Raw genomic sequence first — 247,543 nt, 5'->3', positions numbered from 1 at the left:
CTTCCACTGAAAATGCAGCAGCCTTTCCCAAGCCAAAATGCCAAATGCTTTTCAGGAACAAGGATTTATTTGCTCTATCACAGCAGGTACAGAAAAAGTGTGACACGAACGCAGGTGATGCGCCTGGCCCCACTGGTCCCAGCTCCTCTGCACCAGGCAAGGTATTTCTGTTCAATGCAAAAGGCAAACTGGGAGGTCAGCCTGTGAGTGCTCCTGTCTCTCCTCCATCATAAGGCTGCTAAAAAGGCACACTTTCTAGTGAAAAAGATTTTTTTTTCTAGAGGGAGCCATTTAACATACATGACAAAATAAAGTTGTTATGAGAAAAATTACAGAGGAGAATTTATTTCCCTGGGATCAGAAGTTTGGAAATTCCAGATACCTGCAAGGCTACTACCATTTTGCACAACAGCACAAGAAGCATTGGATTTTATACATGCCTGTGCTATTTTTGTAGGGATAGTTAATTTTTAAAATATTTTTTAAATATTTTTAAAATATTTTAAAATATTTTTAAAATACTTTGCTTTTTTTTTCCCCCTGATGCTTTTCTTTAATCCAAAACAAAGTAACTTTGCTTAAAAAGCTACAGTCAACCAAAGCTCTGTCTCTATAAGAAGATCTTTTTTAATTTGGTCATAAGGTACTTCTGTAATAAATTACATCACTGCATTTCCTTCCTTAATTTTATCTTTATGTTAAATCCAGCTGTGATTTTCAGTTTATTCTGGACACAGAGCAAGACTTGAGGACTCAACTGATTAAGAAAATAATTTTGAAGGGCAATTCATGTTTCTGAAGGGATGTGTTGTGCTCACTTATAGGATCCAACTCTGTTCTGAGTTACCCAGATCTATAACTTCCATTTCCACCACAGCTGCCTTCTGCAATGGAGCAGGAGAGTGATGTTAATGCTGCTCACCATCCTTGAGACAGGTGACATGTGTCTGTCCTGTGGGGAAACTTTGGACAATACTCCTGGAGCAGGTTGCTTGGATCAGATCTCTTGTTTTGGGGAACCCAGGGTATTTGTCTGGGCACCACAAAGTGGAGCAGCTTTGCAGGCAGAGGCCAGGAGCTCCCAAGCTGTTACCAGACCAGTGGCATTTTGATTTGAACAGGCCAGAGACACTCCAAAGGCTGTAATACTTAAGCAATGGCCAGTGGTTTCAGTTTGTTGTTGCTCAAGAAACTTCCTTGCTCAGTAAGAGCAGCAGTGATGTGTCCAGCACTGCAGCTGGAGGCTTGGTCTGTGGGGGCTGCTTGCTGCACAGACAGAAAAGAACGCAGACATTGCTTCTTACACCCTCCAGCATGACAAGGCTGTAATTAAATCCCTTTTTCCAACACTCCGTGTCTAAGCCCGAGGGGATGAGCTGGCACGTGGAGCCTGCAGGGAGTTGGAATCAGCGCAGAACAAAAGCGGAGTCGTTCCCCCACCATTTTGTCTGTTTGTTGAATGTTTCTCTAGCACTGCTGGGAACTTCCCAGGCTTAAAATGGAGCCTTTTTTTTTTTTTTTTTTTTTTTTTTCTTCATCTCTTCAGGGGTAAATCTACTGAGCCATTGATTAGGTTATTTTGGGATCATGGCACGGCACAATTGCCTGCTGTGATGCTGGCAGTCATTTCTCAGAAGCCTGTTAGGCACATTTTATAGAGCTCCTGAAAACACAGAGCTACCCGAGAACATTTTACGCAGCACGTTTCTGATGTGCTTTTGTGTGCAAGTTGTTTGTGTCTCGGCAGCAGCCAACGAGCCATTTGGATGTGTTGGTTGCTATAGTAATTACTTTTCTTGGGAACTAAAATAATAGCTTACAGCTCCTGCAGCTCACTGCCGTGTAGGCTGCCTCGAACCAGAGACTCTTCCATTTTGTTTTGGAGGGCGCTGGGGACTCTCACGTGTGCTGAGACACAGACTTTCCCCCCTATGCTTGTGCAGCTAGTTTTGAATTTAACCTTTGCAGAGGATGTGCTTGCTACAGGTCTGAAGGCTCAAAAAGAAAAGTAGCTTGTGAAACAATAGGACAGTGTTGCAGCTGCGGTTTCTGATGGGGCGAAGATTCGGATTTGCTTTTCATTTACTGTTACCGAAAGCTGGTAGGAGAGGGGTTGAGGCTCATTTAGTCTCAGCATGACTGGCTTTTTAAGCACCCTACAAAACACAGGGTGGGGGGCTCAGAGGAGTTTCAAAAACGCCTAAGCAAGCAAAGGAGGAATGTGATAAGGAGGGCAGATGCCTCGTTCAATGTTTTTCTCAGTGGTGAGGTAACTGCTGTAGGGACTTGCATCTCTGGAGAGGGCAAGGGAGTCTCACAGTGGACAAAACAGCCTTTCAGAGCAACCCAGCAGCTGGCAGAGGCCACCTCCCCCCTTCCATCTGCAGTCACAGAACATTTCTGAGTGACATTTCAAACTGCAGCCCTGGATGGCCGTTTGAAAGGACAGTGTGCAGACACATCTCCCAGCAGTAGGACAAGCTCTACGCTCAGAGGTCTGGGAAGGTCTTTCAGTTGCTTTAGGCTCCTGGGCTGACAAACCAGGGATTTCTGTGCAGCTTGCAGCCAGATGGGCTGGCACAGCACTTCTGGATCTGCCAAGGAAGCAGAAGAGAGGCAAGGGGCACAAGGAGGGATAGGCCAAATTACCCTCCTGCATCATGAATCAGCTACAGGTTGATTCCAGCTCAGACTCTTGACTCACAGGGTTGACCTATATAAGGGTCCTAGCACCAGCAACAAGTGCCAGTTTGGTTTTGCAGTCAGATGCAAGCAAAAGGTGGAGAGGATATAGAAAAGGGGGTCAGGGGAGGGAGCAGGAGGAGCTAGGATGCAAAGCAGAGAGAAAAGAAATAGGGAAAGCATTTTACCTCCCAGTGCTGTCCTAGAAACTTTGCTCTCAGATGTGCACATGGCTGCATTGGCAACTGGCAGGGAGATGCCAAGGGGAGATTAGAGCATCATCTGCTAAAGGCTGTAAAGGCAAAACAGTTCCTGTTTGAGTAACAGCTACACAGAGATACAGGGAGGGGGGTGTCTGGGGAAACCACAGGGCAAAGCTGGGCCTTCATGTGTGAGGGGGATGTGCTTGGCTTGCAGGCAGCAGGTGATAAGAACTTAGTTCCCCCATGCAGATGTGCACATCTGCCCTCACCCCCTCCCCAATTCAGGAACAGCACAGCCCCGGGTTTTGGGCCTGCACAGCTCTGCAGCTGAAGCAGTGCTGGACCAACAGAGCTGGAGCAGCAGGGAGCTACACAAGCATCCTCACCCCCCAGGCAATGCTGCATAAAGGACCCTTTGCCGTGCCCACCTGTTTCTTCTGTCTGAGGCTTGAATTTCACAACACTGCTGCAACTACAGCTGGGTTTCCTATGGCGTTTTGTAAACCTCTCAGGCTGTTTTCTGCTTTTCTATCAGAAATTTTAGCTTCATCTTTAGTCCTGGTGGATTGTGGTGTACCAAGAACTTAAAATTGTCCCTGAAACACAGCATTAGAAACAATACTTAAGATGCAAAATCTGAAATGCAGAAGGGGGGAAAAAAGTATTTATCTGGCAAGATGCTTTAGGAAACAAAAAAGTAACTCAAAAGTGTGATTTTTAGATTTTATGTGAAATCACAAAAGAGTGATTTCACATCACTCCAGTGTATTACTTGATTCTGTAGATTACTTTCTGGCTTTGAAACATATCACCTGTATTCACAGTGGCCAACACCTGCACTTTTAGCAAAGTAACAAAATTCATTTCTTTACCCACAACTGGGCAGGTGCGGGAGAATCTTGGCTTTCCTTAAACAGGAAATCTGCAGCTGTTGTGGGGACTTTAAATCGTAATTGAAAACACAATCCAGATATGAGATACAGACTCAAGTTACCACAAAGCAAACAAAATAACTCAGACTGATTTAACCACAAAAATATGGCACCTGATTTTTAAGTCATGGCTTAGAGGAGGATCAGGACATGGCTAATTCATGACTTTTTTGATTTCTACTGGTCTACAGAATGATTAATGAGAGTATTTCTGCACCACTACATTTTTCTTTAATTTGGGAGTCAATTTTGTTATTAATTATTTGATATTTGGCATTTGCTGTGAGCTGCTAGTGACTTAGAACATGTACTTTAGGAAGCCTTGTGATATTATGAGCAAAAGCTGCAGCAAGTTAAAGTTAAAAATTCAGGGAGTTTTTGCAGGGCTGCAAAAACTTTGCTCGACTGGAGAAACTGTTTGTGCTAGACAAGTATTCTTGCTGGCATAATAATGATTTCTTTTCAGCAGAATTTTATTTTATTTTATTTTATTTTATTTTATTTTATTTTATTTTATTTTATTTTATTTTATTCCTCCTTGTGAAACAATGATTGGTGAACTCACTCCCTTTGTTACAGTCAAAATCCTTGTGCTCACTGTCAGGCTCAGGGACTCCAGGCAGGTGGCAAAAGTGATGCCATAGGGAAATCCCAAGGGATTTACATCAAGGCTATTGCAGCTATAGCTGGGTGGAAGGGTACAAAATGTTTTGTTTGGCTTTAGCCAGCAAAACCTTCTTTGGAACAGGCAAAAATAGGCAGAGACAACATTTTAGTACTAATCAATAGAAGCAGTCCTCGTGCACCACATTAAGCACAAGGACCTGTGTAAGCAGAACTGCTTTGGTCTTACAAAGTGTTCATGCTGTGTAATGTGCATTAAAACCACTCTGGGAACCCAAGCAAAGACAAGTTTGTGCTCTGGGGTGCTGCATCCCCAGCCAGCACACAAGTGGGGTACTCTGTACTGCACCTCACCCTGCAGACATCCTGGAGTACCAGTCAGATAAAATCCATCAGCAGTCTGTTCCTACCACAGCAAGCAAAGTACTTCCAGTGCTGCTGCTCCATCTTGAATGGAAAGAGACAAAGGAGATCAAGATTAGAAATAGGAAAAACTCACAGGAAAGCACCTGGCTCCCAGAAATTCTCTTGCTTTGACACTGAACTTCGTGCTTCAGTTAAATTTTCATCATCAAAGAACAAAATGCAAACCACCAGACAGCAATTAAATTACTCTTTTAGTCAACCATATTCTTTCTGGTAGCTCTCCTTCACAGGTGCTTACCCAATGGTGATTCTGAGAAGCAAGCCCTGCTTCACTAATTAAACACTGATAAGTTTTAGGAGCTGTTGCCTAATGCAATACAGAATTGTTACCCCTTCCTCCTCTGAGGATGCAACACTCACCAACAAAAAAATGCTTCCAAAATCTCTGCACAGGGCCCAGCCAACGTGTGCAGCACATCCACAGGTCACTGGTGGCATCCATCTCTGCCAAACGTGCCGAGAGTTCAGCAACCTGCCAGCACAAGGAAGACATTGCAGAACTGCAGAAATTTAATTCTACAACTCCAAGGAAGCAAAGCCATCCTCGCATGGGGATGGGGAAGTGTTGTTGCAGGGTTCTGGGCAGCAAATGGTGCCTAGTGTCTATGCAGAGGAAAGCGGTATGAACCAGAGAGAGGAAGTACTGACTAGACTGGTTACAGCGTCCGTCCCAGCAGGAATGCCGGTAACCAAAGAAACCACAAAGGTGAAAAAACCACCACCCCCCACCGAGGGGCCCATACCTGGGGAAAAGCTGTGACACTGCCACTTGTATCTTTGCTCAGGCTGCACCAGCGCAAACAAGTGTCGCGGCTCTTGTCTGCTGCATTTACAACTGAAAAATCCCGCAGGGTGACCCCTCGGGTTGCTTTTTTATCCTTTTAACAGAGGGTAACCACACCCCCGGTATATAACAAAGCAAAAGAACAAAGCATGCCAAGTCAAAAATATACATGATGGGAAATGCCAAGATGAAAGTTGCAAAAGCAGATTTGGTCCCCTCATGCCTCATTTGCTGTGATAAGGATTTTTATTTTACAGCCACTGATTCATTTTCTCGTGGGGCCTCAGCCCCCCTGGGTGTACTGAGGCTGTGCCCAGGTAGCAAAGAGGGGCTCAGGCTTTGCTTTCCTCCCTCTCAGCTCCTCTGCTCTTCCTCCCGCTGGTAAAGCTGCCTCGTTTCCTTCGGAGTGTTTTCCATGGCCTCAGGCAGAGCGCAGCGCTGCCACGCGAGGTGAGCAGCTGCCTGCTGCGCTGCGGGGGCACAGGAGCGATGTGCACACGGCTTTTGGCCAGACAGGTTCCAGCCAGGCGCTTTTTTAGGGACCGTTTAGAATGCTTACTACCTGATTCCACAGATAATGCAATTTTATTTGGCACTCAGTTCTGGTTTTGGGAATTTATGGATCGTGTACTTGGACTGACTGCAGTTGGGTTTCCCCTGGCATGGGAGCATGTAAAAATCATCTTTTCCAGTAGCAATCAAAGGAATTTTCTTCCAGAAGTACTCACCACACCAAGTTTACTTAGAGAATTAAACTCAGAGTTATCTGAAGTCTGATGCAGAGTACCAAGTGGCAAGGAGCAGTAAGTACTGTCCAGCCTAGAGGAGAGCACGGACAAATTGAAACCAAAATAATAAAAACTGAGAAAAAAAAATCTAGTTCGGTTTGTCCAGGTATGCTTGTGTTTTCACCACCCCTTTGCACCGAGGTGGTGTCACCTTCCAACAAGAGGGTGATCAGTGCACTACTTTCTCAAACCGCGGAGACTGAATTCCAAAGAAGGAACAAAACCCCGGCAAGTGTAATGCTTGAGCATTGTAAGACACATTCCCTGCCACGGTGAACTAATAATGAAATTTAAATTACAGTAAAGGATGTAAGAAAGGGAACAAAAGGAAGAGGAGACAAGAATGTCCTAGTAACAACACGTTCTTCCAAACTATGAACATAATCATGTGATTTAAATTTTTACCAGATTTGGGGAACTTTTTCATGTCATTGTTCTCCTCTTTCTGCAATTATGTGGTTGTACTTGACTGCAAATGTGGTGGTAAGCAAATAAAACTAATTGTTATTCTTATTGGAGGGTAGTGGACTGAAACCATGATTTCTGTTTATCAGCTCCAGGTGATAAAAATTGTATGAAAAGATCTATTTCAGGCAGTTCTGGCACCTTTCTTGTCTCTCTCTTTTTATACAAATGAAGCAGGTCTGACAAGCAAATGACAGTGAAATCCTTCTGCTGAGTCAGATGCTCAGTTTCAAACTTACATAATTGGGGTGTATTTCCATATTCCTTCCCTCCTTTGCTGTGCACAGACAGAGGGAATGTCTGCTCCAAGGCTGCTCACAGCAGCTCAGGGTGGAAGCATCAATGTTGCAACTTAAATATTTAAAGTACCTTATTAACGTCTCCATAGCTGGATAATTAAATATGGTACTAAGTCAGCAGGGTCTGCTGCCCAGTGACACTGGAGCCCATATGCTGCACAGGAGCAGGGTGAAACGTTCTGTTTCAGGGAACACTGAGTAAATCAGGATTTGGTCAAACAGTGTGCCATTTCCTCATTTTCAGACAAGCGGTTCTAAGAACATGCAGGGAAGAGAATTTAATTATTAAAGAAAATCTGATTATTGCAGTGTTCCAATACCATTTTCTGACTCTGGTACATTCTGTGATTTCTCAGGCTGGGTTTTTTTGCAGTGTTTTGGTGGAACTGTCTGCTAAAATCCCAGAGCCCTATCACACAAAACCAATTTACTAGAAATGTCATCTGGCACGTAAGTGTTTTTGTCCACAGCAGAAATTTCAGTGGTGTGTTTGGCAAGAAGTGCCAAGAAAAGAAAGCTTCGTGTTCACAGATGGCATGTTCATCCTCGACTCTTTCAACCACAAAGATGTGTGCTCTCAGAGTTGCAAGGGTCTTACTGTCAAAAATAGGTACATGTATAAGAAATACGGAAAGGAAAACACAAACTAAAAAACAAAGACCAAAGAGAAAACAAGAAGGTGAGAAACACCGCACGCTGAGTTAAATTGGAGGTATGGGCTCGAAGAGGAGATGATGAGATGAGCTATCTGAGAGATCTTGCCAGGCAGAATGGGAAACTGAACCTCCTCCCACTTCTTGGAGGAGTGCCTTTATCACTGTTTTTCAGGATAACTGAAAACGAGTCAACAACACACCATTTGCTTTCTTTTCTGGCTTAGAAACCTTACAAGCACCATTTCAGACTGAACAACAGACTGATACAAGTGGGGGGGGTTGAGTTTTTCCCCCCACACACAGCAAAGGAAGAAGAAAATAATATTTATATTGGCTGTCTTCTGAATTATTTCCCTCCCTCTTATTTGGCTGCTCAACTGAAAAAGCAATCCTATACCCCTTCTCCATTGATCTACTTCCAGCAGGGTTCCACTCCACACCCCTCTGGGTTTGGCAGCCACATAAATGAATTCAGCTGGAAAGTCCTGTAAGCCACTCGCAGCCTTCTCCTGGACTGAGTGGCAAGACACAGACTGGTTAGGTGGTTTTTGAAAGATGGGTAGAGAACTGGCCAGCAGGCTGCTCTCAGAGGGTCATAATCAATGTTTTTAACTCAAGCTGACAGCCTGTCGCAAGTGGGGTCTCCCTGAGACTGCCACTGGGCTCCACGGTCCAGCTGCATAAGGATTTGGGTGATGGATTTGAAAGCACCTTCACCCAGCTTTGATACCACTAAACGGGGTGGTGAGGAAAGACTGAAGGAGTTACACCCTATCTCCCTGGAGGACAGAGGGCTTGGAGGCAGGGGGCTAATCTCAATATGCCAGAGCGCTACAAAGAAGGGTGGAGGCTCTCCTCACAAAGGACCACATGGAGAAGACAAGGCACAACATAGATTTTCTTATGGTGAGAACAACCAACGACTGAAACACGGGGATGTGATGGCAGAGTCTCTGTCAGGGGAGGTTTCCAAGCTGCCACTGGACAGGGTGCTCGATTATCTCATCCGGGCTCCCTCCCACAGAAGTTGGAACAATGATCTTTCCAGCTCCCTTCCAGCCTGGGCTGCTCCATGGTTCTACGATTCTGTGCAGACAGGCACGGGCTCCCCTAGCCCTCTGCACCAACATCGCCTGAAGAAGGAACGAGCCCAGGCCGCCATTTGCCAGCAGACAGACCTGCGTGCAGTACAGGGCCAGCTGTCCTGTCCACACAGGTGTCTGCTCCCCCGGCTCGCAGGGACCACGCCGAGGGCAGCTTATTACCCGCTGGACACCGGACCCCATCCGCCCCCGTGAACCAGCACCAACTTCTTGCTTGGGGCCGAGGGCCAGGTGTGGGTAGTGAGGAGCGCTCTCAGGGCTCACCGAGGCCTCTGGGACCTCGGTAACTCACGGCTGCCGTGGCCCCCGCAGCCGACACACACCGGCCGCGCCGGGGTCCGCGTCCCCCGCTGCCGCATCAGCCGGCGGCTCTAGCAAGGAGACAATGGCAGCCGTGACGGCCGGAGCGGTGATCGCCAAGGAAAAGGCCGGGGGCGCAGGGCGGGCGCTGGAGGACCCTCAGCGCGTCTCCCGCCGCCTTCCCTACACCGAGCCCTGAGGCACGGCGGCGGGGGGCGGGGCCGAGGCGGCCCCACAGCGCGGTGACGGGCGCGCCCGCTGTCCAATAGAACCGCGCCTTTTTGTGATGGACACGCGCACTGACCCATGGTAGCGGCGCGCCCGTTCCCTCCTCGGCGCGGAGCCAATCGCGGCGCGGGCGGCGGGCGGCGGGGCGGGGCCGTGTGCCGGCGCGGGGCGGGCCGTGTGCGGGGGCCGGGACGCAGAGCATCGCTCGGGCTCGGTGCCGCCGCCGGCTCCGTCCCCGCTCCCGCGTCGTCTCCCTCGCCGGCTGCCCCTTCCCTCCCGTGGACATGTCGTCGCCGTCGTCCGGAGAGCGGTACGAGGAGGAAGAGGAGGAGGAGGAGGAAGACGGCGCCTACGAGAGCCAGGCCAAGCGGCTGAAGCCCAGCGCCGCCGCCGAGGAAGGCGAGATCGAGTACAGCGGCGCGGAGGAGAGCGAGGGCCGGCGGGACAAGCCCCCGGCGTCCCGCGGCGGCGGCGGCTTCTCGGGCGGGGTGAGGGCCGCGGGGCCGGCGGGCGGGGGGCGGCTCCCCTCAGGCTGCCGGCGGGGGGAGGGGGCCCGGCCCGCCCCGCCCCTCCCCGGCCGAGGCCGCGGTCGCCCCCGGCGCCGCTCCCCGGGCAGCGGGGCCGCGCTCCGGGCGGGGCGGGCTGCTTCCCGCGGCCGCCGGGCCTGCCCGGGGTCGGGGCCCTCCGTCCGCTTCCCAGGCATGGAGGCGCTTCCGGCGGGGTGGGAATGGCGGGGGCTCCGCGCCGGCTCCGCGCTCCCGGGCGTGCGCTCCTTCCTCGCCGCCCGCGGGCACGGGCTGAGCCTCAGCCCGAGGGACGGATGGGTGTGAGGGATGTGGGCTGGGAAGCTCCGGGATTGCCGCTGTTCGGCCGGCAGCTGCTGCCGTTCGGGGTATCGCCATTGCAAGTTTTGTGCCGGCCCTGTTGCTGAGCGTAACTATAGAAACAGCGAGCGGGGGGTGGCGGCGCAGGCTGGAACCGCGGCCGAGAGTTCCTTTCATCCTCCGCTATACCTTTGTGTCTGGCACCGTACGGCGATCGGGTGATCGGAAACCATTGCCTCCCTTCAAAGTTCATTTCTAATTCTACTCTCTCCCTCCCTCACACTGCTATGAGCACGATGGTTAGCTTTTTTTTTATTGTTATTTTTTATTTTTTTTTCCTGTGTATCTTTTCCTCGTGAATTTCCATCCAAGTATCGAGGTAGTCCTTGACTCATAAATTTGAGCTAACGAGACTTTTCTGTCTACCGTTTGATTCCTTATCTAACTGTTTGTCCATCTGATTACAGCCATTTTTCTCCTTGACGGCTCTTTCTGTTTCTTACTTGAATAAGCCAAATCAAGAAAACATCGATTTAATGTCAAAGCTGGAAATTTGTAATACCTGCTTTGTGATTTGTTAAAATGAACTTGCTTATCACTGGGACGAGTTAATGAGGGAGCATTTGCTGTCACCATTTCTCCATCAGTTAAATCTATTGATAGAGAAGTGGCCTGCTAAATTTATTGTCGTGGTTTAACCCTCTCCTGCAACCAAGCACTGCACAGCGGACTCCTGCCTGGGCTGATGGGGGAGGGAATCAAAAGGGTACAAGTGAGGGAAATCCTGCTCTCCCTTCTTCCCCCACTTTATATGTTGAGCAGGATTTCATAGGGTCTGGGATGTCCCTTAGGTCACTTGGGGTCACTGTCTCGGCTGTGCTCACATGTGGAGCTGCAGGAGAAGCAGAAAAAGCCTCGATTCTTGCTCAGCAGGAAGGAAAACCTCTACTATCACCACTGCTTCGAGGCACGTATCCAAAATATAGCCCATACTGCTGTGGAGAAAATTAAATTTACAGCAGCCCAAACCAGCACATTATTACAGAAGTTTTTTGATAAACTGTAACAAAATTAACTTCCAGAGAGAACTGTTTTAACTCTCAAGCTTCTTGTGACAGAGCATCGTCTCTGTTGCAGTCAAGACTTAGTAATGTGCTCTGTCTTAAAGGCCAGTGCTGAAAGAAATCCTTGTTCTTGCTGAAGTTATCTGGAAAGTCTGTCATGTAGGAGAGCTGAACACTGTGCAGCGAGTGTTAGAAGTAGAAGGAGCTTTTGCCTTTCCTCTTTCCTGCAGTACTTGTAGGAAATCAACTAGTTTTTTCTCTTTTTCCTTCTGTCTGAGCTTTGGCTCAGGGCGTCTTCATGATGTCTCAGTTTATCCAAGTTTACCCTTCATGATAATGAGAGCATGGGGTTTGTAACTTCACCTTTTGGATCTCAAGTGTGGCATGTGCTGAGGCTTGTGAGTAAAGAAACTGAAACAAAGGTGTAGCAAGTCGAGAACATGAGGAGTTTTTGGCAGCTGGTTGTGTCAGTGGCAGTGTCACTGACAATTTATTGGCAAAACTGTATTCACAGATTCACTGTTGGAGAGGCAGAAGTTGTCCTGGTTCCGGAGATCAAACTGGTTTCTTAAGCATAAATTGTAACATCAAGTGGAGATATAAAAAGTGAATGACTGAGTGCTTTTGTTAGTAATTTTGTGTGAAGCTTTTGATAGCAAAATGCCAACTTCTTTCAAGTAGAGCTAGTTAATGTGAATTTTCATGGGTTTTTTCTCTAGCAAGTACAAAAATGTGCAGGAAACTTACTTGTTCTGTGATGTATATTACTTGTTCCTCTGCAGGGAAATGTTCTCAGCTTATAAAAGGTGTATGTGGTTCAGACATACAAGATGAAGGTAGGCTGAGAGGAGGGAAGAAGTGTAAGTGTCCTGGATTGCTCAGAAGAGAGCAGAAAAATAAGAAGGAGGAACTACAGTGAATGGGGAATTAAGAGGAGAAATGGGAAATGATGATGAAATGATGATGAGGTGTGGCTGGTCAGGGTAAAGAGTGACAGGCGTCTGGCAGCCCTTATGATTTGTTCAGTTTTTGGTTTGCTTTGTTTTTTTAATTTATTTTTCCCTCACATATGCCCTGGCATACCAGTGAACTGTACATTTATATGGATTACATGCCCTTGTATAGAAGCTTTTTTGTGCTAGGAACTCCTCTAGCAGGTTGGTGGGGTTACCCTCCTGGGCTCTATTTATTATTGTGGCAGTTTCCTCTTCTGGGATTGTTGCCTTTGGCTGAAGAAGCCCTTCATGCCTCTTTCTTTTCTGTTTGGTTGGTGTCTTTCATTGTTGCAGGATTGGTTTTGGTTTGATTTTTTGAAAAGGGTGCCTAGAAATCTCTGTGCGAGATCCAGAGAGAATCCAACACTTACTTTGCCCTTTATTTTCCTCTGTTTCCCACTTGTGTGGACACTTCTCCTAATCCAGAGGTCTGCCCTCTCCTTCATGGCTCACCTCCAGGCTGAGGAGCCAGGAGCTGACCAGGATGCTGCCAGGGCAGGAGCAGGATGTGTTCCTGTAGAAAAGAGTGTGATTTGGAAGAATGACCTTTACAGAAGCAGCGTTGAGTGGTGGTGAAGCCCTGTCTGAGGAATCAGAATTGCAGTGTAGTGGAGGGTCAGGAACTGGGATAATGTGGGCTCAGCTGTGTTTAAGGGAATTTTGAGGGCCTTTCAGCTCCATCCCCTTTCCCTCCCACAAATGTCAGTTTTATGGATTAATGTCATATTTATACAACCTGTAGCACTCACTTCCCTCACTGTCTCTGCCATCCCTATTCTGAGCATTCTTGTGAAGTCAGGAAGATCTGTTTACCCCTGTTCTTACCGTTGGGGAAGTGAGATGTGGTGTCTAAATACACAAACAGAGCTGTCAGCTGCTGCAAGGTAAAACAGGGATGTGATCCTGCAGCTCCTCAGCCACTCTGTTGAAACTTCCTGCATCCTAAATGGAAAGCAGCTCTCCTTGCAACTCAGGATAAAGGACACATTTTTGTGCAAGCAGTTGGTGAGAAAATTCTAATCTGGAGTTGATGAGCAAGACAAGCATCGTCCTACAGCCCATGATGACTTTCTTCCTTTTTGAAATGGCAAAGTGTAATTTAGTTGGCAAGAAACCATTGATACCTTTCAAATGTTGTCTAGAGATATGTAGGTCACCAAAAAATGGATGTTAAAACGCCACAGCCATTCTTTGAAGCTGCTTCTGTTGCAGTCTTAGGTGTGTGAAGTCATCTACTTGGATATGTCATTGCTTCCCTTTGTGCCTCAGCTTTGTTTCAGGGTAAGCATTTTTATGCTCCTGGTTTCTTTCTTGAGGGAAACCTTTTCTGTCCTTGTTATTTGAGCAAGAGGTCTGTTCCATTGTCTATTTAAATTACCTGCATTTTCTGTCCTGCATAATGATTCTGCAAAAAAAATCATTATTGAGCTTTCAAGCCCCCTATAGATAAATATATATATAATATAAAATATAATATATAAAAATATATAATATATAATACATAATATAATATAAATATATATATATAAATGGTACAGCAGTAACATTGGCTACTCTGTTCTCCTGGCTTTGGTCCTTGGTGGAGTGCAAGTGTGGTGTTGGAGTTTTGCATGGGGCTTTTGTGCTCTCATGGGAGCTGAGTTACTGAAAGGCTCCTTTGTAGGCACAGAAATCCTGGTGGTTGTTAGTGAGTGTGTGAGCAGATGTTTAGATGTAACCTTTGTCCATGTGCCAAGTGCAGCACATGGAGTTTTCAGGATACATAGCTGTGAGATCTTGGTCAAACTCCTCCCTTGTTCATCTCTGGGGAGGAATTCCAGCAGCAGTTGGATGAGCTGTGGATGTCCTGACCTTAGCTGAACACTTTACACTCTGCAGACATGTTTGATTTTTCATGTGGTCTGCTGGTTTTATTTCTCCTTCTAGAGGAAATCCAGGGTCATTCTAGATTTGCTTGATACTGCAGCTTTGTGGCTGAAAACTTATTTGAAAATAACATGTGTGCTTGCCCTTTGTGAAGACTTTTTTGCAACCAAACATATACCTGTGGCACATGCCCCATCTTTCACCACCCCATGTTCTCTGTGAATGTTGAGCATTCCTGGCTCAGGACTGATTTGTGCTTGGTTCTTGTGCTGCTCTTCGCTGCTGCTGCCTAGAAACTCTTTGGAGTGAAGCAGAGACCCTCTGGTTTGGCCACCTCAGAGGTTTTATGTGTATAAAAGTGGCGCTGAAATTCTCTGTAGTAAGTCCTTAAGTTCATGGCAGTGACTGAGATGTCACTCATTTATGTTTGGGGTTTTTTGAGGGGGTGGGTGGGTTGTTTTTCTGTTGTTTGTTTTGGGGGAGTTTTTTGGCGTTTTTTATTCCTTTCTTCTCAAGCTTCTGTGCAGGTTACTATAATGGCAGTTCTTGGTTCTTTCTAAATCTCCTGCTAAGCCTTGCTAAAAGAATAAAGAATGCCTTCTGTGTGATGTTTTGGGAGAACGAAATTGGGATTGGAGAGCCAAACGTTGCTTTAACGACAACAGAAGGCAAAATTTCTACTTGGTGATATTCTGCAGAAGTGCAGACACCTATACATGTCTATGTAACTCATGGATAATGAATTTGAAGATGCAAGTGTAAAAGCCTGTATTTTGAGAGAATTTGCACTATTAGAAAGATTTGTATCTACTAAAACCTGCTAGGAGATAAAAATATAAAGGGATGTGCATAACAAAGAAACATGAAACTAAACTAAAAGTTTGAGCTGGGAAGGGGAGGGAGAGTGAAATACTCTTCTGAGTACCCATTCTCTGAAAAGCTTGATGTGATTTATGGAGATATCGGCAAGTACCAGGTTGCTAATAACTATTCCTTGTGGTGAGTCTGCTTCAATAAGCAAATCATTGGTTGTATTCACCATATGATTAGCCAGAAATAATACTAGATGTGATTTCTTGAGTGTATTAAAGAAACCTAAAAGGAAATGCATCCCCCTGGTACTAACTGGGATCTTAATATAGTAGCAAGTATGCAGGAAAATGAAAAATTGACATAATTGGTTTTGGTTGTTCAGTAGACTGTAAATAAAGTTGCCTTTTATCTCCACATCTTAGAGTAATAGTGTTTGCCGGAAAAAGTGGTATTGTTTTCTCATCAAGACTTCCTCAGGTGCTTTTCTCAGCTTTGAAAAGTGTGTATGTGGGTTAAGAACATATCAGCTGAAAATAAAATATCTCTCTGTAGTTGTGTTCCTTCTGCTATTACCTAAGCATTTGCAGTTCGAAGCATGAACCTTTGGTGACTGCTTTGATCACTGCTCCTGCCATACAGCCGAGCTGATTGATTCAGGATACAAGGTAACTCAAGCAAATATCACCGCTGGTGTTTTCCCAGCATCGCCAGGGTTCTTAGGCAAGGAAGTGTGCTTCTACTTAAAATGCTTTCATACTGCAAACAAATAAAATGTAAGGTAAGCTTAAAATATTACACAGCAGATTGTTCTGACGTCTGAGGAGAGCCTGAAGTGCTGGCTTTTGATTCAAACAGAATGGTCAGATCCTTGATTTAAAGAAAACAACTCTGTAATTGTTTAGTGAGAACTGTACCTGGAACGCAGGGGTTAAGCACACAGGACTCAGTTTGTAGTTATCTGGAATCTGTTTTTTCCTGGCATCTGTAGTTCAAATGGACAGAGAGGAAAGGAATGTCTAACAGTAGCAGCAATCATTGTGGTTACTTAATTATTTGAGCTCAATGCTCCTTTGTGCTACAAATGAGAATCTCTCTCAAGTTCCAGAAGACATTGTGCTGCTGTTTAAGGAAAAGCGGAAAAACAAGAAGACTTGATCTTTTAGATGGAACACATTGATGCAGTCACTAAATTTGAATACATCAACTTCACACTGCTGTTACAAATATGGAATTTGAGGGCTGCGTATTTGCAGTGTATTTTAGTGTGCCCTTTATTATATCTAATCTTTTTTTTTTATAATCTCTCATTATTGGCTTACATTCGGGGTTTTTTTGTTTGGTTGGTTGGGTTTTTTTTTTTTTTTTACCCTCAGTATCCTGGAATATTTAAGGTAAATTTCAGCCTTACTTCAAGGTTTTCATGGAAAGATGAGCTGATTGCAACCCAAATTCTTCAGCTGCACGGAATTGAGCCTGTCTGAAAGTAGCTCTGAAAAATATTTATGGTGGGAATTCTGTGTGCTAATGTTGGATGTCTGGATCCATTAATAGTAGTCAGCCTTGGGGTGAAAAGAGCTCCATATGTACAGAAATTGTGAGTTTTTAAAAACGTGTGTTCAGAATTAGAAGGGAGGTTGGGTTTACTTCAACCATAATCTAGAGCTGGCATTTTCTTGTATTGTGAAGCATTGGAAAAATACTCAATTTGCATTCAGTTTACAGATGGCCTTCATTTGTTCTTGCTTTTTTATTCTCCCAGCCTTTCTCAAAAACATACTGGCATCAGCAAGCAGAGTGTCAGAAATATTTTAGCTGTTGGACATGTCCTAATTTTTTTTTATGCTCCTAATGAATAGGGTGTGTGTAAGACCTCTTGCAATTCAGTCAGTGTTAAATGGCTGGGTTTTTTTTAATACAAGAAAAATCCTGTGTGTGCAAACAGATTAATTAAATCTGAAAAGCTTTTTATTTTAAGTATACTTCAGCAACTGAACTTGGCGATCCCTTTGGAAAGAAAAGTTAAATTATTTAACACTTGCTTACATTGTGCATTTAGATGGCTGCTTCTGGACCCAGTGTAGTGTCTACCAAGTGTTTAATTTTAGTTAATGACAGGAGTGCTCCTTGCTCTGTGTTGGATTTTAAAATGTCATTTTGTTGCTAGGATGCCGGGGGAAGTCATCACAAAGTCTCTGTTTCTCCTGTCGTGCACGTCCGAGGGCTGTGTGAATCTGTGGTGGAAGCAGATCTCGTGGAAGCCCTGGAGAAGTTTGGAACCATATGGTATGTCTTTGTTGGGAATTGTCTGGAAACAAAGCTGTGAAACATGGCCATGCTGGGAGCTGGCTGAGCAGGAGCCCTCAGTGTGCTCTTCCCTCCCCAGCTATGTGATGATGATGCCCTTCAAGCGCCAGGCCCTGGTGGAGTTTGAGACCGTGGAGAGTGCAAAGAAGTGTGTGACCTTTGCAGCAGATGAGCCCGTGTACATTGCTGGGCAGCAGGCCTTCTTCAACTACTCCACCAGCAAGAGGATCACCCGCCCAGGGAACACTGATGACCCCTCCGGTGGGAATAAAGTTCTCCTCCTGTCCATTCAGAACCCTCTCTACCCAATTACAGTGGTAAGCTTTTGTTTATTGTCTTCTTTTCTTTCTTTTTTTTTGTATCTTCTCGTAGCTATGTTCTTAAATAAAGGTGATTCAGTCTTGCACAGATGTTTTGCAATACATTTGAAGATGTCGGAAGTGAGGATTTTGAAATGTTTAAGTTGCTGCATGCTTCTGGAGTATTTCCAAATGTGTTGCCACAACATCAAGACTCTTATTGAGCCTTTAGGCTCTGACTGGTGTATGTTTAAAGAGCAAGTAATTTTTTCCAGTAAGAAAGGGTTATTTTATTGCAGTCCTTCTTAAGTATTTCCTTTGTGGAGAGGTGAAACCTTTATTTTCTGATCATCAACCCCAGTTTGATGGAATCTTCCTCACTTTTACTTGGGCCTACATGTTTTCCTTTTTAGTATTTCAAGTCATACCATTTATACATTTGCATCCTAATTTATTGCCATTTATTAATGGCATGTGTACGTGTTTTTTTAAGATACAGGGGTTTTTTGGTTTTTAAGAATTTATGTTTCATCATGCATTAAATGCTTATATTTTTATAGGAGGTTTTATAGTAGATGTTAAATTGCACAGAAATATTTCAGGAAAAAAATGAAAATTATGTACTATGATACAAGTATGAATCACTTGTTCTTAGGGATGTAGGATGGTATGGATCAATCTAAGTGTTTGGGGTGTGTGGAACCAAGTGACTTAATACAAGCATTAATTTTTCTTTAATGTGCTGTATATTATGAGAGCAAATTTGCTACAACTTGGTATTCCTGAAATTCCATCAAATAGTTAGTTCCACACCATGCTTTGTGCTTCCCTGTCTTGTATCAATAGCTTTTTGTCTGTTGCTTCATCAGTGAGTGATGAATTTTCTTTCTCCTGTCAATTTTCTTTAGAGAAAGTCATGCCATATTATGAGTTGCTTTTTAGTGTTTAAAAACAAACCTGCTCTGAGCTGTGTGAACAAATCCAGTGACTGAATTAAAGCATTCTTTGCACATGACTGTAATACAAATTTTGGGAGCTGCTTCATTCATGCATTTTCTATTTGCCATGTGTGAGCCGCTGAGTTGAAGGTGGATGCTGAAGGAAGTGGGAGCAGAAGGCTGGATCTGGGCTAGGAGAGTTCCCTGGGAATTCTGAGGATGAAGCCTCTGGCACAGCAGCTCCCTTGGAAAAACAAAGAAACCCCACCAAACCTCTTCCTTCCCACTGCCCCCAGCTGTTGCTTTAGCGTATACAAATGAGTGCTAGAAGCAGGCAGATCTCCAGAATTACTGGCAAGCAGCAGAGCTCACTGAAGGCAGCACAGTCACAGCAACTGGGGACAGCAGCGGTGCCCATAACAGCTAAAAATGTGAGGAGGAAAAGACAAATTTTGCAGTCATTCAGTGGGTTAAAACCTAGTTAATTTAAGAATGCCTTAGGCAAAGTCTGCATTATTTAAAAAAAAAACCCTCAATAAAAGAAAATAAAAATCAACCAAACATTCCTCCCCTTAAAAAAAAAAAAAAAAAAAAAAAAAAAAAAAAAAAAAAAAAAGCCTAATACTACTTCTTCCTCTTCAATATCCTTCTTACATTTGAACTACAGGGAGAAAAAAATAGATGAAAAATTGCAACCAGTTTTAGGTGGCAAGTCTGAATAACTGGAGTAAACGGTTGTAAAGCTTTACTTTAGGCTAAAGACACTGATAGGGTTTTAAATGTCCCTGCAAGAAAATGTTCTGTAGACCTAAAGGAATTGGAATTTCACATCTGACTAAAATTTTTTTCTTCTTCTTCCTTAGGATGTTTTGTACACTGTGTGCAACCCTGTTGGGAAAGTTCAGCGCATTGTTATATTCAAGAGAAATGGAATACAAGCCATGGTTGAATATCCTTTTTGTGTGTGCTTTTTTTTTTTTTTTTCTTTTTTGCTGTAGGTTCTTGACTCCAAATGGGTTTAACTTGCCAATATCAGAAAAATACCATGTGATTCTGAGACCAAATTATTTCTTACTTTCTGTGTAAGAAAGTAAGAAACTTCTAATTTTGGTATGTCTGTAAGACAAAGTAGTACTCAGACGTTTCATCTTTGTAGGCAAATGGCATTGTCAGCATGGCAGATAACCATGTTTATAGTCCCTCAGGCCTAGTAATTGCAGACACGAATTATATCATAGATTTGACAGCCCCTTATACACAAAAGTTTCATGGCTTCTGCTTGTGTTGAAACTCAAGAAATGGGTAAGGGATTGCAGGGGTGCAGGGTGCAGTTTGCCTTCTTCAGACTCTTCTAAAATAGTCCCACTATGTACAGCTTGTCTTACTATTCTGACTTTATAAAGCAAAGGCCAACTTAGGCGTCCTTGGCCTTGATTCTTGGGCATCAGGTGTTGAAGAAATTTCCTGCTCCATTATCCCACTGTTTCCTCTGTTTGCAGCCTTCAGTTGTTCTTGGGCTGAATGTTCAGAATTGTTGTGTGTTGGCTGTGGTTTATGAAGTCCAAAGTCTGATATGGTTAGGTCTTAATTTATGAAACTCTGACAGCCCTCTTAAAGCTTTATTAACATCAATTTTTTAACTGTTATCTGGACAAGATTTGCCAAATTATTTGGCATTATTTTGTGATTTCAGATGCTACTGATGTGATGGCTGCATTGATGATTTTCCAGGCAAAGGGAACTACCTAACTTCTATTAAATCAAACTAATTGCTGTTTACCTATGTAGAAAACTTCAACTGTGTGTCCTAACAGACAATAATTTGACTTACTGTGTGTATTGTCATAAATGGAATTGCCAGGAGCAGGTGACTTGCACAGTTGGGGGTTATTCTTCATCTTGTGAGAGATTAGGGAAGTTGTGGTGAGGGTCCTGCACACACCTCAGAAACTACCATCCTTATGTCCTTTGAATTAAATTCTGTAACATGCCTTTTATTGAAAATGAAACCAGCCAGCAGTTGAAAGAAAACTCACAAATGTGAGTGAAGTAATGCAGCAGCAAGGAAAGTGAGCTTCAGGACAAGCCTCATCTGAAAAGTTCAAACATTTACTCAAATTAAAATGCTACTTGAAGTACCCCTTACTTCTGCAATTCTGGCCAGTGTCAGTTTCTTACAGGTCTGGGAAACTTAACTTTCCTGATTTGAAAGCTCCACAGTGAACCTGCTTTGGAAAAAGGTGCAGGAATGTGGTAAAACCAAGGCACATCCTGTTGGTTTGGACTTTTTCTAAAATGTCACCATGATACCAAGACATGGTGCAAAAGGTCTGTTCTGCCAAGTTCAGCCTTTGTGACACCATACATCATTGAGTGTGGGTGAGATCATGGGTTGTGATGTGCCAAGGCTCAGGCACATTTTTTGCTAATCACAGAACTAACCTTGGAGTATGGGGAGCATATGAAATAACTGAGGTGTTGGAGCCTGGTACATGCATCTGCCTGTTGTATTTTTTGGAGGCAAGATGAGTATTTGTTCACTTGAAGTCTCTCTTTTAGTTATATGGGGGCTTTTGGCTAATGAGTAAAAAGGGTGTACACTTAGTTCTTTTTGCTGTAAAGTCAAGTCTGTGTGCAATTCTTGTAGTGTATACAATAGTGAAATACCTGCAGGCTACAAAAGTAAAGCCCCATAAGGTAAAAGGGACATGAATGAGACACCTGGGGAAAAAGCTCCTTAACATGATGTGTATGTTTGAATCAGTGTTTTGTGCCCAGAAGGCGAAGGCTGCACTCAATGGAGCAGATATCTATGCAGGATGCTGCACATTAAAAATTGAATATGCAAGGGTAATGCTTGGACCTTCTCTTCTAATTTTACTCAAAAAAAAAAAAATTACCTAGGATCAAGGCTTAACCTCTCTCACTTTTACTTTGTTTGAACAGCCAACTCGACTTAATGTCATTAGGAATGACAACGATAGTTGGGACTACACTAAGCCATATCTGGGCCGCCGAGGTAGGTTCTGATCCATTCTCCCTGTAGCTGTTTGAGTGTGCTAATGCCGTGCCAGCCCTTCCCACGTGTCAGGCCGTGTGGCAGCCGTGCCCCAGCAGGCCAGCGCTGCTGGAGGCTGTGCCCGGCAGGGAATTTACCCCGAGCCCTAGTGCCCCCTACTGCCGTGTGCTTGAGCACTTAGTGCTGCAAGGAGCCCACACCTCCAAGCACCTGCGCAGTTCTCAAGGACTTGCATTTCTCCAAGCAGCTCTCTCTCTTTGGAGGAGAGGAAACCTGGCACAGACTATTCCTTATAAGCTACAAACTTGCACACTGCTTCTCCTTCGAAAGGACTCTTTTCCCCTATGTTGGACAAGGCATTAAGAAGGATAGAGGACTTCAGCAGGCTGACTCTACACTTCATCATGCACCACATCGGCATCAGCAAAAACAAAACCCCAAACAAACAAAAAAAACCCTCTGAAAAACCTCAGACTTGCAGTTCACCTTGTCTGCATACTGCATGCATCACCACCACAAGTTTTTAAAGGAGGACATTTTCAGTACTTCAGATTTGTGTGGGATGAATAACATGATAGACTGTACCCATTCTGTTCAAGTTTGTATGTATGCTGGTCTTACTTCCCTTAAAATTATCACTGAAAAGTCAAAATTAAGACTCCAAAATTAAGAACCTCTTGTTGATATCATTGATGTTGTAATCTTTTTATTACTGTATGTGAGAGTTGCATTCAGATTTAACGGTGTAAATATTGTTTAGTAGCAGGGAAATTCAATCCTTTTATGCAGATAGCTGGAACTGAGCAATGCAATACCAATAAGGCCCCTCAGCTATACTTAAGTAATAAAATAGGGAGATTCACAATTGGTACAGGCATACTGTCTCTTAAGTACTCAGCTGTAAAAATTCTCAGAGCTGAACTCATGTCAGTGGAAACTATGATTATATATGTACAGTCCAACTGCTGTCTAGCCTAACTCCTGTAAAGTGTTTATTTAAAGATAACCAAAAATCTGTAACTATTAAGTGCAGTGTTCAGTAACCTATGTACAATAACGTGTTCAATGTAAAGTTAGAAAAGTGAAGACAATGTGACCAAAATAGAGTATCTGCTTATCAAAGGCTACATGAGAACCAGGGCTTTGGCTCTCTCAAGGGATTTGCACTTTCAGAGTAATTCTGCAGAGACACTGGGCTTGTGAAACTGCTGTACAACTAAAAACTTAGGGCTTGGCTTTGCAAAATGAAGTTCTTGTAAAAAGTTAACAAGGGAGCTACAGTATTGGTTGCAGCTTGTAGATTATGATTATTTGCATTGGGATTAAAATTTTTTTCTCAAATTCTTGAATCAAAGAAAAGGGATTCTGAAGAAACTCAAGGACAAGGAAAAAATCGAAAGGTTTGAATTTGAAAAATGGAAAGGGTTTATTTCACCCTTGTATCTTTCGATCATTCCAGTGTTTGGAGGCTGACTTGTAACACTGTGCATCTAATTGCATTATATAATTGGCCTGCAGATAGGTATGACTGTATGAACTAAAACTTCCCCAGACTTGAGTAAACAGTGGAAAATGAAAAACTTGGGATAGGTGTGGCTTGCTCTTTTCAAGAACTCTACTCTTTTGTTTTGCTTGTGATACTGTTTCTATTCTCTATACATAAGCACCCAAGAGCACACAAGAGGAAAAAATTCGACTTGTACGTTATATATATATGTATGTGTGTATATATATATATATATATATATATATATATATATATAATGTATATTCATACTGTATGTAGCCTGGTTTTTCATTTACTATGGTCCACGTCAATTTCTGTGGACAATGGGAATATAAATTGTGAAATGAACGGTGAAATGCACTTGAGAAAACAGGCATCTAGAGCAGTTTTGCCCATAAAGTAATCCAGGAGTTGGGGTTTTCTTTGAAAGAGTTTATGCATTTGTCGTTCAGCTCACTCTTGCAACAGCATTATTTGGGTTTTGAACGTAGTGTGACCTCACCTTTAGGGCTCTCACTGCAGCAAAGATCTTATCCCAAAGGAATTTCATTCCAAGGACAGAATATGCCAATAAATCCTTTCAGAATTTCACACCTGCCCTTATAATGTTAGAAAGGAAATGCATTTTACTAATGATTTTTTTTTAAGAACTGTTTTTGGTTCTTTATGGTAATAAATTGCCCATAGTCTTTCTCCACTAAAGTAAACTTCCTAATGAGTGCCTGCTATGAACTCATACTACATTAGATGAGTGGAATAAACCCACCTGACTTAGTATTCTGCTTGCCTTTAGCCAGAAGTTTCAAACTGTAGTTTGGAGCATTTCTTTTGGGGTTATACCAGTTTGCTCAGTGACTCAAGGACCTGATGTAAAAACTAAAAATCAAGGAACCCAAGCTTAAACAAGATTGTAAGAAAACTTTCCTTTCAGAATTATTTTTAACACAGGTCAATTCTCGTGTTTCAGTGCTTGTTTACACAAGTATTTGTACTGGCACAATCCAGGGGCTTTGTTCAAGGAAGGAACAAGCATGGGGCAAGGAGAGACTTGCACCACCACAAAGGAGGAAATATTTTTCAAAGTTTTCTCACAGAATTCTTTATTTGAAGAATGTGATTCTCGACTGTATTTTACTGTGGACAGTTTCAAAGTGTTTAGTTCCACGGATTGGAATTACAGAACTGATTTTTCTGAAAGATGATTACTGCATACAGTTTAAGTGCTCAAAATACTTGACCTGACTGCTCATTTGCTTTCTAGAGCCAAGAACTGGAGCCTGAAAAGGGAATGGAAAAGGAAACTTGTCAACAGTAATCTTTCTATCTATTTGAAAGTATTCAGGGCTGCTCTCTCTTCAGATTTTACTGCCAAAGTAAATTCCTAACTTGGAAATTGGTCTCAAAATCCTGAGCAGAAAGAGCCACATGTGTTTTCATCTACCACTGTTGTGTAATCAAATAGTTCCTGTTTTTTGGGGAAAATACTTCCAGCTGCATTGGGCTGGAGTTACTATTTTCAGCAGTCATACTTAAATATCCTGAGAATCGTTGTAAACTGATAAATGCCTTGCCCCATCTTTTCAACTGTAAGAAGAGAACGTTGCTTACCACAAAGAAATCTGGAAGTTTAGAGGTTTTTTTGTCATGCAGTGTGGATCTAATTGGAAAATACAGCTTTTACTGTGAGGCACTGCTTCCTTCCATTAATGTAGATCCCTTGCTTAACTTTATATCCTAGAGAACTGGGTTTTCTTAAAGGATTGACTGTTGTTTCAGTGCATTACTCAGTGCTGCTTTCCCTCAGTTGAACTGTTGTGTGCTGCTGATAATGCCACAATGTACAATCCTTTCAGCACGCCCAGAAATCAGTAGGTGTTCTGTAAATATATTATGTACACATATGTAATGCTCTCTGTTTACTGATTATGAAACCATGTAATACAGGTTGTTGTTGGCTTATGCTGAAACTTCTTGAAAGAAGCCCACTTTGAAAATGTGTTGCTGTTGAAGCTAATATTATGATTCAGGTACTGTCTTTCAAAAGTACTGCATTTCAAATTTGTTTTAAGAGACACATGGGTAAATCCTGCTGTATGGTGTTTTCTATACTAATGTGTGGTGTCTGTTTAGGAGAACTATTGGGTATCTCCATAAACTTTAAATGTCTGCATCTCCTCATTGGCCACTGCCCCCAATCAACTTAAGTGCAATTTGTTATACCAATACCAATGGCAGTCTTTTAATTTCAGTGTCCCAGGGCTCCAGCTTGTGTTTTTAGACACAGAGTGAATGAGAAATTGTTTATAAAATTAACAAGGACTCAAATTACTTTTTCACTTCTTAACTAGAAGCTTTGTGTCTTAACTGGAGAAGTCAAGTGCCTGGTTGTGCATACTAAACTGCTTTTTTTCCCTTCCCACATCAGACAGAGGGAAGGGCCGGCAGAGACAAGCTATTCTGGGAGAGCACCCCTCATCCTTCAGACACGATGGCTATGGTAAGTAACGTGGGATGACAGCTGCTTGTGATTTCTTTCATGCTCTGTGGAATTGTAAATATTTAATCAATGCTTCGGCATGAGCAGTTCACCTGCAGTGCTGTCAGTCTGCCTTCTGAAACACTGCTGGTTCAGTGAAGTCCATGTGCACTCGTTGCCTCACCTCTTCCTGTCACCCAAAGCTTCCAGCTCTACAGGTTCATTCCTTGGAAGAGTTTCCTTTCTTGCCATCACCCTGGCAATGGTAGGAAATGATATCTGCATTGGGAAAGCAGTTTCCTTGTAGCAAATGGCAATATAGCATGATCAGTGGTTTGGTACAACAGAGAGCTCAGAAGTTTTTGCATGCAGAGCTATGAATTGTTGGCATTTGCACTTCTAATGTAGCTGATTCAGAAAAGGCACAGCTGTGTGACTGTAGAGGAACGATGTGTTGGGATCAGTGCTCTGTTTGTTACCAGTACTCTCTGTAAGGCAAGGCCTGCTGTCACTTTCATGTGCTAAAGTCCCCACTCACATGGGACTTTTCTAGTTATTTCCTCTTTCTATAAAGCTGCCAGGTGCAATGTGATTGGTCTTGCCTCTTTCTTTGCAAAGGTATCTATGATACTTTACAGTGTAGTTTGACATCCTATCTACTCCTTCCAAAGGTTCTTCTAATCTCCAGAATTTCCAAGTCCCACCTTGATTCAGTGGTGTTCTTTTTTCATTCTTCTGATACATCCTTCTACCATAAGTAATGTGTCTATCTCCTCCTATACCAGTGTTTCCCTGTCATTACTGCTTTTTGCTGGGAAAAAAAAACAAACAAAAGGGTCCTTTTATACTTAGCTTATGTGAATTTCACATTATTTTTGTCTCAGAAAAACAGGGATCCTCCTCTTGGTCTGTAATACTGACATTTTCTATGAACAGAGGTATTGCTTACTAGTAGTGTCTCATCAGTAAAAGAAAAAAAAAGAGAAATTGCCTATTTCAGTGAAACTTGTCACTTCATCTACAGTGGAAAATAGGACCAGTTCATTTTGCATTAGGGTGGGGGTTTAAGTGTTCCTGTTTCTTCCAAATGAGCATTTTGTAGAAAGGCAGGCTTCTGACAATCTCACGTCTCTGGGAGCTGTGTCATCTCCTGACCTCTGTCTCCTTTTGGTTTGTTTTCCCCACTTTGTAATATTCACTCTTGGTGTCACGTAGCTCTGTAACTAAATGGGAACACTTCTGAATGTTGATTTTAATTATTTCTTCTGATGCATTTATGTTCAAATATTTTTCATGCTGCAGGGAAGATGATTTTTGTAATTACCAGAATATATCTTTTTGCAGCAATTGCTTTGACCTTCTACCCCTCCTTTAAATATGCATGATGTGTGTGGGCTTTGATGCATGACAAAGCAGTGAAAATGGTTCCCAACAACATAAACTGTGGTCTCTCATCTCCTTAGGCTCCCATGGTCCCTTGTTGCCCTTGCCCAGCCGGTACCGAATGGGATCTCGGGACACTCCAGAGCTTGTTGCTTACCCACTGCCCCAGGCCTCCTCCTCTTACATGCACGGTGGAAACCCTTCTGGGTCAGTTGTCATGGTTAGTGGCTTGCATCAGCTCAAGATGAACTGTTCAAGGGTATTCAACCTCTTCTGCTTGTATGGAAACATTGAGAAGGTAAGGCATCATTAGAAACTTGGAAACTACTATAATTCTTCAAAACGCTTTAGGAAAAGCCTCTCTGAGATTGTCTAAAAATATATCCTAATATTTTATTAAACTGTTGGTTGAGCTGTTTGTTGCAGCGTAATTTTTTTTCACCTTATCTGTCTTAGGTGAAATTTATGAAGACTATTCCGGGCACAGCACTGGTTGAAATGGGTGATGAATACGCTGTAGAAAGAGCAGTCACACATCTCAATAATGTCAAGTTATTTGGAAAGAGACTCAATGTCTGGTAAATATGTTTTATCAGATTGATAGTCCACCAGTGGGCAGATGGAATGAGGTTTCAAAGGGACAATATCACATGACTCTGTTATCATTGTTGGAGTTATGATTTCCAATTTGTGACTGTTTATTTTGGCTCTCAGCTGAAGGAGGGTGAGTTAAGGTTAGATATTAGGAAGAAATTCTTTCCTGTGAGGGTGCTGAGGCACTGGCACAGGGTGCCTAGAGAAGCTGAGGATGCCCCATCCCTGGAAGTGTTGAGCAACCTGCCCTAGTAGAAGCTGGTCCTGCCCATGGCAGGGGTGTTGGAAGGTCTCTTTAAGGTCCCTTTCAACCCCAACCACTCTAAGATTTATTATAATTTTATTTATTTACAGTCATAAAGCACATTATATTGTCATTACATGGATTGGCCACTAATAAACTGTATTCCCAAATGTGTCTTACCCATTCTTTCTGCATTGTTTTAAGGATGGTGTCAAATCCAATCCATCCTGTTCTTACTGTATTTATTTCAAATTCTTACAAAGAAACACCAGCTCTTTTCTAGTTAGATAATAATCTGTAAAATAATAATCTGCAAAGTATGATAGCCTTAATTATTTAAGAAACTTTATCCTTAAATTGCAGTGTTTCCAAGCAGCACTCAGTAGTTCCAAGCCAGATATTTGAACTGGAGGATGGCACGAGTAGTTACAAGGATTTTGCCATGAGTAAGAACAATCGTTTCACCAGTGCTGGCCAGGCATCCAAGAACATCATCCAGCCACCCTCGTGTGTGCTGCATTATTACAATGTTCCCCTGTGTGTGACTGAAGAAACATTTGTCAAGGTAAGCACTTGGAGGGACTGACATTCATCTCTGGGCTCTGCCCTTGCTTTTCATGGTGCTGCTGGGAGGGTTATAGCAGAGCCACTGGAAGAGACCTGTTCCTTAAAATGCATTTTTATGGGTATGTTCAATCCTGGAGTTACTGTCTCAATTTTATTTATTTATATTTTTTAAATGTGACAAACAAAATCTTGAAAATAAATTTGAGGAGTTTAATGTGGAGGGGCAGTTGGAGAAAAGACAAAGCCAAATACATGAAGGTTAGGACTACAACTCACAGAGGATTTACTGGCTCCCTGTAATGACAGCTAGGATGTTTTGGAATGGAGACAAGCATGCACCCGGGACTCTTGGCACAGCTGTGTCCTAAATGAACTCTGGATGCTTCAAACATGCAATACTGGGCCTCTTTAAGTGGAGGCAGTGGTAAGCTTGCTGACAGTTCAGTGAGTTCTTTTTCAGTTAAATAAAATATATTTTTTCAACTCTGTCTGAAAGTGAACTCTGGTTCCCAAGTGGTGTCCTGATATGTACAACTTCAGAGCTGCTGTACTGGAGCAGGAATGTCAAAAAGTAGAACTTGTAATTATTTAAATAGGTTTTTGGAGATTGCAGTGACATCACAAATACAGAAGCCTTGATTTACATACTACAGAATGTTATTCTAAAGAATTACCAATCTAATCATATTTTTTAAATGATTTGCCGTAAATTCTTGCTAACTCTCCTAAAAAGTCAGAATCTTCCTTTTTGTGTGTCTCTTCCAGGAACTTGGAATTTTTGCTAATTTGTTTATATGCACTTTTGTTGGAGTTTTACCTCTTATTTTATTTTTGTGACAGTTGTGTGAGGATCATGAAGTTCTCAGCTTTATTAAATACAAAGTGTTTGACCCAAAACGTAAGTAAAATCTGACCTGTTTGGGAAGTTACTTGGATGCAGTTTTGATGTGAGTATGCACTGTCAGGAAACATTACTGATCCCCTCCTTCCCATTTTTATTTCTCATTTGACAGCTTCTGCCAAAACACTGTCTGGTCTGTTGGAATGGGAATGTAAGACAGATGCAGTGGAAGCTCTCACTGTACTTAATCACTACCAGATAAGAGTCCCAAGTAAGTAATTTTTTGTGATCTTACTGCTGGAATTTCTTTTCTGTGAGAAGGAGTTGAGGGTTCTGGTGGCCATGACAATGATCAGAGAGCTGGAGCAACTCTCTAGGAAAGGCTGAGAGAGAGAGCTGGGGTTGTTCAGCTTGGAGAAGGCTCCAGGAGGACCTTAAGGTGGTAGCCTTTCAGGACTTTAAAAATAGGCCTATAAAAAAGAGGGAGAGTGACTTTTGACATGGGCAAATAGTGATAGGACAAAGGGTAAGGGTTTTAAACAAAGAGAGATTTAGGTTTTAGATGCTGGAAGATGTTCATGACTGTGAGGATGGTGAGGCCCTGGCACAGGGTGCCCAGAGAAGCTGTGGATGCCCCTGGATCCCTGGCAGTGCTCCAGGCCAGGCTGGATGGGCCTCTGAGCAGCTTGGGATAGTGTGTGCCATCCCTGCCCATGGCAGGAGGTTGGAACTGGATGGTCCAATCCCTTCCAACCAAACACTTCTATGACTCTTCCACAATAAATATAAAGAAATCTGCAGTGTCTTGAACAGAGGAGTCTTCAAGTCACTCAGCACAGAGCTCCCAATTCACTGCTACTGTAGCACCTTCCCTTTGAAACCAGAAATTGTGAAACCAAGCTGAATTTAGCTCCAAAGTAGCAAGGATAGAGTGGGGTGAGTTCACCTGCTAAACAAGTACACAATAGGCCAGATCTGCACTGAACAATTAAGACAGTTTACTGGATTAAGTGGAAATTTTCCAGGTGTTCCCAGACATAATTTTGAATCCAGGCCAGTGTCTAATATTATTTTAAACTACCTCCTCCTGACTGTTAGGAGTTTGTCTGTCTGTGAAGTGTTAACAGTTTAAATCTTTTCTATTCCTCCACACCTTTGTTCCACCTTCATAATGATGGATCTTCGGGGCAGGATACTTTTGCAGATACTGTGGATAATACACTGTTGACAATTTCAGCTTTAGCTCAGTTTGGAGAACTGGTAGCAGCAGAAAAGCTTTCTGTTTCAGTGTGCAAAAGGCAGAGGCCAGTGGAGGTGTGAGTGTGCCCTTGGCAGGTTATGGCAGGTGGGGCAGCAGGAGAGCTGTGCCCACGTGTGTTCTGTGTTGTCTCCCCACAGATGGCTCCAACCCTTACACCCTGAAGCTTTGCTTCTCCACTTCATCCCATTTATAGAGAAGGGGACAGCATGTTCAGAGCTACCTTCACCTGGATCTGCAAGTTAAAAACTACACTTCATTCACAGAGCTCTAAAGTCATTGTTCTAATGTTGCCTTGTTTCAACTTAATTCTAATATCTTTTATCTTGTTTTATAATAAATGGATGTTCCTTCATAAATACAAAACAGATTTTTTTTTTTTATTTTTTGCTCTGAGAAGTACATGTTGTAAGCTTACTACAAAGTTTGTATTTTGTTAGTGTAGTGTCTTCAAATGTCTAAAGAAGCACCAGTAGGATAAACAAGATTGTTTCTTTTCAAAAAAATAAATATATTTGCATTTTCAAAATGTTAAAGATTAGCAAGTATTTTTCCATTTGTAGTCTTAATTGGCAGATAGAACTATTACAGCAGAATTTAAAATGTAGAACTTGTTTTTCAGTATGTTAAGTAGTGAAGTATGTTGCAATATTAAAAAGAAGCTTGTATTTATAAAATGCTTTGATCGGGTTCATGTTTCACATACTGAACTTTTAGTAATATAGACTTGATTTATAGTTTAAACAGAGCTAACGTAGAAATTTATTAAGTATATACGTGTATGGTGTGAATTCATACTTATTTAAAGTGGGTTTGGTTTTTGTTTTGTTTTTTTTTTTTTAAACCTATTTTCCATTTGCATTAGCATGATGCCATCTACAGCTAGTCCCACCACAGGGGCCTTTTAAAAATTAAAATTGCAAGCCTGTATCAATGTGTTCATCCTCATTTTCCATGATTTAAACTTAAATCTTTGGTGTTTAACATATCCTTTTGATTCTTTTTTAAAGCAGTGGTTATGACATACTAAATGGTAAAAGTTGTGGGCAGGGTGACGACATGGATGACAATAGAAGCCAAGGTGGTAAAAATAGTTAAAATAAAAAGAAAGCCCCCACTATATCCTTTCATACCTGGACAGTTAATTCAATGTTTTCTTCCTCTGATTTATCTTAAACATCTATTATGACCATGAAAGAATTCACTGGGTGGATAATCTTGGCTTGTCTGTAGCTTAAACTGAGGTAATCTCAGTGGGATTCAGGTAAAGTAACTGATTATATGATGTGAAATTATTGAGGTGAGAAATCTTTCACTTTGGAGAAGACCAATTTTTCTGTCCCAGTACTTTGAAAACTGCCTTCTGAAACTGGAGTTGTCTTGTTTGGGCTGAGCCCCAGAAATGGGAATCCAAGCACTGGAGGCTGGGAGCTGCTGTCCTAGGCTCTCTATGAGTTCCCCTTTCTGAATTTGCAGTGGATTGCTGAGGGCTTCTTCCAGTTCCGTTCTTAGTCATCACAGAGAAGTTACTTTATCAGCTAGTTTATGCTTTATCCTACAATTTCTTGGTTCTGTCTATGGATTTTATCTCTATCCATCCTTTATGCAAGATGATTTGTGCAGAGTGCTTGTCCTTGAGAGGTTATGTTGTAGGATGTTTACAGGCTGTGGGCATTGCACATCTTTCAATACAGACTGGATTTCCTCCATTCTTAATTTCAAGGCAAATACTCCTTTTCATACAAGGGAAAATGTGCCAGGTCTCCTTCAGGTTTTCCCATCAACAATGATTCATTTTTGCTCTGTCTACCTCCATTTTGTTCATGTTTCATGTAATGAGTGTTTTAGGTATTCACATCAGGCTTTTGATCTGTCTGAACTGGGAAGTGAAAACCAGCTGCTCTTTGGCAGCTTTTCCAGCACAGGGTTTAGAATAACCCCAGCCTCCTGTCTGAGGTGGCAAAGAGACTTGCATTTTAGGGGCACTGCGGAGACTCTTCCAGCCTCAGTGCTCTTTCCCCAGAAATTGCTTCCAGACAGCTCCAGCACAGAAGTCCACATGTCATATCTTGTTGCTCAGTGTTTTAACTGTAAAAGATCTCTCCCAATCTCTCATTTCTCTTTTCTCAACTTCACTGTTCAGTGGAAGCCTGTTTCTTCTCTCATAATTTCCATTTCTGGTTGTATTGATGTAGTTCCAGAAGTTGTTTTGTAGTTGAGCATTAAAAATAGTCTGTTTTCAAATTGCGGTGTGGGATGAGTGACCTTAAAACATTCAGGTTTCATCTAAAAAGAAAAAGAAATGCACTTTAATGTTTTGGTGTCCTCAGTGGATCACATCATTCAGTGCCTAAGATGTTCAGGTGAAAGGCATCTTTCCTGTGTCTTCCCAGATCAAATGGAGCGTGGTTCTGGGTACATCACAGAGGACTTGAGAGCAGCTGCAAGGCGCATATACAAAATGAGTAGCCTGTGCCATGTGAGGCAGAAAAGAGAGGAGACTGAAGAACTGTGCAAGCTTCTTTCTCCACAAAATAATCATCTTATTCATGTGTTCATTAGAACAGGAAAGATTCCTTGTTGGTGTTTTGCTGTTAAAAGAAAATAATGGTTTTTCTCTTGGGCCTACAAGAGTGGATGCTTGTCCTCAGGAAGGAATGAGGTTGGTCTTCCTCCACACACGAGGTCTGTGTTCACCTTTGATCTGCTCTTTAGGACAGAGCCCAATCAGTGGGGCATGTGGGAATTAGTTTCTCCAGAGGGAGTGAGTGAAGTTTGTCTCTCATTTGGCAGAGCTATTACCATACTTGTTAGATTAAAATTAAACCTTCAAGGTCTCTTAATGCAGGGGTTTTTTTCCTGTCTCTTTAGCATAAGTCATACAAGCAAAACATTGAACATGCACATTCCCTGCTTGTAACCAGCTGTCATTCACAATGTAATATTTTCATGTCTGTCCCACTGTTGGTTTTGTTTGTTGGTGATGTTTTGTTCGTTTTTCCAATTGATCACCTTTCACTGGGGGTAAAGATGTATTGAGGTGGAGATCTGTTCCTCTTCTCATAATACTCTATTTCTTGTTTGTATTTATTTTTCCATATATGCAAGAAGTGTGAAGAGTTGTTTTTGACTTTCTATACCACCAGAGCAAGACAGAGTGTATTGCTAGGGTGATGAAAGAGAAGATTTAAAAGAAACCATGGAGGACGTGTTTGGGTGTCCTGCTTTGTGAAAGGGATGATACAACTGGATGTGGTGTCACTAAGTCTGTCTTTTAGAAAGGGATAATGTTTGGGGCAAGCTGGCTTGTTACTGGCTGAAACTCTTTTGTTGTAATTAAATGCAACTTGCTCCTTTTCCTGCTGTGTGTTTTCTTGTGAACAGCTCTTGAACTTGTTTGGATGTGCTGGTGGCTTAGCAGGAGACATTCAGTCTCTTCTGTTAAATAATGCATCAAGGTCTGGGAACATGAACACTTTTTGCCCAATTGTTTTTTCATCTCAAGGATCTGTTTAAACATATTTGGGATTCTTTTGTGTGTTCCTTTTTTTGAAAATACCTTGCATTCCCACATCTGTAGCTGCCAGTGGGTTTTTTAGCCATTCCAGGGTTTCATGTCTACTTTCTGTGTATTTTTATGTCTAACCAGTCAGAGAGAAGTGTGCTACATAACTGATTTGTTGTGAAATTCAAGTATCTTCTCAGTTGCACCATTAATGTTGACACTTGCGGAGAGGAGTGATCAGATGTGCTCACTCCTGTGGTAATGTGATGTTTCTAGGGTGCCATTTGGGTTCCTTAGAACCAGAGTCGGTTAAAAATAACCTGAACCAAGTAAGTGTCCAGGGTTTTTGGGATGATGAGGCCCCCAAATTCTACAACTAAAGCATCTGGTTTGATAAAGAGTCAATCTGTTCCTAGACAGCTGCATTATCAAGTTAAAAGAGCAAAATATTTGTGTTCTGTTTAGTCTCCTAATGCATGATAGCCTTGCCCTCATTAAAAATAGAGGATTTCTTCCTCCAAGGACTGTAATTCTCACAGGGTGTGGAGGAACCTAATGCAGCCAGATGACTTCTGCTGTGCTTTGACCATGGCTCTCTGAAGGAAGAACTTCAGTCCCTTTTCTTCTCTTCAGAAGGCTTTATCTGTCTTGTGCCAAGCCTTCCTGTCCTGCCCTTTCCCAGCCATACATGAATTCAGGTGGGTTCCCTGCTCTTCCTCCTGACTGTTGCAGCTGCTGAAGCGTGGTCTTAATTTCTGGCATGATTTATTTAACTTTTCCTTCTCTGGTGTTCATGGAGCAGCTGCAGCCTGAGTGGGTCTTCATGAAGGGAGTGAGTCCTGCAGGAATGTGCCAGGAAGCCAGCAGCTATGGCAAGATAATTAACCCTCTTTTTCAAAGCATCTGGGATCCAGAAAAACAAATTAATCCTGGCAGGGGCAGCACAGCACTATTTAGAATTAAAGGCTGGAGTGGGATTGCAGGATGGGGGATGGCTGAGGTTGGCAGTTTGAGCACAATGCAGGATGTAATTACTCAATTTCATATAAGCCATTATCTGTTTATTTTCTCTTGCCATCTTTCCTTTCCATTTGTGGTTTCATCTTTCTTCAAGCTACTAAAAAAATTAAATTGTTTGTGCTCCATTCAAAATTCAAGTGGGTAGTAGTCAAATAAGCCTCCAGAAGTTATTAGAGTGCTTCTTCCTGAAAATCCTACATTTTCTAAAATATAGGATTACAAAGCACAGTTTGTATTTAGGTGAAGCTTTCTCTATCAGCAAAGTAGAAACTTCTGGCCATTTTAAACCGAAAGGCATGGATGCAGGGATTTGTGTGTAATATAGATTATGCTTCTATTTTCTGTTAACCACAGCACTGTAACTGCTAAATCAGATTAAATCAGTGAGCCTTAGATAAGCATCCTGTCAAAAGGCTCCAGAAGTGTCTAAGAAATAGCCTGGTCAGACAGTGACCTGGTAATCTTTATTTAAAGTTGCTTCATGGCTTCTGATTGAACCACAGTTCCCTGAAACTTCAGTAGCTGAAGGTGGGAATCCCACTTACAGAACTTTTAGTTCTCCTATCTTCTTGAGGTGCACTTTAAAACCAAAACAAATTCCTGAGTTCTGAGGATAGAGCTCAAACTGGAGTATTGTAGTTACCCTCAAATATGTTCCCCTTACCCAAGATTTCTGTGGTGTTTTTCTGTGTCTTTTTATTGCTGTATGGGCAAAGACCTGTCTGTGCCTTCATGAGGATCTTTTATATGCCCCTAACTTCTCCTTTTTGTGTCCTTCTAACGTGGAGCAATGAGAGCTAAACAGAGGATTCCAGATTAGGACTGAGCTATTGATTTATTTCAAAGTAACATGTTCTCTAGTCTTGCTTTTTTAAGCTATAACTTTCATATAATAATAATATCAACAGTATCAACCCTACCTGAAGTAGTCTGTAGGACAGATTTCTCTCAGGAAGAGAAATAAAGTGGTAACACTTCATCAGATATTCAAGCTGAGTGCAACCCTGCTCCTCTTGCCTTCTTCACCATAGGCAAAGAACAAACATGAATGATGTGGGTGCTGCTTCAATCTGTCCCTGCCATTACCTCCAGTGCTCCCACCTTTGATGACCCTGGCATTGACAGAAAAATTTACAAAAAGAAGAAACTGAGGTTTTCCTTTTTATCTCCTGAAGCTTCCAAGTGAAGCTTGTTCTTTTGTCTTCTGCACAATTTGAAAATTCCCAAGAAGTAGGGCAGGGATATTCAAGGATGCAAGGACAACACAAGTCAATCTTACTCTTTGAAACTGGCAGGAAGGGAAGAGTTGGAGCTCCTGGCCTGAGACTGTCAGCACAGCCTCCATTTTATTTTCTTGCTGAAACCAGACTGAGCTTTCCAGACAGGACAGACAGGAGCTCTGCTTTGTGGAGCTTTCTGGAGAACATCTGGCCGAAGACAAGGCTCTTTTCACGGGAAAGGGCAGTGTGAAATGTGTGTGGGGACACTCCCTGCCCCAAGGGGACACTTGTTTCTCTCCCATGGCCCGCTGCCATCCCAGCAGCCTTGGCAGGAGCCCTTCCTGCATGGAGCTGCTCATATCTGACCAATGTTTGAGAGGGACTTGTCTTTAAACTGCTTAAGCAGCAGTCACTTTCCATGTGAAGCTGCTCTTAAGCCATTTTGGAAGCACTTAAGCTGCTTCTATCTTTTAGTCCTCTTGAGATGCTGATAGTCCCCATTTCCCCAGTACCTGTGCCTTGCATTAGCCTGGTTCCTACCAAAGACTATGGATCAGTATGCCAAAGAGTCACTCATTGAGTGCCTGCTTTGAGCTGTATGTGTGGTTTGAACTTAGGCCTGCCAGCTGTGAGGTTGGCTCCTGAGCCAAGGAGGGGTGAGTCTGCCTGACTATTTAGGGCCAAAAAGCCCTAAAACCAAATTGCCCAGGGCTGCAGATTTCACTGGGAGCTCAGACACTTGTCCACACTTGCCCTGCAGCTTGCTGAGGAGTCTGTTTACCTTTAGCCAGACACCTGCCAATAACCCTGAATCAGCCTTGTACTCAGGGCTGTGCAACAGCTGGCCAAGCTGATAACAGCTGCATTTTGCTTTGTGTCCTTTCCAGGCCCAGAACAAGTTCCCCTGCTGAGATCTGGGAGAAGAGTGGGTGGAGAGGCTGAGCTGTGTTCACCTGGGAGATATCTGAGCCAAGGAGCAGGGGGAACATGAGCACACCTTTGGCTCTTGGTTGTGGCAGCAGCCCAGAGCAGCCACCAAAGTCTGTGCTGCTGGCCTGTAAAGCAGAGCAGCTTTCAGAGCCAGGCTGGTTGAGTTTACACACAGGTGTCTGGTAGATTGATTGTGACAAATGGATTTTATTCATGCAGTTCAGATGGCTTTGGGCTTGGTACAAGGTAGCTGTGTGGCACGTGGCTTGCATATGATGAATACATGAGGCCCAAGATCTCTGAGTTCCCTCTTTTCTTGCCAATTCCTCCTGGTTTCCTGATGAAATGGAGCGGCTTGCCCCTGCAGCATGCCCATGCAGTTGCTTGACCTTGGAGTGTGCATTGGTCATCACAGGTACACAGCCTAGCGTCTGTCCTTGTCCTCCCACAGGTCCAGACTTCGCTGGGGAATGTCACTGCACCGGTTGTGCATTGTGTGGAGGTGACGCTGAATAACCCACCTGGGCGTGGGTTTTGTCTGCAGGGCTTTGTAAGGCCGGGGGTGCCAGTTTCTGCCAGGAATCTGGTGAGAGTGAGGAGATTAGCACAGTGAAGTATAAGGCAGCTATTGCCACAAAGACATTTATTAACTACTTTTCTGCAGACCTTTCACAGCACACTTCTGCCTCTCCTCCCTCTCCTGGTTCCTTTCAGGGCCTATAGCTCTGCCTAGAAATAAATGATACAGTATTTTTAAAAAGAATGAAAAAATGGCCTTAGATGATGTGTAGTCCCAAGTTCCCTTATGTCGGGCACTGCCCAGGTGATAAAATCCTGGGTTTCCGATTTATCTGACATATAGAAGGCTGCCATGGAGGAAAGGGCAGGGTCCTTCAACCCCTGCAGCTCTGCTGTTGTCAGATTTCTTCAGCATTTTACCTGATTTGCATCTCTGGACCAGACACCTGATCATCTGAAATGAGGATCGGGCATCCACTGAACTTTCTTTTCTGTCAGCTGAAGGAGGAAAACTGACTATTGCAAAGTAGCAGGCATAGATGTTGCTGTAATTATTATTATTATTATTACTATTATTATTGTTATTATTATTTCTTCCATGTCCACAGCTTTCTCCCTCCCTCTCTCCCTGTGATGTGCTGAGTGATCAGGGAGGAAGCTCCCCTGTGGGCCTGGCTAACAGCAATGGTGGGCCCCTATCCCCCAGGCCTGTGTCCTCCAGGAAGAAAATCAGGCACAACTGTAGTTTGGGAACTTGTAAACAAGAGCGTCAGGACACAGAGGCCACTGCTTTTGTGTTTCTGTTCATATACAGGCTTTGGGTCTGTCTAGGGCTGGGGAACAGGGTCAGTGGGTCCTGCAGTTTCCTCCCCTGGATGCAGGCTGGGGTTTGGGGCCGGGCCTGCCCTGCTGACAGGGGAGAGCAGGTGGCAGCAGGAAATCCAGGTCCTTTGGCTCCGGGCTCAGCACCGGGGACTGCGTGTGTTGGCATCTGCTGAGCTGGGGACGGGGCAACCTTAGACAAAACTCTCCGAAGTAGACCTGACACGGCACTGGGTTCATGCTCCAGGGCTGTCTGAGGTCATGGGATGCTGTCCTGCACTGGATCACCCTCAAGGAGCTGCCAAGACGTGCAGAAGGGCTGCCACATGCTTCAGTTTGAACTCACATTCACCAGAGTGACCACCTCAGAATTGACTGAGCTATCTGTGAGTAAGGCGAGAGACTGTGTAGGGCACAGCCAAGGACAGCAAGCACACATTATGGCTGAACACTGCTGTTCTTTGGAGAGGGCAATGCGTAAGATTGCTTCTGCAGAAACCCATCCTTGACTTTGGAATCTCCTCTGGGTGACCAAGAGGCATCCAAGCTGGAAAGCACAGAGGGCTCCTGTTTTGAGCAAAGCCGCAGAAGCCCCCTCTGAGGCCACCCAAACCGGCTTGCGGCATTCTCTTTCTTCCCGTGCCACTGGAGGCACAAATGATGGTCCACAATTTTCTCGGCTCCTAGAGAGCACAGAAAGCGTGCTGGGCTCCTGTTTCCGGCAAAGGCACCAAGCACACCTCTGAGGCCAGCCAAACCGACTTGCGAAATTCTCCCGCTTCCCGTGCCGCTGGAGGCACGAACGATGGTCCGTGGCTTTCTCTGCTCTTGGAGAACACAGAAAGTACGCCTCATGTTTAGGGCAAGGGCAGCGAACCCACCTCGGAGGCCACCAGAACCGGCTTGGGGCATTCTCCCGCTTTCTCTGCGTCTGGAGAGCACAGAAAGCACTCCGGGCTCCTGTTTCAAGGTAAGCCAAAGAAGCCCATGCCGAGGCCACCCAAACCAGCTTGCGGATTCTCCTGCTTCCCGTGCCGCTGGAGGCAAGAATGATGATCTGCGGCTTTCTCAGCACCTGGAGAGCACAGAAAGCACACAGGGCTCCTGTTTCGAGAAAGCCGCAGAAGCCCCCTCTGAGGCCAGCCAAACCAGCTTGCGGCATTCTCCCGCTTCTCGTGCCTCTGGTCGTACAAACGATTATCCACAGCTTAGTCTGCTCCTGGAGAGGAGACAGAAAGCACTCCAGGCTCCTGTTTTGAAAAAAGCCACAGAAGCCCCCTCTGATGCCACCCAAACTGGCCTGCAGCATTCTCCCTCTTCCCGTGCCGCTGGAGGTACGTACGATGGTCTGCGAATTTCTCTGCTCTCAGAGAGCACAGAAAGTACGCCCAGCGCATGTTTTGAGCAAAGGCAGCGAACCCACCCTGGAGGCCACCCAAACCGGCATGGAGCATTCTCCTGCTTTCTCTGTGCCTGGAGAGCACACAAAGCACGCTGGGCTCCTGTTTCTGGCAAAAGCCACAGAAGCCCCCACTGAGGACACCCAAACTGGCTTGCAGCATTCTCCCGCTTCCTGTGCTCTTAGAGGCACGAGCGATTGTACCCAGGCTTCTCTGCTTATGGGGATCACAGAAAACACACAGAGCTCCTGTTTCAAGCAAAGCCAGAGTCACCCTCCCAAGTCACCAGGTCTGCCAGAAGGCTTCTCTCTGATCCAGCACTAGTGGACGCTCAAGCGATGGTCCACAGCTTTCTCTTCTTTTGGAGAGCACAGAAAGCACGCCGGGCTCCTATTTCGAGCAAAGCCACAGAAGCCCCCTCTGAGGCCACCCAAACCGGCTTGTGGCATTCTCCCAATTCGCGTGCCGCTGGAGGCACCATGTGCAGCGGCTTTCTTTTCACCTGGAGAGCACAGAAAGCACACAGGGCTCCTGTTTCGAGCAAAGGCACAGATGCACCCGTGGAGCTCACCCCAAACCGACTTGCGGCATTCTCCAGCTTTCTGTGCCACTATTGGCACAAACCCTTTTCCGCGGCTTTCTCTACGCCTGGAGATCACAGAAAGCACACAGGGCTCCTTTTTATATCAAAGCCACAGAAGCTACCGCTGAAGCCACCCAAACCAGCGTGCAGCATTCTCCTGCTCCTTGTGGCATGGGAGGCACGAACGATGGTCCACTGGTTTATCAGCACCTGGAGAGCACACAAAGCACGCAGGGTTCCTGTTTCAGGCAAAGCCACTGAAGCATCTGCCGAGGACACCCAAACCAGCTTGCGGCATTCTCCCGCTTCTTGTGGCGCTGGAGGCACGAACAATGGTCCGCACCTTTCTCTTCTGCAGAGCACAGAAAGCACGCAGGGCTCCTATTTATAGCAAAGCCACAGAAGCACACGCCGAGCTCACCCCAACCCGCTTGCGGCATTCTCCGGCTTTCTGAGCCGCTATCGGCACGAATGCTTTTCTGCAGCTTTCTCTGCGTATGGAGATCACAGTAAGCACCCCGGGCTCCTGTTTAGAGCAAAGCCACAAAAGCCCCTCTGAGGCCAGCCAAACGGGCTTGCGGCATTGTCCCACTTCCCATGCCGCTAGAGGCAAGAACGATGGTCTGCGGCTTTCTCTGCGCCTGGAGAGCACAGAAAGCACGCCGGGCTCCTGTTTCGAGCAAAGGCAGAGAAGTCCCCTCAGAGGCCACTCAAATCAGCTTGTGGCATTTGCCTGCTTCCTGTGCTGCTGGAGGCACGAACAATGGTCCACAGACTTCTCTGTGCCTGGAGAGCACTGGAAGTATAAAATCACGTATGAGCTTTAAACAAGCCTCAGGTCTGAGGGGCAATGTCTGCCCAAAAAGCCAAAGTCTCCATCCAGAGTAAATGAACACCACAGACAAATCAGTGAATGTTTGATGCAGGGGACACTCTCAGCTTGGACCTGCAATTAACTCAGTAAGGGAGAAATGTGAACCTGAAAGTCTCACAGTAGAGCGCAAAATGTAATAAACACTGTCTCTAGAAGGTGCCTGTAATAAATTATTAGTTAATTTATTAATAATGAAATTTAATGAAAAATTGCCAAATAAAGTCCAAGAAAGCCACAAGCAAAGATCAGCACCAAGCCCGGGATTATTACTGGGTGAACCTCAGATCTAGCCTCTACTGCACTGAATCTCCCTAGTTCACAGAGTCAATCTTTGCAGGGTCGGCTTTTATACAGTTTTTCGACTGGAATGTAGGTTGCCTCATCCTTTTGTCCATCTTGTCTTCGTTGCATATTCATATTTCTTTTCCTCCTAGCTGCCGGTCTGGGCAGGGATGGACACTTGATTGCATTTATGGGAACCAGGCATTGGGATGCACACCCAGGCCAATGTAGATAAGATGTTCATCAGGTGTTGATCACTGGGTCATTGGCAATCCCATCTTCGGAGGAGACTCATCTCCTTGTGGAGCCACCCTTCTTTCTGTTGCAAATGGGCTGCTTCCCCTCTTCCCAGCAGAGGCAGCGTGGTTCCTGAACATCTTTATTTCTTACATGTGAATGATTTTATACCACATTTTACAATAAAACACGAATTAATTCCACAGTGCCCATGTCATTACTTAAAGGTGTGGCTCAGTTAAGGAGCAATACCAATAAAGCACACAGATGAAAAGCTTGTTTGTTTGGGCTTTTTTTTCCTTTACAAAAAATCAGCTATCTAAAACATGGTTTACTAATTCAGGTGAGTTCAGCCCGCCACTTTCTGTTAAAAAATGATCAACTAAGTCTCTGCTCTAAGACTCTACGATACAATAAGCAGTTCAATGTATTAATGAGGTGGGGGACACAGTATCATTTCCTCCCTGAACCTCAACAACAGGAGAAGCTTCTCTCTACCCCAGGAGCTCCAAGGAATTTGGGCAGGTGAAATGACATCGGAAAATTGCTGTAAATTCAAAGGCAAAAAGAGAAGATCTACCATTAAAAGGCAGGAAAAAGGGAGCGGTTTTAGAAAACATCTCTCTGCTCTAATTAATAATGATTTCCAATTCCCCAGTGAGAAGAACAGAACCCTGGAGCAATTAAGACCACACAGTCCACAGCAGTGAGTGCTCAGCACACATCCAGAGAGGCAGTTCCAGCATCTAAAATAACAAAAAACAAACAAACAAAAAGGTTTATTTTGTTTTAAAGTTACTTGAAGTTCTTCAAACTAAAACAACCTTTCCTCCTGATTTTGGCTCACTGACACACACACTAGAATCCAAGGGTCACAGAGGTCCTGCTTGCACAACTCTTGATCAAAACCCTTGCCTCTCTTGCCCAGTACTGAGGGAAATCTGACAGAGGATTAATAAAGAACCTTTGCTGAGAGCAGTCATCACCCCAGGTCTTTCATGGTCGGCAATATTTTGTAGTGAATGGACCAAAATTCAACGTCTTCATCTAAATCTCTGACAAGTTTCATCAGAAAGATACTGGGCAGTCACTCAGAGCACAGAAGTAAGACTGCACACGGAAGGACTGAGCTTTGCCATGAATTGCACGAGTTCGTTTTTTCCCCCTCATCACGCTGGGACAGTAGGACCCAATCTTTGCAATGTAAGCAGACCTAAGGCACTGATTCCAGCAGCAGCTGCAGTTCTGAGCTTCCTGTTCCCTGGACTGTTCATCTAAGCACTCATAGCAATCTCACCTCAGCCCAGAGACTCTCTGTCCTTAGAGGGAAGGAAACAACAACCTGGTGAGACACAGCTCTAGCACCACACTTCCTTCTCCCCTCTTCCCTTTTCCAGCAGACAAGGCTGCTGGAAATGGCATTCCTTACAGAGTTCATCACAGCAGAAGGAGAAGAGGAATCTGTGACTTACCCACCACCATGCTCAGGACCAGGTTAGGTTTGGCTGCTCCAGCACCCCAAGGTCTTGGCAAGGACAGGACAAGTTCAGGGGTCCTTCCTGTCCTGAAAGAGAGGAGAAAAGATAAGTCAGGCCCACTGGGCAATCAAAGACTCCCACATTTCATCTTTCAGCTCAGATTGCTCACCATGGAGTTTAAGCCATAAAAAAGGGGAGGTGGCATGAAATCTAATACCAGCACTCAATCTCCCAGCACAAATTTCCCACCACTCAAAGGATGTTGAGTTTTCTTCTAGTGTTGTTTCCCCAATTTTTGCAGAACCATTCTCATCCCAGACCGCACCTGTCAGTTCTTCAATCCTTTGGTGCTGGACCTGGACAAAAGAAAGAGACACACCTAGATCACCAGAAAGCAAGGAGAGAAAGCCCTCCAAAACCGGACAAAGAAAAATGACAGGAAGACAGAGCCCTTCTTTGCATGTCTGCATTTCTTTTCTAAAAACTTCTCTGCAGCTGGATGATCTTTGCACTCGGCTTCCTTTAAAGGAATGGATTTGCTGCTAAACACATCTCAAGCCCAGATGTGACCAGGAGAAGTTCGGATAGAGATGAGGAGTCAGACAGGGAATAGCCAGGGAGATGCAGGGCCTGGGAACATCAAGGATGGAGAAGAGAAGGAACAGGGATTGTTCTCCTTGTTTAGATCCATCAGTGCTGGGAGCTCAGAAAGCACAAAGTACCAGAGGGATCCTGGGCAGAAGCAGGATAACTCCAGGATAAAGGGCAAGCTGCTCCCATTCCAGTGCTGTGCCACAGAAGGAGAGGAATTTTTTTCCTTTCCCCTTTCCAGAGGGATGTGGGTGCCACCTCCCTGCAGAGGCAGGAAAACTGCTTTGTGATTCAGTACATAATCTGCCTGGTGAGCAGCCAGGAGCCAGCAGCCACTTCTCTTGGATTTCCTGCTCACTGGCATTTGAACATTGCTTTGCCTCACAGGCACTTTTCTGCCAAGGGCATTCCCATCTCTTTTGGATCCTGAACAAAGGTTTGGAAGGCTGACTTTCATGAGATAACTACTTCCTATACTGATCAGTCTTAACTTGGATTTTCCCTTGGCACTCAAATCAGGGGGTGAATCCAATGTGGCTTCCAAGGGCCATATGATTCCAGCTAGCCGATCCTCAATTCCCTCAGGATTGGTTTGTTGAACCTTTTCAGGGTTAATTCAGCAAACTTAAGGGTTTGGCGATGTCAGGATCAAAACAACCAGAAACCTGTGAAAAAGAAACTGAACTAAAGTCGGCTAAAAGTGGTCCCTGCTGATGACTCATTACAACAACTCCTTCAAAAGGAGGTAGGATTGATGCAATTCTCTGCCCACCGAGGACACAGCAACCAGCAGGGACCTTTCTCCCACTGTCCAGCCTAGGCTTCCTACCTCCACACACAGGGAACTGCAGCCACTCAGGGAACATTGACTTAGTCCTGAGCTGGCAACAGGAGAGGCACAAGGACTATTCTGAACTTGTTCCAACCTCAACGCTGTCCAGACCCGGGAAAACGCACTTCCCACTGCTCCTGGAATTTTCTTCCCTGTCCCTTACAGCTTTGGAAGGTTTCTGTGGGAGCTAGGATTATCGGCGTGATTCAGAATCTGCACACGCCTAAAGCATTCCCTCAGGGGCGTGGAGCTTCCCTCGTGCCTTTCATTTCTTTAACCCAAATAGTCTCCCCAATGGTGAGCAGCCTAGAAAGAAAAAAAGGGAAAAGAAGGAAGACCAAGTCACTCTGCCACTCTAACAAATCCACTTGGTGCTGTCTCAACTCGACAGTAACTATTTAAGTACTGTATCAAAAATCATAAGGACGGGAGGCTTGGAATTCTCAAAAACTGATGGAAACGGCTCAGCTTGGCTACGTCAAGCACCCTCCCACCCAGGGAACCTTGCACTCCCAGCCTGAAACAGCGCATTTGCTACAAATCTGACAGAAGCTGCACTTGCTACCAGCACTGGAGCTGCTTTCACAGACAACACGAGATCGCTGCGAGTTGCTCTTTCGGCAGCAGCTCATGGGGCCTTGAACAGCATCCCCCGCTCCCAGCTGGCTCAGCCCGGACTCCATGCAGCACTCATCCAGAGCTGCGGGGGTCTGAAATTCTATCCAGGGAACGCTGCCCGGCAAACCGTGTCCCCCGCACCTCTCAGCTCCTGGCAGAGAGCAGCTGCCTCCTCCTGTTGGGTGCTGCCGGCTGCGGGCAGGGGCATGGCTCAGGCAGCTCCGCCGAGTGTTCTTCCTTGATGGTTTTGTGTTTTCCTCCATTTTCCCGGGCCAGACGGGAGCGGCGGGAAGAGGGGAGGAGCGGCGTGAGGAGGCGGGAGGACGGGACGGCACGTCACGGTGTGGGGTCCTCCGGTAGCAGGGAAGGAACACGGCGCCGAGCGAGCGGTATGGAGCCATGCCCGCCGCTGCCTGTCAGCGCCCGCCCACCTCCCGCTAGGCCCCGATGCCGCTGAACCCACAGCCCGTATCCGCACAGCTGGAAACGCCGCGGGAAATCGCGCCGGGACGGCGTCTGCAACGGGTTCGCGTGCAGGCAGCCGGCTGGACGGAACGACATCCTTCCTTCCCTGCCCTTTTTCGTCCCTACCCAAGGCGCATGTGCGCAGTGCCGCCATTCTTGGAAGGTCAAACAAGTGGCGCGTCGGGCCAGCAACTTGAGTGTGACATCATGTTACTTCCGCCCTTCCCCGCCGCCATCTTGGATACTGGCAGAAGTCACTTCCGGTAGAGACGACATCTTTGTTGTCGCACGCCTGCGGGCCCCCGTGCCACTCACAGAGGCGTCTGTCGAGTCGACTTCCTGACCCCGGCCCCGACGCCGACCCCACGCTCTCGGCGCGACTTTCCGCCGCCCTTCCCAGCGCGAGGACATGGGCAGCGGAGTCAGCGGCGCTGGAGTCAGGCGACAGCCATGAGAGCGGCGGCACGCAGCGGCACTGACGCCTCTGCCCAGGGCCTGCTGCGGCCGCCATCTTGAGTGTGGCCGGAGGCCGACCCCCTCCGCTGTCATCCTTCTCAGTCACCGCCCCGCACGGCGGCCGCTCCTCGCAGCGCGGTGGCGCCCCGCTCAAGCCCAGCCGTGTCCTTTTGCGCTCCTAACTCTCCTTCGCTCTTGTATTTACAGACACCAGCTCGCTTGCCGCTCGCTCCTACCCGTCACCTCCACGCACCAGGCGAGGAGCTGTCCCGTCACCCAGCGGCGAGGGGCAGTGCGCTGGCTCGGGAGGCAGCTGCAGTACCGCTCGCTTTCCACAAGGCGGCAGTGCCGCCGCCGAGCTCAGCTGCGACGCGCTTTGGGTACAGGCAGGGAACGGAGGCAGAAGATGCCAGAGAGCCCTTTCTTTTTCCTTCTCTCCCAGCATCTGTTCTTATGGTTTCAGGGCACTTGATTGGTTCATTCCTAGCTAAAAATGTTATGCCATGATTTTCAAAGCTACTATCCATCTCTAGTCAGGGTTTCCTACTTTCTTGTATACAATAGAGTAGATAGAGAAGGCTTATTCCAAAATTATTTTAGAGATAAAGTACTATTCTTTGCCAATACTTAAAAAAATTAACAACTTGACAGGATTTAGTAGTCCACACCCACCCCTCTCTGTGAATTTTCTGGCAGCTTTGGGTCCCTCTGTGGGAGGGCACCCCGCTTGACCCCTCCTCATTCCCCACTCACCTGCTCCTCCACTGCAGCATGGCTCTCTCCTAGGTGTTATAAATAAATAAATGTTTCCAGGGGTTAACAACTGTAATTGTTAATGTTCCTGAAGTTTATGTGTTGACGGCTGTAATTGTTAATGTTTCTGAGTTTATTTGTTTAAAGTGGCACTTGTGAGTGGGTGATGTTTCTGAAAGACAAGTGTTTAAAAAAAAAAAGGTGTGAAGTAGCTCTAATGGACTGAGAGCTCAGTAGACATCATGTTAAGTAGTGTCAACACTCCAGCCCCGGATTGGTGGATGTGATGGACCAATCATTCGACAGCCCCGTCAAATGATTGGTCCAGGACAGTCCTCGTTAAGGGCCAATCAATCGCCAGAGAAGGAACCAATCAGAACAAGGATCCTGAGTGCACCAATCGAGTGAGAACAAAAGAGTATATAAGGACCCGAAGGACATTCCAGAGGGTTCTCTGGCAGAACTTTGAGTCCTCAGGAGCACTCAGTGTTTTCACACTGTTGGTTTTTTTCTGGCTGGTCACATCGTGCCTGGGCTTATCTCGGGCTCCCATTCTCGGTGGTTTTGCCAATAAATGAGGCCTTTTTTTTATTCCACCCGAGTCCCTGCCTCATTTATTACACTAGGAACATTAGGATGCCTCAAATTACATCAGAGCCACTGAGTGTCCAACCCCTCCTGCTCAGACTTTTTTCCTCGTCCCCAAAGGCAGCACAGAAGGAGTTAAACTGCCCTGGACAGCAGTGTGGTGCTTTATTCAAGCCCTTTCCACGTGTACATCCCTCTAAAAAGGGACTACGCAGCAACAAGGGGAGCAGCCCCCAGAGTGTCCGAAGTTCCTCCCCAGCCCCGCTGTCACAGACTAAAGGCAAGAATAAGGGAGTGGCAGCAGAGAGGACACAGGAAGAAAAGGAAGAATGGGGTGCAGGATGAAATGGAAAAAAAATCCCAAACCTGGGATGTGCAGCATGACAGAGACGGATTAAAAAAGAACAGTGACAGCGAATGGCACTCAACGATCCAGTGAGAAACAACGGCACACGGGAGCACCACAGAGCCACCAAGAATAAGAGAGGAACACGAGTGTTAAAAATGGGCAGGAGACAATGTTTCCTCCTTTAATTGCCTTGATTAGCCAGCTCTCAAGGGGTAACTTGAGCAGACGCCCTACTAGCACTGTAGTTCTCGCTTCCACCGGTGAGGAGGTGGTGCCGCGTTGGTGCTGCAGAAGGCCGCTGGACAGCCGGGAGCTCACCCACACGGGAGCCCTCAGCAACTCACTCTGTTTACTTTAGTCTAGGAGGTGTCCTGCTTCTGGAGTATCCTGAAGTTACTGCGAGTAAGTAGCGAGTGTGCAATGCATGATGGGAGTATTTTGATTGGAGCTCTGTATTTTCATATCAGGCGGTGCTGGAGGTTGACTGACAGATGGGTGGTGACGAAGGCGGGGAAATAGGTGGAGTTCAGCTTGTGACAGAGGGAAGTACAGCAGCAAGACAGAGATGGGAGGCAGCTGCAGTGGCCTATTTAACGATGGAGCGATGGAGAAAGGTAAGGAGGTTCTTAGGGAGGAGGGATAGGGAGGTTCTGGTGATACAAGGTGGGTATAAAGAATTTTAACAATCATAACCTTCTAATTAAATACCATAACTTTATAACAAGTAACTTAACAGTTCTTATAACTTAAGAGTTGCATGCTTTCTGTTCATCACAATGAGTGAGGCACGGAGAAAGATGGAGAAAAAGAGAGCATGCCAAACACACAGTGAAGTCAGAGGCATACAAAGAGAGAAACAAGGACAGAGGGAGGCAATGACCATGGCACACGCCGGTGGGGGGAAGGCAGGCAAGGTGCAGCACAAGGATGGAGAAGGAGAGGGATGGGCAGCAGACCAGAGGCTTACCAAGAGAAGGGTACGATGAGGGCAAAGGACTGGGCAGCAGATGCAGACAGATACAGGCAAAAGGTCCGTGAGAGGGACAAAAATATAGTTGTGGTGCAGAACAAAGAAAAAAAAAGAGGCAAAAAGAAGGAAAGGTGAAGATGTGGGCAGGGAGGGAGGGAGACAGAAAGCAGAACAGAACAGAGCAAAGGATTGAACAGCGTTTATTAAATAAATCTTGAGTATTTATTTCTTAAAAGAAAACAAGAACAAGAGAGATTGAAGTAGTGAAAGGGAATGGGAGGGGGAGCAGACAGGACAAATGAAATACAAAGGCACACTGGACAGAGAGAAGTAAAAGGGATTATAGTAGGATATAAGGCTGAAAGAAGATCAGGATCAAACCCCAGAACTTAATAGTGAGTGTGGCTGATGCACGTGTCAAAAAATCACCAGCTCATACAGAACAGCTTACTGTCATGGCTTGGCCTAGGACTCTAATTAACATCTGTCTCCTGGCAGGGCCATAAAGCACCTGATAAAACATGAAGTGAAAGCTGAATGGATGATGTGCTCTCCAGCTTTGCTGTTGCTCAGCCCTAATCTCAGCCTATGCCACCAGTGAACACCCTCATCTCCCTTCTCAGGGAAATTTCACCTTTATCAGTTCTCTTCCCTGTGGATTTGATATTTTCTGAGCTTGAGAAGAGCTAGTTCTTCTCAAGGGAAACTTTTCAACAGTTTTTCCCAAAACAACCTTGTGTAAACAATATTCCTTTCCTATAACAACAGGTGGTGTTTGCTATTTCTGTTACTTAGCCAATGGGAGAGGTGTCAGTCCTGTGGACCAATAATGTGTCTTCTTAGCACAGCATATTATAAAAGAGCCGAATAAATTGTAAATGAAGCCTTCTGATTTCTACTGCCTTCTGACTGGAGTCAAGCATCTTTATTTTGTGTCCTATCGTGAGACTTCCCCTCAGTGTGCTCAGAATGAACGTGATGAGACTGAGAAGTGCAGTCTCACTGTGCACAGCACAATGAATAAAATGGTCTGATTTTCAGAAGACAATTGAGAACACACAGCAAAACTGCCTCGAGAGTACAGAAGTTTCCCTGTTTCTTCTGGAACAGGGAAGGAAGAGAAACCAAACAGACTTTCAATGCAAGACTCTAAAACCAGCAAGAGATTTATTGTGTATTAAATGTTAAAAATCACATGCATAATTATAGAATATTTCATAGTTAAAAAAATATTTCAAAAACCAACCCTGACAGTTTACCTGCAACTGCTATAAAATATCTATTTTTTTATTTTATATATATATATATATATATATAAACATGATGATTTTCTGTAATCAAAAAAATTAGGTAAGGATGCAACCATCCAGGTAATGCTGAGTGAACTGATGCCCTGCATCGGACAGTCTTGTCAAACTCCTGCTGGCAGAACTGAGCTCATCCCGGCCAGTTCACAGACCTACTCATCTCGCACATGGATTCAAATACAAATGATAGCTGTGGAAACAAGGAGTGGAAGAAAATCGTATTTTGCACACTACAACCAAGACCTGTGAAGGACCACAATAGAATATGCTGCAAAAGAGCCCGTGGTACAAGAAATGCAGTCTCATGGGCTGTCTTCTCAGGCATGCTGGTGGAAAATTCTGCCATAACTGGCCATGTGCACAGTGCGCCTAGGTCTTGTAAGTAGTATCAGAAATGCCAGCACGGGTTTTACCAGGCACTTCAGGTTTAAGACATGTTTTAGCTCCTAAGGAAGGCAGCCAACAAAGATGTTTGTAACAGTTACCACGGAACAGACATAAAAATGCTAAGTTGCTGGTTTTACGCAGCCGAGTCGTTGCTGTTCTGAAGGATGGCCCCATATGGGTCACTGCTAATGCGCTTGTAGACAAAGTGAAAGACCTGGGGCTGTGGACGGCTGTGCAACTCTGCCTTGATTTTCTGAGGGTAGGTATCCTCTGTCAGTTGTTGCCAGGTGTCATCAACAAAAAGAAACAGCCTGTATTCTTCTGGATTTGCCACTTTAAACTTCTCAGCACAAAGCTGACATACGTCTTCTGTAGTGATATATGGCCTTACTAGCAAAGTCTTTCCCGTACAGCCACTAGTAACTTCCTGGAATGCAACACGAAGGTAGTTCTGTGGAACAAGAAAGCAGACATCAGGAACTCAAAAAATCCTCATCCTCTGAAAACTGAATAGTCAACAACAAGAAGCAAGCCTCTCTCCCTGCTCCAACTCTGAAACACACCCTGGTGATTCCTGGACATTATGGCCATCTTGTGAGCTGCAACCTGGTCTACGCCTAGCCTAACACGGCTTCACAGGACAGCATTTAATTTTTTTTACAGGGATTCAGAAAGAAAATTTACTCTGCACCATTCTAGTAAATGAACATGATCTTGAGGCAAAAGCTGTATCTTTTCTCCTGTAGAAACTGAGGCTCGCCCACAACTCTGCTAACACAGAGACATTCTAAATAGGCCCCATAGGAAAATGCAGTTTCCTGTTTGCTTTTGTCTTGGGGTGATTTTATGATAATACTGTATTCCTCTATTGTCTATTATGCCCAGAAATGGGTCCTGGAGCTTTAAGCTGGGTCCAGGGGAGGAGTGAGAGGCAGGGGAACTCTGGCATTATGTTCAGGCACTCACTCGCCCCTGTGCTCGGCTTTGTGGTGCAGAGGGAGTTACATTTCCACTTCTGGCTACCTTAGTTTTTGTTAGCTGAGGCAAGAAGTTTTCCCGGGACTGCAACAGCAGTCCTCCGATGACTTCTGTGGTGTCCTCTAGAACTGCTTGGCTCAGCTTTGCTCTGAGAACCAGACCACTGGTGGGAGCCAGATGCCAGATCCCAGCTCTGGACCTCGGGGGAAGCCAGGCCAGCTAAAGAGAGAACTCTAGATACACCAGCTTTCTCCCCAGCAGGGAGCTTCAATACCTAACAGTTATTAATTTTTTCCCATGCCCTGCAGGTACTTTGTTTGTTAAATAAACAGTTTTTTCACTTTCATCTGAGAAATCATTTTCGTATTGGTGGCAAGGGAGTGCTGAAACCCATTTTCTTTAGAGGAAACATTAATTCCAGAGAATTTTCTCCTAAATTTTTTCTCCTAAATGTCTCTAAACCAGAGACAATTTTAAAAGAAAAATAGCTGGAATTAAAGACTAAAATGCAGTAAGATTGAAGGAGGTGAACAAAATTACAGCGAGAAAGAGTTGTTTATTGACTAAGCTGGCACCCATGGTTCATATGCTGAATAAATTAAGCATGTGAAATCCCAGTGTTAGAAGTTTACACTTCACAGAAACAAGCTCTTAAAAGCTAGGACTGAGAAGAACATTCCAATGACTCAAGTTCCAAAAAGCACTCTTGTCTAATCAAGTATTTCTTGATACCATACTGAAACACTGAAGCTTTGCAAGAAATTTTAAAAATCGGGACTGAACCTGACTGAAGCCATTTTTTTTACCTGGTTTGAAGAACTTGTAGAAAAAACCCAGCCCTATATATGGCAGAACACACTAGATTTAATTTTTAATGCAGCTACCACACACAAGACCTGCTTTAAAACACAGGAGCTTTTAGATGGACAGGATTGCTCAAAGGAAAGACTGAAGTTTTTTTCCAGATGCCTGTAAATCACAGACTAAGTATCAAAATTATTTTCATAGTATCAGAAAGCTGTATCTCATCATCATCATCAAAGTACTGGGGTTTTTGCTTTTCCATCCATTTGGGGAAGGTGGAAAGACAGCCTTGAGGACTTAAGAGCCAGCAAGGGTGTGAGAATGTAACACAGAAATGCCATGACCACACCCTGCTTCCCTGGGAGAAAGATGACTGGAGCTTGCAGCTCCATGGTGTCTTCCATGCTGGTTGTAGGGAAAGTGCTCCATTTCTGAATGGATGGGCTTTGGGCACTAGAATTGCTCATGCTTGTTTCTCCTCCTCCTAACTGCAGACAGCTGAAGTCCAAGGAGTAAATCCTCTCTTCTCACTTCCAACACCCTCCCTCTTTCAGTGCACAAGCTGCTGCACCTTAATAGTCAGTCTAAAGCAGGTGAAAGAGATGCAGGCCTGCATTCGAAAGATGAAGTGATAACCACTGCTTTGGTATTCTCCAGTTGAAGCTACTGCCTTACTCTGGAAGAGCAGTACAAAAAAAACCTCCAAACACAAACAAACGTGAGGACATCCATATTACAGATCTCTGCTGCTTGCTTAAACTTCAGAACTGTGAGGGAACGTTTCTCCCACCTCTCCTCTCTGCTACCTTCTTTATGTCACCACTGGCTACTGGGCAGCTGGGCTGATTTATAGCCCTGGAAATCTGAATTTGATCTTTTGAACAATAAAGCGCGTAAAAAACCTGAATCTAAGATATAATGTAGTTTGTCCTTGCTTTCCATGACTTAAAAGGGAAGATAAGAAAGTTCTATTATTTAGTGTTTTCTTCAGACCATCATAGTTAAACTGATAAAAAGTGTGAAGACTTCAAAACCGAGGCAAATTTGCCAGCTGTAATCTCAGCACTGTTTCACTCCACTTGTAGCCCCAACAGAATTTGCTATGAATCATACCTCTCAAATGGGAATTTACAACACGAACATCTCATTTACTATTTCAACCCTAAGCTCTACCTGAAAATCATCAACTGAAGGTATTGTCCTGTTCGTTGTCCTCCTCTTGTGCCACTGCCGGAGAGTATCTCTGGCCTCTGAACTGAGCAGCTGGGCAGCTTGTTCTTCCTGGAAGTTCTTGATCAGTGAAAGTGCTCCATAAGCGCTTGTCAAGTAATAGCCTCCTGTGAAGGACAGCAAGGGAAGAATTTCTCAGACTGGTCACAAGTCAGTCACAAGTCACAGGTACAGGCAATTTTCCTTGAGACACATAAATAGACATGGAAACATGGAAAGGCACCCAGCAACACACATAGATATGAAAGTTGCCAGAATGTTTACACACGAAAGGAAAACCCTCCCTGGCCTCTGAGAGTGGTGTTTTCAGAGACATGAAGGGGTTGCCTGTGCTCCATATTACACAGTGGTGCCCATGGCTGGGTCCACTCCTGCTGAGGAAAGCCATGTCCTTAAATTATTCCTGTCACTCCTTTACTCTTGAGTGTTTACTCTTCCCCTCTTGGAACACCAGTTTTATTCTCAACAATTTTCTAACAGTGTTTTTGGTTTCTTCCCAAGCCTCAGAGGTGGATGAAATAATCATGGCTGTTGAAACAAAGTAAAAAACAATCTAACGCTGTTCATCAACTTAAAAGCAATCACCCTCAGGCAACAACTGAGTGTGAGACTTGTACTCTGGAATTATCCTGAAGAGTTGCCTTTGTTTTTAAAACAACTACTGATCTATCACTTTCACAGCATTCCCCAGAATGTCCAACTAATTCAGGTGATGGTGTGTACAGTTCTGCACACTCCTGCTTTATTGCACGAGTAGAGAACAAATTAAAGCCATAACAGAGTTGCCAATGTACAAAAGAATCTGCAGATCACAAAATAGAGGAGTATCAACAGGAGGTAACAGTCCTCAGCAACCAGGAGAAACAAAAGACATGCTGCCTGTCTTTTTTGAGTCAACTATTTGGGTGGGAGTGTTCAGCTAAGAGGCAGCACAGTCTATTCAGAGGCATTCAGAGATGCATTCTATGCCCACAGTAATATTTTCTGTATTACTGACAGCATCCTCTCTCAGCCTTTAGCTTTGCAAAAAGATGAACACATAAAATTCATGCAAGACCCATTAGACAAATTGGACAATACATTATAGTTGAAATGCACAACCCCAAAACACTACACAACTTTTTCTGCACAGCAGAGCTGAGCTAGTGCCAATGACAGGCCCAGCCAATAGACAGACTTTCTTTGATGCATTAAAAACAACAAGACTTAATAGTCCAGTAAACCTTTCTGCTTTCCAAGCATGTTAATGATCTCTACCTTCACATCTCATGTATTTTTCATTAAGATTAATTAAGTTAAGATTCCTAACAATGCACTCAAGGATGCTCTGTACACCAAGCAAGGAACAGAACTGGAAGAATTGTGGCATGAATTCTCTCAGGCATACTGGCATGCAAGAGGATATGGCAATTTCAGAAAGCCAGGATATAGCAGGAAGAGGAAACACACACATCTACATAAACACACAGCGAAGTGTGACTGCAAGAACCCTCAAACCTCCTCATAAACCTCTCAGATTCTGGAGCCTACCAAGGCCTTGCAAAAAACTTCTTCGTTAAAAATACTACTATGGAAACAGCAAGGAGGCAGATTTCCTTGCCTCTAGCAGACTTTAGCCCTCATTCAAGAAATGCCTCAGGAAATATATTGCTTGGGCTCATAAAAATATTGGGAAGAAGCAAAGATCACTAAAAGGGGGAAATATTCTCAAAAGCATTTCCGCAAAAGCGTACAAAGTCCCCCAGAAATTTTCACAGAGCACCTTACCCAAGTCTCGTTATGTGCCTCACAATTCATTGAGTGCTGCTGCCCCATAAATCCTCTCAGGAAATTTTCAGGCATAAAAGGTTAAGGCCCTTCAGCACCTGCACAGTGCGTGTGTTTGCCCGCTGAGTCAAAATGGGTTGAAAACAACTATTTGCTCACAAAGCAATACACTGTAGCAGATTTTCAGGCCGCTGGGGCTTGTGCTCTGCAAGCTACCAAGCAGTGGAAATGATGATGACATTCTCTTGTTACACTATCAACATCGCTGTCATTTAGGTCACCCTTTCATAGGATTCCTATGCAAACAAGAACAGCAACAGCGCTACAAGGAAGAACATCCCCTCACTACTCCTTCAGGTAGTTTAGCAAAAATAAATACATTACCTTCTCCATGAAGCAAGGATGGATCCAGCAACTCCATCATGTATTCAATTTCAGTATCCAGCTCCAGCATATCACACTGGGCCAGCACATATGTCAACACAGGCAAGAAGTCATCAGCTCCATACAGCCTCCCTGGGTTGAAGGGCACACAAACAGTGAGAGACAAACCACATTTTTTTACCTGTTCCCATGTTTGAAAGGAAAGCACTCTTTTGTTCCTTCTCTACCTAGCATGTCTGTATTATTCCAGAACCCCCTAAAGTCACCAATGTGCAGCAAAGAGAACATCACCTGACACTCACTGCACAGGAGATCAGCTCAATCCTGTCCTTCAAACAAGCACAAATCTTATGACGCACACCTTGAGGCATGCAAGGGAGATTTATGGACTGGGCTCATCCTGGCATCAGCTCAACTGGTGAACTGGTGAAAAGGCTGCCATGCCAGTCTGGCTCGACCTTCATCTCCACTGCTACCATTGCCTAAGAGGTGATGAATAGACATTTTCTTTATACATCTGGGAATTGCATCCACTTTCTGGAAGCATTCAGACACAAATACTAGTCTCTGAGTATGAATCCCACACCAGAGAAACCTGAATATAAAAGCCTATTAGATTTGACAAGAAAACTCAAGTAATTTCCTTGACAGATAACTGTCAAAAACACTAGTGAGCAAGGCCTCCTGTACCTGAAGGGAGCCTACAAGAAAGATGGAGAGACTCCATAAGGGCCTGGAGTGACAGTGATCCACAAAGACTCTGCTGTACCTAGGCCCATCTGTATGCCTGGCACTAGTCCTGCATTTTGCATTTCTGTTCAGAAATCCCCATGAGGCCAAATTTCTGGGTCTGGCAAAATGGTATTCACTGCAGAACAGATGCAATGGTCACTCAGAATCACCCAGTGCAGGAGCCAGCTTACAACTCTGGTAAAATGCCAGCTGAGGCACATGCCCCAGCTACCATACTTACCTGGCTGGGAGTATAGATACTCAAACAGCTGCTGGCTCAATGCCACATTTAGCAAACATTACATGACAGCCCATTGAGCACTTGCCACACCTGAGCCCAAGTCTCCCAGTGCAGCACTTCACCAGCAGCAGCTTTTCAGTATTTTCCTTCTGCATGTTGAAAATACCTCATTCAATGCAATCAGGTCACAATATAGAGAGAGGAGTTTAGAGAACTTCAGGCCAAGAGCCCTATATCTGCTTTTAAAATGCAGAATTAAAATAAGCTGGGCAGGAGCTCAGTCCTAAATCTTGTAAAAGTACCTGAGGGGCTTTAACAGCCACAAGCTTTCACCGTTCATCTCAAATCTCCAAAGAAAGTAGGTGTCTTGATCTGCACCAGACCCAGCTGCACATGCAGTGCTTCCTTAGAAAGAAAACTGCAAGTACCTGCAGCAGCCTATACTCACTCAGGGGAAAAAAAATCTCCCACTACCACAGTTTTGGTACACCTTAGCTCATGACCTGTCATAGCAGTGTGCAAGAGAGAATGTCAGAGTGCCATCTATAAATTCATGCCATCCAGACCAGTACTTTGGACCACTGCCTGCTAAGCAGGTATTGATTGACTGGTCTGTAGTGCCATTTCAGTATTTAGGTTTCAAAGGCACTTTTGGATTCTTGCTACAGTGCAGAAATAGATGCCATTTCTGTTCCAAAAGCATGACAGAAAGTGTCCAAATGAGAACATTCAGTGGCACAGCAAGCCAAAAATACTAGATTAGAGGCTGCTTTTCTCCACTCCTTAAGACAAAACCACTGTAGTTGTCATATTGCATACTATATTGCTATTGAATCACAACAGGTAAATATATGGTGTTACATCTATTACAATTTGCAGAAAAATACTCATTTGGAATCAGTGTTAAATTCAAGGCTCACAAGACAGACTTTCTGCCAGGCAACTTCAAAACCTACAGTTAAGGAAAGCTGCTCTTTTTCAACTGCTTCACATCTGTAGGATGCTCTGCCAGGAATGAGGTAAAAAAATGCCCTGTTTGGCAAAGCTATCAGTGGTGAACAAGTGGTGTCATGCTGCTTTTGGTGTTGAATCCTGCTAAACCCAGTCTGACTCATCAACCCCAAAGTTAAACATCCTGACAGTGATGTGGCAAATAAAGTAAAGTATCCTTATCTAAAACACAGAGGCTGACACAGCTGGCATGGAGACATCTGGCTGACAGTCAATCACTTTGTACTCTAAAAGTCCAGTCCCACTTCCAAATGGCAGGATTTTGTAATATAAAAATATCCTTCCTGGAGAGTGTGTGGAGACTCCTCCCTTGGGTGGGAACGCCCCTCATGGCCACTCCTGGAGGCTGAGCAAAAGAGATTTTGCCCCCTGGTCATCGATCTCAGTAAGAAACATCAATCTCTACTCAGTAATTGCTTTGGGTCTTTTTGTTAGCTTTAATATAATTTTCTTATTATAATTGTTTTGATATAATTAATTGTATATATAAAAATTATATTATATATTATATTTGATATAATTTATATTATTTTATTTATATTATTTTATTTATTTTTATTTATTTTATATTATTTATATTATTTTATATTAAATTATATATATAATTTATATAATATTATATAATTTATATAATATTATATTTGATATATTATATTTGATATAATGCATATATTATATACTATACTATACTAGACTGTACTAGTAGTTTTTACTTTACACTGTGTAGCAAATAATTCAGATTAAGATCTTTTTTGTTTAATCATTTATCATAATAAATAGTTCATTTTTATGTAACTATAAAAGGTTTGCCATCCTTAATCCTGTAGGACCAAGTTGTATAAAGGTTCAGTCACACCTCTGTAACTCCTTAGATTTTAAACCATTGACAAAGTCTAGGCTAAGATTGAGTCCAGCTGCACCCAGGCTCCTCTCTGAGAAGAAGTTCAGAAAGCACAAGGGTCCTTCCTGCACCATGGGAGAGCTTCGCTAATTAACATTGAAGCTCCCACTCCACCCATGACAACAACTCTGCTTCAGACTGAGCTTTTAAGATGTGTGGCCAGATATTCAGAGACAGCAGGTCAGAAGCAGAGAGGACGAATTCCTCTCAAAAGGGCAAGGAGAGGCTACAAGAGCTTCAGCAGGAGACCTGTCTGCAGAATGAGATGGGCTGATTGCTCTAAAAGACAAATCAGGTATGAAATATCAGTGACCCTGAACTACCAGCAGCACCATACCTGAGTTATTCTCCATAACAGTGTAAATCAATTTGCAAACTCTCAGCAGCAGCATGACTTTCTTTTCAGGTGAATACATCTTCTGCATAGTCATGAACTTGACTTTAATCTTTTCAACATCCACAAAGTCTGGTGTTGGAACAAACACGCCCAGTTCCTGAGGATTCCTCTGCCGCACCAGCTGCAGATTTTCCTTCAGTTGTTTCCAGGAACCATCCGCGGTATGAAACTCTTTCAACATCGCTTCAATGTGACCCTTCAACGGCTTCAGAATGCACTTATGCATGGCCTTCTCCAGCACAATGTCTGCAACAGGAAAACACAAATCCAGCTGACTTCCCCTCCCCTCTAAGACAGAGCCACCATTAACACAGCCATTCCCTTAAGAGACTCTGTAGAGTGAAACCTACTTTTTAAGGCCCATTTATTACACAAGCCGAGTTTCCAGATGTTTGCTAACAAGAAAACAAGAGGGAGAGCAGAATCTGTTTTCCATTGTTATTTCTGGCAATGTGGTAAATAAAAAAAATCACATTCATACAGACGGACTACAGACAGTTAAAAAAAAAAATCTGTGGGTCTAATAAAGCTTTTCTTTTGTGGGTCAGAAGTCTGCAAGTTTTATTTAAGTTTAGCCTTCAACTCCCAAACATAACATAAAACCCAGACAAAGCCCGTCCTTTTTGCATAGTTTCCATTGGAAACTATAACTCAACAAAGATTTCCTAAAACTTGGCTCGACTTTGTCAGGATCTTTATGAAGCTGAACAGATTACAGGCTTTAAAGTATAAATGAAAACCAAGCTGTGTTCGTCCAGCTTCAGATTTCATCACACAAGCTTTTATACAGCTTTGTCATCAAGTTCAAAGTTCTTTGGCAATAGAGTGCACATGGCACAGTAACTGCTAACTTCAGGGCTTATTTTTAATTCTTGTTCTACTCCAGTTTTTCTTTAACTCTCATTCTCCATTTTCAAAGTATGGACTGTGTCAACAGAGAAAGCTGTTTGCTCAACATTTTCTCTGCAAACCTGTACTGATTTTCTTTCTCAGCATCCTTATGGCAACATAGCTTACATTAGTTATGAGGTTCTATCAATTATTGATACTGTGGTGGGGAACACAAATGTTTCTGTGCCGTCCTCACAGGAGAGTGGGGAGGACCAGAGCCTAGAGCAGGCAGATGGACCAGAGGAGCAAAAAGACTGAGGGCAGACAGAGGAGAGGCTGTCACTGCCAGGTCACACGTTTACACAAATTAGCAGTGGACATTCTTGTTAGAAACAGTGAATCACTGAAGTTTAATTAAACCTCATGCCTGTCCCAGGTTCTTTGCCTGTACTTCTGTGGTTTTTTTAGACTTCAGCCTCTTTATTTTCTCCCTACTCTCCCTCCCTTTTTCAAAAAACTTACATACTGTTTCTAAGGCTTGGGATTTACAAACACACACACACACACATACACACACACTCTCCAAACAAGCATTATTCTGTTTTCTCATTTATCTTATAATTGCATCCAGCTCTTTTTCCTTTTGGGTGTCCATCCCTCTTTCCCACATAAACATCCTTCATACACATAGTCCTCCTCCTATGGTGCCTTGACTTCATATGTAGCATTTTTTCTGTGTTTGTCAGTAAAGGCACCAGAAGAGGCATGATCAGTCTGAGACATGTTCTTGGTGGCCTCTCACACAGTGGCCAGGGCTGGATCCAGCTTCCCAACAGACCGCAGCCATCAATTAACAACATCAGCAAGTGGCAACACTTCAAACGACTTATCTGCTGTACTTGGTAGAGCAAAAAAAATCAGCACTAAACCAGCCAGGTAAATAGAATCATTATCCTTCTGCACAGAGACTGCCTCTCCCTGCCATCAAAGCAGTCCTCAGGGCTCATGGGGCAGAAACAACTGCAGAAACTATTTTCCATCAAGAAAAATGTGTGAGTCTCACCCACGTGTACTTTGGTTAGCTAAATTTCTACAGTGTACAAATCATTCCTTGCTGACTTCACAGATGACTATTTTTTTGACAATTCAGCTTACTTTATTTCTACCACCTGTTTTTTTTTTAAATAGGAAAACACCAACTGTTTTGTTTTTAAGAGGAACACCTCTGCAGTGTGCATTCCAACCACCTGGTCTTGTTTATTAAAGCAGTTGGTGCTGCTAAACATCATGCAAAGTGAGAGCTCTATCCTCATAAAAACTGAACTCCCACAGGTTTCCACTGGAAGTTATGCACACAAATACTGAGCACGAGCTGTCCTTTTTCTCAATAAAGAGGAGTCATCACCACATTTGTTCACAGGAGCCTCGGGAAACTCAGTATGTTTCTGTATGTTTCTGCATGTGACTGATCCTCTATAGGAATAGGAGGCAGAAGCAGTGCCTTCCCAGATCCCACAGGAACTGGATGCTGCTGGAAGAGAAAACTCCTCCCCAGAATCTCAGTCCTTGGCTGGGGACAGGCTCTTTGTCTGTAGGTTAGAAGTTGAAGGCTCAGGGCTTCTGCCCTCAACCCTTTGAAAGGTAGTGCCACTTCCACAGATGAACCATGCAGATTTTTACAGGTGTTCAAGATGGCAAAGAGATTTTTTTCAAATTTACAAATTTGTTATTTGTCACAGTCTCCAAAAGCAGTGCCTGGAAATTGCTTTGAAATTTACTCAATCACGTTCCACAGTTTCCATGGAAACTTGAAATAATTTTAAAGCAGCACAGAGGAAGGAATCACACAACTCATGGCTGTGCTCAAAGTTCAAAGGCACAACAAAGAAAAAAACACTACAAACAAAAATCCACCAAACTATACACAAAAAAAACCCCCAAAACAACACACAATGTTTTCTTCTCCTTTAGGAATTCTTGGGACACACATAAAAAACTGAGTTCTGCCCTAAAATGAGAGTGGCAAAATCAAACAAGCTGGTGAGGCTAACAGCAACATGATTGATAAGGGCTGGACTGTTTTGTTAATGGTCAACAGTAATGGGTATTAGGATACCCATATGTATCCTAATAAATACAAAGCTTACAAAAAAATTTATATTATTATTAAAGCCTGGTGGGACAGCACTTCTTGTGATCTGAGTCCTAGAACAATATTCAGTGTCACGGCAGCTATGAGCATGTTTGGGGTTAGACCATCCAGCCACTGACCCTTTCTTCAGCACTGCTGCTTCTGGCTGCTTTCAGATAAAGGTGTCTTTGGGTAAGACCCCACAAACCATTTTCAGCCATCAGGAGTTTTCACTGTTTGACTTCCACAAAAAAGTATATGATGGTTTTCCAGGCAAATCAGCATCTAAGCTGTGAATTGAGGACTGATTCTTTACCTTAACATCTCTGTATATTTTTAAGATCCAAATCAGCAACAAAAATTCTGTTTACTTTAGATGCGTGTTTTCAAATATCCTCCCAGGATGCTTATCACTCCAAAACCAAAACAGACACTGTTCAGATAATTTTTAAAAAAAACTGAATATAATTTGAGCTGAACACTGTGTATTGTTCCTGAAATGCTTATAATTAGCCTGTAGCCTCAAAATGGGAACTGGAAGTGCTTTGATAAATAAATTGTAAAAGCCAGCCAGCTAGTTTCATTGTAACTTGTGGAAACACATCTGTATCCTGTGCTGACATGCTATTTTTGTTTTGCTGCCAGCCACACAAGTCTGCATCTAGACAGGACAAAATATTAGTCACTGCCAGTGTCCTTACACAGCCTCCTTGCAACCCGCACTTCCTCAAATTGCAGGCACGCTCTCACCTTTTCCAGGCTCTCTGTTTTCCTGCTGCCTACCAACTATTGTTGCTCCACTGAGATGACTGTCAGCTTCCAGTCCCTGGATTTACACTCAAGCCCTGTTTACCATGGCCAAACCATTTATGAGGGAAATCAGGGGTCAGTAGGAGACTGAGTGAGCCTGAGAATCACAACAAAAAGGCAGAGTTCTGAGCAGGTCACACTGCCTGGGAGTTGAAAGCAGAAAGTTCCTTTGGAATACCACAGCGTGATGGCCAAGCATCTATTTGTTGGTGGGTGCAGACATGGCAATCTCCTCCACAGAAGCAAGACTTGAAAGTAAGATCTCACACAACCCACATTCCTTGATAATCAGCACAACCCTGAAAACACAGGTGAGACTGAGCTGGTTGATGTACAGGCAGAGGTGGCAGAGAGCTAGCAACTAGGGATGAAAAGTAAGCCTCCCATCATGTGACCTACATAAAAGCACACCAAAGAATCACACAGCTATCTGTGCTAGGTGTGTTCTGCTTTAAGCAGCTGTGGGTTACTTAAAATTCATGCTATAGCTGTGTGGTAAGTACTTATCTTCTCTTGAAGTAGCAGGAAAGAAAAGAAGCAGGGAAAAAGTCTCAAAGGAAATCCAAGGAATTGTCAAAAAAAAACCCCCCTGGTCCCCTGCCTCTGTTCAGTGCTTTTACCACTGCTTCCTACTTGCCCTGTCCTGCCACTCCTGTGGTGAAAGGAGGTGCACTGAGGGACACATTTGTTTGACTAAACTCAACATAAAAAGGTGCAACAATGAAGGACAGGACACCAGAACAAATGTACAAGCACAAAAAGAGTAACACAGTAGAAAAACCAGCTGGCATGAGTTTTTCAAGCAGATATAGTGACATACCATTCTAGTTCCTTTAGGAGAATAACTGGATTAGTAAAGAAGAGGGGATCTGGGATGAGCTGCCACTCAACCTCTTTTAAGACCCACAGGCCTAATGCTGTGCACCTTCCATATAAACAAACAAGGTAAATACTTTCTTGCCATAATAGCCATAAGCAGGGTGCACAAACAGGTGCACAGAATGCTGCACTGAGGATCCAAGTATTCATGGTTGAGTGTCAAACAAGACAGACATTGGAAGAGAGGAACCATGGGGGTCAGTCCTGGGCTTCAGTTCATTAGTATGTCCAGCTCTGTCTGCCTACAACTCCTCTGTACAGACCCAAGGCCCTGCAACAAGGCATGGACTGCCAGTAATGGGCCAACGCATTCTCTCCAAGCTTCTTTAACAATCAGCATTTAAATATCCCTAACATATTAGAAATCCCAAAACAAGTAATAGATGGTATTGTTTAGGCATCTTCCACATGATCAGTTAGTACCTTACTGACAAATGTTTTAAACCAGTCGTTTCTTGGCTCGGGGCCAGATTTGGCCACTGAGACTGAAGTTTTTCAGATGTCAGATCCCACTTGGCAAAGTGACAATGTTCAACTTGACTCTGTTCTGTTCAAAGCCAAGAAAAGATTAAAAGGCAAACAAAAACTCCCAAACATTTGCTTATTAGGCAGCTCTGGACTAACAGGGTCTCCTCAGACCAGTCTTTATTCTGTGGATACAAATTGAAGTTGTCCTTTAATACAAATGAGGATGACTTACAAAAAAATAAATTGCATTAACAATAAAGAGCCATGTGCCTCACTCTTGATTCTGTCCAAACACAAGGAATCCCATTGCTTTAGGGAGGGTTAACTGCCTACAGTCCTAAGGTTAGGGGAGGCATCTGTCAGGACTAATTAGAAACCCTGAAGCATATTTTCCCAATGATTTTGCAGAAGTTATACAATTTGATGGGACCCTATCTGGGAAGCTTAAGAGAACTGCCGCAGAAGCCTTTTGCTTGGAAGAGTCCATGATGCAGACCTAGCAGAAAAGCTACATGATCAAAAAAAATCATTACAGAGACATGGGAAGAAGTTCCAAACACTGAGGGTTTCACTAAACCTGAGGGTGCTGTTCCAGCACCTACAGAAGTTCAGGACACAAGAGAGGGTTAAAATGAAGCCTGAATGACTCAAAAAGGAGGAGTACTATCCCAGAGACAAACACATCCAGCACCAGGCTGCCATGGAGGAAAAAACTGTACTACAGCAGTGTGAACTGACAAGAGAGGATAAACAACTACTCGCAAAGTTAAAATTTGGGCTGCAATTCCATATTGAAATAGTCAAGGAAAACTGTGGACAACAGGCAGGGCTCTACTTCATAAAAAGCTCTCCATAGGGATGACTAAATTTTGCTGTCACATAGTTATCTGCTTAGATCAGCAATATCTGATGCTCTTGATCCACTGCAGTTGTTCGCTGGGTCAAGCCAAAGACAGTAGATGATTTAAAAGCAAGTTCTTTCTTTGCTTAAACCAGCCCACTTTATAAATAAATCGTCTTCAATCACACAATCAAGATCAGACTTTCTGTTGCTGAAGACAACCAGGGTAGTTTTAGCTGTTGCATTTCACAGCTTATGCTGCTCCAAAGTCTGAAACATTTAATAGCAGACAACATTTTTTCCAGTCTTGGGAGACCCACAGTCCAATTAAACCACACCCCTGTGAAATGAAAACTACATAACAAACTAGGCTTTCACAAAATTACAACCAAACCCGATTTGTATTCCTCTGTCAAATATCCAGCACTCTACAGAAATACAGGCAAAAATGCACCTGCATCCTCTGCTTAATTTGGTGCTTTTTCTTCCATGTAACGCCCACCTAACAGTCTTTATTACTATAGTGAGAATATTAAATGTCTCTGAGTCTCAATATTGGGGACACTCTTCACATTTTTGTATTTGCTTTAGCAGTCCTTGAGACTTTTGCTTGACTTTGTGTAAATGAAGTTGAGGTTACATGAGAATACTTCCTCTTCATCAAGGACAGACAGAATGTCAACATAAAATTACCCTCTAATCCCAGGAAAGGAAGTATCTGCCAATTTTGCACTGAGCCAACTGTTGGGACACTGGGGCATGGAGAAAAACAAGCAAATTAGGACTGACATGAGCTCACAAGGAAAGTATTCTGCCTGAGGCATGTTTACTTCTTAAATGTGGCTTACAGGCTCTTTTAAAAATACTGCTCAGACTCTGCAAGAAAGGCAGTGAGATTTATGAGCAACAATGATTTCACTTTTTTGGATATGTAAATCTCTCTCTCCTGTTAAAACATATATTCTAACATATAGCTCATCCATAACCACTCACAAACACATCTAATACAGAAGTATAGAAAACTAGAGTTCATCACCTCCTTCTCTCTCTTACACATGTTTGTTTTCTAAAACTCTTACATATCTTTTAATTTGGTTTCAAGTGCAGGGATAGTACAGCTTTGCCAGAAGTGACTAAGAATGTCTGGTGGGATCAGATTTATTTCAAAATTAGGTTGTCATAAAATGTCTCTCTGCTCTTAAATGTCACTGATTTTGGATAAATTCTAGTTCTACAGCTACAATCCATACAGTTAGATTCGGCAGTTTTACACCAAACATTGAGAACAGTGTCAGCCCAATTCAGAGAAAAATACGTGTGCCAGCAAATAAAGGAGTCTCTATTGTTAACAGTACAGCAGGTAAAAAAGTAGTAAGCACAGGTAAAAAGTCCACATTGCACCTATTTGAAGGACAACCTGTTATGAACAACCTCATAATGTAATCATTCCAAGCCAACAGGGTGATTTGAGGTGGGGAGGGGAGGGGGGAGGTTGTTTTAAGACTCAAATACTCAGTGGCACAAGCTCTACTAGCCAAGTTAGCCCCACCTTTCTGAACTGGACAAAGACTATCGCTATAAACATAGATTACACATTTTCAACCTTCCCTCCAAAACACAGGACACACTGTTTCTTACCTATTTGGTCTTCAGGAATCAGTGATTCAATTGGGGGATCAAGTTCAGAGCTTTGGGACAAATAGTTCTTGACTTGGGTCATGAACTGACGAACTGTTTGCAGCATATCAGTGCTTGAAACATGGCACTCCTTGTTTTCTTGGAGAAAGCTGACATAGTCCTGTACTAAGCATCCAAAATACGTGCGTTTGTCCCGGGACATCTCTGCAATTTTCTTAATCATCCTCTTTTCAGGGGTCATGAAGGAACTGAAAACTCCGCTGACTTTCCGTAACTGAGATTTCACAATCTTGGGGAGAACAAATGAACTGCTTCTTTTCTTCTTGGGCTTCAAAGGGGGTGCCATGCTCTCCTGGTCGCTTTCCCCCTCAAAGTCCTCCAGGCTGCTGTTGGTGTCCCCCTCATAGCTGAAGAGCGGCATGCTCCGATCAAAGTCCAGCGAGTCAGAAGAGGAGGTGGAAATGCTCATGTCGCTCAGCCTCTGCTGGTCTCTATTCCACGGGATGTGTGACTCAGAGATGGCAGCCGGCGTCTTTTTGGGAGCTCCTGGAGCCGGCTCGGGCAGGGTTTCACCTGGAACAGCAGTGGCCTCGGGCATGCGCACGGAGCCAGGCCGGACCACGGCCACACTCCTGGAGGCACCGTCTGCCTCGGAGCACCCAGCCTGCTTTTTCAGCCGAGGAGGCGGGATCGGGGTGGGCTTGTTCTGCAGCAAATCCAAGCCTCTCTCCTTCTTATGGTTGACTGTTTCTGGCATGCTTGCCTGCTTTATAGTCCTGGAAATCTGTGGGCTCGTGAGGGTGCTATTAATAGCAGGAGGTGGTGGCCGGGGCGGGGGGGAGCGAGGCCTCGTTGTGCCATTCACATCTGGAGTTCTCGGGCTCTGCCTTTTCAGACTTCCATTGACATCCTGGCTGTGCACTTTTAAGAACAGGGGATTAATGAAACACAGTGCTCCGTTGGTCTGGCTGCACTCCACCTCTGAAGGCGTTCTGGTTCGTATAGAATGCACTCCATTTATAAGGCAGAGCTGGCATGAGTCTTTGCAAGCTCTGTCCAAAGGCACAGGCCTACAGGGAGGTGAAGGATCCGGGAGTTTGCTGTTAGCCAGGGAGCTCCAAAAGTCTGAAAATCATCATTGCATTAACATAAGAATGCAAAACAGCATGCAGATGGCTTTCAGAACATTCAGCTTAACAACACCAGTTTAAAGTATCAAGAAATTTAGGCAAGATTTTATTAATTCAAAGGGGGAAAAAATCCAAGTGAACCTCTTAAAGCACTGCCAGACATAACTGCCTGCTACATTCCTGGGGCTGCTCTTACTCATTTATAAATACCATGACTGATGCATAGCTTCCAATCAGCCCACTAAGCTTAAAATTAAACTGAGAATGAAAGAAAGGAATGAAGACTGTAACAGAATAGCTTTTACTGGCTTGAGACTGAAGTAAACACAAATTGTTTTTAAGTATCTCACTCAAGAGAAATAAAGCAAGATTGTCAGCTGGTATTCATAAGCTCACTTCATTAAAGACAATAGTTAAGCTGACTTACACCAGCTGATAAAGGCCACTTATGGAAACTCTACAAGTATCTTGGTTCAGTTTCTTTTCATAGTGAATGCATGAAACTATACAGGAAAAGGCAGCTCACATTTTACTGTGGTAGATGCACACATCACCTTTAGCTATGCAGACCAAGCATTCAAATGTCTAATAAAGGCACCAGCCTGCTACCCCACCTTTGCCATGGGGACAGCTTGGCTTAGAATAGACATGCAGCAACACATAGAAATCCAGTGTGCAATCCCACACCAACAGCACGGAAAAACTATCCTACATCAGCAAGCTGCAGCTGCAGCCTCTGCACCTATCCCAACAAAGTGTCAGCATATTTGTGCAACCAAGTCACTGCTAAAGAGCGTCGGTTCCTGAAGGTATGAAGATTGAAACCAGACGTGCCCTTGAGGGCAGCAATCACTGAGGGCTGAAACAAGGGCAGAATACCAAAGGAGAGAGATTTAGCCAAAATTTGCCTTGACACAGCCCTTTTCCCGTAGTATGTCAAGATGGCTCACTGGAGGAAACTGAACAATGATACCTGGGCCTAAATGCACGAATGCCAAGCATCCACAAGAGGTCCATGCCCAATAGACGTGTCCTGTCTGTGGGACAGAAGACAGGAAACAGCCTGTGGTGACAGGGCACGGCCAGAGAATGTCTATAGGCACAGGCATGTTTCTCTACATAGTCATGCCATGTTGCTGGTGTTTCTAACTTCATGACTTCACATCCTGCCTGCAGATTTCTCAGTGCCTGTGCCTGGCACGTGGCTGCTTGCAAACACATGTGATGCAAGCACTGCTGCACGGGAAACACAAGGGAGACTGAGAGAGAACCATATGTTCAGCACATGAAACCTTACAGATTGGCAGCAGCCTTGAAATCTTGACCAAAAGTTCCTCCTGATGTGGTTTGCTGGGCTGCATGCTGTCGACTTGAGTTGTGCAGCTCTCCCTCTGAGCCTACTGCACAAGAGAGCTCTGACAGGGGATACAGCCCTGTGTTCACACACCACAGGATTTTGTGCCTACATGTTCCTCAAAGAAAACCTGTACTTAACAGGAAGAGCTGTTGGGAGTTCTTGGGCCTCTCTTGAGTCCATAGCACTGAAAGGCTGACTTTCTGGTGTGTTCTTCTGCACGTGGACACCTAAACCTCCATCAAAATCCCAACTTTGTTGCCTGCTTTTAGCTCATGGAAACTGTGATCTTAATCTGGTGTATATCAGGTAATTCATCCCAAATACAGCAAACACACAGACACCAATCCATTGATCTCCTCCTCAGCTTTCAAATGTAGCAGCTAAAGAAAAAATATACACAATACAGAGACTGTTCAAGAACAAGACTAATTCTGCAGCAAGACTAACACTGCACCACAGTGTTCTGGGGTACTGGTGACAAAGTGTGGTTAGCCTGGAGAGCTTGATCCACATTACCATTATCGACCCCTCTGGAGGGACTGACTTCTCAGGCTTCCATGTGTCACTAGGAGACTGTGTTCACTATACTGTATCCCAGTCAGACCTTCCACTTTCTTTTTGCCATCTAAACATTGACCTCAATAGTACCATGTCTGCCTCTATTCCCATGATAATCCATAGTTTTATCTGATTACCTAAACTTGCCACCAAGCAGTGAAGAAGTAACTTCTCTTCTCTCTAAAACAAACCCTTTCATTGCATTGCTACTGCAGCAAACCAAAATGCAAAGCACTGCAATACACCCCCAGGGATGGCTTTACTTCAAAGTCCCACCAGACTGTTCAAGAGATCCTCATGCTAACACTGATTTAGAGAGGATCCTTTTTTTTTTTTTTTTCAAAATCAAAGATCCTTTCAAAAATCAAAATTTTAAGGAGATTAAAAAATCTACTGCAACAAAGACTGCTGACAGTCAACCTTCCCTTCCTGAAAAAGGAAATGAGGCCACTCAGCACTTTGCTCAATGTGGAGCTACTCAATGATTCATCTGGGTGGTGCCCAACTTTCAAATCCCACCAGGCTTTGCATCCATCTTCTCTGAGCTCAAGGTATGTTTCACAATGAGCCTGTGTTTGGCTGAAGCAGCCAAGCCATGCAAAGACATGTCCTTGCATTGTCTTTTGGTATTTTAAAAATTTCATCTAACCCCTGCCCATGGATACTTTCTACACATCCTATATACACACTCCTAATTTTCTAAATATGCCACTTCATTGAGGCACTGATCTCAAAATTCGCCATTTTAAATTTGCAAGTCAGTCTGAACAGAAGTTTTAACAGGGGACCTTGGTTCCAACACTCTCCTCACAATGAATTAAAAAGCCAGTGCCTGCTGTGGGCAATGCAGACAACGCTAGGTCTTGGAGCAGAAGCCACATCAAACTCTGTGTGGGGACTGTGAGATGTGCTTTGCCCAGGGGCTGCCCAGTGAGGGGAGAGAAGAAGGAAGAAAGAAACAGCACTAACAAAAATATCACAGAAGGCGCAGAAGGAAGGAAGAGCACCACTCCTTGGACAGAAGAAGGTCTGGACTTCCCGAATAAGAGAAACTGCTTTTCTAAACGAAATTTGTATAATCACTAACCAATACAAACTATTTACTCATACAGCCTATTTTTTCAATGTTACAGGAGTGCTACAGGGAAGGACATCTATGTAGAGAACTACTTACTCAGTCCAAGCTGAGCAATCTCTTCAAGTTCAGCTTCTGTCTTTGCTGAAGCAATTGCATGAGGCAACTTCAGTGTGAATGGAAGGACATCCCTGTTTCCAAAGAGAAAAACCATTATGGTTTTCAGTAATATCCATAGTTTTAAAAGCTTTTTTTTTAAACACTGGCAGTGGCTGATGTCTGATTATTTTCTTCTTGGGCTGTGGCAGGTAGCAAGATCCTTAAACATACAGTGCAGATAAATATAACATTACCAGCCCCAAAATCAGGGCTCCTTTACACTGCAGAGTGGTGTGAGGGGCAAATGATGGTCAACTGCCCCGGATGTTCCCTAGGATTGTTTCCATAGAGCCATCAAGTATTTTCTGCCTTTCCAATAGAAGCTTTTACACCTGATCTTCTACAAGCAAATCGGTGAGATGCAAACTTGTTACCTGCCCTTAATACTTTAAAAAATCTTCTTACCTTCTGAATACACTGTTGACTGCTATTCCAGTTTTCAGAATAAAAATTTTATTCTAACTAAATGTTGCTAAACTGCCACATCTGTAGTAGAAGTACCCACAGAATTAAGACTAAATTAGAATCCTACACCACTGGTGCCAGTGTGAATTTTCATTTTAAGCTTGTGAACAAGACAACATCTGCTATAGCACAGACAGGTAGTGGGTCTTCTGTTACATAAATATTCGCCATGTTGTGTGTTAGCTTCTTGAAAAAACTGATCTCAGAATTCCACTCATGCTCAAGCCAAGCCTATGCACAAGACTGATACACTAGCTAAAAAGCATTTGAAAGGCACTTTACATGGTACTATAGAAAATCCAGAGTCCAGATCATCATCATGGTCTCAATTCAAAGATAGGTAAACCCTCATAAAAACTTGGTTGGGTACATCCTGCAAGAAATTCCCTCTGGTTCTAGAAAATTCTCCTGGATTTCCCGTGATGTACCAAGTGGTACTGTCTTTTTTTCACAATAGCTACACATCTGCCTCCTTTAGTCTATACAAAGCAACTTTGAACCTTTGGTGAAAGAAAATGGATACACTAATGCCACAAAATCTCTGTTTGCTGCAAGATCCTGTAGGAACTTAGAGAGAATTTACCAGAGCATGGCAAGCGGGCATGACTGAAAAAGTGACAAGATAAGGAATATCCCCTCATTAGACTACTTTAAAATGCATTTTCAACTCATTTCTCATCTGAGTGCTGACCAATTACCCATGTTGTATCAATGCTGCTTTTATTACATGCATGTACAGCTCGGCTAAACAGAGGCTGTAGCAGAGGTGTCTAAGATGCTTCTCCACCACAAATAAAACCAGCAAGCACAGCAGCCAAGAGCATCCCACACCAGAAATCATCACATGGTCAGCATGAACTGGCAGCCTTGAGGCAGTAAAAGGACCGAGACCATTACAGCTGCTTTTCCCTGCTTCCTTCAGAAAATGTGCACCTGTGCAGTTTGGTTGTGTCCTGTCTGTGCATACATACAAGACTCAAGCATTAGTCTGGAAATTTTTACCAATAAACTGAAGTCAAATTGAAAACAAAGGACAAAAACACCAGCTACTTTTTTTCTGCCTTCTACCTGGAAAACAAGTTTGGCAACCATATACTGCAAAGCTGCCAAGGCTGTTTTTGTTGTTCACCATTTAAACTGAGATCTTCCAGCTGTCATATTTACATATCTGACATTTTTCCATTATGGTCTAAAAATTCTTCTCACCAGCAATTCCAAGAAATGGACTTTGAAGTTGGTTTGTGATTGTTTTTAAATGAGCTACGGAGCACATAAGAAAGCATCAAAAGATATCAGCTAAAGTCAAGTTCAGCTTGGCACCACCTCACAGTCGGGTAGGTAAAATCACAGCAGCCTCCCAGTTATCAGTATGAAGAAAGACAGAGAGATTTGCTTTCAGGACTCACCTCTGATTTCTACCATTACCTTCTAAGGCTACCCAGGAATATTTGCACATTGGCAACATAAATATTATGCTGAACCAAGTCCTCATAAATTCTTTTTCTCAAGACAGTCTAGCAGATATGACTTGGAACATAGCACCATCTTACCTGCTAATACAGTAGAAAGCAATGAGTCTGAACAAATCAGCAAAACTTATTCCAGACCCCTCCAAGGAAAATGCTGTGAAGAAAGTTACAAGAAAGAATCACACATTAATCCACTATTTCTTAAAACAGTTTAATAAAACACATCTTAGATTTTAGCATGAAGATAGTAAGTTTTCTCCATCAACCTACTATTTGGTTAAGAGAAAACAACTCTATAGAGGAATACAAATCCCTGCTGAAGGCATTCTCAAGAATATACTGATAATCTTGGTGGCTAGTTTGCTTTTGTATTCCAAGCATATGGTGTAATTCCTGTAAAACAGATTAAGTACGATGAGGCCTGCACAATGTTTCGCTAAAAGACAACAAATCAGTAACTGAGGCTTTGTTTGCCCAATGTACTAATAATCCTAACTTTAAATCTCTTATTTCCTCCTCTTGAATTTTATTCTACTAATTTGTTTCTGCCCTAGGTGTGTAGAACCTAAAGGTATAAATTTTCATTCACTCCAAGAAAACCTTTTAACCTGAAAACCCTTAAAAAACTCTGGCAGGTGTTGCATGCCATTGCCTTGCACAAGGAGAGAGGAAGACACAAGCAGCGCCTTTCATTTTTCCCCACTTAATACCATTGTTTCTTATTGATACAAATACTGGTTCTCAGTAATAATGAAGATTATCTCAGGCTCTCTCTGATGTCAGTAGCAAATCTCACCCAATGACTACACAGATCAAGCAGAAGAAGCTCCTCGAATGAAATGATCCAGATCTTTTGCCTCTGGTCTAAAACCTCAGCTGTGATAAATGGCTAAAACCATCAATAAACACTTCCTCCCCGTGGAAGAATTTTGTTCATAAAAGACAGTATATAATTATTTTCCAGATAATATAACAAGCTGATAAACACAGCCTTAGACCACACCTGGATCAACTGTTACTGACAGCTATCTCTTCTCTTTGCCTTGCCTTGCTTGTAACTGGAACTAAAACGAGACACATAGAATTAACTTTTTGTTCCTGGGTGCGGGGGAGGGAGAGATAAAATAGCAAAAACTCAATTAAAATAATGTCAGGTCACAAACAGAAATAGAAGTTAAGTATAGACTCTCTGTTTTAGGGATGTTTAACTGAAGCAGTAGCTAATTTTCTCCAGTTTTCTCTTTCTTGTTAAAAATGAATAATTGCTTCAACTTGCAGTTTCAGCATCACATACACTCACCAGCTGCAGCTTCCTTTTTTCATTCCTAAATCTCAAACTTATTTTTCACACCCTCCCTTTTAAAGATATGAGGGCATTATTGGTTCAAGACAATCTGTAGCGCTAACATTTGCCCCTTTCTACTAAAAAAAGAAAGAACAAATATAGTTTGAATTAAAAAGAGAAATCATTGATCTTGCAACAGAAACAGATCTAAAGGGTTAAAATTCATTTACCTATTACAAACAACAACAACAACAAACCAAAATCAAAATAAAAAAACCCAACAAAACCCACCACCAACAAAATCAAATCCAACAACCCATCCCACACCTAAATTGCAGACAGAGACCTCATGACAAAGTTGCATCCAAGAACAGTCCCCTGAGTACAAGGAAATGCAAGGACATTTCATTGTGTCCTGGGTTGTAGTTTAGGATGTATTCTACCACCATCTTCAGTTAATGGCCCGTCAATGCCTCGTGCAGGACTCATAGATCACTCCCTCCGGGAGTTATCTCTCTCTTTAATGGGCCATCAAGGACCTCCTTTATGACTCATCATCCCATTGTGAGATGCTCCGCCCACGGGGAGGAGCCAAGCATTCTCACCTGGATATAAGCTGGGATTTGGGACAGTAGAAGCAGCCCTCACCCACTGGATTTCCAGAGGACTGGAGTTACCAGACCTTTCTATGAGAACACTGCTTCAGGAAGACCACCTCACCTGGACTGCTTCCATCACCCTGATCAGGGTGTATTCTTACTCTGTCAGTAGGGTTTTTTTGAATTATTGCTTTTATTTTATTTTATTTTTTTCCTTTTCTTCTCATTAAATTTTATTTCTGACTTGGAGCCTCTCACTCGGTTTGCTTTCAAACCATAACGCATTGAAAGCAGACAGGATTACAGACTGTTTCTACAAAAGACATGTAAGTTTCGAAGAGGATAACTACCCATAAAAATAAATTAATCCTGGATTCAGCAAGGTATACAATGGAAACATTCCAGCAGCAGCAGCCTTAAGTGTTTCTATATATCTGCCGAACTCGTGGCAGAATATGCCTTACCCACTCCCAGAGCCCACTTCAGAGAGCAGCACAGGCAGCCCATGACATTATTTGGACAACTTTGGTATCTTCTGCTGTGGGTTTCAGCAGTGCGAATGCTCCTGCAACCTACAGGGAAAAAGTACCTAAGGAATAGCTGAAAAGTACGTAACTCACAACTTACTGTATGTGCTTTCTTTTATGGCAAATTCTTTCAGGCAGGACCCACAGTCATTCGACAGGCGCAGAGAGATGACTTTTTTCTGCAGCCTTGCGGATTTCCTAACCAGAAATATCTGTTGTGGAGAAGGCAGAAGGACAGGGTTTTAGCTTCATCAGAGATGCCAGAATAAATACAGATAATATACAAAAGAGACCAGAACAAACTCATGATGTCTAAAACACACAGTAATTTTACTTGGTCATTTACATGCACTAAAACATATTGTATTTTTACTTGGTCATTACTGTATTGGGTCCACACTTGGGTGTAAAATGGCAGCACAACATTTGGGAAAAGCACGTCCTCAACAAAATTGAGATTCTTCTTACCCCAGGAGGCTGTGTCTGCAAAATTTCCATAGCTTCAGCATCATTCAGACCAAGCTGAAGCCATACAGGGTGAGTATGGAGGAGCTTGTCCAATATGCTTAGTTTGTTGGATAGGCTGTCATATCCAGAGTCCCGGGGGCAGCTTTTTACATCATTTTTCTCAGGAGGGACATTATCCATGTCCTTTATTAGACTGTAGAAAATGTAGAAAAAAATTAGATATGCTAACCTCTTATGAGCAATCACTCAGGTCAGCGAACAGAATTATCACAAAGCTCATGGCACTGCTGAACTCTGGGCTAGCAATTCTCCTACTGAGTATTCTTATATTTAGCATATACAAAAATTCTCTTTAAAGGTTCTCAATTCAAAGCCAGCTTGAAGATAAACCTTAGCATTCTTCTGTGAGGTTGCAGAAATTCAGCCATCACTTCAGGTACAATTGTATGCGCAGATGTGATTGACTGAACATTTCACTTGCCTTCTTTAGTGTGCTAATATACAGAAAACTTTTTTTCAAGGATATTTATGCAATTCAAACACTTTAATTCCCAGACCGACTGCAAAAGCTGTAACCCACAGCAATCTTGCTCTCTCCTGCATGCCAGAAAAATCTGTTCAAATACTCTGACAATGGAGCAACCCACTACTTATTAGTGATCAGACATAAAAACTTCGTCTGTTTGGAGGGAATATTTTCACAACACAAGTCCACAAACCAGCATCACTTCACCTTATGCCCAGACTACTGTCTCTGCTCCAGCAGCTCTGTTGCCTTCACATGTGCATATTCATCTTTGCTTCCCTCTGCTAAGAGGTCAGAGTGGGAGGAGGCGAGAAAGAGATGAGAAACCCAAGAAAGAAACAAGAAAAAAATGTTAAACCCCCAAATAACCCTCCCTAAGGCATGGCTTCCTTAAAAATATGTTATAAGTGGTAGTCACTTCTTATCGTACTCCTCTTAAGTTCTGTAAACATTTATATTTTTTTTCCATTTTGTCATGGAAGGTCCTTACCTCACATTTTAATACTAAGCTTCCCAGGGTCAGAAACAATGAAGGAAATGTATAGTTATGCCCAAACTCCCTTGGCTGTGGATTGACTGCTATGTGAGAAATAAAGGCTAAGCTATGCATGAACATGGCAAAGTAATGTAAGGTTAAAATATTTTGGGGGCAGGGCATATAAACTTACTGCTACATTCAGTAATGAAGTACAATTCTTAGAAGCTATAGATGCTTGTTATTAAAAATCCAAATAAACAGAATACTTTGAGAACTCCTTTTGTTATGCAAAGCTTCACCATCATCCATATAATACAGAACACCCAGTACAAGTGCACATGTGTTCTGGCTCAAATTCCTAATTTTTGAGCTAGATAATGTGATTCTCCCCATGCCAGAAATCACTATGGAGCAGTTACTCTGGTAAAAGCTTCCTTATGACAAAATTTAGGAACAGACAAAAAGCACCCTGCAAGCTCAACCGACTGACTCCCTGATATGTCGGGCAGAGGATGTGTTCCCCTTACAGACCTCTTCTATGAGAGGAGAGGTCCTGGGCAGCAGAGGGCAACACAGCTCCATCTCCCCACTGCACACTGTGCATTTCTTCTGAATTCTGTGCTTTGGACAGGCCCTAAGCATCACTAACAGCATGTACCATCCTCATTATGCCAGCTACTGTACCCTCAGCAAGTGGGTAGAGAGTTCACAAGCACAGGAGCACTGAATACTTAAAAAACAAACAAAAAGCCTCTCTCTCTGGCCCCTGCAAAAAAACCCACACCAAAGAAAACAAGTCAAACCAAATTAAAATCCACCAAGTAAACAATAGAAAGAAACAAATGACCAAACTGCTTTCTTCTAGCTTTGTTCAGCAACTTGCAGCACCTCTTGAGAGGGCAAGAAAGGAAAGTCAATGGGGAAGAGAACTTTCCCTGTATGATCAGATAAGAACACGCAAAATTATTTGACTTTTCATTGCCTGGATCAATTACCACTACCAGCATTTGTCTCTTTCTTTTTTTCTCTTTCTCTTTGCTTATATATGATGTGATGCTTTTCAGATTTCCAAGGCATCTCAAATGCAGATGTTTTTCCCCCTGCCCACAAGCATCAGTAACTTTTACTAACTGCCAGAATGCCTTCAAGGGGCACAAAATAGACAGAAATACACTGGGTGCAGGAGGGAAGTACTTTTTTACATTGGTCATGACCAAGTCAGAAACTGCTTCAGTAGGAATACTGGTTTCCCTTTTCAACCCAGCAGAGCTTAGTGTTGCATGGGATGAATCTCCAAAAAGTCAGATCATGAACCACAAAAGCTTTTCCTGAGCTATATCCCCAGTAAATATTGCTCAGAAATTTCGACTCTCCCTCAGCGCCAGTTAGCTGGATTACGAACTAAAGGGAGCTGTGGCAAAGTGCAAGTTATACACCAATGCTGGCCGCAAGCTTAGACAGATAGAAATCATTTCCACTTCCCTTGGTCAGGAGGTGAAAACCAAATATGCTTGCAGGGGGAGCATGTCCAAGAGGGAAGAGTTTTTTGGCTACTAAAGACAGCTACCTCACATTCAAAAGAAGGTGTCCAACTGGTTTGAGCTAGAATGGCTGGCATTGTCTTCTGCCATAAAACCACCTAAAGCTGGCAAGAGTATGCACAATGGGTCAAAATAGGGTCACAATGTTTCTTTTTGGTATGATTTGCTTTGTGTTGCCCCACAACCCCTAGACCACCATAAATCAGTAGACTAATTTAAACGGGGGCTGTCAGGTTTGTGGAACCCCCAGATACTTATGTGCGCAATTCCTCCCACATGCTGAGATCCCAGGAGGAAGATCCCTGACCTACATGCATAGGCACCTCCTTGCTGCAGCTGCTTCTGCTCCCTCAAGAAATAAGCCAAAGATTAAGAGTATCTGATCATGACCAGAATTTCTGCCACTCCTAAACACTAATGGTTCAAACAACACCAATGCAACTCAGCTAAATCAGCACTAGAATGCTATTGTAATCTGTGGTCAGGTAAACAGGAACAGGAAACACTTTTAAAAAAATATTTCCCATTCCCAAATAATAAAGAAGGAGGCAGAGAGAGAGATCTAACCTGGTGAACTCTGGAAAAAGCACACCTTGGAAAATCACACCTGGCAAACTATCATCCAACCTATGTGAAGCCACTTCTCCAAGGCTTGGGAGCAAATGCATAAAAAGGACTCCACTGGTATGTTTTGACAGCCTATTTGCAGTGGTCTAGCACTACTGAGCATCATATTCCAGTTTGCTTTTTATTCTTAAAATAATTTTAATTAATGATATGGCCATTAGACATACAGTCAAACCCTGACACATGCGAGTTCTCAAAACTTCTTATGTGTTAAGAGTTAGACTAAAATTATTTGCAACTGGGATGTGTGTGTAACTACTTTGGAAACAATTGCATGGAAAGAGCAAACCATTTGAATTCATGAGCAACACATTCATTAACTCAAGTGTACCGAACAAGAATAAGAAGTTGCTGTAACCTAAATGCTAGCAAAATACACTGCGTATTATGCAACAGCTAAATTCCTCTAGTGGTTTTACTTTTGGGTTGGAGGATGTTTGGTTGGTCGATTTGTGTTATTTGTTTGGGATTTTTTTTTTTTTTGGGGGGGGAAAAAAAAAAAAATCCTGATAAAAGACAATCTGACCAGGTCACATTAAACTCAAAATTGAAACACAAATCAGCTGTAAAGGATGGTCTGCCTTGATTCAGGGCTGCTACATGGTTCCTCTTCAGTAGGAAAGGTAGGTTTCAACACTACTCACAATGAACTAAAGAAAACACATGATTCATGCAAGTTTCCTTACATTTGAGAAAACCTATAACATGTGGAAAGTACAGACAAGTAATTGCCAAGATTAACAGTGATGTGCTGCATCCTGATTAGACTTAGCTCACAGTAAAAAAGATATGGAACAGGCCAAAGCTTATAACCAGAATGATCCTTGGTCATGATGTGAACCTTGCTCCAGTCCCACCAAAGTTAACCACTTCACATTTAACTCAGTTTGACTATCCACTGCAAAATGCCTGGATTTCTGTAAACCTAACAGCTCTTAATCACCCCAGCCCAGTCTACACAGTCAAACTAGCATCAGCTGGGAGTGGCAGAGAGCCACTGGTTACTTCCTCCTGCATCCATTAAAGCTAAAAGAACAGGACAAGGAAGCTGGAAAGGTTTCTGGATACTTGCCCACCTGTCAGCAATGACAGAAGTGGTTCTCTATGCAGGATAGAAGATAGCTCTACTGAAGTGAGTAACTGCTGTGGAAGAGACAGCGGTGTGAGGGCTGTGCAGTGCAGGACACAAGGCAGGGAGCAAAGCTCTAGCCCTGTTCCTTCCACAAGAACAGAGAAGAGAGGGAATAAGCTTCTGCAGCTGCCACCACCAGCAAAGCATCCCTGAACTTACATTTGGCCTGATTCTACAGGCACCAAGTGCCCCAGGAAGCCTGGAGCTTTACAGTCTTCCCTCCAGAGGGACAGCAGGAAGCATCAGACCCTCATGAACATTCACACAGATGTGAAGGCAACCTGGGGCCTCCTAAAGAATCATCCAGGTGCCACCAGTCCCGTCCCACATGCTTCTGGGCTGCCATTGCATGCAGAAGCTCCCTCATTACTCTTTCAAAAGTCACCAGAAGGGCAGGACAGAAATCTGTCCCACTAATTTCCTTTTTTGATAACTCCTCTCATCTGCATTATTGAGAGAAATGTCTGCACTGGGAAAAAGGCCAGGCATCAAAAAAGTGGGATACTGAAACATTTCCCCTCAAAACATGTTTTTGCAAGCTTTTTTTTTTTTTTTTAATCCAGTTTTTACATACTTATAAGCCAAAGTGGTAAGTCCTTGAATCATTCTTGATATGACTTGGGCCATATATATTAAAAGAAGAGATGAGCCCAAAATGAAGGAGTATATAAGGTGAGGAGTATAAATCTGAAAGTCACCACACAACCACAAAAAAACCTATACCACAATACTAAGGTTGCAGACATGCCATTTCATGTCCTCATTTTTTTGAATTCAGCTGAGAGCCCTGCAACTGCTGCCTTTCCAGGAACTGCTGTGGGTGACTGTGGATACCTGCTAAGGTGGAAAAAGAGTGAGGAAAATGAACATTCCATTGAGCTCAAGTCTCCCTAGATGCAAATCCAAAGGTCATATCAAGACACCAACTTCTGATCAGCAGAACATACAATAAGAAGAGCAAACTACATTAACTGCTGAGTTTTAAATTAACTACAAAGACATAAAGTCATGACAGTAAACACAGCCTTGTGAGGTGTCTAGTTTAAACAAGAACTCTGGAAAACCCTTGCTGGAATTACTATAATCTTGCTCTGTAGCTCTGTGTGTGTATATATACATATAAAAAAGGTGTCAGTGCACAACTAAATTACATAATTTATACCAACTTTGATACAACTTCTTCCTTACATAGAAGCACGCAGTTCAGAATTTTCTAGTCACAGTGGGTTTGACTTTAGCTCATTTATTCAGACTTCATGTTTCACATTATCATCTTGAAGTAACAGAAAAGATGGCTAATATTACTTTTCATGGAAATTGCATTATTCACTTTTTTATGTTAGGTTTACATATGTATCTTAAAACAAAATATATTTGCAGTCAAAATTAACAAATTAAGAGCAGTCAAGATTAACAAATTAAGATTAAAAATCCATTAAAATCAATAAAGAGAAAACTCATGATCTGTAAAATGAGGAGGTTTAGTTGACTGTTTCCAGCTAAGTGCTTCCACCAAGATTTTAGAATCAGTTGACCTTAGCACTTCATGCATATTATGTATTCAGAGATACAAGAAGCCTTTTCTTAACTGAAAAGTAGCTGATGATCTCTAAAGTTAATTAGCCGAATTCACAAAATTAAGAGAGTATCCTTTCTGCCCCTGTAAAAGAACTGTGCTCTCCAAAGTTTTAAAACTTGAATAATGTTCAACCAGGGCCATAGCCAAGGACTTTAATTAGTTCAACTGTCTTACATTCTTTACCATCTGGGCAACAAAGCTGCTGCTTAATGTTTTTGAAAATAATCTACATATGCTTTGTAGTAAGTTCTAGCAGATTTCAACAGAATGCATAGGAAGAAAAAGAGGTAAAAATCTTGGATGTAATTCTAAAAACAATTTTCCATTTCATTAATTCACTGCTAGAAGAACAAAGCTCACCAGCTCCAGGGCTGGCCAAGACCATGAAGTCAGATAAAACACAACACCTACATTGGTTGCTTTCCTCTTGCAACAAATATTTCAGGTAAGTACAAAAATGTGTTCTCTTGTTAACACAGTGACTAAAATATTGATTATCCTCCAGATGCCAATTTAGCAGATGTTACTGTTCAAGAAAAGCCAGAATGCTGAGTTCCCATTCTGCCCACTTAAAGGTACAATTTTTTTTTTTTTTATGTGCAACTTACTCATATATAAACTTAAACACATAACCCACATATGCATCTGCTAACAGCAGTCAGTATTTTACTTCCTAACCTGAGAGCATAAATAAATCACATTATTCTATCTTGAATGTTCAAAAAGCCACTAGAAGCAAGGGACATTTTGTCTTTACAGCATGAAAGCAAAGCTGTGCCACAGACAATGGTAATAATGTTAGCAGTTTCTTGCTTCAGACATTCATCAGTATCCAAGGTTTTTAACAAGGAAGTAGAAGTGAGCATCAGTTGCAATTAGAAGGTATTAAGACAAATACACCAAACAACTTAATTTCCTGCACAAAGACAAATGCTTTGGATCAAGAGCAAGATCATCTACACCTCCTATGCTGCCAGGGAGAAAAGTGCTAGGATATAAGCCACCCAAGAAGAAAGCACAGTGAAAACATTCCTGTCATGGTAGACTCCAGAACCATGAAAATAAACATTTCAATCACCTTTGCCAATCAGCAGATTCATCTTCCACTGTGAGATCTGTCTGTACCATCTCCTGTTTCAGTTCTCCGATTTCTGAGGCAATTGTGTCAATGAGCTGGAAAGGGACAAAAATAGTATGACATCAAGCGAGTGGAAGAGGCGTGGAAAAGATGCTGGGGCAAGTTTAGTCACCAGAAATTACAAACTTTTTCCTTTTTTGTAAAATTGTATCCTATTTGGACTTCCCCTTGCAAAGGAACAAGTAAGGGTTGGGGCCATGCATAAAGGTTCTCAGAGGAAGAGTAATTCTTCTTTTGCGTCAGTACAAAACCTTCCAGTTTAGCTAGCCTTTTAATTTAAATGCATTAAATTTGTAGTCTCTGTTTATTACACATCATCTTACAAGAACTAGATTATTTAACTGGTCATAGCATTTACCTTCTCAAAAAAAAAAATTAGAAGAATTCCATGTGCAAGACTTTTATTTCAGAAGGGACACTAAGCCAGTATTATGATACAGAGGAGGATGAAAAGCAATGAAGCAAGAAGGGAGTGGGTGGCTACTTTTCACAATAGGTTTTGAACACAACAATTCAATTAAAAAATAATTGCCTTGCAACCCTTCAGCTCAAGTAGAAGACCAACCTAATTCTGGGTATGAGGGCAAAAACTCATTTTAAGGTGGGCAAGATTAGCACTAAGGTTGCATCCCAAGAAATGAAGAATTTGGTAGCCAGACTTCAGGGAAACATTTTGTTGAGCAGAAACCAATCATGAAATTTGCAAAGCCTGCTCTCTTGAACACTTCTTTGCAGCTAATGCATCAAGTTTGTTTGTCATGCCACACCATGACAGCCTATAAACTCTAACAGGGGTGCCTCTCTCCTGCCAGGAGGGAACCTAATGGAAGTGATGCAGTGATCTCTACTACCACCCCTGCAAACAAAAATCCTGGCATATGAAGCAAAAACAGTTTTGGGGTCCAAGTCAGAGCAGCCTTCACAGCTGCCCTTGAAGGTATGCACCCAAATCCCACTCAGGGAGGCAACTCAGTACAGCAGCATTTTCAAAGAATTACAGGCATCATTTTCCTAAATTGTTACATTGGAAGTTTTCCTCCACCTCTGCAATTCACACACTCCTTTGCTGAGTTGCATTATTCCAATCAATTCAAAAGAAGTTTTAGTCTCTGCTTACAACTGGCAATTCCAATAAATAAACCTTATGTAAGAATGAATTACTATTACTCACACCCTAAGGGTTTTTTTCTGTCCAAATCAGAGCTCCTAGTGATGGAAATCATACAAAGTTTAACATTTTTAAATATAACTTTAGTTAGGGGTTTTGTTTGCCTTTGCCCAGGGAAAAAGGAATTCCTTTGCCCAAGGGGAAGGAATTGAAGTTTCTTTTTGAAGGATTGTTCCACCACTCCAGGCCTGATGAGCTTAACATCTCAGCAGACTGGCAGCAGCACAGAAGATACACAAAAGATAACTACCATTAACGAATGTCAATGCCAAACATCACCCCTGGCATGATCTGAGACTCCTGATCTGGGAAGAGATAGGCAAGAGAATGAAGAATGAGAAACTAATTACCATTAAAGGTGGATTAGTTGAGACCAGTGAACATTGAACCAAGTTACTTTCTCTGGATTCTGACTGTGAAACATCTAGTAAAGACTTGTGTGATGTAATGATTTTCTCTGCACAACAGGACAATGTGTGGATGAACACATTTCTGTTGCACATCCTGGCAAGAACAACATCCTGGCCAGAATAAAGTAATGCCTTAATTCTCTAGCACTAAAGGTTGTTGTTGGAGAGTTTTTGTTTTTCCCTTAGTTTTGGTGACACCAGCTATATGTACCACTGACATTGCAAAGACGTTCCACCTGCTGATTCCCAAACACCTGAGTCCCTGCAGCCAGATGTGAGCAATGCCTCCCTGACCATTTGAAGGGGCAGCCGAGGAATCCAGGACAGCCTCAGGGAGAAGCTGGAGTGGGGTGAATTTATGCATTGCCAGCAAAGCACCCCTGCAAAGCTGCTTCAGCTGGTGACTGCATGCAAGTTGAGCTGCTACTCCCCATGAATCAGCTCTGCACAAGGAGCTCCTCTTCATAGGCATCATCATCTCAATTTTTTGCATTGTAAGACCAACTGTGGCCATAAAGAGCCATCACAGTGGTACCTGTTCCCTGACACATCTACAGAGACTAAGTGTCTCACAGGCCAACAGTCTGCAAAGGAGCTTTTCAGCACTTCTCCCTGCAAAGCATACAGTGTATAAGCTCTCCACAGAAGCATCCATGTGTTTTCAGCCACCTCCTCTATGCCTGCCCTGATGTGTTGCTACCTGGCTGGCAGGTAAGTTAACTCTGTTAGTGGGCTTTGACCAGAGCTGCGACAAAACCCACCTCCCTCCCAGAAAACAAAATCTCAGGGAGCTACAGCAAAAACCCTCATCCAAACTGTACTAACAGAGAAGTAATCTTAATGCTTTTGAATTTGTATGCCTGCCTCAAAGAGAGCGCTGAAGAAATTATCATTCCTGAGTGGAATTCTTCCATGTTTAGCAACTTTGCTTCTTTTTCTAAAGAGGACTTAAACAAAATAGCACATTTCAAGCAATCTTATGCTCACATTCTAAAGGCTAAATTTCTTGCGTATATTACGTAGCCTCCATGACAAATCAGCCTTAGTCTCTGAAAAGTCAATACACTCTAGACAAGGAAACCAGGTCAGTGTGGCATCAAACCACAAACTGACTTGAGAAGCTCCCCAGGATGGAAGACATACTGCAACCCAACTGAGACTAAGCACGTACCACCATGTACTCCATCTGAACTAAAACATTGACCTCTAGGAAGAAATCCCTCATTTTTTTCTAGAATAAACCACCGACATTTTCTGCAATTTCCAACTAATTTTCCTTAAATTCTCTTTAATGAAAAAAAAGTTGCTCTTCTCTTATTTTAAGAAAATAAAGCCTTATGGAATTGCATCGTTTCTGTATCCTTGCAATTATCTGACACATACTGTTACAACAGCATTTTTCCATCAAATAACATAAGGTATACTCATGATTATATGACAGCATTTCCCAGTATTTAGGATCAATGAAACTTCTGGTGATTATACAGCGCACATGATGCACACGCGACTAGCATCATACAAGATGAGCTGTTAATAACATGTTTCTACAAAATGCCAGAAGGATCCTGGATATGTATTATTATTAGCTCCAGCCCTGAGGAAACAAGCAGCAGCAGCAGGCTCTGCCTTTTTAGTGCATGCCTAAGAATATCAGAATTCTTCAAAGAGACTTCTCTATTTGCAATAAGTGTGGTACCTCTTTGGCAAGAAATAATGGGAAAACTCACCCCTTTGTTTCAACAGATTTGAAAGCAACACGGTAAGAGGCAACTTCCAAAGGAAAATGCAACTGAAGTGGATGTATACATTTGTCAGAGGCCACAGTTAGTGTAAAACAGCATACATGAGCCCAAAGACTTAAAAAGTAATCAGAAAAAAATCTTTCAGGGACTGTTTAGGTCTGTGAAATAGATATTACCCTGCTATGCTATAGAAAAAGGAGCTTTACCTGAAAAATGCATTTGGAAGTATGACATCTTCTTGGGTGGTTAATCAGTATTTCTTAAAAAACAAAATTAAAAATAGATCTCATGTAACATGATAAAATAGTTATTTTTGTGTGCAATGCACTTCCTTTGGAATTCATTTCTATTTATAATAAACACAAATTTAAATTCCTTTGGATTTTTTCTATATTTATATATAAAGCACTGTTCTGTAAATTCAAAAGACAGTACAGTATAACCACAGTAAACCCAAATAATAATTATGACTCAGGCAACATGAATTCACATAGCAGCCCAGTACAGTATTGCCTAACCAAATCTATCCTAAACATTAGATTGCCAAATACCCATGTACTAACTGTTTACATTCCTAACATCTATGAACAAAATAATGAATTGCAAACATCTTAAACCACAGCATTTCCTTTCATAATAGACCAAACTATGCTTATTGTCAAGAGCTTCTGAGCTCAACAAGACCAAGCTCAGCTTTTGGGAACTGGTAAAGGTGAGAGATAAACTCCTACATACAGGCCACAATCATAATTCATGGCACCTCAGCATCCCAGCCTTCTCTCACCACAACACATCTATTTTGCCTTGAATTGTTCAAGCTGTTGTACAAGCACCAAAAATCAGAGGCAGTATGTTCACCAGAAGCAAGTCTGGTTGGGGGCCTCCCCAGGGGCTCCATTCACATTTGTGAAGCTGCTCTATTGACACATCACTGCCATGCATCATGGAAAGCGCACACCCAGGACCAAATACAGACATTGCCTCTCCCAGCCCAGTGTAACTACAGCTCTTATTACCCACTTGACTTAAAGAGTTTCCTGTTCCCAAGAAGAAGACAGGTGGCTTTGATTCGATGTATGCTCCCAGACATTTTTAGAAAAAGCTGTGTGACAAATGAATTTAAGTTTTTTGTGTTGAAAAGTAAATAAGCTTGTACAGAGAATTAACAAAACTGTTATTATTCTGAGAATCCACTTGGCTGAAACAGTCAGCCAAGATGACCACTGCAGAATGTTTCCAAGCTCTGAGATTTACAAGAGTTTGAGAGGAAAAGGTAAGATGGTGCTTCTAATCCAGCAAGGGGACACGGGCTGAAGACAGTGAGATCAGTATCAGACTGGGCAAATGAGCCACAGTACTTACCACTCCCCCTTCCAGCCAGCATCTAATTTTTCATTCTTTCTGGAGACCTGCATCCTCTTTGGCATCACATCTTTTCCTTCCTGTTTTGATAAGCAGAATGTAGCAACCCTCACAGAGGACCCTGTGTGAGGAGGTGGCCAAGTGCCAGAGACAAGCCTTACTGGGAACACTGCCTCTGGACTTGTGCAAGCCTCTGAATACAATCCAATATTTTGATACACAACTGCAGATTCTGGTTATTTTGCACAGTGAGCTATGAATTCTCAGGGCCACTGACATTGTTCAGTGTCTCGTTCATCAAAAACAAAGTTTTACCCAATACTTGGTTTAGGAACAGAAAAGCTTTACTGGTGTTAAAACCTCTGATGCCAGTTCGGTTAACACTGGAACATTTTGATGAGAAGGAGGATAATTCAGTAAAAAGGACATTTGTCAGAGACATATTGGCAACATATAGAGACATAGTGGCCTCTTGCCTTACCACATATTCTCTCTGTAACCACCGGCAAGCTATTCAATCCCAGAATTAACCAAGACCAACCTCATTTTTCCCTCATTCTTACTACTTGCTGGCTCTGACCATTCACCAGTTACAAGGTGTAGAGTCCACAAAATTTAGCCTCTAAAACTTCTGCTCTGTTTAAAATCAGGACAATACTGTTTTCCTTGTGTATTAACAGTCAAAACAATGGCTGCGAAAAAAACCTAAGAGATGACTGGAAGCTGTAGCAATGAGAACTACTTAAGAAGCAAAAAAAAAAAGATAAAGTTGGACTTTCCCACTGGTATTCGTCAGCAATTTTTCTGGCAAATGTTGCTGAGAATGCTAAGATACTCCCTTAAGAATATTTAAGGGCCCTGAGAATCTGCATACCAGCATGGTCAGGTTTCTTAGGCAACTGCAGATTAACAACATGAGAGCCATTTGCAAGTACAGGGCACAGTCTACACATGTGGGAGAGCATTCTGAAGGACAGATCAGCAGGGATAAAAGGCCGTACCTTGATTACCAGGTCTCCTAAACACAGACAGACAAGGCAAATTAAAATAATGGAAACTCAAAAAAGTCTGATATGCCAAGTATTTTTGCTTGCTCACCAGCTCAGTTGTAGCAAACAAATGTAATTGCTGTCACAATTCTATTCACATGGAGGAGAGAGCGAAAAAAAGGTAATTTTGCTGTAAACACACAAGCTACCAGGTGCACTGCACACAGGCTGGGCACACTGACTTCTTGCAGCTTCCAATCCCACACTCTGTGCTCAGAACCATGGTCCAACAGTGCAACTTCCCATGGATGGTGAGAGGTCTGGAAAAGTAGCTTGGAGGCATCTTTTTCCCTGCCAGCATGTCCTTAAGAAAATCTAGGAACTTAGTTTTCTAATTGACAATGTTTCTTGAAACTGCCTGGGCAGATTGCAGACTGCATTTCTAATAATTTAGAGTAACTGTAACCCCATAATAATGAACAAAACTGCTGTTCCATCATCTATTTTCTATGTAAGAATTACACAGGAAGATCCCAAAGACTGCAGAAAATGACTGGCTGCTTGATTGTCAGATGGGACATCTGACACCAGGAGTCCTTTAGCATACATGCAAGAGACAACCTAGAGATGTTTCTTGGAACTGAGACAGTTCCTTGCTGCGATTTGAAAAACAGGGCTATTCTCCCTATTCGGCCATGGAGAACTATCAACAAGGCTGATGTTTGTGCTCCTGAGTTATGAGAGGTAGCTGAAGTGTGTTGCAGAACTGAGAGGTGATTCCTGTCACTGGATGACCCTGGTAATAGCTGGGCAAGACAAAAGGAAAATTCATTGCCTAAAGATTGCCCAAAGGGAAACTTCTGCCCCAGAGGAAGAAAAGGAATGGAAACATCAAACCTCCAAGATGGCAGCATTAGCATCTTTCACTGAAGAAGCTACAGCAAATGATGAATATTCTGTGGGATGTGATCAGGGTAAGTTAATACAGTGCTCAGAAGCATCTGTAAATTTTGATGGCTTCCTAAAGCAAAACTCTGCCCAGCAAGGCAGCCACTGTGACCCTGGCACATACTTAACAGGATTCAGTTATCTTTTGAAAACTGCACTGGTAACTCCTACTGCAGCCTGGCTTTTGGGGATGCCAATTGATCTCAAAATAGTCAAGGAAGTGAAACCAATTTTCAATCCAGTAATAGTATTTTCAATCCAGGAATTGTACCACAATTTTAAATGACACAAATCCAATTTATGAAGGCTCCAATAATTTTATGCCTGTGCTTAATAAAGCTTATGTTCTCAGCATTAGCAGCAAAGAAAGCCATGGCCTATTTTGCACCAAATATTCTATTCCATGCACAGAAATAACATACATGAGAAATAACTGGAGGTAATCTAGCCACAAATCTGCCTGTAAAAAGAAATGCTCAAGAAGTACTTCCCATTTTACAGAAAAGGTTTACTATGTATCAGACAGTACTGCACATTCTGCTTCGTTCATTTCACATAAATCCACATACTTTATGTTCTGTATAAATATCCCATTTACCTTAAAGAAACTTCCTCTTTTCTCCATACAATGTGTTTTCATCGTCAAAGACGACATCTTCCCTGAGAAGAATCCACTGTATGCCTTGATCTCCTAAAAGCAGACACATATTTGTAATGGTTAGTCCAGTCTGTAGGAAATTCCTCTATTCTAAGCCACAGAAACAGTCACAAGTCTTCTGCCAAATGCTTTCTGCCAACATCGTACCATTTATTTTCTACCAGAGTCCTTACATATCCCTTCAATCCATTATTTTTCCATAAACTGCTTGAAAAAGAGTGCTGCTCAGAGTTCCATATCTCTCCCTTCCTTTCAGAGCTGATCCTGTAGCTGTGACTAGACTTTAATGTGCTCATTAAAAAGGAATGCTAAAACATAATGATTGCTTTCTTTGTTTACTTGACCTCAGTCTGCAGTACAAACAGAACAAAATGTTAGATGTCATTACAATCCACTGTCAAATATTACAGTATTAACAGGACTTATCAAGAGGGGAAGAAACAGTTTAAAATCACCCACAAGGGAGAAAACACTCTACCGCTAAAGTAAAAACCAACCAACAACAACAAGCCCAAATACCCCCCAAAAATGCTGCTTCAGGTTTTTAAAATGCAACTGAGTCATATTCAAGTCAGGAACAGAAGATGAAGTTAGGAGGAAGATCTATTTTCTGCTATCAGGTAAACAGTTCAACACCCAGGACAATATACTGATGCATCCATCACGTGAGGAGTATCAAGAGGGTGATCTCCATCTGAAAGTAGAGTAGCAGACTTCCGCTAAAGTCACAACCAATTCACACCAATAATTTGTGAATCAGCTTCTGAACTAAGCAGGAGTCAGTTCCATGGCTAAAAAGTTCTTCCATGATTTTTACAGGTGAGCTATAATTTTATTTAAATAGCCTAACCCTCCTCCTTACCCACGTTTTCCAAATACATTAGCAGTAAGTTACGCTGGAAGTTTAAGCTACCAAAAGGGCAAACAATGCAAGTGCAAAACATTATAGAGTAGAGATAGAGACACAGCTTTTGATTTTATATAAGCAGAAATTAAAATAAAAATGGCTGTCAGCAGCAGTGAAAACCAAGTTTAGTGGTGTGGCCACAGAGGGAGATGGAGCAAAACAAAGCAGCCGGGACAGAGAATGCTGACAGGTAAAACCCCAAATTTGACACATACCCCACACCAAACACATGCATGCTTCTGCTTCCCTCTAATGCCTTATGACAAAGAATAGACACAGGTAAGGAAGACCAAGGCAGATGTTGGAGCTTAAATGAAAAAAAGGATTAAATGAAAAACCTCAGCCAAGTAAAAGTACATGAGAAAACTGAGAGGTACAAGCAGGGGAAAAGAAACATTTTAGTTTTAACATATAAAAGGACACTTTAAATAGTTCACCTTGTTTCCAGAGATCCTACCACAAGAGCACTAGGAGAGGTTACATTTTTCCACTTGGATTCTGGTTTAAAAGCAGCCATGCCAGGACGCCCAGGAACCTGCCTGTTTTCCAGGCAAGGTTTGCAGACTTTGAAGGCTGAAAGAAGAATCCTGAATTCTGCATTGTTGTGAAAGCCAAACACTATGGGATGAGCAAGTAAAGACAAAAAACATTGCTGGGAAATAAACCCTAAAAAAAAAAAAATAAAATCCAATTTTCTTCCTAAATCAGTTTATTTAAAGGATAAGCTTTATTTAAAGGATAAGCTCCTGGTGAAGTTCTGAAGAACTGTGAACTGTGTTTCTTTACCTAGAGGTGTGCCTAAATAACACGACAGCATTAATCCCATAAGAGATGATGTTCAATGAAGTGGGTGCTTTTGCAGGTGCTATTAAATGAGTTAAGCTCTATCTCCTCATTTGCCACATACACAAGGGTACAGAGCAGTTGCTCTCCTCTGGGGAGCATAAGAAAATATATATTTTTCAAAGAGTCTTCTATAGACCAATTCTGGAAAGAAAAGTCGCACCTTAAGAGTGTTAAGGTAGAGGGAGACCCAAGAAACCCAAAAAAGTATTAGAATAAAACCTCAGTTTTCCAACTTGATCCTATTCCCTTCATGACAACATCAAATTAAATGACACAGGAAAAAACCCAGAGGTTTTAAAGGAATTACATTAGAGAGTTATGAGCAAGATCCTGCAGTTGTCTGTACACCTCTAGTCCCAGTCATCAATCACTGTCCTGGGTTGTAGTATTGGATGTATTCTAACACCATCTTCATGAACTGATCATGAATCCAATTGTTGGAGCAGTGCTCTTCCCAGCACCCCTCCCTCTGGGGTACCTTCTGTTAATGGCCCATCAAATGCCTTTAACTCCCTCCGGGAGTTATCTCTCTTTAATGGGCCATCAAGGAGCTCCTGTGTGACTCATCAGCCCATTGTGAGATGCTCCGCCCACGGGGAGGAGCCAAGCATTCTCACCTGGATATAAGCTGGGATTTGGAATAGTACAGGCAGCCCTCACCCACTGAATTCCCAGAGGACCAGAGCTACCAGACCTTTTCTACGAGATCACTGCTTCAGGAAGACCACCTCACCTGGACTGCTTCCATCACTCTGCTCATGTTATATTCTGACTCTGTCAGTGGTCTTTTTGTATTATTGCATTTATTTTATTTTACCTTTTTTCCCTTTTCTTCTCATTAAATTGTATTTCTGACTTGGAGCCTCTCGTTTTACTATCAAACCACTACAATCACTCTATTTGCAAACAACAACCCCCTCACAGGAAACCTCATGGTTTTTATTTTATTTATTTATTTATTTATTTATTTAATTCAATTTAATCACAAGGATGCCTGCATGCAATCCCATTACCAAAATAACAACATGCTGGGATTTTTACATTATCCCCTCAAACCTACACAGGAAGAAAAACACACAAATACACAGGTTTTGCCCTTCAAAGACTGGTATGACTCCAGTCAGAAGAAACTCAAACACAACCACTGCTTATTTCACTTGTAAGAGGTTCTGGAGTGCTTAACTTCTTCATAACTTCTATTACTGTCACTATTTATGCAACATTACTGCTATCTGTAGGACCTTAACTCTGAGCCTCAGCTGGGCTCTCCTCAGCTCCTCCACACAGCCAGTGAATCAGTCCCTTCCACTGTTAGTGGTTACAGTGTAACTTCAAATTAATTTAGGGTAGCTTAAATAGCATTTTATGTTTGACCAAGTTTTAGTATTTCTGACTAAAATCAGCACAATGGGAAACACTGCTGGGCTTTTTTGTGTTTGCTGGGAAGGGCTCTTTTGGTGCAGATATGTGTTTTACACCATCCAACACACAAGACACTAGGGCTCGCTGGTAAAATGGAAGGCCAGTCTGGGTGCAACACCCCAATAAACACGGGGGCAGGCTCCTACCTCGGAGCTGAGGCACCTCCACATCCTGCAGAAACAACTGCAGAACAACAAACCTACTGTCAGAAGGTTTCATTTCTCTACACAGCTGTGCACACCTGATGCTTACAGGCTAGAGAACCACTGCTCTAAAGCTGTCCTTGTTGAGTTTGGACCATATGAGCCTGCCAGAAACAAAAAAATCTCCCTCCTAAGATTGGGAAGCTAGGTGGAGAAAGTCAGCGAAGCATGTAATCTCCTGTACCTACTGGAGAGAAGCCTTTTCTGCTCCTCCTGTATTCCAGACACTAAGGCAGAGAGCCCAGATAGATCCACCCAGACACTGCCAAAGTGCTGCCTGCTCAGAAACCCACCTGGAAATGTCACCAGGCTGGAGCAGCCAACTCACAGTGTGATTCACGTGGCCCTTTGTCTGGGCCATCTGGAGGGAAGCCTTCTCTGTGTCCCAGAGCTTCCTTTCAGCTCTCTGTGGGCAGCAGGTGCCAGATGGTTCCTACCCCACAGCACTGCCTTACTGCAGCTCCCCACATCCAGGATGGAGGTCTTGTGTGTGACCGACAAGACAGGACAGGCAGAAGGCATGATCTGTCTTCTTGGCAAATTTCTCTCAAGTCCAATGCTACTGCATGGATCCTCATGTCCATACAAGCCGCATGTTTCAAAAAAACCAGGTGTCTTTCATCTTTTTCCCATTCCCTTCTTCTGTTGGTTTTCATTCACATGGGAATGCCAGAGCACCCTCTGCATAGTTGTATGCAACCTGACTTCTGATTCCTCATCAAAACAGCTCCTACTTTACTCCCTCTACTGCAATTTTACTTGGATTTTTTCGTATGTTCTTACACTTAACTATACTAGAGCAAATGACCACCTCACCAGACTTTTCAGGATCATTCCCTTTAATCCTCTCATTCCAATCCCACTTTAACAAAGAAAAACATCCCATTTTCCTTTGCTGAAAGTCATTGCAAAGATGAGACTGTGTGTCTGTATGCCTCCCCTGAGTTCAGCCACAGCAATCTGAGGAACGTATGTAGTCCCTGCCCACAATCCCTCTTATCCAACCTCTGCTCGGTTTCCTAAAGAATCAAGGCTATTCAACTGCACCAGCTTCCTGTTCTTTCGTTCCTAACTAGGATTTTTGATCTTTTGGCCAATCTAACAAGACCTGACTGAGGAAAGACTCTAACACAGACAAAAAGACAGCAGGAAGAGACTCTATGTATGCCACCACTGAAAGAAGAGATCTGCAGCCTTCCTTTTGCTGGCTGACCCACAGAACTAACACCTTTTTTTCCTGTATTTTAAATGTAAGTTACCCCACTGAAGAAACTCAGTCTGCCATCTTTCATCTTCCACCTGTAAAGGCTGTGCAGTCACTGAGCAGACTCTCATAGAAACTACCTCAGGCAAACTAAGAATGAGTTTTACTCTTTTGCAGCCAAGAAAACACAAGAGAAAATATCAGTCCGGACCTTAAGTATGAGCTGGCAAATGTCAGCTGATGTCAGAGGCTAATGCTGATTGCCACCTGTCAGTGCGTACCCTTGGCCAGCAGTGGTGTACAGCTGGAATACAATCCCTACTCTGCCTCATAACAGAAAAGCATGGAAGCTAGGTAGAAGCCATTAGAGATATACTTGCAAAACCTGTGGTAAATTAGCACCATATTACAACCAATTTTTACATCCATTTATAAATATATACTGTTAAAAGAACTAAAATTAATTTGTTGAATCCGTTTTCTGGTGGGTTAAAGTGGAAACCGGAAACATGAAGGATAAATACATTTTACTTAATTTTAAAAAGTAAAAAACCCCCACCCTGGTCAAATGCAACTCTACACTTGACAATATGCCAAAAGATACACACAGTACTTCAGATTTTCAGCAAATGTAATCATCCTCATGCAGTTCATTTTCCCGTTCTCCTAGCACATTTGCCAGTCCCTGGGAGCTGTCTTCATATCTAACCTACAAAGCTCTGGTTTGTTCAGTTACTCTGACCTTATCTGAATCTTGGCAAAATTAAACTTTTCCTTTTGAAAGTATTTCCTCTGAGAAGCTGACTGCAAACCTCCTTCCAGGAACATAGATACAACTGAGCACAGTATCACTTTGAAAATCTATCAAATAAGACCTTCAGTCTGCAAACTATCACTGGTGCCAGGATCTGGCAGACCTCTAAACTCAAATGTTGCATTGTGTTAACACAGCCGTATCCACAAGCAAAATGTGAGGGGATTATGTAAAAAGAAAATCTAATTTCCATCATTCTTCTGGCTGCAGAAAGGGTTTACAGTCTTGATAGTTCAAGTAATGCAAAGGCACATTACTTGTAGAAAACAAGATACAAAGCAAAAATGGCAAAGTCACTCTTTATACACTGGTGGATTTTTGTATTTTGCCATTTTATTTAAAGAGTTTAAAAATCCTTGGAAGTAACAAAAATTCCCTTACCCTCCTTTTTCTCCAAGCACTCTTTATACTTTAAATCTTTGCTACCTGAACATAACGTGTTTGTGTGAGCTGTTCCCCTGAAGAAAGCCACCAGTACAATGTCAGTGAGCACTTCTCAGTCAGTATTTTGTCCCTCGATGAAAAAAAGATCTTACAAAGATAGATATTCCCTACACATGTAGGCAGAGGGGCCATAAGTGACTGCAATTCGTTTCAGGAAACAATACTGTCCTCATAAACTGCAAATGAAACATAAATATGCAAATCTCTGAACTTTTCAAAGGCAGTTAGGGAGGTCACAGATAAACTGTATCAATGCTGCTTATCTCTCTTAACATAACAATGTTGTTAAATCACAGCCACCTCTCTCAGGACAACTCCACCCCACCATGCCTTAAGCCATGACATACTAGCCAGTTTTTAAGCAACTGTCACCTGGACAGATCGATTTTCAGGGGCTGTGATCCAGTCTATGTGCCAGTCATGGCATAATTATCAGAGTCAGTCTAAAGTGGGAACATCACTGCCAGACTTATCCACTGACTTTTCTACATCTGGTTTCAGCCAGTCATCACTCCTGCCTCAACCATTTTTTTGCCTGCAGGCTTATTTTTTCCCCTTGATTCCAGATTCTATTCGCTGGCAGCCTTTTGAGACTAAAGGATAAAGAGGAGTTATTACCTCGAACTTGTTTTAGCACAGCACTCTCAGGAGAGGTTTAAGTCCCATCAAATTTTGGGCAGATCCACCGTGTCTCAGCTGTCTACCCACTTCTTTTATTTACAAAGCCATAAATTCAGAAATGAAAGCATCTGAAAATCCCATCTGAAAAGGGCACACGAACGGGCCTGGCTCTGCTCCCACAAACATGAGCAGACATGGCATCACTCTTTCCAGCAGGAGCATACAGTTATGCAAATACTGAATGCCTCAGAAAAGCCAATCCTTAAGCTTTGCAGATCATGGCACACTACCAGTAGAGTTCTGTTTGCTGTCTCTCTGTACCCCTTCCCAAGTTTCTTCTTCCTCTCTTCCACTAAACAACCTCTTTCTGCTTGCTCCCATGGCATACTTTCTACATTACTGAAAAGGAATAAAACCCAAACTCATTTCCTCTGGCACAGCATTTAGTTATGGAGGATACTACCAAATCTCTTATAAGAGAATGATTGTTTGTTCATGTCTTGTTTTGCCTCTGGAAATGTCAGAAAAATATATTTAGGAAGAGATTGACTTAGATTTGGATAATCTTTCAGAACATTTCTATTCTTCCTGAATTCCCTGGCCTAGATACCTCACAAAAACTAGCGTTTCTTGAGTTGTTTCTGTAATTTCCACTTACTGTTCCTGCCAAAACCACTGAATAATAAAAATAAAAACATTCACAAGTGTTTCCAAATGTCTTTAAAAAGTTTAATATAAAGCTGCACTTCCTGGAAGAAGCAAGAAAAAGTAATTGCTTGAATTACAATATTAGCTTCATGGTCTAGAGAAACTCCAGAATTCTTAGTGACACTTTAATGCAAAGGGACATGGGGTTCAGTATCTTCATCTAGATGGGCATGCACAAGACAACCACCTGCTTGGCTTGACCATGGCTTATTTTAATAACCTGGGAAAAGCATGTCTCCCCACCAAGAAAGCCAGAGCAGTATGAGGGTTTCAGTGCTCAATTCTTAGCTCTTACCTCCTGGTCCAACAGAGGCATCAAAGCAAAGCTCTGTCCACTTCACTGCCAGAGGTGACAATCCTCCATGCAGCAAAGAGGAAGAAGAGACATGACTAATGATGGTTCAGAGAGCCTGAACACTTCTATCTACTCACAGATTTTCATGATCATAGAACTGCAGAATGGCTTAGGCTGGAGATCTAAAAGGGTGTCATTCCAGCCCCCTGGACACTTTCCACTATTCCTGGTAGCACCAAGCTCTGTCCAACCTGGCCTTGGACATTTCCATGGATGGCCCGCCCAGTCAAACCTAAACGGTGGGTAAGCACCCTGAGTGAAGTCCATAATGGAACAAGAATTTAAGACAAAGCAGGAAGTGCTTGGTAGCTTCATTCTTCTGAAAAAGGCATTTGGGACTAGACTTTATCTCTGTGTTTAAATGATTGGACCCCCAACTGCCCTCCTTATGATTGTTCCAGATATCAAAGCAGACAGAATCAAACACATGTTTCTACAATCTCACTAATGGTAGCTGAGTAAGGTGTTCCTTCCATAATTACTGAAAAGATTTTGAAGGCAGTAAAGCAGTAAAGAAGGATAAGGGGGGTTTTGACCCCTTAGTTTTAAGATGCCCCCAAGATAATTCCACAAATAAGACACATCAGTCTTATATAGTCTGTGACTATCAGTGGAAGTGGCAACACAAGAATAGAACTCGAACCGTTTTTAAAAGGTTCTCGTCCAGATCTAACAAACAGATCTGGGATCTAACAGCAAGTGGAAACCTCATGCAAGAGTCTGAAAATGCAAATACTGTGATTCTTATAGCAGGGCAACTATTGTTAGAGGACCACTGGGCCCAAAAAGCAAGCTGTATTTTAACCCACCAATTGATGACAAAAATTGGGAAGATCCCTTTGCCAATGAGACGTAAGCTTTAAAAGGGCATGACTGGATTTGTGGCCAATATGCTTACTGCAGGTTACCCGCAATCTGGTCTGGGATATGTTACGTAGAGTGTATTAGACCATTGTTCTTTCTGCTACCACAAGTTCAGAGAAACCAGTTTAAGAATCAAAAAGATGCCTACTGATACAGAAATGGCAACAAAAAGACAAAAACTGATGTCAATGCAAATAATTACAAAACCAGAAAAGATCCAGGAACTGAAAATTAAGTCAATGATAACTAAAAGTTGTGTTGTGGTTTGAAAACAAACCGAGTGAGAGGCCCAAGTCAGAAATACAATTTAATGTGAAGAAAAGGGAAAAAATAAAATAAATGCAATAATACAAAAAAGACCACTGACAGAGTCAGAATACACCCTGAGCAGGGTGAAGGAAGCAGTCCAGGTGAGGTGGTCTTTCTGAAGCCCTGATCCCGTAGAAAGGTCTGGTAGCTCCGGTCCTCTGGAAATCCAGTGGGTGAGGGCTGCTTCTACTGTCTCAAATCCCAGTTTATATCCAGGTGAGAATGCTTGGCTCCTCCCCGTGGGCGGGGTATCTCACAATGGGATGATGAGTCATAAAGGAGGTCCTTGATGGCCCATTAAAGAGAGAGATAACTCCCGGAGGGAGTGATCTATGAGTCATGCACAAGGCATTGACGGGCCAGTAACTGAAGATGGTGATAGAATACATTCTAAACTACAAACCTGGACAGTTTGTAAAGACAATTATTAACAAATAGAAGATTGAGAGGAATTACAGACTTGTCTTTACAAAGAAGCAGTGAGTCTGCTGGTAGACAAAACTAGCACTGAGAGATAAAAGAAACAATGGGAAGGATTCCACTGATTGATGAATGGAAAGTAAGATATTTGCCTTTACAAACAAACTGTAGGTTTGCTGATAAATGAAACTGGGTATTGAAAGAAACAATGGGGAAAATCATGACTTCCATAAGAATTAAAAATTAAAAGGAGGGGTTATACATTGAAGGGGAATTTTAGGTATTAGGCACTCCAGGAAGTCTGTAACTCTCAAGTACCTCAGCCAGTGGGGAAAGAGAGAGGGAAAGGCAGCCAGGGAATTAGGAGAAATAGGAGGCTGCATCCTCCAAAATTTGAGAGCCCCCAGGGAAAACACCCCATGGCCTCTCCTTTTATTTGAATCAAGTAAAAGGACTCCTGTCTCCTCAGACATAAACCTCTGGTGTTTGTAGATTAATTTTCCTAACAGGGGACCCCACAGGAACGCCTCACTGGCAGCAGGACATGTGCAGAGGAAAAAAAGGTGTGACTAGAGGAGGCAGAAAAGGTCCCAAGCTCCTGATCAGCCTGGAGGGAGGGCTGGACCAGCTGAACTCTGCAAGTCCCTTCTAACTTCTGGTTTTCGCAAAGACAGGAAGGGGAAGGAATGGGGAAGTGTGTGTTTGGGAGGTTGGGTATTAAGTTTGGTGGGATTTTGCAATATCAAGACATCAGACAAAAAGCATGAATCTTTCTTACTCAGTTTCACACAGGGGTGGGAGCCCTCCACCACTCCAAAATCCACTTTTACGTTTCATCACACAGGAATTGCTAAATTTCCATAACTCAAAAGGAAGCACTATATGAAAAGTGTAATATCAGCTCTAATAATTAATAAATCAGACTTTTAACTTTGTATTTATTAGCAAATGACACACACCTGAGCACACACACAAACATAAACAGGGTGAAAAACATCTAAACTTGGAGCAAACAAATTAATGTACTGTTGGAGCTACAGGAGGAATAAAAATCTGGATATATATTTTTTACAGGGTCAACTTGACAAAACAAACCACAACTATTATTTATCTACCACCAGAAAATGTTTAAAAATACCCATGGGCAGCTCAGCTAGTAAGTGATATGGCAATATGTGTACAAGTTTAAACAAATGGGGGAAAATCGCAGTGATTGAACCTGATTTTTTGCCTCCTAAAGCATGTACACTAAGTGTTGTGGATCAAGCTAGTGTGAAGCCACTGAAATTCTTGGACCTTGAAAGGATCCATTTTCAGGCTGCCCATTTAAGAATGCAGAGCATCTCACATCCTGAACTGCACCAGAGCAGCACAAAGTACCTGAGGGCACTCCAGCTGCAGGGGTGGATTTGTTTTCTGTTCAATAAAAAATTTATTTGCATGTCATTACTTATATTTACACTAGTGCTTTATGACCATGAGGTTAATGTAGTCCAACAGGCTGTATGAGGAAGATTACATGGGAGTTTTTGTGGTCAGACTGTTTATTTTAAACACCTGGACATCAGATATGATGGACAGTTTGCTTCTTTATTCACTCAGCACTCACTATTAATTTTTGAAGAATGGTGTTGATTGCTTTAAGAAACACTTTTTGTAGTACACTTCCAGTGTAGTTCCCCACCCTCGAGGGTGCACAAACAGGATACAATGAGTCTGAGTACCAATTAGAAGATGTATTTCTCAATTAACAAAAGAAAATATTTTCACTAGAAAAAATTAAAAAGCTATCTTGACCTATTTGTTTTAGTTTAAGCACAGAAGAGACTCCAATTTTGCATTAACTAAACCATGGTCACTTCTCTCCACATAAGGATGATCCATGTAATGGTACTTCTGCCTATACCAGAGTTTTCACTGCCCTAATCTAGCTCAGATCTACTGGCAATGAACAGATAAGCTGCTCACTGTAGAAAGCTTGCATCATTTGCTTGTCTTGGCTATGGAGACAGGCTTGGGAATCAGGTTAGCCCCACTAGGGATTTGACACCTTCTGCACCAGCAGAGCACTGCTAACCTGTATTAAACAGAGGGAAAGCCACCACCAGGCTCAGAATGTTCCAGAACCACACTTGGACTATACAGACTGGAAAAAGCAGACTGAGCCACAAATGTGTGCCAGCTCACTCCTGCACTCCTGTGCCAACACAGTAAGCAGGATACACCCAAAGCACACGTTCTCACTGTCCTTCCTGTCAGCTGTGCCATATACACATCATAGGAGAGAGAATGTCTATACAAACTGCCTACAATTCTTTTGTGTTACTAGAATGTTAAAACCAAAACAAAACCACAAATCAAATCCTACAGCAAAAACCTCTATTTGCACAGTCTATTTCCTGCCTGTTAGAGGATCTGGTTGGGGGCAGAGGGGAGGCATGAATAGGGCAATGTAACAGGTCTTCAGAACCAAGTCTGCAGATAGCAAAATGCATGGTATTGCCCCTATCTGACCTATCTGGAAAATCAGGAGTTCATTTTAAATTATCAAAATAATTTCAGATATTTGAACATTCCTCATAATGATCAGGTCCATAAGACTGGTTATAGAGAGTGACTGTTCTATAAAAGCCATGCACAACTTTGACCAACTATGCTCTGAAATATTAAGTTGGTTTTTTTTCATACAACTACTGAACTACTGCTTATCTGTGGGACGGGGAGGTGAAGGGATGCACCTTGCAGTTGTTTTCTTTCAGAGGGACAAGGGAGTTCCAAATATTCAAATATTTAGAATCTATTCTAAATAAATCTATTTTAATCTAGTCTTAAATGTTTCTCTTCCATCCTATTTCTTTATGGAAAAAATATTAAATAGTGAAAACAAGGTTATGACACACAGCAATGAAACCCAGGAAATTCAAAACTGACGGCTATTAAAATATCTGTCTCAAGTTAATTTCACTCCTCTTCCTGTTTTCTATATATGCACCATGGGACTGGCAATGTCAGCCTCAACCAAACTTTCTGGCTCAGGTCCCAATCCGTGTAACTTTGAAGTCACATAAGCACATCACCCTTCCTGTCCTCGTGGTGCTCTTATTGATCCTCTTTCCAAGGACAATTGTTCCCTCTGACTTCTCCCTGCAACTCTTCCCTCTGATAACCCCATCACCTTCTGTCACAGCTGACTTGTAAATTCATCAGCAGTGCAAAGGTTACTGCTGCTTTCCCAACCCTCTTCCCTTTTCCCATCACTAGCACCATTCTCTTACTCTGCGAATCCTGAGCAGCCCCAGACTCCCCTACCACAGCCCCCTACACCCAGCTTGCCTTCACTCTTTCAGCTGAACACTTGGGGATGAAGCCTCATGACTCTGCCAGCTTCCTTTCCTGAACCTCTAAGGTTTCCATCCAGCCCAATCTGCCTGCTTTTCAGTTTCCACTGTTTTCTACTTCCTACTAAAGCTCTTCTCCTTTCCTCCCCCTTTTTCCCAAGCCACTTGCATAAGGATCTCAGACAGCCAGGATTTCATATTCACAGAATCATAGAACAGTCAAGGTTGTAAGGGGTCCTAAAGGTCATCTAGTTCCAACCCCGCTGCCACGGGCAGGGACACCTTCCAGTATCAGGCAGACACCATGCACATTCCACAGCACCTGCACTTTATGCAGGTTTGAGCAGCCTTTTTATCCCTTCCCCTTCTTCCATCACTCCCGTATTTAAGAAGGTAGACCAAGATCATCACACCCTAACAACTCCCCATCTGCTTCTTTTCTCGGGTCCCTCAAAAGGCTAGGACACATACAATAAATAGATAAAGAGGGAGGAATTGATGCCACAGCACCAGCTGGCTCTAGAAGTAAGGAGAACAGCTTAAAGCCTCCTCTAGGCTGTCTTCTTCCAGACTAGAAGGAATGAAGGTCTTCCCTAGGTTTTGGGATGAGCACTTTTCCCTCCTCTAACTTTTTTTTTTATCCCCCAGTTGAATAGGAGATACCATCAAAACTGAAGTTTCCTTCCTCAGCAATATCAGCAGTCACATCAAGACCCATTTGATTAGGACTAAAAAGTTTCTCCTTACTTGCTGGATTAACGAGTTAATAGAAACCCTAGCAGGGGAACTCCTTAAAAAGAAGTGTGGGTGTTCAGTTCTCTGTTAGTTTGCTTGTGTAAACAATTTGTTTTCTCTCTCCTGGGACACTTTTGAAATAGGCTTTTCAGAAGGCAATAAACCTCATTTGAAATGGTGAAACTGGGTCTAAGTACTGCCAAAAGCAGAGCACTCCAAACACATTGGTGACTCCACATATTTACTGTCCTGGAGGGTTGCACATAGGTCAGAGAGAGTCTGTCGGTGTCACTTTTTTTCTTTCGGATCTGAACCAAATGCAGTCAAACCCAGAAAGTAAGGCAGTGGTCAGGTGACAGGCTGTTTCCTAGGTTTAATTATTGCTGACACACTGGTACCAAAAGATTTCCATGACTGCTGGCAACAAACATTGGCAATCATTGTGTATGAGGAGCTCGGACTAAGCGTAGTGAGATACACTTTACTTAATCCTTTAAAAATGAAAAAAAAAAAATTGTTAAACAGCTAGTTTATTCCATCAGTCTCATTCTGCAGATAATAAAGAGGAAGCTGTCAATAGGTGAAAATACTTCTTAGGTTACACAGCAGAGTTTCAAGACTTGTCATGGAATTAGTTTATTGCTTCTACATCTGGTGCCAGTTATTTTTATACAGCTTCTTTGTATAAATTCAACAACATGGAAAAAAACCCTTCCAGGTCTATCAATTGCTCTTAAACACCAACGAGTCCATCTCTATCTTCTGTATCTCAGCTATGACATATTCCTCACACAAACACAAACCCATGTCCCTGGAGAGTCACAAATCTCTCGAGCAACTTGACCTGCCACGACCGAGCTAGGGGAACTCAATCCAGCCCTAAAATTAATCTTCTTCTTCCCAGTAAGTCTGCTTTTGTTCCAAAACCATAGCACCAAAGGGGAAATCAAGGAGTAAACAAACATCTTCCACAGTTTGTGAACCATGTCCTCAAGTGGCCAGGACTGCAGTCCTGCATAGTTTCCTACTTGCAAAGCTCTATTCCTGCCTACTGGAGAAGGTGAACATAAATCATGCCCAGCAAGGAGCTGGCATCAGCTTCTCCCTCTGCTCTGTCCATCCTGCCAATGATGCCTCAGCCTAAGTTTCCTAGCACTGCTTCTGTGTACAGCGAACACTGGCTACTGGCACTGTAGAATTCTGCAGCAGGAGCTACTTGTTTCAAACCCGCATGTTCAGTGAACTTCTGGCATTTTCTGCTTGTTAATCTCTTGATCAGAAATGGATTCCAAGCCCAGTAGGACCTTCAAACAGCTGTCATGCCTCTTAGCACTTTGTCACACAAAAGCACCTCTCTCCAACCTCCTAAAATACACAGCAAATCCGTACAGAAACATTGCACAAACACATTTCACACCTACACATTAATTACACTATCATACTCAGGCCAGGAAAAGTAACAGTTCAATTTGCCGTTCTATGACCACCAAGGCTGCAATGTAAGAAATTCCCCCTAAGAAATTTTAATTTTGCCAAACACCCCAGACATGTACAAGGCAGCCTTGGAAGATCTGACCTTTATGTGATGACCATCCTGTGGGGAGTTTGGGGTTAGCCTACACTTTGCCACCACAGGCTCAAGGACTCAATGGCAAGGACTCTGTGCAGGTGCTTTGCTGAAATGAATCTGTAAGAGGAAGATTTAAGCCTTGCTGTGGTGAATGACTGAAAGGCAGGGAAAAGGCCACAGCCTAGGAATGAGTTTAAATAGTCAAGCAGATAACCATGTTGCCTTCAGGTATAAGCTGGCCAGCTTGAGACAAAAGCCTTTCAACTGACACCAATTTTCTGTGCAAGCCAACAGACAGAGGATAAATACAAGAAAAGAATTCCATAAAATGCTGAAAGAGTCACCCTGCAGGCATCATACACAAACAACTTTGCCAAAACTTTACAAGAGATACTCTTCTTCAGAGTTTACACATTCAGATTAAAAAGATGTGTAATATAGATGTGTCCTGGGTTGCAGTGTAGGATGTGCACAAAGTATGTATTCTATCACCATCTTCATGAGCTGTTGAAACCAGGTGAGGCAGTGTTTTCACAGGCCCCTTCCCTCTGGACTATTTTCTGTTAATGGCCCCATCAATGCCTTGCTGCATGACTCATAGGCAACCCCTTCTGGGAGCTAGCCCTGATGAATGGGCCATCAGGGACCATGCTCATAGAAAGAGACCATCTCATTGTGAGATGCTCCACCCAGGGGGAGGAGCCAAGCATTCCTATCTGGATATAATCTGGGATTTGGGACAGTATAGGTGGCCCTTACCCACTGGTTTCCCAGAGGTCAAAAGCTACCAGATCTTTCTACAGGATCACTGTTGGAGTCCAGGACATTCCCTTGGATGGCTGGGACCCAGGAAAGGAGTTTGAGCCCTGGACAGGGGGGTGTGGAGCTGGTCCAGGGGGCTTGGAGACCTTGGCACAGAGCCCAGAAGAACACCGGGTTTGATTTTAATCCATGGGAAAAGCTTCCAACACTGGGAAAGGAATTACAAACCACTGGGATGTGAAAACAGTAGTTTAGTACAGTAGACGATACAGAATTCAGTAGTTTTAGAGTTTACAGAATAGAAGTAAATGGGGACAAGATGGTGGAATTTGGGTGGTACCTCATGTACTTCTCCTTATTCCTCGTCCTCCATCTTTTGGGGTGGTGATGGCACAAAGGAGTTAGAGTGGATGGAATCAAAGTAGAAATGACACTTTTAGTGTGGGCACTGGGCATTGGCACAAAATAGTAAATAACCAATATGTAGTTATCTGTATAAATGTTAGGGGACATCCCCTCGAGAGGCAGTCTCCTCATGTCCCAGCCAATGTCAGCACCTCGGCTGGGAGAGGAGAATATTCTGAGATATCAAATAATAAACAACATGAGAAACCTGAAAACAGTCCTTGAGGACTCTGCTTTTTTATACCGAGGCGACTCGGGGCTTTTTAGAGGGCCAAGGACTTTAAACCACCTAAAGCTCGGGTGAGGAAAACCCCCCCAAGAGATCACTGCTTCAAGGAGACCACCTCATCTGGACTGCTTCCACCACCCTGCTCAGGTTGTATTCTGACTCTGTCAGTGGTCTTTTGTATTATTTATTTCATTGTACTTCTTCCTTTTTTATTATTTTTTATTTTTCCTTCTTATTATATTTTATTTCTGACTTGGGAGTCTCTCACTGGTTTTACTTTCAAACCACTACAAGATGTCAGAGATCATGTACAGAACCGGTGACTGACAAGGCCTGATGTTTTATCTTTGTCTGGACCTCTCCCTAGTTTCCAGAGTTAAACATGATCTGTTGGCCTGAATTAGTGCTACTTCAAGAAAATGCATCAAACAGGAAAGGCATGAGCAGAGAAAAACTAATGGATCATTCATAGCTAAAACTAGATATATAGAGTATAAACGCTTGGCTGGGTGGAAAGCTTACAGGCAAATAAGCTGAACCTACAATCTACTGTTCCTAAATTTCTTGTCCTTCTAATGCACTGGATTTTAATAAAATGTTCCAAAGGAAGGTTTCCACTAGCAATATAAAGGTTGTCTTGCCATTCTGTTGGGCCCAAGGGCATACCCTGACTTGACATAGGGCAAATGCCGGTAACCAGCTTTACAATCCGATCCCATACAGCAAAGGAAAAATCCCCACAGACCAAACTGTGTAGGGAACACAACATCCACCTGCACATGGGAACTGGAAGGCTCAAACACAAAAATCCCAAGAGTCTTCCCATCATGACTGCTGCATTGCCTCCTAGCAGCAGTTTTAACTAAACTGATAAACACAGGCCTTTGTGAAGGAAAAGGTGGTATGAAACAAAGTCTTGATATTCAAGACTACTTTCTTCAATTCACTGTTTCCAAGTTAGAGTCTCAATCCAGCAATCCTCAGTTAAATATACTACCCAGCTAACTCCAAGGCCCAAGACTTCCTTAGTTTTACATTCTGTACTCCCATGATGCAGTCAAAAGTCTGCCAGGAACATTACTGAGATTATGTGAACTAACATCCTTCTAATCACAATTAGAATACTGATAGTAACTACTGAAAAACAGCTCTGTATGTTCTCAGAACACATAAAAAAATTAAAAGCGACAAACAGACCATCAGTGGAACTGTCACACAGTATTATGCACTCCTTGCCCAGAAGTAAACCTTAACTGAATTTAGGCATAGCTCTCAGAGTGCCATACTAAAAAAGACAAAAAAGCAGCTGCCTCCTCCCGCTCATTGTGGAGTAGTTAAATATCGGCGATTGATGGAGAGACGGGAAGACTGATTCATGATCAGAATTCGATTTTACTGAGGTTTTCCAAGTCTTATATACCATTTCAGTAAGGTTAATAATTTCTACTACAAAAATTAGGTTAAAAGATCACACAAGCAACTTATGCATTTTACAACATATCTATCATAGGGGGTAGATTGACTCTTTTCCCTTAAGCAGGTTTAATCCCATCTTCTCATAAGCTCAAAGTTCTGTTTGTCTTTGCCATGGCATCCTAGTCACTAGTTATGCTAATTAAGTCTGTCTTACTCTCAGTCTTGTGTATTCCCACAGTGAAAGCCATGGTTCTCTGCAAACATGGCAAACAGAAAGCCACCAGCAGCCCAGGAAGGCGCCTGATATGTTTGCCAAGAGAGTATACCACTCCACCAAGGATCAAATCAGTGTGCACATGGGAGTACACCATTCCAGCAAGGATCAAGTCACACAGAAACCAGCTAAAACATTTATCTGGCTTCCAGTGCTGCTGTAAACGACAATGGAAACACACCATAGCTATCACAGTGTATCACCATAAGTAATAGCTAACATATTTCCAGGCAATCATGAAATGCCAAGGGATGAAAAAACATTTTTCATACAAACATAAAAAAATGAACCTGCACTATAAGAAACCAAATATTTACTTTGGCAGATCATATCTTCTAGCAAAAACATTTGCAATAATGTTAAACATTTAAAGAGACATACTGCAAAACAGATGCTGAAAATATCTTTGTAGGGCTTCCTGCCAAAGTGGAAGAGCTGTGCATCTATCAGTGTAACAAACATGTACCAAGAATTTTTATGGAACCACTAAACAGAAACTTTGAGCTATCCAAAGGAAAGATGGCTGCTCACTTGATAGTGAACTACTTTTTTCTTCTGCTAAAAATTCCAAGCACTACAGTTTGCAAAGGATGTACTACATAAATGAAGAACACAAGTTAGAACTGAACCTTTCTACCTAACTCCTCAAAGATAATTTCCTAAAGTTCCCGTTACTTAAAAGCAGTTTACAAAGACTGCAGCAGTAATTCCCAGCTCTAACACACATGCAGAGAAACACTTCAGGATGAGTTTTACTGCACCTCACATACTATTTAAGTCAATTGAGTTCAAGTTACCAGCACATATTCTACTTCCACCTCCCAAAACTGAATTCTCCTAAACTTCCAAAACAATCACAATTTGAACAGTTGTATCTAGATAGATCTAGGAAAACCAAAGTAAAAAGTTACGGATATGCTGTGGCACAGGTGCATATATAACTTAAATAACCTAGGGCACCTGAAAGGTTCCCAGTCATGCATCCAGGCAGTTGTGGCCCGTAGCAAACATACCACAAGAACCCTGCTTCCTTCTCCCAAGTTATTCAGTGTGTCCAAAGTCTGATTTTTATTCTTGCATTAATTATCAAGAACTTGGTGAGTAAATTATTCCTTTTTAAATGCCCAGCTGTAGCTAAAATAGCTTATTACAACATTTACTGAGGGCTGATATTTCATAGTTGCCAATATCTAACTGCTTTCCTAAGAGATTACAGTCTCAGCAAGTTATTCAGCATAAAGCAAGCCAAGATCCCAGCTGGCACAAGGATGCATATTTATTTTTGTGAAGGTTATGGTTTGTGACTGCATTTAAAAAAAAAAAATCAGTTAAAAAAAATCAACTTCTTTGCAAAAGATGGTGAGCAGTTTCCCACACAAGCAGATTTAAAAGTGGCAGCAGGCATCCCCAGCCCTCAGTACAGGCCTTTTTTGATTCCTGAGTTAAAATTATCACAAGGCTCACTTACAGAACCAGCACAAAGGTGGAGTATATTGGCAGCACCTTGCAACACTGGCTCAGGCACACAGGTTGGGCTGGAACACAACAGCTGTGAATTCCATCCATTGCTCCACACAGGAGAGACCCCCTGTGCCACAGCATCTGGCTTTTGCACTGAGGACCTGATCGGGCACCTGCAGGGCAGCAAGATAAAAGAGGGCACTTTTAAACAGCATTTCTCCAGGCACTGGCTCCCTGTGCTGCTCTGAATCACTCACTCAGATCCACCTTCTGCCATCTCCACGTGCTCCACAGCTCCAAGTCTCACCTGAACATGGGAGCTGAGCCACCATTGCCCTAGCTTTCCACATGTTCACTCTCAAACGCATTTAAAGACACATCTTGGCATGTGCTCAAAAATCATCACCCGTTAGGAGAAAATATTAAGCAAAGGATTTAGAGGAAGTCAAGGCTACAGATCCACAGTCAATAAGAAGGGAATGTCACAATACACATCAGCATGAAATCACAGCACATCAGCAATACACATCATGCAGGAAAGCAAAACCAGTAAGGTTTTGGGTTATTTTCATGTTGCAAGTATGTATGTTTCAACGAGATTAGTACTGAGAGGCCCTAGAGTTAATTCCTGGAAAGCACAGATTTGTATTCAGCAAATATAAAGTAGAAGCCAAAAGCATAATTTTTGATACCAAAAAAAAAAGTGCAAAAGAACCATTTAAAAATATCTGGCTATTGTGTTTTTTTTCTTTTCCCATGCAAGCCACTTGTGAGACCTTGTTTAGAGCACTGTATTTAGTTCTGGGCATCTGGCCAGATGACATTCACATTCTGGAGCTGGTAGAGTGAGGAAAAAGAATAGTTTGGGTTTTTTGTTTTTTTTTTTTTTGAGAAAAGTCCCTCAGAACCTCAGAGAAGAGTTGTGTCTGTCTCTAAGCATGTGTATATGGTTAGGGAGGTGACTTCTTATCTCTCACCAGAGTTCATTTGTAGTGCTCTGCTGGTTGAAAAGGAGCAACAGCAATTTGCAGCAAAAGATTTGTCCTTTAGTTTCTGAATTATCATACAAAACAATCCAGTGCTTTCAGATTTTTCAGGACGCAGAAAGACACCACCTGCTTTTGTGCAAAGCAGGGCTTTTACTCTTCAAAGACAAGTTATAGACAAGACATTTTCCAAGAACATTCATTTACAAACCCTTGAAAACCCTGTTCCAAGATCAGGTGGAAAAATGCACTTCCCTTTTCTCATCCTACCCTTTCATTGTATAGTGCTCACAGACAGACCAGAATCCTCCCCAGTGCAGCATCATTACCTGTTTTCTCATGCAACACCCAACACAAATGGGTGCACTATTCCAAACAGTATATGATGATTACATACCACAAAATACTGTTATTCTTGCCAGAGGACTGGTAGGACTCCAGGAACTTCCTTTTGCTACTTTCACTCTACCACGGTGAGAACTGCATACTCCTCTCCCATATTCATGCTGATGAAATCCTTACCAGCTCCACAGGAAACAGTACAACATTAATGCACAACAATTTTCAACTGAGCTAATTGTTTAGATCAAAATTTCAGAAAAACCAGAACAAACCTAATAACAGAACATGACTGCAGCCCCACAATTTCTTTTCCTTTATGTGTAGTTTCACTCTGCTGATCTCAAGACAGAAATATGGCTTCAGCCATCCCATAAAATTTTCAATTTTACTTAAAAAAGTAAACAATGGGGGTTCTGTATGCAGGCTCATAAAATCTACATAAGGCAACCAAAAGTTACATGGATTAAAGCCAAGCTCTGAGTCTTGATTCAGGATTAACAACAGCATAAATTCAGAAGCAACTCTCTGAAGTCAAGAAAGCATAAAACATACTATCAACAGAGGAGAACTAGGCCCACCCTCCTTTGACTAAAGAATGATTCTCAAAGAGAATGGACTTCACAAGCATGAGAGAACCTGGGAATGCTATGTTACATTATTATGCTTTTTGCTTTCCCTCAAAACTTTAGCCAGCAACCCTCAGCTGAAACAGGCAGCTATGAGCACTTCCATGCAGAGACTCTTGCCCTGCCTGCAAGAGGCACAGAGCAGCAGTGTGCACTTTACCCACACTTTTCCCAACAGCACAATGCCCGAATGAGAAAAGGACCTGTGCTTTCATACTGCACAAACCTCTGCCTCTGTCTTGCCAGTCACATTATCAGCTGAGACAGAGGATGATTTTTGGAGCAGAATGTCCAGCACGGAGGCAGCCATGGACTGCTGTGGTGTACCTGGCAGGTCCTTCACCACCTTTTATTTCTGCAGCAGCCTTGTAGAACAAGGAGGCAGAGAAATGACTGTCTGTGTTTGCCTTGGTCTACCTACAAAAGTCCTTGTAGCCAAATTAACACAGGCTGGGTTATAACACAGCATGTCTCCCCTGCCAGGTAAGGGTCATACAGGGCCTGGACCAAAAGCAGGATCAGACCACATACACACTTCAGATTCCACAGCCAAGAATTCAAAGCAGCAGCAGCAGCTGCCCTTCCACAAACCATGTCATGGCTCACAGCAGCTGAGACAAAGAAAATTCCATGTCCCTGCCAGCTCTTTCTCCTTGTTCTGCTCCAGCTGCAAATGCTCAGGACTCCTGAATATGTATGGTAAGGTGCACCAGAGCACCTCAGCACTGGGTAACTGCAGGTAGTAGAGTATTACGTACCAGTAATGTCCACAGTAGTCCTAGTCTGGATCACAAGCACCATAAATACAGCCAGGAAGCATCCATGACCTCACTTGTAGCTGCCAGTAATGTGCTCCATGAGAAGACATGGGATAACTGTATTGCATTAAGTGTCTTGATGTAGCATTTAATGTATCAGGAGAAACTTATTTTCAGTGTTCTGAAGTAAGACGTATTGGAAAATTATAGCCTCATATCCATAAAATTCATACCAAAACATCTCTGTGTTTTGCTACACAGTGATTCAACGTAACACAGGGTACAAAATATTCAGTTACACTTCCAATCCCTCTCCTGACAGACATTACTAGTTGAGTAAGTGACACAAATGAAAAAAAAGGTAACTGGCATGCTTGACCCCGCCTAGCAATGTCACCACAGCACTTCTTCACTGAGGAATTTCAGAGGGTTTTTTTTGAGACACATCTTGAGAAATCTCCAACAGCATATTAGAGGTACGTAAAGCCTCTTACTTTCTTACTCTTAAACCTCTTGCCCGAGATCTGTATGATATGCCAAGTATTTATTACAGCCACAGGCAAGAGCTACACAACCACAGAGCCTGCAATACATTTGACCACAGAACCAGTTCTCTGTGGTTGCTCCATTGATGTTTGAAGTCACCACATCTGCAAAGCAAGAGCAGGATTTTGCTGCTGATCCCCTTTCTCCTCCTGATACAGAGTCTCAAAGTGATCCTACAGTAACAATAAACTGTGGCTGTGGTTTAGTGAGATGTTAAGGAAAGACCTGAGTCCATATCTATTTGATACAGTACTCCATCAATCCCTGCTGCTGATGGGATATGAACTACCTCAGCGCTATGATGTGACAGCCACATTATTCTCCTACATAACAGCAGCTCTTTAGCTGCTATAGTAACAACAATATTCTCTCTTTTTCAAGGCCCTTCTGAAAAACAATCAGTCACCCTACTCTTCATTCAGTCTCTCAGTAACCACTGCTTGAACTTGCTTTAAAAACAACTCAAAAATGCCCTGATAATTAAGTAGAAGAGATAGTCTTCTACACCAAGAGCAACAGGAGCCACCCCTCCTGGTCCTGCCAGCCACAAACCAGAACACCTGCTCAGCTGCCCACTCACCAAATGCTACAAGAAGGGTGGTTAGAGGAGACACTATAGCAGGTTTCACACAGACACCACAAGCGCTTTCCTAGAGGTAGAGTAAGAGACACTGAGCTTGCTGGGAGTGCAACAGGGTGACAGAATGAGCTACCATACTCACTCACAAGAGCCCCCCAAGACACAGTATCCAGCTGTGCCAGGGTTCAGTGCTCTAAACAAGCTGAAATTTGCTCAGGGGCTGCCAAGAAACCCCCTGGCCAGCACAGCCTCATCCCACTTCCTCCTGCTGATCTAATTAAACAGTCAAATCCTAAGGAATCAAGTGGTATTTTTGGAGCTAAACAGAGCTGAAACTAATGAACCTTAATATAGATCTGGCCTGAGGAAAGTCAAGGGCTTGGTTGCATGGCCATACTGGCATACTTTTACCACAATACAACACAGAATTACTCATGAAACCACTGCAGACACAGCTGAATTGAACAGAGAGCTACTGTGGAACAGCGGAATCACAGCTGTTGAAACCTTGCCTTTCTGAGCAGTGCCCCATCAGCCTTCCAGCCCCCAGCTAGCAAACACACACCTCAGCAGGTACCATCAACTCCACTCACCCCACCAGCTCCTCACTGTTACCCCAGGCTGTCCTCTGAGGGAGAAAGGCCTCCAGCCAGCACTGTCCTGTTCACCTCCGGGGCTTCTGCTGTCACACAAATACCTGGTGGAAATTCTGTTCTGCTCACTCCTCATCAACTCAGCACGGCTGAGGCAAAGGCACATAAACATGCTCCTTATTTAACAGGGCTTAAGAGTTACACTTTGGGAAATAAGCAAATAAAATAAATGAGAGGTGGTTAGTCTGGAAAGATAAGAAGACGAGCTCACAGAGGAAAATACACTGTCTACTTCTCTACATCTACCAAATCACACCTGCGCGGTCTGAAAGAAACTTTTGACACAACATTTACAAGGAAGCACTTCAGAAGAGGACGCAGCCAGACATACACCGCATTCCCAGGAGCCCCCGTTTGAGCCAGCAAAAGGAGCCGATGCCGGGACCGAGGACTCCTCGCGGGACAGAGGCTGCCGACGGCCCGGGCAGTGCCAGGGCCGGGGCCGCGCTACGGGACCGCACCGCGCTCCCTTCACGGGAGTCCGGGACACCCGAGGGGACAGGCAGCTGGCGGGGACGGACACCAGCAAGGCCCCCAGCCCGGAGCCCGCGGGGACCGGCCCAACCCGGCCGCCCTTCGCTGGGAAAGGGGCAGAGTCCGGTGAGAACAAGGCGAGGACAACGCTGCCCCGCGGCACCGACGGCTGCCGGGGCACGGCCGGGCCCGGCCCTCCCGCTCCCTTCGCGCTTTCGCGGAGTGGTTTCCATCGGACCCCGCGAACCGCACGGACGGCCGCGACACCGCCGGGCCCGGCGCCTCTCACCTCGCCTCGCCTCCAGCGCGTCGGCGGCAGTCAGAGGCACCCGAGCGGCCGGGCGGAGGCGCGGGGCAAGGCCGGCTCTGCGCCGCCGCTCCGCCGTCCCCGGGCCCGGCCCCCGCGCATGCGCCGCCGCTGCGCCGCGCCCCGCCCCCGTGACCGCCCCGGGGCCGCCCCGTGCACGCGGCTGGGCGGGGCCGCCCTCAGCGCGCCGGCGCCTGCTCGCGGCGCAGTGCCCTCACGGCAGGCTCCGTCACCGGGGGCCGTGCCACGGCACAGCTCTCCGACTTGGGCCGAGGAAACTGGTTAAGATCATTCCCAGCCTCCATGCTGTTAGGCTGTGTGTTTTCCACAGCTCATTCCAGAATGTATTTCAGTGCAAGTTATCGCAATAACCAAACAATGAGAGCAGCGTTTCCCTTCCATTCTGGCAGCTGCCAGGAGTGCCCATTATGGATGCCGGTGTGGTAAATGTAATGGAAAAATTCGTGTATATGATTTGTTAAAAAAATATGGATATTGATCTAATACCAATATCCAACTATGACGGACAAAGACTCTCTAACAGTTTGAAGTTAGAAAGTGGATGTTTATTACGACACGGGATAGCTCTCAAATACACACCGCAATTTACAGATGATCACGGGGTCTTTTTATGTACAAAAGTGTTGAATACCCAAAACACAAATGCATATTCATGACTCTGGTCCATCCCATTCCCCGCTTCGTATGGTAATTAGCCAAAAAGCAATTAAGCATGCGTAGTTCGTTCTTTGAAATGGGTCAGTGGTCCTTCTTATGAGGTGGGGTCTCAAAATGATGAAGTAAGATGGGTCTTCCTCGCTTTGCCTTTTTAACCTTTTAGTGTTGGTGACACCTGGATCCTGTTTTCTCAAGACTATCTGATTTATGATCACATTGTGTTCTTGGAGTCTATTGATTAAGTTGACAGGTCTCCTGATTTATCGGTTCCTTAAATCTGGCTTATGTTAAAAAAAAAAAAGGAAGTTTACCTCAACAATGTCTAGTTAGTAAAAGGGGAGTCTACATCAGCAATGTCTAGTTTAACTAAAGTCCTTTATTCTTCAAAATGTAAAGGGAAGTCTACATCAACAATATCTAGTTTAACTAAAGTCCTTAATTCTTTAAAATTAATATCTCATATATAATATTGTATCAAAAACTTTGGCCTATTAAAAGCTACTCAAGGGCGTCTCCGAGATTCCAAGACCTGTGGTGCCAGCTGTGAAACCACAAAACTTGCAACAGAAATGACATGGCCGGACTGGAGATGGTCCATTCATCAAGGATGGGCCTCCACTTCACGGCTGCTCGATCAATACCCCAAAGGAGAAATCCGGGAACACTATCAAATCATCTTTTCATACTTACCGGGAACCCCTTTCAAAACCTCACCTGGAAATAAAGAGATACATGAATATTTGGACTTTCAATGGACTTAGCCTCAGGATAAATAAACTGTATAAAAACCGTATGCTGAGACCCAGTATGTGTGGTCGAGGTTTGGATGGTACCTTTGTTACTGTCACTCTGCCCACCTAGCATTCAATCAGTGTTGTCCTATTTTATTGTGGCCTTTCAATTTGATGTTGGAAAAATTGCTAAATAAATTCTTTTTATTTTAAATTGGCTTCTAATAATTTATATGACAACAGTGAGGAGCAGTAGTGTCAAGCCTGGTTACAAACACATTCACAGACATACCACAGTAGTAGTCTGCTTAAAGGGGGTATAAACAATTCCAAAATCGAGACCATTAAAATGAAAGGTGGATGCTTACTAGCTTTGAGGAAGCAGGACAAAGGAATGTTATCTCACGTCCAAGAGCGTGATTTTTATATTAATCCACTGCTTCTGTGAAAGTTCCCATTTATCTTCAGGCCCAGGAGCCCTGGTTGGCCCCACTGAGCACCTTGTTTCTGCAGCTTCCATGCAATCTATAGCTGCCTTTTGAGAGAGGTGTGAACTGCAAAGTCCAGCTTTGCAGTGCCTGGTTTGGTAGAGCCATCAGAGCCCTTGGCTACCCTTTTAGAGAGAGAGGGGAAGACAGTGCTGCTCCCCTCTCCCCGACAAACATTTGAGAGCAGTGGGGTGAGCTGCCAGCCACAGAGGAAAACAAAGGAAAAGGCAGTAAACAAGAGGCAGGTTAGGACATAGCCAGCCCTGCCAAACTGGAGCAGAACTGAGCTCTAAGGACTGGAAAAAATGCATTGGAAAGGCCCTTGCCTTTGAAGAATCTGAGATATGATGTCAAGTTTCATGGCTTGTGTTTCTTATTTATCCCTGAGACCACTTCCCTCAATCCAGCTGTAAGATGGGCTTGGCATGCTTTCCTATACAGAGTAAGCTTGCACAACAGCAGGTCATTGGTTTTTTTTCCCAAGCCCTGAATGGCTGGCTGTATTTCTCATCATACAGGTGTGGGTCAGAGACCTATGTGTAGGCAGAAGGATTAAAAGTGGGATGCCCCTGAGCACCTGACTAGTCTGGACAAGACCAGCATACAGCCTTCCCCTGGCTGCTGCTCCACTGTGTTATAAACCATGGGAGAGGTGAGGGAAGCTTTCCCACGGAATTTGGGGTTGACTGGGCCAGGGCAGTATGTACTTTAGCTATCATGTCCCGAGTACAAAAGAAAAGCGTGTTACCGGGATGGCTCTCCAGTGTCCTGAGAAGATACCATTGGGATAGAACACAGACTTGCTTATCTATTGTCACACCATGGCAGCTGCAGCAAGGAGCAGAAACTGTTAATTCCTTTGGCTAGCTTCTCTCATGGCAGCCAAGATTCCTGCGTCAAGACACTTTCCTCTTGCTCTGGCTCCTGCCCTAGACGCCTGTCACACTGCTGTGAGCTCTGCGCGAGTAAGAGAAACTGCAGCACAGGAGAAGACAGAGGAGTCACTTGGATCTCTCTCCTGTGAGCTGAACACGTTGCTGCTGCACCACAGGAACAACTGTGCCATCTCCCAGCCATGGAGGTGCATCCACCCCAGCCTCCACAACCAGATCATGTCCAGCAATGACTTCAGAGTGACCTTTTCTCACCTGAAAACATGATGTGTGTTTCATTTTATAGCATGTGATGGCGATTGCTTCAGTGCATTCCAAATCTTACCCTTGGCAGCATTATGAGTATTACACTTTTGACTTCAAGCTGGAATTCTTGTTCTGATTTGCACTCAGCTGTTCCTTGTAACAAGGGAGGAGGGAGATGGGAATCAAACTGCATGAAGGAGACTCAGCAAAAACTGTTTAAGAGCAAAACAGACCAAGATGTTTTTGTTTACTTTTCCTGATTACTTTTTCATACAGTGTGAACATATCAGAGAGAACATAATTACACACATACAAAGAAAATAAGCCACCAAAAAAACCCCACTAACCAACAAGTGAACAAAACCACACAGAACTGAGCCAACTAGTTTTTTGGTAAGACTAGTTTTTTGTAGCTAGGCTAGTATTGGGATCCTGAGTAATTCTGTGCCCTGTTCTGTTGCCCCGCAATGTACAGTGAGGCAGAATCTCTCCTTGTTCCACCCTTTCTCTCAGCCTTGTCCCATGAAGGTAGATCTGGCCAACAGCTTTCCAACACTCACTCCCTCACCTCAATACAGATCTCCATGGTGGGGTTCTGATGAGAGAGCGGAAAACAGCTAAACTTCCTGACCAGATGGGAAATGAAAAAGGAAGGAAAAGCTGCGTAACTGTATTTCCAGCTCAGCAGGACTTACTTTTTACCTTCCCCCTCTTTTAATTTCAAGATTTTTTTACAACAGTACTTAAACAAAATGTGTACTTATACAAGGATGTGCAAACACTTGGACATCTCAGCTCCCAAAGGTGTGCATCAGAATCCCAGGTTTCTCAGAAAGCCCCTGCAGAGTCAGAGCAACACAGAAACACCACACACGTCCTGCCCTCTATGAGCACTGTGTAAGGAAGATGTGAGGGCCATGGCATCTGATCCATCTCCTCACCAGCAGCTTCACTAGCTCAAGGAGCAAGAAGGGAAGTGCACTAATGAGCCTCTAGCTGCCAATGAAAGCTCATTCTAGCTGTGTATCTTCCAAAAGCTATTCCTCTCTCTACAGTCCGAGCCAAAGTAACACGGCAGCAGTGATGAGATCTCCGTCAAGGGAGATGATGACTGCCAGACACTAGCTGTGAATGATCCTCAGGGACTTGGGAATGATCAGAGCCATATTCTCATCCCACTGCTGAACATGTATCTTTTTTTTTAGGTGACACTGTGTGGGAAGGAGAGAAGCAGTGGTTAGGACATGTTTGGGTAAGGATTTCCTCAGTGCACCTGAGTTCAGCATCCCTGATGCTGTCTCTGACCCACCACTGAAGCACAGCAACTTGAGTTGATCAAAGTTTGGACTTGGAAGTACCAGCTACTGAGTAAACCAGCCTCTGCCTTCACTATGGTGGATGGAGTCCTGGTAAAAACCAGCATGATCTCATCACCTTCAAAAAAACCAGGCTGATATTTCCAGTCTTTCTCTCACAGCTGTCTTAACTTGCAGGAAAGTAATGATTGTGATTAATCCTTTTCTCTTTACACTGAAGAGGCAAAACCAGTTTGTAGCCTGGCTTTAAAATTGTTCTCTAAATAAAGTAATCTGTGCTCCAGATCTCCAGTTACAGTGAGGGGTGACATAGCCCATACCAATTTATGGGACAACAGATCATTAGGGAGAACTGTGATGAACCAATTATTTGTCACTTCAGCATCATGTTTTGACAGTGCACTGTATAACTAGACCCTACAAAAATGTAATTAGTAATGTACTTTATGCTTCTTAACTAATATTGTTAACATCTAACCCTTCCCCAGACTCTGAGTGTCCACAGAAAATGCTGTTCTAAGGTGGCAGCAGGCATTTGCATTATTACCCCTTGGCAGCCAAACAGACCACTATGAACTTGGAGGAGAATCAGGCCCCCTTAATGCTCAGATAGCAATAACAATGGCATTATTCCAGGAGAGGGGAAAGAATTCCTGCAGCTACATTAAAAGCTCTTGTGTTTATTAGTGAAAATACTGTAATTTCCCAGAATGCTTTCAAATTGTAGTCCAGTATTTTGCCTTAGGTTTGGAGCTGTTTGTAAAAACAACAGAATCATACAAGACCAGTAACCTGAAGATGACCAGCTACAAATGTAATTCTCACAGAGGTGGGCAGAAGCTGGCTGGTCTAGAACCTGTCGTGCAGACTTGGGAGTTTGAAAAATGTCCTGAGACTGGTTTGAGAGCTAAAGCACTTTCTCTTCTGTAATTGGGAGTAAATTTGTGTATACAGAACAAAACCCATTGCAGAGACACACTGTATTTGTTCAAAGTGCCACTAAATAATGCTACCATCCCCTAGAAAGGCCAAGCATTATGAATTCAAATGACAAGAAGCAAGAGGAAGAGATGGTACCTAAAATGTACTACCCCTGAGTCCAGGTTCATAAGTCATTACTGCCACAGGCCTCCGCTAAACCCAGCAGATTATTACCTTGTATTTGGCACTTCATCTTCAGCCTGGAGAGAGCTGCATCAGCCAGGAGTGAGGACAGGCTGTGATCAGGCCAGGTTCTTGGGCTGTGTTCAGCTAACAGAGACCAGCACTCTAGAAGCAGCTTCGTTCAAACAGTAGAGCCTCAGCAACACAGTAAGTAACTTTGAGTGGGGATGACAAAATCTGGCCTGTTAGGTTTAGTATTTTTATCTACTGCCCAAGTGTACTGCAGCTCTAATCACAGCAATGGCAGATTCCTCGAGTAGCTGAAGATTAGAGAGACCATCAATAATCCCTGCTGAGCTGCATGGATGAAAGTTACCAAGAGGATTTAAGGAGGAAATAAGGTATAACCAGAAATTCATTATGTTCCAGTTGGGACAAAACAATCCATTGATATCTGACACTGAGCGTAGTCCAGAAAACTGGAAGCAGATATTGAAAATGAGCAAATTTCAACAGGCCTAATGCAGATGTGATGAACTAGTTATAAATATTCAATCCAGGAAGCTCTGTCACTAAGGATGGATAGCATTCCTGTTGATAACTGTAAGGCTCTATGCTCTATGTAAGGCATTGTTCTGCAACATCAGAAAATACACTTCTAAAATCCAAGCTCTCTCTGCAGTTAGCACTAAAGAATTTCAGGCAGGACCAGTCTTGACTTAAGTTCACACACAAAGCAGAGTTCTCTTTTTAAAATGTTACTTGCTTGAGACATTTGCAGTGCAGCCAATACATTAATTATGCCACGTTTTCCTTTACCCAGTTATTTTTTAAAGGCTGTCTTGTAAAATCTTCTTGTGTGCACAGTTTGAAGTGGTTTCACTGCACCTGCTCTCTCCAAGCTGTGGCATTCAATTCTTTTGTTTGTCCTATGCTACTCTTCTGTAGCGATTTGCTTAGCATGTAAAGAGAGTACTGTTTGTTCCCCATAGTGAGAAGCTGAAGATCAGCCTCCTCCTCTTGGAATGCTGCAGCCTGCTCAAGGCAGCTGGACAGGAAGTGGGCAGATGCTCAGCTGTGCCCAGAGAGCTGATCACTGCTGCAGCAGAGAGGAAAACCATGCAAAGCCAACATAACTGCAGCTCACGAAGTCCTGTGTCTCCACACTGCTCTCCCAAGGCACGGCCACACATTGCCTCTGCTTCAGCTTTCCAGCAAGCACAGTGTGCTGGGAGCACCTGTGTGAATCCACCTCCCACCGAGCCAGGGATTGGAGCTGCACTTCCAGGAGCTGTGCTGCAGCCCAGCAGCGACCCGCAGGCTGCCCAGTTTTAGGCAGCACAACGATTTGATTTTGGCACTAACAGCCCTAACACTTAAGCCCTTATTTTCCAGGGTGTGGTTAATCTCTCATCTCTGCAAGTATTATTTCAAAGCAAATAACTTCTGGGGTGGCAAAGAGACAAGTCAGGCCTTTGTAAAACAAGGTAGAAGTGACCTCCAGAAGGAGGAAAAAACCAGGATATGTGCTGTAGTTTTGCATATTTAAGGTAGTAATGTGGAGAGGAGGGTTAGTTTTCTTTTAACCAGTTTGTACTTTTGTTCTGATGCTTTTTTTTTTTTTTTTTCCCTCCCTGCACTTAGAATTCACATCTTTGCTTAGTCAGGATTTATGATGGTTGAAGAATAACTGTGAAAGCAACACAGGAACAGCTTCTAAAAAAGCAAAAGTGAATGCATGAATATGAATACATATCCATCCATATCTACTCCATTGAGAGCAATGATAGCTTGCCTTCACACTGATTCTCCTAATTTTAATGAAAGTGGTTAGAAATTCAATTACTCGTCCAATCTCTGAAATCCAATTTCTAACATTCCAGGCTGTAAGCTACAAAAAATTTTTCTTAAGTGGAGCAATCATAAGGAAGAATCAAAAGAGATGCATATTTGGCATATCACTATGGCAGGGGGTAGGAAGTGAGAGTATCTTCAGAGACCAACAGCCAACTGGAACTGCATCAAATAGTGATACAAAGCAAGATTATCTTTGAACCAGAAAACCAGTTTGGGTTTCAAGCACACAGAGATGAAAAGCAAACAATCACACCAATGGAAACTATTTTCAAGACAACCACTGGGCTGATCAAATACATTTTCTGCATTAACATCAAAAGCTGCACCTCATCTCGGCACTCATGGACAGAGGGGTAGAATCAGCATGTGTGCCTTTTCTGCACTGCAGGCCTCCTCTGTCCCTGGAATGAGCTGTGGATATGTAAATAACCGGCCTAAGACACAATACTGCTTCTTGGAGACACGGCATGTACTTCAGAAGAAACAGATCCTTTTGTCAGCGGCTGTTAGAGACACACGTAAAGGTAGTTAAGGTCAGGCAGGCAGATCCAGCTATACGCCTTTTCATTCCAGGATCTCAAGCCCTCCCTTCAGGGAAAGTACAATGGGAGGGACGGCCCGCTGAAGTCTCCCATGGGATGAGATAGGAGGAAGAAGCATCCTGTCACCAGAGGAGGCTGAGCTGGGGGGAAAACTGAAGCTCCCTAGCTGGTGCGGAGTAGAAAAGCAGCACAAGTATTTCACTCTCTCAAAGCACAGGCTTCTGCCCAGCCCTGCCCTGCAGCGCTCCGAGGGAAGCTGCCCGCCCCCTCGTTATTATTCCAAGCATTACTGAAAACAAAACTCCAGGAACTGGTTCAGAGGGAGGCCTGGTTCTCATCACCACAGCTGTCAATGGCTGAGCAGGCACAGGCACGGGTTCCTCCAGCCGGGAGAGTGACGATCAACACCCACTTCCCTGTACTAGAAGAGATTAACGCCAGTGAAGTAATTTCAGATCTGTACTGTTGTAAAAGAGCAGAATTTGACTTTATATAATAACAAATAAAGTTCCCAGTGTTTCTTTCTGCACAGATTCCTACATGTACTGGGTGACTTCTAAAGGAACTGCTGGGGTGCACACACCTTTACAGCAAACACATATTCCATGGCACAAGTAATACAAAATATAAAAACTCTCTTTCCTTCTTCCTTCACTCTCTAATCTAGTGCTCACATCAAACAAGGGGTATAAAGTACTCTCAAAATTAAGCTAAAAATTAATAAATCATTTGGGCTGGAACCCAAAGGGGTGCTCTAGTCCAATGTCCAAGCACACCCTGAAATGTTAAGTTAGTACAAAGAGAGGATATTTTTATTGATAAACATTATATTGTCTTAGTGTAGATGTCTGACACATAATTAAATCAATTGACAAAACATTTAAAGTAATTATTTCTAATAAAACGTTTTGCTATTCCATAGACAATAGTGCTGTGAATTTTGTTTATAGTATAACACATTTAAAACACAGAAATACAAGTTTCTAATTTCATAGGTTACCAGCAAACAGAGAAAGATGCATGCTTTCATTTCTGTCAGATTTTTAACTTACACAGGCAAATGGAACAGCTATGCATGCTCTACAGTAAGTTGTAAAACATACAGAAAGGCTGACCTTATAACATTTGCACAAGTATGACAAAACCATTGCAACTCATTTCAAAAGGTAACAAATGTTTTGTCTGTGGCTCCACCATTTTAACACTTTTAAGCTGACTTAACAGAAAGCTATTTTGAGAAGAATTATATTACTAGAAACCACTGCTTGTTTTGCTTTCTGTCTGGTTGTAAATGAACATACATTATATGTACATCTGCACTCAGTTCCACCTACATTTTCTTCCTTATGATTAGAAGCATCACACAATTGCCCAGAGATAAGGGACCCATACAGTGTCATTTAATCCCCCATCAGACAAAAACTGCTCCTATCAGTCACTTTTATTTGCTGTGCTTCCTGCAGCTTGGATGCTGTGATTGTATCACAAAGCAGAGACCTCACTATGCCCACGATTCAGACTGACATGATCTCAGCTCTCTGTTTTAGAACAAGCCACAGCAGAGATTGCATTCAGCAGCCTGACACTTCAGCAACAGTACAAACCCAAATTTTCCATTATAACTCCGTGAAATTATCAAATCTTGAGCAGCTGACTGCTGGGCCCTGAAATGATTTATACACCCCCTCACCCCCAGATGGAGTGCTGGCCCTGGGGTTCCCCACATGCCTTGGCTGATGCCAGGCTGGCTGACCGTGGATGCTGAGCTTGGCTGCCTTTGGCTTGGCACCACGTATGCACATTCGTTTGGGTTTAGCTTGGAAAAAACAATGGAAGGGGCTAAAACTCGCACAGCACACGTGAGGATTAACAGGTCTGTCTGCTCACCATTTTGTTCTGTGGAATCCTAATTTACCTAAGCCTCAACTCCCATTGCCAGGCCTGTGCTGGAGCATTCAGCAGAAGTGCTCCTTCTGCTACTTGTCACACACCTGCGTTTGGGCCCAGGAGAAACACCACTCCTGCCCTCACACATCCCACTGACTGAAGCTCTGATGAACACACCAGCAAGAGGAAACACTAAAACCATCGCCAGACTTTGCCAGGAGGTCTGTGCCATATTGCACAGGATTTCGACAGCAAAAAAATCAAACAAAAAAACCCAAAACCAACCCCAAATCCCCCAAACCATTACAAACATCTTCCTAGTAGGGTTTCAGTCTTGAAAGCAAAGATTTGTTGCAAGGATGAAGGTAACATTCCATTAGTAACCTCACACAAATACTGCCTGCATAGTAGGGATTCTCGGCTTTACAAGGGGGGACAGTGATGTCAATCACACTGCTCCTCAAGGGAACACTAACTAAAATTTATCCCTAAATCTTCAATGCACTGCAAAGTTCACTGCACACTAGTGAACTCTCAGGTACACAGACTGCCACACCTGTGCAGTGTGGGTAATAGCTGGAGACGTTGGATTAAGCATCTCTCTCCCTTCTCCCTCAGAAAGGGACAAAGTACTTCTCACCTCTCCTGACCAAAGACAAGGGTTGTAAAGATCAAGTAGCACTCAGGAAAATCTTCATGTAAATGTGACCCCTGTGAATCTTGCCAGTATGTGAATTACAGACAACTTTTTATGATGCCATACTATTTTCACTTGCACTTACTCTCCAGTGGTGCTGCATGATTAGAGATTCCCACTTTGTGTCCTTTGCTTCTGGCATCCATTTAAAAAACCCCATTGCTTCAGAACAAAGTTACTACACAAACATCTTGCTTTGGCTTCTTTCAAATACATGTTGTGGTTCAATCTCTGTGCTTGCTCACTTTACCTATAAGGAATTTCACAAGGCAGTTCCATGATAGAGAAATGCATTGTTACACTCCGAAGTCCTGACTCAGAAGCATGAGAGAAAAACGTGGTTTCTGAGAACTAAGGACGATGTAATGGTTTTGTTTGAAACCAGGCAGGAATACTAAATCATATAATGGTTTCATGTTCTCCAAAATTCTGTTTGCCAAATTTAGTGTAGTGGTTTGAGCATCTACCAGAACTCTGCTGTGAGATAGGAGGATCACGAGAAATTGCAAAGCAGGATCAAACTTAAAGGGAACAAAGACAGATTTATTAACACACACTAAAAGAAGAAAATGAGACTCAAAATCAAACTTTCAAAACTCTCCTCCCTCCCCCAACTTCTTTCCCCTCCCACAGACAATGTATAAAGACAAAACTCTGAACTCTAGGTAATGTACCATTTATGAAATAGTCCCCCATCAGTCCTTTTAGAGAGAGAAGTCTCTTCTAATTTGTTGTGGTAACTTTCCACAAGAAAAACAGTCTGCTTGTGGCTTTTAGCTTTTACAACAGCAGCTGTCCGGGGGAAAATCTGCAGTTTTGGACCTCCCATATCCCATAGCCTTGCCCGTGACTATATGTGGGCATGGACTCATGCATACTAGGGTGTCTTTTTAAAAGTGAACAATTCAAACCCAAAGGATTTCTTCATGTCATGGGACAGAGATCTCTTTTCACTTCTTCAGTGGTGCAGAGGACTTCTTATCTCTCTCTGTTCAAACATCTCATGGATCACAAGATCACAGCTATTAATTCAGTATTCACTCAGTCAATCACAAATACCTTTGCTCAAATCCACAAATCTGAACAATCATTTCCCCCAATTCATATTGTCCACGATTTAAAGCAATATTCTAGCATATCAATATTCCAGTCTGTTACCACAACTCACTGGAGATTTTCAGCTTTGGACCAAGGCAACATCCACCTAAGGGGTCACTCTTCTTCACTGACTTTGATTATCTTCATATTGCCCCCTTACAGGTCTCCAAATCTGACCTTTTCTCTCACTTAGAGAAGGGTTAGGGCTTTGGAAGTTTCATCCGTGCAAGAAAAAAGTTACAATCTTGCCCAGGGCCTGCGGTGGTCACATAATCACTGCTGGACAGCAACCTCTCAGGAGCTCACTCTATGCGAAACTTGAACATGATACAAACCTTCATTAAAGACGGAGGCTGTACTTTGTGCAATCAGCCTTTATCTTCCTTTTTTTTTTTTTTTTTTTTTTTTCCTTTCCTGATCTAAAATTCCCCCATGTCTTTAAAAGCAGGCAAAATAAAGTCCCCTCCAATACATAGTCTATGAAAGGACTCTACTGTTGTTCCTGTTGTATTTTCCCCCTACGGTATCCCCACTGACAGTGATGATGTGACAGATATTCTTCTGACTGGAGATCTGCTCACCTCTTTGAAACCAAACCAGTGTGGTGGAAATAGGGGAGCAATGTGCTTGTGAGTGGTGGGACTGTTTTTACTGCTGGATTTCAAGGTGAGAGGTCCTTGCCTGCTGTAAATGGGAACGACCTTGTCATAAAGCTGGGACAATAAATGTTGCTTCCCCTGAGCATTAGCTGGCACATGACACCTGGTTTAGGGGGATCTTCACATTTAACCAGAGCCAATCACTTACTGTTGAAAAGAACTGGGGAAAACAAGCCAAAGGAAGATTACTTCCTTAATGAAAAGGGGGAACAAAAAAACCTCTACAAGTAATATTAAAATAATCTACTTGTGGGTAGCTTATGAAATATGAATTTGGCTATTGCAAATGGTACCTCATAATAGTGATGCATTACAAGTATTAAAAGTACAAGGAGTATTTACTATTTACATATTTCTGCTCTTATAGATCAGCTGCAGAAGCATCTTTGGATCTCTCAACGTTTCTCAACTTCTATACTAATAGAAGTTATAAGAACCATTTGAGAAGGTCTCACCCCTTTTTGTGGTCACTTAAAAGGACGGAACGATGCTTTAAATAGCTTAGTCTGCTTGGCCCCTGATCCAGGGAAACCTGTCATTAGTTTTAGGAAGGGACCAAAAGTAGGTTTCTAAATCTTCTGCCAGCATGGGGAAATGTTTTCTTAAACCAGGGGCTCAGCATTCTGTGTTTGATAAATAAATAAATGAAATGCATAAATACTGCAGTACAGAACATTCTGACCTCCTCAATGTCTTGCACATGCTTTTTTTTTTTTTCCCCAAAGCTGACTCTATATTCAGCAACAGAACTGGAATTTCAAATGACTAGCAGTAATTAGAAATATTATTGAATGTACACAGATGTATTACAGATAGGCAACTGCCATGCACCACTCATAGTAACTTGCTAAAACAAATAAAAACTTCGCTTGAGTTTATAAATAGGTATGTGTAAGACTGTCTTAAATACTCATACACTTATAGCATCTTAGCACTTGCCATGATAATTTATTCATATGCAGAAACAGATGGTTACCACAGGGCTTCAATTTAACAACAGTTAACACATATACTTTACTAGGTAAAGTGTATATATATGTATAAATATTGTATTTTGCTTCAATACAAACCTATGTTCATACATTTAAAAAAAACCCACTAAAAGTATGCCAATGAATTATATGAATTTGTGACCAAGTTCCTCAATAAAACTTCCATAGTATAATCTGGCTTCACAAAGTGTAAAGGGCTCAGGTCAGATCTAGAATCCCTCAATTACATCAATTATACTTACTGTATAACGCATGTCTTTGCACAGGGTGCAAAATTCCCTTGAGAGAGTCTCTAAATACACATGAGAAGTGTCCCCACGTCCTGTGCAGTGCCTGACTATCCCAGTGGGTTGGGGCACTTTCCAGGCAGGCAGCTTGTGCTGTTTGGAGTCAGGTGCTTGGAGGCTGATGTGCCAAGCAAGGATCTCCTTGCATTTTCTCCCATCAGCTTCCTGGATGAAAATCTGCACACTATTTGTGCTAGCCGATGCATTAATTTTGTGCTACAGAAAGTAGGACATAGGTCAGCCTTCAAAGCCAGAGGGATACAGCTTATGATAAAGTGGAAGCAAAATTCCAAATCCTGGCAACACAAGAAGCAAGATAAAATAAGGAAGCAAAGTAGGTGGCTGCTGGGTGTACAGGAATGTCTGTCCCTCGGAGAGATTTCACGGAACGTCTCAACATTTATACAGGCTCCATCCAAAGTCCTCCTGTGACACAGCATCTGGCACCCAACATCTGCCTCTACACTTGTAAAGAGAATGGTGCCTTTGTTCCCTCCCCTGCTCAGCCAAAAGCAACCTTGACCAGAGCTAAGGAAAGACTTGGTCCTCAGGGAAACACATGCCCCTGCTCTGAAAAAGGAGCAAGTGTAAACCCATGCTGGCAGCAGTAACCAGTAGCCAAGGGGCCTGTGCCCCAGCAGCCTCCTCCACTCCTGACAGGACACAATGTTCAGCAGCAGGCATCACTCCTCCAGGAACCCATGGTCTCGCTTTGCTTTCCAAGGCAAGGCACACCAATGGAAAACCTCAGCAACAAATGCTCAGCACTGGAGCGGATCTGTAACCACTACAAACATCCTCACAGGGTCAGGCATACAGTGGTGTGTTTTTCCTCAGCTGGCAATAAAAACGTTATGTTGAATTGCTGCTGTAAAATTATCATGTTGACTTTTACCACCATTCAAATCCTACCTGGCAGACGAAGATTACATTGACAAGATTTCTGTCAGGTTGTTCTGGTGTGGAGGGTTTCAAACTCATTCTGCAAGTCTATTAGAAAAACAGAAATCTATCTAAAAAATACCACAATGAAGTCATTTTTGCTACATAAATACATTTAAAAATATATTGCTTTAAAAAATTTGTGCTTTTTTTTAGAAGCCTTCCTGAAATTAGGTGCTCCTATGCAAACTTGGATAACTTGGCCTAGATGTCAGACTGTTTGAGGCCAGCAAATAATTGATTTCATAGCCAATTCACATCCTCAGGGCACAATGAAACAGACTGCCATTTCTTACCCTATTGCTTTCCCAGAAATAAAATTAACTTCTCCAAAACGCAGGAATCAAGTCCTCAGCAGAGCTTGATTCTGCAGATTCAGCCAGACAAGTGCAAGCAGTTTGGGCAGAAGTAGATGCTTTTTGGAACTGTGCTTCAGATTTGGTGCCACTAAGTGCTGACAGAGTATTCATGTCAATTCCCTTAAAGGTGTTTAGTCTTATTAATTAATAGTCATTTATCTATTCAGGTAAGAAAATAAAAAGGCCACTCACCCAAAGAAATGTAGTGTCCCCGTCCCTTCCAGGACTCAACTGCTACTAACACATGACTGACCCTACAACAGTCACAGGGGTTCTGCCCCTGAGTTCACAAAGGTCAGATTTCACTCAAGTCCCTGAATACTGAAAACTCTCTTCCTGAAACTAAGCCTTGCATTCTGCTTGGCACATCCACCCAGCACACTCAGACTCTGCAACTCCTTAAATCTGGAGTGGCTGAGGTCTTTTAAATATTCAAACTTCCACTGTTTTCCTTAAAACCATGGCTTTCAACTGATTCAGTTAAAGTTGTATCAACCTAAAAGGGACATCCTTACCAGGATTTAAGTCTCTTTTAGACTAACTTGCAGTGGCTGCTGATCAAATAAAACTTTGAAAATACAAGACAGAATTAAATTCAGGCAAGCATGGTCCACTAAGATTGATTTTAAAAATATATTTTTAAACAGAAGCTCCAGTGGTGTAACTTTGAAATAGACAAACCTCGCACTATTGCATCTCTGTGAACTTCATTGAAAGGATTAGGGTTTCCAAAAAATCTTAATACAAGAAACATTTGTCAATCAGCAGAAAGCTGTGGTTTTTTAAAAAGTTATTCAATAATACTGAATGTACATTTTATCTCACAAGTATCAATTGAAAAAGACATATAAAAGTCCCTGTTCTGACAGCAGGGTATTAAATATTACCTTACCTTAAAGGTTGCTCCACCTGCCTTGAACGTTGTTTTTTCTAAAACTTGACTGCCATTCTACCTGATTTGTTTTGTCAAGAAAACAACCCAGTCCTGCACCTCATTCTCCACAAGCACCACCATCACAAATCCAAAGCTAATCAACTGATTTAAGTGACACGACTGAGGACAGAGAGCTGGAAACTACGCATGCAAGTGGCATCACAGCAAAACCAACAAATTATGCAAGTGAAAATCTCCCATGCATACATTTCATATTGGTGTTCCTACCACAGAAAAAGCCTATTAAAAAGAGCAGCACATGAAAAACAAAAATTATAAAAAAAGGAGGAAAAAAAGGCAAATAAAAATTCACTCTTGGTAGGGACAAAAACAGTTTTCCCAGCACCTCTTGAGACCATCTCTTATACCCTCTCCTATCATTCTGCATTTGAACGACTGTCAAAGGAAGGCCATCCACATGAAGCAGATCTGAAGCCAGCCAAGGATCACATATTTATGTCAAAGTCAGAACTGCAGCAAAGCCTCTCCATGGAGAAAAAGGCTCTTTAATCTCCTTTTGAAATACTCGTTGAAGATCGTCTGAAATTGCTAGGAATGGAAACAAAAACAGTTGACTGGTCCAAGAACCAGAGCAGCCTTGGATGCAGAGGTGACCCTTGCTTTCAAAAGATGAAAACTGCAAATGAATCACAGTCATGCTAAAAATACCCAACACAAGCCAGCTTCCCCAGTGGCTCCCTGCAGCCCCTCAGCTCCCTCCTTCCCCACTGCAGCCACCCCAGCCCTAGTGGCTGTGCCAGCCCGGCTGGCTGCTGAAGCCCTGCATCTGGTGATGGCTCGCAGCTCACAGCTCACACAGCCATGGCCACAGCAGAGCCTCCCATGGGGACACTGAAGCCAAGCACTGGCTGTCCTCCAGAGTCTGATCTTGGGAGGGGAGACTCCTCTGGGAGGAGGGAACTCCTGGGAGACTCAGTCCTCTGCATGGCCCAGTGAAGCTCCGAGTATGCCCTGTACTGGAATAGAACTGTCCACGCCACTTTTGGAGTTAGCGTACAAAAAGGATGCCAAAAATTGCTGGTTTTTTTCCTCTGGGGCCTTCTGCACAGGCCATGACTATGCTAACAAGAGTAAGAGGTGCACTCTTTCCTGGCACACTCAGTCGGTCTGCTCTGTTCCAAACCAGGCTCAGACCTGATGATTTAGCTGCAAACCATCAGCATATCTGGCAGGAAGCATTGCTCTAGGATGTGCTTATCGAGCTATCTACAGCACAGGTAATGGCAGTTCAAAGTATCTTTTGTTTCTGCTTAGAACAAGCTGCTTGCAGGAACATTCTGGCAACACACACAAGTATCAAGGCAAGGTATTTCAGATTTTACACACAACACAAAAGTACAGTTACTACAGTATTTAATGCACACCAGTAGGAAAAGTTCCTAAAAAATACTTGTGCAGTTTTTGTGCCATGGGATAGGTAATGGCTATTTCGCAGAAATAGATCCAACTGGCTCCATTGGAGCAGCAGTATAAATATTCAAAATAGAAGAAACAATAGGCCCTGATACAAAACTTCTTTTTTTCCTTCCCCTTATCAGCAAGGACACACTCTGCTTAGGAGCAACTGCGTCTCACTATGAAGTGGAATTGCGTGTTTGTGGGGTGGCTTTAGTGACACCTTGTTGCCAACATCATTTAGGGAAGTATTTTAGGCATTTTTGTGGTTGTTATTATTATTATTTATCTCATTAACAACAAAAGAAACAAAACCCCAACAACAGGAAGGTACAGTGGGCGTCCTGACATAATAGGATGTCCCGTGGGCACAGGTACGAGAAGGCTGCTCAAACCTTGGCTGCAAAGCTCAACAAGCAGCTACACAATTGCTTTCCAGGATGAAAACTGCTGATGCAGGCTCTCTGTCTCTGCTGTCTGACCTGGGACCCTTCCATCTTCTTGCCAGGGATCCACCAGCACGCACTGTTCCCTGAGTGAGGCCAGCAGGACATGGCTTTTTCCACAAGGACTTGGCTGCCACGCACAGTGCAAGAGCTGCCACTGCCTCCATGTGTTTCGTGTAACAAGGAAAACCAGCTGCTGAGCTGAAGGGAAACCACAGGGGGTAAATATTTTAATTTACAACGTTTTACCCAAAGAAAATCAGATTGAAAAACATCAGTTCCAAAAGTGCAAATGAAATAAAAATTGGCTTTTCATCTGTGAACAGAAGGTGGCTCTCTTCTTTTTTCTTTTAAAGCGGAACTCTTTCTTTTCCTGCTATAGTTTAGGGTTTGGTGTTTCAGGATTTTTCCTTTCTTTCTGTTATTTAAGATTTGCTGTACCTTTACTATTATTTGCCACTGTTTGTACCATAGACAAAAACATTCATCTAGCTGGTAGTCTCTTAATACATTTCACAGCAGAACATATACAAGAGGAAAAAACATACCAAATGGATCAGAAGTGATCAGTGCTTGAAGTAAATACAAGAGCCACAGTGGCAAGAACCCACAGTATCAATACATACAAATGAAGCAGTGATGGTGTTTCTCAGGGGTGGAATCTGCCTGCATATTAATACAGAATTATACAAAATCTAGCAGAGATATTGGAACAAGGAATAGCTAAATTTTCACAATAACTTAAGATCTGTGAACAAGTCTCCATTGAAGATATTCCACATTTTAAAATGTGCCATCTCCATCTGTGCCTTTCTCCCTCCCAAAAGGAGGGGTGATGAATCCACACAATCTGTTATCAGGTAAGTTCAACTGCTTAAGATGACAAATATCTGGCCAGGTCCAGTGTATTTTTTAAAGAATGGCAAATTATGACTTCAGCAACTATGTCTGTGCAAAATATGCCTCTTTCCTCTTAAAGAAACCAGTGTTTGTAACTCATTTAGAAAAAGTTTTCACATATGCTTATGTCCTTCTCAAGAACAAATAAGACATGAACTATTGAATCCCCCTGAAACATGAAATCTGATGAAGCAGAGGAATTTCTGACCCTCCATTTCCATGTGCAGACCATTAAAAACCAGGATACCTCCTCGGTAGCCCTCCTCGGCTGGCAATCAAACTATTGCTTGGAAATAAGAAACAGCCTAGTAATAAACTCCAACATTCATGGTAAAATGATAGCAGTGTTTACCCTTTGAATCCACATTTAGCTTGCATGCTTTAACAAACCTGTCCAAGGTTAACTATTTATAGTAAAACGTCATCAGTTTTTTTCCTTGACAATCTTCTTTCATCCATTCTTATGCTGAGTACCTTGAATTGCATTTCCATTTTACACTGCTCTGTGGCCTTTGGATTGTTACAGCACTCAGAAGGAGAAGATGCAAGAGAGGACGCTGATCTCTGGCAAGTAAAAAAAAGAACAAAACCAATACCCACCCACCCCCAAACAAACAAACAAACAAACAAGAAAACCTGCAACCCCAAAACTAAAAGCTAAAAACAAACAAAAAACACTCCCCACAACCAAAAAAAATTCCCATTATTCTCCTTGAAAGTCAACCTCCATATGATGTACCTTCTTCTGCATTGTAGCAATAGTCTTAAGTCATAAATTAATTAGTCTTCCATCAAATAACTTAAAAAAAGAAGGAGTTGTAGCAGACCAGTTTTGACTGGCTTAGTGCCAGTTAGCAGCCAGTTCATCTTGAGTCCCAGTCACACTGTTCAAAAACTGAGCTAGGAAATCACATGGATGTTGAAAAAAACCTCTTCACATCGATGAAGGATTGTTTCAGGTTGTGGGGGCCAGGGAGAGGGCAAACCTAGATGGGCCACGGGTCCAAACAGTGAACAGGATATAGGTCACGACTTGGAGGTGCACTGCATCCAGGAGATGCCAGCCATGGCTTGTATTGCACAGGTAAAAAGGAAGCTCCTCCCGACAGTCTGTCACCTGCATTAGTGATCTCTGCACATTGGCAAGTTCACAAAAGTGAAAACATTGAATTCTGTCATGATGGAGAAACACAGGAAGATGCCGTAAAGGGAAAGGCACACACACCCTAGCTTCTTATCCAGTTTCCATTTGTTCATGTGGACACCAAAAACCTACAATAAACACAGAGTAAGCCACCACAGCAGGAACATTTTGAATAAAGTGGTAAATCCCCTCCTCAGCTACAGGAGCCAAAAGAGGGCTGTCCCCTTACTGATGATGATTAGTTGGAAGCAATCACAAACTGGACTAAGTGAGCTGAAAACCCCAGCTCAAGTAAATCAGAGCAGCAGTCACAGAAGCCACCCTGATTTACATCACCTCACCTTAGGTTTCTGCAGTGAATTTAATTTTGGCAAGAACAATCCTATTTAATTCAATCAGAAATAGATTTAAAGGCCAGGTTCCATTTTTTTTTTTTAAACCCAAAATACTTCATGTGCTCCTCTGCATCTCAGTCTAGAACCACACAGTTTGAGACTGCTTGACTTTGCATAGTTTGCTCCCACCAAAGATTGAAGTCTTATGTATGTGGGAACTGTGGGAATTGTGTTGGTGTGCATTGTGAAGGACACCCCCCAATCTCAAGATTTGGAAGACGTCACATCATTCCCCTTCTATCATTTCTGGGAAAGGTCAGGCAACACCAAGTACTGATTTCAACAGAAACGTTGTCAGGCAATGTTTTTTCTGGAGTGCACTGTATTTCAGAAGGATCCTAGAGAGGACGAAGCAACCTGCTCAGCATTTTCTCTGCATGTCTCACAGGACAATGGGTCTCATCATGCATCAAGGGACCTGCTTCAGCTCTAGCATAGAAATACGAGTGATCACTAATGACTCTCCCAGGCTCCTCCCATGGAAAACACACAGGCAGGAGTGCCATCCCATAGGAGTGACAGCTCCTGCAAAGAGCAGGATCAAGGCCTTATGAAGCTTTCAACAGTAGGGAGCACCCCTATCCTGTAACAACAGACTCTGCATCCACTATTTCAGCTGGAGGTGAGAAAGGAGCAGGTGAAGAAAATGTCTATAAAAATCCCTCTTTTGGAAAAGAAGAACAAAAGACTATATACATACTGTGACAAAAACTGATGCCAGCAGGAGACCAACAGAATAGATAAGTCCTCTGCTGTTTAACCGAATCTGTAAAAGAAGGAAGTTTATCAAACCATATCACAATTTCAAACAATATTCCTCTCTGCTTATATTTCCATAATCCTAAACTGCTGAGGCTGCTAAACAGTGGCTTGCAAGTGATAAATGGCAAGTCAGATCATTACATTGTAGATAACTTTGTCTACGCCCTGTTTTGCCAAAGAAAGACTGTTATTAGAGGAGCATCCTTAGAACCTGACAGCGTTTCACAGAATTCCACTTCCACGTGAGCTTTGCCATCCCTTGTACTATTATAGCATGACATTTTCTAACTCCTATATGAATCCTGTAAGAACAAACTGGGGAAAGGAAATTTTGTATTCAGTCACCAATTAATGCTTCACAGTGGGGGATAATAAACAAGGACAAGTGTAAGCGCCTGATTTCTTCCCTACCCTTACTCCTCTTGGTGAAGGGAACAAGTCAGTAATCTCAAAACCAGAGCTTCAGGTGCTGAAAATTTGTCTGTACCAATGCATAATGGCACACTAAGACAGGCTGGAGCTGATTTAGCACTGAGGCAGATCAGACAAGGAGATAACTTACTGCCTGCAGGGCTGTGTACCAGGCTCATCACAGGCTCTGGTGCAGCTGTTTCCATGGCAGAGCCCCAGTTACAGTCACTGTCCAAGAGAAGAACCAAGATATAGGTCCACAAAGCTGGGAAGCCATTAAATGGCCACTTTTAGAGGCTTTGAGTCTAACCTAAGGAACTCACCTGCATCTTTAAGGCCCAAATACTTTTTAAAACATGGCTTTTGTGACACATAAACCTAATGTTACAAAGGAAGGCTACAAGGAGTAAAGCAATCTCTCCAATCCTGCTCCTCAGCTGAGACCACACTTCTCCTTGGCTTCCCATCCTTCTCTTTGGGAACTTAATTGTTGTCCTTTTGGGCATTTTTATATGACCTGCATCTTCATCATCTGCAGCATCATCAGGGGACCACTCAGTGGAGTCTCTCAAGGCACTTCTCCAGGAGCTACTGTGTGGAGGGGACATCCTTCTAGGGAGGGTTGGCTTCTCAGTACTCCCATCCTTCTAGTTAGATTATAAATAATCCAATTTGTAAGAGAAGTGGGTATTGCTAATGTGACAAGCAGCACTACAATTTTAAGAATGCAGGAATGCTGATACACTTTTATCATTTTGCATCTCAGCCCAGAAATCCTTTTCACCCCACTTTGCTCCTAAATCCAGAATAATGATTTAGCTTCACTCCCCCAGGGACCACTGAGGGGAGAGTTTGCCTTTACAGTCAGAAAGGATGATCGATCCCAACACTTGGAAACTCTGAGCCTGCACTGCATTCTGCACACCCAGAATCTTCTAAGCTAATCCCTGCTGCCTGAGCTTTGCTGTTCCCTTCACACTTATTAAAATACCAGCTCATAAAAACGGTACATTTTCCTTCCCTACTGATTGTCGACACCATAAAAAAGGCTACAGCCATGATGATCATTTTGTCTGAAAGGTGCTGGAGGATTTCATTAGCATGAATGTGCTGTAAGAGTACGGATGGAGAGCAGAACCATTACATTCCTATGGCTACTACATGTTAAATACAATATTCTCATCAGACTGCTCAAAGAAATGGAGGATTTGGATTGCTTCAGGGCATGAAGACTGATTTTGGGACTGTCTGCATAACTGAAGATGTCATGATCCCACTGCTAATGTAAACTTCAGAGATGGACCAGCCTGCTCTGTTTCAGTCACTCCTGGGCATCCACTCCTGCTCTCTTGCTTCCGCCCGCCAGAACATAATAGATAACCTGCATTTCCATTATAATAAAGTGAAAAAAGCCCTACACTAACTCTGTGTACTAAAACTAAAATACACATTTAAAGCCACCTTCCCCACTCTCCCAAATGAATAGCAGCTAGCTAGGAAAGAAATACTATTTTACAATAAATTCCTGTCTGGATTTTGGTCAGGAACTTTGTTTGACCAGTGCCAATATCTGTAAAAATTGTCAGTATAAAATATATCAACTGGAAAGTAATCAACAGGAAAAGGAAACAAATGAAGAAGATGGAATTATTTTAGCATGGAAAATGTCTGAATTTAACCTAAAGCGCAGATGCTGCTCCTCAGTTACAACTTCATCCTCCATAAAACAGCAGAGCATTCCAAAGGCCTCTGTGTCTAATATGCTCAGGACAGTGCTTTGAAAGAGAGGTGTTTGGGGCAGCTACTTCAGACTATCTGCAAGGCTCTTCCTTGGAGGTCATTTAGGGAAATAAAAGATGCTATTAGGGATAATTCAAAAGCAGAAAATGTATGCTAACTATTTACAGCAGCTTTACCAAAGTAAGAACCACACATATCATGCTGTTCCTATGTGGGCCAAGCAAAGGTGGCAACCCCCCTCTGCAGTGTGAGAACCAAGTTCCCCTCGCAGGGTTACTGTACCAAAACTGTTAACTCCAGGTTAACAGTTCTCAGCTTGGGATTACCATGTTCCTGGCCTGGTATCTAGCCCAGCTCTCACTGCTGTGCAAAGCAGAGAGCTATTAGTTAACCTAAATAACAATAATGTTCCTGGCAGCCCTGTCACATATTTTAACAGGCATCTGTCTACTTCAGAAAGTGACCCTACAGAAACATGGGTGGTTTTCATGCAGTGCTGCTGAGAGTGAAATCCAAACAAGGCAGAATCCCCACTGTTCCTGCATGCCTTGCTCCTCTCACTGTATTTCTCTGTTTACCTGAAGAATCCTTCCACTCTCCCCATGTACCAGAGGCTCCTGAGGTGAGCCTGGCCACTTGTGCCAGGCAAGCTATGCCTCCTGCAGGCCCCTGGCAAGTCCTGTAGTGCTCCCTGCAAGCCAAATCCACAGGAATGTTGGTGTGCACAAGGTAACCCCACAGCACTCCAAATCCAATTCATTTGGAATTACACCAGGCACTCATCTATGGAATCCCTCTCCCAGTCATCCCAGGGCAAGTGTGCTTTGGGAACAGGCTTACATCAATGTCCACTTGTTCCAACTGTCCTTGTTTCCTGTTTGCTTCTCGATTGTTTTATAGCCCTTTCCACATGTGGTTTCTGTCCTTTTCTGTCCCTTTTCTGCCTGCTCCATGGCAAGGAGGTGCCATGCATACATCACCTCCCGGTCTCAGTAGAAACATCTGGAATTCTTCACACCTTTTCCAGTACTTTGAGCTCACCAGCAACACTTTTTAACTCAAACTTTTTCTTCCAGCTGTGATGTGTATCTAGTTCAGCCAAATGAGTTTCCTGACAAACCCTTTCTTTTCCTGAATTTGACTTTGGACTACCCACTGCTGTTTCACATATTTCCCATCAGTCTACAGCTCTGAAAATACAGATTTAACTGATTCCACTCCTCTGGTAATCATCAGCCTACCCCATTTCTTATCATGACTTTTAACTATGAGCACAGAAGCCCAAAAGACGCTGAATTTTGAAACAAAAGTTTAAGAAAAATGTGTCCTCAATCTGTCAAATTATGATAGAAATGAATTAAGCAGCCCTCTCATGGGACGAGTGGCATTTCCTGCAAGAGGCAATGGAATACATTTCCTTAGGGTATGTGAAAATGTGCAAGTTCAGGGAAAACAAGAGCAGTAAAGCATTCAGAACTCACAGTAAGGGAGGAGATAATTTCAGATTTGGGCAAAGACCAGAGAAAGAGAAAGAGTCTCAGCTGGAGTCATCTTAATTGTAAAAGGAAAAGCCCAGTCCCCTGTTCATTTAAGAACAGGAAATGCCTCTTCCCCAAGAGATAACTGTCTGCTGAAGAAGTACTCCCTCATATTGCAAGGAGGAAAAATCAATATTCCCAAACATGCCTTTGAGGACTGTTCTGGCTGATCATGCACAGAAGGCTTGCACATTCAGTCTCCTCTGTTAGAGTTTGAGGAGGGCCACCTCCCTGCTGCTTGTGCAGCAAATGCAAAGTGGCTGCCACCAACTCCAGCCATTCCCATGCTGCTGTGGCAACCAAGGCTGAAACTAAACAGCAGAGGAAAAACAATGGAAATAAAAGTTATTCTATTCTTGAGTTCTTTTCTGGCAGCTGCTTAAGGGAAAACAAGGAGCTATTGCCAAAACCCACACTGGTTTTGCTTCAGGGCCCAAATATGACAGAAATTATCCCAGTAAGGAATTTCACAAGGGCTATGCTTTGTTTCCAGTCCCTCAGCTGAAAAAGCTGCAGGTCTTCTGTATGCCTGGGTATCTTCCTCCTTTAGTGTCTCTGCCTGGCAGTGGAAATTCAGTCTAAATCCTGCATTCCCAAGGTCTTTCCAGGAGACAGCAGTCTCAGCAAGCTGGAACTTCATTCATGCATTCTTGCACGTTTAAATGGAATTTCCTTCTTAAACCTGTTTTTAGACTCCTAAGGAAGTGTTCCTGTTTTGCTCTGTATCACAAAATTCAGTTTGCAGAGGGTACATACCTGGAGTGCTGGATGTAGCCACTCAGGGAATCACACAGGAGATGCAGGAGTTATGACTCCCAGAATTGTAGGAGGTTTGGCAGGCACACTTTCGCTCTACTTCAATACAATCATCCCAATAATCACTCTAATGAAGCCAGGGAGCCAGCTTTGTCCTAATGTACCATTCACCCTGGGAACTAGGCCAGTGAAAATCAACTGGTCAGCGAGGAGCAAAGCAGTGATTCTTACCATCTCCATGCTTGCTTTGCAAGCATTTGCTTCCCTCTGGATTCTGTGATGCCTAAATATGTTTGCACTGGGATTATTCCTGCTGTTTCAAGTTGCTTGTTTGTGTGGAAGGAATGTCAGGTCTCTCAGACTTCTAATGTACTGTCAAATTTTGCTGAAACTGGCTGAAGTTATCAGGCTGAGGAGCAAATTGCACTGACATGATTACAACTCCTAAATGCTGACATGATGAAATAAACCTGGCTCTTTATCTTTAGGCTAAAATTCCTGTTCTCTAAAATACTGCTGGATGATGTCTGGTTTACATGCAAAAAAATATTCCAGAGGGAAGTAACTGGTTGGACGATATGGAGCAAACATCCCTCCACTCTGCATATGCCAGGTACACTGGAGAAGGATGCTTACTGGATTAGAGAGTCAGCAACATGTCCAGGACTCGGTGCTGGAAGAGAGGAGAAAGTGAACTCTGTCAAAGGCCTCTCAAGGTGCAGAGGGCTGCTGCTTTTCCCCTAAAAGCCCTGCTGGCCTGACAGATTTGTTGCACACATAACAGAAGGCCACAGCTGCTGCAGGATGGTGGCCAAGTGAGCAGTGGTGATGGAAGCTCCAGTGGGAAGCACAGAGGAAGGCAGAGTTAGTACCTGGACATTAATGAGTGCTCAGAAGCAAGGACCCTTAAGATAATAAACATATGGTCTTGTAAAAATGCCAAGGGATCCAATGTAGAAAGTTTAATCCTGAATAGATCTGCCTTTAATGGGAAAAACGTCAGTGGCTTGGTCCAAGCCAGGAATTCTGGATCTGACACCTGAGCTGAAAGCAAAGGGTGAGGCACTTGCAGCATAACCACATCCTAGGGGAAGATGTTTCATTTAAAGCAGGAACACAGAAGGAAAACCTCCTTCTCTAAACCAGGTGACAGATGCTTTCAAGATGCAGCCTGAGAATCATGAGATGGTTTTCCTTCCCCTTCTTGTAACAAGGAAGGAAGAATAAAGTAAATACCGAGCTGAAGCATTCACTGAGAATAGGGCTGGGGAAGGGGCAGTCAGAAGAGAGGCACTCCATCAAAATGCGATTTAGCAACCCAGCACCAAGACAGGTCTCCAGAGATTCACAGCTTATTTCCAGTTCTGCCACTCACCCACTGTGACTCCAGCAAGTGCATTTGTCTCTCTGACAGGTCCCCCTCTCACTCTTTTCCTGACTCATTCTGCTAGATCACAAAGTTGCCTTTCCCCCCTCAGACACTATCTCACCCAGTGAGCTTGTTTAAACAAGTCCCAATTCCATGTGAAACCGCTTCAAATGACTGAGGAAGTGCCAAATGGCCGTGATCACAGGGCACCAGGCTGCCCCACACATATGCACACACAGCACCAAGAAGGAGCCAATCTTCTCCTTTACTGCACAGTAATATGGCAGAACTCTACACCAGGATTAACAGGGAGCAAAATCTGTTCACGGGGGATTCTGAGGCAGGCAGCCTGGAACAATATATATATGTACAGATTTTATGGATATATGAGATATGGTATTAGAGATATTAGTATGATATTAGAGATATAACACATCCCAGAGAAAGCCCTGACTGTTTAGAATACCAGAAAAGAAGGGCTGGAGGGGGCTTCTAGGAGGCTCTTCTGCATTAAAATTTGCCTTTAAAGACAGCCTCCACAGAAGATACTACAGCTGATTTATTAAAATGTGTTTACTTTCAGCAGAAGCTTAACTTTGCAACAGTCCACTTAACACAGAACATTCTAAGGAGGCAATCACAGATTTGGATCCATGCCAAAATAATCATGATCAAGGCAGGCCCTTTTTGTCTTCTACGCATCTTTCCCTGCCTCTGCATGAAAGTCAGGGGCATCAAGACTCCTTTGAGGAGTTCCCCTGTTGGAGGAGATACTAAAGAGAAACATTTGGGTCCTGCCAAACACCAAAGGAGCAATACGAAATCCTGCACTATTAGCTCAGAAATCATCTAGTCCTTCTGTCTCACGGTGATATTCAGTGGACAAACAGGCTGGCCTGAGCCCTCAAGCCCCAGTGCAGTTGGCAGGGCCTGCTCAGGCAGGCAGCCCAAGGCTCAGCCTGACAGACCTCAGGAACTGGAGCTCCACATCTGCTGCCCTCTCTGACCTGGGTGCCAGGGACCATGGCCACACTCCTGGAGCAACAACCAGCACCTTGGAGCTCTAGGCATTGTCACCAAGGTACAGCTGACTCACCTAATGCCAGCCTTTGCTGGCAACTTACTAATACTTCAGAAACTAATTGCTAGTAACAGGGTGGTGAAAGGGGGCTTGCTTTGTTTTGAAGTGCAGTTTCCCAAGGATTTGGAGAGAAATCCAGGAACAGCAAGTGAAAACTGATGAAAATCTCTTTTGCTAACTGTGGGGCTGTTTCCAGGACTCCCTTTTCCAACCATGTGATCACACTGTACAATGGTCATTTTGGGTGTGCAAACAGTAGTGATACTGTTATGCCTCCATGAAAGCTGGCTTCTGTTCAGCCACTTGCTTTCATCCTTTTTCACAAAAATATAGGTGAACTACAGATAAATTGCTCATTAAAGAAAGGGATTTTATTCCTGCAGCACTCCTATATTCAAGAAGAGGGAAGATCTGAGGAACTAAAGGCCTGACCCTGACCCCTGGGAAAATGACGGAGGACATGATCTTGGGAACCACTTCTAAATACACAAAGGGCAAGATGTGTATACTTATGGAGGGGAAATCCCATTGAGCCTGTCTGACAGCCTTGTGTGACAAGGGGGACTTGCTGGGTGAGGGGAGTGCAACAGACATTGGCTTATGTTGACTTTAGCAAGGTTTCTGGCATTCTCTCAAACATCCTCGGGGACAAACAGAGGAAGAACAGCCTAGAAAAGTGGACAGCAGAGTAGCCTGATAACCAGCTAAAACACTGTGCTTCAAGGCCAACTGGGGACCAGTCTCTAGGTTTTTACCCCAGGGGTCAGGACTGCTTAGTGTCTTTTTTAATGAACTTGACAATGGGGTGAGAGCAAGCTCAGCAAGTTCACAGCCCACACAAAACCAGGGAAGGTGGCTGATGCTCTGGAGGGCTGTGTTGCCATACGGAAGGAGTTGGACAGGCTGGAAAAATGTGCAGGCAGTAAACTCATTAACATCCATGAAGGGAAATGAAAAGCCCTGCACTTGGGAAGGAATAACCACATATCGACATGGGGCTGACAAGCTGGAAAGCAGCTTGGCTATGAAAGACCTGTTGATCCTGGTGGACACCAAGGTAAAGTCAACAATGCACCCCTGTGGCATGGAGCACCAACAGCATCCAGGGCTACATCAGAAGTGTTGCCAGCAGGGAGAGGAAGATGATCCTTCTCTGTTCCCATCTGGAGTGCTTGGTCCAGATTTGGGCTCCTCAATACAAGGAAGATATGGACTTCATGGAGCAAGTCCAGTGAAGGACCACAAGGAAGATTTAAGGGATGGCAGCATCTGACTTACAGAGAGGCTGAAGGAACTGTGAGTGTTCAGCCTAGAGAAGAGAAGATTCAGGGAGATCTTAGCAATGTGCATAAACACCTGATGGGAGATGACAGAGAAGGTGCAGCCAGACTCTTCTTAGTGATATACATTGAAAGGACAAGAGGAACTACACAATTTTAATTACAGAAATTCCAAAATAATAGAAGAATGCTTTTGACTGTTAGAGTGGTCAAATAACAGAGGAGGCTGTGGAGAGTGGCTGTGCAGACTCCACCCTTGGAGGTACTCAAGACCCAACAGAATGAGGTCCTAAGCACTCTGCTCTAACTGACCCAGCTTTGAGCAGAGGGCTGGGGACTAGACAACCTCCAGAGGTACTTGCCAAGCTCAACAGTTCTCTCATTCTCCTGCCTTTTTAACTTTGCACTCACTCAGTGACTGTATTCAGCAGTCTTCCCTCTGCCTTATCCTGCTGTTTAAGTGGTGTCCAGGTAACAGCAATAGCCACAGCAACTTCCCTCTAGAACTCCGTGGCATCTCCTGCTTTTCCTTCTCAGAAGGAACTTTGCAGCAACTCTGGCACAGGGCTTGGCTCTTTTTTCACTTGGGAAGTAAAGGATAAGTTCATTGGTGTTGGATCATTTTAAACAGGAAAGCTCTGCCGAGTTTCCTGCTGAAGGTCATGCTCTGAAACATCCAATTATTTAACAGTTTCCTTCACTTTCCAGTGTGCTTACAGCTCAGTAATGCCAGAATTTTTCTTAGCAAAAGCCTTATGGATCTCATCTATATTTTATATTTCACCTGTGTGTTTATCCCCTCTGCCTTATTAAAAGCAGGGTAATTGGACTTGGAATTACTTGGAATTGGACAGGGTCATTACGGACTCTGTATATATATCTCTTGAATATATATCTTGGAATATATTCAAGAATATGAAAATCCACTGCACTCTAATAAGCTAGTTTATTTCAGCACAGACTTCTGTCTTCAAGGAAGTAATGGGAGTACTCGTCCTTGAAAGGATAGGAAATGTCCAGTGACAATTAATTTCTAATCCTTCCATATGGTAACAGAAAAAATTACCTGTTTTTTCAAATAAAATCCACAGAATTTTTTGACTTTTATTTTTTCCTAGATAGATGCAGCTTATTAAAAAAAAAACAAAAACCAAAAACAAAACAAACAAACAAAAAACAAACAAAAAAAACCAAAACCAAAACAATAATGTGAACAAATGTAGGACTTACATATGATCCGTAATTCACTGCTAGGGTCTGCAAAGCCCATGGAAGGCCTAGGCCAATTAAAATATCAAAAACATTGCTTCCAATGGAGTTGGACACGGCCATATCTCCCATACCTGCAGGAATGGAAACCACATACACTTAGACATGTCTAAGAAAAGCCTTGCTGCTTTAATCTGAGGCAATCCAGGCAATTTCCACTGATTAAGTCCAAGATTTATGGAAGATGCCCCTCATTCCCTCTCTTCTCTCTGCCCACCACCATCATACAAGGCCATCAGGCTTCAAGGGGCAGTCTGCTCTCCCTTCCAGGATCATCTGAGAATTCCCCTCCACTAATCCTCTGCTGCTGAGGGGACCCACCGTGCTGGCTGTAATCTGCCAGCCCTCTGGTGCCATGTTCAGGGGGGCTTTTGATGCTTTACTATGACCATGACATGTGAGTTTCTATACAGAACTGATTGCAAAAGGTCTTTGAGTCATCTGTTCAGCAGCTTCTTATTTCAGCAATAAGCCGCTGTTTTTGCTCCCCAAAGCAGTACTGGCTACTTGCTTTTCCTCCTAACACACCTGTTGGCTGGGGCCACAAGTATGGGGGAGCTGCTTTCCTTAAAAACAGTAGTATCTTCCAGTCCTTATGAATGTGAAGAAAAGCTGGAAGGTAACCTGAAAGATTCTTATGCCAATAAATAGTTCTATACCACTGATATTCAAATTAAGAAAATTACTGTGATTATTGAGGAAGGCTTGAAGTTGACAATACTGCCAGAACTTGTTCCACACTGCCGTTGAGAACCTATTAACTGCTTTGCAATAGCAGCACAATTTATTTCCTTCTTTGTTTTTGTTTTAAATTCCAGGCTCATTAAAAGAGCTCTGTACACTCTCCTGTTGAGGAAACATCTGTGCTACCTGAAGAGGAGGAGAATGTCAGGACACACTTCCACAGGAGGATGCCATCCCTGCGATGGCCTACCTTGCCTGGCCACGATAAGGCTTGCCATGCAGTCTGGCACACTGGTTCCTGCTGCCAAGAATGTAATGCCCATGATCACATCTGGAATCCCCAGTGTGTACCCAATGATTGTCACCTAAGGAGAGGAAATAAACTGTCAAGCTGTTTACAAGAATTAAGACCTGAGACAGACCAACTTGGCCCAAATCTGGAAGATGCTGTGAGACAGCAGTGCAAACTCAACACTCAACATTTCTTTTAAAGAGAGGCAGTGACAGGCTTTTTTGATATATTCATCAACTAGCACGGGATAGCACTCATCTGCTGTGTACCCTCTCAGGTTAGTTGTTCCATACATTTCATCCACAGTTTTCCTGATACTAACCTGGAAAAGAGACTACATGGTCGCTCACTACCCTGAGTAACTGTCTCTTGATCTTGGATTAAGTTTGTAAACATTATTATATACAAACACTAGCTAAGCAGACACAAAACCACCCTATGGTTCTGTTTCTGCAGGAATTTGACTGAATGTCACGCTATTGTTCATGCTGAGTTCAAAGTGATATCATTCACAACTCCATGTCTCTTGAGCTTGCTTACTCCAAGAGAATGAAAAGTTATTGCGGCCAGACTGTCACTCAGCTCTCCTCACACTATCCTGCAGGACTGGGAGACATTCGACTGTGGCAGCTGGAGTTGTTGCCTAATGTAAGAATCTGGATGAAATTACAGCCCTAAGTGAAGTTCAAAGGCCATGACTACCAGCTGCTAATTTTCTTCCCTGAGAGTAGACAGGTCAAACAGACATAAAAGCAAGCCTAAGGTTTCTCACTTGAAAATTCAGGTGTGTAGAACCTCCTATGCATCTCTCTAGAAACCCCCTCGTGTTGCTTCTCCCAAGCAGTGGTTTCCAGGTTAGTTGGTACATACCATCCACACCATCACGTAAGAAAAAGCTGCAATCCACAGGGTAGAAGAAGCAAAGGTGACCATGAACCATTTTTCCAAGTGGGGTTTGTTACAGTTGGGCACTGTGAAGTACAGGACAAAACTCAAGGGCCACGTGAAGACCCATTTCAACATTTCTATCTTGCCAGCTGCCAAACAACAAAACAAAGGGAAACAATCACAAGTCGTGTCAGCTGTATTTCAGAACGCTATTATTTTGTTAACATGTGCAACCAAGATACCAGGGACACCTCAGCCTGTTATGCCAGTGTGCCATTCTTTGTTCAGAAGATTATGATGTGATGGCAGATAGAGGGCAGAGACAAGCACAGGAATACAAAGGGCCTCCCTGAGAGTTTAATGGGTCAGACCACATATGTTCCCTCTCCTCCTCAGTCAAGTTCTTACAGAAACCACATAAAATTCAAGTCTAAGAAAGAGCTCTGATCTACCTTCAATCACCTAACGGGCACAGAAAAGATGGAGGCAGGCCCTTTACAAGGGAATTATGAAATTCCTTGCACAAGGGAATTACAAAAGCCAATGGACTCAACTTTCAAGAAGGGAAATTCAGAATAGATGCTACATCAAGTTGTGCATTTTCTCTTTTTTTCCTACTGTGGAGGTGGTCAAACATTGGAACAGGTACCCAAAAGTCTGTGGATGTCCATCCTTATAGATAATCAAAACTCAGCTGGACAGAGGCTTGGAGGGCCTGCTCTGAGCAGGGGTTGGAACCAGAGATCTCCAGAGCTCCTTGCCAGCCTTTCACATACTATGAAAGTCCGTCCATAGGACACCTAAACTACCCTCTTTAAGGCTCAGGTCTTTTCCTCACTCAGACTACAGAAATGCTGTTTAGTGAGACCTGAACAGGAGTTCCCAAAACTGTATCTTGCCTGTAAAGGGCAGGTCCAGTCCCTACAGTATTCCAGTATGTCTGCAACACAGCAGATCTTGCCAGTTACAGCAACTGCGACTCAAAGATGGGACAGGGACACATTATGACCACCCCAGAACCAGAGCCCTGATGTGGTAAGAGGCACCAGGCTGAAAGGAGATCTCCATCCTCTAAGTGCTCAGCAGCCTGAGGCACATGTCCCTCCTCATGAGTCATGCAGCTGCTTTGACTTTCTAAGGCCTCCGTAGAGAACAAGAAGCACTGTAGCAGTGCTTAGTGCACAGCAGGAAAGCAGAGGCACCCAGGACCACCCTGTGTCTCTGCCCCACATCAGCATCATCAGCGCCTTGCCCACATTAGCACTGCACTATTCAATCAAGGTAAGACCACAGCTCACCTCCCATCAAAGGTATGTCCTAGCCATGGACACATTTGACCTTCGCTCAGCTCCTTGGCAGCAGCCCAGCCACCCTCAGCTTTCTCCACAGTGAGCAGAGATCCATCTCTCCAGGAGGTGAACCAAATTTTGGGGGCAGAACGCACCCTGTGGAGATGGCTGCACCTCCCCTGTGACTGCAATAGCAGCACAGGGCCAAAACAGGAGCTGAAGCAGAGGTGTGCCCATCCCCAGGGGCCTGTACCCTGAGAGGTTCCTACTGCTTCCCAGTTTTCCATTTCTATTATGTGTGACCAGGAGCCTCACTGCAAAGTGAAAGCTGATGCAAACTCTCAGAGACACTTCTACCTCTATATGCGTCCGCAATGCTTTCCAGCATATCCAAACAAACACCACACAAACACAGGGAGCTTCTTACTTGGTAGGTCAAAAGGTGTATATGGCCCTTCATGGTCATCATCATCATCATCATCTTCTTCCTCTTCCTCGTCGTTTTCATTGTTCTCATTATCCTCGTTCTCATTCTTGTTCCCGGCCTCAGCCACATCCTCATCCCGCCGCATGCCGTTCACCCCGCGCTCAGCCGAGTTGCTGGGGCCTGTTCCATTCTCCACCACGTGCTTGATGGGGATTTTGATTGCTACTTCTGACTCACCGTTGGTGTAAGTCCTGCTGTTGATTAGCCTCTGTCTCTGTAGATGAAGGCAAAGTCTTGTTGAAATATAAGACTTTTTAAAATTTGAGACTTTTTAAGCGAAAGGGAAGAACAGAGAAAGAGAGATGTGTAGAATTCTTCAAAAATTTCTCTTTAAAAGCAAAATGAATGAATTTCAACAGATAGAACATCATGCTTCTTTGCAGACCACTAGATAAATCTCTCACAAACAACTTTTACAAGAGAAGGTCTAGTGGCTGTGGAATAGACTGCAGGAGTACTCCAAGACCAGTGACACACTAAGTGCAGTCTCAGGGTAGTACCATATTATTAAAGAGATTATTACACAGATCTATGCAGGGGGCACCTCCTGTGAGCAACAGCTACATGTAACATAATTGCATAACAGCCTCTGCTAAAATCTCCACAGGCACAGAGAGCAAGGGATGATTTACTGAAATCAGTGTCAGAAGGATAAAATCTGGGAGAGCGCTATCAGGGATCCAGAAGAAATACCAGACTTGCATTTCAAGCCAAACACTGCTACAGGAAAAGGCAAATTCAGAAGGAGAAGGGCAGGTGGGGGAGATAAAAGACACACCTCATTAATTAACATGCGGCTGGCCATGGAGAGACGTGTTTTGGGAGGGAAATGGCTGGTTATCATGATCCGGAGCCCAGCCTCGGAAAATGAAAGCTGGTGTGGGTAAGCAGAGAGCAGCTCATCAACCATGATCACTGAGGCTTTACGGTGGAAATTTCCTGCAGCCAAGGAACAAAAACAAATTGAGACCTTCTTCCAGCAGTCTCTCCCTCTGCTCTGTGTGGCTCTAAGAAGAATAAACCCATGGGTTCCAGAAGTTCTCTGTAAGAACCATTCCTTCAGCTACATCATTCAAAACAGGCCTCATCTGTCCTTGATTGCTGCCTTCTACACACCTTTTATTCCTGTTTACAAACAAATTGTCAACATGGTACCACCACTCATGCTCCTTACAGAGAGCCAAACCTGCTCTGCACAGATCATCACACTGCTTCAACAGCAGCTATCCCACCAAGGCAGCTACTGCCAGTTGTAACCTGCACTTCTGTGAGGATATTGTCATCATCCATCACTAACTGTGTTCCTGCAAGGTACCAACACAAATGAAAAGAAGGTTCCTGCACCCAGGCCTTGCAGCTCACAGCTGGGAACTGCTGCCAAACCCAGCAGCAAGTGTAGGTGCCAGAGCAATCCACAGTGTGGGAGCAAAGGCACGGGGAGACAGAGCCAATCCCTGGATCATGCTCCCACTGGGGCACAGTGCCGATGCCCACTGCCTCTGGGGTTCATCCTTCCCGCACCTGGATGACACCTTGGGCTGTGAATTCTGTGCCAGGACTGGGACTTGGCAGCAGGGAAACCTGAGGCCTTACCCAACACACTTCTGAACAGGTTTATTCAAACCAGTGTTAAACACTGGCAAATGTTATGTGGATTATCATTTTTAACAATCACTTCTAGTCTTAGAGAAGACTATCTCCTCGGCCTTTATATTACTTTTTTTCCCTACTAAGACTTCCATGGAATAGGGTAGATATGTGATCTCCTCTGTATGAAAAAAAAAAAAAATACAAACCAACAACAAAAAACAACCAGACAGCTTTTCCTTGTGAGTTTTTCCACACTGGCACCTGTTAAACGGCACCTGGAAGAACTGCCAAAACTAGAGATCTTCCTGTTTCAGATTATTTGGTCCTCTGTTCAGAGAAGGCTTCAGAAAAGGCTTCAGAAGGCAAACAGTGTCTTAAACCAGCGACTCCACAGCAAGAGGTGCTGTTGGTGGCCCTGTGCTGACTGGGACACAAAGCAGCACCACTTGCCTTCCCAGGCCTCCCATGGCCCAGTGGCAAGGAAATACAGGAACAATCTGCAAGGAGATGATGCAATCCTTTCATCTTCCTTCCTTGGCCAGTGCGAGTAACCACGAGTGTCCAAATCAACAGTTACCAGCAGAGTATGCAAAAACCCCTTGTGGGAACATTTAAACAAAACCCCACAATCAGAACTAACCCTGAGGCCACTGGGTAAAGTTGGATGTACAAGGATGTAAAGTTTGTGCTCACTGAGTTTTCCCAGTCTAGCTGGTACAGAACTGCCAGCACAGTTCTGCTGTGGAGATCTCCAGGTGACAGAGAGCCATCCCCAGGAAAGCAGCTTCCCCAAATCAGAGTGCACAGCACTGCTGACAGTCACCCCTCTGCAACAGGCCTGTAACTGAGAGCTGGCAGACTCCAACATTTGCTGCTGCAAATAAACCCCACTATGCCTCTCAAGCCCCGTTTGCAGGAAAAGAGACCTTTTTTGGTTGGTTGGTTGGTTGGGTTTTTTTGATAGACTAGCTAACAAAAGAGACAGACCATCAGTGGTCAGAGACCAGGACTGATGTTGACAAGATGGAGCTTCTTCTCAGACTAAGTCAGTGTCTCAGAGAAAAGGGAGGTGTTATTTCTGAGGACAGGTACATATACATCCCAAGCAGATACTGCACATGCTTGTTGATTGTTTTAAAGACAAAATAAATCCAATGTGAGTACAGTTTAGGACATCCTTGCAAATACAGACATTGAACTACTGCTGCTGAGTTACAGGACTGGGAAAAATTTTTTTTGTGCTGAAGAAACACAACCATTTTTTTTACATGATCATGACTAAAGTCAAACTGGAACAGATTTCAGCCAAAGTGAAATAACCTTAAAGACTACTTACATGGAAAAGTTGGGCATGGTAAAGCCAGCATGTGCAGTAAGAGTACAGTACCCAGACCCACACAGAATCCCTGCTCTCCCTTCAGTGGGGGTAAAGTGTGCACTGGTCTAAAAAGGGCCTTTTTTCTTCTTCAGTTGATGTCCCTTTGGAGTGGAGTTAAATTTAACTAGAGATGCTGTAAATGGGCAACGTCAGTGCAGACTAACAGTGCCCACAGGAGGACTTAAAATGGCTGTAACAGCTGAGAAAAGCAGCCTCTGGGCTTGAAGGAGTCCTACAGCCAAGCAGTTGTCCAGCAGCGAGAATCAGCCACAGGAGACCTCAGCCACCTCCAGCGGCACAGGCTATGGTGGCCAGGATCACCACGCCATGCCCCCCATCTAGGAGAGGGGTTCCAAAAGGGCCACCTGCCCCCTCCTATTTGGTGGCTTACAAGACAGCAGCAGTTCCCACCGTGTAAGCAGGGAGAGAACACCCAGAATGATGCAAGCAAAAGGGTGACTTACTGGAACAGTTACCTTTCTTTAATAACACCACTGTGGCATCGCAGTTGCTGGTGTCGTCCATTTCTGTGTTACTTGCTAAACCATTCACCATATTGGCAGAGTTTTTGTCTTCCTCTCAAAGCAGTGATGTATGGTTGAGTTGTACCTGCACAAATGAAACAAACTCAGGATGTACCTTTACTTCTTGATAGTCTTCCTTTCCTAGCCTTGTATCCTGTGCAACACAGCTAAGAAAGGGAAGAAAACTCCTCTGGATTTAAGGGATATCCCAGAGCTCCAGCTAAATTGCACATCACACAATCTCTCTGTACCCAGAAGGCTAGGAAAGATAGAAGCCATGGATCTTAACCGACATCCATGTTTATGTGTTAGGTGTGATGAATATTCTGTATCGTGAGTAATCTTTGCTTGTCATCATCCAAGTATATTTTTATCACATAATCACACCTGAGTATAAGCATTATTTAACTGTGAGAACTCAACACAGAAACACAACACCTTATGCTAGATTCACCTCAACTTTGGCAGGGATGGGGAATAATCCTTGCTTCTTGGAGCATCCGAGAGCTGACGCAAATATGAACCAAGGCTCTCTCCATGACACTCAAAGGCAAGTACAGACCCCTATAAACACCCAGCAGAGGTCCCTAACTAGCGTGACAACCTTTCAAGTTATATCCAAACACGTCTGAAAAGCCTGTTCACATTATAATATTGTTTTTAGAAAAAAAAAAAATTGCACACACTACAACTGTCTTGCTGATCAGTTAATTGCTCCAAGAGTGCAGCTATCCTCCACATGAAAATTTTGAATTATTAGATTAATTCTGACTTGTGCTCCCTTCAGCCAGCCTGAGTGTTTTGCTGTTTTCACTGAGAATTGCTCTCACAGTACTTACTCTACTCATCAATTCAAAACAAATCTCTAGTCTTACTTGTAGAGACAAAACCACTGGTGTGCTTGGCAGCTGGTAGGTTTTGTTGAATGTTCCAGTTTGAATCTGGGTTTCCTTTCTACTGGCTTTTGAAAACAAGACAGGAGGAGAGGAACCAAACAGCAGAACAGACCAGTTTTACTCTCAAGAACTTGTGCGAAGATGTCACACAGGCCAGATGCTCAGAAAATCACTGCCGACCGTGCTGTAGTTTTATCACGGGTCTCCAGGCAAGCAAGAACTGCTGCAGAGCTTTTCACCCATGAAAAATAGACTGGAATCTCACTCCTGCTTATTTCCAAGTCGGGATGCTAAAGTGAAGTCAGAAGAGACTGTTTTGGTGGCACTTGTAGATGGATCCAGGCCTCTGCTCTGCCACAGGTCTGCTGCATTAGCCTTGGTCAGTTCACACAGAACAAGATCCATAGAGCACAGATTCACAGGATAGTTTAAGTTATAAAAACTTCCACAACCATCAAGTCCAATGTTAATTCAGCACTGCCAAGCCCACCACTAAGCCATGTCCCTAAGCACCGTATCTACACATCTTTTAAACCCCTTCAGGGATGGTGATTCCACCACTGGCCTGGGCAGCCAGTTCCTGCACCTCAGAACCCTTTAGGCGTAGAAATTTTCCCTAAGAGCCATGCTAAACCTCCCCTGGCAGAACTGGAGGCTTCTTCTTCTTGTAAGGGCTAGGTGAGGCAAGGGGAGCAGCAAGCCTTAAAATTTAGATAAGCTGAGGGCACATTTGACTTACTTCATTATAAAGATGTAGATGACGTACATCAGCACTAAGACTAAGGACTCCCACCTGGAAACAAGAGCAACACATAAACTCATCAGAGTAGGGCATGGCATCAGTGGCCTCTGTTCAGCCATTCCCTCATCTGCTATGCCGCAAGTGTGCAGAAAGGCTTGACCCTCCTGGGCTGCCTTAACATTCCTCTGTAAAAAAGGAACGCAGAAAGAAATGGCTCATACATCCAGGCATGACTCCTCCTTTGTTTTCTTGACTTCTGTGATTTTACTTGGCCAAACTGACCTGTCAGTTAAGAACAAGTGACAAAACCCAGGAATTCAGTAAGCAAATGGCACACCCAAGGACCACCAACACTTCTGTGAGGACAATAACCATGGGATGTGGCCAAGGGAGGGGAGCAGCCACTCTGCTCTGCCTGCAGGGGTTTAGAGCAGGATGCTGGCCTTTGTAAAGCCCATAGTGCTAAGGCAATCCGAGCAAGGGGCAGCTACTCTCCTGCTACAGCTGCTCCATGAGGACTCAGAATGCAGCACGCAGGAGTTCAAACTGCTGATTAGATACTGACAGGTTTTTCCCTCTGCTGTTTCTGTGTCAAACTAATGGAACAATGAAATTTGTATGAAAACAAATTACAGTATGACTTTTACAGCTTGTTTCTAGGTAATCTTTTTCACTGTCCAAAATGCTGTCCAAAATCCCCATGGCAAACTGCTAGTCTTTGTGGAAATCATCCATTATCAATCTACTGTATGCTAAACTCATGGAACATTTTCTCTACAAGGATTTGAGATATTGCACTAACTATTATCAGTGTCTCATTCCCTCCTTCTGAAGATTCAACACTCAGCTTTTGAGTATTTTTTTTTACGAGCACAGTTAAATACAACTGGTCCTCGAGTGAATTTCTGTTTAAAAAACCATACAAAAATCATCAAAGAAAACCAGGTCATTGCCAAGAATGGGTGTTTGAAATCTGCCTTTGAAACGGGCAAGAGCCAGTCAGGGAAAACACCAGCCCAAGCAGCCTGACGCTCCTCAGTGCTTGTAATCCAAATAATACCAGCTGGGAGTGACACCAAAGCCAACACTGCCACCTCCGCTGTCACCTCCAGGTGTCACCACATCACCTCTGGGATGTGCTGGAAACAAAACCATGAGACCAATGCAACTGCAAAGTATCTGCAACTCTCCTAGACAACTATAAGGCACTTTAACACATGAATAGGGACTTTTATTTTTTTTGAAACATTCATTAAAATATGAAAAATCCAACTATACACCTGCTTGTGACTGCTTGGGTGGCCCCTTCTGGCACATCCACAGCTCTGCTGAGCACACTGTCACCCCCAGGCTGCTGCAGGGGATGCAGAGGGCACTGATTGCTGCTGCTGTACCAGGAACAGTCTGATTCTCCTGGGCTTTCTTCCCTAGCTCAAAAAATTAGATATTCTAGCCCATCTTGTGCTGATGTTTGTCACACAGCAGCAAATAGCTGCCCTGCAGAAGTTTTTAGCTTTCTTCTTCTCTCCTCATAAACACTAATTACGGCAGTTTTTGTGGTATAACCAGAAAAAATGAAAAGAAAAGGGATTCACTTACCAGGAAACTCTTTCGTCATAAATAAACTGTGGAGAAAAGATTTTAAAATAGCATGTTATACACCAAACCACAGTTGAAAACAGCTCATCACCTGAGGCAGGGGATAGAGTAAAGCAAGCCAGGGCTCATGACAGTGGCATTAAGCTCAGATGTATTTTGGCACGGCCCTCCTGCCCAGCCTTTGACTTTCTCCAGCCTTTGTTTCTCTCATCTAGTCAAGGCAAACAGGTACTCCTTCCCAAATGCCACTGGATCCTTGTGAAGCAGTTAGACGGAAGGCAACGGTGAGCCAGGGACAGGGCTGCACCACTCTGACCCACGCTGCTGTCTCACTGCACATGGTCTCCTCCCCACTAGCTCCCAGCCGGACGCCAAGTGACCCACCCACAGATCCACAGCAAGCTCCACAGCTGCTGCAACGTCCTGCTGGGCCCGGGGTGTTCTTCCCATCGGCTCAGCGCGACCACCACCCCAGCTGACTGTAGCTACTGTGACAGCTCCTTTGGCACACCTGCTGATGGGCAGGGCACTGTGGCTTCCCCAGCAGTGCTTTGCAGCCTCCTCCCTGAGGGAAGGACCATCACCATGGCGAGAGGCGTGAGGGAAGGTGTGAGAGGGGAGGACCAGAGCCATGGTGAGGGGTATGAGGGAAGGATAAGCCGCCTAGGTGAGGAGTGTCATGGGAGAACCAGCAACATGGCAAGGGCTGTGAAGGAAGCAGCAGCATGTCCTGGGTTGTAGTTTAGGATATATTCTATCGCCATCTTCAGTTAATGGCCCATCAATGCCTTGTGCATTACTCCCGGAGGGAGTTCTCTCTCTTTAATGGGCCATCAAGGACCCACTGTGTGACTCATCAGCCCATTGTGAGATGCCCCGCCCACGGGGAGGAGCCAAGCATTCTCACCTGGATATAAGATGGGATTTGGGACAGTAGAAGCAGCCCTCACCCACTGGATTCCCAGAGGACTGGAGCTACCAGACCTTTCTACGAGATCACTGCTTCAGGAAGACCACCTCGCCTGGACTGCTTCTTTCACCCTGCTCAGGGTGTATTCTGACTCTGTCAGTGGTTTTTCTTTTTGTATTGTTACATTTATTTTATTTTATTTTTTCCCTTTTCTTCACATTAAATTGTATTTTCTGACTTAGACCCTCTCACTTGGTTCGTTTTCAAACCCCAACACAGCACCACGGCAAAGGGTGAGGGAAGGGCCTGCACTGGCAGTGGCTGAAGGCTCACACCAGCAATAGCTGAAGGCTCACACCAGCAATAGCTGAAGGCTCACACCGGCAGGTGGCTGCCATCCTCCGTGCCCAGGCCCTTTCCCTGGCTGTGCTCCGCCAGCCCTGCTGCTCCTGGTGCCTCTGGTTCTCTCCCACCGCAGTGGGACGGCTGCAGAGGGGACCTGCAGTGCTGATGCCTCCGCAGGAGGCTGCAGCTGGGGTCAGACGCAGCCCTCGTGGCCTCAGCGACAGGCTGTGGTCCATTGGGCCCTTCCAAAGCACCAGCAGGGAAATGCATGCCCACGCCAGGGATTACAGATCCACAGCTGTGCCCCAGGGACAAAGGAGGGAAAAGGAACGAGGCCCTAAAAGCACAGTGAACACTTCCCCTTGGCCATATGAGCCGTAAATAGCAACTCCTGTGTGACAGCTGGCACGAAGCAAGAGCTACACTGGTTACTGGAAGAAAACACGACCACAAAATATTGTAAATTACAGTTCCCAGTCACCATGATCTAATCTGACAAGGTATGTTTTAGGTTACAATGATTTGGTGTGATGGGACGTGACAGCATGTGCATTGACTTCTGTGAGTCAAAATAGCACCCATCTCAATTTTGCCACTAGTGACTCTGACCATGTCCCTTCAAGTTAAGGATACACAGGCATCTTTTTCCTTTCAAGAGAATAAGGAGTGAGTAACTTGCCAAACTCTACAAGACAAGGTAGCATTGTAATATTAAGTTTAAAAAGAAATCATAGGGCTGAATCAAGATGAATTAAAAAGGGTAAATGTGGTTTATCCACTTCTAACCTCTATGGTTTAGAGTTCACTCTCATCAAATGGTGGGGAGCAGCAAACAGCTGCTCTATTTCTTACAACAGTACTGTACTTCCTTTTCTAGTGCAAATGGAGACAAAGTCATATTGATTTACCCAGCACAGTATCAAGCTCTTTAAAATTGCTGTATCTCAGCATTGGAAGGAACACATTTGTTTCCCCTCAAGTGTATTTATGATTAGTAAAGATACCAGTGGAGTGCAACTTTTAACACAGCACCACAGCCTATTGTTTAAAACACCATGAGAACAAATTTCTACAAACAATATAATTCTTCAAGATTGATGACTCTATTCTAGCTGCAGAGAAGTCTCAATGCTGTCATATGGAAAAATGATCCCTGCATACAGAGCACTGAAGTATCTTCTAAAAGGAGCACACAAATCTAATGAAGGGGGAACCACAGGCAGGTTACACTGTGCTCTGCACAGAGCCCGTGGCTCATCTCCCACCTGAGCCATGGGAGACTGGAGAGTCAGAATTTGAGGAACAATGTCCTCCCATCTCAATTTGATTCTGTCTTAAAAGGATCGGAAAAATTAGAGACATTGGGAAGCCAGGGGTTCCTGGGTGAGTGGAGGGAAGGAGAAACTTCTTAAACTGAAGCAGTGTTTGATTCTGAAAGGAGAAATTCTCATCTGCTATCAACTAGGGACCAATATTGCATACAAAAGGGTTGGTACATCAGCTAGCAGGAAGCTAAACCTTTAAACACTTAAAATGTTTTCCCTTCCTCCCACCTTTCTCTGCTTTTCCCTAATAGGTGTTCAATCTTTTGCAATGATTATTGTTATGGAGTAACATAGAAAGAAACCTGGGATGTGCTCCACCTCTCTCAAGCCAAATTAGCCAGGTAGTGCTGTAACACATGAATAAAAATTCTAGCAATGCCTTCAAGCCTCCACTAATGCCTGGAGCTGCATTATCCTGCCACCCTAGCTGCCTGGAGGGCCTTGAACTCTTCCACTGATAAGATGAGCAGAAGAGTGGGCATACAGCTAGAGAGAGGCTAACTCAAGGCTTAGGGAAAAAAATAACCATATCCTGGTAGTATGGGGTACACTTCCAAAAAAAACGGACTTCTGCAGCTCTGTAATTATGAAGAAGAGCTTTTACAGAAATAAAGTATAGGAGAGGAGTCTTAGGGGTAACAGAGATGTCTGTTCCACAAGCCACACAACTTCCTCACGACACAAAAATAGTAGATAGGAATTTCAGAGGTGCACTTCTTCACAAAAGAGTGGAGAATTGTTCTCCACATCCTGATGCACCTGACAGGGATGAACCAGCCAGGAAAAAACCCGCCTTGCTTATAGAATTTAAAACTGATGACAGAGTGAACAGATTTACAACTTGTCTGCCTCCATGCAGTACATGAAATGTCCAATCCAAGCACCAGGAGGCCAGATGCCAGGCAGATGCCCATATCTGTGCTTCCTGTGGAGTGACCTAAGAGAATGCCTGCTGGATGTCTCTTAAGCTTGTGCAATGGAATTCACTACAATTAGTATGTTGGCTCTGTTTGTTGTTTAGCAACACTTTTTGATATGAGGTTACTGTCAAGCTGTCAAAATAAAAAAACAACAACAACAAAGTTTTTTGTTTTGCAGCTCATTGCTAATAATTAAGTAGAGAAATTATTTTTCACCAGGTACAAAATGGCTGGCCTTGCAGTATGGGGAATGAAAGTACCAACAGGTTGAGAATGATACCCTGTTTGGGATGAGGCAGACAGAGGCCTTTGCAACTACAGAGTATGCCTGGAAACATGGGCTTGAGCAGGAGAAAACAAACCAAACCCAACTGTTGAAACACACTCACCAAAATAACCCAGACTGCAGAAATGCAAGTGGCTCTCTTCTGACTCTAAAGTCCCCTTCTCACTTACATATGGAAGTTAACCTCACAAAATCACTCCTCCTGTCTTAGGAAATCTAGGGTACTAGGCTAGGCTGGGGGGCGGGGGGAAAAGAAGTGCAATTGCTACCTGAAAACTCAGTTTTTACATTTCCTGGCATTGTTTGGTATTGGTTGCAAAGGTAATGCTAAACTGACAGCAGTGTCTATATCTAACACTCGTGCCAACAATTTTTTTTCACTGAATAGTGCAATTCTGAGAGATCTGGAGCATTTTCCAAGCTTGATGAAAACCAGGATAGGCACAGCACTAAAGAACTGCTGAAAGTAGTCTTCGTTTGAGGACATGCTGTCAGCATGCACTGAACCTGTGCCTATTATGTGTGGAAAGACTAACCTCAACGTTTTATAGTAGCTGTTCAGCAGCTCTCTTCTCTGGGCACAAGCGCTGCCCCCTTACAGGTTAGTGACATGTTTTTTATGAAGTATGAAGGCCACTGCCAGGAGAGCACTAACCCACCCACTGCTGCCCAGGGGCTCAGAACATGGGTTTAGCACTGTACCCCATGTCTGCACTGGGCCACCATGCCTGGCCCCAGCTATCCCTTTGGCTGTCTGGACACTCCTCCAACCTCCTGCCCCCGGGCCACGCTTCCCAGCAGAACTGGGGAGACCACGAGCAGTTTTTCACAGGCAGAAATCCCCATGAGTGCTCCAGCTGTGAGCTCAGCTACAAGACACTGATGCCATGCCAGGTTCCCTTTACAGGTGGCAGTAGACACAGGCTCCCACAGATGAAGAACCTTCAAAAACTTACCACGATGAGTGCAACAACAGACAGCGTGTAGTAGATTGAATCTCTCAAGAGACTCCACGACGACAGTGCAACGACCTGGAGTAAGAGGCAAAGAGAGGGTATCAGCCAGGCCCTTGCCAGCACGACTGCCACACCAGCAGTGTGTACCCAGGTTCCGCCTGTCACTCTGTGGGAGCTGTCCCCACGCCTGCTGGGACTCAAGGAAGACGCCCAAGACAGGAAACACTGTCTGCTGCTGCTGAGGGAGCAACTGCAAGGGAAACAGGAATGGCCATATCTGGAGTATCTGCAGACTCAGCTGTCCCCCACGTTGGGCTTGTGTCCGCAAGGAGTCTGTGAGTGGTGCTGCTTTACAGGAAAGGAGGGGCTCAGGCTTTACCAGAAAAACCACACTGATGAGCATTACTACAGCTCTGCATGCATCTACACAGGTTTTGGGACAAACGCTCAAGTCAGTGCTCCAGCAAAGTGTTACAAACAATACCCAGGAATTTGTACGCAATGGAGAATAAAACGGGATCACTGTGCAGTTCATGTCACTTGACACCTTCCAAAGCCACAGAAATGAGGAAGACTTCTCACTGCAGACTGCACGAGCCTGCAATTCAGATCTTAAAAGAAAATATCAGTGAATTAATTAATCTTTAGGTTCATTAACAGTATTCAAAAGGACAGATTAAAACAGTCATGTGGAGGTAACATCTTCAATATGATTCTATTTTTTGCCGCTCTACCTCAGTAGAAGCTTCTCCTCAAATCTTATTCCCATATTTCCCATTTCTGGACTGCATTTCAAACACTCTGGGTCACATCCTTCAAAGGTGTAAAGCTGAAGGAGGAAGATGGGAGATGGTTCATTTACAATGATTTGGATCTGAACATATACATGAATTTTCTGACTGCCCCCTCCTGTCATGCTTGTGCATGAATTCAGTCACGTGAACAGTAACTTCATTTTCAGTTCTATTGCAGTGTTAGCAAAAAGAGTTTCCCAAACTTCTCTTCATATTATCTCTTACAATATTGGAATTTTCCAAAACTGCTAATGAAACAAATGCTGTAAAAAGATACTGACCATTACACCTAAAAAATCTATACAGTCTCTTAGTAGCATGGCTTTCTAAAAAATTGATGCAATTTATGCCCAGTGTAAAGCCTCTTTATGCAACCATTTACATGTTAGAAACTCCTACCTGAAGCAAAAAAGCAGGCTTTTAAAGCCCTTGGGTCAAACCAGATTTCTACCAGCTGACAATGCATTTCAAGGCATAGACATAGATGAATGGAGATGCTTTCTGATGGAAATTTCCAAATGTAGGAACATGGAGTTGGGTTCATAATTCTATTCAGAGATCCTCAATTAAATCTCACATTTTACATCAGCGTGCTCTTCATTCTGATTGATCAAATTTTGCAAGAGAGTTTATAGAACAATTTGACATTATTCCACTCAGCTTTCAGGATGCTGCTTAAGGCCCTCTGCATTTGCCTCAGCATGAATGCTGTCAGGGATTTTACAGCTGTAAACTTCAGCTCTGCACAGAGAAGTCACATTTTTGGAGCAAAGGACAGCCCCACAAGAAGAGGCTCTGTCTCATAATCTCTGTCCCTGGCCTAAGGGGTGTCACCACACCACACCACACAGCACACCTGTAAAAGCAAGGTGTTCCACCAACAAGGAGTCAAGGTCGTCTTCCTCCCGTTCTTTGATATTCTACAATGATCTTGAAGGTGCAGGACAATGTTTTTCCAAAGAATTTTCCTCAGACACCTGAATGAGCACAGTAAGATTCAGATGCTTAAATGCAGCCTTCTAGCAGGGACCTACTGCTCAGAACTGACACACCAAGATCCTGTGGAAATCACAAGGACTCTTGTACTGATTCCAGGTCAGACTGAAGGGAACATGCTCACGCCTGGCACCTGCACAGGCTGCTCACATTTCACAGACACTTGACTGGGTCAGACATCTTTAGGGCCCAAGTCACCTAGGTGAAGTTTCTGAACCATTTGATCCAGGTGATAGAGGGAAGCCCATGCATTAAGGCAACCGTGCACTGAGGGTGAAAGGAGCTCATGAGCACTGAGGGCAATGGCAGCACGCAGCCTGCTGGTCAGAACCACATCCTGAGGCAGAACTACTGAGCTCCAGAAAGCCTAAATTGTGCCTTGCTGCTACCAAGAATCCACATAAATCTTAATATTGCTGGAAACCACTTAAATTACAGATCAGCAAGGCAGAAAAGAAATCAGGGAAGCAATCAGCTTGGGTAAAAACTTGATCAAATTTGAGTTTTGAATCAGCAATACTGTCATACTGTAAACCAACAGTGAGCTGGTCCTGCAGAAGCTGAGCATAAAGAGGCAGCAGTAGAACCACTGATTGTCAGTCTGTGACATTTCTTCCTTTTGAAGTGAGTACCTGAAATCCAAACCCCAGACAAGTGCCTCTTAGCTGTCCCTTGACCACTCAGTGGGGATTGAACCCAGTTCCTCTCAGCTGAAAAGAAGAGCTCTGAAGTCCAGGCTTGAATGAAAGCATCCTCTGATGGCTCCACACAAGACACACTGAGCCTGCTCCCCTGCATGCCACAGCATCACTCCTAGGGGTAAATTTACCCATAATAGGTTCCTGGTTTCTCACAGGTAACCTTCACCCTGCAAAATCCTACATATAACATTGACTACTCAGAATGCTTACTTCCCTTTTTGATGGTCTGGAGAGAAGAAAAATCAAGATTTTCTCTTGCTTGATTTCTGAGGTTTGCAACTCCTGAAGTCATGGCCCTATGCAGCACACACCATCTCCTCCACCTAGCACACATGTGGAGATCAGGCACCAGAGGGAAAATCTCCTAAAATCAGGCACTGGTTTCTGCTGTCTGAAGCACTGAAGTTGGCTCAGGCACCCAGGACCTCAGTGGCAATATGCCTCATGGCTCATCCTGGGACTTTACCATTTATCCTCTGTAAAACTGGCCCTTCTTTCTTTTCCAAATTGTTTCTCTGCTCTTAGCAGCATGGAAGCTCTTCTCCCATCCAGGAGATGTCCATCCATCACCAGAGGCCACTCAGCTGGCTGTTTTCCAGCCTGCTCTGCCCACAATGGCAATGGGCCTGAGATGGAGCAAGTGTGGCAGAACAGGGTTGCTGCTCCCTCAGCAAGGACATCTGTGCTCCTGCTGCAGGAGTCCAGAGGCGTGTGCACTCCTGAGCATTCTGGCTGCTAAACTTCCAGGGAAAGCATGTAATCACATCCATGTTCTTGAGGGATCTTCTTCACTCCAAACTGTTTTGGGAGTTTTCCTCATCTCATGGCCAGTTCTTTGCTTGACATTCTTGAGCACTGATCAACTACTAACACTGCTGAGAAATTCTAGGCTTTGGAAGCAATCTCCCTAATCTTGTTTCTCTGTTACCCTCTGGCACAGAAGGTCTAGATTTTTAGGTATTAAGAGCTAATCACCTAATTTGCTGATGTGGAGAGGCAGGAACGCTTGGACAAGGGTGTCAAAAGATTAGACTCAATCCCTGCAAGCAATTAGCCTTAATTGTCTAATGGAGGTCAACAGAGATGTGCCAGCAGTGAATCCACCACTGTCAAAAGGCATCCAGAAGCAGAGAACCTGGGTCAGACTTCATGCTGCCCCTCTTTGACGGGGACTGCACAGAAGCAATTAGAGAAGCCCTCACCCCGCCCCAGCAGATGCTGGTGTGTGCCGCCTGACAAAGCTGCTGCTCACTGTGATCCCTTTCAAGCCCCCTGGCCCACAACAGCCCGCCAGCAGTGTGCTGTGTCAGCCCTCTGGGTCAGCTGCAGCCAGACATGTGGTGGAACCTCCTCACATGCTGCTCCTGCTTTGCAGGAGCTGCCCTCAGAGCCAAGGAGGGGCCTTCTGAAGCCTGCTGGGGTCTCCTCCAGAAGGGGCTGTGCTCCTGACACTACTGTTCTGCAAACCCTCAATGCAATTTCCAATCAGCCCCATGATAACACAGCAGGATATCATGCCAAAGCAAGAGAAACAACCAACTGTTGGCCACTGCTACAGGAAGCAGTGAACTCAGGTGGAGGTCTGAGACAGATTTTCAGGGAATCAGGCTGGCCATAGGTTGCAGTTAATCCATGTCTTATGCATTCAGAATTATACAAAAATAAAAAGGGCTCTACCTCAGGTATCAGGGCACAAGCTCTGCTTTTAAACTTTCCAGCTGATTATTTTTCTCATCTCAGGTAATTCTAAGGACCTGGCCACCTGCCTGCTCATTCTCACTGGTCACAGCATCAGTGAAGGATCACAAATTAATGGGAGAGTGTGACAGTGCCTTACTTGTATTCATCTTTACATTAAATTAGGCTGTAGATCCACCTGTGGCTGTCAGCAAGAAGCCATTGCAGAGCCTCTGCACCTTTCCTGGGAGACACACACAGGACTTGGTATGGTTTGGAGAGTGGTGAGTTCCTGGCAGCACTTTCGACAAATCCATAATTCAGACAGAGAATCAGCCAAGCAGGTCCAACATGATCTCAGAGGCACCATCTCCCAGCACAGCAGGAATCCTGATCCCACAGCCTCTCCTGGCAGACTGAACCACTCTGTCACAGCAGACCTTTTAGACAGATTTCTGCATGGAAAGCCACTGCTTTCCTGCGCAAAGCCCCAGGAGAGCCAGCAGGCAGTCAGCATCAGCCAGAGGCCCCTGTGCTGGGACTGAGAGCAGGATGTCCTGAACTAAGTGACACTCTCTCTATACCCCATGGTCATGTTTGAATATCCCAGGACACTACAAGTATCCAGCTCAGTCTCTAGACCATAATTTTGGCCAAAGACCCCAGGATCCCATGATGCAGCATTTGGGCTTGCTTGAGGCTTTGACCAATACTAACCACAACTCCCAGCTTCAGCAAAGCATCAAATACGAGCACAGGTCAGGCCAAAGGAAAATACAGGCCTTAAAATATCCGTCTCTGTCAGACAATGAAAACAGCCATGATCTAAAGGACTGCTGTGTGGAAAGCCTCCTTCCAATTACCAGCCCCCTAATTCCACCTCTGGCTTGCCACTATCTGCAGAGCTCAGTTGTCACTCTGGCACCCAGTCCATACACTGTGCACCAACTCCATCTATTCTCATTAATTCCCCAAGAATATTTGCCTTTTTAAGCCTCTCTTGATATTTTCATAACTACCACAGCAATCTGTCTATATGACATCCTCAGAATGGAAACAGTGGACACTTTCCAAACCCCAGGATAAAGCCAGAAATATTTCCCTGCTCAACTGGCAGTCATAATCATCCGTGAGTTATTTGGACCAGCATGTCTCTTTAGCTCAGACTTCCACAGTGGTGAGGCAGCAGGACCCCAAGGCCTCTGCTGGGCCACAAGATTCACAGCAGAATTCAAGGACAGCTGTAGATAGGAAGGCATGCACAGATTAAACATCTCCCAGTCTCTTCAGACTGGCCAGTCCTTGCTAGAAGTAAAAAACAGATTTTATGATCTCCTTTGCTTTTACACTATAAATGATTTGAGAAAAAAAAAAAAAAACAACCTTCAAATGTACATCCACAGTATTGATCTATGTGTCAATTTTGACAGAGAAAACTTTACTTAAAATGGTGATGGTATTTTGTGGCAATTAGGAAGTAGCCTTGGTTTGACACTGGTAGGAATCCGTTTGCAACTCTTCTGATTGCCTTGGGGACCATCTCTGTATTAATGGCACCTCTCTATCCTGAAGCTCCATCCACACCTCTCTGTCCCAGCTGCAGTCTTAGCACAGAGTGCCTAATGTTCCACAGCATCCTGCCAGCATGCCCCTCTGCTTTTTCTGTACCTGGGCTTTTACACACCACAGCCAGGCCAGCAGCTTCAGGTAACTACTGCAGTTGGACTTATTAGTCTGTCCCACGTCTGCAACACAGCCCTGTCAGTGAAAGACCAGGCTCATGGTCACTATAAAATGCTGCCAGCATCAAACCCCAATGTGCCCTGGGCTGTGAGAGCAGTGATCAGTCCCAACAGCTGGTATTAAGTTCTCCTTAAACTATTTCCCCAGAGTTTTATATGTTTTCCACTGATGGTCACAGACCAATGAAGAAAAAGCGACAGCATTCCAGTTCTCCTCTTTTAAAACTCCTCCATATTCAAGGAGAAGAAAATTAAAAAGCTCATGAATGAAATCATAAAGCCAAAACTCCGTAATAATGGCTACAGTCTGACTTGTGAGTGAAATTAATGCTTAAAAGATTGAGGCATGCAAGCTGGCTGATTGGCAGAAGCAGGATAATACAGATTACACAAGTCCCAGTTGCTCCATTAAAAAAAAAAATCCTACCAGACTATTAAACTCTGTTTAGTGTCCTTATCAATATGCCTGACAGTATTTCTCAGGCGTGTTTTCCACTGACATAACCCATGGCAGCTGCTAATTCCTACAGGTGCCTCAGCTGGTACATGGCTTCTGTGACCTGGACAAGAGGAGAGCCTGCTGAATTTAGTTTACTTCCTGAGGCTAAAGAATCCCACCGGAAAAGGAGGCAGGTCAGACAGTCAGTGTAGTCTTTTTCTGCTCCAGTATGTTAAGGAGCGATACCTCGCTGTCCACCAGACCCCTTGACAAAACCAGTAACTGGAAGAACACCTGTGGCACAACCCAGCATTCCTGGCCTCCTGCTCCACCCAGAGAAGCTTGTCTATTTCTGGGGAAACGTAAAACAGAGAAACGTGGACTCAACAGAAAAACAGAGCAGTTAAATACTAATTAACAAATCAAGCCATGCACATTCAAAATTACACGGTAATGCTGGAGTGACTTGCAACTCACAGTTATACTGCTCTCACATAAGCACTTCTCACCGTCCCCTGCAACACTGCAAAATGCTGTGGGGCCAGTGTTGGGAGAGGACAGAGAGTGACAGGATGGCAAAGAGAGAGCAGCAGAGCTGAAAAAAACAAGATGAATCTGGATCGGAGAATGTCCAAAACCGAACAAACTTTGCTTGTGCTGGCTTGAATGAGAGCTGAATGAAGCAAGGACTGCTTACGAGAACGCTGTGTCCTTGCTGCCAAGGATGGTGAGAGGGCAGGGAAGGAGGGGAGAGCTTGAGAAGCACAAACATGAGTGTGGGAGAAGACAGGACAGAGCAACCAAGACCTGGAGGGGACTCCAGGCTAAGGTCAAGCTCCGCATGCACAGCTGGCTTGCAAGCATGCAAAAAGCCCAATACAATCCATCACAGTGCAGACAGCAGCCTCCTCACTGCTTATCCAGCACGTGTCTCCGTGAATGTTGCAGGACTAATGTCTGAAGGGCTGCATCTGCTGCCATTCCATTCTCCCTCAGTGTTCCCTTACCTCCTCATTCCCCCTTTGCCAGAAGGAAGCAAAGCAGACACAGCGGCTAAAAAACAACAGTTGGGTTGTGTGCCTTAGCAGTTGCCTACCTGCAACTTGTGGCCCTGGTGTAAGGACATAGGAGGAAACAGCTGCAGACACTCCCAACCTGCACTGCACAGGCAGGGGGGTGATGAGGACAGCTCCGAACATATTTCTCTATACTGAAACCACCTACAGCTTAGAAGTGGCATCTACAACCTGGATGAAATAAGAGCAACCTTCTTCTGGGTATGAGTGCCATGCAGAATATTTCACCAGACTGCAAGAAGAAAGCAGGAGGAGCTTCTAAGGCTTACTGTCACAGGCAGTGAGTGGGCAGCATTCACTGTCCACGGGAAAACCTGAGCTCTCTCTCCAAACATGCCTTGGTCAAACACCTCAACACACACCAGCCATAAAGCTCCTCAGCTTCTACAGAGGCCCAGTTTAAGGTGTATTTGAAAGCCCTGATTTTCAGAGTGTGGATGCTAGTTCAGAAAATCCAGCCTTTAGGGGATGGTTTTCATCTGGCCATTAAATACACGGGCAGCCTTGCACCATCGCTTTTTTAATCTCTCCAGTTCTAAATCTCTGGAGATGAAAACAATGGAAAATATTTCCCTGGCTGCAGAGCAGACTCCTGTACCTCAAAAGGTGCCTCCTTGGCAGGGTAACATTAGCCAGGAGAAGTCAGGCCAAGGAGAGGTAGAGCAGAAGAGTGAGGAGAGGAGAAGGAATCAAACCCACTGGAAGGAAGCTGGATGCTCAAAAGGCAGCTATGGGTGGATGCATGACCCAAGGGAGGAATCTGCTGAAAGCTTTTCTCTCAAGCCTGGAGGGGGAGTGAGGAGAAGGAACACCATCACACTGGCAAGAGCAACCACTAAATGTTAGGAGATGTAATTAAGTCATTTGCTTAGTTCCAGAAAAGAACAGCCCTAGAGATGAGGGCAGGAGGCAGGACAGAGGCATTCTGTGTGGTGCCCTGTGGAAGGACGTGGGAATGAGAAGAAGAGGGGGTCATATGGCTGAAGGAGCTGAATGCTCCCAAGCAGAGCTGGACTGTGCAGAGACTGATGTGGCCACTGAAACCAAGGCCAGTCCAGCAAGGAAAGCCCTATGGAGCAGCGAGAGCAGCACCTGGAGCCAGGACCCACAAGCATGCCACAGAATGCTATGCATCAGAGGAAAGAGCAGGCCTGTGCCAGCTCTAATTGGCCTCTAAAATGACAAGTTATTCTTTTTAATTTAATTTCTCTGTGCTTTGTTTTCCCATCTTTAAAATATCTCTTCATCTCACAGAGGTTTGGGGAAAATTAATTTACTGCTCATCAACTGCTCAGATACAATAGCCACAAGATGGGCAGAAGTTCAAGAGGAAATTAATAATTCTGCCTTTGGAACAGGGCTTAAATAGAGCCTGGTAAGTAAGGCAGAAGGGCACAGAGTGAACAATAAAAGAAAACAAAATTCTGAATAGTTGCTCATGAAGTGAGCAAAGCCCATTCTGTGTGCAGAGGAAGGCAGGAATCCCACGAAGAACCTGGCAAGGGTTAATAATAGTAATAATGCACACGCACTGGAGGGGGGCAAATTAAGGGTGTACAGGTGTCCTGGGGTGACCATGATGCCTCTGCATCCCCAGTCATCTGTTCTGTGTGTGCTGTAGGTTGTGTTCTGTACCGTTAGGAGTGGTTCTGAGGGTGAGCTGGGAAGAAGACGCGTGCAGTTTGTTTTGAAAAGTGTTCACTCCTCCACATTCCTTTTTTCCTTCTTCCTCAGGACTGTGTGTTTGTCAGATACACAGAGAGAGGCCAGGGAGAGGTTTTTTTCCTTTTAGTTAGTTTAGCTAGCTGAGGCAAAGAAGTTTCCTGGAGTCTTGTTTTTCTTTTTTTTCTTGGGGTTGTTTAAATCTGCTCTGGACTGAAAACCCAGAGAAGGATTGGGATCTGGCATCAGAAGGACTGGGGCCTGGACCTTGGCATTTTCCAGCACCAAAGAGACTGGGACTGATAAAGGACTGAGAGACAGCTGAGCTAACTCCTGGCAAGAACTTCCTCAGTTTTGCCATCTCTCTTTGGAGCAGCGAGAGGTTTTATTGCTTAATTTTTTTTTTCATTCCTCATGCTCGTGGGCATTTTGTTTGTTAAATAAATAGTTTTTTCCACTTTTTCTCTGAGGAAATTCTTTTTCCCGGATCAGCTGGGGGGAGGGGCCGTTTGAGTTTGCTCCCCAGAGGAACCCCATTCAGAGGTTTCCTCCCAAATTTGCCCTACACCAGGACAACAGGAAATCCTCATACTGGTATTTTCTAATTTTTCAGTGTTTGACTTTCAACCCTAACAATGCTCTTTCAATGCCTTTTTAAGGTGTCCAGTATTGCACAGAGGCATGGGCACGTTCCCCTTCTCCTGTTCCAGCAGTGGGATGCTTGTTCTGATTTATCTTGAAAAGTGTCCACATACAGCCAGTAAAGGCTTGGAAGAATAAACAATTAGGGCTGGTGCTCAAGCAAATGCACACCAGCTTTTTGAGCCTGTGCATTTGTTTCTTCTTCTAAACATGATGCACATAACCAAACCCAGTCTTTTCTTGGGCCGAAGAACAATGCATTCAATACAGCACACACAAACTACAACCTAATTTAAAAATAAAACATATCCTGGAGAGAGCTGGACAGTATTTTACTATTCAACTGTTTACCAGTCAAAAAAACCCACAAAAAAACACCAAACCAAAGAAGCTTTCTAAAAGAGTGCTGCTGGAAATGCAGCAGAAGGCCCCTGCAGCTCTGAGCTTTGGGATTCCCAGCCCACAGGCAATACATCTGAAAATCTGAGGGCTCTAGCTGCTCAGTCCACAGGTCTGAGCCCAAAGGAAAAACCTCAGAGCACGGAAAGCATCTTTGACCAACAACCATCCCCCAGGCTCACCTGGCAACTCCCTACTGAGATCCAGGTCCCCAGCAGAAGAGCAGTCTCACCAACAACCAAATTTACCACCTATGTTAGTGTCTCTGTAGAGACACTGTTGACAATTAAGCCAAATTCCTATTCATGTTAACACAAAACAAATCATGAATCACATCACTAAAAGGGAATGACTTTTTGGTGAAAGGCTGGGAGTGGGAAACAATGAAAAGCATAAACTGATCCAGAGTTTTATCTAAAGCATTGGAATTACTGACAGTGAAATTTCTTATTTGCTCACTAAAATTACCGTTCCACATGGTGACGTCAATCATTTCAGTGCTTACCCACCCTCTGGGAGTTAGACTGCAGCAAAGAGAGGTTATGTGACTTGACAAAGCCACACACAAATCACCGGCAGAGTCTCAAGGAAAACCAAGATGGGGCAAAGCAGCGGAAATCTCAACCCTTGGCTTGAAAGACATGCACAGACCACACTTATGGTGACTTGAACTTCCGAAAGCAACTATGGCTGGAAGGCTGAAGACGGCTGAAGACGTTTACAAGAGCATTTTGGCTGTGATTTATCCTTCTGAAACAACAGTCTCCCACCTGTAAATGGCCTCTCGAGAAGACTGACATTCTATGTCACGCCTTTTCCACAGCAAGCTGTGATTTTGTAGTCATTTTTTAAGCAGGTTTGAGGCATGCAATCAATACTGTGGAGAGGAAAAATCAGAATTTGTCCCCCACCATCATTAACTGCTAGACAGTTAATCACCTTCATTTGCATGAAAAAAGCAGCCTGAGAAGGAAGCCCTATTGATGACAGGAGAACACCTCTGGGGAACAGAGCCTCGTGCCCTGCCGATGTTTGGTCATTAAAAATTTACCTCAATTAACTGGGTTTTCACGGTAAGAGATACAGCAGAACCACTGACACATCGAGCATTTGTAGCTGCCAGCTGCATGTTCCATGCAAATCAGGACTCACGGGTGGTTAAAAAGTACTGCTGTGACCTTATAATGAGGCCTCCTCACACGAAAAATGTTCCCCTTCAGCCTGTGGAAGTTCACTGCCAATGAAAACAGAACTGGATCACAAGGAAAACCCCATCTCTCTGCATGCTTTCCCAGGCTAACCAAGGTCTCTTCTCAGTTCTTACTCCATCGCCCTGTGCTGCTAACATGACCCTGGCTTCTCCTCTTTACAAATAAGTCTGCATAGTAACACAACAAAGAACATTCGTAAGATTGTTAAAATACCTGGCATGTTGGTGAGTACAAAGGTAAAAGCAGATTCAGGTGTTTAATTATACAGTCAATCATGTCTGCAATTCAGACAGCAGCTCGCATCTCACAACTTAATTACTTTAATTTCAGATGAATAGTTTGTGTTGTCACAAGCAGTTTGACAGGCTGGAGAACAGTCACAAACAACACTAGAAACAAACAACCTGAGTTTATTTCTCTGCCCACCCACACACCCTGGGCAGCTCAAAATGCCCAAGCTGACATTTGCTGCTCTGTTTTTCATTTCAAAAATGCAGGAGGAATAGCACAGGGCCCTATTAAAAACAACAAGGCCAGAGAAATTTGTGCCAAGGTTGTGAACCTGGCATCTGATTTTGCAGTACAAGGGTGAAGCAAGAACTGTAAGGAATCATTAACTGCTCTTACCTGTCCTGCAAAAAGCCCACACACACCAATAATACAGAGGATGTTGAATACAGCTGAGCCCACGATGGTTCCAACGCCTACGTCTCCTTTTGTGATAAAAACACCTGAAAAACAAGTTCAGGAGAACCTGTGTAAATGGGAAAGAGCTGAGTTTTTTCACATAAAATTGCAGATCTCACATCCCATTAATGAATCTAAAGGCAGGCACTACTTCTGCCACTTTTTCTCATATTTAATAGCACAAACTGCAGAGAGCTGCTTTCTGAGGGGACCTGGATGGATGGTGTGATGGAAACCAAGCACCACAGACACATCCAAGTTATTAACTTCCTGGTCTTGTGACCCAACATTATGGCAATACATAGCACAAAACACTGCAAGCTCGTGACAGCAGCTGGTGGGACACAAATCTACAGGAAACGGTCTCCCCATAAAATTCCCTGACCAGTATTCTGCCCCTTCCCATATCCCCATCCCAAGGGGCTTCAGTAGGGACGAAACTTCAGAGATGGAGATGATTCAGAGCTGTCTGGCCACAGCTAGTGATGGCTAGCTGGCTCACAAGCCAAGTGATGCCTCTCAGGATGAATTATGGGGCTATGTTATAAGCTTTTTTCAGAGCTCTTCTGTCAAATTTGGTTAAAATTGGCCAATTAGATTAATGGTGAGGGAGATGAACTGACAGACACAGGCATCACGGTGCTGCACAAAATCATTTCCTTTGGAAGCCGGCCTAAAAATAACACTCCATCTCCTGCTAGCTGTCAGACTGTTAAAATTCACCCCTTTTTTAAGGTTCCAACACTATTTATCTGGCCAGTGCAGTTTATGTATTTTTTCCAACTTCATCCTTTTCTCAGAAGCACACATCTGCCAAGTGCCAAGTGCCACATGGCATGTGGTGGGTTACACCACAGCAAGAAAATGATCTGCTGACCATCAGGGCTTCTCCAGAGTCACCTGAAGAAATCTGGTTTTATTTTCACCCTGGTGCTGCACTACCCTTAACTGAAGGACAATCCCAACTTGGTCCAATTTAAGTTCCCAAATGATAAGGCTTTGCTTGTCTAATCAGACCTCTGAAAGACAAGTGTCTCCTAAAGAAAGTATATGAGCTGAGAAATAATTCCATTCGGTGATGGAGAATCTGAACCCTCCCAGCTGCTGCCTCGATGATCCCCTGCCAGTGGAGGGGGAGGTGAGTCTGACTGCAGAACACTTCACACTCATGCCTAGGCAAAGCATCACTCTGTAACACTGCCTGTAGTGCCCCTCCCTCATGGCTGTGGGGACACCACAAAAGTTTCCTGGGTTTTGCACACTTAAGGATGGCTGAATCCCTTCACCACACTTCCCATAAACGGAGAGCTGCTTTGGAAGTGTGATGCTCTGACCAACCTGCTGCTGTGAAAAAGCACTTCAAATCCTCCTCTCCTCCCCACTCTGGCTTTTCCAGGGAAAAGTGGTGTTGGAAAACTAACCAGAGGGAAGGTGATGGCAGAGAACCTGTTGCTGAGGACATGAACAGTGTGTCAGGGCAGAGAGGCTGGGAGAAATCCTTCCCTGCTGTGCCCTGGAGCTGGCATGGCAGATGGGGTAGCAAAGTAGGCAGGGGAGGATAAGGCTGTAGGTGCAGCCTGGCTAGTGGGCAGCAGTGGTGAAGTGCCTACTGGTCCTGGCTTGGCAGGGTCACATCCAGGCCCTGCTGTGAGATAATGACTCTCCCAGAGTCACTTCACCTGGCAAGGACTCCCCATAGTCAGTGCCATGTGTGCCCAGGAGGGATTATAACAAACCTTGCAAGCAGGCAGTAATCCCATTTCAGCTCTGAAAATAGTTAGGGAAAGGTGCAGGTTTTGGGAAGCAGCAGCAGCCTTCTTACCTATGACAGATGTGAACAGCTCAGGAGCAGAGCTTCCTGCTGCCATGAAAGTTGCCCCAGCCACATCTTCACTGAGATGCAAGCGCTGCAGAGAAACAGAGTCAGTGATTACTACACTGAGCAGCTGAAAGAATTCCATTCTCAATGTTAAACTGCCCACTGAGAGCACGTACCTGTTAAGTTTTGTGTAAACAGAGGTTAAGTAGAGGGGAAAAGTCACCACAGGCACTGGCTACTGAAGTCAGCATTGCCTGGCAGAGAGGGTAGGTTATGGCAGTGACACTTTTAGAGAGGAGAGAATGGTCAGCAGCCCAGCCAACAGGAAGGCAGCTTCATCACTCATGGGTCTGTCTGCTCCACAACCCCAGGAACACACACCTTATCTCTCCCACTTTGGCCTGTGAAGGGCAGGTGTGGGGCTCAGGCTTGGTTTACCTCCAGCCACCTTCCCTGGTACAACTTATACCTTGGTTTACCCTCTCCTTACCCCTTTCTCCCAGACTACATCACTTACCTCCTGTACCTGCCCCTCAGCAGTACCCAGAGATTGTCTGAAAAATGGGGGCTTCTGAAAGGGAAAGGACCCACTGTTCTACGGAAAGGTCATCAGCATATGCTGCTTCCAAAGATTTCCTTGGCTAATTACACCCTCTATGTTGTCTGCACTCCCACTGCTCCATCTGCACCAGCTGATGCTCAGCAGATGCCACAAGGCACCTTCCCCTGTTGAAGAGGAGCAACAACCAGCTCCTGCCATATGGCCACCACCCCAAGTTGTTACTACACCAAGGCACTAGCTGCCACTGTGGAAGCACAAGAAAGGCAGCCAGGAGCATCACAGGGTGGTGGGAAGTGTCCCTGGAAGTGTCACTTTTGAGGCAGCCCCCCAGCCTGGCAGGACACAGGAAATCTCCCTCTGTCCCCATTCTCCTGCAACACTGCAGGGCTCCTCTGCTTCTTCAGCCTTGGCACAGAGACAAGAGAACAGAAATCCTCACAGTAGCCTTTTCTGAAGATTCTGCAATGGATATTCCTGGCCCCTAAGTGAGGGTAACTCTACCCACATAGGGAACAACCCTTTGTACGTAAGTTATAGGGACAAAGGAAAAGGACAGGATGTGCCCTCACCAGGAATGCCTTTGAAGCAGAAGACCACAGCGTTGCTGGAGTGCTATAAAGCCTGTGGAACCCGATAAAATACAACTTTATGGAAAATGATTTTAAACAGGATTGAAACTATTGTGAGAGAAGTTCACAGGAGCAGAAGCAGATCCCCAAAGGCCAGGTTCTTCTGCAGGGTGCTCCACGAAACTATCGAGACATCTGGAACTCATGGTGCCTCTTGAAAGCTAAGCCACCAGCCAAGGAAACCAGCTGTGCTGACCTCCTGGGGGGTGGCTGTACTCAAAGCTACCATACATCCCCTTGAGGACAGTTCGTAGAGAATTCACTGAAATGCACATAATGATTAAAGTGATACAACAGAGCAGAAAACAGCACCATGTAGGAGGCAAAATGTATTTGCAGACAAATGTTTGCCACTGACGTAGTGTAAGTGCTCTGTAACACCAGGAAAGGAGCAGCCAGGCAAGTGCAACTAGAAACTGCTTTAGAAAACAAATTAAAATCTGGGTTTTGTTGTAAGTACCTGTGAACTAACACAGAAAGTGTATGTCTACCACAGCAAGTGTTCTGGAGCAAATTCTCATGTCAACGCACATTTGGGAGCACAAATGGCTTGATGGTTGAACTCAACAACTGCTTCCCAAACAAGATGGAGCTAAGCCAGAAAAAGGACACTTGTTTTAGAATTAAAGCATCTAAACTGTGAGAAGATGTAGAACAACTACTGGTAGATCTTCAAGATCTTCAAAAAAACCTTCAGGCAGGAGGCCAGAATTCTTGGTGCATAAAATACCTAAGAATATTTTAATGTCTCCAAACATCAGGTATGGGGTGAGAAAAGACTTTTCTAGGAGAGACTCAAGCAGGAGCAATAGAACAGTTAAAGTCTGATCCATTTATATGACCTATTTTGATAAGCCCTAATGCTATGACACCTTTCTCCTGGACAGTAACTTCTCAATACAAGTACTCCAGCTCTGGTGTTCAGTTGCTAAGCTTTCTCTTTTACACATAGTTGAACAAAAATTGTTATCCTCATCTTACTGGATAACAGAATGGTTCAGAACCACTAAGGCACATGAGGAATTGCTGTGTACCATTGAGAAGACAACAAATAACTGAAAAAGCAAAGACCTAAGCAAGTGAAAACTGCCTTCTAGGGCCCAGGGGCTTGCAAATACTGCAGTAAATCACACAGGGAGGGTGTTTGCTTTTTAGACATCAGTCCAAACCCAAGCACATCTGAGAATTTGTCAGAAGAACAAATGGCACGGTATAGCTGGCACTTATTTGATCAGCTTCTGGGGCAGGTGGAGACATACAGATCCTGCATGTGCAGAGAGTTAATGACCATAAAAGAGCCCCTTGCTTGTGACAATGAAGTTTACCACCAGTGAAGTTAGAAATTGGTAACACCATGCACAGTGTTTACACACAATTTGTAAACACCTCAAGGATCAACTTTCTACTGAGCAGTGCAGGAAAGCAATGGAGTTTGTCCATGACCACTCGGAGTCCCTGGCAGAACTGCAACAGGAGACAGTGCTCCACAGACCCAGGTCAGGCTCTGGGCCATGAGCAAGGCTCAATCAAAACACACTCATGGGTGGTATGTAACGAGGGGCTTAGCCAAGAGAAATAACAATCTCCCTTCATCTCCTGTCTCTGTGTCCCTCTAGATGGCTGGCTTGACCTTGAGTATATTGACAGCACTCCAAAATACAAGCCTGTCCTGGCCACTGCTCACTGAGCTCAGGTTTTGTTCATCCACAGATACCTGAGACAGCTTTTAGAGCCACATTTCCCGGTGAGGTTCACTCGCCTGGGAAAGGGGAGGTCAAAGAACTTAGCATGCCTAATTCCTCAGCATCTCCTATCACCACGTCCTCTCCTGAATCTTGCAATGGGGTTCCCCAGATTCAGCCCCAGAGGGAGCAACAACTTTGCAGGACAAAAGCTCCTGCCTTGACATTTCAGTTACCTCTATACTTAAGCAATAACAAGTAAAATTTCCTAGGGGCTTTTTTTCCTTGATGATGCAAAAAAAAAAAAAAAAAAAAGCCTGCACAGCAGGGCACTGAACTTCAACTATCAGGTTAGTTTAGAGACAGCTTCCATCAGTGCTGTCAGCACAAATGACTTGTCCTGCCCACTTCCACACCTCTCCTAGGGCCAGCATGGCACAGCACCTGACAGGTGACACTTGTTCCCAGGCACATGGGCAGGCATCTTCTGTAAGTGACACAGACCTTACACTTGTCAAGACCAACCATATTCTCCACACACAAAGGTTTCACTGCCTGGAACTGGCAGCAGATACAGCTCGCTGTAACTTCGGGTACATGGTCTGTGTTCTCCCTGTGGCTGTCTGAGCTGATTTAGGCCAAAATTTGTCTTCTGAAATTTAGGCATCCTAACCTTAACCGAAGAGAAACGGGGTCCTCTGCAATTGCTGGAAGCATTCACAAGCTCCTTTACAGCTGCCCTAGCTGTCCCTGCTGCTTTACAACTTACACCCAAAAAACACAAGGTATGACAGACATGACTGTGAGGGCAGTGTACAAGATCCGCAATCTCTACTGGGGTAAATCACCAGAGATTTTAATTTGTGTCAGCTAAGGCTAGGGCCTGCTGTTTCTGCAGAGACATCTGCAAAGATGGGCAATTGAGAGGGAACAGCAACACAGTGGGAACGCCTGGAGCACCTGGAGAGCCTGTCCTGTGAGGAAGAACATGGAGCTAAGTCAACATGCACACATCATGCTGAGCAACAAGAGAAGCAGCATGGGCAACACTGCAGGACAACAGTAAATACACCATCACCCCGAGGCCCTCCAGACCTGCTGTGAAAGCAGCACATGGGGAAGGAGCATCTAACACTTACTTCACAGATCTTCTCCAGCGAAGGGACGAAGAAGTCATCGCAGACGATTGCCAACGCATAGAACATGTACACAGCCTGCAATGGGGAAGAGAAAAGGCTGAGTCTGGAGACTGTCACACAGAACTGAATGGCACCATCCCAACGCATCTCAGGTTTATTTGGTATAGACTTTCCAAGGAAATAAAACGCTCTCACAAGAATAATTCACAGAGGTGTCTGGGATTTAACTGAAAGATGGTGGAGTTTTTATCCAAAAGTTCTTATAAACTGTCAAAAGCTGCCAAAGTTTTATCTTCGCCGTAAAGACTACTTTTTTTTTTTTTTCCCAATTCTCTGGACATTACTAAGCACACTGAAGTATTTTTGCCTTCTTTTTTTTTTTTTTCCATTGTGCAGTGCAAGGCTTTTTTATCACTGTGTTCTGTGAAAATCTAAACCCTGGAGGAGTCATTTTTGAAATCTAGCATTCTGAAAAATGGGAAAGGAGCTTTGTTTTCCTGGACTGAAGCATCCTGCCATGTCACCTGAGTCCCAGTGGTAAATCTTGCTGCATTTCACACAGGAACAAATGAAACCAAGGGAGAACACAAGACTTGAAATGATGCTGAGCTAACCAGCTCTTCAATTTAATGCAAGAAGCATTTAATCTGTGTTTCTGTACTATTACACATAATGTGCTGGGGCCTGACCTCTGCCCTGAAAGGCAAAGGACACAGTTGGGCTGACATCCATGCAGCAAAGGCCTAGAGGCAACCTGGCCCATTCTGCCCACAGTGAAGGAGCTCATTCCCCATCTGGACACAAAGACTGCCACTGGACAGGAAAAGGCCCATTGGCACCGGGGAAAACCAGGGGAAAAGCATGACAGGTACCAACAGAGCACAGCCACGCTGAGTCTGCCTCCCAGCCCACTCTGCTTTTCTGGCATGGACACATCCAAGACTTGCTGCAGGGTTCAAAGACAGCTCCACCTTTTTGGTGACATCTGCCGAGCACAAGCACAGAGTTACTCCTAGAAGCAGTGCAGCTCCAGTGACTAACTACAGCTGAGAGAAGTATTTGTAGAGTAACAGTGTATTAATTACACACTAGGGAACCACAGTTCTAAGCACATCACCAACAGATCCTCTGATGTTGCTTGTTGTTGAAGTCCTGCAGAAGCTCACATGATGGGAGGAGACCAAGGTATTTTTTTCTGGAGATAAAGCAGTAATAAAAATGCCTCCAGGTTTCCAGGGTTTTGTTCTTGTTTTGATTTTCCAGGAACAGGTTTAAATCCCCCAACCTCATCAAAAACACAGATTCTAATTTGCCTGAACTACAAAGTTGCTGCAAAAAGCCAGAAATTACTGTACATCTCAGCCATGAAAACTTTTTTAGCTCAAAAATCATTCAAGTGTATTTTTTTTTAGGATTAGAGATGGGAATTTCATCATAACAAATGATTTTGAGACAATCTTGACACAACAGCTGGTAGAATATCATGTGGACAGTTTCTGTGCTTCTTTGTCCCTCGTCATACACATGAGTAAGTGTAACATAGGTTTTTTGAAAATCTTATGCTGCAAAACAGCCTTGAGGACCACAAAAGTAAGCAAAATTCCAGGTCTTCAACTCTGTTGGGCGCAGCAAAGAACCTGATCTTGCAAAGGGAGTACCAGCTGCTGACAAAATACCAATAGAGATAAAGGAAGAAAATGGCTTGCAGGCATTGTGCATCATAGGAACAAGGATCAGAAAGGGATCCAGAGAGCGATGTGGCCAATTTCCATTGAAATACAGCGGATAGCGGATGCCTAACTTCAGCCTGGATTTTTGATCTGCTAATCATATTAATCTGCAGTGGGTCATGCCCTCACTGTCCTGTCCAAACACACAGTAATGCCTCTCAAGAACGCCCATCTGTCTCCATCAGCATCATCCCTGTAAAGTGAGCATGGACTCTCTCCTTTTGACACAATCCATGCCCAGGAAGCACCTCCCAGAGGCAGCCAAAGAAGAGGAGGCCAAGGGGAGGCAGCCACCACAGCAGCCCATGCCCCAGAGCCCAAGCAGCTCACCCCAGTTGTCCCCACATGTAGCACACGTGCCCCGCACTGTCTGTAGGTGTCCTTAGGTGATGCCAAGCTCCTCAGGGCTCATCAGAGCCACCAGGGGCAAGGCACCCACCGGTTTTTAAGCTTAGAAAATTCTTTCTCTGGATTTTATATGCACATTCAAATGATCCCAGGGGAGGAAGGGTTGGTGTCGCTTCCACTGCACACAAGACTGCCAAAGCACCTCCATGTCCCAGCATTAAAGTGGAATCTCATCGTGCCAAGGTTTCTAGAGGGCACAACAGCAATAACCTTCAAGGGTGACAAAGGGATTTTCTTTTGTCCACCCATGCTTTCTTATTAGTAGGATCAGGTACAAGATGAAAGGCAAAAAGGGCACTGAAATGAGTAAGGAACAGAAAAATACATGTAAAAGAACCTGCCTCCCCAGGCTCTTGCTCATCCCCTCCAGGACTGGGGAGCTGGAAGCACACAGCCAAACCCGCTGCACTCCTTGGGATGAGCACTAGCACCAGGCTGACAGTACTGACCAGGCTGAGCCCACACCACCTACACACCCCAGCATTTACTTTAATGATCTCACTGCTGTCACAAATCTGGTTTGGCTGTGAGTCTTCCCTAAGTTCATTCAAGTGGCTTGGGTGCAGAAACGTGTCAGTATCGAAGGAGTATCTTGCTAAACCCCAGCCTTGTTCACAGACTAAACCACGGGAAGCTACCCACAGTCAGTGAACACACGAGGTCAGTAACTGTTACTTCTTTGGAAGTTCTCCAGGCTCTTTGGTGGGGTTTGTTTGTTTGCTTTTTAAACAAATAAGGCAAAGCAATGTTTAGAGCTTGGACCAGCAGAAACACAAGCAAAACATTTAATTTAATGTCAAGCCAGACTCAGAAAGAGACCAGGGGGCAGTGGAGGCTTTTTTATGCAAGAGGGAGGAAGGCAGGAGCATCAGGCATGTCCCATGAGGAGGCCGACAGACACTCAGCATGATGAGGTGGTATCATCCTCCATCTAAGCCATCCTGAGATTCCACCAAGGAGTCCCACGGATTTTTCCTTCAGCACACGCCTCCCTGTCCTCGCAGGTGCCATGGGAGCAGCAGATCTGGAAAGCAGCAGGGCAGCACAGACTAAAGCCTGTTCCACTTGAAACTGCCACTGGGAATTAAGAAGCGGTTGGAGGACACAGAACATGACCTGTGCAGTGGCAGCAGAGCACAACGTGGAGGATGCAACATGCAAAATAAGACTCGGCCACAGCTTCACTCGGTTGTATTTTGCTCCAAGTGATGACACGGGAGTCTTTATCCAGGCAACACATTTAAGAAAACACACTCACTCCTCCTCCCGCAAGGGACGTTAAAAAATTAGGAAAATGCAATGGCCCTGCATAAAAGGGATTATAAATGCCAAATTAAGTACCACATTAGGACTGATTTCAAAATGAAGATTCTAACAAACAAACATGCAATCTCTGCATCAAGTATCTTACTCAAAATACACTTCACAGGACAGAAATGGTATTTTTCCATGGTTGTCCAGCAGTCCTTTGAGCTTCCCATGACAGTCTTCATACTCAAACTAAAACTTGCTTCACTGAGCTAAAGAACCTTTTCACAAGACAGCATAATGCTGTAGGAGCAGCAATCTCTACAGCCCTACCTTCTTCCCAGGGGCTGGGAAAGGCCCAGGTGACAGTCCCTGCTGCTGCTGCTGCACAGACCTCTGCCCCAGGGGGCAGGAGGAGCAAAGGGCCACCCCTGAAACTACATTAACCAAGCACAGGGCTTTCCTCAACTCTGACTGCATTACAAATCCACCTAAAACTCCATTGTTGGAGGGAAATTAAAAAAACCCCAACCAAAGCAGGAAGCCACAGAGCCCGGGTTGACTCCAGCCAGCAGCTTGTGTACCATGATATGGCCAGCAGTGCTTCCACAGTACCAACACGGATGGCCAGGGCACTGGAGAAATAACTCCCCTAAAGGAGACAGCTCTGTGCTGCAGAAATGAGATGTGTCTGGGTACTGACCTAATGTAGAAATAGATGGAGACAGGAGCCATCCAGGGCGACCTACATTTCCCAAGCGCCTCCCTCCCTGTCAGAGACCCCGTTCCCATGGCTACAGGAAGCGATGACAAGCCAGGAGCAGGAGGGATGGCTGAGCACAGGCACTGCTTCTCCACCCTGCTCGGTGTGGAGGGCCAGGTCCGCACAGGGACAGCCTCAGCTCTGACCCTACACAGGCTCCTCATGCTGGCAACTCAACACATCCTGGCACGGCGCCCCAGATCTGCTAGAGGAAGCTGGGAAAAGGGGAAGCAACACTGTGCTGTCAAAAACACTGGGATAACACAGAGACCCAAACCCCCATTCTCAGCTGCCAGCCAAAACCTTGGGAATTTCTCAGCAAAGCCATTTCCCTCCTGTCTTGAGGGGGTAACTCTTCCCGGTGTTGCTGAGCATGGCAGGGCTGAACATCTGCACAGGGACATCAGCTGAAGAAACTGAAAGGAAAAGCCCTAGGAAAAGGCTAAGAGAGCAACTGCACGGCCTTCCAATATGCTAAGGAACTGCAGGAAAGCTGGAGAGGGACTTTGACTAGGGCTTGGAGAGACAGGACACGGGGGAATGGCCTTACACTGACAAGAGGGGAGGGTAGATTGGGTACAAGGAAGAAATTGTTCCCTGTGAGGGTGCTGCTCCTCATAGCAGGAGAGTTAAAACTGGATATTGTGTAAGGGTCTTTCCAATCCAATCCAATCCAGTCCATGATTCTACAAATAACAACGTTAAGATTGCAAAAAGAAGCCCTTGGGTGCTGGGGAGCTCCCAGGCTGCAGAAACAGAACCAGTATTAAAATCCAGACCCTGGCCCCTCCAAACTGAATGTCCCAAACCAGTGACTTAGTGGGGAGTTTGCAGCTCAGCCTCTTCTCAGAGGGAACATGGAAATAATGAATGGCAGGGAAGCAGTCAGCTGCTGAGCTCTGAAAAACTGTCCAGGAGAAATTAAACATGACTCCAACCCGTAATACGTGCTCAGTGGCCCCCTTTTCCTTCAAACCAAAGTATTTTCTGTTCAGACCTAAAACTATTGCTGACCTGCCCAGTTTTTCCTAGATTTTTCAAGTGTTTAGGGATTAACTTTCATCTTTGTGAAACATCAGATCATGTTTAGTAATTCACACAGCCCCACTGTGAAGATGTGCTGGGGTCCTTTTTCTCTTTGTATTAAACAATAGAGAGAAGATGCCCTTGGAAGCCTCCTGCACTCCACAGTCCCAGTGATAGCTTTTGTCCCATTCCTCTGGCTTCTGGTAAACCAACGTTGCCTTGATGTCTTGCAGAAATAAATATGAAAGTACGAGCAAAGAAGTGGAGAAGAGAGAACAACATTTTTACTTAAATGAATAGAAACTGTTTAAGAGGAGGTCACTAACATGAGAAGCATGGTGATGACCTCTAATCATCACTGATTGTTCTCCCTACCATTACAGAACCCCTTTTACAGTCCAATTTTCTCAAACCCATCAAGAAACCTCAGTGGAAACAATGAAACCCAGGGTCTGTATCCTCATTTCTCCAAAAAAGTGCATTACTGCTTCTGCTCTGATTTTATCGCACGTTTGGTAACTGTATTTCTGGGAGGTAAAAAACAGAACTGGAGGTCTTTTTTTTTTTCTTTTTTTTTTTCTTTTTTTTTTTTTTTTTCCCCCTCAAGATGTTGTCTCCAGCTATTCCAGTACTAGAGAGGCTGAATCCAGGCAGGCCCTGCACCTCAGGGACCACAAGGCAAAGAGCAGTCAGTAATTTTTCCTAAGTCCACAAAACTGCTACAGAGTACAATGGAGCAGCGATGGATCAAGGGAGCTGCCTTGCTGTTTGCTAGCAAGGAAGAAATTGAGTACATTTCTGCTGGGACAGTGGATGCCTTTCTACTTCTCATTAAAAACATGTAGATAGTGATTTCTCGGAGGAAAACCCTGGAATAATTCCCTGGGAAACCTCCCTCTGAGTACAGTAAGCGAAAGGCTTACTCACATGTTCCCTCAGTTCAAGCACGCAAATCATTACTAGAAGGTTCCTAGTTCTTTGTGTTACCATAGGTTGATTTTTGGTGCAGGAATTTTAATATTCTTCATCATTCTCCTCTATTGGACCTCTCCCTCAGACCCTGCCTTAACTCCCCTCCCACACCAGGATGTATAAATACCTGTCTGACCCTGGCTGCCTGCTTTTTGGCTCCTTGTTACTGTCATTTTCTAGTTCTATCCTACAGATTGTACACCTTCTTGTTTGCTGTTCTCATGTTATCAAAATTCCTTTTCGGACAACTGGATCAAGGCTGCCTCTGTCTACCAAGCTGCCATCAGGGCAAAGTCCAGAGGAAACTCAAAGGGGTCTGATCACCTTTGGATCACCTTGGACACCCAGGAGTTTCAAAAACAGATTTTTCTTTTTATTCTGAAGTAGACAGTTCAGTCCTCCGGACTCCATTTTGATACATGTTAAAGGCACATTCAAAACCGAATTCATATATGAATTTTTAGGAGTATTCTTGATGGTGACATAAAATCCAGCTTGGGTCCAGTGCTCAGTTTCCAAAACGTTTCAAAGCTCAATGTTCCCATGGAAACGTGGGATTCTTGAACTTGCCAGGCATGGTCAATAGCAATGTTACTCAATGAATTTCTGCAGCTATTTAGCAAAAAAAAATATAAATCCTAACACAGAGGACTCACATTAAAATACACAATACAATCTAATTTATTCTCAAAAAGAAATTATTAATCACTTCTTACAGCTAATGGTGGCTGTTCATTTAAGCTGAATAAAAGTTGTTAAAATCTTCTAAACATTCATTAGGAGCAGGTATTTTCTTCACTGCTTAAGAATTCCTCTAATGTAACTCATACAGGTGATAAAACAAACTTTCCAATCCATGTAATCCCATGGATATTTCTATCTCATACACTTCAGAGTAATCCAGAATTACTTCTTGCAGAACTCTTGTATCTTTTAGCTCTCTGACATTTAGTTTTCATCCTAAAGATGCCAAACTGTCCCATTTTCAGAGTCACTTTCTCTTTTCTATGGTATGACATGCTAACAGTGTCTACAGAACAAATGAAAACAGGAAGCGAGTTTAAACCATCCTTCCATTTTTGACTCCTTTTTATCAGAAGATCTCAAGAACAAAAAACTATCACATCCCTGATGCCACAGTCCATACAGGAGATGAAAATGCACCAAAGAGAAAAGAACTTCAGTCAGAGCTCTGGAGTACACTGGGCCTTGTCCAAGCCAGCAGAAGAAAGGCAAAGTCACAACACTTACACAGAGGACGTGCAGGACCACAGCTCCATGTCTCCTGTCCTCATTCGTGAAGATGTCACTGGGGAATTCATGGAGAGCTGCAAAAAGTGGGGAGGGGGAAAGAAAGCTCAGATGTTTAATCAGCTCCTCACACCCACCCCACATTGCTGTTCAGTAACAACAGTGAGAGACTGTCCAACCCAGCCCTGCAGCCACCTGCCAGAGGCTCTGCCTCACCTCCCTTTGGCTCAGCTTACCTTGTCCTCGAGCATCACCTTCCCCAAATGTTTACTGTGCCATTTCCTTCTGTGGCCAGCACCACACTGTGACCCACAGATGCACAACGGGGGACAAACACCCCCCAGAGCAGGGCACGGCTCCTCCCTCAAGGGAAGCAGTCAGTGCTGTCCAGAGCAAGTGCCATATCTCCTGGAGGGGTGGCAACTCTCTTCCCACTGCCCAACAATCCATAGACAGAGGAGCACACCACGTGCTTCAAAGCCTTTGCTGCAAGTGCACTGTCCCAAGTCACTGAAAGACAAATTCCCTCCATTTGCTCAAATGCTTTATTACTGCTCTGGATGCTCTGGATGTATAAAGCTCTTACGGACAGCCTGCTAATTAGGCTGCAGGAATGGCTTTAGGTTATAAATCAAAAAGCCAGTGTGAAGATGATGCTCTAGCATTCAAGTGCTTCCCAGTAATTCCAGATTTTGAAAGAACAGCTTTCTGCTAATGGTCAGTTCTTCACATTCGGCCATCAGCTAGAAAAAAGTCAAGCTAATTTTGACATCTTTAACAGGTTCTTTCTGCCTTTCCCTTCTCTAGCATTAATAAAGCTCTGGCAATAGAAACTAAATTAGCAATTGCACAGAATATTAAATGGATAAACGATCCAGCTCACTCTCCCAGTTTTGCTGCCTCTGAAACAATAATTGAGCAAAAGGCAGCTGCATTTTAATTTTGTTCCTCATGCAAGCAACAGCTCTACACAGGCACAGCACCTGAGGAGGGAAACGCTCTTTTTTTACATACAATCTTTTGGCCAAAGGCTCAGGTTATTACTGTTAATTGTATTCCTGAGGATTGGTAAATTCTATAATGAGTCCTAACAAACTAGCAGAAGCTACTGGAGCAGTACACATGGCATCTTTAGAATATCCATAATAGAGGAACACAGCAATTCTCTTCCCCTTTATGAGAACCAGCAATGCCTGTGACTTTTTATCACCAGTCAGGACTTGCCTTCCAGGAGCTGTGACTACTTCCTTCCAAGGCAGAACTAGTCCTGCCAGGCTGCCTTCCCCTCCCACCCCAGCACGGTGCTGTGATAGAGCTTCCAAAGGTTGCCAGAAACACCCTTAGGTGTGCAGCCTAAGGAAATAGTCAGGGAGATACCAGCGTAAGGACAAGCACAAGGCTGAGAAAAACCCCAACAAACAACACCAAACACTATGGAATCAGGGAGACAAAGAAGGAAAATCTGGTGGAAAGGATTCGTCCTTCCTCAGCAAAATTCTTCATTATATGATAATCCAATGTTTCCCTCACAGCTTTAAGAAAGGTTCCTGACCATTCCTCATTCCACAAGCAGAGGAAACATGGGGAGGTCTGCCTGCAGCAATATGCAAAATGGTTTGCTAATACATGTATGTGTGCTTCCCTTCCTCCTGCAGCTGCCTCTGAGATTTTACATTCATTACAGGCAGATGATAAAAATCCAATCCCTTTATCAAGAGTCTCTGGGAGGTTCGAGGAGCCCGAAGCGCACCTAAGGTAAAAGCAAAAACAAGAAAAGAAGAAACAATACAAAGATAGCATAAGCTGGCTCTAGTGTCAGTGGCTGGGAATCCTGGCCCTCCTGCCTGTGTGCAGCAGAAATGCCCAGTGCTCCCTCAGGTTCAGGGTCCCACCCCACAATGGCAGGAAATGCACCTCCTTTTTCAGAGAAAATCCAAGATGTCTATCAGCACATCCGCCACAACACTGTCTGAACACAAACACATTTAGTGGGTTACGCTTGGAAGCATGCAATTATAAACTAATTTATGCAAATTTGATATCTGCATTTTTATTAGCTGCATCAGGTGCGGATGAGTACAGATAAGAGGAGAGCTTTGCAAAACACAGGAGCTCCTTTCTGAGAAGAAAAAAAGGGTGCCGCTGGAACACCCTCCAAGAACAGCTGTCCTATTTAGCAGGTTATAAAAACTCAGACAGTTTGTTATTTCACTAAAAGAGTCCGTAGTCTTTGTACAGAAAATAGGTGCAGATTTTGCCAGATTTATTTTGATTGCACAGAAAACCCCAACCACCCTGCCAATGAACCTAAACTCAAAGAATAAAAGACTTCTGCCTAATAATCCACTCTGGTCCTGCAGACTTGACAGCCATCGGCCTGGAGCAGCGGAAGGGGAAGATTTTCACAGAGCTCAGTGCCTCCCCAGTCACCTCCTGCGGGCATATTAGGCACAATTCTGGGAGGAGCTCAGCACCCAGCATATTCTCAGTGCATTCCCAGCGGGTTCCAGCTCTTGGACATACACAACTCCGTGTCAATTTTCAGCTCCTGAGGGTCACATTCCCAGAAAACCGAGGACTGAAGTCTGCACCTCAACACAACACTCCTTCCAGGGGTGCAGTTCTACCTTGCACTGGGGCAACTTGTAGAACTATGAATGAATATTAGGATTATTCACATTTGGAAGTAACTGGAATTAGATGGCCATTAGCAAGGTATGGATTGGCCTTGGAAAGGGAGCTAAATATTACAGGAACAGATAAGCATTAGATGTGAGAAGCTATGTTGTTTTGCACTTGACTCCAGGCGTTCTGACGGGCAGTAGCTGCTGTGCAGGACAGGGAGCCCACACCTTTTGGAGACACCATCACAAGGGCGTGGCCAAATTCAGAGGAAAAGTTTGTATCTACACCCACCAAGAGAAAATTTAGTCATAATACAATGAGCTAGAATGAATTCTTGTCCTGTTATTCTCAATCAGTGTGCAATTCTGTAAAATCAGAACCCTGTTCAGCCCTGGCCACAGGTGACTTACAGAAGGTTCTGCATCACACTGCACACAAAGGATTGCCTGGCACAACACAAACCTGTCTTTCCCCAGGCCAGGTGTGCAGGGAAGGTGATAGTGTACCACTCCTCAGGGGGCGGCACTTTTCACAACCCTCTTCCCTGCTATTCCTTTCCCTCTCACATTAAATGTTCCCACCTTTCCAAAAGGATTACTTTTCAAAAAACCCAGCACTTTAATGGATCAATAGTGACATCCACTTATTTTTTAAGAAGTCTTTACATTGCTAGCCAGTGTATCTACTCTGTGTACAAGAAAACCCTTGGGAAAATCTCCCACTCTCATCTTTTAAGAGACAAAAGATGTTCAGCCCAGCCAAAGAATTACCAGCACAGAAAACTCAAATTTACAGTCTTGACTCATTTTCTCATGCTGTCCCCACAATTCCTTCTCTGCGAATTCTGCAGTTGTCAGCTATGAGTGACAGATGTTATTGGAGCAGACCTTGTGACATGAACCCAGACATCTTTTGCATCCATCCTGATAGCTTTTTACCCAGGGAAACAAAAGTAAACTTTAAAGCAATTAGTTACCTTTCTCCCTGTACACTCAGAAGCCTTGTTTTAAACTCAAGTTCAAAATCGCTACTGGGTTCAGGGTAAACAAAGAGAGCACATTCAGCACCTGCCTGCAGAGTGTTTCACTCCAGCAGCACCCCTGGATAGCACCAGGTCTGCCTCCCTGCTGTCTGTCCCTCACAGGAAGCAGGGACCTGCCAGGGTGAACCTGCAAGTGCAGGAGGTGAGTGGGCTCACAAACTGCTGGATCTGTGCAACCTCACAGCTCTCGCTGTCTGGAGACTAGCTGGGGCACACACAGCCCACCAAATACCCTGTTCCCATGGGAAAAACGTTAAATCACATGGCACAGGCAAGCGACATCTTTAGCTGCTTTTAAAATCAATGAGATTAGTCAAATTAGTCAAATTCTCTCTGAAGAGAGGGCGAGTACCTTTAATTAATTAATATTTTACTGTCTCCCAAGTGAAAATGGTGTTTGGATTGCAGTGGCATGAGTAAAAAACGCAAAGAGAGCCAAACTCTGGTGATACGTCAATAATAAAACATTATGCTCATGTTTCACTCGTGTCTCCACTTAACTGCTGCAAACCAGCAGCTCAAGCAGCAGAAGGCACAGACCCCACAGTAAATCATGCAGCATGCCCAGAGGCACCATCACACACCTCATAGTGGCTTTTCCAGACTCTGTGCCTGGCCCCTGGGATCAGCCCCTGGAGGGACAGACAGCAGTCATCCAACAGAGCTGGCAGCAAGAGGCAGAGCTCCCTGCTGGAGCTACTGAACCTGACCAAGCAGCTCAGCTTGGTCACCTGTGAACAGGTGCCTCTATGTGGGATGAGCCGGACAGAGCAGGTGTAGTGCGAATGAAAAGGGAGAGGTCTTGCATTTCTACTCAGTAAAAGTTATGGATGGGTGGAGGGAAAGAAAGGAGTGAGGAGATGGAGGAATATGAGATGGTGAACCCTGTGCACCACGGGGAATTCAGAATTGGCAGTTCATTTGCATGGGGACTGAGAACAAACACTTCTCCCTGCTGCTCTGGAAGAAGCACTCGAGAGAAATCACAGCCTGAAAGCAGCTGGCAGAGCAGATCCCAGGGCCCTCCAGCCACAGAGCAGCCAGCATTGCAGCTCCTGGGAAGCCCCACTTCTGCCTTGCAGCACCAGTTCCAGGAAGGGCAGCTCTGATCAGGCTTGTGGGATTGGGCTGCCAGGGGTGTTTTACCTGGGTGTAAACATGCATACACCTACAACACACGTGGCTCTGTGGGCGTCCCCAACAGCTGAGCTGCTTGTTGTTCCATGCACATCTGACTGCCAATTCTACAGAATTTCAGATGTTCAGAATCGCGCAGAAATTGCAAAATGCATTTTTGTTGCTTTGTGTGGCAACAGTGTTCATGGTGTCCCGGGAGGTTACAGCCACCGGCAGGGAAACAGAGGAGACAAGTCTCTCTTGTTAAGCACCAGAGTCCATTTTATTTCTGTTGTGGTTTGAAAGCAAACCAAGTGAGAGGCTCTAAGTCAGAAATACAATTTAATGAGAAGAAAAGGGAATAAAATAAAATAAAATAAATGCAACAATACAAAAAAGAAAACCAGTGACAGAGTCAGAATACACCCTGATCAGGGTGATGGAAGCAGTCTAGGCGAGGTGGTCTTCCTGAGGCAGTGACCTCGTAGAATTGTCTGGTGGCTCCAATCCTCTGGGAATCCAGTGGGTGAGAGCTGCTTCTACTGTCCCAAATCCCAGTTTATATCCAGGTGAGAATCCTTGGCTCCTCCCCGTGAGCGGAGCATCTCCCAATGGGATGATGAGTCACACAGTGGGTCCTTGATGGCCCATTAAAGAGAGAGAACTCCCGGAGGGAGTGATCTGTGAGTCATGCACAAGGCATCGATGGGCCATTAACTGAAGATGGTGATAGAATACATCCTGAACTCCAACCCAGGACAATTTCACACCCCACCCCGAGCCGGGGAGGGAGGAGAAGGCGAAGAGAGAGAGGGCGAGGGGCGACAGCCAAGAGGGAGAAGCCCACTCCCGTCTCCCCTTGAGTAGAGGGTGTGGGTATGGGGCAAAGGGCAGGTGAGGGCATGGACCTGGAGCCGATGGAGACACACCGAGGGGGAAGGAACCACAACGCCAAGGTCATTGAGGGGGGCAGAACTGACTAAACCGCTGTGCACGGAGCACACTGGGAGCGTCCCCTCAGGCAGGAGGGGTAGCCAGGCCCTGGTATTACATCGAGTAGTGGCTGAAAACATTCCACACGTTTCCTTTGAAAGAGGCACGTGAAGTGCCCGGCCCTGCACATCCCATACTATGGGGGTGTCCCTTTCCTCTCTACTCTCCCGGCTGTGTGTGGGGTGGCACTGTGCCCACAGGTTCAAGTCCTGCTTCGTCATGGGGCTCTTTTTCCATGCCAGCTGCACACACACTCTCCTGACGCTTTCCTCCACTGCAGGAAGTAAAGTCTTAAAAGAACAAACCCCTAAACATAAGCAGAGCCCTTGTGAAGTCAAAAAGGTTCTGTCTTGGCTTCAGTGCAAATGAGTCGCTTGCAAGGTCAGAGGCACATTGAGATCCAAGGACAATAAGCAAATATATCTCCACATAAATGGGGGAGAAATCAGAAATAATAAATAATGTGCAACAGCATTTGGTTCAGAGAGAGTTTAAGTCAAATAACAGCAACAAGTGACCTTTAAAGAGAAGGTTATACTTTATTTTGTTCAGTACAAGAACTAATAGCTGTCACAACAAGAATCTGGCAATTATTTCCCGGGATCTTTGAGCTTGTATATTCCTGTGTTTTACTTGACCATGCTACAGTTAAGCTGCTTAAACATATATATGTATGCTTAAACTGACAGAGGGCAGGGGTTGATTGGATACCGGGAAGAAATTCTTCCCTGTGAGGTTGGCCAGGCCCTGGAACAGGCTGCCCAGAGAAGATGTGGCTGTCCCTGGATCCCTGCAAGTGTCCAAGGCCAGGTTAAATGGAGCTTGGAGCACCCTGGGATAGTGGAAGGTGTCCTGTCCATGGCAGGAGTTGGCACTGGATGGGCTTCTTTAAGGTCCGTTCCAACTCAAATCTTTCTGGGACTCTGTGGCAGATTTTGTTCTGCTCTATGCCCCCATCCCGAGCAGCAACTGCTGCCTGTGAGAGGAAGCACAGACAGCTATCAGCAGAACTGCCAGTGGTATAACTTTTACAGACAGTTGGTGCTGGATCAAGATGTAAAAAATACACTGCTTCTGCAAAGTAATCCATTATCAGCCAAACACTCTGGTCAGAAATAGCTGGCACAAGGAAGGTTCTTAGCAAAACCACAGCAAGAAAAGAACAAATCCCTGTCTGGCTTCCATCCTCACACAAACTGCCAGAAATTCCTAATAATTTACTGGCTTAATTACAGCTATTCTGGAGTCCCTGGACTTCTTTTGATCTGGAATGGAATACAGTCCCTCTTTCATAAGCTTTATTTTGGGGAAAAAATATTTATATTGTGTTCATATCCATGGGCAGACTAACTAAAAAAGGCAGCTTTACAAGAAGCACTTTTATAATGCCACCCGGAAAGGAAGTTGCTGCTGTCACCTCTCTTTTCTTGGGGGGAAGAGGAAGGGACTTTTTAATCTCTCACCATCCCAAGTACTGGATGCAGGAATGCCATGAGTTCAAAGAAGGGGAGCAAATTCCCTTCTCTGCTTCAGTCTTAGCCCCATTATAGGAGTGGCTGGGAACCTGGATTGAAGCATCAAAAAAAAAAAAACCCAAAAAACCCCAAACAAACTAAACCAAACCAAACCAAAAAACCCAACCAAACAAACAAAACCCCCTAACAACCTCCTGCAAAGAATCAAACTTTTGGATTTTGCCAGAAACACGTTTAAAGTTGTGACTTAAACACAATGATCCAGGAATAGAGGCAGCTTACACATGGGCCAACCAAAGCCAGCCCTGCCCAGCAAGCAGCAGGGCAATGCCATTGTGAGCACCTGGAATGTGGGGACAGGGACAGCACCTTGGGACAAAGAATGGTGTGAGGGAGACAGAGACCCTAAAGTCACAGAACCCTTTAGGCTGGAAAAGCCCTCAGAGGTCACAGAGTCCAGCCCTTAACCCAGCACTGCCTTCCTGCCAAAGTGGGCTCTGCTCCAGGCCACTCCTGCCCTCCCAGCCAGGAAGCTGCCATGGGCTCTACCTCCCAAATGCCATCAGGGCAAGGATTTACTGCCCGCAAATGAATTTCAACATTTGAATTGTCCAGGCTCATCTGCTGAGAAGCTCTAATATGCTTTAAGCTCCCTTGAATGTATAAATGCTTAAAGCTATTACAGTCTCTTTGTTATTTTACATTAGGCATCCCATTAACTATTTTCTTACTTTGATATAATCAGTGTTTACCATCATTTGGAGATAAATTCTGGATAATGAGGGCACGTGGCCTGTCCCCTCTAGAGGCCAAGAGTTGTTTGGAAAGGCAGGGCAGCCCTGTCCTGACACCCTGGGGAGCACAGGACAGGACCCCAGAGCATGTTAGGTTTTTCTATTTAAGCTTACACGACACACAGAGGATCTGGTTCCTTCCCCTCTCAGCCACAACAAAAGCAAAGACATCCTTCTCCCTTCCCATTTCCATCCCAACACAAGGTGCTTCAAGTGCTCAGGCAATTAAATTTTATGTAAATTATATTTAGCAGGTCAGAGCGAGTTCGATACTTCAGACATGCATCATCTTGCTCTTTGCATATAAAACTGACAGGACAGATCTCCATTCCAAGATTGCAAGGTTAAAATGCTACACCTACCTAAAGCATCTATAAAAGGGAAATTAGAGCAATCCTTTACTTTGATAGAGCAATGAAAGTACATTAGAAGGGAATTCTTGGGGGTGTAAACATTAGCATGGGAGGGATTTTCAGGTGACAAAGCAGCACGGCTCTCAGGATGATAGCTGGCCTTTTCCAAGGCATCCCAACATCTCTGGCTTCAGCTTGGCTTAGGATCAGCCACAAGCCCAGCTCCAGCTGCAGACAGCTCTCTGCCGGGCTGAAACCCATAACACAGGGCACTTGTGTCCTTTGAGCATCAACACATCTTCTTGAGCCCGTTCTTCAGTTCATTGGGATTTCTAAGCACTACTCTGCTCCTCCAAGCGTACCTCGGACCCTCAGCTCACACCACCTGCACACCTGAGAAGTTCTCAGAGTTACCTGCTAATGGTATGGGCATTATTTAATCCAGTTTTTCAACTACTGCACTGTAGCTGTTCATCATGTCCAGGCTCAACTGGGAGTTTTCTCAGCCTACTAATTACCCTGCCCCCAGCAATTCCCTTACTCCAGGCTGAGATTTCACCAATTTCTCAGCATTACATGCATTCATCGTGCACTTGGCAATTACCATCTCAGAGAAGATGTGCTGTCCCAAGAAATGGGATGAATCATATTATTTCTAAAAAGAGTTGAGGCAACTACACATCATTCTGCTGAGAAGAGTCAGCTGGGAACTAGGGATGGCTGTAGAAAGAAGAGGATGCAGCAAGCAAGATCCTCCATGGATGGGAACCACCACAGCCCTGTCTAAACAAACTAATTGCTTTCCAGCAATTAGCACTGACTAAAGACCTCCAATTGACTTTAATCTGCTGCAATATGAGTCCAGCAGCAAGGCTTTCACAACACCCTTTGGAATCAGTGCCCTCAGAAGGCTGAGGTCAGTGAAACTAGGGGCTCTGGCTCTCCAGCACAGCCCTGACGGAGTACACACTTTCTGTTCCCCACATGCTTCTGAACTGCACAGGAAGCTCAAGAGTTTTTTGTCTCCTTTGTAATTATCTATACAGTGCCACTCTTCCTTCTTGCTCTCAGTTTGTCCAGAAGAGTGTACCTGATGGAGGAGCTCAGTGCTGCTCAGGGGACCGAGCCAGAGTGAGCACCATCAGAGTCCAGATCTTTGGAAAACCCATACCCAGGCTTTGCTTCTGTCACATGGCAGAGCTGAGTCCTGCCATTTCCTCTGGGGTCCCACTGACAGATTTCAGCTTTGCTTTCCTGTTTTCCTCCCAGCTGGTTCCTACATAGCAGAAGAAGACACAGTTCAGTTTATTCTATGGCTGTGGGGAAAAGTGAACACATCCGCAGCACATGTAGATGAAGCAAAGCACACAGTAGGTCCCTCTGCAGTCATGCATTTTGCTTTATGGTGACAGGCAGGCTTAGAGCCCAATCTCCAGCATAAAAACCACATCAATCAATGTCAACATACTATTCTTACATCAGAAAGACAACGCTGTCTTTAAATAGGTACCAATGGTTGCAGAAGACAAGGCATTTCCAGAACTCCATCTCCAAAGCACCTTTCATCTCACTCAGAAACTGAAAACTCCCAAATATAGGATTACTGTTAAAAATTCATGAGCTTCAGCAGCTATTTATCAAAGTTGTGGAAATAGGACATTTTCATGATGGTGAATGGGTGAATTCACTACTAATTAGCAAATGTGCCATTTTAGAACAGAACACTGCTACCAATACTCAAGGAAGATTGCATTACCACTGGTTGTTAGCATTAGCTTTGCTACAACACACACATCATACCTGCCATCTGGATGCCTCATGCTTATTAGTTCCCAACTGATGATGTGGATGAGGCCAGCTCCATGGAGACTGACCGCAGAAGCAGGCTGCCAGGAAGGTCTGTCCCGAAGGTGAGATTCCTCTCCACAGGCTGTGCCCCAGACCACACCTACAGTGATCCCTCGTCCCTCCAGGCTCCTGGATGCTCTCAGCGGAGCCCATTGGAGAGTCCCAGCTCCTTGGTGGCAGTGGCAACTGGACCCTCTTCTCATTGCAGGGCTGCAGACCAGCAGCAGTGACAGTAGCCACACAGCAGGTGACATTGCTGACTGGGACATCATCAACAGCAGCTCCTTTCACACCCCACTCACAGCCTCCTATCACAATCATTGAACCTTAAAGGATCAATCAGAATGCAGAAGAGAACGAATAGTTCCTCTCTGTGATGATGGTTTAAGTTTTTCATGTCTTTTATATACGCAAACTTTCACACACTTTCTATGCTGACACGGAAAAAGTTTTCCTTGCTGTCTGCTGGGAGAAAGGAGAAGCAGAAAGGAAGGAGGAACCCCCTCACTTCCCTCACATGACAAGAGAAAGCTGGATACAAAAACAGGGTGATTTGATTTCAGTGGATCCCTGAGAATTTGTTCTTCCAAACAATCAGAGGGAGCTCCAAGGGGCAGCTGTAATTACATCTAAATCCCCACACAAGTAGGACTCTTTTACACGTGGATGGAGAAAGGACCATCTTTTTTATGAAGTACTACTAGGCTCTTTTATAATTTTCTTTTTTTATCCCAATTATATTCTTTTCCTCCCCTTCCTCTCTAAATGGAAGCATTGCCTTGGCAATATCCAGAGTCTTAAAATAAGATTATCTTTTCAAATGAGAGAGTCTTTAAAGTGGGATTATACCTTACAATGGCAAAGTAGTCTTTCAATCAATTCCAGAGGATACACTTAAAACCTCTGGAAGAGCTTACATTTACCAGGCAACGAATGAGAAGCATTTAGAGCAAGTGCCTCCAGCCTCTCCTTTGCTGAGCACCCCAGAGCCCCACTGTGATGCTCCCTAGGAGCTTCAGCCTTGCCCGAGGAGGAGGAAGGGTGTGGTCCTGGTTTCAAAGGTGCCACCAGCCAGCAGGAAGCTGAGGATGCACAGGCCAGCTGGCAGGAAGAGGACTGTGACACAGCAATCTGTGGGGGCTTTTAAACTGTTTCTCCTCTTGCAACTCCTCCTAGCTCTGCTTTCTACAGCAAAATCCCGTGTCATCAAAAAGTCAGCTCGTCAGGGTGGTGCTGGCACTGCTGATGTTACAGCTACAGCTGGAGGTAGAAAAAGAGCACCCCAGAGATGTTCTCCCATCAATACCTTACTTAATACCTTTCACTTTTATGTCAAATATCACCCACTTCATCACCCTGTCCCCCCTCCTGCCGCCCTGCCTTCCAAGATGGAAAACCAAGAAGGCAGCATTCCTATCCTCAAGGAAAATCTCTTTGTGTGAAGGGCTCATCCCTGAGGAAACCAGACATGACACATATTTTGTACACTCCTGTCTTAGTTTGAAAGGCAGGTGTCCACCAGGGAAAGCTGGAGCCTCCCTTGGAATGCAGAATGCAAGCCTCCTCTGTCTGAATTATTATAACTCTGAAATTACGGGGGCTCTCAGGCAAAGGTTTGGGGATAGGAACAACAGTTCTTTACTAGTATGTATAACAAGGCAAACAAAACAACAACTACAGCGTTAACAGCAAAACAGAACCAGAAACCTTGTGACAGCCCTCTTGGCTGAAATGGGAAGGGATGGAGGAGAGGCCCTGCTTCTCAAAACCTCAGTCAGTCCAATCTCGGTGGCAACGCAGGTTTCTGAGGAGCACCAAGCTGGAACGGCAGGAAGAAGCAGGAATCCCAGGAAGAAGCAGGAATCCCAGGCTGGTGGATGAGATGCATGAGAAGCTCCGCAGTGGTACCTAGAACTGCAGGGTGTCGCAGCAGGGCAGGGGGCGTGGGGCCACAGCATAGCAAAAAGACCCAGAGCAGTCCTGAAGAAGCGGTGGCCCTGCTCCAGCAAGGCAGGAGAAGGCGAGGTCAGAACTCCTGGACACACGAGCAGATGGTGGCAGATCCCCAGGTTGGACTGGACTTCGGTGGTGACAGCAAACTTCCCCCCACAGCAAGCAACAGAGAGCGGAGCTGCCCCCAACCCCATCCTTTACCTGCCACCAAACTTGCAGTATCCTCCCCCTCCAAGAGAAAACTCCCAGAGACAAAAGAAGTGTAGAAGTGTAGCCAGGTGCTACTCTCCTGTCCTCTGGCCACTTCTTTTTTATTTTTGCTTAAGCACCAATAAGTATCCAGTAGGCAGCTTCTTAGCAACTTACAGGAGAAAATTCTATAAATAAAAAAGAAACAAATCTAACCCCCAACAAGCCTCTGCCTGCTCGCAGCGGGGCTGGAGCTGCAGAAGGCTCACATCATCGACAAGAATCCCCCATTGCATGTTGCTTGTCACTGAGCAAATTCCAGAGATTCCTGAAGAGGCATAGGTGTAGCCCAGGACCATGAGCTCACATCCCTCTTTCTCTGGCAGCTGTGGATGCATTCCTGGGATGCGGGACCCATCCACACCCCACTGGGTCCAGGACAGGCTCCCATGCAGGGCATTGACCACCTTCAATGCTGGGCCCAAATATTTCCTGTGTGCTGCTGCCTGTGCCCTGGCTCATGAAATCCGTCAATCCCATCCCAACACACAGTTTACGAGGGCAGTTCATTAAAACAGGGCCATCCCTTGTTGGCTGCTGCACAAACACCTGGAGAGGACAGTGCTGATTCCTACCATCTGCTCTGGAAACTTGCCCCTCAGCTATGACTGGGACCTTCCTGAGCCACAGGGGAAATGCAAATGCTTAAACTTCAGCCATTCCATATTGTAAATTCACAGTCCAACTCCACTTCCTAACAATGCTCATACATGCTGCAGGAAGAAGTGGCTCAGAGCCCCTGAAAGCATTAATAGAGGGAAAATCCACTTGCACAACATGTGGCTTTTAGTTTTAATGGCTGCAAGGAGACAAAAAACATTTAAAGTAAACCCAGGGAGGATGGCAAGCACCTCCTTGTGTTCCATCAGGCAAGAGGAAAGCACTGTACCACTGAAGATGCTGAGCCCGAGGCCTGGCAAAGGCACAGGCAGCAGGAACAGCCAGGCAGCCCAGCGAAGGACACAAACTAGCTCAGGATGTGAGCAGGTACACAGAGGGGACACTCCAGAACAAGCTGCAGTGAGCCAGCCAGGCTGTGAGCTGCTCACGGTGATTGATCCTGTCAGGAGGAGGCTTCCCTCAGCCACACAATGATCCAGGCTAATTTCCTCTGCTGACCTATACACCGGTGTGTCACATTCGGGGAACACATGCTAGACACTTTCAAAGAGCTTTGGGGAGGTTTAGCCAGAAGGGCAGTGGGTTTCAGTGGCAATCTCACAGCTAAATACCACTTTTTCCTTGGTGGCATAACCTTTGCATGAATGTTACACTTCCCTGCCATCAATAATCTACAAACAGCCTCAAAAAGGCCTCTCATCTCTCTTGCATGAACCATTTCAGAGGCACACCTGCTAAAGGGACCTGTGCACCCCACTGCAGTCTCTGAGGGCGTTATTTACAGGTGTCATTCCAGCCATGCAGAGGCTCAAGCCTCTCTCTGCCTGGTTCCTGGTCAGAAAGAGGGCGAGAATCCAGCAGGGATCCAGAGACACATGCGCACAGCGGCTGGAAGTCCTGTCAGCAGGGGAAACTCTGGGTGTTTGCAGAAGATCGAGGGCACAACACCATGCACTGCCAAAAGGGGATTGCTGAGAGCCAGGCAAGACATGCCTGTGCATGACAACAACCTGCTGGATTGCAGAGCCCTCCAGAAGGAGCACTACTGGCAGAACAGCCAGCGGCTCTGCCGTGTCCTGCCCTGCCACACATACATCAGGAGACTGTACAGCAGCACCTTTGTACTTGCAGTTTCACACTCAAGGCTCTTCCCTAGGCTTTACAACCCTCTCAGGCCTGCCAAGGGAAGTGGAGGACAAAGCAAAGCAAACACAGACGTGATACCCCACATAAGAACACAGCAGTAAACAAACACGTCCTGACTCAGACACGTTTTGTTGGTGAAGGAAGGAAAAGCTCTACAACATTTTATCTGCACACTGCTGCTGGCATCTCTGGGGCTAAACTGGCACAGGCAGCAGCAGCAGAGTTCGCTGTCACACAGGTGAGATGCAGGGACATCTCGCAGAAAACAAGATGACAACACCACAATGCTTGGCAATCTCCTGCTCTGTTCTCCAAAACAGCCTGAGTTTTTAGACGCTTTCAAAGCCAATAAGCTGGGACCACTGTACAGCCAAGGCATTTGGCTGGCCAGGAAGCAGAATGGATGCAGAGAGAAGGCAGAGGCAAGGAATCATGAGCAGCATGGCAGATGTGCCCCTCTGCAGGCAGACTGAGGTGCCAGGGCACAAATCAGCCTAGCAGAAAACAGTGCATGCACCAGCACCCTCCAGTGTCTCCTGCTCCTGCTCTAAGCTGCTGCTAATTCCATCAGATGCCCCCGGCGGGGTAGATAGGCATCCCTTTTACACTACTGCTGAAGACACAGAACCTTGATACAGGAGATGTTCAAAATGCAGCTCATTTCCTTCCCCCAGTTATCATTCCACATCAATCAGACAGAAAAGATTATTACAGGGCAACAGGGTTGAGAGGAGAATTGCTGAGAAGGGGGATGGCAAACCAATCCCAACGTTCTGTAGGAAGGGGCAGCAGCCTGGGACAGGGGGTCAGCTCACGGATGGGGGGTTCTGCTCAAGTCCAGGCAGCCTCTGTAACCCCTGTGCAAAGCCACAGCCCTGCTGCTCTCAGCACAGCCCAAGCCTTGCCCCATCTGCAAACCAGGCAGCAAAAACAAAAAAAAGGAAAAAAACCACCTCTTTTTCCTTTCTGCTTCCTGACACTCTCTTCCCTCTTTCCCATAGCTCCAGGGTATCAATTCCACCACCGAGGAGCCTCTGCTGATGTCTGGGGAAGGAGAATGTCCCCTCCACCTCCCTCTTGCCCCGGGGGTGCACAGCTGCCACTGCCCATAGTATGGCAGGCTGAGAAAGAAAAAGCCCCAGAGAAGAGAGCTCACAACTCCTGATCCCCTTCCCTGTGCTCAGGGCTGCCTTCAGGAAGTTCACGGGGTGAGGAATACTCCTCATCCCAAACACACAAGTTGGATTTGCAATGAAAGGCTTTGATTAAAACTGGCATCTCCTAATGCCAAGCAGCTCCAGCCCCTCCAGGAGACAGGCAAACACAACATGGAAATGTCCACAAGTGGAATTGGATCCCTGCTGCTGTAACCCGGGATGAGCGCAGAGATACTCACACAGGGCACTAGTGAAGAATATAATTACTGGAATTAGCTGGCGATAAAATCTGCAGGAAAGCTTGAGTCTCTAGTGACCCAAGGCTATACTTTTTCAGGGCCCATAGAAGCCCTTGCATCTTCTCTCTAGATTCCTTCAGTACCAACTTTTGGAGATAACCACAAACACCTCCAAGCCAGGAGCAGTATCACCCTCACCGGGATGCAAACATCAACAACCACAAACTGTAAGAAGGCTGTTGAAACAAACACAGCCCTAAATTCCAGCAAAACACCAGAGACCCTTGAAACAGCCCCAGCACCACTGCTGGCCATCTGTGGGCTCTGCTGGAACCACGGCACGGTTGAATAGGAGATCCATTACAGGAATGACCAGTGCGGGATGGCACAGCCCTAAATCTGGCACCAATGCTCAATAACCAGCCATGTGAAAGTGCTTCTTATGGCCTGGTCAAAAAGTAAAACATTGCACAGATATTGCCAGGCACCCAACACTAGGAATTGACAGTGCCTCTGCTACAGGCCCTGACAGAACAACCATAACCACATTTCCAAGGAAGGTTTAGTAAAGCAAAATATCACGAAAGAGCAGCTGAATATTAATTAATGAAACTGGAAGCCACAGCTCTTCATCCAGGAAAATCCTTCCAGCTATTTTGTGAACCATGACAAACATGGCCAGATACAGTATCTGCTTTATTTCCCTGCACTGTTAATTCCCAGCAGCAAACAGGAGAGGAAAGCACTCCTGGGTAGAGGAGCCTGCCAGCTCTGACCCTCCGGCCCTTTTCTGAAGGAGGCACAGAATCTCCTGAGCTGGAAAACAGGAATGTTTCTGGGTCAGCGACCCAAACATCCCCTTCCAATAGACAGCACAGCTGGAGGAAGCTACATCTCCCTACCCTAGCTCTGGGTAACTCAGCCCCTTGCTTCTTAGCACCAGGCACCCTCCAGGTCCCACTGTTCCAGCCCCAGAAAAACACATATAATTTGGGTCAGACTAAGTGACCTTCAAAGCTCTCCTCCAACCCAAACAATGTTATGATTCTATGGTAATTAACACAACAAAACAGAAACCTGCCGTGTAACAGCAGTGACCAGAGTGACCCAGCACATCTCTGCCGACCACCTGGACACAGAATCCAGAAAGGAGACTGAGGTCACCAAACCAGGAGGGTAACAACCTGCGGCTGGCCAGGATTAGTGCACCTCCATATTCCTCCACAAAAACAGCTCCAAAGTGATGGATAGCTGTGCTCTGCACGAGGGCACACAGCCGCCGCAAATTCGGAATTGGGCAAGAAGCGACCAAGTATTTGGATTGCAAATACTAATTTGTTCCACTTCTAAGGCTGCTTTCCATGAGATTTCCCAAAACTGCTGTGAAAAGCTGACTAATCCGCTCATGGCACAGGCATCACCCCTGTCACTCCACTGAGCAAGCAAGGAGCTGCAGGGAGGTGAAGTGACTTGCCAGATACCAAGGCAGTGCACAACCGAGGGACTGCCTTCCACACTCAGACTGAAATACTTTCATTTCCAGCAGGCTCAGCATGACACCAGAAACCACTCCACCCCTTCCAAACCCCAACAAAAACTCTTCAAGGCTGATTTTATAGGACTCAAACCACACAGCTTTTATGGAAAACGAAATTATTTTTGTTAAGTGCCTCCTGCCTGCCTGCCTCCAAAAGCCCCAAATTTATTCAGCTCTCTGCTGAGAATTTCCCTATTTTAATTTGGCTCAGCCAGAGAAAACCAAAAACAAGGAAAGTTTTTCTGCTGACTGCTTTAATCCATCTGAAGCCCTAAACATACAGGGCTGGATGGTTTCTAGGACAATGGTGCAAGCTGGGAATAAGACAGCTTCAGAGGTCTGGACCCCTTGGAAGGGAACTGGATGTGGAATACAGTTCAGGCATTGAAGGGCAGAGGATCTGACCCATCCCAGATCCTCATGTCCTTCATCAGAAGCCCTCTGATGAAATTACTCTGATGGAAACCTGGGAGGTACACTTCATCTTGCTGTCGATGCCATAAATTAATTAATGTTGATGGAGAGCAGCATCTGACCCCCTAGAACCACTCAAAGCCATCTCCCTTTGTACAGAGTCACTGGATGGAAGGACATTCCCTGTCCCAGTGCTAACCAGAGCAGGAACATTCTGGTGCAAGGAGTTAGCTGCTGCCAGGGCTCTGACACATGCCAGGCAGGGAAGCACATCTTCCCTCTTCCCTTTCCATGCCTGACTTTTCCCTGGCCCACTATGCAGGTGTCTGCAGGTGGCTGGGACAGAGCCCTGGATCCCACAGGGCGAAGAGCCTTCCCAAAGCACACGCTGACACTGTGCCATAGCCATGAAAACAGGACACACTTCGTGCTTTTCCCACTGCGAGGCTCCATCCATCAGCGAAGCAGAATATTTTTGCCCCAGCCACGGGGAAAGAATTAATCTGTAAAGCAGCACACCCTTGGATGATGTCGGTGGAAGGCATTACCATCCCCACCCAACGCATTTTCCGATGAGTTTCCTGAAAGGCATCCCGGCTCGTGACAGGTTGGCCTTGCTCAGGGTGGCTTTTCCTGCACAGGATAAAGCTCTCTGGCACTCCACCACAGCCCCTGCTCTCCATCCAAGCACTGTGAAGGCCAAATTTTCCTTTTTCAACTGTTTGATATACAGAGTTGGAGCTCTATTACATGGATAGGATCCCCAGGGAGGGTTTGTGGTCGGCTGGGAACATTTCCTAAAAGGTGTTTTTGAAATCTCTTTTAACTCCGAGGTTTTTTTCCTCTTCCCTATTGTTCCTCTTATTGCTGCCAAGCTGAAACATAATGAGTTCATTTAAACTGGAAGTGGAAAGGTTTGCAAGGGATCTGTGAAGCTTTAGCTGTTCCCATGTCAGGGAGAGCAGCAAGCAGGTCTGGCTGAAACATCTCTTAACAACAGGTGTGTTTCAAATGGAGGAAAGAACAACCTAACTCCCTAACACTGAAATTTCCATTCAAGCAGTATTTCAGTGCTTGTCAAGCTCCCTAACAAGGCTTTACCTGAGCTGACCTTCCATGATCTCCCTGGCACCAGGCCATGGAGGGAATCCCCACACTCTTTGCTAGGGTCCCATCATTCACAGCAAAAAAATCAACAGTTCATAAATACCAGAGAAACACTGTGAATACAAAAGCCCTCCCAAATCACACCTCTCTCTGGCCCTTTCCTGCCTACTGTGCAATTTATAGTTCTACCTTTAATGGCTAGCCACCCTCACCTGACACGGGAGCACATGGTCAGCAACAACAATCTGCCTTTGCTGTCAACTCGCAGACATGACAGAGATTTGCTGATCAGCCACTCCTGCTCACTGCATTATCCAAGTCAGACCTTTCCCCACTCAGAACAGGCCATGAGGACAGGAAAACCACACGGTTAACATCCTTGCTGCTCAGAAAGAGTCAAGAAGCTTCACCAGAGGTACAGCCGTGCTCTGCTGGGCCTGGCATGGGCAGCAGGACCAATTTGCATCTTTTCTCAGTGAATAAAACAGATGGCCAAAAGGGTTCTCCCAGTCTCATCCAGCTGGCTGGTGGCAGATCTGGAACAATAAGCTCCAAAATTCCCGCTCTGCTCATTGATTCTGGCTGCCAGTCCTACATCTGATGAATCCTGTGTGACACAAAAAGCTGCCCCAGCCCCCTGGGATTTTAGAGACAGTTAACACTTACTATGTTGGTGTTGAATTTCAGTCAGCTGCAGAGACCAAAAGGTTTAGATTTGTTTAAACCAAAAAGTTTAGATTCATTTAAAAAGCACATAAAACTAATTCATGGGAGATCGGTTCTGTCAGCACCTACCAGGCTCCTCAATTCAGATGTGACTGCTGAAGAGCAACTGGTTCTGCTGGAGCTGGGATAGTAAAACCAACCTCTGGCCAAGCCCATTGCAGAAACTCTCTATACCTCCTAAATATACCAAGCCACTCACCTGCAGCACTTTCTCTGTGGAGCAAGATCCAAAAATAGCTAGATTTTGCATACAATACTTTCTGAGCTGGCATTGAGGGATGGCAAAGGTCAAGTGTGCTTTGTTCTGGCACTGCTCAAGCAAGCCTGCCCCTTCCCAGAGAGGGCAGCCAGACCAAAGATCCTATTTCCAAACCAGCTACAAAGTTTATGTTTCACCTCCATCCTTGGCAGCTGTTTGCGATCCAAACAGTTTTTACTGTTTACCCTCACATTTATTCCAAAAACAATACAATGTGCTCAACAAAGATATGTCAGGAGAACGCAGCACACAAAATAATATCAGCAGGCAGGTCACTGGAAGTTTAGTGGCTGGATGCCAATCAGATAATGATTTGCAAGCTGTTTCTCAACACGTGGGTGAGCACATGGGACCCTGGGCTGCATACAAAAGCCATGTTTTTTCTAGGAGATGAAGCCCTCTCAGCATGCAAAGGTACCAGCCTCCTGAGTGACGGGGTTACTTGAAACTGTGCTCAGCATTTTGTCTCACGGTAGTTCATTTAATAGAAGAGAAACACGTTCCCACCTGAGTACTGAGCTCCCAGTGCTCTCTCCTGGTGCCCCAGAAGTGCCACTCAGCTTAGGAATGAAATACAGCAGAGCATCCACAGGATCCTTGAGACCCCTCAGCTCCCAAGGCAGGGATTCCTCCACTCCAGCAAGCTGCTCCACTGGGGCTCCAGTCTGGCACCTGCATGAACACCTCCCTGCAGTCCTGTGAAGTCTTTCTGTAAAACACTGGATTTTAACTGGGACCTCAGTGGTCTCAGTTTGGGGCTAGGCTGGTTTTCCCTCACAACCCTTTTTAGGAAGCTTTCCCACACCACTCATCTTGTGGCTAGAAATGTTTTGTTTCCAGCCTGTGTTTATCCATTGCCTATTCCTATCCACTGTTGGTGTGCCAATCCTGCCCACCAGTTTAGTGCTAACCCCTGGGTAGGCACAGATAGCACTTCATTCTTTTTACTTACTGCTCCAAACAAGACCAAGGTGTTGTTTTCTTGCTCTGAGCCTCCACAGTCCCCTGACTACCCCAGTATTTTACATTTACCTGCTCCAGCCTGAGCTCCTTCCTCAGTGTGCTGACACTGTTGCAGCAAGCAGTCCTAACAAGCTCTCAGTAGAGCTGCGGGCTGGAGCAGAAATGTTTTCTGATCCCTGCTGGAAATGCTCCACATGTCAGAGCTCAAGAACTGGCTGCCCTCTGTGCAGAGGCTGTGCTGTGAATCCCCTCTCACAGCTATGGCTACTGTACTCATCCTCATGGCAGCCTGGTTCTCCTCCATCCTGACTCACGGCTGCTTGCCTTCCAACTTCTGCACACAAACCACAAACCAAATACATGGAAAACAATCAATCCCAAGACCCAAATCTGCATGAACTCCTCTACTAAATTGTTTCCAAGCTGCCTGTTTCTGCAGGAGTATAAAACTTCAGGGCCACGCAGATGGGCGGTGCAAATCCTGCTTGAGGGATTGATTTACTCCCTGGCCTCCCAGGGAGCTTGGAACTGGCATGGTCTCACCCTGTGCATCCTTTCCCTACTTCACATGTCCTTAAGGCCTCAGAGTGCATTTAATCCAACAAGTTCCGCTTCACAGTCACCCTCTCTCTCCCTGCGCTGTGGGAAGAGGCCAGGGGAGCAGGATTGTGCTCCAGAGCCACCCAAGCTCAATGACAGTGACATAGACCCAAAAGCCAACACTGGAGTGGACATTCATTCCTTCTGGCCACTCACCATGGCTGATGTTTGCCTGCCACTCAGGAGAACTGGCTCAGACCACGTCTCACAGTCGAGCTGTCCCCTCTCTGATCCATCACCAAGACAATGGTGAGGGCTGAGGAAGCAGCAGAAGCCAGACAACATTATTGAGGATACCCAGGCTGCAATAAAATCCACCTAGCTCCTCACCAAGTTACTCCTTCTCATGTTCTTGTCAGGAGTGAAAAACTGTTTCTGACAGCAGCAAAGGGGGGTGGACAGACCACACAAGCACAGGAGGACACCAGGTAAGACCTGGCACATGATGACAGGGTAAAGTGACTCCTAAAGGGGCGGCTTGGAGAGGTTACAACTGACCCCTGCCTTACTGAACATATCCATACTCCTGTTCTATAAGGTGGATGCAATTATTTTTGGCTACAATTATGGAATTACAACATTTTTGACTCCTTAAAAAAAGCAGCCTGATCTTCCCTAATCATAATCTTTTGCAGAAAAGAAAGGTTGCAGCCTTCTTGCTACCTGCACAGATAACTGTCTCACTGGAGGCAGTCACAGGAATTTCTTGTCAGCGACACAGAATTTTGTATGTGGACTCTAATGATATTAAGTATTAATAAGTAAAAAGGGTGGGTTTGATAATTTTTCCTTAAAATCACCATTGTCTTTCATACATAATTACAGGTAAATGACAAACAGATTAGGAGATTCATTCTCCAGAGGCAGACAAATGCCCTCTGGTTTATGAATCATATTCTAGGTATGGCACTGTTCTGGTAGATGATACATTTTTTGATGCACACAAATGTGTTTTGCTGAAACAAACAAACAAACAAAAGACATGCTTAGAAGCTGCTTTCCCTCAGGTAACACTTCATAAACCCCCAAAGCTGCAACAGGACCATTAATTTCTTAATCAGGGCTGAGGAGTGATGTTTTTAGCTGAAGAAGGGTGAGTTTACATCAGATATTAGAAAGAAGTTTTTTACAGGGAGGATGCTGAGGCCCTGGAACATGCTGCCCAGAGAAGCTGTGGCTGCCCCCAGATCCCTGGAAGGGTCCAAGGCCAGGCTGGACAGAGCTTGGGGGAACCTGGAACAGTAGAAGGTGTCTCTGCCCATGGCAGGGAAATGAGATGAGCTTTAAGGTCCCTTCCCACCCAAAGCTGTCTGGCATTCTGTTCTAAACCCTGCCATGCATTGGTTCCTGTGGCTTAGAGGCAGAGCTGGCCCTGAGACCCTGGCAAGCAGAAAAGCTTTGGGCCCAGCTGGATGAAAGGCACCAGGAGGGGTCCTCATAAGCATTTACTCTGGATTTCAGTCTTTTCCCCCCCTTTTCATGTTGCATCTCCCCTCAGCAGGACAAGTCATTCCTTCCCAGCACAGGCAATCTTTTTGTTCCAGGGAATCCTAGAACTACCTCGCTTTTCACTGCTGTAAATCATTCCCATCAGGAATGCTGAGTCAGGAACCCCCAAGTCTGGAGCAGTTGTGCTGTGGTTAAAAACAAATCCATCATCTTTCAAGACTTTCCCTGCGTTATCTGCAGGGTTTACTGCCTCGCTAGATGTTATTACATTATTTCCAAATTTCCCGCAAGGCACTTCAGTCTTGAATGTCTCACAAAAACACTAAGTTACATTTAACAGAAAACCACAGAGTACTTTCTGTGGCTTCAAGTTCACATAAATGGAAAGTTATGGGGCAGAATGATGAACACAAACAGCGTCTAGGAAATTACAGATACCTAGAAGCAAGATGAAGATTCTTCTTTTGCTCCAAGCAAAAAAAAAAACCTTGACTCAGCTACACAAACATTTATAAAGGTGGGTTGTGAGAGTGAGTGGCTGTGCCCCAGCCCAGGGGGCTCTGCCTTCCCTAAGGGCTTGCAAAGCCTGTCCAAGATGACCAGAAAACCACTGCTGCTGTTGCCACTGCTGCCAGCCACTTTTGGATTGGGGTGTTTGGCTTTTCTAAAAATTTAATTCAACTAATACCCTGGATACTGATTAGATCCAAGCCCCAGCCTAACCCCTCCAAAGTTATGTAATCCCTGAAATCCAAAAAGCCTTGAAAAGCTTAAATGTGACAGCGCTGGTGATGTCATGCTGCTGAAAGGTTTCCATGGAAACCCATCCTATCACTGCCATATGCCTGTGGCTCTCAGATCAGAGCTCAGCATCCTCTGCACGATGACCCCAACACCACAACTGGGGAGAGCTGGGAGGAAATAGCTACAGCCCCCCAGGTGACCCTCAGCTCCCCACACTCCCCATCCTGCCACACAGCAGCAACAGCCAAGCCGTGAATGCAGCTCTGTCACCTCCATGGGACGAAAGCCACTGGTGCCCAAGAGACCTCCCCACCAGACAGAAGCCCCCAAAGGGCCAGTCCCGAGGCCAGGAAATGCTTCTGAACACAGGACACTCAGTCCTGGCTCCCCCCGAGGCACATCCTCATCCCCATTCCCAGCTCCCGTCCCAGGCAGCAGCAGGGCCACATGCCAGCTGCCCTAAAGGACAGCCTGGCAGCCTTCACTCAGTGCCACCTCCAACAGCCTGAGGGTCAAACCCATTTTCATCACAAGCAAGTTAAAAAACAAAACCAGAAAAAAACAACTGAACAGTCAAAAAGTGTTCCTGAGTCCTCACGTTTGCAGAGGAGAGCTTAAAAAGGTTTCCTAAACCTGGAAGCAACTAAAAGAACAAATCTACTGGCTTTGAAAATCTCCTTTTCCCCTCCCTCACTCCTCCTCACCAACCTTGCTATTCCTAGGTAAATGCAGCAGTAAGGCTTAGTGGTTTTTTCTAAGCAGTAAAGCTTAATTTTCTGACGTATCTCTGCCTGAGTTCATCCTCGCCCAGCTGACGAACTGAAACAAATGCAACGAATTAAACTTTGGGTTAATTTAAGATGCAAGAAAGGGACAGCCCTTATGGCTTTATGTCCCTCAAAGAAATTGAGAAACTCCCCTTGTTAAAGGGTTCTGCATTTTAATCATCCTCTCCGTCCAGGGCACTTTTGAGATGTCCTTAAAGTAAGGGTTATAAACCAATTCCATGTGCTCAAAGACGTGCAGTGGCTCTGCCTGGGTTCAGTGCCCACATGCAGAGGTAAGAAAACGCTGGGAGAGTTTAGCTCAGGCCCTACAACGAAGACCACCTCACCTAACTATGACTTTACTGCAGATCACACAAATTTTGTCCAACGGAGCACAGACAGCCAGAACTCCTCCTGTCTCCCTGAACACCAGGTCCAGCTGAGCAGAAGGGCTGGACCCTTCCTTACTGGGCTTACATGCAGCCCCTCATCCTGGTTTTCAGAGGCAAAGCCCCAGCAGGGGCATCTAGTATCTGCTTTGTCCCACATTTACTTCCAGAGCCAGTTACCAGCAGGAGGCCAAGGAATCCAAGATGGATTTTTAAAGAATGCATCACATATACTTTGGCAAAACAGAGAATAGTCTCGAAAAAGCTTGAGAGAAGCATCAAGCTGCTGTTTCTTCATCTCCCATGATATCCCTGCTGAAAAGCCTATAGCATAATGCAACAAAGCCAAATTACAATTGTAACTTTTTTTTTAAATTACATTATGAGTCCATATTTTTGAGCTTAGCATGAATTCCCTTTTTTGGCATTCACGACTTCAACAGTTATACACGTTCCAGCTTAGTTACCCCCAAAACATTATCCAAACATGACTATTTCAGGACATGCTGTGGGGCAAATGAACTCTTCTGGATTTGCGGCTGGCTGCTTTAGGCCACATGCTTCCTGCCAACCAAACATGGTTTACTTGAGTCCCTCTCAAAGAACTGAACAACAAACACCCCCTTGGACACAAAGCTCAGGGGGGGATTTGCTTTGCTTTCTCCCTCATGTTCTCTGCCAGCCCAGTGCAGCTCCACAGGTACCTTCACCATTATTCAGTGCGAGCAGAGGACAAGTGAAGCCACATTCAGCCACGGAACAGGCACAGCAGCTGCCTCACACAACCTGCCTGGAAAAGACATGACATGGTCAAGCACCACCAACCCACAAGCACAATTTTGGGCAGCCTCCCATGTGTGCCAGGAAGCCCATGGGAGTCTGTCCTGTGCAATCACTCTGCTGAGAGCCACACATGGCTCCTTGGCTGCCACCTTTTCTTCTTCTGGAGGACACCAGCCAGCACCCAGAGTGCCCTGGAGAGCTGCAAAGCCTCCCTCTCTGAGCCCTGCTTGCTGGGTGTTTCTGCAGCATCTCCAGGGAACAAGATGCCCTGTTACTCGGTGACTGCTAAAGGTCAGTTGCTTATTCCCACAGGAATCATGTTCAGGAAGGTTTGCAACTTCTCTGTTTAATACCATCATGCTGAAGCACTGCTCACAGGTCTCACAGCTCAGTTTGCTTGTTGGACAGCTGCATTTCATCCAAATTGGTGTTAAAATTTCCTGCCGAGTCCTGAGGTAGCACAGGACTGCTCCCTGGGAAGTCACTTCCTGACTCCCCTTGCTCTGAGACTGATGTTCTGAATTTTATTTTCCCCCATACAGTTTGTTTTCTTCAAAGCTTCAACCCACTTACTCTATCTGTTCCTGAGACAGCCCAGCTCTCATAAACTATCTTTGGTGGCAAGTTTTTGCAGTCAGCAAGCAATGTAATTACCTTTGAGAGTCCTTCTAGAGCAGCACAATTCCTATGGCATGACTTGTCGCAGACAATGGCATACTGCTTACCCCAAGCTCTAATCAAAATTCTTTCATTCACAAGCAAAAAGAAAAGAGAACAGCATAAAGAACTGTATATTTCTCAGAACAATGCCTTATGAAAGAACTCCCTTAAAAATACCATTCAGCAAACCTAAACAAAGAAAACCCACTCCTCCTCAGTTCCTCCCAAATAGAGTCAGCCCAGTCAGGAACCATTCCATGTGCCCCTTCTCTCTCTGGCCTCCATGAAGCTAGTACCTCCAACAACAGAGAAGTTCCCAGTGATCCAGCAGAGAGAGGGGTTTCTCTTGTCTTTGTGCACCAGCCATGGAGCTAGTGACGAGCACGAGGCCTTGCAGGCAGAGGAGTCACCCACACGTAGGCAGCAGAAAGTCCATTTATTGTCTGGCTGTTCCTTTACAACTTAATTGTGCCATTTCTAACACCAGGGAAGTTCTTCAGGATCTCTGGCTAAGCTATCCATATAGGCTTTTCACTGACTCCCACTTATTCTTCCTCCAGATATTCAGACTGGTAAATAATTGTTTTGCTTTCCCGAGCTAATGCATAATGTATAAATCAGCGTCAAACATAGAGAAACATAAAAACAGTTCTCAGAAAAAAGACTGAGATTTTTTTTTCCATAAACAACAGCTGGCAAAGTATCTCACAATAGGAAAAAAAAAAAAGAAAAAAATCCCACTTTGCCACTGCGATACATTTAATTGCTTCAGGATTGAATGCCTCTCCAAACTTGTTTGCTGTAGCCAATGTTAGAAATGAAGTGTTCCTACTAAAACTGAAACTCCATGTCCCACTTCAGGGCATACTACCTGAGGAGAGCTGGAACAGCAGAGGTTTCTCCTCAGCCATTCCAGCCTTCTGCAGGATCCTGGAGCTTGCTCCCAGCCTCCTGAGGGGACACTCCAGGCTGAGAAGAGGATGCATCACCTGTGGCACCATCCCATTCACACTGAAACACGAAGATGCAGGTCTCAAGTATTTTCACCCCAAAATTAAAAAGCAGGTGAAATGGTTCTGTTTAAATTTGGAGTGAATGAAACAGTATTACACAGAAGAGCCTGAAATGTTTAAAAAAAAAAAAAAAGAAAAAAGAACAATAAAGGCCACAGAGGAATGTATTTATTCTGGCTTTCCTGTAAGTATTTTCAGCCCCACAGAAACAGTGCACAGCCATGCCAGAGTGTGCGTTTGCCTGTGTCAGCACCCTGAGGGCCGTCCCACTGTGCTTGCTGTTAGGCACATCAAGAAATCAAGACAGATTTGCTCTGACAGTCACACCTGAGGTTGTGTACAAAACCCCCCCAGTAGTTTCCATTTACCCCAAATCTCAGGTGACCTCATTCTCACAAGCCTGAGCACCTCAGCCCTTGCTGCTGTGCCATACAGCTTGTCAGATGGGCAACTGTGGTGGTTTAGCACGAATATGAAAAGTATTTTTCCTAAGGAAGTTCTAGCATGGATTGTGATTGACAGCTTGTCTGACAAACGGGAGCGTTTCTACGTCTCTGGAAACACAACCTTAAATCACAAATCCCAGGTGACTGGCCTTTCCTTTTCTGGTCGGCAAGGAGGTAACTCCATCTCATGAGTCGGGAGTCAGGCTGGTCCCCCCAGGGCTGGGCCCTGCCTGTGGGACAGTGGGTGAGGCTGGCCGTGTCCCCTCTGTCCCCTCCCGGCCCCTCCGGTGCGGAGAGGAGGAGGAGGAGTGCAGACCAGCATCTGGCCCTGCGCCAGGACCACGGTGGCCGTGCTCTGGGCTTTGGCTGCCAGAGCTGCTGGTCTGAAGGAGGAGAGACTTTTAAGAACTTTTCTCCGGAGCTCCAGGGAGCTGATCCAAGTTTGAGTCACTTTAGATCTGACCAGGGGTGGAGGAGGTTTTGTCCATCAGAGTTCCTGAGCCTGCGCTCGCTCTCTCTGTCTCTCTCTCTGTCTCTCTCTCTCTCTCCCCCTTCCTCCCCCCACCATCACCTGTGGTCTTGAAGTTCCTGGAGTCCACTGGAGAAGAAAAGAAAACTCTGGGCAAAGACTTTAACACTTTTCCCTCCTCCATGGAAGACAGAGTGATTTGAAATGTAGAGAGACAGCATTGAGACAAAGTCAGTGAAAGAACTGAGAAAGACTGTTTTGAAGATGGGATGGAGGAAGTGGACATTTCTGACCAGGCTTCTCTAGATGTGAATTATGGGGATATGGACTGTTTTTGTAATATCCTAATGCTGCTTGGGGGGATGCAAGTTCTAGCCAAAGGGTTGTGTGTATTGATATACATGGGGTTTAATTGAGAATTTTGAATAGAATATGTCCCTGGCTCCTGGGAAAAACAAGGAAGTCTCTGTTTCTTTTGAGGTAGAGGCGATTTTAGAGATGGAAGAGAATCCCTGTTTTGTACTAGAAAAGTATTCTTAAAACAATACCCCAAACATGTGGAAGCCCATAAACAGTTTGGAAAACTGTTATATGGGTGGGACTGCACAGAATCTGAAAAAATTCCGGGCGGTTGCAGATCTGTGGCCTTGAAAGCCACCAGACCTTTTCTTGTGGCATGTTCTCCATAACCCTCGAGAGGCTCCTCTCCCAAGGTGATGTAGGATCATGTTTAAATAGTGGTGACTGACTGAAAATCATAGTTTTCTCTCTGTGGTGAGTAGGAAAGTGAACAGTTTGGGGGGGAGTGGAGACTCAAACCATTCCTGAGCCTCCCACAGCCTGTCCTGCCCAGGAGAGGAATCTCTGCACATGGGAGAACCTCCCTTCTCTGCAATTTCCAGCACCTACAGGGCCATGGACACAGAGCACAAACCTGGCACAACACACAGCCTGTCACCTTCCCGGCACCAAGCACAAGCCTCCAGTTTGTTTCAGTTTTCCATACACTAATCACTCACAGCAACATCATTTGAGCAGCTCACTTAGTTCTTGGCGTTTTACAGATAAACTACAAAGTATGTGTTTCTTTTACTGGTCCTGTGGGAGTAGAAAACTAAGGCTGTAAATTAAGCCTGGTCTGCTTGCAAACCTCCTCTCTCTGAAACTGGGCAACAGGCTCTGCTTTAACCCCACCAGCCCTCTGCTCACCTAAGCTCCAGCAAGACTGGCAGCACCCCATTTGTGGGAGAAGGGGATGGTGCCAGCCCTGTCCCCCAAAGTGACACCCTAGCTTCACCTGCAGGGCTCCCCCAGGAGCAGTGTCACCCAGGGAGGCTCTGCAGGATCGCCATCTAAAGTTGGGGACCCTTTTTTGAGGTTGGGCTGAGTACGACACTCACACCGAGACCGTGTTTCATGTCGCACTGACGTTTATTGTTTGTTTCTTCATATTTATTCTCTTGTGACTTTATTAATATTACAAAGCACTTAAAAATGTACACATCTGCTGCCTTAAAAAGGCTTTCGTATGAACACTATAAAACTACATATAAACACCTGTTAGAACTCGAAATACCTTAAAAAAAAAGAAGTAAAATTTTTGCTGCGCCACAACTTAATTTTCACTGCATCACAAAAGCCCACAAATTCTGCAGGCCAAGGGCCCAGTCTGAAATTGCTCACACCTCATTTTCAAATATTCTACAACAGCCATCCATGGGGCTGGGCAAAGGAGCAAAAGCAGCAAGACACTTTCTAGTTCCACTGGCTGCAGTCAAGCCTGCACTTCCACTGGGAATGTGTCAATCTGCAAAATCAAGATAGGATGGGAAACTCACTGATAGAACACACCCTTAAAAGGCCATCCAATCCCGATTTATAGGCTCAAAGCAGCAGGGAATTTCCTACATGGAAAAATCTCCCAGGGAAAGCATCAATCCTGTCTTCAGCTTTCCTGTCCCTGGCTGGGCAGAACACTCCCTGTGCTCTGCAGAGCAAATAAGACCCAGGCAACCTACATGTGCTTGAACAGGGATGCACATGTGCCTGCACATCAAGGTCTCCTCCAGCAGTCTCCAAACACCACCAAGAGCTTCAAGGAAACTTGGCCACGCAGGTTATGGGTGATGATATGTCACATAACTCAGCTGTGGGCTGCTGGGTCCTCTCACCTTCCTGTGTGCTCACCTACTTCTTGATTCTATTCTGAAGGCGGGTTGAATATCCCTGCAAGTCTTTCCCAGGAGACAGCAATTCAATCCAAACTATTCAGCACAGATGCAGTGGAAGTAGGGCAGAAGATGTGCCGGCTTTCAACAAAAGCTTCATTTGGAATTTATGGGGATTTTTTTAAGAAAAAGTGTGCTTGGAAAGACATGTCAAAAGGATGAACCCTAGTGCAAGCAAAACATAAAATTAATTCAAGCACAGAGGCTGCATGAATGCCTCAATTCTCCCACTGCCAGCTTCCCCTAAGTACACAAGTGGTGGTGGCTCAGTGGAACTTTCCATCTCCCAATCCAAGTATTTGTCAGCTCCTGTATCCTGATTAAAGCTGTAATCCTGGTAACTGGGGATGGCGGAGAGGGCAAGGTTCAGCTCTACCCACAGGAGCCTTGCTCTGTAGGAATCTGACAATCTCACTCCAAGACAGGGTTTGTGGGACGGGATTCATCTGCACTCTCCTGTTCACTGCTCTCTGAGCTCTCCGGTCCAGTCCCTTGCCCGTCCCTCAGTTTTGGGGGCTGCCAGGGGTGGGAACACAACACGGTGACCAGAAAGGATCCAGCAGCACAGCTGGACAGTCTCACCATGCCTACCCTGCTTACCTGAATGGCTCATTTCACTGCCTGGCCTTGCAGCCACGCCTCTCTTGCAGGTCCCTCAGTCCAGACATGCCTCCAGTCACCACCACCACACCCCATCTGTTGCCATGGCTACGGAAAAGCTGCTGCATCCCTGCATGCAGTATCCTGCCTCACCGAGGGTCCTCGCAGCAACCAACCACCCTGGAGGACATCCCTGAGATCCTGCTTGCTTCAAGAGTGGCTCTGATGTCCCCTCATAGAAAATCCGTGCCCCCTTCTCCCCTTTTCCCCAGCACATTTGCATCCTCTCAAGAGGCAGAGCTCAGCAGCTCTTACTGTGAAGCACAAAGGCTCGCACAGGGCACAGGAAACACTGAAATTCCCAGCGAAAATGGAACACAAGGAGCTATTTCATACAGAGACACCAGTTCCTGACTTGTTAACTGGGAAATGTGAGAGTGGACTGGAGAAGTGTCACTCAGCCCACTGGCCCAATCCCAGCGGCAAACACATTTCACACTTTGCTTGCCTATTCCCCAGTGAACACAGACCTGGGTGCAGACGGAGCCAGAGGGCAGTGTCAGTGCCTCTCCTACTGCCCGGGTCCCTCTGCAGGGATGTTGACTTCCCGTGGCACACAGACACAGCCACGTCTACCACAAGCACAGGCAGAGATCCCATCAGGCGCTCAGCTTGCAGCCAGGTTTTACGGAGCAACAGGTCCAGCTCCCGTGGGCAGCAGCCCCAAGAGACCCCAAAGCAGGCTCCTCCCGAGGGAATCATCCCTGCAGGCTGCCAATGCACAGGGCTCCCCGTGCCCCAGCCCACAGGCCATGTGAATCCTGCCTCTGCCAAGCCATGCTGGAGTTCTGATAATGAATCATTAATTGCCGCTTTGTTTCCTGGTGAAATTCGGTAGCAGTAATTATCTGTTTCAACACAAAGTAATTATCACTTTCTTCTTTTCTCCTTTTCTACCACCAATTAAGAGATGGGAAGACAGCACCTCTGGCTCAGGACTGCTCAGAGCCCTACGGAGCTGGAATTGCAGCGATGGGGAATCACCAGGATGCTCCCCCAGGCCGGACAGTTTGCTAAGCTGCATAAGGACAGAGCACGGCAGCGCTTGGGTCACTGAGGACTCACACTCATGGGGGCAGGAGCTGATTCTCCAGTCGGCTTCTTCTGATATTATTAATGAGTGCTAATTAGAAGTGGCCATTTAGGCTGTCAGCAGCTGCCCATTCATCACTAGTGCCTGGGCTGACGCTGCTGCTGTGTTCACCAGGCTGCAGTCTCAGCACTGGCCTTTTGGATGATGGAGTCTCCTCAAGACTGCTCACTTCTTTCTATCTCACCTCTCTTTTTTTCTATGCATATACATATAAAACCAAAGAAAGGGTTTATTCCAAAGTATTTCCCCCTCCAGCAAGAGAGGCACAACCACAACTGTGCCAACAACCTTGAGAGCTCCTGCCAGATCCTCATCCAAGCTTGTGCCTATGAGGGACACTGCCAAGACCAGTGGTGAGGAGAGAAAGCTGTAGCACTGCCTGGGACACTACTTTTGGTCACGGGCAAAGGCATACAGTGAGCTGGGGGGCAGCAGTTCCCCCTGAGAGAGAAGGTGTCACAAAGCTCACGAAGCACTGGGGCAGCTGTTGCCCCACAATCAGTACTTTTTTCTCCAAAGCACCAAATATCTTTTAAAAGATATTTGACCCTATCCTGAAATTTTAGGGTATCTGACCATGTCCTAAAATCCCCTAATTCAGAATGGAAACTAAACCAAGTCTGAAAACCTCCCAGCACCTCTGGATGAGCATACACAGAGTACCAAGCAGCTCTCCATGCTGTTTACCACAGAGTGCCTGCCTGGTTTGAATGCTCCAAGCAGCTGGCATCCTGTTCTGTTATTCCCCCCCTCTGCCCAGAGCATGCCCTGCTGTCACAGACGGTTCTGGATTGGAGGGGAGATCCCTCTTTCTGTGTGGTTTCATCACACCCAGCACAGAAGACTTGGATCCCAACGGGAGAGCCCCTGAAGAGCCTGGGCCGAAGTAGGAGCTCTCTACTCCGCCGCCAGCACCAGGGATCTTGGGATCTTTGGGAAAGAAAAATCACTTCCCTCTCCATTTCCTAACAGGAACAGCAGGGAAAAGGCAAAGAAACTGCACATATGGGCAAGCAGTATCTAATCTGGGAATTTTTAAAAATGCAGTCCACAAAAACAAGGGAATTTTAATTAAATATTTTTATTTTGTCCACTGCTGCACACTAAATCAAACTGCTTTAGCACTGGTATATGAAAACATTATTCTGTGCATGTATAAGTGAATTTACATACATGTCTGTATATAAAAACTATACAATTAAGCACTGCTTAAAATGCAGATGGCAGATGATAAAAACTCCATCCTGACTGTATTAAAACCTGACTTGGAATGTTGTATTTGATTCTTGGACGTTTAAATCTAGTGTAAACACAGTGAAGTCAATGAAGCCAGTAATATTTTACACTTTTGGAAAATCTAGACCTTTGATTTTTAACTACTAACTACTGGCAAGAACCGAAAAACATGCAACAAAAATTCAGTTTGCAATATGAGGCCAGATGCTATTTTTCTTCCTTTGCAGTAATAGCTCCAAAATACCAAATTTAAAACAGAACTCTAAGAAAGAAAGAGTCTTAGAGCTACGTCAGCTTTCAGCCCTGAAACTTAAATTAATGCTTGAGGCTCCTGTTTACACATTCATGTTCAATCTATGAAATGCTACAGACACACCAAAATTTAAAGCGTGTGCTGATAACCACTTGCTCTGATTTCCTTCATTATCAACCTTATTCTCTCTGCCCTTCTAGCATCACAGAGAAACTTTCAAATAGCTTAGGAAAGATACTGCTGTTCTCCTGATCTGATTGGGAATCTCATACTCTGTCCCAACAAAAACAAGTCACACATTTTACATGGCTTAGGGTCAACAGGCACTGGAGCGAATGACTTCATCCCCAAATTTCTTGGTACTGCTGTAAAATTTTTAACAACCAAAATTTTACAGCAGCACAGATCTTCCTGGGAAGAACGAGGACATTTACAAAAATGCAGCAATATATTTTAAATGCTAAGTGGACAATTTGTGTTCACCACACCACACGAATAATTCAGGTGCGCAAAAAAAAGAAACTGCTCTGTTATCTGGCCAGAACATCTACATCTGGTAACTGTGATGTTATTGCAGCTGTGAGCAACCATCTGCACCTCAGCCATGACCTGAGGCAGCCACAGCCACCAAACAAGGGGACCACACTGACTCTTCCCAGCTGCCAGCCCAAAACCCTTCACTGGTGCTGCTTTCCATGTTCAGCATGTGAAAATCCAAGTTCATTTTCTTCCCAGAGAATGGAGCAAGTCTGACTTGGCAATTTATTTTTTTTTTTTTCACCGCCTCCTTAGAAATTCAGGTCACAGGCTTCATGGAGGACTTCTCAGATTACCAGTGATGCACAGCAGCAGCCTGGCATCCTCAAGTGTCAGAGAAGTAAAACCCTGTTCAGAGGTATAATGTGATATTTATTCACGTCGGAAGTCATGCTTTGTTGCTTAGCACCTTTAAATGCAAAGTCACTTAAAGATTTGGAAGCAAGGGTCTCCTTTCAGTATTTTAAGCCTCTCTGCTGCCTTTTCCAGAACACACAATAACCAAAGGAGCAACCCAAGTTCACTGAAAGGTCAAGAAAGCAAGTCTCATTCCTCTAGATACAAAGAACAAACAAAAAAAACCCCAAAATAAATCCAAAAACCGAGAAAATTTCTGGGCATTTTAAAGTTATTCCAGAGGGAAAAAATAATCATAAAAAAGGACACAGGGCTTCCCCACTCCACCACTGGAGAGCTACCATGCAGATGGGGCTGTTCTTCTGACTGACTCTCAAACACCCTTCTCCTGGCAGCAGCCAGTGTATAGGTTCTGTTATTTGTTCCCTACAAGGATTATTATTTTCTTCCTTCCCCCTCATCATCATTTCTCAAGACTATAAATGTGATTCTTGGGTAGCAACAGGCAATTAACCTTCGGTGTTCCTCACTCCCTGTGCAATGTGACACACGGATCTTCCCCCACCACTCTGCAAGCCCTCCCTGCATAACCCAGCCTGTGACAACACAGCATTTTCCACCAGAAACAACAACTAAAATGGGAATAGGCTCATCACAAGCATCACCAATGGAGCAAACAAGTCCCAGTCTGAGAGATCTGCCCACACTACGGGTGCACATCCCAGCTGTGCTGTGGCACTGAAGGCTGAACCAAGGTTTTCTGTCAGAACAAGAAACCGTTTAATTACAGCTGTACATTTGTAGTTGATACATTTGATACATGTGCAGTTATGTATTCTGGAAAAATCGACAGCAGCTTTCTGAGAAGGACACTCTGGAGCTCACCACCTCTCCTCAGCCTGTACACTGTAGGTACAACATTTGCTTTGGAATCTGGGGTTTGCTTTCTCCTTTTGTTTCACTGATACAACAGAACACACCGAGGATGCACTGGGTAATAGCATTGCCACCTCTTGATTTTAATCACACAAGGTTTGTGTTATTTTTCTCCCTGAAGCTCTGGCTCTTGGAGTTGCACACATAATCACATGGGAACACTGGCAAAATTTCAGCAAAAAGAACGCCACTCGCCTCTTGTTTGTGCCCAGAGGGCCCTGTTTTACAGGGAACTGCGTGGTTTTGGTGATTAGTTCAGAGTTTTCAAGTATCCAGCCAAAAGCAGTTGTTCTGAACCTCCCCTTTGGCACATTGTCCAGGTACAGCCCTGCTGTAAAACACAGCAGGTCCTGCCTCAGAGCAATGGTGCTCAGCTCTCTGCTTGCCTGCACAGCAGCACAAGTCAGCCACACTTGGACTCCTTCACACTTTCAGCCTCCTTGGATGGCTGAAAAATCCTAGAGAAAATACTTATGACCACCTCTTATTGCTAAGAGATCCTACAATCCAGCAGTCCTGCCAAAGAGCCCAGAAGGCAAATCCCAACCCCTGAGCGAGTCCAGAGTGCAGCACAGAAAAGGAAAATATCCACAGTTGTTTCTAACAAAGGAAGCAGAGGCTCTGCAGGGAGAGCTCCAAAGCCCTCAGCTGCCTTCCACATTCCCCTAAGGAAGAGGTACAGCTGTGACACAGCCAAATCCAGTGTCTGGACACAAGGTGGGCATCAGCCTGGGGCCCCTCAAGCCCCAGCTCCTTGGGGCCGTGTGTCAGCACCAAACCTCAGCCCCTAGTCCCCTCCAGGAGAACATCTCTCCTTCCTGGCTGCAGCAAGAGAGAACCCAGCTCTCTGCCAGCACAAGAACCCAGAAGAAATAAGCATTTTTTGTTTTTATTTCTGAGGTTTTAACCTCAACATTCTGGTTTTCTGATGCTTTAGGTCTGACGCTGACAAACAGAAGCAGACTGTGGAATCAGAAGTTCAAGCAAATTTCTGTCAACTTCACCAAACTTATAGCTCAGTGAGAGAAGAACATCTTATTTGCTATTCTTCAAGGACATTTTGTTACTAAACTCACAGTAATTTATTTTTTCTAACATCCCCTCAAGTGAAAGCAAGGTTTGGCAACTTGTGTTATAAATGCATATTAGAAAGTTGGCTTTTGGCAAGATGTGTGCTATATGATTAATAACTTTGTAGTAAGAATATAAGGGGTTTTTTTCTGCTGTCAGTAAAGAAAATTAGGCATAGTGATAGTATTAATGTGGTACACTTAAACTGTCTGTTTGGCTGGGATAACATCCAGTGAACATGTAAAGAAGACTCTGCTATTGATACACCAACTATCAGCATCTCCCATCTGAAGAAAGCACGGACCAAGGCCAAATCTGGAGGTGACAGTGAAGACACAGCCAAGAAACACACATGTTCTAAAAAGGCAGACCCAAGGAGGGACCATGCAGAATACTTTCTGGAATATGGAAACTAGTTTATGGAAAAATATGAATATTCAACAGATCGATACAATAGAAAGAGTATTTAAAGAATGTCTCTGATATAGCAGGGTGTGGACTTGGCTAAATGCCAAGTCACCCAGTCAGCCATACTTTGCTTTTTTTCTATTTCCTAATTGTCTCATTTTCTATTAAACCTATTTCTTAAAATTTACATAGAAGGTGAACTTTGTTTTTTACAGTAAGGCAGGAACAAATTTTTACTTTTCATTTTGCTAGGATAAAATTAATTTTCCTTGAGAGAAGGCAACTTTGTTTTTCAATTGGATTGAGGTTCAAAGAGGAAAAGGAAAAAAAGGAAGAAAAGGGAAACAAAACACAAAATCACTCTTCACAGAGGATGCTGCATCTGCTTGGGAAGAAGGCCTTTCTAAACTCTACAGTTCTCTGGACTTCATTCTCGGCGTGACAACCCAGCAGAACTCAGATCTCATAAAGCCCAGCATGTGCATAAAGGAAAGAGAGGAAAGAGATCAGAAAGCTCAGCTCCACCTGAGGGGGTTTGGGTTTGTGGGCTCAGGTTTATGGTTTGGTGCCAAAGGGGCTCCAAAGACACAGCCACAAGCAAGCAGCTTGCAAGAGTTACCTGCTCCACAGCCAAGCACTACAAATTACAGTTCCATGAGCTATGACTCACTGGAGACATACTGATAAAGGAGAAAGTTGATTTTGAAATAAGGCGAGGAGATGTAAAAAATAATTGCACAGAAACTTCTTGGGCTGTTTAACTCAAGCACTTTTATGCCTGAAGGTCTAAACGAATACACGGAGATCCTTTTGTTCCTTTGGCAATAATGACTTTACAACAGCACACTTAAGCAGAGCCTTTACTTTATTTTCAGTCTTTCTGAGGTGGGAGTGGGAAGCGCTATGGCAGGGCAGGAAGGAAGGCAATGACAGCTCATCAGAGGAAGCATTTGCCAGTCTGGTGAGAAGGTAACAAGGGCTGGCATCAGGACCTCGGCCACCCCCAATGACCTGAACCTCCAGACACCTGCCATCCCATCCTGACACAGCCCCAGAGCCTGTCACCTCCTGGCAGCTAATAAACCCGTCTGATATAAGAGCAAGCAAGCTTTAGAGCTCCTCCAGTGCAATCTGAGTTCTGAATCTGGTAGCACAGAGACCTGACTCAAAGATCGACATTAAACCAGCTTAATCAATTTTCTTGGCTTCCAGTAGGTGAATCACATTTCTGAACAGGACTGGGTGAGTAAATGATACTTTGAATTGACACAAGTAATTCTCACTCCTTCCTCACAATCTTTTGCACGAGCTAAAACTGTCAAACATGGCTCAGAATCACAAGTGTTTCATTTAAACAATATCACTACTTCTGTGAAAAAACTCTGTCCAAATATTTTTGTCCATCTCTCATTCCACATACTCTCATGTGAATACCACAAGGACAATGGGATGGGTAGGAGAGGCCAGAAGTGCAACTGCTGTCTGAGAGCAGACACTGCCATGAGAAGCCACCAGGATCCAAGAGGAAGGGGACAAGCAGCTCCAACTGCAGGGCTGGACACTCAGGGGACGGGCAACAAGAGACAAGAAGCTCCTCAGAAAAGACAGCAGGCTGCTCTGTGGTTTAACTTCCACAGGCACTCAACACAACCACAGGACCAGGCCAGAGCCCATGATAAGCATTTCTCAGAAAAAGGTTAAAAAAAGAAATAAAAAAATCCTAATTATGGTCTTTAGGCTGGATTCAGTCCGTTTCAGCCCTTTAATATTTCTACAGTTTTTGTTGCAAAGACAAAATGAGCAAAACTCCCACTATCTGGAGCAGTTATGATGATGAAATGGTACTAGATAGGCCACCGGATAAACCATTAGGAAATGAAAGTAGCAGTTGGCAAATGTCACAGCCAGCATTCAAATGAGCCTGCAATCACCTAAAGAACACAGATCTTCCCTTTAGCATGTCAAGGTGTGTTTCTTGCCAACACAGCACAGAAGCCAAGCACTGCAAAAAAACACAACACATTTTAACAGGAGGCGTTCCAGTTCCCTCCACCAGCAGATGAGGTAAAACTGCTTTCTTAAACAACCCACTTTTGCCTAGCTGCAAGGTGTTTATACAGGTTCACTGGGGAAATTAGCAGGAAAAAAAAAACCCTTTTCAGGCAACATTTGCCTCTCAACACCAGCCCGAGGGAAGGAGAAGCACCTCAAGGCCAACACACATAGTGCTGTGGGGATGCTGGGGAAGTTTGAGATCTGCTGATTCCAAGGCCACAACGGGCCCCCAGGCTTTGGCTATGCAGCACTTGTGTGTGATACTCAGCAGCACCACAAATTGCTCCAGTTTCCCTGAGCAGCCCTTGGAGAAGGCAAAGGCAGCCGTGCTTGGTGAAACTCCAGCTGCTGTGCCACCGTTTGGGGCCTGATCCAGCACCAGCACAGCCAAGGATGCTGCCCTGGGATTGAGCCTTCCATCAGCTCTGCCTGACAACCACAGCTCCTGCTGTCAGAGGCTGTACCACCCTACTGCTAGCCACACTTTCAAACATGAAAGCACAGCTAACACCACTTTGCCCTCTCATAATTGCAGGATCACAGGCAGCACCAACATCTTCACAATACGCTGATGGGCCCCTGCCCTTCTGCCAGCTCTTTTACTCACTCGTTTGCTGAGCAGCAGAGCTGATCCATTCTGCAGATCATCCACTGAGCTCTACAGGTACCTTTCACAGACACTGAAATTTGGGAGGGCCTAACATGATCAACAGTACTTAACACTACTTAATGTTATTTACATTTACAATGTGAATAAACAAAATCGACAAAACCACATGCAGGATCTTATCTCTTCTACTTTCACTTCCTTTCTGCAGTAGTTTGCATCAGTTTTACTGATGCATTTATAGAGTGTCACATCATAACAATTTCAAGAAGAAACAGTAATTTCATGTATCTAGGTATTTCTGCTTTCTCTCTCCTGAGAAAACACAAGGTACTCATTAGTTACTGTTTTACTTTCTGAAAAAAAGAGGGGGGAAAAAACCCCATACACCACAAATAAAATCCTCCATGCTTCCTACAGACCACTCTATTTGGTGAGGTCAGCAGGAACAGCTGCAATGGTGAGACAGCAGGTGCTGCAGTACCGAGCACAGTGGGGAAAAATATTACTGCCAGTGCTGATGGGAGTCTGTGAGACCAGGTCTGCACTGTGCCAGAGTTATGCAAACAAGCAAAAACTGAGTAAGAAAAATTTTTGTACCAGTACCATAATCGTCCATCTGCCCAGAAATGTTATTAAGGATTACAGAAGAGGAAAAATTATAGGCAAAGAAGTGCAGCAAGAACTGTATTTGTTACAATTTCTCCTGGGGCACGTAACCTACATTAGTCTTGAAGAACAGAGAAAAAACCTTCCCCTCCTCTCCCCAAAACTTGAGGAAATTATATCCAAACTCTGCTGTGAAAAGCAACGTTCATGGACTTAAAAATAAGTAAGTCTTGGCAGTACAGATGTGAGGAAGCCAACTGCAGGACTGAGGAGCTAGAGGCAATTTTCATTCCTACCTGGTTCAGTGCAGTTTCTGACGTAGAGCTGCCCCCCATCCTCTGGGATGTCAGTCGTGTTCTGCTCACGTGCTTGCAGGAGCTGTCGTCCACTCCACTTGTCACCACTTTCCACAGAATAGCTCAGGGCATCGTAACCTGATGGAAAAGAGCAGTAGATACATCAGGAAAGGCAACTCCTGATCCCTCTCCTGAACACCTGAGCAGCCAAAACATTTGCATTTCAAAAATCCTACAGCCCTTGGGGTTTAAAAGGGTAGTGTTTCTAAGCCCACCAGAACAGGACGCTGCCAGCAGCTCCCCATCACACGGGAGCCATGTTGCATTCCTACACAGCTTCTGAAGTTTATCCTAGAAGAGCATCTCTGTTTTCCCACCCAGCACCATCTGACTGAAGCCAGAGCACGCCTCTGACTCATTTCCACACCTCCATGCTTCCAAGAAATATTCATGAACATGAGGGGCATTACTTTGTCTCAGTACCTTTGACTCAACCCTTGATCTGCTCTCCCCTTCAGCTTTGCCTTGCTGCTGCTGAGTGAAGCTCTATTTTAGCAATGTCAACAAAGACAGCTGGCTGATTTCCACAATACTCCTTGGCATGAGGTTGGTCTGCCCTGGAAATGCCACATCTGCCTAATCAGCTGGACACACACGCTCATGTGTCAGTTCCATGCCTCCTACACTGGTTCAGATTCAAGGGAGGAAGAAAAAACTTTCTGAGTGGTTTTTTTGGTGGGGTTTGTTGTTGTTTTGGGGTTTTTGTTTGTTTGTTTTGTTTTGTTTTAAGTCAGAAGATTTCCACACACCAAATCAGCCCTCTTGCAATGGAGACCTTGCAGCCCTCCAGCAACAAACAGCATTTGAGAGATTTCCTCCCACCCATCCATCTCCTCCCCACCAAGCAGAACATGGGATCTCTCACAAGGACTTCTGAATTATTCCCAGTTTTGTCCACTACTTTGGAAACAGATCACAGGCAAAAAAGCAGTGGGATAGAGATTCCAATCTTGGGCCAATGCCTCAGAGGGTGAGTAAGGACAAAGGTTCTCTGCAGGCCCCAACTTTTTTGTTAGGTTCCCTGGCACATCCAGTTGAGAGAGCTGCCCAACCTGAGACCTGTCTGCCTTGCCCAGATCATGCTCTGCTCAGGCCACTTCATGTCACGCTAGCAGCAAGGAGGGAATGTTTGGAAAAGGACTGCCTGGGAATCTGCATCCCAGGCCACCAGCAGTAACTGGGACTAATGTTCCCAGGATAAGCAGGAGTCATCCAGTTGCATGCTCGGGGGAAAAGCCGCAGCTGCACAGGCAGCCTGAAGCACCCCTGTTTTCTAAGCAAAAAAACCAATTTACCTTGGTAAACCAAATGCCATCATTTGAAGCTTCAAGCACTTTGTCCTTTCAATGCTTTACAAATGTTAGGGAATGAAATTTGCTGTCAGTTTAGTCTGTGAGCACCAGTGAGATTAAACTGATGGAAGCAGACTGCATTTCCAAGAAGGAGCACAAGCTGTAATTCACCATCAGGGATCTCCCATAACAACCAACACTCTGGTAGCCTGAGCAAAGCAGTTTCAGTTCCACATACAAGCTGCTGTCAAAGCAGAGGAACTCTTCTCCAAGCAGGCGAGGCTTCTCTGTGTCACTGCACAGGGCAATGGTGTGACAGAAGGAGGACACAGGGACTGCCATGGCCCCGGAGCTCTGGCAGAACCTCTCCTGCTCCTCTGTTCTGCCTCTCTCGGATGGCAAACTCTTCCAAGTGAGGGGTAAAGATGAAGAAAGTCACCTAAGGTGACTTTGGAAGGGGAAAAGCTTAATTTGGCAATAGGAGTGTTTATAAAGTCTACATTCAGCATTGACAAAAATCAGCATAAATAGTGGCAGAACTGGTCCACGGCCGAGCTCGATGTGGTGACCGACACCCGGAAAAGCTCTCCTCTGGTACTGCCAGGTTTGATCAGGGCCTGCTGTCCCATGGCAGAATTTGCAGCTCACCACCCCCAAAATCCTGCCTAGGGCATCTCCATTCTAAAACACATTTCATTCAACAGAGCAATAGAAAATAGAAGTTAGAGATAAACCTTTTTCAAAGCTTTGGCCTTCCAAGGATTTCCCTGTGAAAATAGGGACACATCAAGATTTTAACCTTGCTAACAAGGACATTCAGTGACACATAAAAGGGTCCCTGTGGTTTCCCCATGTGCTGGCACCAGTCTCTTTGCGGTGTGGTTGAGGATACTCAAGGCCTGCCCTGCTTTAGGTGCTAGCACAAGGCACAAACACCAGGGACATCAGCTTGGCCACAGCATCCCACAGCAGGGCTGCCAGGCCACCACCACCATGGCCAAACTCTTCTTCCCAAGGAAAAGCAGGAAAACTTACCAAAAAAAAACCCTAACAGTATTCTTTCTCAACTGTAGCTATTCAGGATTGGACGATTTTTAATGGGAACCACAGCAAAGGTTGTGGTTCTTTTTCTCAGCAGAGGTAAAGACTGCTAAACATCCCACCTCAGCTACAGTGCCATTTTGGGCAAGCTAGACGGAATGCTTTTCTTACTAATATTCTAGCTACTGGCTTTATACTAAAATAATACTGCTCTATATACTGTGACATCGTCTAAAGCTCTGGTACACTGAAGAATTTTTCCAAAGTTCTGTACCACAGCATATTTCAAAGTGAGCGAATTATTTTTTCAAGCACTGAATGTCGCCACAAGGTATTTTCCACAGTTCCAATTATGCAGCACCAGTTTTACATTATACACTCGGAACCCAGGTTCTGAAGAGCTTTACTAGCACTTCCTCCTAGAGATATTCCCATGGACAATAAGCACATGAGTCATTTTTCCCTGTCTTTGTGCCTGCCCTGGATTTCGTAACAGAACTAAGACAATGCAGACAGTGATTTCCAGTGGCCACGACTCTTTACGTAAGTACATGAGGGTGTGCTTGCTGGGAGCTCCTGTCCCTGCCAGGCTGGTGTGGCAGCCTGCTGGGCATGGGCTCTCCAGTAACACTGCTCACCTGCTCCACTTACGAGCATGAAAATGAGGTGGAGTGGAAAGAACTGATCAAACAGCTCAGAAATCCTGGAAAGACCCAGTGCGTGACCCAGATCTCCACGTGGGAACTCAGGAGCTCCTTATACTATTCCAGATGGCTCTGGCTGGAGTTTACAATTTTCTGTGCTGCAGAAACACAGCCAAACGCATCCTGGCTGCGTTTCCCAGGACGAAGAACACCACCTTACAATGCTGAACAATATCCCTGCATTCTCCAATTGCACTCTGATCTCATAAGCACATTTATTTTCAGCAGCAAGGCACAGTCTCAACAAGATGGAACAGCAGCAAGACCTTGGAGCAGACACCCAATTCCTACAGGGGACAAAGCATGTTGGTGTGGAGATAGGGGTCCTGCAGGACAGGGAGGCCTTTGCACAGCTAGCCCAAGCAACCAAACGAGACAAGAGCACCCAAACCCAGCACTGGAAGAGAAGAAACTCATCCACTGCAGTGGAGGGCTCAGCTCAACAATGCTGATGTGAAGAAAGGCAAGGAAGGTGCTCATGAGCAGCCAGCTGGAGCACAGAAGAGCTGGGTTGGAGCAGGGAAGAGCTGACAGGCAGGGGGCTGGAGCAGGGAAGAGCTGATGGGCAAGGGACTGACCCAGCTGAAGGGACAACTCTGTTATGACTGCCTTTCCCTGGCACAAAGTACTGCTGCACAGGCAGAGCTCTGAGAGCTGGCAGGTATCCACAGCTCTCACTGACAATAAACTACTGTCTATGCAAACTGCTGGCCGGAGCCAAAAACAGCACAGCTTTTCTGAAATATGCTTGCCCTTCCTCCTCTCTCGTCTGTCCCTTTTATCTGTTGTTTTCACAGAGGTAGCTTTGGGTTTTGGAGGGTTGGTTTCACAACCAGCTGAATTATCTCTGTCTCCCTGAAACGTTCCTGCAGTTAAAACAACGGCGAAATACTTCAGAGGAAGGAAAAAAACCGCAACAATTACAAGCTTCCACATAAGCCAGTGCAGAGGTGGAGAAGAGTGGTGTGGTGACCTCAGGACAGACCAGGTGAGCCGTGATGGAAGAGCAGCATTCAGCTGAATGAGCTGCAGCTCTGCTCCACAGCTGCTCTCCCATGGCCATGTCCCTGTGGCTGTTGGCCTCACATCCTCAGGGACACGTCCAGCCCCTGTGCCATCAGACCTGCTGCAGACAGCCACCACAGGATCTGAGCCCTGGATTGCATAAGCACGTCATAAATGGATTAGCTCTTTGCCTAGGCTGATTTGTGAGATGCTTTTCTTCAAAAATCATCAGCAGGAAGGACCATAAATAGAGCATCCTTAGGGGAAAAAAAATCCCAGACAAACACAAAAGCCCCAGAAATCCTACACCTGGCTATGACAAGCAGCCTGCTCCTTACACCTGATTTCAAAGCTGTATTTCCATGCATCCTTACCTACGTGGAAAGGCAGAAGGGCAGGGAAAGCACACTGCTGATAATACCTGTACCACATGCACGACACACAGAGGTCAGAGCTAAGCTACAGGGCAGGGTCCCTGCACCAACAGCCTCTCATCATACACCCTCCCACGTCTTTTCTATGTGATCACCAGTAGAAAAAACCCCACAACCCTCACAAAACTTCAGGCACACCCACAGCTCTCACACACACCTCTAGGGAGGCTCCCCAGCTCCCTCCCAAGAAGCACAGAGCCCGCTGAGGGTCCCATGAAGCTTCTGCCCCTCCCAGCCCAGCACTGCTCTCAACAAACCCAGCTGCAGTCGGGAGGGCAGAGCACACTCTGAACGTCCAACAACAGCTCCGCAGCAGCGAAATGTGACTTTTGGTTTATTTTAACTCTGAAAAGCTGCCCGCCTTCTGGAAGTGAAATTTCCACATGCATTCTGCTGGGGCCTGCCTCTGCTCCCGCCCTGAGTGAGAGCAAAGAAATCTTCAAGGACAGGCAGCACTCAGAGAAACGCACTCATGGCTCATCAAGCTCCAGGTGCAGTGCCAGCACCACCTCACACAGCGAAGCCCAGGGGATGGAAAAGCATCCCTGCAAGAGATGAACAGACTCCTCAAGAACTCCTTGGTTACTCTATCACAAAGAGTGCTGGGTTAAGTTTAGTTAAGTGAAGATAAAATTCTGCCTTGTGTTCACTACTGTGTTGTGCCAAAAACTGTTACTGGATATGTGATTATTCCAAGCTTCCGTGATTGCTCATTACCAGTTTGTGCAAAAACTTATGCTTTCTTTAGTATTCCTATCAGCTTGACCATTAAATCGACCATTCTGTTCTTCTTGATCTACACCTAAGCGCAAAAGGAATAGTTCTGCACCTGGTAAAAATACCACCTTCTACTTCTGCCCATCACAGCTTGCGTAACTTGGCTCCTCTATAAAGTTAACAGGATTTTTCTTCTCCTGTCAATCTTTTCACGCCTCTATAAATTCTCCAGTTTTACCCCAACTTTGTGACCCTGCCCAAATTCAGGTAGTTCTCAAGGCAGCAGCCCTGCTGGTCTGTACAACAGCGCTGAGTACTGTGAGCCTGATCCTCTGCTCTGGTTTCTCTGGGATATGTCACTCCCTGCTGCCACTCTCATCTCATTAGCATTTCACCTGGCACTAGTCTGGGCACTGCTGAAATGATCTCTGTGCTTGGCAGCCGTGGACTGCCTGGTGTGATTTCCACAGCTTGCTGGCACAGCACGTCTACCCTGACATAGCTGCTGCCTATTCCACCTGCCTTCTGTCCCAAGCACGGGTCAGTCCCCTAACACTGGCCAGAAAACTGCTTCCTCCTCCTCCTCCTGCTCTTGTGGCTGTCATTGAGGAAAACTGCAGAAGCAGGTGAAGCAGCATCCTTCACATTACTGCAGGTGGCAGCGCTTTCCCCCCTGCTCCAAATAAACAGGAAATTTTCCGAGGCAGAACAGGAAGATGGAGAGCAAATTCCCCTTTCCAACACGTCCCTGGGGCAGCTCCTCTCCCTGAGAAGCTCCTTCCCATACATCTTGCCCTCGTTGCTGCTACCGGTGAGGGATGCTAGGGAATCCTAAAGCACATTCAGACCCTCTGCCCTCTCCCCACATGTCACCAGAAAACCCAGCTCACAGAAGGCAGGAATCACAGCAGTAAGTGTGTGCCACAGGTGGCTGCACATCTGGGTCATCCCTCCAAAACCTATCAAAACCATCCATCACGACTTCCCTTCTTCACGGCAGACAGCAAGGAAAAAAAAGCAAAGCAATAAATTAATCTCCAGCTGACTTCCCATTAGTAACAGTGCTACTTTTTATACCGTTCCAAGATCCTGTGGCTGCTTGAGCCTGGAAATCATGACCTTACAAGGCTGGAAAAGCAGCACTTGAGAGCCTCACTGTTACCAGACAGACTCTTATTTCTCAGAAGGACTGGGTAACATTACAGAAAGAGCTAACTCTCTAGAGAATGCATTTATCTTTTAAAAAGCAGTGAAAAAAACCCTGTATTTCACATCCCTGTGACAGGGGGAAATACCTGGGGTTTGACTGGGAGGTTTGTGCTTGGCAGCTGAATAGCCACTGCTCCTTCGCCCACATTTATGTATTTCTTTCCTAATTTTGAGCTGACACAGTGGGAGGAAAGACAGTTTTGGAACAGATGAAATGTTTTAGTGGAATATTTTTTTGTTGTTGTTTGCTCTCTTTTACACTTCTAGCTAAATATAATTCCACAGAATTAAATTTAGTCAGAAAATACCGTAAAATGTGCTGAGAAAAGAAACATTGGAGCTCTTCCACAAAAAAACCCAAAACCAAACCAACAAACAAACCAACAAAACAACAACAAAAGAGGGAAGGGAAACCATGACTTTATCCCAGTTAAATTCTAAAATATATGAAAAGTGACACCCTTGCAGCTTTATCTGGACAATTTCTGTCAGTGTCCAAGGCCAGGCTGGACAGGGCTTGGAGCAACCTGGTCTAGTGGAAATAGAACTAAAACCAAGCCACCTCTTCCAGGAAAGAAAGAAAGGAAAAAAAGACTGTTGTAAGCCCTGGCTCCCACGCTGATATCTCCGATGATGGGGGAAACATCACAAAAGAGATTTTTTCATGCTTTTCTCCACAGAAGATGAAGAAAAAACTGGATCTTACAATAAAGTAAACAAGCACAAGGGAAAAGGGAGCTTTTGTGTTAAAAAGACTATTTCTCCTGTCCTTTTGCCTTGCATCTCCTTTCCCCTTGTGTTTCCCTGCAACACCACCACATGAATCTGTAACCAGCATTTGTTTAAACGCTGTTATTTACTGCTTCCACTGTGCTGGAGAGGTGCTTGGGGAACAAAGACTAGTCTCAGCCACAGACGAGATATTGGATCTGGTATTTAACCCCACAGTTTGGCACCAAGTCTGGATTTGCAGCCTAAAGGCACTCTTAACGTGAGATGACACTCAGGGAAATTCACTGAACAGCCAGCCCTCGCCAGCCTGTGCAGAGCTACAGTGGTGAGAGTGAAAGGACAGGGATAAAATATAGTGGACAGGAGTGTGGAAGAGCTGGGAACTGTGAAATGAGCAGCTGGGGACAGAGGTGTGAACCCCGACTTGGCAGAGGGAAAGGTGGTAATTCCCCTTTTCCTCCATCTGCTCAGAAAACACCTGAGATGATTTTTGTCAGTGCTAAGACCATGCTGAAGGGCAGCTGTTGACCTGTAACCGATGCTGTGCCTTCCTCCCCAGGAAAGCGAGTTCCTGGTACTGATGCATTTTGCTTCCCAGGAATTAACAGCTGTAATTAACACGGCAGAGCAAGGTGCTCCGGAGGTGGCAGAGTGCCTGTGGTCCTGTTCCCTGACACTGGCCATCAAATGGATCTGGTCTGGAGCTGCCACAAGTCAGCCATAGGCAAATGGGCTCCAAGAGCAGGAGGGAGCACCCACGGAGCATCTTGGTAGAAAGCCTGGTTCCACACCCCTCTGTTATAACAGACAGTGCCCCCCACTGCACAGAGGCTCCTGCCCTCCTCCACACTGATCTGTGTGTCTCCAAGCCAAGCTGAAAGTTACCTTAGTGGCCGAGAGTGTTTTCCCTCAGGTACCCACTTAATTAAATATTGAAAGAGCTATTACCTTTCAGGGATGCCAGTGCACAGGCTCTGTCCATTATTTATAACATAATGTATTCATTATGCATTTTATCCCATGCTCCTATCTGCTGATCTCATAACAGGCCCTTAAACACAATTTTAAGCAATTAATCCGACCTTAATTACAGACAAATATACATAGAAGCCTCAGGATATCTCTCTTATATTTATTAGAAGCAAGCAAGCACATCTAGAAATAAATCTGGTAGTCAGGGAAGAGAGGGACGTGGCCAAGCAGCCCGGGAATCACAGAACCAGAGCCAGGCAAATTTCAGTTAAAATTGCCAGCTATCTGGAAAAAGTAAGTTTTGTCCTGCCACAGATCCCTCCCACGAACATCCACTTCCCTGCTGATGGATGTGGCTGTGTGTGAAGCCTAGGATCACTGAGCACATGGATGCCAGCCCCAGTGCTGGCAGAGCCTCATGGGGCAGGGAGGTCCTGCTCACCCCACTCTTCTTTGTGCCTCCAGGTCCCTTTTCCCAGTCCCACAGGAAGGAATCAGCCCAGGGATCCCTCCAGCAAGAGGTAGCTGCTCAGCCTTGTGCCTCTCTGCTGCAGACCCTGAATCCTCTCTCCCACAGCCAAACCAATGACGTGGTGAGTGAAAAAAACTTTTAAAAAGGGAAAAAAGAGAGGAGAGGAGAGGAGAGGAGAGGAGAGGAGAGGAGAGGAGAGGAGAGGAGAGGAGAGGAGAGGAGAGGAGAGGAGAGGAGAGGAGAGGAGAGGAGAGGAGAGGAGAGGAGAGGAGAGGAGAGGAGAGGAGAGGAGAGGAGAGGAGAGGAGAGGAGAGGAGAGGAGAGGAGAGGAGAGGAGAGGAGAGGAGAGGAGAGGAGAGGAGAGGAGAGGAGAGGAGAGGAGAGGAGAGGAGAGGAGAGGAGAGGAGAGGAGAGGAGAGGAGAGGAGACGGGGATGGGAGAGGAGAGGAGATGGGGATGGGAGAGGAGAGGAGACAGGGATGGGAGAGGAGAGGAGATGGGAGAGAGGAAAGAGAGAAAAGAAAAAAGAAAAAAGAAAAGAAAGAAAAAAGAAAAGCCTCTCTGGACACATCCAGGAAGCTCTTCACAGATCACCACAGACTAATACAGAAAATTATCAAAAACTGTCCCTGGCTTCAGCACATTTTGGACTGGTCCTTATCAGAGTGGCCCAGAAGCACAAGGCTGCTGAAGCCTTTCAAGGGAGATCTGTGCTAAGGCTTGGCTGAAGCTTGTAGAGGCCCCTTAGCAGATTCCTGAAAAGGAAGCCCAGCGCTAAAAGTAGATGACGTGGATGCAATCCCTGTCCAAACTGGTACCTACACTGTTACTTTTTCCACCTGGAGAATGTTCCCTACCCTCTGGAAAAGACAGGCACAATAGATACCAGTTCCAAGCAGCACAGCAGCACCCCTGCCCTCCTCTGAGAAATGAAGCCAGCCTGGAATGCCTCAAACTGTTTTAAGGAAATAAATAATAGTATAGAGGGAAAAAAACCCTTCTATTTTTAACCAGAAGTCCTAGAACAGAAGGACAGTGCTCCACATCATCCCAGAACCAAGTGTTTGATGCTGTCCTTTCTTTATAAGGCTTTAAGACGGGCAGACCCTCCAAGAAGCAGTAAGCAATTCTTTATTTACCCTGAAGTGAGACACTGCAGACCTGGGTTTAATTCAGTGCTCTGCTATTAGCCTGTGAGGTGACCTTGGACAAGGTGTTCTGTCCAGATTCTCAGCTGGTGTCAGCTGGCACCGTGCCACCACAGCCAATTTAAACAATTTGAGACACCAGCAGCCTCAGAGCTCCTGGGTCCTTGGCCTCTCTCTCCCCAGCAGCTCTGCCATCCACACGCAGCCTTATGCCCAAGGGCCACCTGAGGGACACCGAGTAGGGGGAAGAGAACTCATGCTTTCCTTGGACACTACACAGTTTTCCTAAAATGAAACAAAAAGTCTGGTTTGGTTTTTAGGCATTTTTTAAAAACAGCCCTATGATCAAGGCTTTAAAAACACTGCTGCGCTCTGGTGAGACCCCACCTGGAATCCAGCTCCGGGGCCACCAACACCAGAAGGATGGATGGACCTGTGGGAGCAAGTCCAGAGGAGGCTACAAAGATGCTCAGAGGGCTGGAGCCCTTCTGCTATGGGGACAGGTACCCCTGCAACCTCCCTTTGAATCATTTCTTCACTCAAGAGGCTTTTACATTACTAAGTTACTTTCTTGGACAACTCATCCACTTCTGAACAAGTTTGATTTGCTGCCTCCTCTGATTCATTACCAGAACAAATCCAAAGAACACGAAACTCAATTTGTTTTACTCTGTCAACAGCCAGCAGCAAAGTTAACAAACTCAAGGGTGCTTTTAAGTGCTGCCTGCCTCCCCTGCCATGCCACTGTTGTCCCAGTCAGAGTGCAGAGCCAGCAGCACCTTGCTGTGAGCACAGCTGATGGAACCTGCCGAACAAGCAAGTTGTGTGTGGCAGCCACTGGCTGGGACCAGTTTCCCCTAAAATGAATTGCTGCACTGTGTCAGTGCAGGCAACACTCATTTACAATAGTTTCTTTCCAGCCCGTCCTCTCAACAACATACCATGTAGAGGTGCACTGAGAATCGGAGAGTAGATCTTCTCAGAGGAAAAATGAATGTCCATGTAAGGCTTGTTTCTCCTCCTGCTTTATGTTACAGGATGTTCTGGCCATTTTAGGGAAAAAAGCCAGTTGAGCCAATCTCTGAATGAGGATGATTTTAACAGCAGACCCTTCAGTTGTTTGTAAGTCAGTTACCATGTTTTTGGCTTGCATATCAAAAAGATTCCTTTTCTGGACTTCAGCAGCCTCTTTCCCAGTCGAGCCATTAAAATCTGTTAGCAGTTCTTTTTGGATAGGTGATGCCTGCTGCTGGAGCAAACACTGAGGATGAGCCCTTGCACACCAACGCTCCCCTTTAGGGGCTCAGCACTGCCCAAAACTGCCCAGACACTGTCCTTCTCCTCTCCTGGCACTGAGACTGATGGGACACTGCAATCCCTCAGCCACTACGGGGATATGGCACACTTCCCAGGGCTCATCCACAGGAACAGGGCAGACCACTGGGGACTGGAGCTCCACCTGGGTACTTGTCACTCCCGAGCCTGCAGAACCCCGTGAACACTCACGTTCCTCAGTTTCCCTCTCTCACAGTCTGTGGATATGCTTGCTCATCCCATTTCCTCCGGCAGGATTGAGGGGTCAGGAATGGCCAGAGTGAGGAAGGGCCTGGGTAACCACCTGAACTCAACCCCAGCACTTCATACATTGCAAATCAAGCCCTGGCACCTGCCTGTGAACTCAAACCCAGCCCCGAGCTGAAGCTCTGCACACGCCATTGAAGCAGCAGCGAGGTCAGGCCAGGCTGTGCATCCCAGCCACTTCACACAGATGCTCCGCTAGCAGCTCGGCACAGGAATGTCCCAAAACAACCAAATCGATGCCTCCAAACCCCGTGTGACACTCCTTTGTGCCCAAGAGGGATTTTCCCCTACTAAAGGAAGGTATTTCTCCTTCCCAACACACCCTTGCATCCACGGACATGGGACCCATGCCCTGGCCTTGCAGAGCTGAGCAAGAGGACAGTGCGGGGCAGGAGGTACAGCTGGACACAAACCCTGCTCCCCTTTCCTCCAGGCCATCCCCAGGTCCCAAACAGGACCTGGGGACCATCTGCTTCTCACAGGCAAGGCTGATAGGCAGATGACATTCCATGTTAGCCAAAAGAGTCCATAAAAGGTAAATAAAGTCCCAACAAGTACTGTCTCACACAGCTTTCTCCCTGGACACCACATCTGGACTCCAGTGCCTCCCTTTCTGCAGAAGAACAAGGCCCAGGACCTTTCCCTGGAGTCCTTGATACAATGCTCGTAGTCCCAGGAATACAAAACAACCAACCCCACCCATAAAAACCAAAAAACAAAACAAACCAAACCAACCAAACCCCAAAATCTAAAAAGAAAAACCAAAACAAAACCCCACAAACAAACCAAAAAGAAACAGAGCAAGAAAAACCCAGCTTAAACATCGCCAGTTCACATTAAGCTTCAGTCCTTTATCCAGCCTGGAGTAGCTTTTTCTGCTGGATGCAACATCCTGTCCCACTCCCTTCCCTTCTCTTCCTTCCAACAATCAAACACACTGAGAAATCCTGTTATATCCAGAGTCATGTCAGCCTGCTTCTAAAGAAAAACTTAGCATCTAGAGATTTTACCCACTTTATTTTTAAATCTGAGCATTAAGCTGAAATCCAACCATGCAACAGTATGGACTCAGGGACTGCATCTATTTCCTGTCTCACACAGGTACAGATGGTCCTCTGATGTAGCTGTTTCCTGGCCAAAGTGATGGAGGCCTCAACGCCCTCCCAAATTCCTGGGCTCAGCAGGCTCATCCCACGGCCACCTCCCTATCCCAGCAGCTCCACTGCGATGGATTCCAAGCTGAATCAGGCCTCAGTTTCACCTGAACATTCCTTTGCAGACTGCTGTGGAGACCTGACCTGCGGGAGGTGATGCAAGAAAAGGGATCTCAACCCCGCCATGAGGCAAGACAGAGGGAACCAACCCCCGAGGGATCTGCAGCTCACCACCCCTGGCTCCAGATGCCCTCGGCAGTAAGGTAACAAGGACAGGCTGCTCAAGGCTGCAGGAGTCTGACAGTCCAGCAAGGATCACACAGGGAGGAGAGACAGAACACCTGCATCCCTCTAGGGTAAGCCAAGAACCCATTCACGAGCTGCAAATTACCCACATTTACCACTTTGTTTCCGAAGGCTTTCCCTTCGATGCTGTGAGTCATGAGGAGCAGCCACAAAGATTTACTCACCTTGCACCATACTCTCCTGAGAGCATGTACACAGGAAAGGATGATTACCATGGAAGGAGCTCAAACACACTGCCCACACCTGGGCATGCCCGACGGCTCCTGCCCGGAAAGCCATAGCAATGGAAAAAAATTAGGATGAGGTTACCAGTAGCTCTTGGCATCAGTCTGACTGATAAAACCCAGAGCAGAACAAAGCTTTTGAACATCCCCAGTACTCTCCAAAGCCCCAAGCCTAAAGACTGCTCTAGAGAAGGGCAAGGAAGGCAAGGCTAGAAAAATAGCAAAAACTGAGAACTCTTCAAATTTTCTCTCAAAAATGCACTGCTGTACCTCAGCTGCCTGGCTGTGAGCTATGAAAAGCAGTGGGAGAGAGAGAGAGCACAGCACAGTGCAGCCCCCACCACTACACAGCACAACTCCATTGCCATGCCTGCAAGACAATCCTGTGGCTTCGGAAGCTGCTGCAGTGGATCCTAAGGTGCATCCCTCAGGCCCTGCACTCCTGTGAACCTCATGTGGTTTTCATTCCAAAACACAAAATTCTCAAGTTTTCAGGCTCAGGTCTCATGAAACCTGGCTGTTTTCTTCAACTCTTATATTAGGGGAGGCCTTATGAAAACTAAATTTTCTGTGCTCGTCAACAGGAAATCCAGAAGTGGTAACTTAAACCACTCCAAAAGAACAGAAACCAGAAAAAAAACCAATTATCTTCCTAGCTACCAGAGAGTTGCCATTAATTTAAAGAACAGAGACAGAACAGAGTAAAGTGCCCTGGGACAGGCTAACACCTAGAAGCAGGTCATGTCCAGGGTGAGGGGAGTTTTCCAACTGTAGGGGTGGATGCTGATCTCTTAAATGACCCTGTCCCATACCAGCACAGACTTATTTTTAAAGTCTGTGTCCTCCCAAGAGGATGCAGGCACAAATACCTGCCACATTCATATATGACAGGTTCAGCTGAGTCTTTTGAGGCTCTCTGACCAAAAACAGACAGTGTGACTGATCTGCCTTTTCTAATTATGGATTATTGAAGATTAGCAGCAGGAGGGAAGTACTGGGAAAGGGCTGGGGCAGAACCAACCAACCACATCCATCTCCTCATAAGCTCTGCTGTTCTGACCACAGCCACCACCCACATGGCTCTCTGGCCATGGCCTGTTAACATCCCTCACCAAATCATTTCAGTGTGCTAATTTGGCAGTAAACCTCCTTTTTTTTATCCTAGGCTAGTTTTCTGCTGGGTTAGCTGCTGGAAAAGGCTCACCACTACCATGCCAGAGCCCAGGCAGGAGGCACCAATGAGGGCATGAGTGGCCACAAGCCACGGACAGGGCAGGACTGAGCCCGCACAGCTCCATCAGCAAGGGAGGTGCGCAGCACAAGCCTACCTCACTTTGAAAGGCACCAAAGGAACATCAGCTGCTGAGTCCTTCTGCAACTCATGTTCTCCCAGCCTGGCATCCTCTCTGCTGCTGAGCAGCTGGGGCAGCCAGCAGCACTCTGCCCTCAGGCCCCGCTGGAGCCAGAGCTTTTGAGCATCCTGAGCATCCCAAATCCTCATCCCGAGCACCACGACCCCATGGTTCCAGGTGCTGTGCCAGAGTCCACCTCAGGCACCCAGCCTCAGCAAGCAGCCCTAACAACACTTTAATGAAGTGGACTGCAAACAGACCCCGAGATGTGGGATTGTGAAGGCAGTTCTTCAGCCAGGTGTGCAAGCCCTGCTCTGCTGGCACACGAAGCTGATGCTACCAGCCAAGCATGGCTCTGGGCAGGTCCCTTCATCCCTGCAAGCAGCACGGAGTGTCCCACCCCTGCTACTCCCCAAGCTGCACGCCACACGGGCTCAGTCTCAGTCAGCTGTCAGTGCAGGACCTTGAACAAGTACTAAATAAATGAACAAGTCACTTCCTGCAAGGCCAAACACGCTCCCTGCCAAAGAGGTCACATACCACGCTCTAGCCTGATGCCTCTCCCGAGTTTGTGAGGGTAAATTCCCGTATCCAGGGGTCCAACGATTACAGCAGTACATCTGGGCTAGGATTACTCATGCTGAAGCTAAGATTATGCTCTGGTGAAGAGGTGAGGAAAACAACTGCTTTTGTGCTTTTATTGCATGACCTCTAAAGTTCGGTTTGGGTTTCTTGGTTCACGCAAACCAAAACATTCAAACAAAATCAGGGAGTTTTTGCTTTAACTCTCAGTTAGAGGATCAGGATCTGTCCCACCGAGGTTCTTCAGCGTTATTTTGGCAGTAAGAAGATCTGTAAGGAAAAGCCCTTTGAGGCAGGGCCTGTGACAAAACAGTCAGGAGCAAACAGCCTATGCAGCTCATTCCAGCCTTGCAAGCTCCTCCAACCAGCACAGGGGTAGAAGGCGGACGTGCCCAGGATCTTTGCTCCCCATCTCTCATCACACCACCCAGGATTGCTCAGAGGCTTTCTGAGAGCGTGTTTTCATTAAATGGATGCTTTCAACACACCACAGCCCACAAGAATGGGGCAAATACCAATCCAGTGAAAACAGCCTGAGCTTCGTTTTTAAGGGTAAGCCCCAGAGCCAGTCAAAACGCATCCGCCAGGCCTTGCTCCACCATTCTGAACACTTCAGTCCCATTGAGTTAAAACAAGACTTAAAAAAACCCTGGATCTTCCACACTTGAATCATGCCGGCAACTCCATGTGCTTGGATGCCCATCCCCGTGAGTAAGGGCTGCGGAATCAGACCCAGCTTTTCCTCACCATCCTGCCAAAGACATGGACACAAAGAAGAGACAAATCCCACTGACTGATGCCCCTGCTATTTCTGCTGTCCGTGACAGCAAACTGGTAAAAGGCCTCACTGAGAAGCCCCCCCTGAAAAACCTGAATCATTACAATTTAGAAGATGGTCTCATATTATGAAGTCTCCACTCCTCCCTCTCTTTAGAATAGAGAATTTCAGTCAGACTGATGGGGGGGATAAAGAAAGGGAAAAAAAAAATAAACCCAACTTCACACTTTGTTCAACCCTTTCTGCACGGGTTGCAGTTGGGCAGCCAGCAGTTGGCAGCTGGATCTGGGGTCTGCAGGCTGTGTTTGGTCTCAGTAACACCTCTCATTTACTAGTGTGAACTCCTTAATGCCAGAGCATAACCACGGACTTACATTGCCAGCAAACAAGAAAGAGGACTCCACCTGTATGATCACTGCCCAAACAAATGGTGTGAACTTGGATTTCTTCTTATCACCACATCTATTTCTGAAAGCTTGACCCTTGTGGAATACAGAGATCACCGGAATGAGCTTCACAGAACAGTGTAATGTTTTAACACTTTGTTATTACACATCATTTAGCATCAGAAGATCTCAAACTCACTTCACAAAGTGGCCTTATTTTTGAGACCCAGCCAAACGAGACATGGAAAGATTTGATTTAGGCCCTCAGAAAAGCAGGGAGAGCTACCATAGCAGAAACCCAGAGCTCGTGCCCTAGAGCTGCCTGCTCCAGATGGTTTATCAATTAGACTGCTGTGGTTACCTGCCTCTGCAGAAGGGGTCTAGCCTGTTTCCTGCGGGGACGTGCCAGCACACACACCTCACAAGGAGGTTCTGGCACCTGCATGCACAGGTCAGCAGTGACCCAAAAAGCCTGGCTCCTCCGGATCCAGGCCACAGCTGAAATGGTGCCTGAGGGGAAGGGGACTGACAAAGGAAAACTGCAGCACTCAAAACAAGCGCGTATCATGCCAAGGGGTGATTCAAGCCTAGGGTTTCTGAGCTGGATCACGCCTCAACACCAAGGCTCTCCAGGAACAGCAGTCCCTACAGCATCCCGGGGAATCCTGTGTCCAGCCTCATGCTGCCATCAGTCCCTCTGGCATCAAGGATGTTGGGAGCTGCACATGCCACATGAACTCCAAACTGCACAGTGAAAACCACCCCAGAGCCTCCTGCCAGGGCAGTAGGGACAGAGAAGCCACTCAACACAAAATCAGTCTAGTCGAAAGTTTGTGTTGTGGATCCTAAATGCCACATTTTTATGTGGGAAAAATACCAAAACAACTACACAGAAATACCTGTTTCCACCTCCTGAGCACAATACAAATGCTGCAGAGCATCAGGCAGTATCCGAGGCTCCCCAGAGAGTCCACTTGCTTTCGGCCTGTGCAGAGCCAGTGGACACTGTGGAAAATTTCCACCTGTGATACGATTCTTCTCCCTGTCACTCCTGGCTTTGTACAGCAAACACCATTCCTCATCTCTCAGATTAACTTTGAGCAAACTCTGATCACAATGTGAGACAGGCTCCCAAACTGGAGGAAAGCAGCCAGAGCCCTGACATAAGTCTGCTGCACCAGCTGGGGAACACACTGGTATCTCAGGCAGAGCACAAATGCACCTGTTGGCACCAGCCTTTACAGCAGATGGAGCTCCTTCTGCATAGGCAGGGACCCCAAAATGTGAGATGGGAATGAGCACTGCACTTCAGAGAGAGGAGCGCACTCTGTGCCCTCTTAAAACACCCTTGCCACATCGTCTATTAATATTTTGTGTGGCAAAGGCAGCAGCATGCAGCCAGTCTGCTTGGCCAGACACAGATCATCTTCCCACTGATGGGAAGGACAAAGAAAGCACAGGTCTGGCCCCAGCAACACAGCCCTTCTCACCGGCAGCCCTTTAAGTTTAGGTAGGATGGATTTTTGTGTCACACATCTGCATCTTTCGTGCTGGCAGACTCAGGACATCCATAAACTCCTGTTTACTTACAATGACGTTCACGTTTTTCCTGGCCTTACTTCTTGGAAACAATTACCATGCTTGTGATAAAAAGCGTAAGTTTTAGAAGACATGTACCAAAAAAAAAAAAAAAAAAAAAAAAAAAAAAAAAAAAAAAAAAAAAAGACAATTCGATTAAATTGAGGGCATAAAAGTCCTGAATCTTAAAAATCCATCCGAACATCATTGCAGTCCGCAAGAAACACTGTGTTCAAACCGTAACTGGTGTTTGTGCTCTTCCCTGAACATGAGAGCATTCCTCACACCATGCTGGACGCTGTGAAACCCTTCACACACATCTGTTTATTTAAAAAGCAAATTCGAGTCACGGAGGCGTACGCTCTTCTTTTCTTAAAGGCAAATAAGCCTCTCCTAAATTCTGCTTACATTCGCGGCTCCGCAAAGCAACAACGCGAACCTTTTCCGACCGCCACCCGCGCAGCCGGAGCGGGCTCCATCCACGGCAGGGGACACCCGGCTGTGGGCTCCATCCATGGCAGGGGACACCCGGCTGCGGGCTCCATCCACGGCAGGGGACACCCGGCTGCGGGCTCCATCCACGGCAGGGGACACCCGGCTGTGGGCTCCATCCACGGCAGGGGACACCCGGCTGCGGGCTCCATCCACGGCAGGGGACACCCGGCTGTGGGCTCCATCCACGGCAGGGGACACCCGGCTGCGGGCTCATCCACGGCAGGGGACACCCGGCTGTGGGCTCCATCCATGGCAGGGGACACCCGGCTGTGGGCTCCATCCACGGCAGGGGACACCCGGCTGCGGGCTCCATCCATGGCAGGGGACACCCGGCTGTGGGCCCCCTCTAGGGCAGGGGACACCCGGCTGCGGGCACCATCCACGGCAGGGGACACCCGGCTGTGGGCACCATCCACGGCAGGGGACACCCGGCTGCGGGCTCCATCCATGGCAGGGGACACCCGGCTGTGGGCCCCCTCTAGGGCAGGGGACACCCGGCTGCGGGCACCATCCACGGCAGGGGACACCCGGCTGTGGGCACCATCCACGGCAGGGGACACCCGGCTGTGGGCACCATCCACGGCAGGGGACACCCGGCTGTGGGCACCATCCATGGCAGGGGACACCCGGCTGTGGGCTCATCCATGGCAGGGGACACCCGGCTGCGGGCTCCATCCATGGCAGGGGACACCCGGCTGTGGGCACCATCCACGGCAGGGGACACCCGGCTGTGGGCTCCATCCATGGCAGGGGACACCCGGCTGTGGGCACCATCCCGAGCAGGGCGGCTCCATGCCCCGTGCCCGTGGGATCCCCGGGGAGCGCGGGCCCCGCTCCGCCCCGCCGCGCTCCGCCAAGTTTCGCGCCGCTCCAGGGGCCGCCCCCGGCGCGCAACACCCCGGCTCGGGAGGGGTGAGATCCCGGCAAAGAGCCCCGGCCGCCGCCCTCCGCAGCCGGGCTCCGCCGCCGCCCCCGGCCCCGCACTCACCGCCGCGCCCGGCCGCGCAGCCGGCCAGGAGCAGGAGCAGCGCGGCCAGCGCGCACAGCTGTCCCCGCACCAGCGTCCCCCGCCGCCAGCGCGGCCGCCGCCGCTCCGCCGCCGTGCCCGGGGCGCCCATCGCGGCCGCTGCGCTGCGCACACACCGCTCCCCTCGGCGCGCCGAGCCCCGCCGGGCGCCGCAGCGCCGCCTCCGCCCGCCCACCACGGGCGGGGGCCGCACGGCGGCGGGGCCGGAGGGCTCGGCCTCGCTCGGCCGGCGCACGGAGCCGCCGCCCGCCGGTTCCTGCGCGGGGGCGCTGGCCGCGCCTCGCCTTGGCTGGGCATCGCTCCGCAGCGCTCATCGCGCCTCCTGCCGCCTCAGGGCGGCTCGGGACCCCTCAGCGTTACCGCCCGGGCTGCGGCCTGTACGGCCCGCGCAGCGCTGCCGACCGAAACAGCCCCGGCGCGCCCCTCACCGAGTGAGGGCACGGCGGGAGGCGGCCCTCGCTGCCGCCCCTGCGATTTTCAGACACACAGGAGGTTTCTCGCTGAGAGTAGTTGGGGATTTCCCCCCGCTTTCTCACATTCTGCCCTGAACTTTTTTTGCCGGGTGAGCAGCCGCCTGCCCACATCTGCCCTTCGAGCCGGTCGTGTGCGAGCCTCCTTGCTTCCCATCACTGTGCTGGGCACCCTGGCGCCCCGGCTCACACACCTCTGCGGAGCTGTGTCACCTGCTCACAGGACAGCCCACGCACAGCCTCCTCAGCCCTCCTCTGCTGCAGCTGCCAGGCTTGAGAACCGGGGCCGGCCAGAACCTTTCTTCTCCGCTTCCATGTAATGTCATAATTGCTGCTGGACCATTGACATAAATACCGGCTGTGCTGAACCCGGATTGTTGTGCGTGCACAAGGGAACGGCTGCCTCTGCAGGACCCACCCTTATGCAGACACACCATTACCTAGGAGTTGTGTGATGGATCTACCTTTTTCACTGGAGATTCACCTTCAGCTGAGACAAACAGGAGAGCAGAGGAACGCCTCTTTTCCTAAGGTCCAACTGTTCCCCAAGAGCTGTCATGGCTCGCTGGACACAGACTGAAATGAAAGTAACCATCACTGTCAGTATTTGTGGTTAGTTACCAAACCTTTCTCCATACAGTCTCATTCTGAGTGCAGCAATGAATTATGTGCACCCACCCTCTCCTGAAAGGGTTTCTGCCAGGATGTTGACCAGGATGTTGGCTTCCAGCATTTTCAGGTTTCCAGGTTTCCAACTCTGCTCTTGCACATTCACTGCTTGTGCTCCTACGCACTATTTTAACAACGCTGATGTCCCTGTTGGCCCAAGGTAGGCCGAGCCAGCTCCCCCCAGACAGTAAATGGAGTTGACAACTGGTCTAGGATGTAACTATGGAAGAAGTGTTTTGTTTCTGTTTGTGTTTTTTTTCCGGGTAGAATACACTCCCTTCCCCCTGGCAGGACAGGTTTTATCCCATGGTAAACAACTCTGAAACCTGTAGCACTGTCAAACACTACAGCAAGTCACTCCAGGTGAGTAAAGAGATCCTGACTGTCCCACTGCTGGCTCTGATTGATGCCCTGGAAAAGCAATCAACCCACTGTGGAATGATAGTGGCCTGGGGGGGAAAGCCCCTGTTGCTGACAGACCACTGTGACAGTGCTCCCAAAGTACTCCCTTTGAATTTAAATGTTCCTTTGAAGTCTGTAACTTCTTGAAAATATGACCCTGAGAGTCACTACAAAATCATTACTCACGCCTCCATCATAAACCTCCTCTGGTCCCATTGCAGGGCTGCTTTTATACACCAGGTGGAACCTCACTGTCTTGGGAATGGAGACTGGGACTATCTGGGAAGCCTACGAAGGTCAGGAAGAAATTTCCCTCTCAGAATCACAAGATGAGTTAGCGAATGCCTTAGTAGTGTAGTGAGTATTAACTCCTGAACCATCTCCGTTTCTGGGAAGCTTAAGATAGGAGAATTCCCTCTTCTCTCCCACCGATAAACTGGTGTGTGCGTGGAACAGGCTTTGAGCGGCTCCATCTGCTGGAGGAAACAGAAGTAAAGGAATCGCAGTGGATATTACTCTTCTGAAAGAAACACTCTATATTTATCTTCTACGAGAGTCTTCTGCGCAAAAACAAAACAAACAAAAAACCAAAAAACCAAAAACCAGAAAATTAAACAAAACAAACAAAAAAAACCCAAACCAAACCAAAAAAAAAAAAAAAAAAAAAAAAAAAAAAGGAAAAAACCAACCTGCTAAAGACATGACTAACGTGCTGGTGAGTATTACGGAGTTTGCTTTGTGGCACCTCTGCCATTGTCTGCCACGCTACCATGCAGAGTGTTCTCTGCGAAGGGCCACAGAAGCTCTGGAGAAGGTCCTTGCTCTGTGAGGAGCCTCAGAAAGGTTCCCACAGTGCTGGCTCTCAGAGGGGCAGAAAGATGGGCTTTTGTTCCTTCCACAGTGCAAAACAACATGAAGCACTGGGAGAAAACTGTGTAAATCACAGGATACAGATGTGCAGAGAAGACAGTGAGATGTGCCTTAGTGTAGCTGAAGAGCAGTCATGACTATTGCAAGGAGAGCAAACAGCCCTCACGAACTTGGCATTTTCCCCTGCAAGCCACGCCAAGTTCTGCGCTTCAGACCAAACAGAGATTTTTTTTTTCTGTTTGGACTTGCAGATTATGCTCACAAAGAGCTTTCAACTCTGGAGAAAAATATTTGGGATTCAAACAGAGCACAATGGATGCACATTGGTCAGGCAGAA

At 44.9% G+C, this 247,543-nt stretch overlaps 3 protein-coding genes and 1 long non-coding RNA gene across 15 annotated transcripts; 1 reads left to right on the top strand and 3 right to left on the bottom strand.

The window, feature by feature from the left end:
• Nucleotides 1-9,660: 9,660 nt before the first annotated feature.
• Nucleotides 9,661-31,412, top strand: HNRNPLL (heterogeneous nuclear ribonucleoprotein L like). Of its 2 annotated transcripts, none has more exons than XM_066316671.1 (13): nt 9,661-9,978; nt 17,217-17,335; nt 17,436-17,673; nt 19,457-19,542; nt 21,347-21,443; nt 21,540-21,612; nt 25,545-25,616; nt 27,059-27,276; nt 27,435-27,556; nt 28,180-28,381; nt 29,224-29,281; nt 29,397-29,495; nt 30,623-31,412. In XM_066316671.1, the coding sequence occupies exons 1-13, from the start codon at nt 9,775-9,777 to the stop codon at nt 30,676-30,678; spliced, it is 1,644 nt and encodes a 547-aa protein (XP_066172768.1). In that variant the 5' UTR covers nt 9,661-9,774; the 3' UTR covers nt 30,679-31,412. The 2 variants fall into 2 exon arrangements, with proteins under 2 accessions (XP_066172768.1, XP_066172769.1); XM_066316672.1 differs by having other exon boundaries at nt 19,457-19,553; nt 21,358-21,443.
• A 10,124-nt stretch (nt 31,413-41,536) lies between these two features.
• LOC136359755 (uncharacterized) lies at nt 41,537-45,231 on the bottom strand. The gene is made up of 3 exons (XR_010743328.1): nt 43,522-45,231; nt 43,347-43,438; nt 41,537-42,620 (listed from the first exon to the last, which is right to left on the bottom strand). It is a non-coding gene; the product is annotated as an uncharacterized lncRNA (long non-coding RNA).
• A 4,877-nt stretch (nt 45,232-50,108) lies between these two features.
• RIN2 (Ras and Rab interactor 2) lies at nt 50,109-114,701 on the bottom strand. 11 transcript variants are annotated; one of them, XM_066316659.1, is made up of 13 exons: nt 90,042-90,135; nt 87,507-87,586; nt 86,351-86,403; nt 82,765-82,859; nt 75,804-75,996; nt 75,436-75,547; nt 73,006-73,078; nt 70,931-71,022; nt 66,712-67,836; nt 59,054-59,359; nt 55,832-55,963; nt 53,624-53,787; nt 50,109-51,119 (listed from the first exon to the last, which is right to left on the bottom strand). In XM_066316659.1, the coding sequence occupies exons 2-13, from the start codon at nt 87,526-87,528 to the stop codon at nt 50,802-50,804; spliced, it is 2,685 nt and encodes an 894-aa protein (XP_066172756.1). In that variant the 5' UTR covers nt 87,529-87,586; nt 90,042-90,135; the 3' UTR covers nt 50,109-50,801. The 11 variants fall into 11 exon arrangements, with proteins under 11 accessions (XP_066172756.1, XP_066172763.1, XP_066172758.1 ...); XM_066316666.1 differs by lacking the exon at nt 86,351-86,403 and adding an exon at nt 76,537-76,613; XM_066316661.1 differs by lacking the exons at nt 86,351-86,403; nt 87,507-87,586 and adding an exon at nt 114,663-114,701 and having other exon boundaries at nt 90,042-90,134.
• Nucleotides 114,702-133,777: 19,076 nt separating this feature from the next.
• On the bottom strand, nt 133,778-244,899 carry SLC24A3 (solute carrier family 24 member 3). Its single transcript, XM_066316688.1, is given in 18 exon segments — nt 133,778-134,424; nt 135,392-135,457; nt 144,859-144,971; nt 145,832-145,946; nt 146,744-146,910; nt 148,478-148,751; nt 149,316-149,476; nt 151,982-152,071; nt 152,074-152,114; nt 153,665-153,718; nt 155,267-155,292; nt 160,009-160,083; nt 171,975-172,078; nt 173,857-173,941; nt 177,866-177,940; nt 185,264-185,340; nt 225,547-225,684; nt 244,757-244,899. Coding segments are annotated over 18 exon segments (1,941 nt in total). The 5' UTR covers nt 244,887-244,899; the 3' UTR covers nt 133,778-134,274.
• Nucleotides 244,900-247,543: the final 2,644 nt, after the last annotated feature.

This window comes from Sylvia atricapilla, chromosome 3 (genome assembly GCF_009819655.1).
Source record: "Sylvia atricapilla isolate bSylAtr1 chromosome 3, bSylAtr1.pri, whole genome shotgun sequence".
In the NCBI taxonomy this organism is placed as follows: Eukaryota; Metazoa; Chordata; class Aves; order Passeriformes; family Sylviidae; genus Sylvia; species Sylvia atricapilla.
The sequence above is the reverse complement of the archived record's forward strand: the minus strand, read 5'-3'. Positions and strand labels throughout refer to the sequence as shown.

Bases quoted from the DNA above. Each gene is read 5' to 3' on its own strand.
- RIN2 (XM_066316659.1), bottom strand. From the start codon at position 87,528: ATGCTGGCTGGAAGGGGGAGTG. The intron at 86,404-87,506 runs GTAAGTACTGTG...TTGTTTTTTAAG, and splicing joins GCTGGCTGGAAGGGGGAGTG to AAATACTGATTAACCACCCA. The intron at 51,120-53,623 runs GTAGAGCTTAGG...CTTGTTCCACAG, and splicing joins CTTCAGTTGATGATTTTCAG to AACTACCTTCGTGTTGCATT.
- HNRNPLL (XM_066316671.1), top strand. From the start codon at position 9,775: ATGTCGTCGCCGTCGTCCGGAGAGCGGTACGAGGAGGAAGAGGAGGAG. The intron at 17,336-17,435 runs GTATGTCTTTGT...TTCCCTCCCCAG, and splicing joins GAGAAGTTTGGAACCATATG to CTATGTGATGATGATGCCCT. The intron at 21,444-21,539 runs GTAATGCTTGGA...TTGTTTGAACAG, and splicing joins TAAAAATTGAATATGCAAGG to CCAACTCGACTTAATGTCAT.